A 288,358-nucleotide genomic window follows, 5' to 3' on the forward strand; every position below is an offset into this window, starting at 1 on the left:
TTAAGCATTAGGATTTAAAGGGAAGTTGCCTTGCTTTATATTGAAGGAAAAAATTATTTTCATTAGCAGTTGAACTGGTCCCCCTTGCCCTTTCAGTATTAAACAATCTTTCATCAGAGAAAACATAGACCCTAGTCAGTCTCATCTTATTGTTAATGTAATACAAGTCTGGTTTCCTTTGTTGCTATAGCAAACCAAGAGGAACTTGATGAAATGACCTGATTTCCCACTGTACAAGACAGATGATCAAGGCAATCATATCACCTTCAGCAGTAAATCTTTAGACACAAACTGATCACAGTTAGGTCAACAGATAATCTGATAGGCCTCTGTAAAGAGAGGCAAATTTGTCCCCAGTCAAGGAAGCATAAATTCATACTATGTACATTATTGTCATTGAACGAACTCAGTGATTGAGGCACTGTTTGTGTCTACAATTCTTTTGCAAGAAGTTATAATGTTATGGAGAAGAAAGAGCTTATGTGAAGAGGACTTTCTTCTGAAATATTAAAATAAAAAAAAATAAAACCAAATACATAATGAACATCAGAATGAATGAACTCTTCTTCTCGCAGACTTGTATTTCACACTTGTTTCTTTCAATACCTGACATTATTTAGTTGCTGACCAAAACATTTCTTTAAACTGTGGTAATTATAAGAATGCACTGTCTGCCATGTAGATATCCTGACACCCAGTGTGTTTTCTTAGGTTACAGTCTTCCCCGTAGTTGCGGCCTCCCTTCTCTGTCCAACTAACTGCTTCCACATTCCCTTCCTCTCCTGCAAAGTTTGGCCAACAAGCTCAACAGTTATTAAAGCTGTGTAAAGATAAGCATGTGATCACATGAGACTTACTTACTGGAGAACTAGGCTATAAATACTAAAGGAGACTTATTTTGGTTACTAATTATGTTATTTTTTTTCTTATTACGTGTTTTCTTTACTGGAAAAAGTACTATTGTGAGCATAAGTGATCTGTTTATTAGTTTGAGGGTGAGTAAAACATTCATTTGGTATCCTTCACAGCATCATGGAATTTCTAAATTCTGTTTTTTAACTATGTGTCACAGATAATGAATTACTTTGGCATTTGTTCCCATGAGCATACACATGTGACAATTAATATGCTTGTACAATTATCTCAGTGGCATTTTTCTCTTAAAAGAAGTATAAAATAAGCAATTTGCCTGGTCAGCAGTTCTCACTATTTAAAAAAAATATAGTTCTGGAAAATGCCTTACATGCTTGTATTTTTATCTCAGCTGCCCCTTTTATGAAATAGCTTAACTTGGGAGCTTAACTTGGGTGGGTGGGTGAATATTTTTTTTTTTTTTTTAATTTTATGGGACTGTATTCAGGGCCTTTCTAAGATTTCTATTTATGACCATGTGTTTTTTCTTTAAAGCAAAAAAATAAACTACTGCCTTCTTTTACGGTTAGTGCAAATTGCAAACTTAAATCAGTGTACACTGGTTCATGGTGCATACATGCATAACCCAATATGCACTGGGGAAATGCTGTATATATATTTATAAAATCTTGCTCATGTTTTTAAACTATTTCTGTCCATACTCTTTACACTAGGAAAAAAAATGGTGAAAATAGTAAATGGAATTCTCAAGCCAGGGTGCTACAGTCATTGATGTAAGTACAGGGAATGTGTACAGCAACAACTACCAATACTTTGTCCTTACTGACCTGGAAGCAGAGAAGGTTCTGATTACTGCATAGTGGTATGTGAAATGGTAGGGTTGTTCTATTCTTCTATATTTCTTGACCAGATTGACCAATTTAAATCTTCCTCATTTCAGACTGCTGGAAAGCTGATCTGAAGTGCTGAAGAGGAAAAAGGCAAAGAGATGAAGCTTTGGATTTACTATACCTTTCTTAATGGTTCGAGTATCAATAGGTAAAAGTTGTGTGTTTTAGCATAGATCTCCTTCTCACATCTCTCAGGATGGAGCAACAGCTAGTGTGTTTAAGTGCAAATTTACATGTAAAGCAGCATGACTAAGTGGGTGACCTACAGATGACCTGTGGCTTGTATGATGTTTGCATTCCACCTTTTCAAGCTGAGAGACAGGGTGCATATCCACAACAAGAAAACATGGTTCAACCAACTCAGTGCCCGTATCAGCTGCCCACACCACCAGACAGAGCTGTGGCAACTGCAGAGGTAGTTGCTGCCAGTTTCTTTGCATGGGTGAAGGACTGGCTGCTTGCCCGAGAGCAGCCATTTCCAGTTTCCCAAATTGTGCCAACAGCCCAGCAGTTTGGGGCAGGCAGACATGCTATGTCCTCCCTCTTCTTCCAGACCACAGCAGCACAGCAGCCTGCTCTTTGTGGGCAGCCACAGCCAAGGCCATCAGAGGCTTGAAATGGAACATATGTTCAGCAGCTGGTTGAACTTCACAAAGACCAACATGAAATTCAGAAGGGCTTAAGAGCACCTGCAATAGGTGCCTATTGGAAAGCAGTCTTTGGAGGATCATCTTTTCCTCCACTGAATTCAGGCAATTCCTAGGGAGTGTAGTCTCTTGATGGAGCATCAAAATGAAACAGAAAATTGCCTTTCTCCCCACCTTATTCTATTCAAAACTTTCCTACGTGTTGACTTTAAAAGTTATGTGGGCACAAAACCTCTTGCTAATCAGTTTGATGCTAGGTAATAAATAGCAATTCTAGTGTTCTTCAGCAGGATTTTCCTTAAGGAATGCTAGGGCTATTAACTGAAGTGATTACTTCAGGTAACCCATATACACCATACATATTCTGTAATGCCTCAATAGTTGTAACAGAAAAGTGTTTGTCGTATGTGCTGCTTATGAGTACCAGCAATAAATATCAGCTTTGTAGAAGTACTTTTGTTTTCTCTCTGCAAAATCCATATATAGAACCTGTCAGTACTTAATGGCCCACTTCCATAAATGACACAGGGGAATTTTTAGTAAATTTAGGTGGGATATTTACCTCAAAGTGGCTGTTTTCTCTTTCTGTATTTTGTAAGAGCAATAACTTCCCACTGGCTTTCCATTTTTATTGAACTTCAGAAATGTTTGTGTAATGCAGATACCAACTGTGGAAAAGGGACACACTGTTCTGACATGTTCACCTGATAATTTCCTCTGTGCCTAAGAAATGCTAAGTGCTGCTTTTGATACTCCTCTTCTCTCATTTTTGTCTTGCACTTGTTTATTAATTAACTTAAATCTACTTGAGAAAAATAATCTCCAGAGAAAAGGCAGCATGTGTTTTCCTTGTAAATGAGCCAATTGCTCTCAGGCTTTCACAATGGATTCTGTGATGAAAAGAATTTTAGTGCTGAAAGACTTCATGCTGCCTGTCTCCTATAATTCCCCATTTTTTTTCCTGGGATGTTCTCTGGCATTCTGCAGTCTTGCAGAAGTCAACATTTATCTAGTGTAATGACGGCCAACCTCTTGACATTGCCTTTGAATGGGCATATTTTCTTATCAGTGACAACAGTAGCTGTGTGCTGAAGAGCTCTGCACATTTAAAGAGAGATGTAGCATGGATATTAGCTGCCAAAACGTACTTTGAACTATCAATGCAGTAAAGAAAACCAACAGTTCATTCCACTATCTTAGTGATTTAAATTTTTTTCTTTTTTTTTTTTTTTTCTTTCTTCTAGGATAATCTGCATAATGATATAATAACTTGAGCCTAAGTGGGTAGAAAAGCTAAGAAGAATCAAACTTTACATGAGGCAACCATATCTCTTGTGATCTTACAGTTAAGGAACTATCTTACATTTTCAGGCAATGTATTCTCTCTGGCCCAGCGGCAGATGTTACTTACCCTACAACTAGAAAGCATAATTTCTTAGACAAATGAAATCTTTCTTCCCTGGTAACTTTTCATGTAGACCTAGAGTTGCTTATTCTCTGCCTCTGAACTAATGAGCAAAGGGATTTGCCTACTACGAAAGTATGCAGTCCCTTCTGAAATGTCCATTCATGCTCACAGAATTACACTAATGTCCCATGGATAATCAGTTCACTCTGTACCTCTTGAAAGTGCCATCAGATGAGTCTATACAAATTACTGCCTTCCCAGCTGTCACTACCACATTCCTTCCTTCAAGGCTGCCAGCCCTTTCTTTCTCCTAACTCCTCTGCCTGCGTACCTGTATTGTAGGTGTCACCTTAGAATTAACAGAGTTTGCTTTTAATGAGGTTTCTATAAATCTAGCTTACTGCAACTTCACCTGCTACTGCATGTGAACCATATACATCATCAGTTATAGCATGTCATTGGAACGATACATTGTTCTTCATATGTATGTGTTGGTAACATAACCTGTGGATGGTATTAACCCCTCTTTTTATAACAAATACAAAGTCAGCAGCCTGTCCTTGGGTTTATAGGTTACTAAACATTTCCTGTTCCTGTTCCCACTTATTTAGCCATTTTATACTATCATCATGAAACTCAGCTGTGTAAGAGATGGTCTAGCAACACAAATTATTCAACATCCTTTTTGCATTTTTTCAGTTAATATAATATCAGTATGAAGAGTCAACAGCCATAAACATAGCAGCCTATTTGTAAAAAACAAGTTGTATTGACGTGTCACATTTCAAGTGCCAAAGCTAGGTTAAAGACAAATTTGAACTACCATAATGTCAGCACTCAGCATTAAAAAAATATCCTGCAACATTCCTGAAGAAAACCCTTAGACCTCTCACACCAAGGATTTTTTGTATTCTGAGGTATAACCTACAGTGTGACTAAAAAGTGGTAACCCCCCCACTTTTTAAGGGGGGATATTTTTAAGGGGGTAATTTAAGGGGCAGGATATTTCAGATTAAATTGTATGAAGATTTTCCTCCTCTCCCCCTGCCCTGCCCTGGTCTTTTCAAAGACAAGGCTACTGTGTGAACTTTAAAAATGGATGTTTTGAGGGGGATAAGTTAGTTTTTGAGGACTGCATGTCTGATGTTATTGTTAATCCGGCTCCTGGATTTACAGAATAATTATTTATTTTCATATCCATTTTTCTTTGCAGAATAATACTTAGATACAAGCAGAAGGTAGAACAACTAATTATTTTTCTCAGCAAACTTAATGTATATTCCAGAAGGAATGTATCTTTCAAAATGAAAATTTTGAATCTTTTCTTTCCAGGTGCATTAAGTACATACTCTACCTCACTCTAATGAAAATATTGTTTCTCTCAATAGAGATATGTATATACAAATACGGATCTGAATTTTGTTGAATAATTCATTTAAAACTTTTCTGAATTCACGTCTTGTCACTACTTATGGAAAACAGCTTGTAGTTCACTTTGAATATGTAGATATTCTGGTGCTTTAACAAACTGGAAATGTTCAACAGTCACTTTAAATATCATCTATATTAAATAGGAAGGAGATTTAAAATAGTTGATCCCATAAGCTTCTTATACTTTTTCTAAGGATGATTAAAATGATTACCAGCAGAAAATAATCATTCTGACTCCAAAAGAACTCATATTACACACATGTAAAAACTGACGCTTGGGACATAAAGAATTAAGTAGCAGAGTAATGTCAAATTTTTCCTGTGAAGGGATAGCTGTCTTACTCAGATATATGTAACTGCACACTAATAATGGAGTATAAAAAATATAGTATCTTTTAAGAAAATGCAAGTCAACAGAAATATTTTGTTTTGCAAATGTAAAGATCCATTGCTATGAGCAAATATTTGGCTTAATGAGGTTGCATGTCTATGTATTTTAGATATGCATATAAGATTATTTCAATGCTTATAAAAAACAAGGATTATTAATTACTGCATAATCTTTTAATTTTCTATTAAAGAATATGTTGTCAAATGTATTTGTTGAATTAGGATGGGTTAGGGTTCAGTGTAAAACCTGTGCTCATTTTTGCTGATGATGTAGTAGGTGACATTGTTTAGCTGTGGAAGGTCCCCAGTCAAATTGGTGGAGTTACATGCCAACACAATAAAACAAATAAATAGCATGCCCCCACACCCCACACCCCAGCTATATTTAAAAAAATAAATTATAGCCATATTTAACCATAGTCATCACACATCTATGTGTGTTAGAATTTGGACTGTCACAAACCTACTTCCTTTCTGTCTCCTCCTAGCTTTGATGGTAATGGACATAGAAATTGCAAGCACTTTTTCTGTATACCCTGTTAATGTTCAGAATTCTAACCCAATGTACTTGCATTATGACAGCATATGAATGAAATCTGGATGTCCAACTTTATTGTTTTATAAATAATACCCTTCCAACCAGATCAGTTGCACTTGTGGAATGTGACAAGATATTAGAAAGAAAGCATTTTTTCAAAATTATTAGGCTAAGTAAATGCTGTCATTTTTAAAAAGTCAATTACCTAAGATAATTTATGCATATGAAGATCTGGGGTAACTGCAAAGGACCAATGAGGCCTGAGGGTATATGTTTTTCTACCCACCCTCTGTCTTTCTTCAAACATATTCAGGTCACAAAGTACAGTTAATTAACTGATGTATTTTCTTTGCTGGAAGCGCTACTGAATATTCTATTCATTTTAATTGTTTCCACATGTGAAGCTGGAAGGAAAAAAAATAATTACATACTATATAGTAATCCAGATGCATTGCAATTATCTACCTTATTATCCCATTGGTCCATCTTGCATGTGAGAAGTGGACAACAAATCTGACAGTATAGAATATCACTTGCCAAGTATTAATTTAGGTTGATTATGTGCTACTTTCTTGTGCATCAGTCTGTTTATATTGCATTAACAATATGCCTGTCATGTGTAACAAATAAAAATATTTTCATCAAGCAAGATGGAACATGGTATCAGACTGGGATCTGCTGAGTGGCAAGTGAAAATTTTCTTTCTTTACCAGTTCAGTATGTCTACCCACAAAGCTAGACTGGTATCACTAAAGCACCATCTGGATGTATGAACGTTACCAAGGGAAGGAAGCTTGATACAGAAAGGAAGACAGGTGGTACTGTAGAATAGAGTAGAACCTGAAAGACTTTTTAATAATGCAGTGTATTTTGAAGAAGATACTTCAGGGAAGTTGGTGTGAAAAGTAGAAGTGTTGGTGAAACTCTTTTTTAAGTCTAATGTTAAAAAGACATGGTAGGACTACTTTCCCTGAATTTTCTAATGACTTTTCTATAAACTTGTCCTTGAAACCTAGTTCAGCAAAGCACTTAAGCATGTACTTAAATTCTAAATGTGTTATTTAGGTACTGTACTGAACTAACAGTTCAAGCAATTATGAAAGAGAGGATAAAATTATTTATTGTAAAGTAAAGGATTTTCTAAACAAAAGCGAAGTGTGAGGAGGTTCATTAGGCAAAAACCTTTTGGTGACTATGTTACTTGTATTCATAGCAGATGTGAATAGGGAATTGAAAGGAAAAATTGCTGCCTAATGTATTACATACCCAGTTTCTACAATTGTAATTTAGTAAACTCCTGTTGTTAAATCAACATTGAAATCAGAAAAAAACAAATACAAGAAATGTTATTCAGTTAAGGAAAATAATGGCCTTAAAGTTGGTGACCATTATGAAACCAGCCTACTCTTGTTCATTTCAGTAGTTATCATGCATAATTAAAAGTCTTGCAGATAAGATAAACATTGATCAGGCAATGAGCTTTGGTTATTCTTTTTCCAAGAACAATTCTGGTGCTCAAGGTTGATGTTTAAAATTATTGGTAGAACATAAGCAATGAACATTTTCCTGTGTACTATAAATCCTCAGTCTTTCTTTTCCCTGACTCCCCTTCCCTCCTTGACATTTCACAAGAAAGCTGCCTAATGTAGCATAGCATAAAATAGACTTTAGTGATATGAACTTAGTTGGAAAGAGTATTTCAATTATATTCTTCTTGCTGACGTTTACGATTAAAAGCAATGAGTATCTTCTGGGAATAATCAGTTTGACGGATTGGGATTTCAGGAAAGTATTAACACAGTTGAAAATGAATAGGTAAAATATAAATCTCAGTAAGTAAAATGATAACTTTTACTTCCAGAGCTCTGATTCTTATGATGTATGTACACATAAAGTCTTGTATTAACAAGGAAGGATTTGTTTTGAAAAGCATCTTTTATGCACACAGCTGTGGATTTCATTACGTGTTGTTTATCTTGGTTTATTGTAAATCCCCAGGAAAGTGACAGTGCTTCAAGATAAGGTAATCAATTGTACTTAATAGCCCAGAGGCTGTTGTGTTGCACTGGAGTAGTTCAGAGGCTCTGGAAAGCTAGACAGGCAGGGAATTCAGAGCTAGGGTGAGGAAAAAAGTGTGTGGCTCCTCCTCTGGGACACCTGAAGGGACTTTTGCTTGACGTCTCAGAGAGGGGACAAATAATACACACACTATCCACCTACCTTTCAGATAAATAAAACAATGTCCCAGGTTTTCCAAAAGTACAACAGAATCTCTATGTTGAGAAAAACTAACACCCTGTCTGACTCAGGATTTCATTTTGACCACAATCAATAACAGATATTTAAGGATAAATATTTGAAACTAAACACTTAGCCCCCTTCACATTTATGTCTAAGTTCCTATGCAAAACAACTAAAATATTTGCTATCTTGAAAACATAATTCTCATTGCCATAATCAACATAGGGGTTTTTAATCTCCCATGATAGATGGTAAACAGGTAGAATCCTGCAATGAGACAGTGCTCTGGGAGGTTCCTGAAAGAAAAATAAATGCCTGGTTGCAAGTGTAAGGGAAGGATGCTACTCCTGAGAAGAAGCAGAAGCTTTTGTAGAGTGTGTTTAGACAGGGAAACCTTAAAATTGCTAGACCAGAAGGCAAAATTGTGAGGAAAGGGGCTGTTTTGTGAAGACACTATAGACACAGGAAGATTTGTTAAATGGGTTACCTTATTCCCAATTCATATAGTTCTGTGTTTTAATGAAATACATTTGTAGAAGCTGGAAGCATTTTGGCACTCTGTAGAGAGCTGTCTTCAGAAAAGTGGGACAGTTTCACCAAAAGGCTCTGCCTCTGCAGTCCCTTGACACAATCTTCACCTACACCACATTCCACTAATAAAAGTGCAATTTTTAATTTAGCTACTAAGTAAAAGCAGCATCTGCTACAAAATGGCCAGTTACAAAACTAAATTTCCCAATGGACAAAACCCCTACAGTTAAAAGCCCCATATTCCAGCTGTCTCTCAAAGACAGAAGAGCAGAATGCAAAGTAAGATCCCAAGGTAGGACAGTTTCCTATGTCTCACTGACACACACTCTATAAATCAGCTTACCAACAAAAAACATTACCTTTCAAACTATTTATCAAATCTCAGTTTCACAAATTGATTTTAGTTTTATTGATACTTAGATAGTTAACACAACATTATACGTAACTTGAAATACTTCAACTAAATTAATTTACTTGATGGTTAGGGTCCTGAGCTTGTACAAACATGTATCCCTTGAAGCTCTAGCCAATATATCATTCGCTATCCGTCTAACGTATTTTCTTCTGAAGACAAGTGGAAATGCTCTGGCCAGATGAATGATGATTCTTGTCAAGCTTTTGCTTTACTCAATACAATCACTGGACAAAGTATAGGAATAATTTATTGTGCAGGAGCTAAAACCCTCTTTCCCTCTTTCAAGACTGTGCTAACGAGGAAAAGCAGAGCTGTGCACTGCATGCCCTCCCTGTAAATCTTCAGTTGTTTCCTGTAAAACTAGTGCAGTGTAGTGGTGCAGTTTCAACAGAGCAGGTTACTACTGAGATGAGAAAGCTCCCATTTGGCCTACCTTATAGCCTGGTGTTTCACTTGGTGGTGAAAGATATGGCCTTGAACGTCCTCAAGCAAGGAAGGGTACTGAATCCAAGACTTCCACCTTTGACTCAGCCCTTGAGCTGCTGTATGTGTACTGCCCTTTTCTTCATCTCTGCTTTAAAATAAAGCAACCACCAAAGAATGTAAGAAATAATTAATTAATAACAAAAGCCTGATCCAGAGGATGGCTGTTCAGTGTATCTGGAGAGCACTGACAAAGAAGTTTTTAATTTTAGCTTGGAGATGCACAGGAGCTATGAGCTGATCTAGTCTGTAATGGGTGTCCTGAGAAGCACAAAAGTAGAAGCAGTGCATTTGTAAGTAAAACACAATGATGTATTATATATATATTGAATACTGCATTAAATACCTGCTTATGTATTAAATGTTGGCACCTCCAATATTACGTAAGTGAATGGACCATATTGGAGGTGGTTTGGATTTAGGTGCAAGTACTTCAGGTTTGCCTAAGGTCATCATTAAGTACCTCAGTCACTTAATGGGTTGCACCCTAAAGTTCTATGAACAAATCTTTATTTGCTCTAAATTCAGAAAGCTCTGCTGATACCAACTTTTCATTTTCAGGCAACAGCAAATCTCAGAATTCTATGATGTCTTTTATACTTGGGTTTCTAAAGCATGGATCAGTCTTTCTGAGCTACAAACACTTCATATAATTGGATCAAACACTGCATAATCTCTATAGGTTTCTGTCATGAAGTTTTGTTCTGATCACCTCATCATTTTTCATTCTGTTTTTCTGAAAAGTCGTCAAAGAAAATGCAATTTAACTTGATACCTGAACTATTTTTTGGTCAGAAGAATGCTGACAAAGAATTAAAAGGGCAGAAACATAAGACAATATTTTAAACAGTTTTTTCTACACTGCTTTTATAGTACTGAATGTCAAACCGAGCCATAACATATTCTCAGAAAATAAGAGATTTTTACAGCTGGTTTTTAGGAGTAAATTTCCTTCTGAAATAGAATTGGATTATTGTTATTTTGATACTATTTTGCAACTCCCTCAAGGTGACAAGGCCTGCACACCATTTATATGTTCTGTTGTAGTCCTAAAATCCACAAGTAAGACTTCAAAGTGTGGTTACTGCCATCACTGTTATTTTTCTTACTTTTTGCAAGCCACTACATGATAGGATTTATACAGATTCAAGCTTAGACTCTAGCATTTCCTTCTATGAGGTATGTGACTGTAATTTTTAAAGAGAAGGGAGGAGTGAGAATTTGATGAATGGATACACCTTATTAAATAGCCTTAAAGTTAGATTATTTGAAGGCTTTCTACATATTTTCAAATTGCTTCACTGAATTACTGTCAATACACCTGTGCAACGAGCTCACTAAAAAGAATTCTCACCATACTAATAATGTTGTTAGAAAGAAGACATTTTACTAAAAGGTAATGTAACTACCAATTTCTTTAATGTGCATTCTTAATGAATTTTATCAGAAAACTGATTCACATAGAACATGCACAATTAGCTGTGCCCACATTTAATATGCCACAATTGCCACATTAGCCTTGGTTTCATTATGTCTTGGAAGTGCTTTTCGCCTATAGTTTATTGTGCAATAAGGTAGTACCATAAGCATTATATACAGCTAAAAAGTCACTTTTAAATTGTTCATGTTCACCAAATTATGATGCATATACAAAAGAGGATGGGTATCCAATAGAAAAATGTGCTTAATCAGTTGATAAAAAGAAGAAAATCAAGTGCTTTTGGTTTTTTTTTTTTTATCTTGGTTTGAAGTAAAACTCAGAGATGTGATTTGTGCTCTTTTGTCCATAACAGATTACTAAAACGCAGCAGACTTTGTAGTTAAAAACCGGTTGTATTAAAATACCAACACAAATTTATACCAGATTAATGTTGTGACAACACATTATACAATTATAGATGTATTATTGTTATTTCTTGAATGTATTGGCCCTATCTTGCATAGGACTACTTCCAAATACTCAGCAGGATATTCTCTTTGTCAAACAGGTTTTTAGAAAGCCTTGATGCAAGTTCCTTTTGTTTTTCTCTGAGCTTTTTTCTTTGTTTCCACCTTTCACCTTCTGTTTTGATTTCTATGGCAATGTAATTCTCAAATCAGGTTGAACATTTCGGCTTTCCCTATCAGGGCATACAGACAATATGGATCTATCTCATATCAGCACTGAACAAGAGCTGTTAAGCTCAAATGGCTTCTACCTCTTGACTTTGCTGTAGCTCCATCTCTGACTCATGGTGATCTTTGGGGGACATAAGGGACAGCGCAAAAGCTGGGATGTATTACCTTACATTAAATGCCAGATTTACATGATGCAATTATGAAAGTTCTACATGACATGGATGCAGCTTTGGAGTAGAACCTAACTCATTAGGTTCTCATTGGACCCACAACCCTGTTGAAACTGTTGCTAGTGCAGTGTACCCTGCTTGGGCACTGGGTGCTGTAATCTGTGAGGTAGGGTCACATAACTGTACTGCATTCTCCCGAGTCCTGAGCAGGCTGCAGCATTGCAAGCAGCAGGCAATATCATGGTACATCTTTGCTGAACTGTTCAGGGGACAACACCTTTGTACCTCTGCATCTGTCACTCAGGTTGCAGCACATATGAACTCTCTATGGGTAACTGAAATATGAAGGTTATTTTTCTAGATACATTAAATATGAAGACTATTTGAAAGTCTGAGACTATTTGTTCCATTACTCTAACCAGCTCAAGCTTATGACTTGACTGTTTTTTGTAGACTGGGATAGTGTTTTGTCTGTTTCAAGTAGTAGGTGACATGAACTTACGTTAAAGCGATAATGGATAGATCCTGCAGAGAATTAAAACAGAAGCTACTGAAACACGCTGAGTCACTAAAATCAAAACTGCTTTTCCTGAGAAATGATTAATAAATATTTTGACAACAATTTTACCAAATATTCAGAATTATCAAAAGATTTTTTCATATTTTCAGAGAGTTCCTTCTCCTTGAGCAGAATTAAAAGCAAAGCAAAACAGTCTTGCAGAAATATGTGATAACGGAGCAAGGTTAATGTTATTAAAATTATCTAGAAATAACTATTCTGAGTTATTATGAAGTATTTCAACTAGAGTGAGAGGATTTTTTGTTCTTTAGTATTTTGATCCTGTGACAGGCTATTTAGAATTTTAATGTTTGTTTGTTTTTTAACATGGGGGTTTATAGATGATGGGTACAGACATTGCCCCATAGACATAATATATAGTTACTAGTATCAATAAAATACCACAGGCTGTGTCATGGAACCACAGGGTGGTTGAGGTTGGAAGGGACCTCTGGAGGTCATCTGGTCCAATTCCTCTGCTCAAACAGGGCCATCCTAGGGCCTGTTGCCCAGGATCTTGTCCAGATGACTTTTGAAGATCTCCGAGAATGAAGACTGCATCTCTGGGCAACCTGTGCCAGTGCTCTGTCACCATCACAGTAAAAAGGTGTTTCCTGATGTTCAGCAGGAAGCTCCTGTGTTTTGACTCGTGCCACTGCCTCTGATGCTGTCACTGAACACCAGTGGAAAGAGCCTGACTCCATCTTTTTTGCACTTGCCTTCAGGTATTACGTAGATTGATGAGAACCCCTGCCCCAAGCTGTCTCCTTTCTAGGCTGAACAGTCCCAGCTCTCCCAACATTTCCTCTTAGCAGTGATAAGACTACATTTATAAAAAAAGTCAGAAACACTGCAAAAGTAGAAAAAAAGCCCTGCAAGCTTGCACTCTAAATGAAAGACCAGAATCAGACCATGTGTACATATACAAACAGGGTCACAAAGAGAGTATTGAGTTTTATGTAGGCATAATGCCCAAGAGAGTTTTGATAACTGAACTGAAATAGAGTAAAGCAGCTGGTTTACAGGAAGAGAAGGATAAATTCCTTGAAGCCTGTCAGGTATGATGCACAGGTTGTCAGGTTGTCATTGCAGGTTGAGTGAAGTACGGCAAAAAATTACATATAAGACTATACTTTTTAAACCAAAGATTTGGAAAGGACATGGATCTATCAAAGGGGATGTGGCAGATTATGCTGACAGCCAGTCTTGAAACTGTAAATACCTCCCTGAATTCTGATCAAAGACAGGCTGCTTGAGATCATGGAAGAGAAAAAGCATAACAAAACAACTTCCTGCTTCCTGCACCCCCCCAGCCAACCGAAATAGACTGAAAAGAGACAAAGACTTAGTTATAACTTGCTGTCTGATTTAGGACCTTTCAGTCAACACCTGAAAGAGTAGTCAGAATTTGCCAAGTAAACAATTAACATACTTCAGGTGTTCAGTGTTTGATTAATTAGTAGCGTTTTAACATAGTCTACAGTAATTCATGAACTGCATGTGATAAAAAAGTCCATGTGAAATGAAAGTTATTTACATGTCATTAAATAGAAGTTATTTATGCTTACTGCAAATAATGTTGATATCCTACCTTACAGAATGATATGGACACCAGAAACTGTCTTTAAAAGTTTGGCAATACTAAGATGGCTAACTTTCTTCTCCTCTTAGTAAAGAGGATTTCCGGGATTTGTAAAACCTGAGTGTTGCAGGTGTGTTTTCTAGAATATTGTACAGCAATGGAACTAAAGCTGGAAATATAATGTAAGTATAAACATACAAGACCCTAAATAAATTAACTAAAAATGATAGAATAAGTTATTAAAGAATTGTGTCTGAAGGGACTGAAACATCTGAAAGGTCTTCAAATAGGGGCCTTGTATGAAGAACAATAATAAGGAAGCTGTTAGGCACATGCATAGCACATATACAATAACGCAAGTCAAAAGCAAAATCCATGATGATGGCACAAGACCTCCCAGGAAGTATTATACCTGCTTCCCTGAGATGACCTTATTAAAAAATACTACATTGTAACAGGCAATTTTTTTTTCTCACCTACTGTTGTTACATGTGGTGACTGTCTCAGTAGCAACTGATGCTGACCTGCAATTTAGTGGATATTAATAATAATGTTTTACAGTGAAGTATAGGTTCAGTTCATGAAGGATGTAGTTTGTTTCCATTTATCCTCAATTTAATAAGCCTAAAAATAATGGAGCATCCATGACAAAGGCAGCAAAGTCGGACTTTAATCTGTATTTTGTGCAGACAAATAACAGAATGTCTCTTTTAAAGCGTGTGCTCCAACATACTGATAAGTTCTTCAAGAGAGAACTAAGAAATGTTCTTTAACTGTTACAAGCTAGTGTCCCTGGAAATTTACTGTGAAGTTGCAGAAATACAGAGATGCAGACAAGGTTGAAGAAAAAACTCACTGTATTGGAGGCTTCAAGCAACCACTTGATGAATATGACAACGTGTGTAACTGTGGTGGGAAGAAATGTCTCCCAGCTATAGTGCAGGGACGTGAGTTGTGTTGGGCATCATGACCTCAGACAGTCATGTCCTATGAGGAAACAGCTGTTTTATCTCTCCAAAACTCAAAAGAAGGAAAGGAGGGGAACAATTCTTATCAGTTTTCTGAGAAGATCTTGGGCAGATGGTAAATCAAATAATTATAACTGTACTGAGCATTTAAAAATAGTCTTTGATAATGTAGTATATGAAAAAGGGGATCAGAATGACACACTGAGCATTTTTTATGCATATGTTTATTTAATCTACCATTATCTCTAGAACATGCATTTCTCATTCTACTTGGTTTTGGTAGTCAGTCAATATATATTTCTTTTCCCTTTTTTGAACAAGCTCGGTATACTCAACTGTGCAGTGTGATGGCACTCCATGAACAAATGAGTTAAGATTTCTTTCTAAGTTAGTTCATAAGCCCTGCAAACTAGTGCCTAAAATCATTCTTATGTTTGCCTGGGACACTTACTCCACAGTCTTCACAGTCCTTGAACTTCTTCCAGTTCAAAGGTCATCTTTGGTCAGAAGATTTTACAGTTGCATATGTAATAGTTTTCTGTTTATATTCACTGGATCAGTGCAGAATTAATTTCATCAAGTTCAAATTTATATATTCAGAATTATTTTCACCTATGTGGTCAAATACTTGAACTCCCTGGAACTTCTGTGGAGATCATTGGAGATCACCTATGTGGTGCTTTCAGGAATTACATAAAAATCAAGAACAAGTTACCAAAAATTCATATATTTTTTGTCTTTAGATTTGTTCAGGAAAAGCCATAATTCAAAGAGAAGTTTAGAGGGGAGAAAAAGGGGCTGAAGGACTTCTGGGTTTTGTTTTTTTAGGAGAATGTTCTCTGTCTGTCAGCTGACTTTGTTGGTTAATGACAGCCTTTGCTGGAATACGTGATGGGGAAGACCTAATTTTCTTCTCACTCTTTCACATGACAAACCTGCAAAGGATGCATGTGGTCTTAACTGCAAAGTTGCAAACAAAACCTTTTCTGCTTTACTAAACAGCATGCATACAGTAGTATGTTTAGAGTTTTTGGAACCTTGCCTCTAAAAACACTTGTCAAGCAGCATGCATGTTCAACATGCAGTATATTTGAGTAGGATTCATATAAGAATATTATCTATTCACTGTATGCGATCAAGTGAGAAACCCAAAGCAATTACATGGCTGTAGAAGGTGAATACAGATTAAATACAAACATAGCCAAAGGAGATTTATTTTTAAATTCTGGAGAATACTCTTAGATAACATAAAGTGATACTCATTATCCCTCAACAGTTTACAGTATTGAGAAAAGAAGAATGCATGAATCTGCTATGGGAAATAGCATTTTGAAAACCATATTGGGTCATAATTTAAAATCTATGATGAAGGATCTTTACTTAATAGAATTTATAGATTCTGTTTTTATTGGGTGTTAATGAACACATTACTGAGAATCATAGAATCATAGGATCACTTAGGTTGGAAAAGACCTTTGAGATCATTGAGTCCAACTGTTAACCCAGGACTGACAAGTTCATCACTAAATCATGTCCCTAAGCACTGCATCTACACACTTTTATTATACCTCCAGGGATGGTGATTCCACCTTCCTGGGCAGCCTGTTCAAATGCTTGGCCAGCCTTTCAGTGAAGAAAATTTTCGTAATATTCAATCTAAACGTACACTGGCATAACTTGAGGCTGTTTCCTCCTGTCTTATCACTTTTTAGCTGAGAGAAGAGACCTACTGCCACCTGACTGCAACCTCCTTTCAGGCAGTTGCAGAGAACAGTAAGATCCCCCCTGTGACTCCTTCAGGCTACACAGCCCCAGTTCCCTCAGCTGCTCCTTGTAAGACTTGTTTCTAGACCTTTCAACAGTTTCTTTGCCCTTCTCTGGACACTCTGCAGCACCTCTTCATCCCTCTTGAAGTGAAGGGGCCAAAACTGAACACAGTATTTGAGGTGTGGCCTCAAGTATGGGGGGACAATCACTTCCACAGTCCTGCTGGCCACACTGTTTCTGATACAAGCCAGGATGCTATTGGCTTTCTTGACCACCTGGGCACACTGCTGGCTCATGGTCAGCCTGCTGTCATCTAGCATGCCCAGGCCCTTCTCTACTAGGCAGCTTTCCAGCTGCTCTTCCTCAAGTCTGTAGCATTGCATGGGGTTGCTGTCATCCAAATGCAGGACCTGGCACTGTGCCTAGTTAAAACTCATACAGTTGGCCCTGGGCCCATCAGTCCAGCTTGTCCAGATCCCTCTGCAGATCCTTCCTGCCCTCAAGCAGATCTGTAGAGGGATTTTTAAAGGACCGAGGACATATGTTACCATTGTCCAGGTTGGACAACCCAGGCCTGTTAGTTAAAGCTGCAGAGCAACTTTAAATTGTCCTGGGAACAAGCAGGGTGAGGAAGAAAACAAGCTATGCACAAACAAGAAGCCAGGTGCAGAGCAAGTCCTGGGAACGGCAAAATCAGCACACTCTCATCGGCACACTCTGATCAGGCGCCTGCAGCATGCCCACCAGTCAGCAACACACATGCCCACATGACCAGAGACTTTTATCCAATCACTTGTGTGTAGAGTCGGGTGAGCGGTCAGTTTAAGTTATAAATATGACCTGTTTGTTTAATAAAGGGAGCACGGCATGTAGCCATATTGGTGTGATTGTCATGACTTGGCCGACTCTCCACGGGGGACTGTCTTTGCAGATCAACACTCCTGCCCAACTTGGTGTCATCTGCAAACTTAACTGAGGGTGCACTGAATCCCCTTGTCCAGATCATTGATAAAGATATTAAACAGAACTAGGCCCAATACTGAACCCTGGGGAGCACCTTGTCACTGGCCGCCAGCTGGATGTAACTCCATTTATTACCACCCCTTGTACTTGGCTGTCCAACCAGCTTTTAACCCAGCAAAAAGTACACCCATTCAAGCCATGAGCAACCAGTTTCTCCAGGAGAATACTGTTGGAGATCGCATCAAAGGCTTTACTTATGTCCAGGTAGACAATATCCACAGCCTTTCCCTCATCCACTAGGCAGGTGAACTTGCTGTAGAAAGAAATCAAGTCTGTTAGGCAGGACTTGCCTTTCAAAAACCCATGCTAGCTGGGCCTGATTCCTCAGCTGTCCTGCACATGCCATGTAATGGCACTCAAGATGATCTGATCCATAAAAATCCCTGGCACTGAGGTCAGGCTGACAAGCCTGTAGCTCCCCAGATCCTTCTTCATGCCCTTCTTGTAGGCAAGCATCATGCTGGCTAACCTCCAGTCTTCTGTGACCTCCACAGTCGGCCAGGAATGCTAATAAATGATGGAGAGTGTCTTGGCAAGGTCCTCCACCAGCTCACTTAGTATCCTCAGGCGGATCCCATCCAGCCCAATAGACTTGTGCACATCCAAATGGAGCAGCAGGTCACTAACTGTCTCTTCCTGGACTGCAGGGACTTCATTCTGCTACTTTTCATCCCTGTCTTCCAGCTCAGGGGACTGAGTACCCAGAGGGAAGTTGGTTTGAATATTAAAGACTGAGGCAAAGAAAGGGTTAATTACCTCAGCCTTTTTCTTATCCTTTATGGCAATGTTCCCCACTGCATCCAATTAAGTATGAAGTTTATCCCTGGCTTTCCTTTAGTTTCTAATTTATTTGTAAAAACATTTTTTGTTATCTTTTCTGGCAGTGGCCATCTTGAGTTCTATCTGGGCTTTTGGCTCTCTAATTTTCTCCCTGTACAACCTCACAACATTCTGATAGTCCTTTAAAGTTGCCTGCCCTTCTTTCACTGGTGGTAAACTCTCCTTTTTTCCCTAAGTGCCAGCCAAAATTCTTCGTTCAGACAGGCTGGTCTTCTCCCCTGCTGGCTCGACTTTTGACACATGGGGATGGCCTGCTCCTGTGCCTTTAGGACTACCTTCTTGAAGAATGTCCATCCCTCCTGGACTCCTTGGCCCTTCAGAACTATTTTCCAAGGGATTTCCAACTGGGCTTTTAAAAAGACCAGAGTCAGTCCTCTGGAATCCAAGGTAGGGGTTCTGCTGATCCCTTCCTTAGTTCTCTGAGAATCAAAAACTCTACCATCTCATGATTACTATGGCCAAGTTGTCCTCCGACCACCACACCACTCAGCAGTCCTTCCTTGTTTTTAAACAGTAGGTCCAGCAGGCCATATAGCCTGGTTGTCCCCCTCACCAGCTGTGTCAGGAAGTTATCTTCCACATAGTCAAGGAACCCTCTAGACTGTTTCATTTCCACTGTGTTGCATTTCCAGTGCACATCTGGGATGCTGAAGTCCCCCACGAGAACAAGGACTGGCAATCTTGTGGCTTCTCCCAGCTGCTTGCAGAATGTTTCAACCCTTTCTTCATCCTGGCTGGGTGGTCTATAACAGACTCCTACCAGGATATTTGCCTTGTTGGCTCTCCCCCTGATTCTTACCCTTAAACATGCAACCTGTTTTCACCACCATTCAGCTCTAGGCAGTCAAAACACTCCCTGACATACAGGGCTACCCCCCCACCTCGCCTTCTTTGTCTATCCCTTCTGAAGAGTTTGTAGCCATCCATTGCAGCATTCCAGTCATGCGAGTTATCCCACCATGTTTCCATGATAGAGGTTATGTCATAGTCTTCCTGCTGCACAATGGCTTCCAGCTCCTCTGGTTTGTTGCCCATGTTTTGGGCATTAACATAGATGTACTTTAGCAGTTCTATCCAACTAGACTCCAGCCCTGGCATGCCACCCCCAGGCTTATCTCTAACAAGCTTGGTTGTATTCCTTTCCCGCTTCAAATCTAGTTTCAAGCTCTCTTGATGAGCCCTGTCAACTCCTGACCTAGGAACCTTTCCCCTCTTTGAGACAGGTGAATCCCCTCTGTTCCCAACAAGCCTGCTGCCATGTAAACTGACCCATGATAAAAAATACCAAAATTTAGCCATTGACACTAGGCCCAGAGCCAGGTATTGATCTGTGTGATCTTCCAGTTACATGCTCCATCATTCCCTGCAACTGATGGGACAGAAGAAGACACTACTGCTCCTGATCCCTTAACAAGGCACCCCAAGTCCCTGAGATCCTGGACCCGCGTACACTGAGTCAGAGCTGCTGCTCGTCAGGGTCTCAACACTTCCTGTTCAGGGTGGGAGGGTTGGCCCCCAACTGGGGCACCTTCTGTCTCTGTGGCTTCCCTTGCTTCTCAGTTTTGCCATGTCACAGAAAACTCCCCATGGTCCCTCAGCACTACCCTCTGCACCGCAGCACATCTACCAGCCTCAGAGACTTCGCTGAAACAGTGGTGACACTGCGTTTTAAACTGCTGCCTTCACTCCTGGCCCCAGAATGGCAGCTTGAACAGAATGCTTTCCACTACAGTATTTTGGAGACTGAACATCATTCAGCAAACTTGAAAAAAACCTGAATGCACAGCTTGCTATCTCTCTCCATATATATATACACATAGTACTGTAGCTGAATAGAGTGAACATAGGTCTTTGTTTCAACCCCTGTTGATTTTCCTATGGTTCCTACTTTGAACTGTAAACTTTTGTTAATAAATAAATAAATAAATAATAATAAAAAAAAGTGTCTGCATATGTCATTATCTATGCACTGCACTTAGTTCTGTTTATGGAAAAACTTCCCAGCCATCTATTAAACCATTCTCTGATGATGCATTATAGAGCTTTCTTAGAGGTTACATTTTGAATTTCTGTTTTGTTGTTTTGTCTCTTGTATATTATCAGCTACCAGAATTCTTCCTCTTTAGTACTATCCTTCAGAATTTTCAATGCCTTACAGAAACTCAGAAACCCTCAAAGCTGAGAGGTTCTTTGATACTTACAGTAAACAATTCTAAAATGAAGTCCTTTTGGTATATTGATAGAAATTATTTCCCCCCATTGATAATGAAAAATGAGAGTCTATTAACACTGATTATTTCCATGATGCCAGTTCATTACTTTTCTTGGATAATCAAATCAAAATTCATCACATAAAATAACTATTCTTTTTAATTTGTCAATGATCCATTTTTTTTTCTAATTACTGTCTTAATTTTCTCCAAGCTGTGTATAAACCCCCCTTTCTGATAAAAATTCATAGAACAGAGAAACTATCTTATGAAGGGAAGATTTGTATTCAACCTTGGTAGAGAAACTGTCTCATTTAAGATGGACAGGAATTTTATCAGGTCCTAATAGGTAGAAAATAATCTATAAACATTTAATGACCACTCAAAGGTAAATTACATACATATTAAACCAAGACACAATAAGTAATTTTAAAATAAATAATTAATATCTCAAGAATTAGAAAATTCATATTTCATGACACTCAAGTGACAATTTAAAAAAGTAGGCTCAATATTTCTTTAATACAAGATGATGACTTCCATTCCCTTTATATCCAATTGCCACAAAGGAAAACCTGACCATGGTTAGGGAAAAAACATTACATTAAAGAAAACACAAGAGCTCTGCTGAGTTTAAAAGTCTGGCTGTTAGAACCTAAATTCCTGATTCTTCATGGAGAAAAGCTTCTACTCCATGTAGTGATTCACTTAAATTAGGTTTAGGTTAAAAATTTTTGTTCACAGTTTACCTTTTTGATGATGATTATCCCTTTCATTTGCTGAAGCATGCCAATAGCTAGATAGAGAAATACTATTTAGGTACTTAACCTAAGTGCTAAAGCATTCTATTCCTGTCACCAAGCTGTGTTTCCATTATAACTTCTGGAGTTGTGTCTGACCCTCCCCTCACAGCTTGCTTTTATTTTGGAAGTCTTGTAGCTGACTTCTACGGTGATGGACATGGTTCAGACAGAAAAACAGGAGAAAAGGCATTCAAAGGGTTGTTTCTTTTCCTGTTAAAATCAGTGAAAAGAAATCTTCTGCCTGCTGCATGACTTCACTAATTTTTTCTGTGTAAGGTTAATTTGATACTCTCCAAGTTGAATATTTGGAAAGCTGAGAAAAATTGCTTTCTCATGAGGCATGTATATGGAGTATGTATATAAATACACTGTACCTTGGTGATTTTTAAAATAAGTCAATTGGCAGGACATGGTGGACAGTGATGTCCATTATGTCATTCCTTGGTGTGAAAACACATTAGATACTCTATGGCTTCTCCCTGTATGGTGTAGGCAGTTAAAATCTGCAACTCCACTTGCCTTCGAGAACAACAAAATGCAAGATTAATTTGACAGCTTTGGAGAATCACTATTTTTACAGTTTAATTTTCTTGATGGGAAGTTATTTCCTAACTGTGTTCTGCAATGGACTCAGTCTTTCTCAAATAATCATGTTAGAAGGCATTTAAAGGCAAAACTCCTATGTGCAGGGGAAGAAAATTTGGATTAATCAAAAATTGCATAATTTCTTTTGCATAATTACATTCAGTGAAACAAACACTCATACATGTTCTATGCGTAGCCATACATTTTTTTGTTTTTTTTGTTATGCATTTACGGTTATTAATGTCTTAAATTTCAGTAACACTTCTGTCAATGTGTCAGTCTGTACAGCAGCTCCTGCATTTTGCAACAAAAGGCACATGTAAAAAAAAATTATTAGAGGCAATTCAAATGAATGAGGTGTCCACAGGGAAAAGAGCAATTGCAATAATTTTTAATTAGCAGAAAAATAATTAACATTGAAAAAGATAAAAAATTAGGGGTGTGTGCGGTGGAGTGGGCTGAGGAGAACCTGCAGAAGAGATGAAAACAAGTGGAAATGAGAAAGTAGGGTTCATTTATGAAAAGTTACAGTTGCTGTGAATAAAAGGAAAGAAAGTGTGTGGCAAAAATTACACAGAGATGACAAACCAGAAGTTTCTGAACCTAAGTGGCCATCAATGTGTAAAGTTACCTAACTAAATGTCAGTTCTGCATCCTCTCTAATTTTAAGTTTTATTTCTCATGTATAAATCCCTTTAAAAATGTTTTCTGTACTGAAAGCAAAATATCTGAGAGGATGTTTTTGTTTGTTTTTACTAAGGGAACTAAGAAAATACAAAGTGAGATTGTACTGCTGCAGGTTTTTTATAATAGTTGGTCTTTGTTTCATTTGTATAGTGCAGCACATGTTTTTAAGACTAAATAAAAATAATAGAGTAATATATTGCATAATCTATTTGTTGTGTGATTGAACAACTGGAAACCCATATGTATATCACTTCATTTCTATTGATCAAAGGTGTCTAAGAAAGAATAAAAATAATAAACTGTTAACATATTCTGTTGATTGCAGGCATAGCTCAGGGCTATTAGGAAGAAGAAAGATGGCTTTTAACTTTGTTAGCCCACTATTAAACTTCTGCATATTCACAATTCTTGCCTCTTTTCTTTAAAATTGCCAGTCTTTCCTAAGAAAATGTGACTAAGTGCCCTGTGAATCTTCAATAGTGAGCAAAGAATTTTTGGCAATAAAACGTATTTGAGGTCAATTAAATGATTTCTCATTTGTTCTGCAAAGAAAAGAAATAAACTGAATCCTCAAGGCAAGAGTGAGTAGTTCTTTACAATGTCTGTAAATGACTTTAGTTAGTAGTACTGATTCATTTAATACTAATAATAAGAAAGAGACAATTTTTCATGTTTTTGGAACTCACTTTTAGCAGTATCATGTAGCTCATTGAGCTATGGAGGAAGGCAGCTTTTGTGTTTATTCAAGAGAAGGAACTGGCACTTCTTTTTCCTTTGTTTACTTCTCTTTTTACTGCATTAAAAAGCACCAGCACAAAATCCAAATTGAAAAAAAATCAAGGATTTAAGGTGAGCTTTGAAGGAACCAGTGTCTTTTCCAAATAAACGTACTGTATATCATTACACACTACACCCTGGAAGCCAACTAGAGAGAAAAGTACTTTCTGAGTACAAGGTAAATTTAAAATTATTTCAACATGTTGGAGTAAACTGGTCACCAGGGAAATGTTTCCTTATTTATGGTGTGTGAAGCTCTGAGCTACAAATCTGTTGCTAAAAGGAGCACCACAAAGAGCAGCTATTACTTTGCATTCCTCCAAATGAAAATTATTTTTTCGTTCATTATTCTGAATGTGCCTAAAGAAACCTAGAAATATGCTGAAGCACAGTTGGACACAGTGGAAATTTTCATGATTCTTTAAGCCTTCTTACCCTTCAGATAATGTGTGGTAACCTTGTATACATTTGCAAGATCAATGGGAAAAAAAAAGAATAAAAAAATTAGTGCTACAATCTCTGAGTTTTCAAAACTAGTTTCTGCAAAAGTATGTATTAAACATACCTTCTTCTTATACCACATTGAAAAAATTCCATATTTACAGATTCTTAAACATGATTTACTTGTGGATTGGACATGGTGATCTTGACTTAGATTTTACCATGTCAGAAACCTGTCAGTTACGGTATAGGCATACCATTTTCCTTGTAATCTTGTCGAAGTCACTGGTAATTTCTGTTTTAGGTCTCAAAGATTTTCTGTCTCTTGGAGAAACCTCAATACTGCAATAGTAGGATGCAACTGAAACAGTAGGTGGCAAGTGGGACATGTTCAAAATGCTCTTCAGCGTTGGTTCTGCCACTGATTCCTTTGTTCTCTTGTAGTTACTTCCTTCTTTTTTCTTTCTAATTCATCCATAGAAGCCCCCCATTAACCTGTTTTATCTAATGCTGTGATGATGTTGAGTTCCTCAATAGATCCTTATGCTCTGATCTAATGCATCTCCCAAGCTCAACAGTTCTGAACAGCAATTCAGAGTCACTACAAATGATGATACTTTTAGAAAATAGAACCAGATTTTGATGCAGCTTTTGTCTCTTTCAAGCTGGACTGAAAACCATGAAAGTTACACTCTGTATCACACTGTTGGGTCATTAGAAGAAAAGGAAAAATGATCCCAAAACACACCTCCTACACAGTCAGTAATGTGAGGGTAAACCATTTAAAATTTTAATTGCCTGTCTATTTTACTCAAATATGAGATGTTACTAAAGTAGCTTAATCTAGCAAAACTATGATAATTTTCACCTCAAAAAACATTAAAGGTGGTTCTTTAATATCTGCCATATATACTTAACTATTTTATATGAATTTACCAATATGCTGTATATAACAGAATCCAGATGCTTTAATTCTTTTTACTATCTGAAATATATTTTTATTCCTCTTTTCCAGGGTATTCTTTTGTTGGAAGTTTGAGATTCATTGAAAATTAAGCTGACTCTGACGTGAAAAGAGAAAATCTTCTGATCCTTCCTACACTGATATGTATCTTAGTTATAAAAGTAGATGAGAAATGTGCATTTGTTGCATGGTTTAAATAGTATACAATGCCAAAAAGGAATTAAAAAATATTTTTAGTATGACTTCAGACTTGCATTAACTTCTCTGATAACCCAATGTTTAACCTATATAAGTAGTAAATTATTCTAGTCTAGTCTGTATGATGTGCAATCATTGTGGGATTTTGTTTCTATTTTGGCAGAAATTTTTATTACATTTCTTTTTATCCTATTTTCATGTTTTTTTTTCTTTTAAACCCTCTGATCCTTTTAATGATTAATGAACTTGTATTTTAGCTGTATACCTAAGAAATAAATACTTTTTAAAAAACCCACTTGTTTCAAAACATAAAACAATTTATAAAAGTTACTGAGCATGTGCATGTGTGGAAACATTTGATCTAGAAATGGAATATAAATGCAAGATCAGGCAGTATAAAAGAATTCTATAACGTGTTGAGGATATTATGGAAAAGGATGATCTAGCTGTTGACTTTCCAGGAAATATGAAGCACCAGTGCAACAAAAAAGGAAAGAGAGGACTTATTCTATAGATTCTGTGTGCAACACTATATGCATACTCCAAAAATAGGAAACACTTGAAACAAATATATAGAAAGTCTGTTAGGTCAATTAGGAAAATGTAAAAGCTTTCAAGAGAAAATTTGAAAATGTGTGGAACTTTTTTGTCATGAGGACATGCTAGCGAATCAGAAGCTTAAAGGCAACATTTTTTCTGTCTATAAACACATGGGGATAAATGATGAAATGTGGGAATTTCAGCTAGAAACAGCATTTGAGATGCAGGAAGGATGTAAGTGTAATCTTGTAATTATTACACTCATTGTACTCTGGAACAACCTTTGTATAGAAACATTAGAGGCAAAACACAGTTCCACTATTAAGCTGGAATTTCTTTACTTTATGAAAAAGAAGATGTAATGTTCATTAAAGGGTTTTAACCTGGTGTTCTGGGAAGTTTATTTAGTTCTGCATTTGTTCCTGTTTAATGTTAACAGCATGGTTTCACTATGGGCTGATAGCATTGGTTCAAAATAGTGACCTTGAAACTAATCATTTTTTGGTTTGGAATAATTTAGAATAGGAGTGAGATCTGATCTTGAATATCTCAGTAATGTCATGCCCCTTGACATTGTCAAGACAACACTGATAAAAAAGATTAAGTAGGTTATAGTGATGATACCACTAGCACAAAAATAATATGCTCGTGATGCCATGACAATTTGCCACTATCATCTGGATCCCCTTTCCCAAAGGCCAACATTTTAAGACTTGTGGAAAAGAGGACAGCCTATCCAAAGATATAGATGAGGAAAGTGCTTGCAATATATATATATCCCAATCTGCATTTTAAATTATTAATATAAAAAGCCACACAAGTGAAAATTTTAAAATTAATTAATTATAAGAGTATGTTGTGAAAAGATGGGTTAAAACACCTTAAAAGCTAAAGGCTGCATCCAAGTGTTTGCCCTGTTCTCAAGGGAAAGGAAAATTTTCAGCTCGTCATATACTATTACCTGTGGTACCTTTGAGCCACTAGAAACATCCACAGGCAGATACATGGACAGACACTACAATGTATTTTCAGTTTCTCAGGAAGAAAGATAGATGAATAAATAAGAAAATCAGCCCAAACCTATAAAACCACCAGGTTCCGTTGTCCTCCTTCCTTCCTCAATCAAATGAGTAGTGTATGTCTAAAATAATTAATCATTCAAGTAAGTCTGAGTATAATTTCATCAAAGTGCTCTTGGAAAATACATGAATTTGTGTGAATACATCTCATTTGGGGCATTTAACTAACAAATCAAAGCCAAAGCATATACAACTAGCCTGACCACTCATAAAATGCCTGAAGAAAAATGCAGTTTCTAGCTGAAATTTTCAGGGGACCTGTTTTAAGGCTGACAAGTCTGAAGATCTACATTATAGGACAGATCTCTTTTTCACAGCAAACATGTAGTGAAGGTTTGTTAAGTACTATCTGAAGCACTAGTATCAAGGTTGTGCCGATGTTTCAAGAACACCTTTCTCCTCCCACTGCTGTCTCTTTACATAAAGCTGCAACTGGAGGAAAGCATACTCTTTCTGTGGAAAAAGCATTAAATGTTGTGGGCTTCTTTTTCCCCAGAAGAAAAGCATTTCCAGTGTTTTTGTCTGCTTGATACACTTGTGACTTTTAGAGAGAAACTTGCATGTACAGACCTAGACAAGTAATGTATGAAAAGCAATTAAAAGCAGGAGAACTATTAACAAAGCAAAACATATAAAGAGATGTGCAGAAGACCACATGCAGATAGCATATATTTTGAGGAGAGGTTTTGTTAATATTGAGGGGGCTAAGAAATGCTCAGAAAAACTACTTGATATTCTAAGACATCAATATATCAAGGCTGTATATGCCAACACATACCTTATGTTTGCATGAATACATTCTGTCATGTATTTTTGTATTTGTTCTCTACTATTATTTGATAAGAAAATCACAAACACCCTAGCTTGAACAAATCTGTGAGCTGCATGCAGATTGCCTCCCTTATATGTGTCCTATTGCATTGGGGACTAATTAACAACTGTTCTAACTACATTGCACAATTAATCATTGACACTGTAGAGGCAACATTCTCTAGAAAAAGTAGCTTTCAGTAGAAAATAATTTAAATGTGCTTTTTAATATCCTGTGTTTCAGGGCCTGGTGAAGTTAGCTAAAAATCTTCAGTATTGTTAAATGGACTTTTGGGACAAAGTATCGTTCCTAACAAGACACTTATCTCTAAGGTGAGGTGCTCTACTGGGGCCAATTTAGATTATAAAATGATTTAGATTATAACATGATTTTTCTCTAATCAGGTATGCCTTAAAAGACAGCATAACTTTTTGAGTTATTGAATGTTTAAGTAACCCCCTGGCTAATTAGAATATGCAATTTTAAAAGATTAAGAAAACCCAAGAATTTGTAGTGTGTTAATTCTGGACATATGGGGATACATATTGATTGTCTAATGCAAATAGTTCCATGACTTTCTGTAACTTTGTTTCAGCACAGCAAAACACCCCCCCTACCCCTGGATTTGGCAAACAGGGTACAGATAACAGACTGCCTAGCAGGCAAATCTCTCAAAATCTCAATCAGAACAACTGTGAAATTCTGATAGAGAATATTGTAGTGCGGAGGATGTATTTTTCCCTTCTTGTGTACAAGGAGAGGAGGAGAAGCATGTGTTATATGGGCCAGCTCCTCAGCTGGTGTAAATCAGGCTAGCTAAGATGATGTTCTTGGAGCTACAAAAGTTTATACCAGCTGTAAAGCTGTTGTAATGTACATATATGAAATATATAGGCTTGTTCCACACATTTGCTTCTTTTCTGGTCTTACATGTAAATTTACCGTCTTGCTATGCTCCCTGCTCAAGTCTTTCTACTAGGCAATTCAGCTGTGTGGCATTAGTTGAACTTTTGAACACACTCAAAATAAAGAAAAAAACCCAAATACTGTAAAAGTTGAGAGAAGCCTTTAAGCGCTTGTGATGGGACTTCCAAGACAATTAAGTAGTATTGGACTTACAACCCAGACTTGGCTATGGTATCAGTTGTTTTTTGAAACCTTACCCCTACATAAAAGTCTATAAATAAATTGCTGAATGAAGTAGGTTGTAAAACTGTGCAAAATATCAGCGTGTGCTTACCACGTCTACAACACTTCCACAGGCTTGCCTTGAAGCATGTGAACTCTGTGTGTGGAAAGTCCAGGGTCTGCACTGTCCAGGTTTCTTCTGTGAGATGTGGTGTTAAGAGGTTGCAGCTGTTTTTTTAAGCAGTGGTGAATATACAGATGTGGGTCCTGGTTTCAGATACCTTTAGGAATGGTTATTGCTAATATCGGTTGCTTACTGATTTTATGAGAACCCACTGTCGGCCCTTGGAGAAACAAGGCAATATTTCATTCATGAGCTACAGACCACACCATTTTCCAGGTAAATCTCAGGACATCACCCCTGGCCAGAATACCTGGCCTGTCCCAATACCCCAGATCTGGGGGTGCCTGCTGGTGTGGAGGAGCCAGCCCTCGGTGATCCATGACAAGCACCAAGGAGGTATAGCTGGCCTTCCTTCTTTGACTTGAAAACTAAGACCAAAGGTGAAAGTGATTTGTTGCAAGGACAAATTTGGCTGATATAAGAAAATCACAGATACTATTTCTCTCAGAATTAATTTTGCTACGGAAATCCTCTGTGCATGTGTGTGAGAAGACTAACTATCATGGGAAGAGTGAGGGGACAGCAGGGTCCAGGTAAGAGCAAACCAGTGATGACTGGATATCAGTGTGTATCTAACTATAATGTTGAGGAACAAAGAATCTGAAATGGTGGCTTAAGAAAATTATTTATGTACAAAAGAAAAGACTGTAAATAATTGAAATAATACTTTCCCAGATGTCTGAAAATGTTTTCAGCTGCTTTTGATTCAAGATAAAACTAAGAAGTTAAAATGATTTAGAAGAAACAATAAAACTTGGAAAGATTTGACAAATGTACACACTAGCAGGAATGTGAACGTTAAAAGGCCACAGCAGTAGATAAAATATTGAGTAGACAAAGTAAGGATCAAGCACAGCTGCAACAATAATGTGGATGAGACAGGAAGTGGAATAATCAGAGGTAAATGGAGGCAGGAAAGACCTAAATGAAACTAGGAATCAGAAAAGAAGTATTTCAAAAAGGTAGTGCTTGCTAACAATTATCACAGGCATATCTACAAAAAGAGCCTGTGACATCCTTTGGATAGATGTGCAGTACTGGGCAGGAAGTGCTCCAAATGTCCTGATAATGCCTAAAACTGGCAGGAAAATTTGAACTGTAATGGCACTTCTAGAGAGAAAACACACCATGTTTTCCCAGTAGGAATGGCAAAAACTAGAATCCAAGAATAAAGTTGGAGAAAGTTTTAGATGTTATTTACAAAGCATGTAAGGAATAAAAGATCAGAAATAGAAAATCAGAAATAGAAAAGAGACTTTTGCAGTTAACAGACCGAACTGTTGACTGATAATGGTAAAAAAAGCAGAGAACCTTTTCTTTGGACTGCATACACAATGACCGGGATGTCAAAAATGGAAATATTTTTGGTGAAAAAAAAAAAAAAAATTAGCAGTACTGGAAGAAACTAGGTCGCAAGGTCTGATAAAATACAAGTCACAGTACAGATACACAAAGGGTTTATAATTGTCTCAGAGTGGGGTTGGATTAAATGGTTATTTGTAGTTAGTATTGTCCAAAGTTTTATTCAAAAATCCTCATCTGGTTCAGTCCTGAACTACAATAATTTGTTCTTTCCTAAATTAGGCTGGGTGGTAACTTGGATTCTAGCTATTTACAACTAACTAGGTTTAATTAAATGAAATATTGTATTGTGTACGTTTCTTGTGTTACCTTGTTTGAAACTTTCAGTATGGTTTTGGCATTCTGGAAATACTAGATAAGCTCTCTACCTAATTTAACACTGCATGAAATCCTATTGACAGTAACAAAGACTGGCCCATGCAACTCTGTGCTGATCTCCTGTAAGACTTTAAAATTCCAGGGTTTGCTTTGTGCTAGAAACCAAATTGAGCAACAGATATTGCTATGATGCCAGGGAGTCAGGTCAATAGCTAAGACTGAGTAGTGGGAACAAATACTGACTTATGTTATTCTTCCTGTTTTGCAAGTTCCTACCAATATAACATTCATAACCATGTTGAAAATTGGGTCCACTATCAGTGAGCTTAGATATTGTTTAATATTGGAGCTGTAGCAGTCTGACCATGTTTCCTTTTTACACCTACACCAGGGGTGGGGTGGGGGTGGGGGTGGGGGTAGGGGGGAAGCATCTGTGGGACTGGATGTGTATCATCAAAGAAGAAATGTTACACCAAGCATAAATTCATGAGGATCAGAGGCACTTTTTGCTGGTTGAACAGTGTGGACAGCTCAGAGTATTGACACATTAGAGTGACGTTGCCTAAACATAAACTGTAAGCAAAAGAAAAGACATTCTGCATGTTGAAATAGCTATTACACACAAATGGCCATCAGAAAGGAAGCAGCAACTTCAACATGTTTTTTACTTGATTTTGTTCTAGTTTCAATTAAAGAGGAAAACTACAGCTGAAGGAATCTGATATAGTTGTCAATGAGATCCATTAAGAAAAAGTCCTGCAGTGGTATAGTTTTGAGAGAGGATATTCCTAATTAACTAATGTGTGTATAAAAAAGTAAAATAATGTTAGAAAGTGGGACCTTTGCATAGATCTTGTTTTTTGTAAGCTTTCCTCATTTTTTTTCCTGGATGCCTCCCAGGAACCACAGTTTTTTATAAGCTGCTTGTGGTGCTTTCTTTTTTGTCTGTGAAATACTGCAGAAAGAGAAGTGTCAGTAATTTTAGGACAATGGAAGAAATGGAGACACATATGGGATCACTGAAAGACAAAATGATTGGATGTATGATAGCCTGCAAAGGAACTAACAACAGAGGTACAAACAACTGATTGAAAATTGAAATAAAAGAACACACTTTGAAGTTGCAAGAAGGATTTTAGTGGCTGTAGTGAAAATTCAAGAAAATAATTTTCCTGTGGGTGTACAAAACCTCTTTGAGAAAGTAGTGTGTAATGTGTTCCATTTTTAAAAAACTTTTAATCTTTGTATGATGAAAGGAAAAATAAAAACACAACCCAGAGAAAGAAAGATGGGGAAGAAAAAGTTTACTCGAGACAAAATAGTACAATAATTTCTGACCTGTCTCACCCATTCATTGATGATTAACGAACCAGTAAAAGGTTTCCCTCATATTTCCACTTGAAAGCAGATATCGTGCTAACTGGGAATGAAAAAATGAGAAGATTAAAGGAGAAAACATTCTAGTGCAAGATGGTGAAAGTATAATTAACTAGAAATTTGGAACATGGTTTTGGTCCTGGTTCCTGTGTTTTAACATATTCCTCTGAAAAAGTAGGAAGTGATAGCTAGGCTTGGTCTTGCAGAGCTACATGATCTTACTTTGTTGAATGAGTTGCACCCAGTGATGAACAGTGAATTCAATATCTTGTATTCAATGTGTCTTAAAATGTTGGTAACTCACAACTTGTTTTTCTTCAGTGCATCTGAGTATGACCTATAAATAGGTTAAATGTGGCACTGGTATGAAAAGACCTGCAATCAAAATCATCTAGACTGCCAGAAGGACTGAGATGCAGGATGAGGTTAGAATTTGTATTAAAATCGTTACTTTGATCTTTTTATTTTAATTTTTGTTATTAAAATGTATGAGAAGTAACTTTATGCATACGCATATTAATTTATGTGTTTAATATTAACTTTGAAATGGGATTATTTGCTGGTAGTGGGGAAATACTGTAGATAATAAGGAACAGAACAAACTGCCAGTGAAAGTGTGGCAAATTAATTATGAGATTCAAGGACAGTATGACATCATATTATTATTATCATCATCAGTAACTCCATAACAAAACTGTAGCTTCTACAAAAGTTTCTTAAATACAGAACAGAAACAGCTGTAAAAGATGGAAGAATAAGGGACTTAAATTACTACTCTTTTACCACATATATTGCTTGTGTTTCAAGTAATAGTTGCCACTGCATGTATTCTCTCAACTTTATTAAGCATTCCCTTAAATGCCAATCTTACAGCGGATTGTATTTATGTTCTTTTAGCAGGAAGCCAAACATTAAATGACATACTAGTGTATGGTCACAGTGAAAACCATGTCTTCTGTATAGTTTTGAGCTCATCAGAAGTTAAGATCCTCTGTTGTTTTGTCAGTGATCAACTGTGCTTTGATTGCCTTGGTGAGAAAAATATTTTTTTCTTGGTTTTGAATTTGAGAAAGCAGTAGTGTTTACCATTATACCTGAAAGACCACTGCTCCCTGAGTTAGCAAGGAAGAGGGAAATTATGGGAGTAGATGGTTTGCTCCCACAGTGTCAGCACCAAAAAGGAAGAGCAACTTTACTGGCAGGTTTGGAATGATAATTAACTTACTCAGGACAGTTGTTCTTAATTGGTAAAAATATTTATTTTATACAACATTAAATGTATCAAGCATTTTTCTTGCGTTTTAAAACAGAAATAAAAATTGTTGTTTTCTGAGTCTGATAAAGGATTTAATTTGACATTTTTAAAAAGAGATTGTAGCAGGACATAGTGTTCCCACAGCCTGATTGGATAGCTGCGCATGGCTGCAGTGCCGATCCATATTCAAATGAAAGGCAGTTGTTGGCCAATGTTTAATTAATGTATTGCCAATGCCACCCTCACCCAAACGAAACTACACATTATATAAAATATCATACTTGAAACTGTAATTTTTGCTTTGTTAGCTACGTTCATGAATATTATATGTAATTTAAGGGGAAATAAAAAAAAAAGGGGGGGGGGGGGCACCAGGCCTTATTATAGCATAATAACACTAATTGAGGTTTGGCATAATGCAGTATGAAAGCCAAAATAAGACACCAAAGTCCTCAGCTAGGACTTTGCGAGTTTCAAGGTCTCTGGTGTCAGCTGAACATCCAAGTGTCCTCAAACTAGGATGTGTGTTCTGTGTTGTAGTTTGGTGTTTTTTCCCCAAGTCATTTTTTCTATAACATGCCATGGTTTTAGATAAATGAATATATTTTATAATTGAACATCTAAAGATCAGGGACTTAATTTAAAATGTATATGCCCTAGAATTTCCAATGAATGAGTAGAAGGACCAGATTTAAAGAATGGGTGAAGAGAAAGCATATTTTAAAATAAGCTTATTCTGAAAAAGTCCTTCCATCTGGCCCCTTGAAACAAGCACAGATCAAGCTTTGTTTTAAGATCACTGCCGTATCTGAAAACATATTTAAACAATTTAAAATTCTGTTTGATGATAAGGAAGCATTAGCTGCTTCTAAAATACGATTCAGAGCCCCCGTGACCCTAGTATATGGGTCTTTTAAAAGGCTTCCCTTTGAATCAAGAACACTTGGTATTATAACCTAGCCACATGAGGACTTATTGTTCTCTTTAAATTCTTTTCTTTCATGTTTGCTAACTTACCTGTTAAACTACTAAAGACTCATTGAAGCGATATAAAGTGCTAAATACTATGTAAGAAAACTAGCTAACTAATTCTCTTAACAGATTCCTTAAGGGAGCTGGCCATTACAAAAGCTGAAGCAAAGAGCTATGTCTCTGTCTTGTCTTTCAACATTAAATTTTCATTTTTTGGAGGGTTAGGGTTTTTTTCCTGGGTGATGAAAGCAACATTGCTTAAGATTTTCAGATTTCAGTGTGATGAGATGCTATGTGACAGTACAGGTAAAAAGAATCTTCTGTCTTCATTATTGTTGCTTGTAGTTGGTGACTGTCTCTGGGAAAAGTTTATTACTGAACTGAGACCTACCAAATAATCGCAGCACCTTGACATATAAATCCAGAAATTTTATATTTCCTTCTTGCATAGAATCTCCAATTATTGCAATGTCCAGGAATGGACACGTCAAAATAACAGCTTTTTAACAACCACATTACATTCTGGAATCAGTAAGCACATATTTACTTTCTGGAGATGACTGCAGTACTTAGGAGTGCATTTTTTCATTGAGAGGTTTGGACAAAATTCTTGATAAGCTTGATCTCTAAAATTTGTTTAATTCCCAGTGTCTGTGAAAAACAATAGAAAAAAAATATTATTAAAATAAATATAATCCACTCCAGATCCACTCTGTTAAAATATTTTATAGTAACACATTTTTAATGGAGTGGTCAAATTACACCGTGTCAGTGAGTTTCCCATGGGCTGCTATAACTTTTCTTTCTTTTTCCTGACTTCTGAGTCTATCACTGGCAGCTTATTTTCTATTTCAAAATGTTGAAAAGTGTCTTTAGAGAACAGACTTTTCAGTAGTACATCTCAAGAATTTCACCCCTTCTCTATTGATGACAATGAGCTGTGTTGTGGAAATAGCTCATTGTTTTCAACAACAAATTTTGTTCTGAACAACAATAGATTTTGTATATTGCTTTGTTATCAAGCAAGTTTGAATCTACACGATATTCTGTATTTTTCTCCCACACTTTAGAATGTTTTAAACTTGTGAGAAAATAACTTATTTGCAAAAAATCCTGAAATTCCCCATTGGGCAAATAAAAATTATCAGTTCCCAGTATCAATACTTCATGAGGGAGTTCATGCATTAATAAAAAGAAGCATGTAAGATTTTGGGTTTTTTAAAGATTGATTGAAAACATTGGATACATAATTAAATCTTGTCCTTACTGAAACAACAGAAAAAAATAAAACCTTTATTGTCTTGTTTAAAGGGAGTTGTTAGTAGAATGAAAAAGCTATCACTTTCAGAGCAACATAATCTTTACGAGTAGTAATATTGAGCAAGCAATTCTAAGACATAAGGCCTTTCTTATTGATAAAGCATAGTAAATCTGAAAGGCATTTAGTAATATAAAGCAACAAGGAACAGGAAAATAGGAGCATAAATTTGTAGACTGTAAAACTGTAAGAGCATTTTAAATTAAATTTTACTAAAAAGTGCTGTACATGGATAAGTAATCTAAAACATAACCGTGATCATGTAAGAAGGAAAATCTGCATGATAAATTATGAGCTTTTGTACAGTAATTTGGGTCTGTTTAGAGATGAGTGGGATCCAAATGATGCACAAAGAACAACAAATAATGAATATTTCTTGGCAGAATTGACCAAGTGATATAAAAGAACTGAAATTGTGCACAGTAAATTTATTATATGAGAAACTGGAATGTTGTTGCTCTTCAAAGAAAATATACAAATTTTAAACACATGGAAATCTGAGATGCATCTTAAGAAAATTCAAATTCAAGTATTCAATGCATACTTATTTTAAATTGCAGCCACATAGCCTTGCAAAACCACTGTAGCAACATCTCTGTGTTTGTACTTGTAACCATTACAGAAAAGCTGTCTCTAGAGAGAAGCCGTTTTTGCATTTCTTTTTCCATTTGCCATGTGACTTTATCTCAAAGTCTAGCTTTGAAATCCAACAAAGGTGTTTTGTTTATTTTCTTTCAGGGCAAGAATTTGTCCTGCCCATATTCTTCACTTCAACTTGCCTGAGGGCCCTGTGTTTGTGATTGGGCATCTTTGATCGCAGAAGACAAACAAGTTTGAACAAAAGCCTTACAATTGGAATCCTAGGCCACCCTAGGGTAAAGAGGAGTGCAAAACTCCTTTTGCTTAATGCATTTAAAATCTCTTATTTCTTTGTTCTGTAGTAGGAACCAGACAGCAACAGGGTTATGCTCAGTCAAATACAGCAGACTCCATTCACTTTTTATTTCTTTTTAATGACCTAGCCCTGGGGAGCGGGGAGGCTTTCCTTCTGGGGGGGCCTGGGCATGTCTTCCACCCCTCCCCGGGCCAGCCAGTGACCGTGGCCTCTCTTCCCTTTCTAGTGAGACACCCGCTGCTGCAGCGCCAGTGAGAGGGAGCTGCTCACCATCCCCGGCTCCCCCCAGCCCACCGCAGCACGTGGAGAGCATGGCCACGGAGCTGGAGGAGCGCTGTCCCATCTGCCTGGACAGCTGCAAGGAACCCAGCTTCGTGATGACATGCCTCCACCGCTTCTGCTACCCGTGCATCCTGCGGTGGGCTCAGAGCAAGCCCGAGTGCCCCCTCTGCAAGAGGAGGGTCCTCTCCATCGCGCACTCGGTGCGGGCGGATGATGACTTTGAGGAGGTCGCCATAACACCATCGGGGTTGGCATTGGCCTCAGCTGGTACCCGCCAGGCAGGAGGAGCTCCCAGCTCCCCTCGCCCCGTAACATCAGAGCGGCGGGCTGGGGAGTTGGTGCCCAGAGCTCCAGTGGGCGGCCTCCAGCCCAGCATCTGGGCCGCCCTTTTTTATGACCACCCAGACCTCCTCCATCGCTTTCTGCCCTGGCTCCAACAGCAGCTGCGGGTCATCTTTGCTGGGGAGCCTTCAATAGCAGCTGTGATGGAGGACTTCATCCTGACCGTCCTGGGCCTCTTTGGGCTGGATGAAGAGGTCCTGGTCCGGCTGCTGCAGGTCAGCCTGCAGCACCTCACAGCGACGTTTGTGCAGCAGCTTCTCAACGTCGTTGTGCGGCGCTGCAGCAGGGAGGCCCACCGGCTGCTGGGTCTCGAAGGCAGCCCCGTGGCTGCCCCCCAGCCTGCTGCCTCCCGAGGGGGTTCTCCTGCCCCTGGCCCAGCCCCCTCCAGCAGCCCTGTGGGTTCTGACCAAGAGGAGTGCCCCAGCACCTCAAGTGCGGCTCTTCGCGGGGGTCCCGGCAGCCCCCACAATGCCCCCGTTACCACCCATGGGGAGCTGGAAGAGCCGCACGAGGAGCGGGGGCAGGCTGTGGCAGGACCCTCTGCTCCCAGCCGGGACAGAGTCCACTCCTCTGAGGGGCTACGGCAAGCCCCAAAGAGGAGGGCCAGCAGCTCCTCGGACTCTTCCCAGCCCAGGAAGAGGCCACACCACCAGCCACAATAGAGCCCGGTCCCAGGAGCTGCCAAAACCCAGGCCAGGCCAGCAGCTGGGGCACGTGCTGGCCCACAAGTCAACGGGGAGGCATCTCTGCAGCTGGTGCCGGGGCAGATGTTTCCAGCTGGGGGCTCTCCAGGGCCACCCTGTGCCCCATCATCGCTCACCACCCCAGCCCGTCCTCCTCCTCACCGCAGACGCTGCCCCCACGTCCCGCGGCTCTGCTCCCCTACCAGCCCGCACTGCTGGCTGCAGCCTGGCCATGGCGGTGCCCAGATCCCTCCTCCTGCACGGAGTCTCCACTTGGTGCTGCCTTCTGCGTCAGCCCGGGCTTGTACCTGCCGGGACAGGAGCCCCAAGAACCTCAGCATGGGGAAGCGCCAAGTCCTGCACCTGGGGAGGGACAACGCCAGGCACCAGCACATGTGGCGGGCTGTCCCACTGGAGAGCAGCCCTGGAGAGGTGACCATGCTGCTGCCCTCCAGCACAGGCTTTCTTCCCGCTCGGCCAGATCAAGTCTTGGTGCTGGAGCTGCTTCTCCTCTGCTCGCAAAGGACCCCTCTTTGGCAGACGCTCAGCAGATGGATGCCAAGCGGCTGAGGACACTGGGTTCATCCAGTCTGGCGAAAAGGGGGCTGAGGGGCGACCTCATTGCTCTCCACAGCTTCCTGAGGAGGGGAAGTGGAGAGGGCGGTGCTGATCTCTTCTCGCTGGTCTCCAGCAACAGGACGTGTGGAACGGTCCAAAGCTGTGGCAGAAGAAACCTTCCTCTACTGCGAGGGTGGTCAGACGCTGCGACAGGCGCCCAAGAGAGGTGCTCGATGCGCCGTGCCTCTCAGAGCCTTAAGCAGAGTCATTTGCACAATGCCCCTCATAATGGGCTCTAACTTTTGGTCAGCCCTGGAGCAATCAGGCAGTTGGACTAGAGGATGCTTGTAGGTCCTTGCCTTCTGGAATCGTTCTGTTCTGTTCTCTTCTTTTTTATTCTATAACTGAAAGCCAATAAAATCTTTTTACAGAAGCTTTCCTTTAATTTAGTGATCACCAATAATTTACTTTATCTTGACATCTGAAATTTTTTGCACTCTTGTGAGGTCCACTCTACCTTACAAGGCTCAAAGTCGTAAGTCCTCATGTTGCAAACACTTACGGTTATGAATCCAAAGAAAGCTATTTTGACCTTCATATATTAGATATATGCTTTAGGGACTCTGAAGTGCCCTGCAGAGACACTTCTTTCTTTAGATGCAATTCTTAAAGAATGCTCTGAAGTCATGTCCTCTATAACCAGACTTCTGAAAGGGCTCTGACATTTCCAATTAAAGTCCATAGGTCTAGTCATATAAGTTAAATGCCATAGTATTCATGTAGCTAGGGATCAAAATACCCTATGTCAAATACAGGGAATATGAACATGGATAAAAATTTGTCATGGGAACTTTGGTTCCGCAACAAACCTGTTATTCACTTCTGATGTATGCTCATAAAATATGAATTACTTATTTTATATTATATTTTTATAAATAAATAAAAATTATTTATTTTATATATATGAGATAAATATCTCATAAAATGTGAATTTTTATGCAGGAGGCAATATCAAAGAGCTCATGTACTAAACATCATTAAAAGTAAGTAGTATTAATATTCTCATTAAGCATTACTAGTATTATTAAAATTTAGAAGTAACATATGATTAAAATATTGAGTTCCATAATGGTGCTGTCTGAATAACTGCAAGCTCATCATTTATTCTGCGCTCAGATAGGAAGCTATGCCATCATATTGTCTCCTTGTACATAGTAAAAATGTGTTCATAAAGCATTCCAGTGGTGCTGATCACAGTGAGATTCTAACAGTTTTCTCCTGAGATTACAAACAAGCCATCATGGGCACTGAAGTTACAAGAGGTAGCAAATTGCAAAGAGTATGCACCTTCCCGCATTTTCTGGTGGTGCATCTCAGTAAAGATCCTCAAATTCCCATTTTGGGGGTAAATCCAGAACACCAGAAGCCTTTTTTTCTGCCTCTGATCACTGATTTACTGCCAGCCAGCAGGTAGGGACAGGGATGTGAACAGGTCATAAATGAAGTCCGAGCCATGAAGACTGACTTGATTGCTTCACTGTCTGAACCCAGTAAAGCAGCCTTGCCATGAAGTTTTTGCATAAATGAATAACGATGGGCCCACCTGCAGATTGATTCCTAGAATACCAATATATTATGGATTGACATTAAATATATCACAATAAACAAACATCTGAATCATAGCCCAATTGAATTCTGCAAAGGAAGATCATAAGTCAGTTGTTTTCTTTTAGTGATTCTTTGGTAGAACTAGTGACGAACTGGTTTTTGCTTTAATACCAGTCATCTGTGTCACATAGACTCTTAACTTGATTAAATATATTTGCCTTGGGTCCTGATCTGATTACTCGATGTGGAGTCTGTGGCCATGAATAAACCCATGCCGGAGTAGGTATGCCTCAGATCATCTGTGGCCGTGGTTATGTCTGTGCTGCAGCAGATATACTTCTGAAGGGAAGGCCCAGGGAGAAGTCTGCATTGGAGAAGGTACACCTCAAAGCTTCTGTGACTGTGGATAAGTCCATGCTGCAACAGGTACACCTTGAAGCATCAGTAGCTGTGCATGAGGTCACGTTGGAGCACCTCAAAGCGTGTGGCCATGGATAAGCCCACAACAGAGTAGGTAGGGCACGTTGGAGCTGGCTTACTTCTGAAGGGACTGTGGCTGTGGGTAAGGCCATGCTGGAGCAGGTATATCTCTGAAGGTGTTGTGGCTCATGGATAAGGCCACATTGGAATAGGTGCACATCAAAGCAACTGTGGCTGTGGATAAGTCTATGCCACTGCAAATATACCTCTGGAGAAACTGGGGCTCCACTAGGAGCAGGTGCACCCCTAAGGGACTGGTGTCTGTGGGTAAGTCCAAGCCAGAGCAGGGGCAAGGGGAGGAGTTCATTGCAATGTTAAACCCTATGGGCTGGTCCAAAGGGACCAGGGGTGGAGATTGTATTGGAAATACCTTTAAATCGTTGTAACCCATGATCTGAGTTGCATGTTATGGGAATTACTATAGCAGGAACCACCTGAACCTGAATGGAAGACAGGCCTTAAAAGAAGCAGTGTAAGTGCAGCAGTGACCCACCTGAGCTGGCTTTGGTGCCCAGTAACTTCACACAACACACCACCCCTCCTATCCTGAGTGACCTCCATAACAGACGGAGCCCCAAGTCACAGACTAAATGAACTCAGTGGATGTTTTGTGGACATTTTACAGGGGTGGTCCACAGACTAGGGCAATGATGGCTGTATATTGTATCAAAGGATGGGAAGCTGGGGGAAGGGGTGTGTGCGACATATGGTTAAGGAGGATGTATTGCATGGTGTGGGACCTGAGCATGACATAAACGGTATGGAATAAGGCGTGGAGAATGTGCTGGTTTTGGCTGGGATAGAGTTACTTTTCTTCATAGTAGCTAGTGTGGGCTATATTTGGGATTTGTGCTGAAACGAGTGCTGATAGTTCAGGGGTGTTTTTTTTTAATCACTGAGCAGTGCACAGAGTCAGGGGCTTTTCTCCTTCTCATACCAACCCACTGTTGAGCAGGATGGGAGTGGGGGCAAGGAACTGGGAGGGAACACATGTGGGACAGCCGACCGCAACTGACCAAAGGGATATTCCATGCCATATGACATCATGCATGCAGCAGGGGCCCGGCCGCGCGCCCAGGGCTGACAGCGCGCTGGGGTCCGCTTCAAGCTGCCGCGCGGCCGGGCGCAGGCTCCGCCCGGCGCTGGCTCGGCCAATCGGCGGGGCGCCCCGCGCGGCTCGGGCCCGCCCCCTCCGCGGGCTGCGGCTCCGTGGCGCGGGGCGGGCCTGGCGCGCCCCTGCCCCGGCGTCCGGCCCGCGCTGCGCGTGGCCGCTGGGAGGCCGCGGGCGGCCGCGCTGAGCCTGAGGCGGCCGCGGGCACCGGGGCAGCCCCTGCCGCGTCGTGCCGGCACCCGGCTGCCGAGCCGACGCGCCCCTGCTGCGCGCAGGGCGCTGCCCCGCGCTGCGGCAGCCGTGCCCGGCACGGGCGGACTCGCCCTGGCCCTCGCGCAGGTGCCGGCCTGGCGGGCCGGGCCGTTAGCGGCCGGGGCGCGTTTGCGGAGAGGCCGGCTGCGGCCTTGTGCCTCACCGGAACAGAAGGGCTTGGGCCCGGCGCCCCAGGAGGCGTGGCAGAGCTCTGCGGAGCACCCTTGGGCCCTCACCCAGTGCCACAGCGTGTCCCCTGTGAGCTGTTGCCCTTCAATGGCACCAGCTGCCTGGCCGGAGGGGACAGCAGAAACGGGCTGCCCAGGAACCAGGGCCTACGGTTATTTCCTCGAAGGGAAGCGGCGAGGCACCCGTTGCCGCACCACAGGGTGTAAGCACGGTTGCCAGCGAGAAACCCGTGTAGGCAAAGGCAGCGAAATCCCACAGCGGCAGCCCTGAGGCCGGGAGCCGGGGCTCGGGCAGGCGCCGCCAGAGAGAGAAGGGCTCTGACCGCGCGCACGGTTGCGGTCACCTCCTCCCAGTTTCCCCTCCGCTCGCAGGGCAAAGCTGAGCCTGCAGCCCGAGTCGGGCGTAAAGCTCCTGTTTCGTGCGCGAGTCTTCTTGTCATTGTGCTGTCATGAGAAAGGGGGGAAAGCATCAACGCCTGTGCTGATTGCAAAGAGCAGCAACATCTTTACAAAAGGAGAAATGGAGGAAAGGGGCAGGGCTCTGGTGGTGGGAAGAGAGAGGAACAGAAAGCAGCCCCATCTCCACCACTGACTTTTCTGGAACGGTCTGAGGACATGAGCGGAGTAGGTGCCTAGTGTCGCAACCTGAAAGGAGCCGTTTTGGACCACCTCCCTCCCCTGGGGACTAACAACCAAGTTATTAGTTACTATTCCCTTGGCCTCCATCAAGGTGAAATGATGCCAGCCAACCAGGGTGATGATTTATTAATACAAAACACAAGGCATGTGCCTGGATACAATAACTCAATGGCAGTTACTTTACTGGATGGTGAGTCCCATGCCCAAACGTTTCTACTTGGATCTAGTCATTATTCAACAAAACGAGGGAGAAAAGGGGAGAGACAGGGACAGAGGCAGACAAAAAGCAGGGGAGAGACACAAAGGAAAAAGGTATCAACACCCTTGGGTCCAGCAGTGTCCTGTCAGTCCTCTGCTCTGGGTGTCTTGCTGGTGCATGTCCCACCCGAGCTTCTGGTGGTACCATCTCTATACAGTCCAAACTCCACCGGCTTCCAAGATACTTCACGCATGTGCATGGAGGTCGGGATGCTATGCGAGGCCAAGTGTGGTGTGCTGCTGCACAGGCTCCCTGGAGCCTGGGTGGTCGCAGGGAGACAGTTGCGGGGGTCACGTCAGATGAGACCCTCCACAAGGTCCACAACCTAGTACCCTGCACATGCACAGCTAGCTGTTGACATGCAGTGAAACCACAGCGGGTATTGCCGCTGGAAAAATACCGTCTCAGTCCTTCCTCTGCAGGGCCAGGAACCAGTGTCTTCTTCTTTCTTGTGCTTGGAACACCTGCTAAGTGCCCGAGTGAGCAAAGCTGGCGTCTCATGCACCAAGAAATGTTTAAGGGAAATGTCCACTCATCTGTCCGTCACACCTAGACACCATGCAGAGCACGCTGCTTGCCCTTCATCATTTTGACTAGCATACATGGGCAAACTTTTCCCTCTGTGAAAAACAAAAAAGTGTGATTATACTTCTTGCTCTCTACAATAGTAGAGATAGGAGAGAACGGTTCCAGTTGGCACGCACTTGCAAACATCCTCTAGTCCAACTGCCTGATCGCTCCAGGGCTGACCAAAAGTTAGAGCCCATTATGAGGGGCATTGTGCAAATGACTCTGCTTAAGGCTCTGAGAGGCACGGCACATCGAGCATCTCCTTGGGAGCCTGTCGCAGCGTCTGACCACCCTCGCAGTAGAGGAAGGTTTCTTCTGCCACAGCTTTGGACCGTTCCACACGTCCTGTTGCTGGAGACCAGCGAGAAGAGATCAGCACCGCCCTCTCCACTTCCCCTCCTCAGGAAGCTGTGGAGAGCAATGAGGTCGCCCCTCAGCCCCCTTTTCGCCAGACTGGATGAACCCAGTGTCCTCAGCCGCTTGGCATCCATCTGCTGAGCGTCTGCCAAAGAGGGGTCCTTTGCGAGCAGAGGAGAAGCAGCTCCAGCACCAAGACTTGATCTGGCCGAGCGGGAAGAAAGCCTGTGCTGGAGGGCAGCAGCATGGTCACCTCTCCAGGGCTGCTCTCCAGTGGGACAGCCCGCCACATGTGCTGGTGCCTGGCGTTGTCCCTCCCCAGGTGCAGGACTTGGCGCTTCCCCATGCTGAGGTTCTTGGGGCTCCTGTCCCGGCAGGTACAAGCCCGGGCTGACGCAGAAGGCAGCACCAAGTGGAGACTCCGTGCAGGAGGAGGGATCTGGGCACCGCCATGGCCAGGCTGCAGCCAGCAGTGCGGGCTGGTAGGGGAGCAGAGCCGCGGGACGTGGGGGCAGCGTCTGCGGTGAGGAGGAGGACGGGCTGGGGTGGTGAGCGATGATGGGGCACAGGGTGGCCCTGGAGAGCCCCCAGCTGGAAACATCTGCCCCGGCACCAGCTGCAGAGATGCCTCCCCGTTGACTTGTGGGCCAGCACGTGCCCCAGCTGCTGGCCTGGCCTGGGTTTTGGCAGCTCCTGGGACCGGGCTCTATTGTGGCTGGTGGTGTGGCCTCTTCCTGGGCTGGGAAGAGTCCGAGGAGCTGCTGGCCCTCCTCTTTGGGGCTTGCCGTAGCCCCTCAGAGGAGTGGACTCTGTCCCGGCTGGGAGCAGAGGGTCCTGCCACAGCCTGCCCCCGCTCCTCGTGCGGCTCTTCCAGCTCCCCATGGGTGGTAACGGGGGCATTGTGGGGGCTGCCGGGACCCCCGCGAAGAGCCGCACTTGAGGTGCTGGGGCACTCCTCTTGGTCAGAACCCACAGGGCTGCTGGAGGGGGCTGGGCCAGGGGCAGGAGAACCCCCTCGGGAGGCAGCAGGCTGGGGGGCAGCCACGGGGCTGCCTTTGAGACCCAGCAGCCGGTGGGCCTCCCTGCTGCAGCGCCGCACAACGACGTTGAGAAGCTGCTGCACAAACGTCGCTGTGAGGTGCTGCAGGCTGACCTGCAGCAGCCGGACCAGGACCTCTTCATCCAGCCCAAAGAGGCCCAGGACGGTCAGGATGAAGTCCTCCATCACAGCTGCTATTGAAGGCTCCCCAGCAAAGATGACCCGCAGCTGCTGTTGGAGCCAGGGCAGAAAGCGATGGAGGAGGTCTGGGTGGTCATAAAAAAGGGCGGCCCAGATGCTGGGCTGGAGGCCGCCCACTGGAGCTCTGGGCACCAACTCCCCAGCCCGCTGCTCTGATGTTACAGGGCGAGGGGAGCTGGGAGCTCCTCCTGCCTGGCGGGTACCAGCTGAGGCCAATGCCAACCCCGATGGTGTTATGGCGACCTCCTCAAAGTCATCATCCGCCCGCACCGAGTGCGCGATGGAGAGGACCCTCCTCTTGCAGAGGGGGCACTCGGGCTTGCTCTGAGCCCACCGCAGGATGCACGGGTAGCAGAAGCGGTGGAGGCATGTCATCACGAAGCTGGGTTCCTTGCAGCTGTCCAGGCAGATGGGACAGCGCTCCTCCAGCTCCGCGGCCATGCTCTCCACGTGCTGCGGTGGGCTGGGGGGAGCCGGGGATGGTGAGCAGCTCCCTCTCACTGGCGCTGCAGCAGCGGGTGTCTCACTAGAAAGGGAAGAGAGGCCACGGTCACTGGCTGGCCCGGGGAGGGGTGGAAGACATGCCCAGGCCCCCCCAGAAGGAAAGCCTCCCCGCTCCCCAGGGCGAGGTGTCCCCTGCCAGCTCACCTCTGCTGCTGCGAGCGCCCCTCCTGGGTGCCCCGGCTGCCTGAACCTGGCAGCGCCGGGGGAAACCCTCCGATGGCTCTGGGTCGGGCACCGAGAGCTGCACGGAACAGCTCCCTGAGCACAACACCAGCACCAAGGTCTTGCTCAGCACTCCACACCTCGCCAACTCGCTCAGCTGGAGTCTGAGGACGCACTGGCTGGGTGAGGCAAGGCGCCTGCTTATAGGCTGCCAGGGACGTGTGGTCACAATGCATCACCTAGGTGACATTGCAGCCCATCCCTGGTGATGATGGAACCCATCTCCTGGGCTGTCACCGTCCATTGCTTGAGGATGTCACAATAGCCCATCCTCACCTTCAGCACTCACTGCATTATTCTTCACCTTCATATCACTCCTTCATCTTCACTTATGCTCTCTGTTCTGTGACTTATATCAAGAGGGTTTTATTTTCCAAAGGCTAACTAAGCAATCGCTTCCCTTGCAAATTTAAAAATTATAGAATCTGTATATTACCTTTTAAGATCAGAATGAACACTGCAGTACTCACATGAGACCTTCTTCTTAACAGGGTACTGTTGAAATTGATTCCTTTTGGCACCAGAGAGGCAAAACACCTTTCAGAAAGACAATACAACTAGATGTAAAGAACTAATGGAACGGAGAATTCACTACACCTGAGAGTAATTCTCAGCTGGTAATTGCCAATTAAGAACAATGCCATATTTTCATTTTGAATTTATCTGCTTTCAGAAGCTGGTTAGACTTATATATGTTATATTACAAAATTCTTCATCAAGTAATCTTCCATTGTTTAGTAGCTGCTTCCTGTGAACATTCAAATAAGTGACATTTCAGGCATATAAATGCAAGAGAGGGGATGTAATAAAAGATGTATAAACAGGGCCAGCTCCTGTATTCTCTTCTTGGAATGGAAATTTTGGGAATTTCTCTGCCATTTTTAGATAGCATCTAGAACATTCCAGTTCTAATTCTACCTGATATTTGTAATAAGGTATCATTACAGATAATAATTTCAAGAAAATTCAAAAAGATTCAAATAAAAGAAATATGGTTTTTAATTAAAAAAAAAAGTAAATACTTGTTTTGTGTTCTGTGTAAAGACAACTCCTAGCTTGTCTCCCAGCTTACCTCAATATTTCTGCTTGCAACTTTTTGAACTTTGTCTTTCTATTTCAGAGGTTTCTAGGGTGGAAAACAATCAATCAATCAATCAAACAAACAAACCAACCCTGAATTTTTACTTTACATAAAAGATATTACAAGAAATCACTTTGACTTGCTGCTTGTCATACAAGATCTCGGCTTGGAAGCCATAGCATAAACAGACTTGTTTTCCCTGAACTTTGAGACTGAAGAAAAAAAAAAGTTAGTTTTTCACTTTCTTTACAATATTTTGTAAGTGAAGCTGTAATCATAAAGGAAAGCTCAAAATCTGCAGATGACAACAATTTGTGATAATTAAGTGGAAAAAATTGTAAAGTTGTGTTCTTCAGATTCTGGAAAATGAAGGCAGTTTTATATGCTATTACAGTACCATTACCTTGAGATATATTTATAAAAACATTAAAAAGATATATCCTTTCAGAATAAAAATATCTTCTTATTTGGTCAGATTTATAAGCAACTTAGATTACACATATAGAGGTAATGATGATATTAACCCTAAGAAAGCTGTTCCACTAAATAAGAATGATCTTACTTGTTGAATAGCATCTAATGTCAGTGTTTTCAAACTTGCCTAGGACCATCTGAACAAAATGAAATTGAAACAAGTTGATCAGGTCTGCAGTGATGGCAAGTTCCTGAGTGCAGTAGCTCATCTGGTGGCTTGCAAGAAAGCTTTCAGTGGCTATGTTCTGTTTTCAAGTAAAAAATTCTTCTATTACAAAAACCCAAAGCCATAAATGAAGGGTACTCTGTTTTGGGCTTGTTCTTTTTTATGGGCAACTAGAAAGTTCCTTCTACTTAATTGTGAGGAGTTCTGGGCCTGCTTTTTCATTGCCACAGAAGCTCAGACAAAAGGGAACATGAAGGCCAGTGTGGTCTTTGACTACATCCTCTGTGTTACTAGATGGGTGGTGCTGGGTTGTATGTGTATGAATAAAATTAATCCCACAGGATAAAGCCATTCACAGACTTCTCCAGTGTGGGCAGTTCTTCAAGAACTGCTCTGTCATGGGTCTTTTTCCACAGGCTGTAATCCTTCAGGAATGGGCTGCTCCAGCATGGATCCCCCACAGACTGCAAGTCCTGCCAGAAAACCTCCTCTTGCATGGACTCCCCTCCACAGGATACACCTCCTGCCAGGACCCTGCTCCAGTGCAGGCTCTCCATGAGCTGCAGCTTCCTTCAGGACATGTCCACCTGCTCCACTGTGGGGTCCTCCAGGGGTTGCAGGGGGACACCCTACTCCATGGTGGTCTTCTCCATGCAGGAGAATATCTGCTCTGGTGTCTGGAACACCTCTTCCCCCTCCTTCTCCCCTGGCCTTGATGTCTGCAGGGCTGTTTCTCTCACCTTTTTCTCACTCCTCTCTCTCACATCTTCCATTTAGTAGTTTGTACCTTTTCTTAAATGTCTTACCACAGAAGTGCCACTACAGTTGTTGATGTGCTCAACTTTGGCCAGCAGTGGGTCTTTTCTAGAGTCAGCTGAAACCAGTTTTGTCCAACCCAGGGGCTGCTCCTAGCATCTTCTCACAGAGGCCACCTCTGAAGCTCATCTGCTACCAAAACCTTGCCATGTAATCTAGCGCATGCAGACACAGCTGTGCTTGAGGTTGTGCAAGTGAGTGGTTCAGTCCCAGTGCTTTCCCTCCCTCCTTTTGTATTCTGAATGTAAAGCTGAGAATGCTGAAGCTGGCTTAAAGCTGGCACCCAAGCAATATGAGTACTGGACAACTCTGTGCTGCTTGTGGAATACTACATAGACATACCCAGCCACTAAGTGCCTAATTCAACGTGGAGTTGGCCTACCTTTGCATCTGATAAATACAGACTTAAATTAAAATTGTAAATTTCAGACATAGAGTTCCTGTATTTCACTCTGTTTTTTTCTCCTGTTACTCAATTATTTGAAAATACAGAGTTATTTTTAAGTAAACAAATGTTTTCTCTTTTGAAATGGAATTTCGTGGGTTTTTAATTTGTACCCCTACATCTTGTCCTTATCATTTATCATACCCAATATTTAACATCTGAAAACTCAAATAATAAAGCAGACATCTTAAACAATTTGGGAGTTACTGTCAAACATTAGAGAGGTTTTAATTTGCAAAAGGGTGCTGTCTCTCAAATTGATAGAAGTACCTTCATGTAAAATTTTCGTACAAGGCCATAGGAAAATACAAGGACATTTACAAAATAAATCAGATTCTCATTTCATATCTTTGTTTCTCTAAGTTTGACAAATACTTTTTTCCTTCCAAAGTTCTGAGTCAGCTATAGACAGAGGAAGGAGGCATATTAAAAAAGCTTACCTTGGCCCATGCCCAAAGAGGCTGTTATGGCTGTATTATAGCCCTATTAACCAAACTGCCTGTAAAATCATTTGACTTGGCTATTGTCTCTGATTTCAAGGTCTGAGAATGTCTAAACTCATTTCTAAATGTTGTAAAAGTTAATTAACTTTATAGGCTGAGTTGAATGTCTTTTAAAATGGATAGAACTGGACTACTGTTTGGATATAAAATAATACAAGGAGTATTGTTGAAAGGTAGATTGTAAATTGGCTTTATGAAATCCTGAGACAATGTGATATCAGAAGTGTTCTTAATAGATATTTCTTTAGCAGTAATCACAGAAGAGAATACTTGGATTTATCACACTGAGGCAAAAAGGTACTCATCCTAATAGTTTTGGGTGGTTTTTTTCTTTTTCTTCACTCACCATTAATTTGCTACAGATGAGTCATAAAAATGTGAGGAAACCTCATATAGCTTAAACTGACTCTGAAATGAGTCATAATTATTATATGTTATACTGCTAACAAAATTTTTCACTTTGAGTTTTTAAAACATTCTGGAATCATTAACAAAAGAAAACCTTAAAACCACACTGTCATGTTTCCTCCTTTGTACAGAAAACTCCAGCAGAAAGAGGCTAAACAAAACAAAACCCAAAACACCAAGGAAAAATGAGGTCTCATGGGAAGCCGGAGGTGAAGGGGGAACAGAACAGACCTCTGGAGACCCTAACAAGGGCCCTTTGCTTTTATTGAGCTGTGATTGGTTTTTACAACCTGTAGAAGACATCCAGAACATATGAACTGACCTTAGGGACACCATGGCTGAGGACCTTGTCTACTGGTGGTCAGTGATGGAAGAGTAGAGAAAACAGTATGTGGGGTGTAAAGTGATCCTGTCCTTGCCATATCTTTCCAGTCACTGGCATCTTGGGGAGTGCTCACCATGAGGAGGTACGCAGATCATCATGTCAAATATTGATGGATCTGTTCTCTCTCAATTCTTCTGAGTCCCTTCTTCAGCCCACTTGTACTTTGACTTTGAGGACACCTGAAGGCAGGGACTAACACCAGCTTTGCAACCCAAAGAGACTGCCTCCTGCCTTGCTCAGGTTCCCAACTGCTACCTGGTAACCACACCTGATACCTCCTAGTCCTTGTGTTAGGAAAACCCCCGACTCTGTGTGGCCCTTTCTCTTGCCTGCACCAGCTGCTATGCTGTGGAGCAGGTGCATGTTGCACCTGCCTTTTCTGTTGGGGCTTGGTCCCTCCCTTTGCAGGATGCTTGGATGTCTCTGCTTGCTTTTCTTTGACATGTGGTGCCAGGGCTGTGCCGCTGCTCAGGTAGGTTGCTCTGAAGTCTGTAAGAGTGGTAACCGATTGACTGGCACCCTGCCCTGTCTGGTGCTCCAGCATGATGTCACACAAGATAGAAGGAAGAAATTTTTTATGATGAGGGTGGTGGAGCGCTGGAACAAGCTGTCCAGAGAGACAGTAGATGCCCCATACCTGGAAACATTCAAGATCAGGTTGGACAGGGCTCCAATCTGGATGGCCCTACTCGTTGTAGGGTAGTTGGTTGGACTGGCTGACTTTTAAAGGTCCCTTCCAAGTCAAACCATTCTATGATTCTATAAATGACCTGCCAACTCATCCTGTTTAGTCAAGAATTCCTAAGAGGCAGCTATTCAGCAAATCAATTTCCACCACATCTGATTATTATCCATCTCTACATATGCATTGATTTTTTGAAGAACTTGCACTGCCTGCAATGAGTAAAGCAAAGTCATTTGCTGACAGCTAAGCTAGTGAAAATGAACTAGCTTCGATACAGGAACAGTATAATGATGTTGTCTGCCTGCTTCTGGGAAAGCCCAGCAGTTGTCTGTGTTGTGTTGTACTGTATTGAGAGGGATTATTCTCTTGCTGTGAAATGGCTGCTTCGGTCTCTGCATGTGACACCAGTGATTCAAGAGAAAAATGTACAATATAGGTTGGAGTTACCCACAAAATAAAGTCAGATTCATAGAGATAATTCCTAGGAATTGGTGGATTTTAACAGATATTATTTATCCATTTATTAAGTTACTTTATTTATTTATTTTAGGCCTAGAGCATTGAGCAAGAACTTCGTAACAGCCACTATGGTTTCTTCTAGTTAAAAATGTTAATAACCACAAAAATCTTATTTACTACCGTAGTAACTAAGACAATAAATTATTGGCATTAATTACATCAAATAGGATGGCTGTAGCTTTGGCCAACATGTGCTAACCACCCAGCATTCTTCAGGGAGAAAAGCATCTGCATTACAATATTCAGCAAATGCAGTATCATTCATCACATCAAATGAATAAAAGCAAGCTTCAAGGACTAGATGCAGATCACATTAATTGATTGTATTACTTTAGTTTTACTACTGGAAACTTTAATTTCAAGTGGTTTTCTGCATGCTAATACATTTCTTTAAACTATTATAAGTTTTTATGGCTGAATTGCTTTCTCTGAAGAGCTCACTATGCGTTAGTATTTCTACAAGGGTGTCCTCTCTGGTACTTAATATGTTTTATTCTGTCTGTTGAACCAGAATTGTAAAGGTTCTCCAGAGGTTCTAGGCATTGTTAAGGACAGAGATAAGCTCTTACTTTCTTTCACTGAAATACTGTATTTATTGCTTTAATGTAGTCATTTGAGTGTCCTGTTTTCTATTTGATTTTCACCTTCTTCATCATGCCTCTAATTAAGGAATTAGATATGATAACATTAGGCATGGATCCAAATGAAAAATAACTCATGTTTTATTCTGTGCTAATATTCCCCTGAAAAATTTAAATATATAAAGTTAAAAAATCAGCCAGTTAAGAAAAGTAACTGGAAGCTACGTGCTTTATCGAAAGCCTTATTTCAAATAAAGAGCACTTGATGAGATTTGTTGTTACTCGTGTAGATTTGAGTCAACTTACAGGAATAAGTATACTTTGAGAGCTGCACATTTTTAAACTGTTCTCTCAGTTCTGCCTGCAATTTAAGAAAAGGAAAGATAAAATTGTGAACCTACTAACAGTGGGGAAAAGCCCCTACAAACAGTACAGGCAGGTACAAGCCATTTTATTTTAATGCAAACAGCTTTTAAAAACTAAGCTGAAAAGCAGTGCCTTCTTTTTTCCTTTTTCGTCTGTCCAGAGGAACAACCTGTCCAGCCTGTCCTGTGTCTACAGGGTTCTTACATTGTCATGGCCCAGGAACCATGCTGGAACTTAAAATACCTCATTAACTTCAATATATGAAGATACTCTGATCAGCACAGATTAGATAGTAGCACCAGAATAATATTGCAAGTTTTCCTGTTTTCTCTCCCTTAAACAAGGTTATGTCTCTTCCTTTTCTGCCTCTCAGATGAGAGTACCAGAGTTTTGCCAGGCACTGAAGACCTTCCCAGGTCCTGGGCTGTCCATTTGATGCCCAGTTTACTGTTGCAGTTACCAACTTGTTCACCATCATGTTTGCTCTATAATGGATGTGTAAAAGCCAAACCCATCAAGGGGAAAAAGAAACTGGAAAAGATTTTGAGGCAATCCCCTATTCTACGTAACATTCAGACTGTCCCACTAACTTTTTGATGAAACATATTCCCAAAATCTGCAAGTTTTAACATACAGTGAACTCACTGAACTTTGATGGACGTGTTAGCTTGGTTTGGACCTTGACTTAAGGACCTACAGCATCAGAGAATCACTCAGTGTATGAACACAGACTTTGCAATATATAGAATATAAAACCTGCACAGAATCAGCAGGAGAGGATAATACCTTTTCCAGGCTTAAAGGATCTGCTTCTTAAACATGATCAGAAGAAAAAGTCATCTGCTTTTTTCCTTTCAGGGCAATAAAAGCTGAATATAACACTTGAAAGAGGCTGTGGCCTAGACAGAATTTTAGTTACATATATTTTATCGTTGATAGTACAGGTATCCTACATGTACTTAGATTTCTGTAATGGTTTTGTTTGTTTTGAGTCTTTTTTGGCATCTTGTAACTAATTGTTTTTCTAAATCCTGGTTCACATTAATGCAATTGAGTTGAACAGATAGATCTTCAGAGGCAGATGGGCTAGTAAATCCAGAAATAATACTGATGCAGCCTCTGCATACGTGTCTCATCACTCAGTTTATACTTTTGCCTTATTTGTGAATTTCTTCTAAAGACTTGTTTCTGTTACTTGTGGTTAGAGATTTTAATTTCCTAGCATACCATAAGACAGAAACCTACATTTGTTAGAAAGCTTAAAAAGAACACTCTAGCATGACAAAAGCTTTATGTAATCTCTCCCTTGACATTTTATCCACAATCCTCTGATTTAACTAAATAACCCATCTGCATATTGTTATAATGACTTCTGGTGCAACAAAGTATATGTAAAATCTGTCTTCTAATTTCTTTCATGACATTTACTTTTTACTGTGTTAATTGGTATCACCTAGTTTTTCAATATGTTTCTTTCTATTAATAGATTATCTTATCATACTTTCTTCCTAAACGGCAATTAGTAGTATGAGATAAAACATGCAATGGATTTTTAAAATCAAGCTCCCTTTCCTCCCCCTATGAAATAGAAAATTAATTAAAAGTAATTATATTATTAGAATATGCCAGCACTGATACTGCAGAGGGTGGATAATTTGATTAAACAAAGATTTTCTAGTTAAACAAATCTTACATATTGGTAATACAGATGGAATTCACAAGCTTATACGACTTTCCAAGAGGGAAACACTAGGGTTGGGTTAATGAGCCATGTTCTTTGCTACAAGAACAAAACTGTCTTGTAATGTAGTAAAGCCACAATACAGTCAGATTTTCAAAGTATATTGTGGGGTTTATTCCTATTAAGTGACCCCTTATACAAGATTTAAGCTGACTAGCATCTGAAGGAATCACATTAGATTTTCCCTGGCTACAAAATAAATTGTACCGATGCAGGATATTTGAAAGCTTGGAAGAAAAAAACCCATAAAATATACAAATACACTTCCCTTGCCATGTCCACTAGTTTAACTCTCAATACTATTTTTAAGCAACTCTGTATCCAGCACAGAGTGGTTGAATTTATACTGTATTTTATGCTGCAAATAGAAATGTGTAAATCTACATGCAAATGGAATGTTGGTATATCTTTCCTTACATTGGGTGGCCACATGGGCTGAAAGATTGCATTCTACAGGAAAGTATCATAGATTATAATCTTTTCTGCTAGGAGAAAAAAGAGGTCATGGAAGCATTTCCTCAAAGGCAATCTGCTTTTGATATTCTCTCTGGGTGTTGGAGCTCCATATTTCTCCATTCCAGCTAAGTGCTCATTATAAACTTCAGCTAAGGATGCAAGTAAGAAATTTTAATTTAGAACAGTTTACTTCATTTATAATTTTATACAACATCAAATTTAAAATGTTTTTTTATTCTTTTAAATCTCATTTGTGTTTAGCTCCTGTGATACAGAAACAGAACTACCTCACATCACAAATAAGATTTCTTCTAGGCTTTGCTCTCAGGTACGGCGTGATGAAACAAATTAGACAGTATAAACTTCTCCCAGCCTGTGGTGCTGCAGTACTGTAGCTAACATTGTGGTACTGGTATAGATAGCAGTTCAAGATGAAATGTTCTTTTTATGGTTGGTGATGGACAGTGAGAACCTCAGTTTCAATAATCTTCTGTCAGTGTCTGAGAGTAATGAGCTCTGGTGCCAGTCCAACAGCAGGAGAATGAACATTAGTTTTATACCTAGCATGATATGGGCAGAACTTCATTTGCTGGCATATTTTTGCAATTAAATACACAAAGCATATGTGGTGATCAAATATACAAGTTAGTAATCTGAAATACAAATCAAATATACAAAGCTCAGTCTTTAAATTTTGTTCCAGTTTTTGCTGACCAGGAGGTTTGTGAGTTTAGACCATGTATACTCTCCTTTATTATAGAACTAATTTCTCTCTCTGGCCACTGAAACAGCTTATAAAAAGGAATGGTCAGATGGTTTGATGTCTGCAGCACTCACAATTCTGACCTCCACTTTTTGCAGCCAAAAACCGCAACATCTTCCTTATTGAGTTGCTTTAGACCCTAAGTTGCATTTCTGAAAGAAGAAGGTATGAAGAAAGGATTTATGTATATAAGCTACACTGATTACTCAGAATTCAATGTTTTCATTACCAGGTAAATCTGAGCTGTAACAGGAGCTTAGGGCTGAGGTGCTCACTCCTGATTAACAATCTCCTGTCTTGCAGCATGTAGGAAAGCAATTAAATTTCTTGAGCTCAAAAGCAATTATGGTAGTGAATGTGTTATTTCAAATGTGTTTGTAAATAATTTGTTCAGTGATTGATTTATTTATACAAGTGAAACATGTGGAGAGGATGACATTATGGGACATCACAAGATGAAAGGATTATGCAATATTGGTGGAGTCATGCATGTCTTTCCATTTTCATTTCTTCCATTTCATGCACTTATTTTCATTTTGAAGATGTGTCTCAGTTTGATGGTGGTGATGCCTCTGTACCTTTGCTAAGTAAATTAAAGTGTTAATGTGTTTTGGTGTGTTAGATATATCTATCCTAAGTTCTCTTTTTTTGCAGCAGCAGCCCAGTGCAGTGAGTATACAGTAAGACACTGGACTGTAGAGGCATGTGTAACATTCATGCCACACACTCTGGGAGAACTTGGCCAAAGGCATCGCCCCTTCCAGTAATGCAGCCTGTAGCTGTCACCCTCCCTCACTGCTACAAGTAGCTGCCAAACTCCAGTGCTCTACAGCAGATGAACATCTGTCTTGTTTCTTCTGTTATGGTTCTTCTGAGGAACAGGATTTAATCCCTTTCACTTTTTTGCATGCAAAGAAACAGTTTATTTCTGCAGCTGAGAAGAGAACAGGAAATTGCTTGTGTAGTTGGACAGCCTTGAGGGTTGCAATAAAATTAGTGCTGCAATTTGCAATAACCTCAGGGGAGTATATGCCACCAAAGATTGCTGAAGTGCAATATACTTTAATTGGAACCCTCCAGCTTTCAGGACACTGTCTTAATCGTAGGTGCTATGCATAGTGGCATAGAACAGGTTATGGCCCAAAATATCATAAAGTGATCTGGCAGTCTTCCTAACTACCCTCTACATTGAATCATTATGATTGCAATGAATAATTCACATTTCTACTCTGCTCTGATAATCTTATAATCACAATATGTTGTGGAGGTAGCTCTTGGGACTTTTCTGGAACAAAACTTAATACCAAAAGCTGTACTTCATAGCTGAGCTTTGTTCAGAGTACAAAGGCTTACAATTTGTTTACAAATAAAAAGTATATATCCTGATATTTGCTGAAGTTGTGATAACTGATCATACATAGCACATGTCCAAAATATTTGCAGTGCTGTGAAGTGGTACTGGTTTGCCAGTTCTAAGGCTTCAAAAAGCATTGGTCAGGATAAAGAAAATACTGAAAGTCGTTTTTTTGTGGTGTTTATTTAAAAAAAAAAAAAAAAAAGACAAGGAAAAATTGTGCTTTAGGTATTTTTATCAGCCTTCTTTATTTTCAGCCTGAAGTACATTTTAAAACTTTCACCTAATCCCTAAGGATTTAAAATATTATGTTTGATATATATTTTACTAACTTCCAGAGTTGGGGTACTATGAGAAACACTAGATATTGCAAGACTTGTGGAGGAGATTATGTGGATTTCCTAGTGCTAATTGTATCTCCTGTCCAACCAAGACAGAAATGTGTCTCCCAATATGTGAGAAAGACATCCAAAGCCGTAAAAGAAATAAACCCAACAGATTCCGACAGACTACAAACATGTTCTGGAAACTGAATGTCAGTGTTATAGACTATAAGTGATATGTTCCTTTAGATGGAGGGCCAACATAAAATCTTAGCCTAAAACCACCTGGTTTCAGGACTAACATATTTTTAGGACTAATATGTAAAGTGTGCCACACCTTGAATTTATGCTCTGTGCTGCCATACCCTGTATTCCAGTCATGGTTTGGGTCTATGAGCTTAGAGTGAAACAAAGTCCCACTTTTCAAAGTAATATTATTAACAAGGTATTTTTTCCTCAAAAACCTGCCTGTTTACCGTGGCTTACATTGTAGGTGTTAGTACATAGATATTGTGTATCATACAGGACTACAGGAAGCACGAGGCATGAGTGAGAACATGTTCTATTTGTTTCAGTTGTTTACATGGCAACCTACAGAGAAAGAAGCTGAATTTTCTGTGAGATACCCCAAAACAATGCCCTCATTTTTTCTTGGTAAGAATTATTACTAGGAAAGGGCAAGTGGGAAAGTAGGCTGTTTGAGAAATAGGTTGTTTTAATATATACCATAGCAAATTAATGGAGGTAGAAACTTAGTCAATATGAAGAATATCTAGTTTTGGTAGGCTGTTATCATGTCATCAGCTGCAGATGGGACCAGAGCTGGGACAGGGAACAGTGCTTCTGAAAATCTCAGGCTATGACCTAACAGTAGTTGACTGAAATGCTATTTCCACATCAAAGAAGTTTGAAGGATATAACCCTGTTTGTGTACTGTGGCTGGTGTTTAGATTGATTTTGGCTGAGAACATGGAGCGATCTTTGCATCAAAATAGATTGGATAAAGCTAGTTCAAGGATAAACATTTCCAGTGAAAAACAAATATGCTTCATGATGTTTGTCTTTATCAAAGATACAATACTTTCCTTAAATATGGAACAGAGAGGTTCAAACTGCAGATTTTGTCGTTCTTACCTGTGAATGACAGCCTACTAAGTTCTTTAACTTTTTTGGGTTTGGAAATGAATATTGTTCAACAAGCTAAAAAGATTTGATCTCATCTGCTGCAATGGAGAGACGGGACACAGCTTGATGCAAGCAAATGTCCGTTTATTGTATAGAAACACGGGTATATATGCTTTCAGAAGTCATGCATTTTGAACAGGTTGGTTCTTTTGAGCTAAGCATTGCATACTAGGCAATCCCCGATTGGTGGTTAACTACCATCAATTAACAGCAAGGTGTTACCTTTCTTTGGCGCCATCCTTGCGCCATCCGTCCCCCACTCCCCTATGCTCTCTCAGCATGACTCATCCTGTTAATTGTTGTGTCTATACAAGCTCGAGCACATTCCCCTCAGCTAACTGGTTGCCACGCATGGTCCTAGTTTCCAGCCCGCTGCTGCACTCATCTCTCAAAACGTTAGGAGCAACCATTATCTGGATGGTGGGAGAAGAGCTGTGTAAGCATAATGACAGTACCAACATAACCGTTGGTATAAAATGGCTCTGAACAAGTGTGGGTACAGTTTAGGACAGAGTTTCTGGTGTTAATCAGCATGGAGCTAGAGTTGCCTTCCAAGCAGAACAGAAGAGCAAGAAGCAGATTTTTAGATAGAGCACGAAAAAATTATCAAAGATATATATCTATTAGATGGAGACAAGAATTATACAAACTTTATCCCCTGGAAAGAACAATAAGAAGTATTTTTTTCACAGATGGTTTTGATTTCCACATGCATTTTCCATGCAGCCTTTCCCTTTTCTCCCTTTCCCTTCTTTCCCACATTTGTATTAGAAGTGCTTTCTCATGGTGATGACACCTTCCAGGTTTATTTCCTATGTACCTATGAGTTCCTTTTGAGTAACCTCTTTGTAAAATATTAAGAAAAATTGTAATAAGGTGTATGTCAAAAGAGCTAAGAAGCACTTCACAGTTTAAAGAAGGTGTGTAGGATACAGATTTTTTAATTGGAAGTGATAAGGCTGAAATTAGAGTACAGATGTAGAGGTGAATTTATATATTGTCTACCTTGACAAGACATTTTTTTGTGTCTATGTGTTGACACTGTTAAAATATTCACTTGTTTCCTTTACGTTTTCAAAAATGTTTCCTCTGCCAATTCACTATCATCCATTACCACTAGGTTCTGTGACAAATTACATTTTGAAAGGAAATAAAATGACTGTTACTATTTTCTATTTCATCTCATTACAGTCACATACTTACAAAAATTTCCAAGTTCTTATTTGGATTTTTTCCAAGAAATTATAGAAAATGGCTTTTATTCTGTAACATCCTTTTTATTCTTTGTGTGACCAAAAAAAAAAAAAAAAAAAGATAGTCTACAAAAGAGACTCAAAAAGATTAAAATATGATACATCGGTAAATGTTTTAATAAATATCTAAACTTTATGGCAGGTCTATAATTTTACAAGGCTTGAACTTGGGCTTATAAACTATAACAGCAAGAAAAGAATTGTCATTTACAGTACATCATGTATTGATTTATATTGACTTTATGTTTTCCTAATAATATATCAGCTAGACTTTAGGCACCATATGATGCTTGAGGGATTTACTTCTATTGCATCCTTCCTCTCACCCAGAAAGTCTCATTTAGATAATCTAAATCATCAGCTTAGCCCAAGAGGGTAGATGTCACATGATGAGTTGCATCAGTGCTTAGTAGCAAAATATTAACAATAATGCAAATAACTACAATTTTACTGTTAGTCAGATGTCCTCGTTTCAGCTGGGATAGGGTTAATTTTCTTCTTAGTAGCTGGTGCAGTGCTGTGTTTTGGATTTGGTGTAAGAACAATGCTGATGGCACACGGATGATTTTAGCTGTTTCTGGGTGATGTTTATGCTAAATCAAGGACTTTTCAGTTCCTTGGGCCCTGCCATCCAGAGGGCTGGAGGGGCATGGGACATTGGGAGGGGACACAGCCACGACAGATGACCCAAGCTAGCCAAAGAGGTATTCCATACCATATGATGTCCTGCTGAGTATATAAACTGGGGGAAGAAGGAAGGTGGGGACATTTGGCATTATGGCGTTTGTCTTCCCACGTAACCGTTATGCATGATGGAGCTCAGCTTTCCTGGGGATGGCTGAGCACCTGCCTGCCCATGGGAAGTGGTGAATGAATTCCTTGTTCTGCTTTGCTTGTGTGTGCAGCTTTTGCTTTACCTATTAAATTGTTCTTATCTCAACCCTTGACTGTTACGTTTCTTTCCAATTCTCCTTCCCATCCCTCTGGGTGAGGGGGAGTGATTGAGCGGCTGTGTGGGGCTTGGTTGCCAGCCAGGGTTAAACCACATCAGAGAACCTGATTCTGTCACATGTCTGCTGCTTGAATTGTCCTGTAAATGAACGCCACAGCATCTGTTTTCACCAGGAAGAGTTTAAATGGAGTCTAAGAAATGGGTGTTCTGTTCCTATGTAGGCAGCATGATAAACTAATTTGAATGATGTCGTTCTGCTGAAGGGAATTGGATTATAATGTATTGATATCCAAATATTACAAGTTTAGCTGTGGAATGAATATTAATAGTTGTCTCTCACCTGGCGTTCAGCACTAAAAATATAAAATGATGGTGCCTTAATGTCACTTATATTGCTGGTTTTAGATTCTGCTGAGCAAGTTCTTCAATGTAATATTACACACAAAAAAAATGCAGTGTGTGAATAGTACCTTATGACAGAGACATTACTCTTTCTCCAGTGCAATCTTTATGGGCTTTGAAGTCCTAACTATAAAGCTGAAAGGCTTGACAGACCTGCCTAACTGAGTATCCAGGCCCCACAGTTCTTTAAATCCAACTTGTTTTCATCCAAACCCAATAAAGTTTTAGCATTTTTTTGTAATGGGGAACTGGTGGGTAAGGTCAGCTAGCTAAATTTTGCTCTGAATTTTACTTTGAAAGATGCAGCAGAGATGCTTAGGAAACTGCCTGTGTGACTCCTGAGCCACAGTTTAGCCATTTCTGCAATAAGGTGCTGTGAGTGGTTTACACTCAAATGGCAGAGAGTCTGGCAAATCTGAGCAAAAGCAGTGAGACTCTGAAAAACTGACCCAATAAGAGCAATTATAGACACATATACATATTTTATATAAATTTTAAATAACTATATATGCAAATATGTTATATAATCTCAAATATCTATATTATAAATATCCAATTTATAATATTAATATATTATTAAAATCAGAAAAAATCTTCTTGCCAACAATTACTGTGCAGGATTAATGTTTGAATAACTGCAATAACTTATAATACACAGATGTCTTAGGCCAGACTAAGGGAAATATTATCATAGTGCCCAAGCTTGCATAAGATCACTAGATGTTGTGGGGGTGTTCATTCCAAGCACCACAGGAATTACTAGAAAGCTCTGTAATAGAGAAAGTATTTAATTCTGCATATAAATGACTTTGAATAATCAAAGACAAAGACTGAATTTTTCTAGAATTTCTCCTGAAATTTATACTGCATCTGCCAAGTGTTAGTTAGTCTTTACTTTCTAATACTCCCCCCAAAAGAAGCATTTTAGCCCTTTTTCTAAGTCACGCTGCAGCCTAGCACTTCTTTCCCTTCTTTGTTCACACAGGTTTTTTAAATGTCTCTGTTGTAGCAGTCTCTTCCATTTTTCATTTGAGTACTGAAGACACAGACAACTTCTTTAGGATGTAGATGAGATTTAGAAGATGGTAAAAAGTACAGTTAGGATGCTAAAAACTAAAATACTAAAAAAGTATTGTATCTACACCTAGAACCCTTCTTTGCTGCTTCCAAGGAGTAATTCAGACAGCATTCCTTGTTGAAAGATTTTTTTTTTCTTTTTCTTTTAAAAGAATGAAATCTACTGCAAGTACACATTTCTCTGTCTCAAAAGTTTTTGATTGTTGTAGTCTGGTATTTTTTTCTGCATCCCAGTATGGAATTCTGGAATATTTGTCTTTATGTAGTACTACTTTTAAGTAGAGCCAACAATTTTGCTCAGAGCTACCATGTGTTATCAACTTAATTCCTATAATACTCAAAAGTACTGTTGCCTTTTCCAATGCTTCATTATATTTTCCTCTTTACGTAGTGTAATCTATGATCTGAAAAAATATTATATTTCCTTAAAGGTTACTGTAAAGACTATCACTTTTTCTCCTATATGGTATTCAACAACTCCTTTTAGTACACCAGATCTGCTCCTTGTGCCTATTCAGTCACACCAATGTGCTAAAGCATGCAAAAGTGTACTCATACAGATGAATATCTGATCTATGAGAATCCATTACGTGAGAATAGGCATATTCCCACTCTCCTTAATGAAGCAGTACTTATAATGATAGTGGGCCAGCCAAGGTTAAGAAGCATGCATTTGAATTTCTAAACAGAAATGTGATAGATGCAGAAAGAAATGGAAAAACATATTTTAAGAGAGTCTGGAATATGCACAGCAGCTTCCTCATGTCCCAGGAAATGTGATAATTTGTGCCAAGTCCTGCTTTACTGGATGACACTCTCCGCCTTTGGTGGCTGCATCTACCTGCAATACATTTTTCTGTTTTCTAATATGTTGCATTCACAGACAATAGCTCTCCAATTTGTGCATATGTGCATGTGTGCATATATAGGGGGTGGGTGGGGTATGTAAACAATACATATTTTTATAGGTATCATACTATTTCTCTCTTTTACATAATGTGTAAGTATGTATTACATAATATATGTACACACATACACACACACACACACACACCCTATGTAATATGTATTTCTGTGTAGGATTATTTTTTGTGTCTGGAACCTTCTGTTCAAGTCTGTGCTAGATTTCTTTAATAAATTCTCAATTAAAAATACACTGACATTGAAGAAAACATTTATATGATGATGGGTCACATACTTTGCAGACTTCCCTAATGATCTAAGGAAAATAAGAGTTACATGGAAATGTATAATGAGACCACAACCTCAAATTTTTAAGGCATCAGGGAATGTTTTCCACAAAATTCTGTAAGGTAATGACATTATAATAATTTTATGCTGGTTTAATTATTTTTTTTAATTAATTTGACCATACTTTGATTTTGGATACTATGGATACAGCTATGAATTTCCTGTATTATCTGATGTGGCAAGCAATGAGACTTGCAAATAGATGTTGAATTTGTATTTGTATTCTCCTATTCCCTCATATCAAGGTTTCCTAATACTTCTGCAAAGCAAAAGGTACATGGCAGAAATCCCTTTATTTTACCTGTTTCAGCTTATGAACAAATTTTAATATAACTAATTTTTTTTAGCTGATTAATTTTCTTTTAAAAAGATACATATTTTTGTGGCAATTTTATTTTTGAGTCCCCTTCTCCACATGCACATCATGTTCCTTTAATGTTTGTTCCTATCAAGATGAACTAAAATGGAACCACACCACTTCCCCAGCCCCTCCCCCCTCCCAACTTTGGCAACAGATGAAGGAATAGTCCCTCCCACACTGCCTCTAACATCCTTGTAATTTCTAGCCTTCTGCCTCACCTACAGTGATTTTTAATCTCTGATCTCCATAATGCCTTCCCTATATTTTACAATTACTCTTCTAATGTATTTTCACTCTTTTATAGTATCAATCATCCTTGTGATTAAGATTGCTCTAGTCAGTTAAGCAGTTAAACCTCAATAATGGTCTATTTGAAGACAATTTGTTTCTACTCATTTATAGAGACTGCACTGCCTTTTTTACTTTGAAATATTAAAAGGTGTGTCTAAACTCAATTGAGATCAGTGACTGAATTCCTGCTTATTTGAACTGCTTCAGGATTTCCTGTAAAAATATCTAACAAAAGTAGTTAGCATTTGCCAATCTAAGCATAAACTACTTCGGAAGAACTCCATGAAAGCAACCTGCAGTTTTATTTAGACAACTAAAGCACTGTGTAGGACTTCACACAGTAAATTGCAAAACCTGTGGTCCGTTCATAGATGTGCTGTTGTTGATAACAAAATTAACTGAATAACTCATGAAGGAATTCCTGATTTTTTTTTTCCACCTCATCTTACCTTTCCCAACAAGGTGCAATAAGAGGGTAAAAATGCTACTGTCTTTCAGGTCTTCCCTCTTACAGCATAACACTGGCTACACTGTCCTTTTGTCCTCTTCTATAATCTTTAGGGGAACAAAGTGTTTTTGTGCTAAGTATGGCTGTTGTTTGTCCTTTTGGTATATAGAGTATAAACATTATTCTTAGAGTACACAAAATAGGTGAGCTACTTCTCAGCACAAGGAGAAATATGATCTTCATTTTTGTCTAAAAATGCCTAACTGGAGTGTCTATTGAATGCCAGTTCTTGAACGTGTCAAACATTAAAGAATTCTGAGTCTCAAATTACTGTTTTAATGTTAGCTTTGCAGGATTCTGAACCTAACAGAAAATTGTTACTTATTATGACACAGCTATACAGTAATACATCCTTGTTTCAGTGGTCTCCTTTCAGGGGTGAGTTTTCTATCACTGAAGAGGCTGAAGAAAAACCAGGAAATAGAAAGACAATATTAGATCCTTTGAAATAGTTATTTTCGCCCATTTAATTGCATTATTTTAGATTATTATAAAATTCTAGAAGCAGATTTGAATTCTCATGTATTACGCTATATGCTGGAATATAATAAAATACTTTTAAAACTGCAAATTAGAACTTCAGAATTTTATTTTACCTTATTTTATTATTGTCCTATTATTAGTTATTATTTTTATCATTTTATAGTATTATATATTGCATACAGCTATATATAAATTATTATTTTTATTATTTTATTTATTCTTTGTCACTGATTATTAAGTGATAGAATTTTATACAACAGTTAAAATAAGAGCCACACAATATGTTTCTTGAGTTTACATTTATATAGATGCATGTTTGTGTATGTGTTTATCTGCCTAAATATCTCAGTCATGTTTTAAAGAATTGCCTTGAGAAAGTGTAAATTACACTGGGATCTCATGATGGTTGGAGTTGGACACATGCTGTGAGATAGCCAAGGCCTGTGAAGGGCTGATGATTTCCCCACCGAAATGCTATTAACTACAAATATAATCTAAAAGGGTAACTAGTTCGCAAAGGTATGACTGGATCTTCACATAACTGGAGAATCATATTTTCTCATCTCTCAGTCTGGCTGTCCATGTCCTTTTTTTGAAACAGAAATGAGTATGCTGCTGGTTTTCTGTCTCAGCAGTGTGAACATGTTTGTCTTTAAATTAGTTGGAAGAACTGAATATCTATGTGGAAAATCTGAAACTTATTCTGGAGTAAGACTACATTAACCAGTTGTATACAATCTTGCATAATTAATGTTTATGTGCTATACTTTGTTTTATCTATCATCAGTAGAAAGCTTTTGCATACCTGGGCTTTTTCTAAGCAAAAGCTCAGGTCATGCAAAAAAGCTTCAGCCACAATGGTAAGAGAAAAGTAATTTGTTTCCTAAAAACTAAAATAGCAAGCATCTAAGCTTTAAGACCCACAGAATCATAGAATGGTTTGGGCTGGAAGAGACCTTAAAGATCATCTAGTTCCAACCCCCTGCCATGGGCAGGGACACCTTTCACTAGACCAGGCTGGTCAAGGCCCCATCCAACCTGGCCTTGAACACTTCCACGGGTGGGGCATCCATAGCTTCTCTGGGCAACCTGTTCCAGTGCCTCACCACCTTCACAGTGAATAACTTCTTCCTAATATCTAATCTAAGTCTATCCTCTTTCAGCTTAAAGCCATTCCCCCTTGTCCTATCACTACTTGCCCTTATTAAAAAGTCCCTCTCCAGCTTTCTTGAAGCCCCCCTTTATGTACTGGAAGTCTGCTTACATATCCTCCTGTAATTTATACCAAGATACTGTGTCCTATATTCCTTGGTAAAAGTCATACAGGGCTTTAAAAGTAAAAAGAAACCAAATAGTCTTGTGTGCTCTCTGGTTGTGGTTTTCTCAGTCTTGTCATCCACGTGCCAGCAGTGACACACAGGTGGACAAAGCCCTTTTATATTTACTCAGTGCCCAAAGGCAGAACATAAAAGCAGAGAAACACTAGGCAAGAAAGAATAAATGAGACTTTTCTGCTCAAGGTCTTGGGTCAAATCAAGCTTTTAATCTTTTTGACATTCTTGATATAAAGTAAAAAATCCTAGTTGCCTTTGCACAAAAAGCATCTAAATGGTTCTTGCTAAGGTATAGACTGTTGCTCAAGGAAAGCATTTTGTTTTGGTCACTGTGCTTCTTTGCCATATTTTACTAATGATGTTTCATTTTTCTGCAATGACACAGAAAATCAGAAACAGACTTTGAAAGATAATGTCCTTTTCTTGGTCACACTTTTTGTTATTGTTGCAGTGCTGCTGTGATGAAAGTACTGCACTTTGATAAGGTTAAACTTATGTGAATAGAATATGATTTACATTTTTAGTGTGTCTTTTAAGAGAAGATTGAAATGCTTATGTGATAAAATAATAGTTTTCACTTCAGTCAGATTGTGCATGAACAAGTTGCAAGGCAAATAAGACTTGACATCCTATACTTGTTTTGCTCCTTCTATATTTATTAAAATTTTCTTAACTAGAAAAAACTAAAAAATGTAACCCTGCCCTCAAAAAAAACCTAAATCCAAACCAAAGCATTAAATAAAGAAAACCATGAAAGCAAAACAGGAACCTGCTTTTGTAGGTGGGGTAAAGGTGCTGTTTAAGTCAGAGAGTAGCCACTTGCTGCGCTCTTCAGAACTCTGACTGAGTTCTGCACTGTTATCAGAAGCCAACATGCTAAAATATAGGCAAAGTAATATTGAGTAAGACTAAAGATGTAATAAGTATGGGATTAATGAGACTCTTAACTACAAAATTGCAGAATCTTCAAACAGGATGAAAACAAATTAGAATATTCAGGAAAGAGCTACAGTAATGATTTGAGGTCATGAAAAAGTATCTTGTAATAGAAGCTCAAGAAACTTCAATCCACTCTATTTACCAAAAAGAAAGTGAAAACATTACTTGATCTTGGTTATTACATACCTACATATGGAAGAGTTTTTTGGTATTAGACTTTACTTTGATTTTATAGAAGAAGTAACAGGATCTTCTTTTGAAAGAAAAAAATAGATTATTTTTAATGGAAATAAGTGGCAAAGTTTTTAAAAACAACGTTCATTAATTTATCGATAACTTTCATTGGGAATGCAGTGGGATTCCATCACTTGAATCTTTTAGATCAATATTGAATAAATTCCTTAGCTAAGTAGGTGCCAAAGGATGAGTTCCCAGAATGGTGGTGTGTGAGACACTATATCTCAAACTGACTGTCTCAAAGCTTGTTAGCTGAGCTCCTGCAAGACTTAACAGTTGTGAACAGACAAGGAGCCAATAGCTGCCTGACATCAGTATTTGGACAGGATCAAGGAAAGGCCACACCACTGTGAGGGATTTGCCTAGACATGGACGATCACCCCTACCTGTGCAGTAATCTCATGTGCCCCACGGAGGAACGTGGTACATGCTGTTGTCTTGGAAATGACCCCCCTGAACACCCTATAAAAGACTGTGCCACCAAACAACAAGTGGTGATCCAAAGACCCCCACCACCAAAGTGAACAGAGACTATGGACCAATGGGATGCTGCTGGCTCCATGGTGGTGACTATCTCTTGCAACTCAGTCATGACTGCTTGCTAGATTTCCTTCTTTCCAATCTTTCCCTCTCTTTCCTGTTGCTATTTTCTTACCCCAACATGTGAATGTTATTTATATAAGCACACAATAAATTTCCTTCATTAGCAGCATTTGACCTTGTTTGTGTCTTAGTCTCACTCTGGGTATAACAAAGAATCTTCCCAGCTTGGGTCTTCCTGGACTGGAACATGAGGGTGTGACAACTAAAACCCAAGCAAACTGCAAAAACAGTGTTAATTGAAATGTATAAAGCAGAGGATCCAGCTGGACTCATAATACTCTGTTCTGACTCTAAAATGTATTATATGTATCTACCTTCAAAACTACAATGTCACTTAGATATTATATTTCCATAGACTATCAGATGCTAAAGAGAGTGATTTCTAGAAAATAAGGTATTTTATTACTTCAAACTCATGGCAAATGAGAAAGAATAATTCTTGATGTAATCACCTCTTCCATGAAGGCAGCTACTGTTTTCACCAACAATCTCTGGTTGATGTTTTCTTACACTCTTTTCTGGAAAGATGAGAAATGAGACAAAAGATACCTTGCCTATTTCAACAGCCATGACTTGGAGTCATCTGGAACAATACTGCTCCATACAGTGAACATATTGCCCACAAAACCAGGACCATCTTTACTCAGCTGCAGTGTGACCATTAGGACATATGCTCACGGCCCTCTGTGCTTGCTGTCCCCCACAAATCTGTAATTTTCAGAGAATCTGGAATGTCAGTGGGCAACGTGATGCTGACTTTCCATGTTCTGAGAGTGAAGGTCATGTCACCCATGGCCAGGTATCAACAAAGTCAAGGGAGATGTGTGAGCCTTTTCACAGGACAGCAGTCACAAACGCATAAGAGCCTTCTAGGGTATATGTGCTCCTAACTGATGTACTTTACAAGTCTCCTATTAGTTTATGAACCCCCAAAGTTACCCCTTCTTTGCCCTAAAAGCTTTGCAGGGCACTGGATAAGCTTCATGGACAGTATGACAGTTTATATTCACAGCTCTCACGATACCAAAGACTTTTCAGTTCTCCACTGTCTGGGATTGAGGTGAGGAAAGCATTCATGTTTGTCAGCCTACATGGGTCTGAGTGTCTCTGCCTCATGGCAGTTCCTCATTACTCATTTCAGGTGTGGGTCACCCAGACATTTTACAGCAGTCATGCACCACATGCTCCTTTCAGTGAGACCTTGCAGGTTATCATGGATCACGCATTCAGGTGGCCTGTTGCAAGGTGACAGATCTCACCAAACAGAATTCAGAGTGGCAGTACCATTGATGCTGATCATTGCTGACTGACATGCCTTGTACAGCCTGTGTAGAGGCATGGGAAGGCTGTTGGCCACAAGAAGGTCAGACTCTCTGACTCCTACCCTCACTGTCAGCCTAGGATATAGTAACAGAGAAATTATATAAGTGCATGGAACCATCTGTACCCATCTGTCTCAGCACTAGTTCCATTACAGTAATCACAAACACTGTAGCAGTAATCCACCATAACTTCAGGCTCCTGTAGACAAAAAATAGATTTGGCTTTTCTCCCTCCATGTAAACTCCTCAGGTAATTCCAGTCCTCTCCACTCACTCCTTGTGTTGTCTTCTTCAGAGATACACGCTATCTGATTGCAAGCACCCCCTAATGTGTCTGTGGCCTCGGCTTAAGCTTTTTACAGAGACTGAGGACATTCTTTATCTGCATTTATTGCCCATAGTCGCTGCCCTTAAGAACTGAAGAGTCTTGTCCCACTGGAAGATATCGTTTTCTAATGTTTCTTCTTCCTGTATCAATGCTTTACACAAGCAAGGTCACGAAATGTTTTCTCTTCTTTCTTTTGTCATAATGATCTTGCCCTAAGATCACAGTTACCCCCAAATTTTTTTTCTCCTCCCCCACTATGGAACTTTGCCTTCTCTAGCCAAAGCCCAAATCACATCCTTCTAATCAAAACTTTGTGGCTGCTGGTTGCTTTTTGTGCAAAAAGACCAAAGGGAATATGATCTATTGTGGCAAGTGAGATGCTTGAGAAAGAAGGGAAGCAAATATCTCTCTAAAAGGCTTCTTGTACTTCTTCCCCTTGGAACCACTACATTTTCTACATTTAATTGCTATCCTCTTCAGTGGAACCCTGTTCTGAACCGTGCTTTTAAATTATTTTGAGGACAAACCTTAAAGATTTATTAAGTTACCTGCCTATTACTTTACTCTCACTGTCACCAATACTGGAAAGGCAGCTCAAATTGTTCACATTTCGCATGACTTTGACACTAAGAATTTACTAAACCTTAAATTTTAGTGGGTTTTTTTTCTGGCAAAGTTGCTTAAACTGTACATTTAGACCTATAATTATGAAACTGTACTTATCTAAAGGTGATTTATATACCTAGCTGCAAGTATGGGAGCTTTTTGGAGAGAGAAAAAATGTCATTTTTTCTGAGAAGAGTAACATGTAGCAAAATATGTGCAGAATGCTGTCATTGCACTGCAGAAACTTTTTCTTTCTCTGGATAGAAGTAATTTCTTTTTCAAATAATTCAAGGTTCAGGACTAAGGGGATAATGGACCACAGAATAGTCAAGATCCAGGACATTAGATCAAAGAAGTAAGAATGTAACCATGGAGGCAATTTGCTCTGAGACTGTTTGTTTTTTGTTTGTTTGTGTGGTTTTTTTTAAATTTTATTAGAGATCCATTAACATCTTAGACTACATATGGAATGTGGGACTCTGGGAAATTCTGATCTTCTCCTTCTGTGTGCTGACTCTAGCTGCATCTCTACTTTCTGTTAGGCAAAGTGTTTGATGTGCTCTTTTCCCTATTATTTGCCTTGCTATCTGTGGGAAGAAACATGGGACGAAATATATGAGCCATGTTACACAGGCCAGCCCTTTTCTGCCATAGAGCTGCTCTCTTAGACATCTTTTTGTAAACTGGTAAGACCTTGTCTTCAGTTTTGTAGGGTTTTTTTTCACTCTTGATATATTGAAAGTGCTGCTCCAGCACTCTATTTTTCTTTGAACATCTTAATTTCCAATGACATTAGGTAGGACTCCACGTTAATAAGATGCTTTCAGAAATACATTTCTGTTTTTTCTTTTTGCTAGCCATTTCCTGTTAAAAAGACTGAGAAAAATGGTCACATATCAAGTCATGTGATAAAAGTAATCAGTAGTATGTATGTGCAGAAAAATCAGTTTACTCTGTCATGAGCTGCTTCCTATTCCTTTGAGTTCATCGTTTCCCATTAAGGGTTAAATGTTTTGCAATAGTTAATCCCTTTTTGTACTTTTCTTTCAACATGTATCTGAACAACCTATGAAATTTTCCCTGTAAAGCATTTTCCCTCTTTTTTTCATGACCATATGAGTGTGCTGTTATAGCCTTCTGTCACTGGTAATTGATAATAATGTTGAGATGTCCAATGCCTCTGCTTTGTTGTGCACCTACATGATATGGAAGTGATGCATATTTTTTTCTTTAGACGGTTAGCTTTTCACCAGTGTGTGTGTGTGTGGGGAAATAAGGAAATTTGAACTTAAGATGTTGCTGTAAGGCAAGAAAAGTGATTGATTGGGTGGATATAAAACAATTGGAGAGATGTGTGCCTTCATGTGTGTAATAGGTTGTGCCAGGAGCTGGAGTTGGGTGGGGAGACAAGAGAGGATGAAAATGTGTTCTGTTATCAGGGTATTTTTTGCAACATCAATATGAATGGAAAGGTCTCCCAGGAAGCTCTATGACCAATTAAGAAAATATGTGGGATTCAAAGCACACTGCACTTTACCTCTTATAGTTGCTATTCAAATGAAACAGATGTTTCAGCACCAAAAGTTTTATTATGGTACAAGTAATGATGGGCATAAGCTGCTATGTGATAATGGTTGTGAAATCTGTCTACTGAATATTTTTTATATCTCATTAATATTTTTGATGAGAGGATAACTTTCTTCTTTTTGAGATCCTTTATATACAGTAAAATAGCTCAGCTGATCACTGACAATTTTTAACAGTCTCCCACCCCAGTTACTTTGCTACATTCTTTGGCTTGTTTTCCTTGTCATAGACAAATATATATTGTTACTGTCCAATATATACACTTATGAAGTAAATTTAGGAATCTTTATTGATGGAAATTTCAATATGTAACACTGTCATTTTATTTACTTACATATATAAGCTCGGTTTTATATAGGCAGAAACATCCAGACGCTCTACCATTAATCAAAGAGAGTTTGTTTTTAGTTTTATCATTTCACCACCAAAGCATAGCAATAGGCAGGTGCAAAACCAGTCTACTCAGTCTCAGTGATGAGGGACAAAAAAACAGAACTAAATTAAATAACCAGTTAAATAATTAATCTATGAGAAGAAGCATGAGGAAGATGAGCCTGGCCTGCATAAAAAAAAAGCATGATGAGTAGGTTGAGGGAGGTGATTCTTCCCCTTCACTCTGCTCATGAGAATCCACTTGGAGTACTGTATCCAGCTCTGGGGTCTACAGCACAAGAACGACAGGGACCTGTTTGAGTGGGTCCAGAGGAAGACCATGAAAATGATTAGAGGGCTGGAACACCTCTCCTATGAGGAAAGGCTGAGAGAGTTCAGCCTAGAGAAGAGAAGCTCTGGAAAGACCTTATTGCAGCCTTTCAATATATAAAAGGGCTTATAAGAAAGATAGTGAGATTTTTTATCAAGGCCTGTAGTGACAGAACAAGGGACAAACACTTTAAATGGAAGAGGGTAGGTTTTGATTCAGTATAAGGAAGACGCTTTTTATGATGAGGGTGGTGAGACACTGGAACAGGTTGTCAGTTAAGTAGTGGATGCCCCAGCTCTGGCAATCTTCAAAGCCAGTTTAGTTTGGGTTTGAGCAACCTATCTGGTGAAAGATGTTCCTGCCAGTGGTAAGTGGGTTGAACCAGATGATCTTTAAATGTCCCTTCCAACTCAAACCATGCTGTGATTCTATCATAAGATAGAACAAAACCAATGGAATCCAAGCGGTGTATTTTAACTTACTGCAGGAAATCAAGCATATTATGACATGACTAAAAATGTTCAAAATCCCATAAAATATAACAGTCTGTGTGATGGCTAGCAGTTTGGGGCATTGAAATGACATTAATGCTTGTATTTGGTTTATATGGCAAGGTTTTGGTAGTGGGGTGAGGTAGTTTTGCTTTTGTTACTCACTATCCTACACTATTTTTAATTGACAATAAATTAAATAACTTTTCCCCAAGTCAAGTCTGTTTGGCCCAGGATGGCTTGGTAAGTGATGTCCTTGTAATTATCTCAACCCCTGAGAGTTTTCATCTTATTTTTTTTTCTCTCTCATGCTCAGAATGGTGAGCAAAAGAGTGGTAGACATCTGGCAGCCAGCCAAGGTTGGCCCATTGCACTGTTACTTGAGTAGATGTTGGGCTTTTACAAAACATAAAGTTTGACAGAAAATACCCAATGCACACTAATTCCAAATCTGAATATAAACACTAGCTTTGTTGAGTTATATGTTTATTACTGAAGGCATGCTAGAAAAAACCCTCACACCTCATCATTTAGATTAGTAATTCCAAAAATATGGTGTTAGGCAAAATACGCCATCATGCCTAATACTATTTTCAGTAATTTTGCTCTCGTTCTGTTTACATGTATGCACAGAAATATAGATAGATATGTACAACATAGCAAAAGCCTCAAAAAAGAGAAGTCTGATATGAGTGAATTATTAGAGAGAGACACAGACATGAAATGTCAGAGAAATGCCTGTACTAACCTTAAGGCAGCATCATGTCCTCCGTAGGAATTGCAGAAAACATCAGAGTGGGCAACAGGATCATGGTGTGAAGCCTTAAAGAGGAATTTGAAAGGAAAGTCACATGCTGGGAAAATGCTCGAGGTTTTTTAGCATGTTCTGCTTTCAGAGTAGGTGGGAACTGACATTTCTTGAATCTCCTGACTTTCATGTTGGTTTTTTTTTTTACTTTTGTAAGAGATCAGGGAGGACAGCAAGTGCTTCCTTGAGTTAGGCAGGAGCTGGTGTTCAGAGCACTCTGACACAGTCAAGGAAGAATCTTCCACTAGGTGCAAAATCTGCACAATAATTGGTCTTGGTGTTTTCTCCATGTTTTGCTGTTCATGCTTGTGCTTACTTGGGTATCTTTGACTGGTCTTTCACTTAACTTTCTTCTTTCAGCATTTAAAGAGAAGAGGTAATCTGAGTTTCTCCTAGCCTATTGCCCTCTCCATTTCATTTGAATCTGGTATCAGAGGGATCATTCTGAATCCCAGGTAAATTGCTAATCCACATACTCTACTGATTTTTATTTTCTTTTCCTCCCCCCACTGCCTTGAATCTCTGAAGGCCTTCAGTGATCACACAATTCTGAAACCTCTCTCACAGAGGCAATCTTTGACCAATCTGTTGTTCTTAATTATCTTGTCATCCTTTCATTCTTTTTCTGTTGGGCTGGAAGGATTCTCTTGAATCTCATCTTATTTCCCTCGCTCTGGGTATGTTCTTCAGCCCAAAAGTGCTGCCTCTGCTGCATTTTAGCAGGAATCTGTCCATGTTGTTTCTACTGACAACAGGGGCATGTTGTCCTTAATTCTGCTATAGCCCATGCTTGCCTCATACCCACAGTTCATACCCTGAAAACTGATATCTTTTGTTCATTTCAATGAAAATATTTCACTTAAGATTTCATATCTAGAACTCTGAATATTTCTGATATTAAGGTATATTTTTAAGACAAAAGTACTTCCAAACTTGAAAATATTTAGAAAATTCAGAAACATAAACCCCAGTGATATTAGATATTTTTTTAGGGAATGGATTTTCTTCCAAAGTAAATAATTCAAAAATCACACAGCTTCATAAATTATGTTGGTGGTGTTATATCTGTTTTTCCAAAGAAAATGCAAGGAACCATGTCTAAACTTTGCTTAAAACAGGTACAATTTTTGTATACATTCCTAAGATCAGTGTTCCAGACATTTCCTAGTGATATTTCTATCTTTATCAAAGAATATTGTATAAAATCTTGCTGACGCATTTAAACTGAGACCGTTTGTATTCTGACTACATTCCACCTGTAGGACAGAAAAGTGATGAACTGTCCACATAACAGCTCTTTTTATTTTGTTCTTCTTCATTATAATTGCTTCTTAAACTTTGCCTTTTTGATGAGAGAATAAAATGACTTATTTTCATTTTGTTGCATTGTTCAAAGATCAAAAAAAACCAACCAAAAAACCCAAAACTAACAAACAAACAACAACAATAACAAAAAAGCCCAAACCAAACCCAACACTACATAATACTTTAATTCTACAATTTGTTTTCTGAGCATATAGATTCTCAATATTACAACAGGATTTTTTCCTGTGTGCTAAGGTAGTTGTTTCAGACTATTTTCGAGATAAGCCTTTTAATACCTCCCTTATTATCTTTTTCCTTACATACTTTGGGCACTCAAAACTTGAATTTTTGGTGCATGGGAACAAAGGACAGAACCATATGCAAAACTCCTGTTCATTTAAGTTATGATCCAAAGTGATTTTGACTGTCATCTCCATCATCTATGCTTCTCATTCTCATGATACAGAAGGCGATTATGACTTCAATTTAGTTGTTCTGTTATTAAAAATGCATAGACTACTTGGGGTGAGACGGCCTTTTTCTGCCCTGTTGCTAACCTGTTGAAATGCCAGTTTCAGTCTATGTCTTCTGAAATTTCTACACATTGTTACATTTTGACACACTTAAATTTTAATCTGCTTTATTTCAAATATTTACCTTGCAAGTGTGCTGATACCAACTTTCTAGCCTTTCTGTTTATTTTTAATTTATTTCATGATCTGATCCTTTGCTGTCTGTAAAATATTGTTTGCATAGATTATTATTCAGCAATTTAACTAACTTGCTCAATTAACTGGCATAATTAAAATTCCAGAAATCCTTAAGTAATTATTAAAAATAAGCTTTACTCATTTGTTTTATCTAAACTAACTCCAAGCTGCTAGCACAACAGCTGCTAGTACAAGCTCTGTCATTAAGGTGCTGCTTTTCTGAGTACTCAAAACACAGCTAGGCCACTACAAATGAAAATCCCAAAACAGTGTGCCATGTCATGTCATGTCATTGCAAACTGAATCAGCTTTAGAAATGGATCATTAAGTATTAAATTTTGTGAGACTGATTAATAAAAGATGCAAATAGAAAGCAGCATTAGAATTTACAGGAGAAAGTTCTTTTATGTATGAGATTTTAAACAAAGGAGAAAGTTATTGCCAAAGCAAAAGTAAAACCTGTTATTCTGTTCTAAAAGCCTAATTTATTATTTTCAGTCCCCCACTGCAGGTTTCTGCATACTTTTCAAGCTATAACAGCAATATCCTTTCTAGTCAACTGATATATTACACCAGAACTTAAATAGAAATTTCATGTATGATTATAAATTTTCAAACTGTTGTTACAGTAAATTGTTTACTAGCTCTCTGGGCCCTTGCCTATGTGACAGTGAGTAATATTATTTTTGGTAGTATGATGTGAGGATACAGATATGTGTCATCATAGAAAAATACAATGACCTGTTTTCACTTTGGAATGAAAAGCATTAAGTACAGCCATTTTCTTTCTCCTCTGCTACCCTGTGACTTGTCTTTTCCTCTCCAGGTGTTCCTGCAATCTAGTCTTCCTCCAAGAAGACACCAATAGTCATTTGAGGAAGAAGAAATCTCACATTGCTGCTTTGGTTGATAGTAGCTAAAGGAGACTAAAACAATGCTGTATAGAAAAGACTTTTTTTTTTTTTTTCATTATGTATCTTTTTGTCTTTGAGTTGTTTTTACATATAAAACTTAAATCATGCATTTAGAAACCAATCTAAATGACAGGGTCCCAGGAGGCTTGAACACTCAGTGGGTCACAATAAAATTAGTGAAAGCTCAAGGTATGTAACAGGCTTTAATATTGAACTACCCATAAAATAAAAAGCAGACCTAGGAAGTTGAATTAAGCCAACATCTTTAAAAAGCTTCTCAAACGTTATCATTTGATTGGCTAATAATTTGATTGGTGACTTTTTTGGTTACAAGGGAATGCATATGGAGTGTTATAAATATAATACCGGTTACTCTAAGAACTTAAAAGTATGTGTAAGTTCTCCAGAATGTAATGAGTCATACATAAAAAGCAAGTTACTTTTGGAGGGGTGCTGCCTGTCTGTCTGCCCCTGGTTCCCATCATGGCGTTTTCTAGGGAAAATTGCCCACACATAGGCAGAATGAAGAGCTGGAAGAATTTGAGTCATTACTTTTTCTTCTGCAGAAGATCAAAACCATGATTATATCATAAACTTATAAATTAGGTAAATGTTATCCTGACATATAGTCTGTGATGTCCATTATTGCATGCATGTGTGGAAGACAACAGCAGGTTCATGAAGCTGTGAAAAGGAACTGCCTTAAAGACCACCTCTGTATTTAAGTCACAAACATCAAAAAACATGAACCTCCCTCTGTCATAGTTTGAAAGTATTGTGTTGCCTAGCTGATGCCACAATTTGCCTGCACTTAAAATTTCCTGTAAGCTCAGGCTTAATACTTCTGCTTCTGATATATATGTTGTGTAAAGGGCTCAACTAAACCTGTTAAAATAAAACGAGTCTCAAGGTAAAGAAAACAAGGCTTTATTGAATAAACAGGAAAAAGGAAAAGAAGGGAAATTAAATTTCTTTCTGGATATTAAATCTTCTGTAGTTACACTTTAATTCCTAGAGTAAGAGCAGATATTTTGCAAGCTGTAAACTAGACAAGTTGTTGGAGAAATGTGAGGCTAAATGAAAATTTTAGTGGGGTCTAATTTATAGACAAATGTTGGCAATTTACTGCAAATGAGTAGGAAGAAAACTTATACCCCACTTCTGAGAATTAACGTCTGAAAGCCTGTCTGGTAGCATAGTAAAAAAAGTTTAACCTCTTCACCCAGCCCCTGCTAATTACAGTAAGTCACTCATTCACTCAAAGTATTCAAGCATACTGTGAAAGTCTATGTTCTCCTTTAATACAAGGTCATAAAGGATGAAAAGGTCAGTGACATACAGCAGTAAGTGTTTGAAAACCGTTTAATGAGGTACTTCGCATAAAAATGAGCTTTTTTCTTTGAAACAGGCATCATATAAAGTTTAGATGATATGTGCCAAAGTGACCTTAGCTTCTCACAGTGCAGTACCTTGGGCTAATTAATGAAAAATGCAAAATTGGCTGTTTCACGAAACAGAAGGACATCCTTAAGAATGAAAACTTTTCTCAGATAACTTTGTGAAAAAGATGGACATCTCGCTCAAGGCTAGTCTCAAAATTTAAAAAGAAGTTAATTATTTCTCACGGATCATTTCCTAGCTTTCATATGAGATGATTATGGAATTGGGAAGTGTATACCATATCCATCCAACCCGTTCAATATATAAAAGCTTGGACCATATATAACTTTGTCCATTAGGTAGTGAAACTATGATGAAGGAAGGATAAGACACAGGTAATAGGTTCTTTGAAAATCTCATCTGAGGCAGCTGGCTGTTAACATTCTTGGGAATATCTCAGATACAATTTTTCAAATATGACTCCTCAATAATAAAATACACAAAAAAATCACAGCACATAGCCATCCCCATTTATAAAATGTTCTGATTTTACCCATAAATTGTGTCCCTCTGATGGTGCCTTTAGGACCTTATTTGCACAAATTGGTGTAGATCTTAAATGTGACATAGTGACATATGATCTGAGTCTTTCTAGAAAAGTGCATCTGTCTAATATCATTGGCAAAAGACCTAGATTCATTCAACCTGATGAGTTTACATTTGTAACAGATAATAATTAGCTACCTTAGCAGCTACATAATCACAGAATCAGAGAATGGTTGGGGTTGGAAGGCACCTCTGGAGGTCATCTAGTCGACACCCCTGCTAAAGCAGGTTCTCCTACAGCAGGTTGCAGATGACCACATCCAGGTGGGAAGGAGACTCCACAACTTGTCTGGGCAGCCTGGTCCAGTGCTCTGCCACCCTCAAAGTAAACCAGTTGTTCCTCATATTCGGGTGGAACTGCCTGTGTTGCAGTTTGTGCCTGTTGCCCCTTGTCCTGTGGCTGGGCACTAATGGCAAGAGCCTGGCCCCACCCTCTTCCCACCTGCCCTTAAGACATTTATATGCATTGATGAGATCCTCTCTCACTCTTCTCCAGGCTAAACAGGCCCAGCTCTCTCTGCCTTTCCTCATCAGGCAGATGCTCCAACCCTCTCATCATCTTTGTCACCTTCCACTGCACCCCCTCCAGTAGGTCCCTTTCGCTCTTGAAGTGGGGAGCCCAACACTGGACACAGCACTCCAGGTGTGGCCTCACCAGGGCAGAGCAGAGGGGCAGGGTCATCTCCCTCAACCTGCTGGCCACACTCTTTGTAACGCACCTCAGGATCCCGTTGTCCCTCTTGCCCACCAGGGCACACTGCTGGCTCATGGGCAACTTGCTGCCCACCAGAACACCCAGGTCCTTCTCCACGGAGCTACTTGCCGTGAGGTCAACCCCCAGCCTGTACTGGTGCATGGGGTCATTCCTCCCTAGGTGCAGGACCTTGCACTTGCCCTTGTTGAACTGTGTTATGTTCCTCTCTGCCCAGCTCTCTAGCAGGTCTTGCTGAATAGCAGCACAGCCTTCTGGTGTATCAGCCACTCCTGCCAAATTTGTATCCTCAGCAAACTTGCTGAGGGTACACTCTGTCCCTTCACCCAGGGCACTGATGAATAGGTTAAGACTGGAGCCAGTAGTGACCCCTGGGGAACGCGCCTTGGTACAGGCCTCCAGCTGGACTCTGCACCATTGATCAGAGCCCTCTGAGCTCTGCCATTCAGCCAGTTCTGAGTCCACTTCCCTGTCCAGTCATCCAAACCCACACCGCCTGAGCTTACCTATGAGGTTGTTGCGGGGCACAGTGTCAAAAGCCTTGCTGAAGTTTTTTCGAGAACCCATAGTAATGAGTTTTTAATATAAATCTTCACACCCAGTAACAAAATAGAACTGTGTTAGCAGTGAAATTATTCTATAACTAATAATGTTGATGACAACATTGTTAAGAATGGACTGTGTATTTTTATCAGTAGACATGCATGCTTTTTTATTAGAGAAAAATGAATGTGGGGTTATTTTGGTTGTTTGGTTTTTTTTGTTTTTTTTTTTTTTTTTAAACTGGAATATGCTTCATATAGTTTTAAACCTATCATGTTTTCTGTAGGAAAAGTGAAAAAAATATTTGAAGCTAAACTCTTGAAGGTTTATTTGAAAATAAATCTGTTTTGAAAGATACCTTACAACCTAAAAATACCCAAACAAAACAATATAGTTGATGGGGACTGGAAATAGATCAACTTTACTTGAAAGGTACTTATTCATAGAAAAAAGAGAAAGGAACATTCTACATGTTGTATTTGTGAAATTTATAAATTATACAAGTAATAAATAACTTTCAACTTTAAATCTTATAATGCTTCGGAATTTTTGCTGAAAATATTTGTTACCATTATGACTTTGTGTATCTGTGGATAGACCAGTATTTCTCCTTTCTAAAACAGCAGGTTATTTTATTTTTCCTGCTGTGAATATTATAGCTGAAATACTAAACATAACCTGCTAATAAGTTATTGAGATCCTATGAGATTATGGGTGAGACAACAGCAGATGGAAGATAAACATGTGCCATTGGCTACAATTGAAAGTGTCAAAAATAAGCTGTGAAGCTGAATGACTAGTTGTACAGAACAAAGATGCTTCGTCTGAGAGGAAAATAACAGCTGAATGAGAAATTATTTTTGATAGCTAATTTCTGTGAAAGCAAAATAATCTTTGTGTAGGAGGTGTATTTAAGTGGGATGCCAAGCTTGCATTAGCTTTCTGCATAAAAGTGATTTTTATCCTGTAGTCCTGAAAACCTATGCAGTTACTCTTGATTTAATGTCACGTTTATCAACTTTTTTCTACTGTTCTATACTCCAGCTGATCTTGGCTGAGCACCTTCTAAGAATACATCAGATGTCATCAGTAACGACTGTCATGTATGATTTATTTTTTCTTTACTTCATCTAAGATTTGTCTATGACGGATGGTGATAGAAAACTTCTGGATGCTTCCATTTTACCCAGTTCTATGACTCTGCTGCATCACATTTTCAGGTATGTTTGACAGTAAGTAGGCCTATAAGTCAGAAGTTTAATACTTTGTATTCATGTCATCTAGGGTGTATGCATGTAAATATCAAGTAGGACAAGAAAGAGCTGATTCACCAGTGACTGAAAAATTGATACTATTCACCTAATGTTCATTCTTCAGTCAAGAACAGGGCTTGGAAATTATTTTTCAGATGTCCAGTACATCTTGAGGAGAAAGTTTACTCACTGAATTTCAGTCAAGTAGGCAAATGTCTATGCAGTTGTAGAAAAGATACATGAAGTCTGTGAGAAATTTGAAAACAAATGTGAGCTTTTCAGTAATGAATAAATGTGGACATCCATTCTTTATAATTTAAAAATTGAGAAACATTTAAAAATTCTTAGATCAGCAGAGAAATAAGGCAAGGAAAAAGACAAGATTTCTGTCTAGCAGGAATTGATTGTCATTATTCCATTTTTAAATGATGAGAATTTTTTTTCTTTAGTATTATAATTGTTACGTAATTTTTTCCAGGCAATAATATCTAGAAGACAAGTCAAGTTCTATTCTTTATAAATATGCAGAAATAAATGATTTGTATATCAGAGATATTTGAGATAGAAAATGTTTTTTTGCCATATGACCATAATCAGTGTTCTACTGTGAGAAATGGAGGTCAGGTAGAAGAGAACAGACATTTCACTAGGTGAGATTTTCTTGTGTCTGCAAAGAAATAAGGATTTAAATTAGGTTGGAATAAAGACGAATAATAGATAGAGGGGTAGCTTGTAAATTATGGTTGATATTGATATGTTTAATGCTTAATCACTCAATATAAATGGAATTCACTATTTCATAAAACCTGTGGTTAAATTTATATATAAATGATATCTTTCAGTCAGGTAAGACAACTGCGATATGACAAGCTACTTGGGTTTACAATAAAAATGTTTACCTGTTCTTCAACATGTTGATTAACCCTGTGCATGTTTTTAGAAATCTGAAATATATGAAGAAAATGTTAATTTGATAAACAAACATGCAAAACAATTCAAGTAATTGGCATTCTAGGGATATAAGTGAAAAATGTGACCCTATTTTTTCCAATAAAGGGCTTGATTATTTTTCCTTTTTACCACTACATGAAGCTGACCCTAGTCAAACACGAATGTTTTTGATACGTATAGTCATTGTGTTTTCTAGAAATTAATAGAATCATAAAGTCATTGAATGGTTTGGGCTGGAAGAGACCTTAAAGATCATCTATCTCCAACCCCCCTGACACAGGCAGGGACACCTTCCACTAGACCAGGCTGCTCAAAGCCCCCTGCAGCCTGGCCTTGAACACTTCCAGGGATGGGACATCCACAGATTCTGTGGCCAACCTGTTCCAGTGCCTCATCACCTTCATAGTGAAGATTTTCTTCCTAATATTTAATCTAAGTCTATCCTCTTTCAGCTTAAAGCCATTCCCCCTTGTCCTATTACTACATGCCCTTATAAAAAGTCCCTCTCCAGCTTTCTTGAAGGCCTTCTTTAGATCCTGGAGGCTGCTATAACATCTTCCCAGAGCCTTTTCTTCTCCACAGTGAACAATCTCAGCTTTTTCAGCCTGTATTCATAGAAGAGGTACTTCAGCTCCCTGATTATCTTCATGGCATTCCTCTGGACTGTCTCCAACAGGTCCACAGGAGCATTTATCTAAGTGTAGATCCAAAGATTGTTTGAAGAGGGTAGTGACATAACAGTTAAGAGAAAACCTGTCCCAGGTGACATTTAGGGGAAAGCAGAGTCAAAACAAGTTCAATGAAACCCCCAGGAACTAAGTTTTCTAGTTTGGTAAAGGAATTAGGGGAAAAAATTCTTAGAATTGTTTTGTTCAGAGTTTGGAAGTAAAAGTAATTTGTAATATAGAACAAAATGGTATTAACTTATTCCACAGGGTTGTTCTTTGATTTTGATGAAGCTTTAAAAATGCTTTGAACTCCTCAGAGAAAAAACACTGGGTATACGTAGAGGATTATTACAGGATTAACACCCAGCAGTCAGTTATGAGAAATAACTAGCATACTACTGTGAAAACTCTTTGCAAGTTTTGTTTCTCTGCTTTTATCCATGTTTTCCAGTTAACAGTCCCCTTTCCTCAAATGGTGAAAGATTATTTAGGAGTGAAAGTTATGGCAACTGCTACGTACAGAAATGGTACTAATTTATTTTTGTCAATTTTGATAAATTTTTTAGAAAACAGTTTTATTTTTGTAATATACTTGCTTCTGTGTGCCTCTGGCATCCTGACTTAGAAGCTGTTACTGACTACAGTACTAGCCCTGACTAGTTTTCACCTTAGAAGAACAGAAAATGAAGAAAAAGGAAGAAAGCAAACAAAACTCTTCTTCATCAAACAAAGCTATAAGGAGGACTGTGAGCAGGAGGAAGCTGGAAAACATGACAAACACAGAGGATAGAGAAAATGACCTCCTTCAACAGTGAACTTTCCTGAAAAACTGAGCAGTGAGACAACAATAAAGCAGCTGATCAAGAATTACAGCTCCCACACAACACCAAGCCAGGCATAATTTATACAAGAAGGGTAAAAAGGAAAGAAAGTGTGAAAAACCCCCAAAATAACAACCAAAGTATGTGGGACTAAAGATGCTCTTCAATACGAAGAACAGGAAACACAGATAAAAAGAAGATAGTATAAGAGCAAGGAAAGTCTTGTTTTTTCCCTGAATGTAACAGGGTAGGAAATTTTAATAACCTTTTAATCACACTGGGATTTATTGGTAATAGTGGTGAAGGCCAATTAAGTCTGTAAATGCGCACAGTAGAAAGAGAAGCAGACACATTGACAATACAAGGCCTAATTGTGAATCACAGGAATGTTTACAAAGCAAGGAAAGATGTTTGGTGTTTATTTTCTTAGGAACCTTGAAGACAACATCGGCATGGACTGTGAACGTGCAGATTTCAAGGCAATGAAAAAAGGTCAAAAAGAAACACTGAGCTGCAAATCTGAGTGTATGACAGAAATCATTGCAGGCAGGTAACAAAGCATAGTTCAATAGTTGTCAGGTAAGCTGAAGTTCCTGACAGATATTTTTGGCTAGTCTGAGTTTGAAGCAGTGAAATTCATTGGAAAGCTTACAGGCTACTGTTAAGAGAAATGATGTCTCTCTGCAGAGACAAGATGGCCCCCTGAAGTCAACGACACAATTTCTGCTTATGTTCTCCACACAGAACAATTCTGAACCGCAACCAGGTCACAATGCTAAAATAGGAGGAGATGCATCTGTGCTATTAGAAAATAAACTGCTTCCCTTCCTTACCTTTTACTACTAGAATAAAGACTCCTCATTTAATCACTATAGCAGCCATGATGCATTCATATAGTCCTTCATCCCATCTGCACAGCAATGCACCAGGGGACAGATGTGTCCCCTGCTGCTTTAAGGACTGCTCAAGATCGGGCAAAGTTTGTTAAGTGGCCCCGTCTCTTTCCCTTTTGCATTCAGTATTGTCCTCCAAAAAAATCCTCTAGCACAGTCTCCCTTTTGATTTCTATTTTACACTCTAAGAGGAAATGCTGAAAGAAATTTCTTCTCTAACAAAACCTTTATTTGAGTTGTCTCTTGGATAACGTTGGAATCTCAGGGAAAATTGTAACCGCCCAGTCACAGGTAACATGCATTTGTCACTTTCTGGATAGCTACAATGTGAGCTTCACAAATCTTATCAAGCACCAGCCAAGAGGCAGAGTATACATTTGTTTTGATGTGAGTTCCAGCAGGAAGAAAAGGTTCATTCTGTACATTCAAAGTCTCTTATCAGTCTCCCAACCTCACTGTTTCTTCAGGATAGCATTGAACAGAATTACTGGGTGTGACATGCAACTATCCAACCCCACAACAATTGAAGCATTCTTTTAAATTCATTGAAAATCTAAATCAAAAGCATATCAATGTGAGAAATAGAGATGAGCAAGTGTTTTGCTTTTTCTTGAAGATCTGCAACAAGTGTTGCTATGAAGGAAACATCTTTTAGATCTTTAAGTTGCAAAAACCAGACACACAAAAATACCATCAGCAAGTGTGCTGAATGTAAATTGCTGAAAAACAAAGGGGAAGGGTACATCTGAATATCAGCTACTTGAAACAGGATAAAAAAAGTCAACCTTGCCCATCAATCATGAAAGTTTACTAGCTTAAAAAACCTATTTTCTAATCCTCCCCTCTAATGATAATGATTATGGATTAGCTGATGAAGCTTTAGTCATCCATCAAGATGCATGAAGTTCTGTTAGTAAAGGAGGCAGTAATTCAGAAGGATGAAGATTTTCAGTAGTGGTAGTTAAAATGAGATTACTATATCCATAATTAGCTAATTGAAGTATTCTGATTTTTTTGTTGTTTCTGGGTTTTTTTAGCTATTGAGTACTAAACACATTGCATTGATTCAATAGAATCTCTAAAGAGTAATCACTCTTGGAAAAGCTATATTAGCTACTTTTTAAATCTTTTACTTATAATAGTTATTCTCTGTGGTGTTGATGAAACACTGTATGTGTTAGCAATATTTTATTGGATGTCACTCAGAGTCATTTACGTGTATTTATTTTAGCAACAAGTCCAGTGCTTTCTACTTAGGCTTCTGCCCCAAAATTTGAGCATAATAAAGGGAACAATAGTTTCTACATCTTCATTTCCCATGCTGTGTTTTCTGCTTCCAAGTGGGGGGTAGTAAAAATGCCCATAACATCTCAACATTACTTTAATAGGCTATGCAAAAAACCTATAATTGAATGTTGTACCTGTTATGTATAAAATTCACTGACTAATGCTGAAATGGCAAGCAGAACATTCTTTCAATCATTTCATTCACTCCCTAGCATGCTCACAACTAGATTTTATTACATATCAGTCTACCTTAATTAGAACCAGTGTATCTTCATTTCTTTGTAACCTTTGTGTGTCCACCATTAACTTTTACTAAACATCAGAGTTTATTTGCAACTATAAATATCATTGCCAGAAGGCAATTCTTGTCTTGAGTTGTCTTTAAAAACACTGCTTCAGTTGTTTTGACATAGGTTTTCACTACACTCCAGTAGTATTGCCTGGGAGCAGTAGACTCTGACACCTAACCATTTTTGTTCATTAGGATGGTTTTCAACACTATTTGAAGTCCCTTTTGTGTTTCTCACGTGTTTCAGTGTGATCTTATTCTAGCCTTTCCTACCACATATGTCTTTGATTTTAATGTTATTGTTTATTATATGATTTGAGATGTGCAAAGCATAAAGCAGTCTGAATGTACTGTTGTGTGATGTGAGGTACGTTATATTCCTTCTGCCTTGATTTTAGGGATTTATCTAATTCATCCAGCATTGTATTTTAGCTAATATTCTCCCCCATCACGCGGATAGTGCTAAACTGGGCAGCCACTGCGCTGAGGACAGAGGTATTGCTGTAAATTCAGATAGATTGAGAGTCAAACAGTGCTCTGTAGGAGTACAGTTTTAAGAATGTACAGTCCTAAAAGTGGATCTAATTGACTGGAATACCGAAGATTATGAAAATCTATAAAATCTGTAAGTAAACTGGAAAATTTATGTACCAGAAGCTAAGTATATGATATGTAGAATGAGGGTCTTACTGAAGTTGGTTTTGTATTTTCTTAAAACCGTGAAACTTATGGGATAAGAAATCACTAGCTTCCCCTTAACTGTGATAACCACAGCAAAAAAACTCATCCACCTACCCTTTTAAGTATTTTACCTGCCTTGAAATCTGTGTTAATGAGTACATTTCTTTACCTCAGGGAACAGCTAAAAAGTATTGAGCTATACTGTGATTTGTGATTTGTTTCTTTATAAGACTAAAAATTTGGCAATATATACCGGTTGACCAGATTATATAATTTATTTGCAGTAATTTCCATTGAAATAATGGATTTATTTTAATGAGTATTAGCATGTGACTTCTTAATCTAGATAAATAACCTGACTTGGAATCCAAAGATGTGTGTGCCTGGAATAGATAATTTCTCAATCTGTGGAGCTACTTCAGGTTTGCATTGATATAGCATGTACAAAATTACAATCTACCCCAAAACATGCACAAACAATAGTATAATTGTTAGCCTGATAGCTTCAAAGTTTTGATGACAATAACAACATATATCAAGTATTAATTCCCATTTCCCTTATCCTTAAGTAAGCTGAGTAAATCATCTAAATGCCTTATGAAGACTTAAAACTAATAGTGTCTAATTACAGTTTAAATGACATTAAAACCAAACTTTAGTTGCTGTGGATGGAGGAATAATACTAATCATAGAATCATAGAATGGGTTGGGTGGCAGACCTTAAAGATCATCTAGTTCCAACCCTTTGCCACGGGCAGGGACACCTTCCACTAGACTACGTTGCTCTAAACGTCATGCAACCTGGACTTGTTAAATGTTTGTTGTTAACCTCTTTGATATTTGTAAAAACACCACATTTTAACCAACACTTAAACATCCGTTTTATTCACAAAGACCATGTTAACGAAGTAGGTGAGAATGGATCAACTATATTAGCAGAGAAAAAGCAAGGTGCAAAGAGGGCAGATGATGTTGCTTTAAAAAGAGCATTTTAGCCCTTTGAAACCTGTGACTTTATCTTTACATGTCTGTGTAGCTCTGAGGTTAATTTACATGTTCTGATTGGTTTGAACACAAGTAAGATTGAAAGTGAAAGCTATCAACCAGAGATATTGTGCAATGACTATGAGTGCCAGTGGAGCTAAAGAGCCAGGTCTCCAGCAATAAGACTTTGTGATTGTGGAAGGAGAGGGTAACAGCCAAGAGCACCAAGACCTAGGGTAACGTACTAACGAATAACACAGGATTATATGCTTTTTGGAGGTTCCTAGTGTGTCTCAGATATGATTCTTTATTTAATGTTTATTGAATTTAGAGTGTGGGATTTGCTTCATCATGCAGAAAATTTTGTTTTTTATAATCACAGAAGTCTTTGAGATGCAAGGTATACTGGGGCCTGACAGGATGCAGCAGTCCCAACAGAGGAAACAGGTCTTTGCTTGTAGAATGGCAAGATTACTTGAGAGGGCTTTAAACTAGGATCAGTGGGGGAAGGGTATACCATCAGGCACTCTGAAGGTGAGCATGGCACTGCCTGAGGGTGGCAATACTCATGTGAGCAATTATGCTGTTCCAGGGAATGCTGAAGGTTTAGAAGCACAGCTGAAATGCATATACACCAATGCATGCAGTATGAGAAACATACAGGATGAACTAGAAGCGTTGGTCATTTCCCAAAGCTATGATGTCATTGGTATTAGTGAGATTCAGTAGAATGAGTCCCGCAGCTGGAGTGCTGGGATGGAGAGCTATAGGCTGTTCAAGAGGGATAAGGTAGGCAGGCAAGATGGAGGAGTTGCGCTGTATGTAACTGAGAGGTTTAATTGTACAGCCCTTCAGTTAGGGAAGATGTGGTTGAGAGCTTCTGGGTGAAGGTTAGGAGGATGGAAAGAAAACGAGATGTCACTGCAGGTGTTTACTGCAAACTGTCCAGGATGTTAGCACTGCTGAGTTATTCTATAATGAATTAGGAGAAATCTCTGGTTGGTGGCCCTTGTCCTTATAGGAGATTTCAACATCCCAGACTTCAACAGGGAATATCATACTGTTGTGACAATCAAGTGTGGGAAATTCGCAAAGGATGTTGAAGATGATTTCCTGTTACAAGTACTCAGTGAGCTAACTAGGGAAGGTGCCCTCCTAGACTTGTTACTTGTGAATAGAGAAGGAGTTGTGAGAAATATGATGTCAATTGGCTGTCTTATCCACAGTGATCATGAAATGGTTGAATTTAACATTTTTCATGTAAATATAAAAAAGACAGCAGACTTACTACACTGGATTTCAAGTTACTCAGGCCTTAGCAGTGTCCCTTGGGAGCCTGCTTTTTGAAGGCTTAGGGGTCAATGAGCGCTCTTCAGTTTTGAAGAACTACCATTTAAAAAACACAAGAGCAAGCAATCCCATTGTTCCTGAAGTGAAGCAAACAGAGCAGAATATTAGCTTGGCTGCAGAGGGAACTCCTCTTGGAATTTAGAAGGAAAAAGAGACTGCATCTCTGGAAGCAAGATCAGGCTTTGCAGGAAGATCACAGAGCCCTTGTTTCCATATGTATGGAGAACACAAAAGGCCAAAGCTCAGCTAGAGTTAAAACTGGCCGGTGTTATGCCAGACAACAAGAAAGGATTTTTAAAGTGTGTTAGTAGCAAGATGTGGTCCAAGAAAAACATTGGACCGATATTGATAAAGATGGTCACTTGTAAAATAGAGACACAGAAAAAGGGGACATAAATTGCTTTTTTTGCCTCAGTCTTTAAGAATACTGATAGACTTTGGGCTGCCTGGTTCTCTGAGTTGGAGGACCACAACTGCAGCAACAGTGACTTTCCATTTGTGGACACTGAAATTGTAAGGGACAGCAACAAGTTGAATGTTTGTAAATCCATGGGGCTTGGTAAGATTTATCCCAGAGTACAAAAGGAGTTCGTAGATGTTACAACAGGATCCATCTTGATCATCTACCAAAGGTCTTGGGAGTCTGGGGAGTTCCCCACTGACTGGAAGCTAGCCAATATTACTCTTTTTTACAAGAAGAGCATGAGAGAAGACGCAGGAAACTACAGACCTGTTAGTCTAACTCAGTACGTGGAAAAATTATGGAGAAGATCCTACTGCATGCTACTGAAAGGCATTTCAAGGACAATGCAATCATCAGGCATGGTTTTACAAAGGGAAAGTCCTGCCTAATTAGTCTGTTATCCTCCTACATTATGGTCATCTGCCTAGTGGGTGAAGGGAAGGTGGTGGATGTAGCTTTTCTGTATTATAGTAAGGCTTTTGATACTGTCCCTCACAGCATCCTTCTAGACAAGTTGTTCAGTTGTGAGAAAAGCATGTACATGGTGTGCTGTGTGAACTGGCTGAATGGCAGGGCTCCAGCAGTTGTACTGAATGGGGCTACATCTGGCTATCAGCCAGTCATGAGTGGAATTCCTCAGGGCTCTGCTCTAGGGCCAGTTTGGTTCGATATTTTTATCAGTCATTGGAAAGCAGGAGTTTAATGCACTCTTAGTAAGTTTGCTGACAATATTAAATTGGAAAGTGCTGTTAACTCTCTTGAGGGACAAGAATCATTTTAGAGGGATGTGGAGAGACTGGCACATGGAGCAATCAACAGTGGTATGGCACTTAATAGGAACAAATGTCTAATTCTGCACCTGGGATGGAGTAATGCTAGACACAAATATACATTGCGAGAGGAATGGCTGGAGAGCAGTGCTGCAGAAAGGGATCTGGGGATGATGGTTGACAGCAGGCTCAATATGAGTCAGCAATGTGTCCTGGAAGTCAGGAGGGCAAACTGCACCCTGGGGTGCATCAAACACAGCATAATCAGCTGGTCAAAAGAGGTGATTACGCTGCTGTGTTCAGCCTTAGCGTAGTCTCACTATGAGTACCCTGTGCAGTTCTGGGCACCACAATTTAAGAAGGATGTTAAGGTACTTGAATGCATCCAGAGGTGGGCAACAAAGCTGGTGAAAGGGCTGGAAGGCACGTCCTGTGAGAAGCCACTGAGGACACTGGGTTATTCTAGTTTGGAGAAAAGGAAGCTGAGGGGTGGCCTCATTTGTCTCTACAGCTTCCTGAGGTGAAGAAAAGGACAGTGAGGTGCTGATCTCTTCTCCCTGTTATCCAGTTACAGGATATATGGGAATGGTTCAAAGCTGCATCAGGAGAGGTTCAGACTAGATATCAGGAAAAATTTTTTTTACTGAAAGGGTGGTCAAACACTGGAATAGGCTTCCTAGAGAGGTGGTTAATGCTCTATGCCTGTCAGTGTTTAAAAGACTTTTTCACAATGCCTTCAAAAATGTGTTTTAACCTTTGGTCAGCCCTGAAGTGGTCAGGATCATTGTAGGTCTTTTCCAACTGAAACTCTTCTATTCAATTCAATTCAATTCAATTCTGTTCTGTTCTATTTCTATTCTATTCTATTCTATTCTATTCTATTCTATTCTATTCTATTCTATTCTATTCTATTCTATTCTATTCTGTTCTGTTCTGTTCTGTTCTGTTCTGTTCTGGTTTATTCTATAATTCCATTCTAATTCCATTCTATTCTACTCTATTCCAAAATAGTGCAGCTTTTCTTTGACTGCATAAAGAACTACAATTCCTACCTTTATTGCACACCACATTCTTATAGTGATTTATATTGCTGTATTCTTCCACAAAGACAAATGCCTGCATGTAACAGCCAGAGTTGTTCTTATCATCATGCCATTTTTATGAAACTGACATACGTAAAAGATGAGAACATTAAGATAAGATTTTTCCCTGTAAATTTTCTATCAATAGAAATGAATAGGAAGAGGTTTAATGTTATAGGTGTTCTTAAAGAGCTGCTCACAGCCAGCATATTGATAATTGTACAGGGTCTTCTCTGATATGATCACTTCTCCCCTGGTAAATTGTCAGTGGTCTGAAGAACTTTGAATAACCCAACAAATAAGAGAGGAAGTGGTTCCCACTAATTTTGATTAGATCTCCACCACACCAAAAAGACACAGCAGAGGGCAGACCTTGGTACTCTGTGGCTGTAGTAAGGAGACATTAATGTCTCCTGTTTTGGCTACTCAAAAGTTAGAACATTGTGTGTATACATTATACATTCTTTGGTGGATACATTACGTATTTTATAGAGCCTGAATGGGGCATGGGAAGACTGTTTTACCTTGCTATTTCCACAGACTGAGTGTGCTCTAAAGGAGCAATATTTAGAAGACAGTTGTATTTAGACTCATAGAGAATGAACAGAATTTTAATGGAAGCATCAAGACTGGTATGAATGGAGTCTGGACAAGAATGTTTGGTGTGCAAGCCTAGAAGGAATAAACAACAGGACTGTAAGATTGTTATGGGTTCACAGCACCTAGACCAGCAGATCGTTGTGATCCAAGAACTTGTATGTGCAACTTCTTAGGGCACTCTGCTCAGCAGGCAAGGGACTGCGAGTAAATCCAGATTACAGATTGAACAAGATGGGGGAAAAATCACTGCTAGCTCCTAAAAGGCACCAAAAAAAGCATATGCAAAATAAGCGCATGGTCACCAACCTGAGAACACAGGAGTCATGAGAGGACTGGACAGAGAGCATTTCTTAACCTGTCCTGTGTCTTTGTGAGGAAGCTTGTGCAGACCTAGAGAGATAACTGTGCTGGTGCCCAAATACTGGACAGACCACTGGGATTCACATCTGGGTGCTCTTCATTAAGTGGGCAAGAAAATTCTGATGGTGTCAGTTTTGTTTAAAGAACATTAGAAACACTTTCTACAAAATCTTTGCTATAGTGGTGCTCTTAGTTTGCGACATTATTTCTTACCAGTAAAGACATGAAGATTATTTCAATATCCTAGATGAATCATTTTTTTCCTTTAACTGCAAGTCTGTATAGTTAGGGTAAAGAGACCAAAGGCTGTCACTCCTCACAGGAATTCATGGTTGTCTCAATCATTTATTTGTTTGAAATTCAGACACATTTAAAAATCATGGTCAAACTTTGAGGATTCCTCACAAATCCCATCTGAGCAGCAAACTGAGCCAGTTTTGACTAGCCCAGAGTTAAATTTCTTCATAGCAGCTAGTATGGGGCTATATTTTGGATTTGTACTGGAAACAGCATTGATAGTACAGGAATGTTTTCAATATTGTTGAGCAGTGCTTACACAGAGTCAAAGCCTTTTCTGCTTCCCACCCCATCCTGCCAGTGAGCAGGCTGCAGGTGCACAAGCAGTTGGAAGGGCACGCAGCTGGCAGAGCTCAGCAAAGGGATATTCCATACCGTATGACATCATGGTCAGCATATAAAGCTGTGGGAAGAAGAAGGAAGCGGGGACGTTCAGTTAAAGTGTTTGCTTTTCCAACAAACCGTTGCATGTGGTGAGTCCTGCTTCCCTGGGAATGGCTCTAAATGCCTGCTTGCCAATGGGAAGTAGTGAATGAATTCTTTATTTTGCTTTGCTTGCATGCGTGGCTTTTCCTTTACCTATTAAACTGTCTTTATCATAACCCACAAGTTTTCTTACTTTCACCCTTCTGATTCTCTCCCCCATCCCACCACGGGAGGGGAGTGAGTGGCTGTGTGGTGCTAAGTTGCTGGCTGGGGTTAAACCACTACACAAGTTTGCTGTGTGTATTAGTCTGAAGCATTATAGATGTTCAACTACATTATTATTGGTGGTTACATTATTGACGAGACCACTTTTCTTCATTTTTATTTAACTTAATTAAAAAGATGTTCCTCACAAATTTTATTCATCTAGCTCTATGCATTACAAACTGAAAAATAGTTTTCTTTTTATTTTCAACATAGCGCTTTTCTGTGCTATAGATTTTGAACCCATTTTATTTAGCTAGAGATAGCTCACAGAACATGAACAAAGGGATACCTTTCTCCTAGCTGAACATTTGGGTTTTTTTAAATAGTAGCCTATAAGTTTGTATTTTGAACTCCTAATGTTTCAGTGGGTTCAAAATTAGCAAGTTCACCCAACCCCTAAAAAATATAACAAATAATGATTCTGCCAGTTGGTTGCCAAGGAAGATTAAAGCAGAGAATCAGTTGAACAGGTTGTCGATGTGGATGTTTAAGATATTTTGGCTTGTGTGTTTTTTCATCTACTTCTATGGTGTACTGTTATTAGCCTGATATAAATGCTTAGCTCTGAGAGCTTCATGAGGTGTGCTTACAACTAATTTGCCCTTGCCTGACCTTCCTTAAAATTTTCTTCACCCTCATCCGACTTCCATTTTTTTAAGATACTCTTAACCAAAGAACCTGTGGAGACAGAAGACTATGACATTGTCTGGTTGATGCAAACTTATTAGAACCATACTTTTTTTCTAAGCAAATAGGTTTTTATGTATGTTTTGAAATACTGTGTTCAATTTACTCAGTAAATGCATATAAATGCATATTGCATATATCCATGCTGACACTTCTTTCTCTGTGCAGTATGGGGTTTTTTTGGAGGCTTTGTGTGAATACAGTCTTCTATTAAATTTTTATACAACGGATGATGTGAAAGCAGTATGAAGGAATGGAAAAATGGATTACTCATTAAAAAAAGTAATTTGTAATTATGTATGTATAGAATTACCAGCTATTTTTTAAATTTCTCTTTTTTTGGTAGAATATCGGTTTTGTACAAATACTAAACATGAAATTGCAGCAGACACTGTGTGAAGAAAGAAGTTCTTAGCATACAAATCCATAGTGTAAAGGATACAGACATTGAGAACAGATGGTCTGCCATCCAAAGAGAACTAAAGCAAATGGAGAAAACAACATTAAAACAAAATTTTATTTTGCAGCCTCAGAGGCGAATTTAACAGTCTATTCAGAACTTAAAATAAACCTACTCCCATAGCTGTGTTCTTTTCTCTGGATGTCAAACAATCCCTTGTTTAAGATGTTTTCCTTTCAAAGTCAGCAAAAAGGATTTTCAAAACCTCCTTGTCTCGAGGTTAACACAAAATAAATCTTTGTATTTTTACTTTCCTTAGGGTCAGAAACAATCAAGGCCAAGTTCTTTTTCCTGAAGGTTAAAGTAATAATAACTTAAGACAGTTAACTGCTCTCTCCAGGCAGTTTTCTTTCCCTAAGAAACTCCTTTACTGTTTCCCAGTAGACAGCTACCTTATTTCCTTATTCTTTCATCTTTTTGTAGACCCTCAGCTGCTCAGAAGTCAGTATTCTCTGGAGTCATGTTTCCGGATAATAAATCCTACTTAACAGCATATAGAGATGCCTCTGCTTCCTGACCTAGTATCCTTACCGAGAACTCTGGCTCTGTACAGATAACAGACTGCCTAAGATGGTTTTCTGTTTCAAAATCAGGAAATTGCAAGACCACATACAAAATTATTTTATCAATCCTAAAATCAAATCAGTTCAGATTACTTCAAACCTTGATATGCTTGCTGTATTATCAAAGCTATAACAGCTTGTCCTGTATTTTTCAGGAAAAGTATTTTTCCTTTGATGCCCTAACGTTTTTCAAAGTGTAGATGAATCTGTGCAATGCAGATTTTCAGAGATAACATTGAAACAGTCTTTGAAAAAAGTTACATATAATTTTGATTAAAAAAGCACAAATTGATGGCAGATTACATTTCCCAATACTTGTCCAAATGAACAGTAGACAAATATATAACTATTTGATCAGGCTTTTTTTCCAGATATAGTTGATTCATTAACTTGAGTGTGTAAATTATGAGTTACTTCTTTAGCTAGTAATTCTAGAATACATTTACTCCTTTTGGTGCACTGGTCACTAGGGAAAACAAAAACTTAAACTATCTTACAGGGATATGGACCTGACACAGAATCCTGGGTCTGGTCTTATCAGTTGTCTGAAATTTGCACATAGCTTTTGCAGCTCGGCATCATCTTCAGGAAAGCTTTTAACCACAGAGGGTACAAAATGTTATGATGATTTTGGATGCTGCCATCTTCTGTAGCAGGGAAATGAAAAAGGTGAGTATTCCCTAATCTTTTCCAGACAAAATAAGATGATTTAATTTAACTGTCTGGTGAAGGCACTTGAACTGAACCAAAATTACCTGGTTTCACCAGAGGAGAGGACATCTATCCATGCCTTTACCTGTTTTCACCTATTGCTCATTCTTTTGCCCATTCTTAGCAAATAAAACTAATGTTTAGTTTGGATTACTACCTAAAATTCAGGTAATTTTTAAAGCAAGCAGGAACTGTTCTTTTAAGAAATACTGGCCAAATTAGTCTTCAGTACTGTTTTGTGCAATACGTATTCTGTATTGTCTGAAGCAGTTGCAAATAAGAATTAACTAGAAAATAAATAAATGACAGTCATTGTTGTAACATTTGCTTTAATACCAGGAAAGTAAATCCTTTTTTGTTGCTATATTTTGGTATTTTTCAGATGACTGTCTGCTAGAATTATGGGTGAGAAAAAAAATGAAAAGTTTTAAAACTCTAAAGATGTAATTTAAAATTTTCTTTCCCCAAATCAAATGTTCTGTCTAATTCCTTAGCTCTGTAGGTAAACCTTAAGCTTGCTAATGTTGTCTAGATAAAGAATTATAGCCATGTGTCTTTCAGCTTTTGTCAAGAAATGTGCTTCATCTTTGAGCTGCTACGGTTTTCTTGGTCTCAATGAGAAAAGACAGCCCTGAGCTCCATTTGGCAGTGGATGGAGGTATTCCTGGCATTTTGCTTAGAGACAATCTACACTCTGTCACAAAAATCAAACTAAGATTTATAAGATAATGCTGAACTGACCTAAACCTTGTATCTTCATTAATGGAAACTTAACACAGAGAAACCCATATAGCTGTATTCTTCTGAAGAAAAAGCAGGAACAACAAAAATTGGAAAAAATGAGCAAATAGATAGATAAACAAATGGTAATCAAACACTTTGACTTTTCTTTAGTTTAACTGGGGTGTGGAATAAAGAACAAACTTTGTTTTTAACCCAGATTCCTGAGGGTACATCAAAGGAATTTTTGCTACCTTGATGTAAGCTTAGAATTCCTACATTTATCCATATGCTGTTTTCATGGTTCTATTTCAAATCCTTGTTGGTCAAAGTAGGAGTAAAAAAAGCACAATAAAAGGATTTCAAACTAGGTTTTAAGCAGATCACTTAATTCTCCACTGGTGTGCAATTCTCTGCTGACAGCATTTTTATAATTTCAGATTTACTTTAAATCCGCTTAGGATGCTAGAGTAAATAAAGAATGTTTGCCAAATTTCCCACTCAAAACTATTAATAGAAATTGCACAGTTAACCAGTAATAGCTGGAGGATTGTATTATAACGCATGAATATTACTTCAATATGTACTTTATTCTCTGTGTAGAGTGTTCTCTGAAATAGATCCAGCTGCAATGTTTGTAAACTGATGAGTGTTGTCCTGCTGAGATTCAATTTTAAGCTATACCAGCAGAAATCTACTGGACTTACACAAAACTCCAGTTCTTACCCCTATATAGGATTCGTAGTAGGATTTAAACTTCAGATTAATTTGTTTAATCCCCATCTCTTTTCCCACCCCCTTCAGTTAAGCAAAAAATATTGCATTTGCAGAAATACTTAATAGAATTATTACAGAAGAATTTCTGGATTTTTCAATTTGGGAAGCACTATATGCTGTAAGAAGGCTATTTTGAGAGTGCGAATGACTATTTTAAAAACTCAGTGCTTGAGTCCCAGTCTGGCAGTTTATAATACCTGCAGCATAACAGTCAGCCTGGCCAAGCTTTATAGATGCTGGACACCAAAGCACAATGGAGTACAAACCTTTTATGTATGATAAGTCCCTCTACAGCTTTTATATCAAGGGACAAGAGAAAACAGGTACATAGGTAGCCTTTATTAATACTCTTGAAATCGGTCATTTTGCTGTTACCCATTACAGGATCAGAGCTTTACTGAGCCTGAGAATCAGCGAACTACCCTTTAATGCACAGTGTCTCAAAACTTCAGTTCTGTACCATGCATTTCCTAATTCTAGAGAGGTGGTGGGGGTTTTTTGTTTGTTTTTTTTGGTTTTGTTTTTTTTTTTTTTTGCTTTTTTTTAATGGATTTTTTTCCCCTGATCACATTAACCAATGTTTCAAATGTGATTCAAGAGTTGGAAATATTTATGTAAATATGGTCTTTGATCATTCAATGTGCTATCATAATCTCTACCTCTGTCATATCTGCTAATTTACCTACTTAGAGTGTGACCATCATTACAATATCTATAGCCTTGTAAATTCTGAAAGACAAAGAAAGCTTTGCCATTTATTACAGTATGTATGAGCATATGAAAGAATCATAAAATAGTTTTGGTTGAAATAGAGCTCTGGAGGCTAACTGCTCAAAATAACTGCTCAGAGATGGGCCAATTTTGATCACGTTGTTTAGGGACCATGCACACACAAGGGCCACATATTCCAAGGGTTACCTGCATTCAAAATATCTATGCAATCCATGCAACCCATTATTTCATGCATGCATTCCCCTAAAAAACAGTGAGTGAGGCACCTGCTCTACAACAGAATTGAGTACTGCAAGCTCTTTCCAGAAGCATAGGACTCAGAAAGAACTAAGAACGTTTGGTCAGTATGTTGCACTTTCCTGTCCTCTATGCACAAGAGAAGCTGCAGACATGTAGAGAGGCCCATTCCATCATCACTGACAAAATCTTCACATGGTCTTTGATGAAATGCAGCCTGGATATCTGGTGTACTAGCATCTCACCAAATGTACCATGGTTTGCAAGAACCTACTAGATATGCTTTAGTACTTGCAAACTTTAATGATCTCTGTAAGTGCAGGGCTAAATGAAGAAACAAAGAATCAGAGAATGGTTGGGGTTGGAAGGCACCTCTGGAGGTCATCTAGTCGACACCCCTGCTAAAGCAGGTTCTCCTGCAGCAGGTTGCAGATGACCACATCCAGGTGGGTTTTGAACATGTCCAGAGAAGGAGACTCCACAACTTGTCTGGGCAGCCTGGTCCAGTGCTCTGCCACCCTCAAAGTAAACCAGTTGTTCCTCATATTCGGGTGGAACTGCCTGTGTTGCAGTTTGTGCCTGTTGCCCCTTGTCCTGTGGCTGGGCACTAATGGCAAGAGCCTGGCCCCACCCTCTTCCCACCTGCCCTTAAGACATTTATATGCATTGATGAGATCCTCTCTCACTCTTCTCCAGGCTAAACAGGCCCAGCTCTCTCTGCCTTTCCTCATCAGGCAGATGCTCCAACCCTCTCATCATCTTTGTCACCTTCCACTGCACCCCCTCCAGTAGGTCCCTTTCGCTCTTGAAGTGGGGAGCCCAACACTGGACACAGCACTCCAGGTGTGGCCTCACCAGGGCAGAGCAGAGGGGCAGGGTCATCTCCCTCAACCTGCTGGCCACACTCTTTGTAACGCACCTCAGGATCCCGTTGTCCCTCTTGCCCACCAGGGCACACTGCTGGCTCATGGGCAACTTGCTGCCCACCAGAACACCCAGGTCCTTCTCCACGGAGCTACTTGCCGTGAGGTCAACCCCCAGCCTGTACTGGTGCATGGGGTCATTCCTCCCTAGGTGCAGGACCTTGCACTTGCCCTTGTTGAACTGTGTTATGTTCCTCTCTGCCCAGCTCTCTAGCAGGTCTTGCTGAATAGCAGCACAGCCTTCTGGTGTATCAGCCACTCCTGCCAAATTTGTATCCTCAGCAAACTTGCTGAGGGTACACTCTGTCCCTTCACCCAGGGCACTGATGAATAGGTTAAGACTGGAGCCAGTAGTGACCCCTGGGGAACGCGCCTTGGTACAGGCCTCCAGCTGGACTCTGCACCATTGATCAGAGCCCTCTGAGCTCTGCCATTCAGCCAGTTCTGAGTCCACATTCTCAGTGTCCTTTGTCACCATGGGACCCATGTCATCCGGCAGCAGACTAGTTCTGCTTTCCCTAGTTTTCCTTTTCCTACTGATGTACTTGCAGAAGCCCTTCGTGTTGTCCTTGACATCCCTCACTAGATTGAATCCCAAATGGACCTTCACCTTCCTCATCGTATCCCGGTATGTTCTGACAATGTTCCTATATTTGTCCCAAGTTCTTCGTTCCACATTCCATAAACTTCCTTCAGTTTGAGTTCTGCCAGAAGATCCTTGCTCATCCACGCAGGTCTCCTGCGCACTTAGCTTGATTTCTTACTCACAGGGATGCTTCTGTCTTGAGTTTAGAGGAAGTGATGCTTGAATATTAGCCAGCTCTCTTCAACCACCCACCTTCTAGAGCCCTAACCCATGGCATTCCTCCAAGTAGATCCTCAAAGACCAAAGTTAGCTTTCTTGCTTCCTTCACACAGGATCCTCAATTCCCACCACTTCATGGTTGCTGCAGCCAAGGCTGACCCCAACCTTCACATCCCCAACCAGTCCTTCTTTGTTAGTTAGTCCATGTTCTAGGAGTACACCTTGCCTCATTGGCTCTTCCACCACCTTTTGTCAAAAAGTTATCACTAGAGCTCTGCAAGAACCTGCTGGACAGTGTAAGCCTGGCTGTGTGGACTTTCCAGCAGATATCAAGATGGCTGAAGTCCCCCATGAGAAACAGGGTCTGTGGTTGTGCGGCTACTTCTGGTTGTCTGTAGAAGGTCTTTTGAATCATCATTTTAAAAGTGGCAAAAAAGGAGTGGTTGTAAGCACCTTAAAATATGGGACTTTCAATATTTTACTTCACGTAATAAGTAGTAGTAGTTTCTAGTGGGGATAGTCCTGCCAGAAGTTCTTCCTTATCCAGTCTTTCCCAGATAAAATTGTTCTTGATTGTTATATTCCAGAAGTAGATCACATGTGATGCCTACCTATTGCCTTTTGAGGCTGACTTCAATTATTTTCCCATCAATTTAGTTGCAGAACTGAAGCCTATGTAATATTGGTTACTGCTTTTCTGCACTTCATTCTTTAGAGACATATTGTTCTGATTGCAGGTCACTTTTAGCTTTAACAGTTTAAGGTCACACATTACACAATTTTGTCTTTATATGGCAGGGTTTCCTGTACAGATTTTTTTTTTTTTTTGAGCTTTCATCCCTTGCTAGCGATGGGGAGAGGAGGATCCATCATGTTTATCTTAGAGGGTCAGAACTTAGTGAGGGAACAGCTGGTGGAAGTGTAGCTGCTTCATCACAGAACAGAATAAAATTTACAAATGAAAGAAGAAATATGCAGTCCTACGTAGGGTACCTGAAGAAGTATGAGACACCTGCATCAAAACCTACTTTATTTACCTTATCATAGTATGTACAACTTCTGGATTTAGCTATACTGGAAGACTGGATGCTGAGCAAAATGTTATGGACCTGAGCCAGTCCATTGCAATTGAAGACCTATAACTATGTCAGCATAATTTTAAAAGATCAGGTAAAATTTTAGTGATTGAATTGTCAGTCAAGAAGGAAGTATATAAAAATACTCTGTGGTAGACAGAGGTAATATTTGTTACCAAAATTCCCTTTAAACATTCTACTTTGGGTCAGTCTCCACTTTGTAAAATTGTGTTTGTGTCAGGGACGGTGAAGGTGTGTGAAAGAGAACAAATCAGTGTGAAGTTGGTAAGGTCGCAGACTTTCATTTTGATTTTCTAAATCAGTGGTAGCTGCTTCATCAGCATTCTTTGCTTTTTTTCGCCTTCAGTAGTTACCAATTACCAAAAAGCTTGATAAGCTCTTTCAGTTTATGTAAAAGGAGCATTTCTAATATGCTTCAAGTGTTTTCCCACTTAATATAGCCTCATGAGTACATGTCACTATTTAAAGCAGAAGTAGTGGCTTTTACACAATTGTCAGAGCTTCCTCAGAATGAAACATTTTATATTATCTTTTCTAATTCATTGTACAGAATTTCTTTCATAAGTAATGATATCTGAAAGGTACCAGCAGTCAACTAAGAAGCGTTAATTCCTTTGCCTTACCAGAAACTGCCTATGTGGTACTTACAAATCTATGCTTCTGAAGAAGTTACATAGGATTTTGCTCCTCTTCATCTAGACTGAGCACTTCACAAGGACTGACTTACTTTTATTCCTGTTTGCAGATGAAGCCTGTAATATAATAAAGTAATCAAATTCTCCCATTCTTCTGTTACCCAAGTATGGCAAACTTCCCACAATATTGATCAGAAGAAGAGCAGTAATGTTTTTCTATTATTTCTCTGTTGTAAAACTTCAGGTTTAGCTGACATATATAAACTTGTCTTATGAAGGAATATGATTATAAGACAAAGCCCATGACCTTCTAATAATGACAGTGGAATCATAGAACCATTTAGTTTGAGAAAGACCCTTAAGATCATTGAGTTCAACCATAAGCCTAACACTGTCAAGTTCACCACTGAATCATGTCCCTAAGTGCCACACCTACACATCTTCTAAATACCTCCAGGGGTAATGACTGAACCAACAGGGCAGCCTGTTGCAGTGCTTGATATCCCTTTTTATGAAGATTTTTTTCATAATAACCAATCTAAATTTCCCCTGGTGCAACTTGAGGCCATTCCTTCTCATCCTATCACTCCATACTTGTGAGAAGAGACTGACACCCACCTTGCTAGAACCTCCTTTAGGTAGTTGTAGAGAGCAATAATGTCTTCCCTGAGCCTCTTCTCTAGACAAAACCACCCCAGTTCTTTCAGTTGCTTTTTATAGGACTTGTTCTCCATACTCTCTATACCTTTCACTAGCTTAATTGCCCTTCTTTGGATGTGGTCCAGCACCTTGATATCTTTCTTGTAGTGAGGGGCCCAAAACTGAACACAGTATTTGAGGTGTAGCCCCAACAGTGCTGACTACAGGGGGACTACAGTCACTTCCCTAGCCTTGCTGGCCACACTGTTTCTCATACAAGCCAGGATGCTATTGGCATTCTTGGCCACCTGGGCACACTGCTGGCTCATATTCAGTAAGCTGTAGACCAACAACCCCCAGGTCCTTTCCTGCTGATCACCTTTCCAGCCACTAGCTACAAACTACAAAATTTGTGTATTTTGCCTCTACTTATCTTAGCACAAAGAAGTAACATCAAGTATCTGGTGAGTTCCTGTCATCACTGGGAAAGAAAGACATATTTCTTGAAATACAAATGGGATTACATCAGTGTTAAGTGTTCGCAGCCGAACTTAGGGTCATGTGTACACAACTGGACGTGTTTTTCTAAATGTAAATGAGGTAGGTTTCTGTCCTGGTTTCAGCTGGGATACAGTTAATTTTCTTCTCAGTAGCTGGTGCGGTGCTGTGGTTTGGATTTGGTGTGAGAGCAATGCTGATGGCACATGAATGGTTCTGGTTGTTGCTGTGTAATGTTTACACTAAGTCAAGGACTTTTCAATTTCTCAGTCCCTGCCGTGGAGAGGACTGGAGGGGCACGGGAAAATGGGAGGGGACACAGCCAGGACAGGTGACCCAAGCTAGCCAAAGGGACATTCCATACCATGGAGTGTCATGCTTGGTATGTAAATTGGTGGAAGTTGCGCAGGGCCTGCTGAGTGATGGCAGCTTGGCGACTGGCTGGGCAGTTGTCAGCAGGTGGTGAGCAATAGTACTGTGCGTCACTTGGTTTCTTGTCTCCCTTCCCTCTGGATTTTATTCTTCTCCCATCCTCTCTCCTTTTCACTATCATTACCATTACCATTATTATCTTCATCATCACCACTACTATTATTACTATTGTTATTACTATTATTATTATTTTGTTTTATTTCAATTATTCAATTGTTCTTATCTCAACCCTTGAGTTTTAAATTTTTCCCAGTCCTCCTCCTCCCCATCCCACTGGGTGTGGGGAGTAAGCGAGTGGCTGCGTGATGCTTAGTTGCCAGCTGCGGTTAAACCACAAGAGTTTCAACAAGGCAAATAGTACTTAGAAAATTCAGCACCGTGGTACTTGCATCTCCACTCACTGATAAACCGCCAGGGCCCGAGAGCACTGCCAGACCTCTCTCTCTGTGCCCATCTCCCTGGAGCCTCCCTTGCTTAGCCATGGCCCAGAACCTTACCTTAGTCCCCAGGATCTCCCCCCATCCGCGCTGCCCTGCTGCTGGCTGGGGTGCGGGGACAGGCCTGGCTGCCAGGCCCTGCCCTGCAGGCTCCAGCCCAGCTGAGCCCTGGCACCCGGAAAACACTGGGTGCCTTTTCTTTCTCTACAGCTATGCAGCACGCCTGTAATTCATGTTTATGTTTCATTCATTAACTCAGTATGACATTTCCACAAACTACAGTCCAAAAAGCTGTTTTCAGAGAAAGAGAAAGTAAAGCAAAATACAATGACAATAATCTCTGCTGAGTCTCTGACTATGCTGGTGGATGCATGTGGATGCGATGGCAGCAGAGAAGAGGTTGCCAACACCCATGGCACCCAAGGGCCCGGTCTGGAAAGGGCTTCCAATCTTGCACAAAGATAAGCATATTCTAAGCACACCTGCACAAAGAAAATACCATTTCGCAGGTAAGATATTTTTAAAATAGTGATGAAATTGCATTCAGAAATGTGTAATCCATTGATGATCAGTGTGAAAGGAACTTAAGCAGGCTAAAAGCCCAACTTTTCCAAACAAGTATGATAGTATCTGATCTCCCATTTCTTTTTTTTTTTTTTAAATAATAATTTAATTTATTATTTAATATTTAATATTTAATATTATTATATTATTTATATTATTATATATATTATTTATTATAATATTATATTATTTAATATTTAAATAATTATTTATTTAAAAATAAATAAATTAAAAATTTATTTGTTTTTAATTTAAAAAGTGAACTTACGTTCCTGGATACTTCTGTATTTCCCAGCTGTTGTACCAAGTCCCCTATCCCTATAGATCAACTATTTCTGTAGGCATGAGTGGCCAGTCTCAGAGCTACACATTATAGCATTCAAAAAACATTCCCATCTTCAGCATTTCAGAAAAGTGAGTTTTGTGACGGGGCTTCTCCTATATATGCTACTAGTAATACTCCTGCTGTGTCTGCCATGACGCAACTTTGATGACTTGTTTGCAGCTGTCTCAGCAACAACCTACAAACCATGCAAACTCCAAACTGTGTAACAATGTTAAAGGAAAAAAAAAGAAAGCAAATGTATTTTAAACACTAATGACATCTTATCTAAGACAACTAGCAAGTTCCAAAACTGTAACTGAACTATTGTGAGATATTCTCAAGGGAGAAGTAGAGTTGATTTGTTTGCCCTACTTCAGCATGTCCTTTCCCAAAAAGTAATTAGATTTTGTTTCAGAATAATCTTAACTTTGAAAGATAGTATAATAACCATGTGTTTCAAGATAAATTTCTATTTCATATGAGGTTTTCAATGTAATTTAGGTATTCTCAATCTTATAGTCACTTTAAATAGATATATACATACATATTTTTTGTAACTACAGTTGTACTTATGCAAGAAAAATATTAGTATTCTCTGATTTTCTACATCACCTGAGCTGTTCTGTTAGTATTGAGCTTTTTGTTGAGGTTAAATGTCCCAGCAGGCCCTTTCAAATCAGGTGTCTAATGTGCAGGAATTCTCAGACCCGCGACTTACAGATAAAATGGACCTTACTCAGAATTAAATTTATATACATATTTCTATGTAATATTTACTTTATTAACTACTAGTTACAAATTGACTTGAGTGCTGTTTATGATAAGCCCTATAACATATATCAATATAATGAATTAATAAAGGTTGCAGCTGAAAAGAAGACTCACTCAGCATGTAGTAACTAGGATTTTGTAGGGATTGCATTCTATAAAAGAAATAAACAGGTATAACTCTTTCTTGTCAGGTGAGCCTAGACTCCAAAAAGCAATATAGTCTCTTGGTAACCCTATTTTTCATCTTTCTTTTCACCTTTTCTGTAACTATTAATGGTTTTCCCAGATGTTAACTGTGACCTTGCAAAGCAGTGAGCAGTTAATTTATCAGCTTGAAAGTCTTCATCATCAGTATCATTGTTGCTTTGTGTAACCTTACTCTGAGATTGTTAATGTCAGATGAGTTTGTGCTCAGTAGCATAACACTTGAAGAGCTGAAAGTCTGAATCTCTAAATTATATTTCTCAAAATAGATTCCTAGTCTACAATTTAAAAAAGAGCTGAGTGTTTCAATCTCTAAATTATATTTCTCAAAATAGATTCCTAGCCTACAATTTAGAAATCTTTTAAGATTACTATTCAATATTTTGCTCATGGTTAATAGGTTTTTATGTACAGTTCTGCATTTACCAAATGTCATTGCCTTTTTGATACAATGAAATAACTCAGATAATGAATAATGTTTTTTTCTGAACCTCAGAAAATGAGATACATACTAAGAAGGCAAGAAATTTGTGACTTGTGTGTTCTATAAATGTTTTGTCATTTACTAAGTAAAATAAGTTACATTCTATGCAGATTTCTAACAGTCTCAGTGGAACCTCACTTAATGTTTTATGTTCCACCTACAGTCAGTGTGGTTCTCTTTTTCTATACAGGAATAGGTTCAGAGAATATGGTGCTACAAGGGCATTTGGTTTTTACAACACACCTTCCAGGACTTGAAAAATAAACTATATACACATCACAATAGAAAGAAATATTGTGTGTATGGAACCTGTAAAAAGGCTAAAGTAATTATAATGCTTTTTAGGATAACACCCAAGAGTTTTTAATTGTGATATAGTGAATTTTAAGAATTGAAAAAAAATCCAGTCCAGCTCTGCTATCATCTGCACATCCAGATGATGCTAGAAGAATAAAATCTTGACTGAGTATGGCAAACAGAGAGGGACCTAAATAAGAGTGCAAGTAAAGTGGTATGGGTAAAAAGAAGACTCAAGGGTAGTCAGACAGCTAACTTGAAGGTTTACCAAAAGCTACATATGGCAGCAGGAGACAGTACAGTCTGGTAACCTACAGTTTCGAGAGTTCACAGAAGTCAGATTTTGGAGGGTGGAAGTCTAAACAAAATGGAAATTTTTAGGACTTTTTTTTTTTTTTTTTTTTTTGGTTCTTTGGTTCCTCTCTGAGAAGAAGAAGGGAGATTGTTAGTCATAGTTTACACCCTCAAAACAGTCTTGAAGAATTTTGTTTGGAGTTTTAGAGTATTTTGAAGTTTTATTGTTAGTACCAAAATACCAAACACATTTTGAAATTAAGCCAGTAAAATCTGTTAATTTCACGAGCATATTGTCCTGCTTTGTCCATCTGGTTCTTTTATAGCTGGCTTCTAGGAGTATACGCCCTATGCTAGGTACTATCCTTACCTGATACTTTTGCTGGGAAAGGCAGTTTACATCCCTGCGAAGCTGCACAGTGCATCAGACTGCAGCTCTTCTCCAAGCAGGTTGCTTATACTCAGTATGAGATTTTGCTGCTGGTGTGTTTCACAATGTGAAAAATGCTATGGCTCGTATGCTGAGTTTCCTCTCAAGATTTCTTGCAATAAGTGGAAGACAAGTCTTTTCCATGATGCAGTTAGGAAGCTGACTGAGCAGAAAGAGATTAAAAGAAGAAAACTAATCCTGGAAATTGAAAAGCAACCAAACCAGAAAAAACAAAACAAAACAAAACAACAACAATAACAAAAAAACCCCAAACAAACAAACAACAAAAAAACTTCCTGTCATTTGCCTCTTATAATACTGTTCCTCCCTCTGTGTCTGGTATAGTAACTGATGATGTCCTGGAAAACAAATAATTCCTGACTGCTAATCAATCAGTGATAGTTCTGCTATTCTACTAATGTTCTACTACTTCCTTATTTCTTTTATTTCTTTTTGACACCATTCTTCAGCCTCAAATATCCTGTCCTCTTAATAGTATTTAACTCTAGGCTTCTAGTTGGATAAATACAGATATCACCTGCTTTTGCTATAGGTCTTTGTCTGTCTTAATCTTTCAGGTAGCTGAGAGACACCTTTTAAATGTGCCTTTTTGTTCCGGAATGAACAAATACATTACACAAAGTCTGTTCAATCCCTGTTAACAGTGATGATCATCTTATTGGCAAATAAAACAAAGGTTTCCATTCTCAAGAGAATGCAAATTATTCATCTTTTAGTCTACTGTCCTGTGCCTCTTCTTCTGACTGGCAGTGGGACTAGTATGAATAGGATTGTATTTAGACAGTTTTTCTGTTATTGCAGCCATAAAACATCTGGCTGACTTGAGCTTTAACAATATTTATGCAAGCTTGGGGCACTCAGAATCAGATGCCCTTAACCTAAGAATAACATTAAGTAAAAACATAGGAGAATTTTATTAATACTGTGTAGGTAAAAATCCCCCACATTTTAAAATGAAATTTGGTCACACAAAGGCAACTGCAATTTCTACAACTGTGCCCTGAAAATGATATTTCTAGTTCACCACTCATAATACATTATAACATCCCAAGGCTTAAATGTTACCAAGAAACAAAAGCTGGTACTTGTTAACAGTTACATTTTGAATTCTGAAATACTCTGCTTTGCTTGATGGGTTAAACCGATGTATATGCAATACTTGTAAGATTGTTTATAAGTGCCTTGAAAGTATGTTTAAGGGTTACTTATGACTTGATCGAAAGATACTTTTCAGAATGTCTTCACAGTTCATCAAAAAGGTGTAAGAGGCTGGTAAGATTACAGTAACAGAAAATACTTGTAAGTGGGATTCCTCCTGTTGTATTTATTTTCCATAGTGTATGTAATCTTCAGAATCACAAGTCATTGTGACTGTCAGGGCGATAATCAGGATTAACTATATCACATCGATTTACTGCTGCTTAGAGTAGCATCTGCTGTGGTTATGAGCAAAGCTTTAAATCACAGAAAATGTGAACAGTGATGATAAAATTGTTTTTCTGTGGAATCCCAATCCTGTTGCAGAGTATGCAGCTGACCACAGTCACTGAAAAATCCTTCAGAAAATGTGGGACCATAATCAAATAATGGACAAGAAACCGATCTTAAATTAAAGAAATAAAATAAAAAAGATACTACGACTCTTAACCTCAGCTGGGTGCTTGACTTTTTGTTCAAACTACTCTTAAGTGGCAGGTAAGACACTAGCTAGTGGCAACTGATACTGTATATCATGGTGACATTCACGACCTGTGGAAGAGGAAATGGCAATACAACAGTTTGTTTGTTTTAATCGCTTGGCAGTTGACAGGGATAATTTTGATTTCCTGCAGGCATGTCACCATGCTTTGCAACAGCCCTTGTATTTGCACCAAACATTTGAAGCCTTTCTCAAGAGGTTATTTTTCCCTTAATATTTATATATAATGACAAATTTTTTTAGAAAGTTTTGTACAAGTGCTTTGATATAAGCTCAGAAGGGAGTCTGGTGCAACCCCACCAACTTGTTTATTGGGAAAGGATATGGGTAACACGTGAATTCTTTACTGACAAGGTGGTTGGTAACTTTGTGAGACACCGTGCATGAGAGAATGTCTAAGAACCATTCTTCTGTGCTAAAAAAAAATGTGGTTTCAGACAGCTTTTGATGGGTTGGATGCTTACAGTATTCTAGTTGTAATAAGTACCAAGACTCTGGATTATAGGAAATTCCTAGACATTCATTGTTTTGGGTTTGGGGTTTTTTTTATATTAAATTTCTAGTAAGTGGAGACATTATAAAGAAGGGCTTTGCTCCAAGTAACAACTGCCTGTTTATAAAGAAAAAGCCAGGATGATATAGCTAACCTGAGGAATGGGACTCGGAACTAAAAAGCTACAAATTTGTGTTGTAAGCTCTGACCTGAATGAAATGCAGATGAGATATGGAAATCAAGCCAGCTAATAAGCCATGTTTTTTGCTTTGGGTTTTCTTTTTCCATATCTGTTTTCTATTAGCTAAAGTTCCAACTTACACAGTGAAGCTCATTTTTTCTTATTTTACCTGCCATTTGTCAGGTTGAAAGAGAGATTTCAGGATTATCTGCTAAATGCTTCATTCTTGAGAAAATAAAAAGTGTAAAAAAAAAGTGAATTGCTGTTGAAGTGCCTTGCATTCCCTGTAATGTAGTGATCTTCCTGGTTTTGGAAATGTTTCCTTTGTAACTGCAGACTGCATTAGTAACAACTATGTGTGAGGTTAATAGCCAGTCATGGCGAGAACATATTGATGTGAAAGTATTAAAAAAGTTATATTGCATAAAACAAGTGAGGGGGTCATGAATGTAAGCCTTAGGGTTCATCTTAATGACAAGAGTTTAATAATGCTTTCCTCTGTGTTAGACTTAGCAGGTTTTTATACTTAGCAGGCTTGCAGCCTTGTAAATACAGCATAAATACAATGGTTTCTCCAAGATGCATGGTCTTGGTCTCCTTGTTCCCCAAACAAGATGAAGTGCATTCCTGTTGAATAATCACAATTTAATATTGCTTTCAACTTCTATGTTTAATTCAAACTTTATTTCCTCCAGATGTGCATGTTTACTTACATACTTACTTATACACATGAACTCCCTTGAATACTGTGAAGGGTGTTGCAAGTGCTATTTTTTACATTACTCTAACGTTTCTTCTCCTCATAGATATAAAGTTAAACAACTTTTTTGGTTTATTTTTATTATTACCTTTAGAAGAAGAATGTAGCAGTTTGAAGTAATACTGATGTACTTCAGCTATTATGGATAGCAAAAAGTGTCCAGGTAATTTTTTCTTGCATTCCTTATGGTAAGATTATAGAACATTTAATACTAATGGAGACAGCAAAGAGGGATATGTTTAGGAGATGTGAGCAGTTTCACTAAGAATTTCAAAAGAACGACTGCCTTTCATGCTGCAGTAAGAATTTCAGGAAGGAAATTAGAGTTTGGCATTTAATTAGAAAATACTTTCTCAGATTTGGTCATTATGAGCTCAAGTAAGAAGCACGAGAGCTTCACAGATGTGATTGACCAGAAAGCAGAGCTGCAGCTTTCTGCCACTTATTTCATGACAATGTAAGGCACTATGAAAAAAATAAGTTATCAACAGAATAAATACAAATGAACATTAGGGAAGAGATTGTAATTTCCACTTAAGAAGCATCAGCTGGTAAAAGAAGATTTTCCTGAAGAGGAAAAGAACAAAGAGGCAGGGGAATAAACAAGTAAATAAATTTAAAAAATGTTGTGCAAGGACAGCAGGGCATCATAGAAGTGGTGATTTCATGTCTGTCTGAAGGTTCAACAAAGGAGGTTATTGTATTCTTTTGTAACGACAGTTAGAACAGAAATGTGGAATGAAGACAAGAAAGTGAGGAAACGGATATAGATTAGTACTCTCCATTTTCAAGAGACTACCAGTAGGAATTGTGAGGAGGGATAGGAAGAGCATTACAATCAACTGAGAATGACTTTATAATAGTAGGGAGAAAGATCAATGACTGCAGAGGAAGAAGTTAGGGAGCAGTAAAGATTAATGATAAAAAGAAAGTAAGGAAGGGAGCCCTACAGGTCATGAAACATGAGTGGATGAGGTCAAGTTGAATTAGATCTGAAGTAGGTCAGTGAATTAAACTTCATTTACATATGCTTGTTTTGATCACCTTTACAGAAACCTATAATTCAGTACAACAAAGCAGGAGTGCACACCAAAAAAACATACCTCTATTACTTCAGAAAAAGTCTTTCAAGTATGAAATAGGAGACCAAAGGTTACCACACTGCAATAACTGTTGTGAATAGTATCTGTCTAGATAATTAAAGCAAAATCAAAAGAAATGCTTGTAGTAAAACAGAGAATGTATTAAAACCAATTTTACAAAATTCAGCTGAAAGAAGAGAACCATATTGTATAGAAATTTTTTCCAGAATCTTTCAGCCTTTTGTTGTATGGTAGTCCTCAAAAAGGCCAAATTATTTTTAATCTTATTTAAATTCATCTGGACCTTACCTAAATATGTTTTTGAGAAGAGATAGACAGAACTTCTTAAAGAATGTGTCAATTTACTGTAAGAATCTCCAAAAGAAGTTTTGAAACAATTATTTAGGTACTTCTTTCTAGATATTGATATGGGCTATTTTTTTTTTTTTTACCCTGTGAGTAATGATGTCAGATAATGAATGGAGCTCCCTGATAACAGGATTTTAGTTTAGTTACCCCATAGTTCATATTCAGGAAGCTATATATTATATAACTCTCTAAATTTCTGAATTGAGGCAGGTAGGCATGAAAAGAATGGACATTATTTTGGTTTTCATTGAAACTGATGAGATTTTTTATTTGCTTGGTTTTCAGTAAGATTATGTTACTGGGGCTGTTGACTGAAAGAGCAGGTAGACTAAGTCTTTTTAAATGAACAGAAACTCTTAAAGCAGTGTAAAATCTGAATCTGGAATTGTAATAGGAAGCAAAAGACTTGCATTTGATAAAACTCGGTTTTCAGTGAGTGTGTGTTGCTGACTGCATGGTGGTATATAAAGCATGAGAAATAGGTGTGTTGTGGTTTATTTCTGCTTTTTTCACACAAGCTCTGCTTTTTTCACACACAAGCTCTATTACTGAGAAAGGATGGAGAAACCTTGCTGAAGAAAGAATGAAGAGTTCCTTGCTAAAATTCTTATGGATGGTTGTTGCTTGAAAGGTTGTGAAGAACACCATAGTCAGGATGAGGCAACAGATTTGTCTTCTTGCCTTTTTAAAGAAACAAAAAGGTGTTTTCTGGGTGAAGTTCTAACCTATATGGACAAGATTGCAAAAACCTATGAGAGGCAAGCTTAAAATTCCTTCATTTTCATTTTGATTTCAATTTGGTTTTGAAAATGGCTTGTGTTGAGAATGTTCTTTCTAGAATAGCAGTAATTGGTCTGTATGTAGTTAACTACTGTAAAGGAAAAGCAGAATTTTCCAGTCATTCAGCTCCAGCATGTGTCATAAAGGGACAAGGAACAGGATTTTTTGGTTTGACTGTTCTAATATGTAAAATTATTGATACCATATTTATTTAGTGGTCTTGGGGTATTTTTACTGCTATGTGACACAAGAACAGGGAATCTAACTTTTAAGATAAAAAAGCATTTGTTACATGTCATTGAAGTTTTGCTGAATTTTTGTCTTGCAAATGTAATTATTATTGGTTTACAAATTACGGAAGTGAAAACTCCTCTGCAATTGCTCAGCACCTTACACTTATCTACAGTTTTTCCATTTCCTGTTGCTTTTCCAGAACAGATTGTATCTGGCATATTTTCCCCTGTAGTTAGTAAGACATTCTGAGGGAAGATGCAGAGCTGTTTGTGGTATAAACAGTTTCAGAGAGAGGTCTTACCTTTCCTTTTAGTCCTCTTAATTTAAAACTGAAGTAGATGTTGAACATGATCTGTTTCCAGTTCCTTCCTCCCCTCTCCTTTCTGATGTTTTGGAAAAGAGGGACAGGTTTTGTGATTAGTGTGCTCTATTGCAAAGACGAATTGCTGTGGCCATCAGACAGAGACTGTTCTCTGACAGATACTGGTAGGATACTGGGCACAGTCTTTCCCCAAGACTAAATCATAGAATCTCAGAATCATAGAATCATTTAGGTTGGAAAAGACCTTTGAGATCAAGTCCAACCATTAACATGGATTGCCAAGTCCATCACTAAAATATGTTGCTGAGCCACACAAAATAGAGCTACCACTTGCACTGTGATGCCACATGTGAAGTAGAACCTGTCAAAAATGATGTGCAACTCATCCAACACCTAGGAAGTTACAGTACTAGCAATATTTAAAAAAAAAAAAAAAAAAAAAAAAAAAAGTGGGGAGGAGGGGAGGAAAAAACATGGAAAAAAAAGATAGCAAGTGAAAATCATCCATATCTGGTCAAAGCAAATGAAAAATATTCTTCATTAGTTTTGAAAATGTTTCATCACTGTGTCATTTATCACATTATTAAGGTCAAGATGTCCTCACAGTGAATTTAAACACTATTTTCTGAAAAATACATAGGTTTGAAAATTCAGGATCATGTATGAAGTCATAGTATTTGAGTTTTATTATTTTAGCATTACAATAAATCCTTCTTAAGAGCACCATATTAAAAAAAAAACAACAAAACCAAAAAAAACCCCAAAAGAAAATGAAACTGTCAAAGCTACAGAAGCATCTTCAGAGTCTAAAAAGAAAACAAAGCTGTCAAAACTACAGAAGCATCTTCAGAGTCTTTTTCCTTTTCACATACTGCCTGTTTTAATTTTCTGAACTTTTTCAAATTCCAACCATCTGTTCAATCATTGCTCTTCAGTGAAATATCAATTAGTTAACCAAAATAATAATCTTTATTTTACCCTTTAATATGATATATTCTACAACAAAGAAATAGGGTTTCATATTGTTAAAACTCAGTTAGCCTAAGCAGTCTATCCTGATCTGTATGTTCCTAAAGATACATGATACTCACAGTCTCTCAGCTCAGCCTGAACAGGTGCAATTCACTTGTATGTACTTAAATTTACAGTATGCATATATTTTAAATTGGATGGATCAGATACTCGTGGTGGGCCTTCCTTTCATAATGCTGATAAAAAAAATTCCACAATATCACCAGCTGTTACAAATTATTAACCTTTTAGATAAGGGTTCACTGGACTACTGAAGAACTTTGATTAGGGGTAGAAAACGCGACTTCACATGCATCTCTGTGTCGGTTATTTTCTAAATAATCTGGTATCACTAAAGGGAACTTGTCTGATGGCAGGTTTAGGTTAAAGCTGCAGAGAGACCAAGGTACAAAGGGCAATGCAGTTGAACACAAAACTAGAATTACTGATGCCGCAGTAATAAAACTACAATAACTTCAGTATGGTTAACATTTAGCACCAGATTATATGGGATTATCCCTCCAAAACACTACTTTAGCTTTTGCTAATCATGGTCCTCCCTGCTTCAGATTTTAAACTGAAAATGTCTTCTTATTCCTTTTCCTCACTCACCTGTAAAATATTATATTATATAGAATTACTACTTGAGATTCTTTTAACCTAAGGGAACAATGAAGTTGCTAAAGTAAATAACACTACAAATGTTATGTAATTCATTCTACAAACACAGTACATGTATCAGTAAATCATGACAAACACATGACACAGGTGCTGAAGATGCTGCAGGTTAGATTTTGACTGTCGTTTCGCTTCAAAATATTCCCTAAATTATCTATCTGGCTTATGCTGTCTTTTGGAAATGCAGAAAGAAAGAAGTTAGTGAACAATTGCATGATGGTCTCTTTTTCTCTGGTTATGCTTCTTGATGGGAGACCCACTACTCTTTTCAGCTTGCTTTCTATCCCTCTTTTACCACCATATTTTAGATCAATCAAGTTGAATCCACCTTTGCACATTACATCCTGATTATTTTTCCTTGTTTTTCACACAGATGGGGAAAAACATCCCTTGAGTCATAAGACCATCATCATCTGATCTGGTTTACCTCTTATGGATTAGGTTTCTTTTACTTGTAACTTGGTATGCAATCTCCTATGTACAACATCTTAGCTCTGTAATGATTCACAGCATTGACTTAGGGTATAAGTGTACTTGTTGTTAACATATTTGTCTTCTAAAATAATAGAAAAATAATTTTAAACAGGGCACTTATTCTCCCATTAACCTTGTGTCTGGTTTCTAATTGGTTCAACCCTTTTAGTGCTGTGATCTACAACCTTACTATTTTATAAGATATTTTAATGTAAAAGAACATAGCAGGAGTAAGTGTATGAGAGGAAGTTTTAGCCCAATAATTAGTACAAATTTGGAGATACAGATATTTAGCATTAAAAAACCTTAAATTACATTCTTTTGTGAGCTAAAGTACATAGTGATAATGCATTAGCTTGTCACCTCTCAAAATGGCCTACTTTGCAGTCTGACTTAATAAAAATCATGTGGAATGAATTTGGCATCTAATCAGTTGCTGGCTAGCTCACCATGTTACAAAATGCAACAGTTTTCAGGTAATCTTAGAGATACTCAGGACAGAATGGATGGCATTGTAGCAAATTAAGATTAAGCTGCACTGAAAGAGTGAGTAAACAGACTTGTGTCAAGCACAATGTGCTTTTTTATACTGGTATAAAATCAAATTAAACTTGTCTTGAGGAAAGGTTTCTTAATTTGATCTGATATTAAAGACAGCACAATTCAAACTGAAAGAGTTTACACATATACCAGTGGAAATGTGGTAGGAATCTGTGTTATTTTGTCTGATTTATTCTATACTCAAAGCAAATGTACAAAAGCTATTAAATATGGTGTACTAACAACTCTCTTCTATCTCCAATATTAGGATTCATTGAAGAATAGGACTAATGCAGAAGGATTAAAATTCACTTTAATTCTTCAAAAAATGAAAATGAGTGCTTCATGTTTTCCCATCACTTTTATTAGTTTCTCTAAAGGAGAGACTATTACAGCTCTTTTATTTTAATTAGTTTTCTTTAAGAGCAGATTCATGAATCCCTTTTTCAATAGCTTTTGTATTTCAATAACATTGTAGTTAAATTGTCTATCACGATTTTTAGGAGTATTGTAATTGCAATACAATTTATATTCCTGCAGCATATTCATTTAGGGATCTTTTTGCTGCTGTTCATGACTTCCAAACTTTTACTTCAATCTTTTCTTATTTTTACTATCCAATGGTACAATTTTTCACCATTTTGAAAGCCAATTTATTTCTTCATTACTTCTTTTTCCTATCAACTGATAGGTTTTGAAGAAACTCCTTATACTCTTTTTCCTATTGAATTACATTTGTCTGAGACCAGAGAGACATAGAAGTGAGGTAAGAAAGGGTTACTATTAGGCAGGCCCAAGCCTATTGGAGTTTGTACAACTGCAGCATAGGATTAAGAACTTTATGTTTAAATTCATTCTAAAGTCATTAATAGATTCAGCAGAATTTTTTTCCCCCTTCAAAAATAAAAATGCTTCACTTTGCTTTTATAATAAATAATGTGATTAGTTGGGGAGTACTGGATTATGTCTTTTGATCCCAATAAAAATTAGTTTGGTTTATGGGGTTTTTTTTTGCTTGCTTTCAAGGAAATGTTTTGGATTAACACATTTGGATAAGAATGTCATGGGTGGGGGGTGTTTAAATATTTTTCTCTTAAATGTTGGTCATGCCTTAACAAGAATGCTCTTTCAAACAGGAGAGTTTCATGCTGCCCCTAAATTGTTCTTGCTTTTCAAATAAAGACTTTTTTCTGAAAAACTACAAAGGTAATTTTTTTGTTATTTTGTACAAGGTTTCTTCCACTTTTTTTGAGGGTAGATTTATTCTAAATTTCCTCATTTAGGAAATTCTTAAGTAAGTATATAATTCATCAAAAAAATCATAGATTTTTAATTCATACGGATTTAATCTGTAATTTTATTACACTGAACTCAAACCAGTCGTATTACAGATTAATTTCTAGATAAATGTAATTGAAACAAGCAAAAATCCAAGCAAGGGTTAACCTCCTGCAGCTGAACAGAACTTGGTCCATCTGTGCTATGCTACTGTACCTTTCATCCATCTGTGCTATTGCATCTTGTTTTAGCTGAACATTTGCCATGTTTTGCTTTGTTGCCTTTGTGTTCATTTGCATTTTTTTCTCATCAATGGATTCTGTTCAGAACTTTCAGTCCAAGCACCCTGAAACTTGATGGGAATCAAAACTCAGTTCCAAAGTTTATGTCTCAGATATAAATTGTGTCTCTTAATGTGAATTTATCAATAATGTGTACTCTGACTTCATTATCTTTTACTCTTGAAATGACTTGGACTACCCCTAAACCTAAAAACAATAAAATAATCTGCTTGTGTCTCTCGAGTCCCCTTGGTCTCTGTTGGCTGATTCTAGTTGCTGTGGTTTTGCTTTTATAGGGCAAAGTGCTTACAAGAATAGCAACATTATAAAACTCAATGAGGCAAAAATATTGGAGAGGTCTGATCACCACATAAAATCTCACCTTTTGGGATTATGTTGATGACTAAAATAATTACCTTGGGTTTTCATTGTAAGTAGGCCTCAGCTAGAAAAAAAAAAAAAAGAAAGAAAAAAAAAAGTCACTTTTCCCCTTTAATATAGGCTTTGGTAAAGTAGGTTAATGAAATATCTGAAATAATTCACAAATGTTTAGAGATTGTTACTATATGAAACTCATTTGAAAAGAAGGTAGATTTAAAGGAATCAGCACATCCTTTAAAATCAATGATAGTTTTCAGTAACAAAGTAAGAAATAATTTTAGAAGTGGTAATTTCAGTAGTCTAGCTGCTGTGATAATTAGAGACCCTTAAAAATACAAGGTATGTCTTTTAGAAGACCCTCATCTCCGTGTGACTTTGAGTAGTGCCTGTGAAAATATACTATCTTAATAAAATCACAGATAATAGTGAAGATTCGCAATCCTCTAAGTGCCTACCACAGTACTTTATGTCCTTTACAGCTTATCTGCCGCATCTGGGGAATGAGCTGTGGGGAAGGAGTATTCAAGACAGCTGTCTGAATTTGAGGACCTTGGCTACACAGTTGCAATCCAAGAAATATCAGAAATATCTGTGTAGTTCTGCCAGTAGCGAACAGCTTGTTAAGCTGAAATGCTGACATTTAATGATGGTAATAAAGCTCAGAGTAACAAAACAAACAAGCAACCCAGGAAATGTTGACCACTGACTTTTTCAGTCCTAAGTGATCAATAGAGAATAGAAAATTTGTCAAGAAGAAAGTGTGAGATGAGTCTCAGCACAAAGTTCAAACTGGAGAAAGTACAAACGATTTTTCCTTCTGAGGAAGGCCTGATCCCTTCAGGTCATGAATGAGGTTGCTCAGAGAACAATATCAGAGTTTGCAGTGTAACAACATATGCACATTCTGTCTGGTAGTATGATATGTAGAAAAAATTTTGTCTTTAAGAGGAGTTTGCCTTGGCAAATGTAATTATGTGTAGAAGTTTGCAAGTTCACTGTAAAACTGGTCATAGACAAGCTGTAATCAAGTAAGTTAAAGGTAGATGATATTCTAAAGACTGAAATAACAGATTATTTGATAGCAGACCTAAAAATAGTGTTAAACCTTGACTGAGTTTAAGATTTCTTCCATATTTCACAGTTTTTCATCCAAGACTGTCTCTGAAAGATTTTATCATTAAGCAGTATTACAAAAGGAAAAATGTAGTTAAACAATTTTCATTAGCAAATGCCTTTGAGTTTTCCAGTGAAAATCTCTTGTAAATCAGTGGAATTAGAAGTCTTTCAAAAATAAATTTTATACATTGATACTTTATTTAACAGGGGAATCTAATTACATTGCTTATCACAGTGGATCACTGTAATTATTTTTAGAAGAACTTTTTTTATGTTGTATCATTTGTGTAAAAAATTTTGATGCTAAGCATGCTTTCTTTTAATGAAATTTCAGCCCCAAAACCCCAAAAGCAAGGCTAACAAAATACATAGATGCTGTATGATTAAAAACATTAAGCTGTTCTTAATTTTTGCTCAAAGTTAGTCCTTCTATAATCTAGAGCAGGAAGAACTAAGTTCTGTCAGGAACTTTTTCATTTTTCCCCTCCTGTCCTTGTGAAAATATATCCAGCTGGGCTATATTATGTGCCTCAGAAACATAAAAATTCATAGGCATCAAATAAGGACCTCTTAGAATTGTAGGTTTTGAATTCCCCAAATAGCTGTTTCCTACTAAACATGTTTGGTCAGGTTCAGAAAGATAATTTCAGCACAGCTACTACCCTGCGTACACCTAATGAAGACAGAATAGAGGACATTTCTATTCTGGAAACTAAATAGTTTATTCCCCTTCCTGGTGTTAGTAAAGTTGGAGAAAAAGCCTTAAATGCAGAGGGAATAGAACACTGACCTGAAACTAAGGGGCAGAGGAGTAGTAAACTGGGAAATAGAGACTGTTTCCTAGCTAGTTTCCATAATCAATTAAGTCAGAGTGGGTCTGGTTCCCTGGGATGTGCAGAGGCAAATGTGAGAGGCCTGGGGAATAAGCCGGGAGTGGGCTGGAGTGCTCAGGCAAGGAGCAGGTGCAGAGCTCTAGGTTAGCTGGGTGTGTAGCTAGAAACTGGGACTTGGAGCCAGAGGAATAGAGAGCATGAGCAAGTTATGGTTCTGCAACAAATGCATGTTCACTTTGATCACCTTTCCCTCAGGGAGATGGTAAGTTACCATAGCTCTAAGCTTGCTGAATGTCATCAGCAGAACTAGTTAGTTTGTTATCACAAAGGGAAACATATACACTGAGGAGTAATACATTCCCTTTTAATTCTTTGGAGCTTTGGGAAATATTTGTTATTCACATGTCCCAGGAAGTAGATAACTTACATTTTTTTCACCTTCCAATAATCCTAGCCCAGCCTGTGTTCACATTCTTGTTCTCTTAATTTCTTAGACTACATCCTATGATTTTGGTTTTTTTTTTCACTTGTTTCCCCCCTCCCCATACACTAAATGACTACTTATTGTAGAGAAAGAATAAACTTTAAGAAATGTCTATTCTAGGGGAAAATAAATTTTGTAAACCTAATAACTATTGCAGTGTGCTTTAGCTGTTTTGAAATAAAAAGCTGTCCTTTTATTTTTTTGTCTTATCAGTAAGACTGATTTTGTAATTTCTTCTATTGCAGCACTTGCTGTATAAATTCCTGGATGGTTGAAATCCTGAAAAAACATTTCAGAAACATTATGATATTAAAGCACAGTATTATGGCCTTTGACATGGTCCCCCACAACATCCTTCTCCCTACATTGGGGAGATATGGACTTCAAGGGTTGACTGTTGGTTCATGAGGAATTGGCTAGATGGTCACATCCAGAGAGTAGTGGTCAACAGCTCAATGTCCAGGTGGACATCAGTGATGAGTGGTGTCCCTCAGGGATCCGTACTGGGGCCAGTACTGTTTAATATCTTCATCAATGACATAGTGGGATCCAGTACATCCTCAGCAAGTTCACAGGTGACACCAACCTGAATGATGTGGTTAACATGCCTGAGGGATGGAATGCCATCCAGAGGGACCCAGACAAGCTCCAGAAGTGGGCCCATGTGAACCTCATTGGGTTCAATAAGACCAAGTAGAAGATGCTGCACCTGGGTCAGGGCAACCCCTGGTGTCAATACAGACTAGGAGATAAGGGGATTGACAGCAACCCTGTAAAGAAGGACTTAGGGGTACTGGTGGATAAAAAGCTGCAGTGTGCACTTTCAGCCTGGAAAGCCAACCATGTCCTAAGATGCATCAAAAGAAGCATAGCCAGCCGATCAAGGGAGGCGATTCTGCCTCTCCACACTCTCATGAGACCCCACCTGAAGCACTGCATCCAACTCTGGAGCCCTCAGCACAGGAAAGACATGAACCTGTTGGAGCAAGTTCAGAGGAGGGCCACAAAAGTGGGCAGAGGGATGGAACACCTCTCCTATAAAGAAAGGGTGAGACAGTTGCGTTTGCTCAGGCTGGAGAAGAGAAGGCTCCGGGGAGACCTTATAGTGGCCTTTCAGTACTTACAGGGAGCTTAGAAGAAAGATAAGGACAAACTTTTTAACAGGAAGGGCCTGTTGTGGTAGGTCAAGGGGTATGATTTTTAAACTAAAAGAGGGTAGACTCAGGCTAGATATAAGGAAGAAACCTTTTATAGTGAGGGTGGTGAAACACTGGAACAGGTTGCCCAGAGAGGTGGTAGATGGTAGGTGCCCCATCCCTGGCAACATTCAAGGTCAGGCTAGAAGAGGCTCTGAGCAACCTGATCTGGTTGAAGATGTCCCTGCCCATTGCGAGGAGGGTTGGACTAGGTGACCTTTTGTTCTGGTTTCAGCTGGTATAGAGCTAATTTTCTTCTTAGTACAGGGTACAGTGCTGTGTTTTGGATTAATTATAAGAATAATGTTGATAGCACACTGATGTTTTAGTTTTTGTTAAGTAGTGCTTAGTCTAAATCAAGGACCTTTCAGTTTCCCACAGTCTGCCAGTCAGCAGGTGCACAAGAAGCTGGGTGGGAACATATAAGCAGGGCAGCTGACCCAAATTAGCCAAAGTGATATTCCATACCATAGAATGTCATGCTCAGTTTATAAATGAGGGGGAGTTGGCTGGGAGCTGCTGATCACTGCTCAGGGACTGGCTGAACATCAATCAGAGGGTGGTAAGCAACTGTTTTGTGCATCAACTTTTGTTTGGGGTTTTCCCTCCTTCCCCTTGGGTTTCATTCTTCTCTCTCTCCCCTATTATTATTCTTATTATTTATTTTTAAATTATTCATAGTAAATAATATTCTATTATTAGTTTATGCTATTTCAGTTATTAAACTGTTCTTATTTCAGCCCAGAGTTTTACCTTTTTTTTTTTTTTTTTTCCCCAGTTCTCCTCCCCATACAACCATGGAGTTGCAGGAGTGAGCAAGCAGCAGTCTAGTACTTAGCTGCTGGCTGGGGTTAAACCATAACACCTTTAAAGGTTCATTCCAACCCAAAGTATTCTATAATTTGACAGTTCTATCATTATTGCAAGAAGTAAAGCTGCACAACAGGAACAGTGGAAAATGAAGGTCTATAATTTGCTCCTGCCTGGCTGCTCAGTAGGTGCTACATCATGGAATAAAGAGCTGGAATCTTCTGTGATAGACAAATCTTTTGAACTGTTATCCTGGAAGCTGTGAACTGGCTACACTGTTCAGTGTTGCCTCATAACTTGGTAGTTATGACTTTTCAGAGAACACTGAAGGATACAGCCTCAAAAATTCCTTTCTAGTTTTTCACTTCCTTTTGTCTTTAATAGGAATGAAGAGTCTTCATCGGGATACCTCTCTCTCCTCCTATCAAAGGAAATAAGAATGGGAGATGCTATGTATACAAAATTGTTTTCTGCATAATGGTGATTCAGAAAGTATCCATAACACTGTATATTTAGCGGCTAGATTTGTAGGTCATTAACAGAAACTAAGTTCCAACTTGTTGACATCTAATTTGTCAGAATCCTGTGCACACTGCTAGGTGTAGAGTGAACATTTTCTGCTCATTTAATTAACCAATATCAAGACTACTGGTACTGTAGAACACATTAGACTTAAATTCTGTGGCATGACTTAATAATTTATGCAGCAGACCTACTATAGAATTATATGACAATGTAAATTGTTTCCAAAAGAATTCAGAATCCTTTAGTTATTGGAATATTTTTTTTAAATTGAACAGTAAAATGAGACTATAAAACTGCATGATGTTATTTGGGTAATAGCAGACTTAGCATAAGGACCATAGGAAGGACAACCTTTTGAAACAGCTTGCTAGCTGACAGTTTAAGACATATGGTGATGGCAAGACAAAATGAATGAAGCAAGCAGAGTTTGAAATTAGTTGGATGACACCAAGTGCTTGAAAGGAGATGCTAGCACAAAAGATTGCCTGGAGGGGACAGGAGTCCCCTGCTCCCAATCCCTTGTGATACAGCAAGCACTATAAAATACACAGGAGCTCCTCTATGTGAATGGTTGCACCAAGCTGGCAGTTGTCTTCCTACAAATGAGGAAGAAACATGTAAAAATACAAAAATAGAGGGAATACAGGATGGAAGCTGTCAGCATAGATGAAAGAAAAAAGCTACTACTTTTACTTTTGCGATAAAAATATATTTTATTTTATTTAACCATGACCTTTAAACCTCATGCTGTATTTGGAAATCTCCCACATAAAACCAGTTTATTTTAAGATGTACTTATAGCTTCCTTGCAGTAATATAGAGAGTAAAATAACATTGCAGGAGTAAAGTTTTTCAGAAAACTGTGATGAATAAATTTGATGTTATATGTTAGCGGAAAAGAGTGTTGTCAATAAAGATTCATAATACATGTAAGATTTAAAAGTGTCTGAATTATTTTTAAAATGTAAAATCAAAACTAAGGTTTGGATACTTTTGTATGTTGCCAAGTTTTTTACCAGAATATCTTTCTCTTATCTCTCAACCCATTCTAGGATACATACTTACAATGAATATTTACTGTAGACATTGGATTTCACTGATAAAAGTACAAAGTTTAATCAGAAATTTGAAATAATTCTGATTCAAAGTAAAATTGCTTTAAAGCACAGTATAAGGTGTACTTATTAAGAGTGATAGATAAAGGAAATGAAACAGATCAAATAAACTTTTAAAATTGATAATGCAATTAACTATATTAGTAAGTAGTATCTTTAGGCAGATAATGGTTACTATGAGAAAAGTTACAGTTGTTAAACCATCCTAATGACAAAGCTGTCACCTCAATCAAGCACACAAAATATTGGAAAGATGTTTGTTACCACTGTTTTCTCTCACCATTTCCAAAAAATATCAGCTAAACCCACACTGCTTTACTCTGCTTTAAAATCCATTTAGACTAGTCTTGCTTTTATAAGAGGAAGCCCCAGGCCTTCTATAAATAAAACAAACATCTCAAAATCTGCTAATGCAGCACTGCCCCATAGGGACTTTTATGTACAGAGTTATTAAGTGGAAAGAAAATGCTACTGAGGTTATGAAATATTGGCTTGCTTTATATAACAAACTGGCACTGCAGTTAACTCTGGCAGATCTTCAGTTTGCACTGGCAAAGGCTTGGTACACTTGCAGAAGCCTGACCAAGGGCTGCTGAAACTATGCCTAGCAGAGTGGGGCTGCACCCCTCCATGTTCCCATATAACACCTGCCTAAGAAATACATCATATACATTTGCTCTAGATGTGTGGCTAAAGCACATGAAAGCTAAGCAGTCATCCAAATTCCAGCCAAGCATTGCTATTCTGATGCTCAGTTTGAATTCAAAGGAGTGAGTCAGGGCCCCTAACAAAAAGTCGTAGAGGTAACACTGAAAGACCCAAGATTTGTGTGAAACACAGAAGTTTTAAATAAAAGGTGCATTTTTTTCCAAATCTAGCTGCTGCTTTCCCCTTCTTACTTCAGTAAAGTCTTAGTAAATAAAACAGCACTAATTTTCCTTCACTCCTATTGTGTCAGGCTGATCCTAAAATGAAGAGAGGAGACTAAATATTGATTAGAATAGTTCATTATAATTAACAGCTGGTGCCATCCTCAGCAAAACATAATAGCCACAGTTATAACAATGTCAGCATTTATTGAAGCACACTCTCTGAAGTGGGAAACTGATGAAAATAATCTTTTTTTTTCTCAAAGGAGGGCAGCTCACACCATGAATATACAAAACACATTTGCCTAGTTAGTACCTGTATTTGCTCTTATGGCACCTATAAATACCAATAATTGTTAATATTATGTCAATTTGCAGTGTTTTCACTATATACAGTGGCAGGCTGAACAAATAAATACAAATTACAACTGACTATATTCCAAAAGGATAGATGACTAGGATAACTTCTAATAAGGCAAAAGGCAATGGTCACCAAGTTTCCAAGTCTCATCTGCTTGCATTTCCAAGTCTCATATGCTTGCATATGTCCAAAACCAGGACATAGTGTGCTTTCAAAATAAGCAAGCAATGCCTTCCTTTTTGTTTTGTGAAAAGGATGTTATTGTGGGATTTCCTTAATTCATTTAGGCTACTATAAATGATGGTATCTATAAATATTTTATCTTTATAAGTACCTGAAGAAAGAACAAGAAATGCCAATAAAATATATCCACCAGGAAAATATATCTAACAGCAGATTGAAAGTCAATTCTAGCTTCTGTGTGATATGGCAGTTAGAGTAATCACTTTTGGAAAAGAAGCTTAACCTATAAATCTGTGAAGTGCGCAGCAAATTCCTAATTGCGGAGAAGGGGGTTGGTGGATGGCAGGGACAGAATCTGCAACTCCCTGTTAAAGTGTTAGTGGCCAACAACATCTTCCAAAGAAACTGATGTCAGGAGTAACCCCCTGGTTCAAGTAAGTTAGCAGAAATTTCAGTTCTGTTTTGCTCATGGACCTTGAAATCTCTAGTTGACCCTGTTTGCTGCTGTTCTAACTGGGTGCAAGTCTGCTTAGAGTCAGCGAATTACAATATTAAAAACTAGTTTCAACAGTATATGACTGTATAGCTGTTCATTAATTTTACTAATAAAGCCACTTCCCCTGTTCATTACTTAATGTTAGTAGTGACAGCTGTTTACAGTCATTGTCTCCGATGATTTATTTCAGCTCACCTTGATTTTGAGAGATATTCAGACTTCTTGTTCACATATACTTGATTAAGTTTTCCTGCTGATTTTTAATAAGCTTCTTAAAAATCGGAAAAGCCAAAAGATGATCATCTGTCATCCAGCTGGAGCTTCTGGGAACAGCCTTGCAGGGAAGGTGATGTACATATTGATTACACATTAGCGATGGGCATTAAATGTTCTGAACTACACTGTCCTGGAAATGTCAGAATATCAAACATATCACAGATGTCATGATAATCTCCAAGGCAACATCAAAATATTCTGTGTCTCACAGCTGAATGAGAGTCAGAGCCATGTGTTAATTTCCCCCCACTCCAAGAGACAGCAGTACAATTAATGCCACTGGAGACTCTAGGGTAGCATTATAGATATCATACTTGGTAGAGTAAGAGTTGTATTTTATTTTTATGACCTGTATGGGGCTAGTATGCATTTCCTGTCTGACATAGCAAGCCAAAAATCCTGGCAGTCAATCATGGGTTAGGACTTATGTACCCATTGCTCATGCACCAGATATGATTGTTGTTATTTAAAAATCAGAGTAATTAAAAAGCATAACTAAGTTTCTGAGAGGATGAAGGAGGCTTTCTTCTCTTTGTAAGACCCAATTCCACCGCGAATATTTAAGCTTGATTATTAAACACATCATATTTATATAGTTTCTGTTTTAAATAAATGAATACATATTTTATAGCAGTATATAAATTAATACATAATGACTGATTTAATCCAGGAAGTTTTAGTTTGTAGTTTATATTAAAAGAAAAGACTCTGGATGACAAAGAAATCAATCTCTTGTTTCTATAAATAAAAAAATATTTACTAAGGTAACACCATACCAGCACAAAGAGATAATTGAGAAGGTTTGTAATATGAGATATATCTGTATCTGTTGAAGAGGACACACTGCTCCACATAATCCAGATTTGAAGGAGAAAATTTAAATTATTTTCTTTAGAGTCATAACTACGTTTCAGTTACAGAGTTATGTCCCATTTGATAAAATCTGATGAAGCCTGGGCCATTGGTTTGGTAGGTAAGAAAAATAGAAACCTTGAGTCTCTTCATTGGAAACAGAAATTTAACAGAAACCTAGAATTAATTCCTTTATATTTCTTTGACACTTCTTAGAGCAGCTGAGGATACCAGGGCTCACTGGGGACTTCCTTTTGCTTTTTTTTCTGGCTCCATATATTTTCACATTCCTCACATAAAGTAATACAGCTCTTGAACACTGTCCTTCATGACTCTATCATCTCTGTCTTTCTCTTTTGGTGTACTGACACATAAGGGGACAGAAGGAAAGATGTTTTAAATGGAAATGTAAAAATACTGTTTTATGGATTCACTGTATTCTGTAAGGAAAGTACCATCGCCTTAGGAATTAAAATATGAAATATTCCAATATTAAAAACTTTAATAAGGGCATATTTTTATTTCCTCATCTACACTATGAATCTCTAGGAATTAAAATATGAGATACTTCAATATTAAAATGTTTAATAAGGGCACATTTTTATGATCTGCACCATGAATCTCATATACAGAAAAGGAAAAAATGGATTGAAGGTAGAATCAATAAAAGAGTTGTTAATATTTCATTAAGTATTGCCCAATTATTTTGAATTTTTCCGAGATTCCAGTTGTAGGAATTTGTTCACAATACTAATCAAGAAGAGCCATATATCAGAAAATCCTTGATTTGCACAAGTATCGAAAGTACAGCCTGTTGAATTTGGGGGGAGGAGGTTAGGTAGATGTTTTTTTCCCTTAATAGCTTCAGTTTGAAAGGCAGTTTTTGATAAAATGTGTTTTGAACTATTAAGAAACATGACCTTCTACTAATCTAATGCAAATATTGTCTGCAGGGTTGTTTGGTAGGTGGTTTTTTTTTTTGTTTGAGTTGGGTTTTGGGATTTCTGTTGGTTTCTTTGGGTTTTTTGGTTGTTTTTTTGGGGGTTTTTTTGCTTCTTTGTTTGGTGTTTTTCTTTTGCTGATGCACAGAATCAGAGAATGGTTGGGGTTGGAAGGCACCTCTGGAGGTCATCTAATCGACACCCCTGCTAAAGCAGGTTCTCCTACAGCAGGTTGCAGATGACCACATCCAGGTGGGAAGGAGACTCCACAACTTGTCTGGGCAGCCTGGTCCAGTGCTCTGCCACCCTCAAAGTAAACCAGTTGTTCCTCATATTCGGGTGGAACTGCCCGTGTTGCAGTTTGTGCCCATTGCCCCTTGTCCTGTGGCTGGGCACTAATGGCAAGAGCCTGGCCCCACCCTCTTCCCACCTGCCCTTAAGACATTTATATGCATTGATGAGATCCTCTCTCACTCTTCTCCAGGCTAAACAGGCCCAGCTCTCTCTGCCTTTCCTCATCAGGCAGATGCTCCAACCCTCTCATCATCTTTGTCACCTTCCACTGCACCCCCTCCAGTAGGTCCCTTTCGCTCTTGAAGTGGGGAGCCCAACACTGGACACAGCACTCCAGGTGTGGCCTCACCAGGGCAGAGCAGAGGGGCAGGGTCATCTCCCTCAACCTGCTGGCCACACTCTTTGTAACGCACCTCAGGATCCCGTTGTCCCTCTTGCCCACCAGGGCACACTGCTGGCTCATGGGCAACTTGCTGCCCACCAGAACACCCAGGTCCTTCTCCACGGAGCTACTTGCCGTGAGGTCAACCCCCAGCCTGTACTGGTGCATGGGGTCATTCCTCCCTAGGTGCAGGACCTTGCACTTGCCCTTGTTGAACTGTGTTATGTTCCTCTCTGCCCAGCTCTCTAGCAGGTCTTGCTGAATAGCAGCACAGCCTTCTGGTGTATCAGCCACTCCTGCCAAATTTGTATCCTCAGCAAACTTGCTGAGGGTACACTCTGTCCCTTCACCCAGGGCACTGATGAATAGGTTAAGACTGGAGCCAGTAGTGACCCCTGGGGAACGCGCCTTGGTACAGGCCTCCAGCTGGACTCTGCACCATTGATCAGAGCCCTCTGAGCTCTGCCATTCAGCCAGTTCTGAGTCCACATTCTCAGTGTCCTTTGTCACCATGGGACCCATGTCATCCGGCAGCAGACTAGTTCTGCTTTCCCTAGTTTTCCTTTTCCTACTGATGTACTTGCAGAAGCCCTTCGTGTTGTCCTTGACATCCCTCACTAGATTGAATCCCAAATGGACCTTCACCTTCCTCATCGTATCCCGGTATGTTCTGACAATGTTCCTATATTTGTCCCAAGTTCTTCGTTCCACATTCCATAAACTTCCTTCAGTTTGAGTTCTGCCAGAAGATCCTTGCTCATCCACGCAGGTCTCCTGCGCACTTAGCTTGATTTCTTACTCACAGGGATGCTTCTGTCTTGAGTTTAGAGGAAGTGATGCTTGAATATTAGCCAGCTCTCTTCAACCACCCACCTTCTAGAGCCCTAACCCATGGCATTCCTCCAAGTAGATCCTCAAAGACCAAAGTTAGCTTTCTTGCTTCCTTCACACAGGATCCTCAATTCCCACCACTTCATGGTTGCTGCAGCCAAGGCTGACCCCAACCTTCACATCCCCAACCAGTCCTTCTTTGTTAGTTAGTCCATGTTCTAGGAGTACACCTTGCCTCATTGGCTCTTCCACCACCTTTTGTCAAAAAGTTATCACTAGAGCTCTGCAAGAACCTGCTGGACAGTGTAAGCCTGGCTGTGTGGACTTTCCAGCAGATATCAAGATGGCTGAAGTCCCCCATGAGAAACAGGGTCTGTGGTTGTGCAGCTACCTACAAGTCTCTGCAAAAGGCCTCATCAACTTCCTATTCATGATCAGGTGGCCTGTAGTAAACACCCACAACAATGTCATCTGTATTAGCTTCCCCTTAACCATTACCCATAAGGTCTCCCTTAACCACCCACCCCTAACCCCAGCCCCAAGCAACTCCACCACCTCTCATTGCTGGCCTGTCTTTCCTAAAAGTGCATAGTCATCCATTGCAGCATTCCAGTCATGCCAGCTATCCCACCATGTCACTGTGATTGCAATGAGAGTGCACACAGACCACTAATTCTTCCCGTTTATCCTCCATGTGTGCATTGTTGTACAAGCATTTCAGAGAGGTAATTGAGCATGTACGTTTCCCAGGAGGGGTGCAAGTGGAACCACTATAGCCACACACCCCCTTGAGGTGTCTGTCTGTCTGCTACTCAGCTTGGGAGTCAGCCAAGGAACAGATGTCGCTGTTCTGGTTGGCCTGGCTTATTCTCCAGTTGGATGCAACAGCATGATCATTGCCATTTTGGACCTTACCCCCTGAGTCCTTTAGATTTAGATATCTATTATATATATATATGTAATATGACTTAGACATATTCTACTGGTAGTAGAAAAAACTGTCTTAAATTATTTGTCCTGTTCAGGTGTTTAGTGTTGGCTGAAAGTAATCAGGTTCCAAAATGCAATTTGAAAGCTGTTAAACTTATTAAGCAGCTAAATGTCCCCATAAATAAACAGATGATCTTGAAAGTTACTTTCATTAGTTCCAATAGGAAAATGGTCATAGATGTGATGGGATGTACCTGAAGAAGTGCCTGCCTGGAGGCAGATTCTGTCACCAGGGCAGTCTGCAGACTCAGAAGTATTCTTATGAATACTTTCAAAGGCTCCTAGGTCACTCTTTTTTATTTTTTATTGGGGACCAGATTTAGATATTATTTAGATAGGAATCACTTGTACTTTCTCTTACTTGCGTCTCTTGTAAGCCTATCATATTTTAGTTTGTGCCAAGGAGAAGGAAAGAAAGCATGCCTAAGTTTCCCTTATTTTCGGGTTGTAGGGAAGGATTAAGTATACACATCACCAGTTGATTTCTGTGTACATGATTTCCCAGTCCAAATAGTCTGCATGAACTGAACAGGACTGCAGTTCACTCGTATTCTGAATAATCAGAAAATATTCTGTGTTGAAACATGTAGCTGAATAAATGAATCTAAATTCCCTTCCATTTTTGTGATTGTTAGCTGTCTACAAAAATGTAATTGCTTAATTTACATATTAATATAAAGGTATAGATGGATACTGTCCTCTGCTTCATTGTGATTGTCAGGCCTTGGGATATGCACACCAGCATATTGTGGAAATAAATGAATTAATGCCTTGAAGTCTTTTTCTAAATCTGTCTAAATAGTCAGCAGTGTTTCAGTCCCACTGTTCCTTGTGTTTGTCTATAATGCATATGGAGATTCCATTAAGAACTAAGTTCTCATTTAAAAAATAAATAAATAAATACAGTAAATTATTGTTCTAAGAACCATCAATACAAAGTTATCAGAGTCACCTCTTAACAGCTAACAGATTTTGAATGTATTTTAAAACTTCTTTCTACCAACATTCTGCAATAAATTTAGTCATTATGTTAATCTCATCAATTTAGCAAGATCAATGGGTCTATCAACCATAATTGGTATGCCTAGAAATTTTTCTACTGGCAATAAAACACAGTTTGATAAGTAGCTTCTATAATTTTCATTCAGCTGTCAGATGAATCAGGTGGAATATACTGCAAATTGTCCTTTCTTAAGTCATTGACATTTTTGCTGTAGTAAAGCTAGTTTAATCTGATCTGACTGGGCAGATGTTTCCACCCCTGCAGTTTCTGTAGAAGTCAATGAAGCTTCACACAATTTTATAGCCATTTGGTACAGCACTGGTATTGCTGCATAAAGTGTGTGTCACAGAGGCTCCTATCTTGTATGAAATATTTTAAAAAGTGAATAAGAAATGCCAGAATATTGACTGGTAAAGAGGCAGAAATTCTTACTCTCCCTTGCTTTATCAATAGCAATTTGTTGCTAAGTTAAAATTATACATCTTTTCTGGTTTCTTAAAGAAAATAATTCTATTTTTGGGATGTCTTTTTAATTTCTTTGCCAAAAGTGAGCACCAATTAGTTTTAAAATGAAAGTATATTTTTTATGTTCATTTATTCTGCTGCCAAAATTATTGAATACCTTCATCATGAAGGTGTTAAATCTTCGGAAAATTTGGATGGATATAGTAAAAACATTCAAGTGTTCTCCATTTCTTGGGGGAGGGGTGGACAGGGAGGACTGAAGAGGAAGAAAGGAGAAAGTGCCTCAGGCAAATTTATAATTTGTAAATGTAAGTATTTTTGAAATAAGTCTAATAAATGCACTAGTGATCAGTTTTACTTGCCCATATTTTGCAAAGTTATATAAAGAAAAAAAATTAAAATATGCCATCAGTGTTATTAATTATTCAATAAATTTTAAAAGCTTTTATCTGAGGAGACCACAAGTATTATGTGAGTAGAGATCTCCTCTTAAATAACAGATACAAAATAAATTTTGGTTGCTAGAGAAAGCTTGGAAACTTAATGCATTTATTTACATGTTAATGTAGCTGATGCCTCCTGCTATTAAGAATTTGGACCCAAACATAAATCCCATGAAAGTGTGGTAATTTTCCACAGACCATGGTACAAACAAGTGTTAAACTCTGCATTGTGTGTAGGTATATGATACTATGCAGAAATTATGTTAAACGTACCCTTACAATAAGGCTACTTCATTTTAAATTTCAGAAACCACAGAAACAGTTTTGAAACACTCTTTATATCCATAGTAGTATAATTTGAAACAGAATAATAGTATATTCTTCATTGTTCTTTCTATGAGAATATATTTTACATAATATTATTAATATTCCCCAGAATTCCAAGATATGGAAAACCAGCAAGCAATATCCTGAGCTTTTATTGCTATGAGAAGTCCTTAAAAATTATGTCTAGTAGATAGGTTGTCTGGTAAGCTTGTGCTTTGTAGTCAGATCTCCTTACTGGAAATTAAGTTTAGACTGCTGATGAGTATCTCTCAAACAGCCACAGAGACATTAAATTCATTGCCATATTTCTTTGAATGTTATATTACCTCCATTTAAAGGGACATAAGATCTGCAGAACATGGGAAAATGACATTAGGTAACAACAATATCCTGCCTTTTCAGGAGAAAAATATCACTTGGGTGTCCTTTTTGCCATGTAACTTTTGGATCTCAAACAGAGCCTTACAATGTAATGACATTGGCTGCTTCAGAGATTTCTTGTCCATTTTCTCATGACTTTATAAATCTGCTTTTAAGGAGCTAGGTCAGCTTTGAGGGCTCCATTGCAGAGTACTTCATTTGACCCCTGTGCATAACCTGCTTTGAGACTCCAATAGAAGCAGTGTCTTCTCAGTAATTCGTAACAGTGATGGTGGAAGGAGATTAGAAGATAGAAAATCAGTAAGTTCGTGGTATAACAATACATGACATCAGTGCCTCTTGCTATTCAGGTTAAAGAATGCCATAACAATACAGACTTAAAATGTAGAAATGTGATTTATTTTCCACTGATGGAGAAACAGGGCAGCCAGACTCTGTAAACACCAAAGTGGGGGGAAGAAAGAAAACAACAGGTCTTCTTTCTTCAGTGAAGGAGAACCCTATGATTACTCTCAGACAGTTCCCCTAGATGCTGCTCCTAGCCTGACCTTTCCTTCTCATTCCTAAACTGAAGGCCTTAAAAACATTTGGACTCAGTGAGGGCTTCTTGGAATAATTCCTATCACCTAAAATTATTTTAACAAACAGAACCATCTATCCTTTCAGGTCCTTCTATACACACATGCTTTCTGAAAGTAGTGGCAGAGTCTAGTTCTTGATGTGCTTTATGCCTAACTAAAAATTCTGTTTGGTGAGTCCTGCAATCTCTAGACTTTGCTAATCCCTTTAGTAATCTATTAGTCTTTTCTAATATCATCATTCTTCTTTTCTTCATTTCTCAATGATTATTTGTGATGCTAACATGGATGTCCTTTGAATTAACACCAAAATATATGTACGCTATATATACATACACTACAGTGAACACAACAAGAATACATGATTGTCCATTACTCAGCACTTGTAAGAGGTCATCTTAAATATTGTGTGGTTCCCCAGTAGAAGAAAGACTTTGACAAACCAAAGCAACTGCAGCATGGGACCATCAAAATGATTTGAGGGCTGGAGCATGTTATAGACAAGGCTGAAGTTGCTGGGTGTGATCAGATTGGATGAATGTAGGCTGAGGGCAAACCCTTTTGCTTGTCTTTGGCTTTCTAATTTGTGGTCATGAAGAAGAGGGCCTGCCTCTCCTTGGAGGTGCCCTGCATAAAGCTAGAAATGAGGCACAACATAGGATGTTCTGCTTAAGAAAAGAATAAAAATTTCACCGTAAGGACACTTAACCACTGCATTGAGTTGCCCTGAAAGATGCTAAGGAGGTTCTCCAAAATTAACAGGAGCAATGGCACCTAACTTTGAAGGTGGTCCTGTTTCAATCAGAAGGGTTGGTTATCATGACCTGCAAAAGCCCTTTCCAATCTAAATTATTTTGTGATTCTACAATTTGAACAAAAAAATCCAACACTGAAGAATAGTCACAATATTAGGTAACTAACTGGAATTGCTGTAAATAGAGTGTTATCTCACAAGATATGAAAGTGAATCATTTGAAATAAGATGGAGGCAATCTTTCAGCTGATATACTTTTATCCCTTTACCCAATGCAATACATTTTTCATTCACTTGCTCATTAAGATGCTTATAGATAATTTCTGGTTCTACCAAGATCTTTTCTAGCCTTGGCAGAGGCTTCTGTTATGAATACTGTAAATTGTTTCATTGTCAAAATAATGAGATGGATTTTAGAGAGGTATCGTGTTCAAAATAGTATTGGATCACTCAGAATTTTGGTCATATTTCACACCTGAAATTTTACTGAATTGCTGGACTGTGAGTAAATAATTTTACAAATCTTTCTTGAAATATATTACATATATATATTACAAATTACATATATATTACAAATTCCAATTTCTGCTTTGGGAACATATAAAAAAATGAATCTAGCTCCCAAATCTGAAATTGAGCCCAATTGATTAGTTTGCCTTATCTAGAAGACAGTTTATTTTCTTGTGCTGTATACCTCATCTGATTCATTATACCTATTTAGACTTATTAAAAAATTCTTGTGTGGCAGGTCAATGTCAAAGTAACCTAGACATTTTTATGAAGTTAAATCTGTAAATATAGAAGTAGCTAGAGCAAATGCAAGTAGTCAAAAAGTAATTTTGGTGCTTGCGAAGAGTTTAAATAATTCAGGGTGCAGGATCTAATCAAATTATTGGGACTCTAAGAAAATAATATTAAAGAAAATATTATAATAATGAGAAGACTACTGATAATCATAAAGAATTTAGTATAAAACCTCTGCAGTGTGCTAAATAAGGCAATATAGAAAACTTTACCATATATTCAAGGAGTTATACAAAGCTGGGTAGATTAGGATCCCTGCACTCCATAGTTTTAGGTATTCAGAGTAAAAGTGGCTAGATGTACATGGATCTGACCTTAGGCAGCTGAATTTGATGTGTGGGACCAAGCATGTTAAGTCTATATCCAAACCTTATATTTTCATATATAATTAATTCTGTCCATACGGCAAGTGATATGCTATTCCCTTCCCTCTTTTGTCTTCACAAAATGTTGCTGACAAGTCTTTCTGATGATCTTTTAAAAGCTGAAGTGACCAAATATGTGCAAAGTTATTTAAATAATAAACCTGAGTTGGGGTAAAATAAATTTGTCTGCAAATATGGCCTCAACATGGACTTGACTTTTGAGACTGCTGTACAAATCTGTTTAAGGCAATTTGTAAAGCACATTTCTTGAAGTTTGTGAACTCCAACAGACCCCTTACAATTAAATGTTTTTACAATATTTAGAACACCAAGGAAAGAGTGTTTTGTGACACATGGGATTATATACCATCTCCTGGAAAGTCTAGTAATCACCTACCAGTTTTCTTTCAATTTAAAATGCATTTTATGCTTACAGGCTTTATCCTGGAAGTGAAAGCATTGCCAAAGTCCATAAACTTAATATGTTTGTGTGTTGGGTTCCTCCTACCCCCTTTCAAATTTTGATTCTTTGGTCCACTTCAGTAAATAGTGTCTATTTTTTGAAAAGCTTCTAGAAGAGGAGTCTTATTTTCTAGGATGTTTTAGTTATTCTGATGTGCGTTGTCATTTATACACTTAAAGTTATGGTTGCCTAAAGGATTTCAGTAAAACTCCTGTGACTAAAAAGATTTTGTTTAGCATTGCTCAGCTTTTGTTGATACTAATATTGTCCCCATTTACTATTAGAATTTACAGTTTGAATTATTTGAAATTAATCTTTAAGCACTAGCAGATACTGGATTAAAAAAAACACAAAACTAGTTATGCCTTTAAGTGAGAAGAACTGCATTCCCTTTTCCCTAAAAATTTCAAGCAACCTCCTCTTCCACAGCACTACTGATACCCAAAAAATGTGACAAAAGGGTCTGTTTCTGTTGTTGTAAGGGACAGATAACTACTTTCTTTATTTGTTTTTCTTTGTTTTCTTTCTTTTTTTCTTTTAGGTATTGTGGAGGGAAGCGTGCTAGGAGATGCTAGGAGACAGTTTTCTGGAAAATACTCTTAAAGTTGCATTGCATTAAACAGTTCTATTTGAAAATTATTTTTAATTGCATCAAATGTTGTGTGCCAGTCAACTTGGAAGCAATCCAAGTCCATTTCAATCTCTTCCTCTTTACATTATATGTGGCTTAAAACCAAAGTGAATTGTGTCTAGTTTCTCCTCAGTTCCCTCAAGAATCAGATTTTAATATGTTTTTACTTTTCTTTCATTTTCCCTGTGAAATTGTGGATCCTTTTCAATGAAAGCAGAACTAATCTTCGAGCTTGCTTCAGTCTCTTTGCAGCATAGACCATGTTTTTCTAAACCTATAGATCTAGCAGGCTTAGAAGGTATATGTGCTATAAGCCACATTTGCTTCTCATGAAATTAGCAACTTGGTAAAAGCAACATTTCTGCTCAGAATAAAATGAGTATAATAGCTTGATGGTAAGAAAACTTATTCTTGTCAAATTGAGTTTCATGAATAATTCACAAGGTTCAATTTCATGTTTATCCCATTATGAAAGACAGAAAGTGTCCATATAGCATTCATGCTTTTTAATAACAATCTTCTAGTACTTGTAGAAAAAATACCATGCTGTTACCTCTGCAATGTATTTTTGTTTTGTTCCTATTTAAATTTTGATACTGAATCTCAGCCTATTTTAGGCATCCATCTTATGAATTATTTTCTTCTAAAATATGTAACTTGGGCATTTACTCAAATGTACAATAAATATTACAAAACCAACAGGAATAATATTATTTTTAAAACCTCATTACATGTTAATCTTTTAGAAAGCAGCACAATCTGAATTCAGATGACCTACAGGAGTTTTGCAGCATTCAAAACTCACAGGTTTAAGTTTTTAAATTGGTGCAAACTACATTAGAAATGTCAAGACAAGATGTTGCAGATACTAAGCAACATTGTGTCCTAAACAGATTCAAAGTAGAACCAGGTCAGTCCTACTGGGTACTAGTTTTCTCATGCTCAAACATAAATATATGTCTTTATCACTGAGTTTGAAAAATCTAGAATATTGCTAAGCAAAATTTGCCTGTATCAGCATCTCCCTAAGGCAGGTTAGAGTGCTAAACCCCAAAGATACTGTCATTCCAAAAGTATTTGGCTTCTTCAGTGTTAAATCTTGTCCATCAATCAAAAATGTCCTATATACACTCTCATGTATATACTCCACTAGAGTATTAATCACAACTTCAATGAAGCTGTGCATAGAAAAACTATGTACTGAATTTTAACCTATCTTTTACCAAGTTGATGTAAATGTTTTTCTTTTAATACAGTTTTCTTTCTTCTTACTGACTTACTCTCTTTCAGCTCCCACTTGGATATTTTATAGCTCCAAATCTGTTCTTTATCTCCCCACCCCCACCACCCCATGCCCACCCCCTTTATTTCTTAAAGGATTCTGTCTTCAGTCTATCCTATCTATTTTTTAATCTGGGTATAACTTGCTTCTAGGGTTATTCTGTCCTTTGTCTTCCCATTCTGAAAAAACTCACAACTTTAGAAACTACTTGCAGATGTGCTGTGATATTGATGACCTGCTGAGCTAGGTGCAATTGGCACATGCCATTCTTAAGTTCCTTCTGCCCTTCATGCTTCCACACCCAAGAATTCCTATTCTTTATTAATACAAATTTTTAAATTTCTGTTAAAAAGCCATTATATAGCTTTGCATTGGTCTATATTAATTTCACTTACTATAGCATCTAAACCAGATTTTTAGACATCAAAAGAATTATCAATAGTCCAGAATGAAGAACCACAGGATCAAAATTAAAGGACCTTCGGTGGCTGTCCAGTCCAGCCCTTCCTCCATGCCTGCCCACACTATCTTTCCTATAGACTCTGTATGTCTCTGTTGTAGCACTCCAGACACAAGAGTTATTTTACTATGTCTCTGTAATCCCAGTGAGGTTGTAGCTTTGTAGTTGTGCATTAATTTCTAATTACTCCTGTTTACAGCCCAGGTTATATACATTTGTGTCTAGATGTTTGAGGTAAGCACAGACTATGATGTTTTTACAGTCAGTGTGAGAGCCTGCACTGTCTTGCTGTCTATCAGATGCACCTCCTCTACTTGTGTCCTCCATTCTCTTCAGGTTATGGTAATCCTGCCTGGACATATCTAGTTTTAAACCTTCCTCACAAGGCTTACAAGTCTGTTTGCAAAGATGTTCTTGCCCAGCTTGGTTGAATATAACCTGTAAGTAGTCAGTAGTCCTCACTCTTCAAAACATATCTTGAGGTCAAGGAAGCACAAGTCCCCCATTTGACACGAACCATGCATACAGATGTTGACATGCTGGATGAGTTTGTTTCTGCTTGAAATTTTCTCCTCTACTGGCAGGATTGAGAAGACAACCACCTGGGATCCCATGTCTTTCAGTCATCTCTGGAGCTCTGTAGTCTTTCCTGATACACTTTGGGTTATTGCTAGTAGTATCGTTGGTGTTCATGTGGAAAAGCAGTAAGGGGTAACAGTCCAAGGAGCAGATAGGGTCTGGCAAACCTCCTACCACACCCTGTATCCTGACCCCTAGAAAACAACAAACTTCCTGAAACATCAGTCTGGGTTAACAGACTGATGCCTGAGTGTCTTGCAAGAGGGAGTCTCCCATGACTATTATGTGCCTTCTCTCCTTTGTGTGGACAGAAGGTTTAGGCTCAGCTGGCTCTGATGCATCCATGTGAAACTTCATGGGTCATGTTTATCCTTATATGTGCTTGCGGTACTATACCTTTGCTGAAGTTGCAGCTCTGCAGGTTGAGCAGGAAACTCTCCCCTGTTGCTAGCAGTGACAAGCTTTCAGGCTTTCTCATCAAACAGCCACCCTCCACTCCCTTTGCAACCAAAGCCTCCAGCTGTTCCTACTTCCTTGTATGGCTTAGGCTCTTGTCTTGATTTTCCAGGAACAGTCTGTCAATGTCCTCTTCATTTTCCCTGGCAGTGCACAACCTCACCTCTCCCTGGAACTCCTTCCCCAGAGATTTTGTCCAGGCCACAGCTCTGGGAGGAGAATACCTCACTGCTACAGCCCTAAGGAGAGCACAGGCCCTCACTGCAGACCCTCATCAAGGCAGCAACTTTATCCCTTGGAGCTCTTCTGCTCTCTGCTTCTCTCTCATCTGCTAATGGTGTCAGCAGTGGTTGCTAATAGGAATGCTTCAATCCCTGTAATGTTTCATGTCTGTGAGACTGTAACTCCCAAAACAGCAAATGAGAGAAGACAGTAGTGTTAGGTGGTGTTGAGTTCTTCTGGTAAGTGCCAGGTCCTTTGGGCTTTCAGGTCTTCTGGTTTACAGTTTAAGATGACGTTTTTGCATCTTGAGTTACTGCAGAGAGGCACCCCTCTTTTGTGAAAGCTAGGTACATCATTAATTCACAGGAGTCCAGACTGATAGAGTTTGTTAACAGTTTAAATATTTTCCAAATATAGTTCAAACAAGACTGCAGTTAACAGCTGAAAGGTTAAGGCAACAATAATAATAAAGTATATCCTGTAGAAGAAATGTGGGAAGAGTATCCTTAAGACAATGCAGATTCTGGAGGTGGGTTGCCCTGTTTCTAGTGCCTAAGATCTCTGAATTGTTTTCATGGGTGATTAGTAGGTGTGGGTATCACTGCACATTTCTTCAGAAAGGAAGAAGTAGAAAGGTCTGAGAGGTAGAGGTGAAAAAAAGACAGTTTGCTCTCCAATTGCAGATGGGAGTTACAGTTTGTTATATATCTGGAGGCTTTTACATAATTTTTTCTGAAGACTGTTTTTAAAGAGGAAGGTAGATTAAAGAATATTCCCATACCTATATCTTCAAAGCACTTTCTTCTGATCAGAACTAATTGTTATTAGTTATTTTTGCGGGGGTGGTGGTAGTGGTTGGTTCTTTTGGGGTGGGGGTGGGTGGGATCAGGAGGGAGGGGAGGACTGAGCAAATTCTGAGTTGAAACCGAACCAGCTGTGCTGCATGTAGAAGCTAATTTTCCACAAAATTTATCTTATGTTGATAGAGGTCATGTGAGTGTCAATAGAAAGTTGGATACTTGATTAGGTAATACTGGTATATTGTTGCTGTTGAAGGCCAATGATAAGTATACTTGTTCTTCTGTGTGGACTTGCATGGATGCTGATGATAACTGGGTGGCGTATATCCTACAGATGCTATCTTTTCAATTAAAAGATTTCAAATAGAATAGCACTAGACCACCTACTATTGCAGTAGCTTGTCTGCTGTGAGGAAGGAGAACTGCTCTGTTCTGAGAACAGAATGGAAAGCGTTCAGAATGTTTTTTGAGCTTGGTAGGTGCTGTTATTATTCTGACTAGTTGTATCCAAGTTGTGGCCATGCTAGATTGCTCCACAGCTGTTTATAGAACCATTTTGAATTTAAAAAAAAAAAAAAAGAAAAAAAGAAAAAAAGGTATATGATGGTCTCAAAAAATAGGTTTTTTTTCTGTCAAATACTTGGAAGACACTGTTCTAAATAACAACCTAGGCAGGAAGTCATTTTGTGGAAGTTAATCCTTGAAGATGGTGAAAAACAATTCAAAGCAAAAAAATTATTATCTTTGGCTTTGTCATTGTGTTTTGACCATCTATCAGTCTAAAAGTCCTAAGTGACCTAAAATAACTGAGTAAAATTACTGCTTCTGTTGTTTGCTAAAACCTGAAGTAAGATATTTCTCCATGTCAAAATGCATTGATTTAAAAATGTATTTTAAAAACAACTTTTTAATGTCCTGTGTCCAAGTATACACATTGAAATAGAGATTCCAGTTTAGTTATACAGATTCAGGAACTTCGGGCCTGTAAGCTTTCATGAATTAGCTTCCACTTGTTGTATCTAAATGTGAGCTTTATCAATTTTTTATGTTTGTCAAATTTGTCTCACCACCTTTATTGTAAAAAATGTCTTCTTTATGTGCAATCTAAACATACCCATTATCAGTTTACAAATTGTTGTGCCTTGTCCTGTCAATACAGGCCCCTTTCTCAGCTTTTCTTGTAAACCCTCTTTGCACATTGAAAGTTTGCAACAATGTCTGCCTGGAGTCTCCTCCAGGATGAACAACCTAAATGCTAGTTGTGACTGGGTTGTGTGTGTGTTAGGTGCCCTTTCAAAGTTGATCCCATATTGGAAATGTTTTTCTCCATCACTGTTTTCTTGGTTCCATTTTGTGTCTGCACTACCATTTAGGAGTAAAATACCTGAAAACTTCTTTCAGAAGAGTTCTTTCCTTCTTTAAGTCATGCTACCAGTGTAAATGTTCCTGTAACAGGAGACTGAGGCTATGCTATAAGCATATTAGCTTTGCAACCTTAATAAGCACATAGGATTCTTAGGACTTGAAGTTTCTGTTTGACTTTTGTTACTCACGTTTTGCAGCAACTAGAAATTAGTAGAAAAGGTAAAATTCTGATTTATACAAAAAAAATCAAGTCTGCTGTGCCAACATATGCTAGTGGATATTTTCAAAATAGTTTTTTTAAGTATTCTTTGGCTACTTAATCTTATTCAAAAAGCAGCAACTTTAACCTCCAGGTTTCTCCAGTATGTCAACAAGTATTTTCCCAACAATATGTATTCAAACAGAGGTGCTTGTTTTTTATCACTAACTAGCATTTTCCATTTTATGGAGGTAACAGCTACATGAATAAAGAACCTAGCTAGTTCTTCACTAGTATTGTTTCCTTTTTAATGCTTCCTGGTGGTTCTAACTGCCCATGCTCAGGAATATAGTTTAAATTATTTCCTAACTCTACTTTTGCCAATCTATTCTACAGTAATTATTTTTATCTGTTCATCATTTCCATAAAAAGAAGCCATATCCCTGAAACTTACTGTATCATTTCATTGACTTCTATAGATCAGCTGTGATATCTAGCCACCAAGCCTGGAACTGAAACTTAGCAGAGTCTTGTGCATTTCAGCATCTTTCCTTCATTAGGAATGTATTAGCTTCTTTTGTGACATCCTGCATAATATAAATGCTTTTATATTAACATTTTGAACTACATGATAATAAAGTACTTTCATAATTTAGGAAGTGTGTTGTGGATATGCGATAATATGCACAAAGAATATTCAAGTAGGGTTTTGTTATTGTTGTTGTATCTTCCTCCACAGACTCCTGATCCTTGTTTATTTACATTGTGATTTGCTTGATGTAGGAACTTTTCTGTATAACCCAGTGTGTATGCAGAATGCAGTGCACTCTTTAGTTATAACACCCTAACATTACTATAATTCAATTACTAACAATAAGTAAAATATGATAACTGTAAAACCGTGCATGAAATAAATACTGGCACTTAATACAGCATAAAGACACTGCTATTTTTGTTGTTTCACACAAAATCAAAAATATTTTAAAGACCCCTCTTCAAACAGAGGTTTTGGTCACAGAATTCTCATTCATTTTTTCAACAGTTAAAGTTGCCATGTGAATGGTGCATTTCACTGGTAGATAGAAACTGGTTGAATATTGGCCAATGAATTTAGATTAGCTTTTAGGAAGAAATTCTTTACTGTGAAGGTGGTGAGGCGCTGGAACAGGGTGCACAGAGAAATTGTGGATGCCTCATCCCTGGAAGTGTTCAAGGCCAGGCTGGATGGGGCTTTGAGCAACCTGGTCTAGTGGAAGGTGTCCCTGCCCATGGCAGGGGTCTTGGAACCAGATGATCTTTAAGGGCTTTTCCAACCCAAACCCTTCTGTGATTCCATGAGATTTAAAATTGTGGAGTGTGCCTTAGATGCTTTTGTAGACTATGTCTGCATATCTGTTATTTTCTTTGACACATTTTTTGGGGATGACAGCGTGGAAAATGTTGTGAATCATACTGTAGAAAAACTAGTTATAAAGACAGAAAAATTTCTGAATAATAAATTGTGCTTTGTGTACATTCTAACTCCTATCAGTTAGGTACTATATAGAAAATAATAATAATAATAATAATAAACCCCATCATTTTGCTGATTCAGCATGCACTCTGGAATGCTGGCACAACTCTAGAATGAGCTCCCAAATGCCTGATAATTTTCCCTCTTATTAAAGACAATCCCAAGTGAAAATTAAGTTCTTCCTATAATTCTTCATTCAAAAAATGTAACTTTTGAAATAGGTTCACATGCTATACTGTCTGACAAGATTGTCCTTGTAGTTTGAGCTCAAAAAAGATGCACTGTGTAATACATCAATAATTCCTTCTTTAACCAGAAGTCATCATCTAAGATAAAAGTTTTGGCATTTGGGAAAGATATATAAGTGGATCAAAATCTTCACTTTGATCACCAGTCATAGGAACGTCAATTTGACAGTTGTTATTCATGCATTGGTTGCAGTCAGTTTCTGAATAAAAGGTCCTTCTGGGCTTGACCTGTGTGTCCCTTTCCCCTTAATAACACAAAAGCACAATTTCTTTTCCACTGCACTTTCTATTTTCCTATTTGGAAGCTTAGGTTTTATGAAAAAGGCAGCCTTTGATAAATTGTTCAATCCTGTGTTCTCTTCTCAGATGACCTTTAATCAGTTCTTGATTTTTTTCCCGTGAATTAGATCTCCCTTAGAAAGGGGGTCTTTTTAACTCTTTTTATGGGATATTGTTACCAGGGGCTGCACCATTACTTTCGAACCCTTATTGGTTTCGCTTCTCTGAAAAAAAGGGTATTAAACCCCCTTCAAATCTTTAATACCCTTAAATATGTGTTAGAGGGGAAAATTTATAGAACTAAAAGTGACAATGAAAACTTATTCAACATAAATGTGGAGTTCGATGTATGAAATCGAATTTGTCAGAAGTAAAAGTATGAATTTATGTTTCTATTGCCTAAAACCCAATCTAACATTTGCAGTGAGCATAAATTTACGTAAACCTATTGAACAAAGGTATCTGAAAATTTGCATTAGGTGTGGACAGAATCCTTGATGCTGATTATGCTGTCAATGTTTTGGTGAAACCGAACAAAGTCCTACCTCATAATTTCGTTCCCCTTGTCTTAAATGAAATACCAGAAGCTAGTGAACTTAGGCTTTGTATCCTTATATAATGACATCATGCTCCACCTACCATGCCTGAGACCATACTTAAGGGTTTTATTTTAATTTTGGCAATATCACCTAACATTTTCCCCTCCCTAGTTTCTCATCTCAGATTAAGGAATTGATGGTGAACAATAAAGCTGCAGAATTTTCCTCAAAGCATGATAATGAAACAACTGAGAACTTTCTCCCAAATTGTTTTAAAAACACTAAAGTCTGGAATTCATCTGTTGCTGAACACTCACATTTCATTGGCATAAAGGTTGGAAAAGTGGCTAACTAATCATAATCTTATTTTAGTTTATTACTTGCACAGTTTTTCTGGGTTAGAGTTGCTTTGGCACTAAGATAACACCAAAAAAAGATCCAGACCCATAAATCCATTTGCCAGCTAAAAATTATCTACTTTGCCCAACCTCTCTATCAAACTCTTTCCCTGTCCTCAGAGTGGAGAGTCAATATTTGAAGTTAGAATCATAGAATCATTGAATAGGTTGGATTGGTCACCTAGTCCAACCCTCCTCGCAATGGGCAGGGACATCTTCAACCAGATCAGGTTGCTCAGAGCCTCTTCTAGCCTGACCTTGAATGTTGCCAGGGATGGGGCACCTACCATCTACCACCTCTCTGGGCAACCTGTTCCAGTGTTTCACCACCCTCACTATAAAAGGTTTCTTCCTTATATCTAGCCTGAGTCTACCCTCTTTTAGTTTAAAAATCATACCCCTTGACCTACCACAACAGGCCCTTCCTGTTAAAAAGTTTGTCCTTATCTTTCTTCTAAGCTCCCTGTAAGTACTGAAAGGCCACTATAAGGTCTCCCCGGAGCCTTCTCTTCTCCAGCCTGAGCAAACGCAACTGTCTCACCCTTTCTTTATAGGAGAGGTGTTCCATCCCTCTGCCCACTTTTGTGGCCCTCCTCTGAACTTGCTCCAACAGGTTCATGTCTTTCCTGTGCTGAGGGCTCCAGAGCTGGATACAGTGCTTCAGGTGGGGTCTCATGAGAGTGTGGAGAGGCAGAATCGCCTCCCTTGATCGGCTGGCTATGCTTCTTTTGATGCATCTTAGGACATGGTTGGCTTTCCAGGCTGAAAGTGCACACTGCAGCTTTTTATCCACCAGTACCCCTAAGTCCTTCTTTACAGGGTTGCTGTCAATCCCTTTATCCCCTAGTCTGTATTGACACCAGGCGTTACCCCAACCCTGGAGCTTGTCCTGGTCCTTCTGAATAGCATCCCGCAGGCATACTGTGGACTTGAGCAATTGTCTTCCAAACTAAAGAACCAAAACTCCCCCATGTGGTTACTGTAAATAAGAATCTTAAAATACATTTTAAAGGTAGAAAAGCATCTGGTTGAAGAGAAAGGAGACAGAGAGAAAGAGAAATTATATGACTGACTTCTAACTTCCTCATCAGAGCACATGCTTATCAATATCTGGTAAGAATTAAATTAAATTAATTACTCTTACTACATTTAAGGTATGATTTGGATTAGCTGCTTCTCAGGCCTCTATAGCTGTCCAGAGATGGTGGTGAAATCAGTCAGATTGAGCATGGGTTTAATTCAATCCACTTCAATAACATAGTGAATGAGAAGTCAAAAGAAAGCCAACTGTAAAATGAGATCACTCTTTGCACAAATAGTGAGAATAATTTGCCACAGAAAGAGGAAATGAAGGAAAGAGATTAGCTGTAGCTAAAACACTGAACTTTTGAGGACTATAAATTAAATGTGGGGGATATGAAAGACATAAGTATAAAGAATAACAGATGGCTTGATGAAGATCACAAACACAAACTGAAGATCAGTTTATTGTTAGGATCCTTAGCGTTTTGGATTATTATCTGGTTCAGACATGGAGTCTCAAAAGTAAGAGAATCAAAACAATCCATACAGTAATTATTGTAAAACCTGGTGAGAACCTGGAGTAAGACAGAAGATCTAATAAAATGGCAGTATTCTGCCAAGATAGCAAAGATAATTACAAGTCTGTGTGATAAAGCACAAAAAAGACTTCTTCAAGTTAAAACCAATGACATTACTGAAGGAAGAAGAGAGTAATTTAATGGATAATTTAACGATAGGATGATAAAAGCAAATGTCCATATTCTGGACAGATGTTGCTGAAAACATGGACTGTGAAGCAACTTAGAAGGAACAAGAATGAATCAAGTGTTGCCTACCAAATTCTGAAATGTCAGTTTCAACCTTCTATAAAGTAGCCTTATTGATGGAACACTTTTTTAAACAATCCAAATGAATAATATAGACAAACCCAATTTTGAAAAAAAGGTCCATTCCAATGCAGGAATGATGATCACAGCAACTTCTTTCCTTAGTGTTTCCTATGTAATTCTGGTTTTGATTTTCAGAGTAACATCTAAACATCTAAATCCTGACCAAGTATGAAGTTTTCCTTTGTCATCTGAAAGTGGCTTTTCCTCACTGTTTTCTTTTGACCTTTTCAATCTCTCTGTGTTCAGAGGATTTTGAAAATGCTTCAGTAATTTAATATTTCTCTTTGTGACTACACTAAGAAAAGAAAATGTTAGGTAAATCTTGGTTTTGCTGAACTATGTAGTAGTGAGAGTTGTTCAACCTTAGGGAAATTGTTAATCCTCTCTGACCTTGTGTTCATCTACATGTAAAATAGGCCTAATAAAAAATCCACAAGTAGCAGGTATGAAATTTAAGCTAGACAAATAGCTTATAGCAGTAGCAGAGTAAAATTGGCATAATTATTTGAACTACAGTGAAACTAATCCTACTGGCAGCAGTAAAATTATTCAGTCACATAAGTTTTATTCTGTTGCTAATCATGTAAGTGCTTTAACCAATGAAAATATAATGTCCCTATCTTTCTCCCCAATGTAAGGCAGTAGCTCCAGCAGCAAGTATCTTTTTGCTGCTGTTGATATTTATACAGTGCTTAAGCAAAGGGAGAGTAAAACTTGCAAATTCTGGTGAACCTGAAAAATGTTGTTTGGGAGGTTACTGAATTACCATTGAAACAGACATTATAATCTTCATTTCACCATGCTGAAAAGACACACAGATGTGATCAGTGGAAACATTTTTATAGAATTGATTGGAAAATATAAACATGATAACATGTAGAGGAAGTTTAAAGAAAATAAAGAAGTAACATGTTCCTGAACAAAAGAAATGCATGGCTTAGCTTTTTGTTTAAACGAGTTCTGATAGTATATTTGTATTCTTATGAACTCAAAGATCCTTGGGATTTTAAGCTTCTTACTGGCAAAAAGGAAATCCATGGTTATTATGGCATTTGTAAGCACTACTGGACTTAGTAAATTTAATAATGAGGTGAGCAAGGAAACAAACCAAAACATTCTCATTCAATATGATTCTGCTTAGTTTTCATAAAGTAACAATTCAACCGTTAGAAGCTTAGTTTTTCTAATTGAGACCCTTCTGAAAGCAACTCCTAAACCAATTTATATAAGAAAAATATTGACATATTTCTGATAAGTTATAAAGCAATTAAATATCTTAGTTTACAATAACTTAATTAGATAACATAGGTGAAAAAAGGTAATTAAAAGAATTAACTGTGGTGGAATTGCATCCATAACAAAATTACTGGGTCTGGCTTTTAGGGTCCTTGCATAATTGTGATATATTTGTCTACATATTCCGTATTGTCTACATATTCTAACCTATTGTTACAGGCTTTTATAGATGTATTCATCTTTTTCTGTTGCCAGGGTACAGCAATCAAGTTATGATACAGATATGGCTACTGTTGACACTCCTATACAGACAAACAACAGCTCTTTACTTAAGATTTTAGGATTGCCCCAGGCACTCATACCAGAATGAAAACGATAAATACATAGACGACTAAGATAATTGTGGAATTCTCTCATGGCATGTCGTGGCTTAAGCCTGGCTGGAAACCCAGCACCACACAGCCGCTCACTCACTTCTCCTCACCGAGAGGGATGGGGAGAGGAATCGGAAAGGAATGTAAAACTTGAGGGTTGAGATAAGAGCGATTTAATAGGTAAAGCAAAAGCCACACATGCAAGCAAAGCAAAGCAAGGAATTCATTCACCACTTACCATGGGCAGGCAGGTGCTCAGCCATCCCCAGGAAAGCCGGGCTCCATCACAAGTAAGTAACGGTTACTCGGGAAGACAGATGCCATAATGCCAAATGTCTCCCCCTTCCTTCTTCTTCCCCCAGCTTATACACTCAGCAGGACATCATATGGTATGGAATTCCTCTTTGGTTAGTTTGGTTCACCTGTCCTGGCTGTGTCCCCTCCCAATGTCCCATGCCCCTCCAGTCCTCTGGCTGGCAGGGCCCAAGGAACTGAAAAGTCCTTGATTTAGTATAAACATCACCTAGCAACAAGTAAAAGTATCAGCGTGCCATTAGCATTGTTCTTACACCAAACCCTAAACACAGTGCTGCACCAGCTACCAAGAAGAAAATCAACTCTATCCCAGCTGAAACCAGGACAGAGCAATACAGTCATTGAGCCATACAGTCACTGGGCCATACAGACACAGACATACAGTCTAATTAAAAGAACCTTACAAAATATCTCATGCACCAAAATTTGTAATCTCAAATAGCTAGAATTGCTAGGTGTAGCTCTGGACAAAATGTTAGACACTTGGAGAAAAAATACAACATTTTCAAGTCAGAAAATTTTTAAGTTTTTCTATGTCATACAACAAATAAGTAGCCATTTATCACCAAATAGTTTTGATTCTGGTGCTGAAACACTCCTAAGTTTCTGAAGTTTTAATTCTGATCTGGAATTTTTTAAGGATGACAGTATCTAGCTGTTAGCAACACTGATGCAGTGACATAACTGCGTTTCTGTGCTGACAAATTATGCTGAAATATAATACAGTGTTTAAAAACATTAGAATCGCAGAACCACAAAATGGCTTGATTTAGAAGGACCTTCAAATGTCATCTAGTCCAACTCCCCTTGCCATGGGCAGGTACATTTATATGTGAGGTTGCTCAAGTCTATTGAACTTGATTCTGAAAACTTCCAGCATTTCCAAATACTCTTAGTGTATTTTTCCATCCATTCTGAATTTTCCATATTTTCTATCTACCCCCCCCCCCCTCCAAATATTTTCTCCAGTTACATTGGACTGAGGGAAAGAAAACAATTTCCATACTAAAATATAGGCTATTTATAACATTGAAAGAATTCTCACGCTAGAAAAAAATAGGAAGGATATTCCTAGAAAGAGAAATTGGAAAGGGGCTGCTTCAGGGCTCTTCTAATTATGCTCAATTATTTCTAATTATGCTTAATTTTAATTATATCCAATTAAGCTTGATAAAAATTTGTTATGATTGTGATAGCTGTTGTTATTGATTATGCAACTTTGTGAAAGATACTTCTAGAAAAAAACTTTACTGGGGCAAAGAAATGTATTTTTCACTGAAATATACCAGTGAAATAGCTGACAAAGTAAGGAGGAAGGTGGATTTTGGAAACTATATTTGACATTGTTCTACTCTGTATGACTTAACGTTTCTGGGTAACTAAATATTATAAAGTCTTAAGTAAAAAATTTCTACATAATTCCAAAAACCTAACTTTGCTTCTTTAGTTTAGTGTGCAAAATAATCACATTTGTTATAGAAAGTTACCCATTCACATCCCTTAACCTAAATGAGCACTCTAGACACATGATCTTGGTCTTCTATTATTCCTGGTCACGCTTCATTACAGATTTGTACCTAGGCCAAGTCAGATGTGCCTGAAACAGTTACACCCTTTTTGCCCTGTGCAAAAGGCTCTGTTACTTTTGGCACTGGTAACAAGCATTGGCCTTGACAAACGATATCACCAATACTTCAAAGAGTAGTAATAACTTTCCTGAAACTACTTTTGAATTTTTTTTTTAATGCAAACATTTTATAATTTGCTCTTCCTGTTGCTTCCTAACATGTCCATGCACCAGGATAAATTTCTGAAAGCTCCATTATCCACCTCCTTGCAAAATGGTCTTATTTTGCATTTTAATGATTTCCTTTAAACTTGGACAGATGAGATATATGTAGACCTTTATTCAGTTGAGCCCAGAAAAGGGAACTTTTTAACACTAACATCTTAGTGGCCTCCTGTATACAAATAAAAGGCAAGACTTTGGATATGGAGGTCAAAGGAAAGAGAATGCCCTTGAATTTTCCAAGGAGCTAGCAGATAGTCTTCCAGACAGAGACTTGTATCCCTTTAGAACATGTGAGTGAGGGTATTATGAAGTTGATTTGTCCACGTTGGAGTTGAAAAGTATCAATAAAAACTTTGTAAATGGAGATGTCATAGGTATTTGACAAAAAGCAATTAATTTATACACACTTGATCCACTATTGTCAGAGCATCAGTTAAATTAACAAAGTTTCACTGACCTCTCATTTCTGACAACAAGCTGATGCAGATAATAAAAATGTGAGAGTGAGTCCACATAAATGTAATGCTTTTATACAGATAAAGCATTTTTCCTTGTTTAGGAAAGGCAAAATAAATGCAGAAAAATAGAATGACAGAGAAAGAAAAAATAGATTTAAAGGAAATAAAAAGAAGACAGTCATAAAAAGCAAAAAGATTTTACTGCTGTATGTTTAGGAGGGCTAGGCTTACAAAAATCCACTGATATGGAGAATAAACAGTACAGCTTAGAAATGACAGGGTGATCCTGTGACATTATGGGTCATCATGGACTTGTAGCTAGAGCTGAGGGCCAGGTAGATGCTTAAATCAGCTTGTACTTTAATATGTTTTTAACCTCATTCTCACAGGCTTGTTTGGACATCCCCCTCTTGAATATTCCAGACTTAGGAAGCATCAGGGTTCCTTTGAGTTGCATTGAAATATTCTTCCTTTGTTCCAAACGTTTTAGGTTTTTTTGAGATTCTGTGGGAAGCATGCTAGATTGCCAGATGAGGTACATAAAGCATATGGTTGCATTACCATATTGATTCACCTTATTTTTTCAGTTTAAAAAATGGTCAGATTTTTTATTTTCATACTGGACTCCAATTTCTGTTATCTTGTGGAAATACACCATTTTGGTGTAAATATGTAATTGAATTGTTCCTTTGAAATTCTGCACTGACTCTGAAGACACTGTTGTTGAAAGCTATGCTTAGTATCCTTCAACTAATAATCACTGTTCTGTTTGTGCAGATTCTTTTCTATATATCCTGAGTTGTATGAAATGTATCTTTGGATTTGTTGCAAGTGCATTACCTGATCAACTATTAAATTTCAGTCATGTATTCAGAAGCACTTTGTCAGTAAGAGAAGGTGTAATACTGCCGACATGTTTTTGCTTCAATTTTACTTTGTTGAAAGTTGTCCTTACCCCAGTCTGAAAGAAAATTAGTAATATCTGAAAGTGGGTGTTAAGTGGCTGTAGCAAACAGTTTATGCACAATTTTCATAATTTGCAGGAATTAACTTTTTTTTTGTCCTTTGAATGTGCTTTGTTTTCTAACATGAAGAGGGAAGAAAATTTGTACAATGATTAAACATGATTTGCCCATCTTTTAACAAATGAAAGCACAAAATGTAAATCATTACAATAAGTTCACATGAATTAAGCATTCTAGAAATATATATTTGACAAGCAGACATTATTTGTGTTTGGAGCGTGTAATTTGAATGCAAAATGAATCTATGCAAGACAACTACATCTTTTCTAAAAAACAGATTTAAGCTGCTTTATTTTTTTAATGCAGTTGTTGATAGGATATTTTCAATATTCTCTTATATCTAGTAACATGGTACTTTCAGCAATTAGGCTTTAGTTTGTACTATCCTAATTGCCTTCATGCTATCACCTAAATGCCGATCCCCACACAGAGTGATTTTTTTCACTGATTTACTGGTTGGGATTAGCAAGAAAGGGATAATAATTATGGGTGAAAAATTCCAACCCTTAATGTCATTTACTGGTATTGTGACAGTGGCTGAAGAATAGTCCTTGGTCCTTAAATTACCAAAAAGGTGCTGACAGAAATATCTTCCCATGTGACTTACACCAAGCAAGTTTGCAACACGTAAACACATGGATTTCTAGAGGTGCAGATTTAACCAGTCTGGATTTCAGAGAACTTGTTAGCAGTCAGACTCTTAGCAGTCAAATGCTATTGAGAGGACATAGGCAGCTGTGAGAGAATAACCTTCTGCTAGATGGGAATATTATGCAGATGCCCTGGCTAGTTGAGCCTGACCTGTTGAGGGGGCTTTTCCAAGCATGATTTGCTGTGGGTTTTTTTCAGTAGCTTTTTTTGCTTTTTTGAAACTGTGAAGGCTGGAAGATAGGAGGCAAGGGCTGTCTGAATCTGAGTCTAAACTTATCTGGCTAGTTCTGAGAGTAAACAACAGAAGAAGACAGGCAAAAGATAGTGAGAATGTAAGCTACCTGACACTGTCTGTGACTGAATACAAAACCATAACATCAAGGTACAGACCATTTATGTACTTAACAATATGAATGAGAGAAGTGCAAGTCAGAAATGAGGGATCTACATGGTAGTTATTTCTTGAAGATGTACTTTCTAAAAGCTTATAAGGTCATTATCATATGACTAGTAAATTGTAGCCACTATAAATACACAGAAGCATGTGTAGGCCTTACATGCACAAATTTTGTCATATAGTCCATTTGATATATTGAAGGGGGGATGCGTTAGAGCACTTAAATTACTGCATATCATACTGTCAACATAGGAGGCAGGTGGTATTCCCAGTAAATCCATTGCACTGGCATTCTGTTTTTTGTGAAGGTATAAAGTCATTATATTTTGGAAAACACAAAGAATAATTCCTTCTGGAATGGTTAATCCTTTCCAAAATAGTACTGTTTCAAATATCACTGTGCTTTAAGTAAAAACAATTGTAAAATTCAAAGATAAGAGCTGAAAGCTTGTAGAGAAAAAGTGTTACCTTAGAAAATAATTAGTATCTGTTTGTTGCCATGGTCTAAATTTAAGAGTCTCTTAAATGCTAAAAATTAGCGTTTCACTTAATGGGAATGTATTACTTTAAAACTTCCATGTTTTTAATGTTTGAATGACTCAGTTAATAAAAGATGTTTTCTAAAGACTAGTACCTTTTCACCTCAGGTTAATCTTACTGATATCAGTGGGAGCAGCTGATTAATATGCTATTTTACAATTTTGACCATAGTTCAGTATATTAATTTTGCCAGTACCAAAGAATAAATATCTCCAGCCAGTAAAGGTGGAAGATATTTTTTATCGCAGTTTTGAGATTGATTACAGACACAGAACTTAGGAGACAATCTGCATGAGAGAGTAACTTTAAAGCCTCCAAAGTAAACAGCATAGTGAGTCTCAGGGGGGAAAAGCCTCAAATGGTGAAACAATCAGGAAACTGTCATGGTTTAACCCAGCTGGCAACTGAGTACCACACAGCTGCTTGCTCCCTCCTCCCTCCCCTGTGGGATGGGGAAGAGAATTGGAAACAAGTAAAACTCATGAGTTGACACAAAACCAGCTTAATAAATGAAAGACAGTATACAATTAACAATAATAGCTATTATTACTATTATTATTGTTGTTACTATTAAAAATAATAATAAAAAGGAAAAAAAGAGACAGGAATAAAACTCAAGAAAAAACAAGTGATGCACACTACAGCACTACAATTACTCACCAGCCATGGACCAAAGCTGTCAGTCCCTGAGGAGCACTCAATGGTTCCTGGTCAACTCCACCCAGTTTATCTGCAGAGCATGGTGTTCTGTTGTATGGAATATTCCTCTGGCTAGTTCAGGTCAGCTGCCCTGGCTTTGATCCCTCTCAGCTTCTTGCGCATCTGCTCATTGGCAGACTATGGGAAACTGGAAGATCCTTGATTTAGAGTAAGCGGCAACTAAAACATCTGTGTGTTTCTAATGTTGTTCTTATACTAAATCCAAAACACAGCACTGTACCCACTACTAAGAAGAAGTAGAAAATTAATGCTATCCCAAGCAAAACCAGCACAGAAAGCAACAAAGAAAAAAAGAAAAAAGAGACTTTGTTTAAACACTATGTAAGTATGCTAAAGAAAAAAAAAAAGTAGAAATAGAAAGGTAATATATATATTAATGGATTTCAAGTTTACAAAACATAGTACCCTGCAAGGTTGTGACCTCTGGGATTTCTATATTTGTTCATCTTCCTAAATTAAAGACACTCGTTGCATTATAGCAAACCTTTTCTGTACTCAGTGTTTTTAAGATAGGTAACACTGAAAAGAGTTTCAGCGTTCTATGCAACATACAATATGCCATATCTGATGTACTTTCAGATATATTGGAACAGAGTGCTTTAAGAAATACATTACTAAATTAGCCCTTTTACAGCTAATACATAGCAGGTGATAATGCTAGCTGAAAAAAAGGTGATTTCCTAGACAAAAAACAAAAACAAAAAACAAAAAACCAAGGAAATATTGGAGGTATTGATGACAGTATGACAAAAGTCACACAAACTGATTATGAGTGAAAACCAGCGTACAAGAAGGCTTTGGCTTTCATTTGGTTAAAACTTTTGGTGACAGTAAATGAAAATACTGTCAATATCTGGCACAGTTATGTAATTGACAGTCCTTCAGGCCATACCCATGAGAATCTGTCTGTAATCAGTTAACATTTCTGCAGACCACCAGATTAGCCATGTTGACCCAACCCTAATCCTGATGATATCAAAGACTTCACTTTACTATTACCGCCTTTACTTTTAATCCTTGATTTTTTTCCCCTCCTTTCTGACCTCAGCCTGCCTTTTCCCAGTGCTTCATAAACCTATGACAATCTAACGTATTATTACTATGGTCTTTGTAGGTCCATATCCTGTTATTGTCTCGGTGCCCAAGGAGTATATTCTCCCTTTTCAGAGCTATTTTCAAACCCATACAGACTCAACAACTTCTGTATTTCCAGAGTTGAACAACAACTTCAGTGTTGAAACCTCTTCTTTGCATCATCTAAGTGTAAAATGTAATGAAAGGAAACCACCCACAGTCTATTCCAATTAGCTGTCTACTTACTGGGCTTTCTCTTGACCACTAACTAGAAACTTTTCAATGTTTTTTAAAAGACTATAAAGCTATTCTAATTTCCTTTTGAATAATAATTTCTGCTTGTATAGACATGATGAATGCTTTTACTTTTTATGTCGTTGTTCTTTGTCAGGATCACCAAAGTAATTGTTTGACTATCTTAGGTTTTCTTTAAGTTATTTAAATTATACAGAGAACTCATAAGATACTTTACTATCTATGCATGTAATAGGCTAGTCTTGAATAATTGCATGGCTACACAAAATACTGCAACACCCCAATACTTAGTACATTTATTGCAAAAATATATAAGATTGTGAAAAAAAATGAGAGGCCTGAGAGAAGGAAACAGTACATATAGAACACACTATGACCCTTAACATCAAGAAATTAACATGATTTTACTTCCATTGCTAATTCACTCTATTGTTAACTTCAGTTTAGAAGCCTTAATTTGGTAATTTAGTCTTAATGTTACGTTTAAAGAGAAAAGCATGATTCATTCGTCATTCCTAAGAGAATATCTAAGATTCTCTAGGTGACTGACATAGTTAATGTGGTTACAGATGTGTATATGCCAGAAAGAAGCAGCACTCAGCTCCGTGTACTTCAAAGAAAGTAAGAAAAGCAACGAGGAAAGAAGACTGGTTTTCCAGTGCTCATTGAACCCATGAATTTTACTGGAAATTCTGATATTTGAACTTGTTTTCCATAACAAACTGTTCATTGTAGGCAGAAAACTGCAATTGAAAGGGATCTTTTGGGGGAATTTGGTGCAGTAGATCTTCTACAACATTATTTTACATAATGACATATGTGTGCACACATACATGTATATGAAATCAGAAGTAAAACTATGGAAAATAATTACTGACCGTAGCACAGTGGAATAACATTTAAGGCAAGTTCCTTGATGACCACTGAAAAGTACCTATATTTTCATGGACAGCACTGTGTTACTAAAACAATCAGAATTATCTATCTGGAAACAATCACTTTTTACTAATTGGACAGTGAAAAAATTTCCTTTTAATTCTAAGTACAGCTATGCTTGGCTGTTGTGTTGGAGGAGTTCCTGAAACTTTTCTCACAGTCACAGGCTGATGATTACTTACTATTCCCTTAAACCCTTCCAGATGCAAATGTTAATGAAGGAGATCACATACTTGCATTAATAATGCTTGTGATTCTTCTGACCTCCACTTACAGTCCTTTTCTGCCTGAGGAAGAAGCTATGTTTTCCCTAGCAGCAACTGTATCTTGAAATGAGCGAAGTTTTCAGAACAAAACCAGTCCCTCAAAAGCCTGACTTGTCAGTGATTCTTTTTCAAAAACAAACTACTAACCCCCAGGAAAATGATCACCTATTGTAAATGTCAAAATACAATAGAATCTTAATAAGGCATTTAGGTTTAAGCAAGAATTTTTATCATACATATTAAGAAAAAAATTGTATTATTTGTGGGAATCGTTCAACAAATGGTTTGTTTAAAAACCCTTTACATTCAGTACAAAGTTCACTATAGAATTCAGTAAGTGTTTTATCAGACCTTAAGAATCAGGTAAATGGGTCTGCTCCAGGATTCCATTCCCTCTTGAAAAAAATAACTTAATGAAGTTTTAATTCTTCAAGAGCACTCTAGAGTCCAATGAATGAAACAAAGGTTCAGCTGTGGAGAGACAAGAGTTTTCTGAAAGTTTCCATATATGCTATAATGGTAGTTTCCTGAAGTATTTTCTCACTAACTGTAAAAATAAGCTGAGAAACTTTAGTTTTACAATGTGTTTTTCAATGGTGGATCATGTGGCAAGGTGAGAATTGACTGTCCAAATGTGAAAACTGAAGAGTTTGTGACAAATAGAAACAAACTTAATCCAGAGACTTGGAGCTGGACACACAGAAAATGAAAATTAACTAATTTCTATGGTAATGTGAAAACAGAAAATGAGGAACTGAAATTAAGGACTTTCTCACAACACTCCCCACACCCCCCACACCCCCTATCTTTTTGCAAGTGAAAATAATAAAAAAAAAACAAACAGGTGGCAATCTATCAGTTTATGCTACTCAAGCTACCTTTGTATAGCTGGACAGTGATGCAAACTGTTGTCAATAGTGTCAATTAATATTTATCCAAAAATTTGTGGTTTTGGATTTTGCTTGCTGTATCTCTGCTAGTATGATTTTTTAAAATTTGTTCACTTGAAATGTTATCATTAGTGATATTGAAAGGAAAACTGAGTAAACAATTGAACATAATAATTTGTGACTAATTGTTCGTCTATTATTCAACAGTCTAAGACTACTTGGTGTAGGGGATGCATATAGATACAAATATAATTACAAACTATTTCCAAAAGTTGACCAGATTAAATTATAACTTTTAACATCATTCCATGGTTTGTCACCATTAGTACTTTGAAAATTCTTACTGATATGATTCTGTTGCCACAGGGATTTTTCTAACACTAAATAGCAAATATGCTTCCAAGCATACAGAAATACTTTTTGCCATCACCACTGTATTACATGTCTTTGATAGTGTTTTGATATCTTCAGATGAAAGGTGGCAGTGAAGTATAAAGTATTTATATTATTTATTTATGTGTTAAAAAGTGATACTAAAGATGGAGAAATTAGCTTTGTGAAGTGCTGCCAGGAATTTCTGACTTGTGCAGATCTGGAAAGCAAGTATCACTGAATAATACAATGTGCACCATTCATGACTGTTGTGTAAAATGCCAAATTATGGTTTTGTTAGTTAATGTCTAGAGCATTCTCATACCTATGAGCATAGATGTAAGCAAATCCAGTCACAGAGTTCTAATCCACATAACTAAAATTAACAGACTATATTTTAGTATTACATATAGTCAGACATATACCCTTTGGATTTTTTATGTAGGTAAAGAGAGTAAACATAATACATAAATTATATAATGTATATAAAAATATATAAAATATATAATTATAATCATAAAATTAAAATTACGTAGATAGAATAGATTTAGCTATTCCTTCTATCTTTTGATTCAAATATTTATTTTTTTTAAAAGTAAAATGGAAAAATATATTGTAATGGTAGTGTAGAGAGGGAAATGATGCCTAAGTTTCATTTCTTTTTTAATATCTTTTTTCATTGCTTTTATAGACATAGGCATTAAGACAATAAAATAATAAATTCAGTAAGAAATTTATCAAAGAGCTTTATTTAGGAAACAAACACTTCATGTTTTGACTCACCCATGTGTGATGTCTTTTAAAGTATCATTTATTCAGCTCTCAGTGGGGCTGTAATGTCCCTTCTGCTTTTCATTCTTAAATTGATTGAATATGCTGAAAAACTGTGGGTTGTAATTCTTTCAATTTCATCCTAATCCATTTTGAGTCCTTGTGGACTCAGGTGAAACTGTTCATATCAGCATCTGTAATCATCACATTCTTATTCTGCTTACCTCTCAACTACCATTCAACCTATAGATCTATAGAGCAGAATATGCTTTCACCTTACTTTTCTTGACTTCACCTACTCTTGGTTTCCTTCCAAGTCTATATAATGTGGGTATGTAGTAGGCTCCTTATCTTTTGCTTAGTTTTGTGTACTTTAGTGGCCTCTGTCCTTCAGGTCTGCTTTATCTCCTGCAATTTATTTTAGCTACATAATCTCATCAGCAGCTATGAAACTACTGTGGAGGCTACTCCATTCAATACCAATTTACTGTAAAAATTCCTACTTAAGAGCAAATCTTATGGGTTTTGGTATGCTTTGCTGTTAAGCTGATGATAAACATGAGTGAAATAGAGTTTTCAAAATATTCTCTGTATTGCAAAGTACTTAGGAGCAAGGACACTTTGTTTTCAGGTCTTTTCAACTAAGTCTATAAAAATATTCTTTTTCTATACGTTGCCAAAAGCAGAACAAGGCTGAAATAGATGAGATACAGTATGATTGGAAATGCCACATAAGAAACAACAACAAAAAACCCTCTAAAAATATACCTTTGAAGCTGTTTTCTCAAAAAAGCAGTATAACAGTGCTTCTGATAAGGGAAAGATTTCTAGGAAGCCACTGAGACAGATTCCAATGAAATTCTAGGTCCAGCAGATATTCTAGAAGAAACATATACCCAAGAGGACAAGGTAGTCATGAAATGCTCTTTAATGGCATTAAACTTTATTCAGGTGTACAATAGCATTATGCTGCAGAAAGGATTTACCATAGTATCCTTACCATTGTTTTCTGGATCATAGCAGCATATTTTTTTATACATATATACACAATGGAAAAGATAAGCATGTCTAATATGAAATTCACAATAGTGACTCTAAATATTGTTAAATAAAAAAATTCTGCATATCAAAACCTATTTACATTCATTATAATCACTGCAAATCCAGAAGTGATTAATTGCACTATCAATGCAAGACTTCTTTCATGTAAGAAAGAAGAGAAATAAAAAATTTAACCAGGATACAATATAAACAGAAGGATAATTCTATAAAAGCCCTAATTTTTGTTTATGAGCACATACAGAAATTTATCATATAACTATACAATTTCTGTAGAGTTATTTTACCAAAGGTAATCAAGTGCTTAAGTCAAGGTTGAAAGCTGACAACAGATGTTCAGGTAGTTCTGAGTGTACCAGTTTCACATGCAAGACATGATATCAAACTATGAAGTGTGATGAGGCCACAACTCACTCAACCTTGAAAATTGAATCAAGGTTCCAAAAAAATCACTTTAGTCAAAAGCTTTTTTCACTCAGTGTTAACAGACCAGAAAAAAAAGGCTTATATTTGTCTGTCAGATAAAGGAATTGATAATGTCCTTTGAAGAAAACTTAGTTTACAGAGATACATTCAGAAAAAAATCTGCTCATTTTGTTACTATCTATTGTTAAGTCATTAACAGATATTTTGGAGTTTATTCATATATTACATAAGGTTGAGTACTACTTATTTTATTGAAAAGCTCATTGACGTGTTCTAGATTTGAGAAATTAACATTAACTTCAGAGTAAGGCATTATACTGCCAACAATTCTCATGTGCATCCTACCTGAGACAAAATACTGGCAGAGCAGAGGGGCAATATTTAGAGAGGAATAGCGTCATGTAAGTAAAATTTCTATTCGGTCCCCATTTTTTAGCTCACAGTTGAAGTCATTGGCTACTAGTGGGAGCATTAAGCAGAGAATAAGACATATTGCTGTATAACACTGATAGATAATAGTATCAGAGAAAGTGATAGATCAGGGGCCCTCAAACTACAGCCGGCGGGCTGGATACGGCCCCCCAGGGTCCTCAATCCAGCCCCCGGTATTTACAGACCCCCCCGCCCCCCCCGCCGGGGGTTGGGGGGGAAACCAAGCAGCCACAGATGGCTGCCTGCCACTGCATCCGCATGTGGGCCCCCTGGTTTAAAAGTTTGAGGACCCCTCTGATAGATCTTTTGCTTTAATGGATTGAGAAAGATAATAGATAATGTGCTGTACATGGATAAAAGGAAAACGTGGATTGTTACATGTAATAATCTGATTCACATTTATGTCTCAGCAAGCCAAGACGACCTGGATACCTGCAGATAACAGTATGTTAACTTTTCTACAGTGTAGAAGTACTGCTGCTGAGGGTCTCAACAGACATTTGGATTTTTAACCAGCAGAGGAAGAACGTGGTGAAGCCCATGCAGTATGCTCTAAAATATGTTCAAAATTGTCAATATACCATGTGCAGTGTTTTGGCTGCTATTGTGAAATGTTTCCCTGGTGAAAGTGTGTGTCTGAGCCTGCATTTGTATTCTTGTTCAGATCAGGAGTGCACTGCTGAGGTGAGTCTTCCAATTGTCTCCACTTACTCTTCTGTTCGCACTGCAGAGATGTCTTGAGGTGCATAAACTGTGCTCATTTTGGATGAAACTGAATTGAGACGTGCTCCAGAAGACTAACCTAATACAATATAGTCACCAGCAGATGAATGGGACGTGACACCAGACTGGGATATACCTGGTCCAAAACTCTCCAAAAAACATCTGGCATAAGCACTGTGTTCTCAGCACCAACTATTTCGCTCTGCAGATCTCTTCTTACTAGGCCTCACTAACTGCTGATGTAGACATAGCCTGAAAAGCTGTTCCACAGAATCTGAGATCTTAGCACAGGCTTCTATGCAAGAAACAGTAAAGGGATCTTGTAACTGGAGTTAAGCCAAACAAATCTTGGAGGGGTGATTTAGTAGGTTAGAAGGAATTTCTACTATGTCCACATGACAACTAAATTCATGATATTGGCTTACCTAGGATAGGAACCTGAATGTGCTAGCAATGGTTGCAGTAACATCAACTCCATTTGGAACAATTCTTTCTAGCTACTAATTTTCATGGATTAAATCACTAGATGAAGTGTATCACAAATACCTGAGGTAACATTTATTTTTGAATTCTTGCAATGTGGTACAAGTTATAAAGGGGTTAGTATGAAAACTGGAAAGATCAATAAGCTTGGAGCCTTCAAATGATTTTTTTAGAAATTTCAAAAATTTGTGCACCACCTATATATTAAAAAAAATGAAATTTCAGTGCCAAAAAGTATAAAATTGACTCATCATAGCCTTCTGATATGATGACCTACATAAGATTATGTCCACGTTCTACAGTTCACCTGCACTTTAAACCTTCTGTCATGAATCAAAGAAAATATGGATAGAAAATGGATTTTGTAGCAGTAAGTGAATCATCAGTGCTCAGAATATTCTTCTAATTTTTGAAGTTCTGTTGTTTCATAATTGACAATACAAAAAGTGGATATATGCTAACAAAAGAGTGCACAGAAGTGTGTCAGCTGAACTTCTCTCATTTCTGTAATTCTGAACACTTACAAGTCAGACATCATATCTGATATAGTCACCTGAGATTTCCATTGTAATCAATGGAGAAAAGTATGCATTACTAGAGTGCAGTTCATCTCATCCTAAAGCAGATGTCTGAAACCATTGAGCCTAATTCTAGATATACTGATTAGGATAAGATTGATCACACCTATTAATTGCCTATTGATTGAAAAAGGAGCTTAAGTGACCAGGCCAGATAAGAAAGTTGACTTTCCAAGTTGAATTTCACTCACAGTATTTTACAAACGCCTTGCAGTACATTTAACACATCTTCATAGTTACCATTGATACTCCAGCAGCCACATAAAGATTGTTCTAGCTAATCAAGATCCATGCTACATACAACTCTGAAAAGCATTCTAACAATTTGCTGCCTGAGGTAGTACGAACAGATTATTGGGGTGTTTTTGTTTTTGTTTGCTTTGTTGTTGTTTTTTTTAATGTTGGCTTCATAATGAAGGAAGGAGTTTTATACTTCATATATTTCATCCTACTCATTGCATTGCTGATGTTCATTGGTATATTCTTACTTTCATAGTTTGGTATGTATATCTGACGCAGAAAAATCACAGATAAACTACACTTGAAAAGACATTTATTAAAGAAAAGCAGAAATCAGATGAACAACGTGAACAAAACAAAGGATTATTTCTTACTCTAGGAAGTATCTCTGAGAAACCAGAGATCTTAAAGGATTTTCATATAAATCATGTTCAATCAGGTGTTACCTTGATATGGAGAAATAGTGTGAAATGGGGACAATGGACATCGATCGTGATTGTATATGTCTGCCCAGGAATGTGGGTATGGTGACTAGTCATGGGTGCGGTGTCTGGTCACATAGGCACACAGCCTTGAGGAGACGCCTACAGTTTTGAGGAGACGCCTGCCCTTCTTCCTCTAACAAAAGGGGCTATTTTAAAAAAGAATGAGAAAAGGATGAGAGATATTCCAATGCTATCTAGAGGGAGGGAGTGCTAAGTCTCCTTGCTGGAGAAGATCAGATGGTCACAAGGACATGAATCACCTACAAACCTGCAAGACCACTACATTCCAGGAAAGGACTGATAAGCTAATTAACATACGAAGCGGGTTTAGGTAACGAATACGTATAGGCGTTAATTGAATATTCATTTGTTTTATTGTATAAATGTGAGATGGTTCCTCACTTCGGGCATGCACGCTTGTGGAGGAGCGATCCCCCGTGCATCTGCGCGCAATAAACATACCTACTTTATAACTTTCGAGTTATAGAGTCTAATTCCGCACGTCAAAGGCACTGGCCACGTAATCATTTTCCTTAGTTAAGGACTTGTACTTCAGGAATTAAAACTATGTGCAGACTATGATTATGGATTTGAGTGCAAAAGCCTTTAATTCGCTAGCTGTTGTTCTCCTTTTGGAAATATCAGATGGGGCATTATCAAACCTCAGATCAAGTTACAAATTTATTTCCCTGCTGTAATTTCATTTTCAGATCTCTTTTAAATCTGTGGAAATACTGTAATTTGATTCTCCACAAAGTTAATGTATGACTTCTTGCAGGGACTTGTCACTTTTATTGAATAAATTAGCCCTTTTAGTGTAAGTTTGTAGAGGGCTGGAGTTTGCATTTCTCTGATTTGTAGCTGCCATTTAGACTAATTTTATACATTTTGAGAAATGTAAAACCTTCTTTTTTTCAAGGTAAGTTTTGTATGCTCTAGAGACAGTATTTTTTAAAAAGTCCATACATGGACCTAGGGGGGTGGGAGTAGGGGGTGGGTGGAGTTGGGGGGCAGGGAGGGAGGAGACACTGAAAACATTTCCAGCAATGGTAGTAAAATCATTCACTTCCACATAACAAAACAGCTTTAGAGCATGGCAAAAGACTTCACTTCTGGTATTCTTTGTGCCCTTCTTCAGTTTATGCATCCATGATCTTGTGCTCACATACAGGGAACACCATTTTTAAATGGTTCCTATGAACCTATTAGCATCTGCTGCAGATTTCCAGACCACTATGGAAGGGAGAAACATATTCCAAAACTGAATTTAAAACTTCTTAATTACTTACTGTAAACTATTAATAATAGTAGTCAGTTTTGACTACATATATGCATCTAAAAAAAAATTTTAAAAAATACTAATACTGGGACTCAGGTGTATAATATTATTATGCAGAATATATTTTTAGGTTTGCTTGTTTATTTGTTTTCCATCTAGTTTAGACATGATTTAAGATCTCATATACTTTCCAACTAGCAGACAAAATGAGAATGTTAAGCACAATATTTGTTGGAGGGATTGCTTTTTAATCAGGGCTTGGTTATCAAAAGCTGTAAGTTCAAGTTAATTTCTTATCAAGATTTAAAAGGAATTTTCAAAAAAGTAAAATAGGGATACGTTTGATCATGGCTTTTGGTTTGCCTTACATTTTAGCTCTGGTTAGCCACAAAGCTTATATTAGGTCATCCGCAAGACAGCATTAGGATATAAGATGTAGACAATTCTTTGTGCAAACAACTTAACTGGTTTTGGTATGATTCAAAGTCCTTTTAGGAACCTAATAGCTGGTCAAAATAGCAAGCAAGTCTATGAGAAGTTGTATTCAGAGCACTTAACTCAAATGCCTGAAGTCAAATGGTATAAATATGTCAAATTTTGTTTTCCTTGTAGACTGGGTGTTGTGTTAAAGGGGATGGAGTAATTTAGCAGAAAATACCCCCCCACACCACCCTGCCTTCCAACTCTCCCCACCAATGTGGGAGGTTGGGTGGGGCTACGTTTAAATTCTAAGTGATGTCCAATTTACCACTATCGGTTCAGTTGCATTTAATATGTATATTAAACTACCATGGGTCTGGATACACTGGCAGCAGTCTGCGCTGCCAGTCCAGTCATGCTCATGAACTAGCATGGCCACACTCTAGGGTATGGTTGCATTCAATGAGAAACTGCGATGACTAGCTACTTAACAGTGCAGTTTTATTTGTGCAACAGATATACAGGTTCTTGGATTGCTGGTGATAGTGACTGTCTGCAAAAGGCATGTGCAAATAAAATGTTATAAAGTATAAAACGTGCGGAAAAGTTACAAACAATACAGCCTGGCTACAAATATTAAAAAGTAACTCTCTAGAGATATTTCTAAGTCTCCCGAAGAAGCACTTAGTTTAAGTCTCACGAAGGGCATCCCAAGGTGGGGAGAAGCAAGGCTCAGCCCGTCGGCTGGTCCCAGGAGTTCGCCTTACTGGCGTCTTCCCATAACTTGTTCTCGGTGGTGTCTTCTCCACTTGTCCCCTCATTCCTTCATTCACTTCTTATACTTCTCTTTACTCTCAGGTGGAGCTTGAGTGACCCTAGTCATACATTTCTTTATTATGATCGGTGTAAAGTTCTCTCACTTTCATTTAAACATACAGTTCATTTTAAATTTACTACACATGCTACATGAGTTACATGAGGGACTACAGCAGAGCCTGTTTGCGGTGTCACCACTCCGTTCCACCCTCCACGGCTCCTCTACGGTAACAGGTTGTGTGGCTCTAGGGAACTGTGGTGGTGTAGATTTTGTGCATGCCAACCGTCCTGAAGGGACAGCCGTATTTTACCCTAAAAAGCTTTCTGTAATACTACACACCTATTAGGACCCAATTTTCCTCTAATTCCTCACCTCAAGGTGATTTTCCCAATCTGGGGGTCAGTTCTAATAAAATCTGTATAGTGAGGTGAGGGCAGCTGCAGTCTCCTTGAGAGCTGGTGACAGAAATACATTTTTTTTCTTTAGCTTGAACTTCAAGCAGGGTTTGGGCTGCCTTTTTCTCTGCTGTAGATTTCAATGGCTTGCTCTGTTTCCATGTCACAAATAACAGCTAGAAGGTAGTATTTATTTCTTTTTAGGGTCTGAAATTTCTTTGCAATTGCTAAATAAACATTTTCCCATCTACATTAGGTTTCTATTGTGTGTAGGTTGCCAGCCTCCAACTCTTCAGTGAAATCAATAGAAGCTAACAACTTTCATGATAAGGTTAAGAGTTGCTTGATGCCAGGCACAACTCAAACACTTTCTGCACTCACTGTCTGTGATCCATGTCCTAATAGTGCCTAGTCTAAAACAGCATTAAAAAACTTTAAATACAGTTTTCCTTTTTTGAAAAAATAAACACCTTTTTTCTTAATATTTTTATTGATGTGCTTTTCTTTAAATGTTTGAGGGGTTTTTTTCTTGATAAAAGCACTTGGAGACATTTTTCTGAAGGCTGCTATAAATAATAAAGTTGTTAGAGAGGTAGTTTAGACAAATGAAATATAAAAGTCCTGTAAAGGTCAGATGACTTTATCAGTTTCCTGTAATCTTCACATTGTATTTTTGAAGTTCCCTTTAAATTTCTGTATAAAACTATGGTCTTGCAGACAGCTAAATTTATATAATCTTCCCTGCAGATGTCAAAGAAAGTGTCCTTTTTTGACCTTTTAAAAACACTACTTTTCTTGACCATTTCAGAAAGTAACAAGTGTTATATTTAAGGCTGGCTATTTGTTGGTAAAGTCAAAGACAAATTCAGAATATTCTGTATGCATATTAAGTATACATAGTGGATATTTCAGAAACTTTAAAATGAAGTTTCTGTGTAATTTCTGATAATAACAAACAAGTGAAAAAATTTTGTCTGGAACTCTAAGAGTTAATGAAACCTTTTGGACTACATTGGAGATGAGGAGAAAAACTGATTTAAGTGGCAGTGCTGCAACAACACATGATCATTTGAAAACATTCTTTTATTCCACTCCTATAACACTCATTAAAACTGAAGAATCATAGAATCATAGAAAGGTTCAGATTGGAGAAGACTTTCAAGATCATCGACTCCAACCATGGCCAAGTCCCAGTAAACCAGGTCCCTAAGTGCCACACCTACACGTCTTTTAAATGCCTTCAGGGATTGTGACTCAACCACTTCCCTGGGCGGTCTATTGCAGTGCTTGAAAACCCTTTTGGTGAAGAAATTTTTCATAATATCCAATCTAAACTTCCCCTGGTACAACCTGAGGACATTTCCACTTGCATTATTACTTCTTACTTAAGAAAAGAGGCAGACACTGCCATACAGGTAGTTGTAGGGAGTGATAATGTCTCCCCTGAACCTTCTTATCTCCATACTAAACAACCCCAGTTCCTTCAGCTGCTCCTCATAAGACTTAATCTCTAGACCCTTCACCAGCTTCGTTGGTGTGTCCACCTTCTCCGGACACACTGCAGCACCTCAGTGTCTTTCTTGTAGACAGTGTCCAAAACTGAACACAGTATTCAAGATGCAGCCTTATCAGTGCCAAGTACAAAGGGACCATCATTTCCCTAAGTCCTGCTGGCCACACTATATTCTCATACAAGCCAGGATGCTATTGGCTTTCTTGGCCATCTGGGCACACTGTGGACTCATATTGCCACAATCCAGCTGCCAACAAACACTCCCAGGTCCTTTTCTGCCAGCCAGCTTTCCAGCCACTCTTCCCCAAGCCTGTAGTGTTACATGGGGTTGTTGTGACTCAAGTGCAGAAGCTGACACTGTACCTTCTTGAACCTCATACACTGGCCTTGGCCTATCGGTCCAGCCTGCCCAGACCCCTCTGCAGATCCTTCCTGCCCTCAGGCAGATCAACACTTCCCCCACCCCCAACTTGGTGTCACCTGCAAACTTACCAAGCATGCACTCAATCTCCTCATCCAGATCATCAATAAAGATAATAAAAAGAACTGGCCCCGATACTGAGCCCTCGGGAACACCACTTGTGACCAGCCATCAACTGGATTTAACTCCATTTACCACCACTCTTTGGGCTTGGCCATTCAGCCAGTTTCTTACCAAGGGAAGAACACACCCATCCAAGCCATGAGCAGCTGGTTTTTCCAGGAGAATGCTTTTGGAAACTGTCAAAGGCATTACTAAAAAAGTCTACATAGACAACATCCTCAGCCTTTCCCTCACCCACTAAGCAGGTCACCTTCTCACTGATGCCAATACGGCACAGAGTAACTGCTCAGAGATGAATTTTGTCTTTAAGTAGCAAAGGTATTTATTTTGTGCAAAATTGTGGAGCTAGCCAATTTGCACTGGACAAGCTAGTGATTTAAAGAATCAGTCACCAATATTCGAGTGAGCGGAGGTTATCTTTATTTGGCAGCACTGGGTGCATGGGGGATCACTCCACCAAAGTCATGCACAACAAGGGAACCTTTCAGCCCCCTCTTTATACAAGTCACTCATGTCTAATCATTAACTTTCCGGGAACTCATTAACATATCTCACACCTGGACAATTAGCACATTCCCATTCAAGGACCTAGTATATCTTCAAGTTAACAATATTAACATATCTTGTGCCTGGACAACTAGCACACACTCCCATTCAAGGATTTAGTATATCTTCAAGTTAACAATATTAACATATCTTGTGCCTGGACAATTAGCACACTCCCATTCAAGGATTTAGTATATCTTCAAGTTAACAATAAGGGTCTCCTCAGATAAGCATAAGCACACTGTTCTTTAAATAAATCATATATGGCCCATTATTTACTAGCTCCAAAGTTTTCAGTGAAAAGTTAGGTAATATATACGGGTTTTTGTGAGAGGTTACAGCATCTTTACATACATATTCATTTGATTTTGACACCTAATCATTCCATTCATAATAGGTGGAATCTAGGTGGAGTAAACCTTTCAACTTTCCCTGTTCAACGATTTCCTGACTCATGGTCTCCTTATCTCCTTCAAGTGCCCACCTTATCTTTTCAAATCATTCAGAGTACATTCCTTTACTTTAACATTTTCAGTGGTACATTCCTAGCTTTAACATATACAGTGGAACCTTTTCTTATTCAGAGTACATTCCTTTAACATAGTCAGTGGAACCTTTCCTAATTATTCAGAGTACATTCCTTTCTCAGCATAAACAGAGCATCACCCAGAGCATTGTACCAAACTCATCCTGACTAATCTTTTCAAGATCTTGTTCTGTTTCATCATAGAAGTGGTTCAGGTTAGTCAAGCAGGACTTGCCTTTCATAAACCCATGCTGTCTGGGCCTGATCACCTTGTTGTTGGCTATGTGCTTCATGATGGCACTCAGGATGATCTGCTCCATAACCTTCATTGGCACTGAGTTCAGACTGACAGGTCTGTAGTTCCCCAGATCCTCCTTCTTGGCCCTTCTTGTAGATGGGTGTCACACCTGCTAACCTCCAGTCTTCTGGGACCTCCCCAGTTAGCCAGGACTGCTCATAAATGATTGAAAGTGTCTAGGTGAGCACTTCTGTCAGCTCCCTCAGTGCCCTTGGGAGGGTCCCATCGAGACCCATGGCAGGCTGCTGACCATTTCCCCTTGGATTATGGAAACTTCATTCTGCTTCTGGTCCCTGTCTTCCAGCCCAGAGGGCTGGGTACCTGAAGAACAACTGGTCTTACTATTAAAGACTGAGGCAAAGAAGGCATTGAGTACCTCAGCCTTCTCCTCATCTTTTGTCCCTAGGTTTCCCACCGCATCTAGTAAACACAGGACTTGTCCTATCTTGACACAGAACTGTTATTTAGAATTACTAGCTGGGGGAAAGCCTACCTAGATTAATTACACAAGAAGGCTTCTGAAAATACAAAGCTGAAACATCTTTTTTCTGGGTAAATGTAAACGCATGTGTATATGTTAATACTAGATATGTATTATTTCCTACTTCATTGACTGGATTTCTGTAATTCAAGCTGTGTGAGAGCCAAACAGAACTTGGGTGATAAAAATTCTGGTGCCTTCTAACTCATCTTCTTCATAGCCGTTAAGGACTCTGTTTACTGAAACTGCAATACTACAAATTATTTTACAGGTAGTAAGATAGTTTCTACCATATTGTAGTTCAAGTCACATGAAAGACTGCCAGTAACAGAAATTTCTCTGCTATAGCTGATTTATTTTTCATCTGTTTCTAGCTTGTGATGAAGTTCAGTATTTGGAAGTTTTATAACTGCAGTAGTTATGAAACTTTCATTATAAAAAGCAGCAGTGAAGAGAACAAGTTAATAATGTCTATATTCTCTTTAAAGGAAAATAGATTCCTATGCTGGCTGAGATTTCAGTAATGAAAGCCTTTTTCCAGAAGGTGATCTTTCTGTAATTGGGTGGGGTTTTTTTCCTTCATTTTAAGAAGTGGATCATGAAAGAAAAATCCTCAGATTAATCAGTCTTTAAATTTTCTCCCCAGCTGCTAATAACCTGTGCTGTCTTCTTATGCTTTGAAAAGATCTTTACAGTTTTAGATTAGACAAGAAGTTATTTCTGAAGTCATACCTCACAAAGATGACAATAACCTTAGTGACTGTTCCTTTTCTGTACCATTCACCCATGATATGAATGGGAGGGCAGGATTTTCTTTATAATTATAAATGTTTGGGTTTTGTGGAAAAAAATGTAATACATGAATAAAGTCGTACTTTGAAATCACTCATTTTTCCATTGAGGTAATAATAACTGGTAGAATGACAAAATATCACACCATTAATTAGGAGTGTGAGTTACTTTCCAAGTATGTTTTTTTACCTGTAAGGAGACAGATTTTGTTAAACCTCCAGACTACTCTTGCTGGAGTAGTCAGAGTGATCAGGAGACTAGTAGGATTAAGTGCTACTCAGCTGAAACTGCAAATAGAACTGAGAGCACTTCCACAGCCTCTACTTAATGTTTTTGGGAAATTTGTTAAAAGCCTTATACAATATTTCCTGTTTCCTTTGACTGGATTTGCTCTTCGCTAATGATAGGAATTCTCAGTATTCGTTACGAATAAATGAGACACAAGTCTTGCTTTTGTAAAACATCCATCTTTTGTCTGTCAACACTGATATAAAATGGAATTTCTTTTAGTGATTTAGAAAATATATGTATAATTATTGATTTAAAGAAGTAAGTCAAAATTTCTAGTGACTAAGTATCCTTCATTGGCAGCGCTGGATGCACGGGGGATCCTAACGTGCATACCCGAAGTGAGGAACCATCTCACATTTATACAATAAAACAAATGAATATTCAATTAACGCCTATACATATTCGTTACCTAAACCTGCTTACTCTCGCTTCGTATGTTAATTAGCTTATCAGTCCTTTCCTGGAATGTGGTGGTCTTGCAGGTTTGTAGGTGATTCATGTCCTTGTGATCATCTGATCTTCTCCAGCAAGGACACTTAGCACTCCCTCTAGATAACATTGGAATGTCTCTCATCCTTTTCTCATCCTTTTTATAAATAGCCCCTTTGTTAGAGGAAGAAGGGCAGGCGTCTCCTCAAGGCTGTGTGCCTATGTGACCAGACACCGCACCCATGACCAGTCACCATACCCACATTCCTTGAGCAGACATATACAATCACAATCGATGTCCATTGTTCCTATTTCACACTATTTCTCCATATCATTATAAAGCTGTGAAGACATGTAAACCTGCCTACTTTGTATACCATCGTAGTTCTTATCCATCTGACGCTGCCTTCCTAATGTCGTCTTTTGTTTTTTTCAGTTCTGAAGCCCTGTTAATTACCTACCCATATTAAAATAGGATTCTACAAATTATTTTCTGTTTTAAGAAAATTTCAGAAACAATCTAGTAGGCTGTAGGTTTGAGACAGTACTTTGACAATAGCTACTTGATATTCCCAATTATCAAAGTTTCTTGTCATCTCAAAGATCATTATGTATTACAGGTTGTGCTGTCTTCCCATCATAATGAGGGGTGCCTGTAGGCTGAGGGAGATGTTTTGTCAAGACAAAAAGAGACAGGAGCACCATTACTGTATAATAGTGATTTTGCTCTTTATGATAAACTCACTACCTAAAAATACCATTGACAAAGTAGCTCATAATAAGCTACTCACAGCTGAGTAGCATAAACGTGCTTGCACTGCAGAAAAAAAAAGTCCTAAATGCATCTCACAACTCTGTCGTTGTATGAAGGGGTATGAAAAGATGAAATGAAGACTGTGTTTCTATTTTGACATATATCAAATTATACTACCTGCTTTTATACCCCTCAGTCTTCCAAATCATCAGACTAAGATATTCAAATATATTATTCAGAATGATCATTCATTTGATAGAAGGAATTATAGATGACTGTTAGTCCAGCAAATGACTAGTAAAAAGCTTGTGCTAGTCCATGTTCCCAGAGATGGGGAGCAGTCTTTCTACCTACCATGTGGTCATATGCTGATGATTAATCTGATATGGAGAAATAATGTGAAATGGGGATAATGGACATGGATTGTGATTGTATGTGTCTGCTTAAGGAATGTGGGTATGGTGACTAGTCATGGGTGCGGTGACAACCACAGTTTTGAGGAGACGCCTGCCCTTCTTCCTCTAACAAAGGGGCTATTTAAAAGAGAATAAGAAAAGATGAGAGACATTCAAATGCTATCTAGAGGGAGGGAGTGCTAAGTCTCCTTGCTGGAAAAGATTGGGTGGTCACAATCACCTGAAGAAGATCGGGTGGTCACAAGGACATGAATCACCTGAAGAAGATCAGATGGTCACAAGAACATGAATCACCTACAAACCTGCAAGACCACCACGTTCCAGGCAAAGGACTGATAAGCTAATTAACATAGGAAGCGGGGTTTAGGTAACGAATATGTATAGGCGTTAACTGAATATTCATTTGTTCATTGTATAAATGTGAGATGGTTCGTCACTTCGGGTATGCACGCTTGTGGAGGAGCGATCCCCCGTGCATCTGCGCGCAATAAACATACCTACTTTATAACTTTCGAGTGATAGAGTCTAATTCCGCACGTCAGTTTGGCGAGCCAGCCAGGAGGATTTCTGCTCGGCTGAGGGACCAGCTGCGGAGCGGACGCTCCTAGGCGCGCCCCGGGAGATTTCCTCGGAGGAGCCTCCTCTTCTCAGCTGTTCACCCGGGAGCAGAAGAGAAACCCCTGGATCCACGGATAAAACGGTATGTTTAGTAACGGGGCGGCTGGTGAGACGCACGGAGACGTCCGGCGCGCAGCGTAGTCCCCAGGAGGAAAGGTACCTTGGGAGGGGGTTTGCTGACCAAGCGGTGGCCGCTAGCGATCTTGAGGGCAGATCGAGCAAACCCGAGGTTACTGCCATTCCTAAAAGCCCGGAGGCCTCGTGACGGAAAGCGGGGGGCGGGACGGAATAAGGCGGAATCTCACAGGAACAAGAGGGACCTCACAGCAAAAGTAAAAGGGAAACTTTTGCGTAGGAAAAAGAGGAAGCTAAAAAACTTCCTTTAGGTTGTCTTAAGAATTGGGGAATTCCTGGAATGTAACAACTGAAATAGCGCTCTGTGTCTTGTTTGTTCTATGTGTTGTCTTGTTATATGTTCAAAACTCGGAGTTATGAAATGTATGTTGAAAAATATTAACATTCTGGTAATTTGTGGCAAATAGCGGAAAACTTAACACTCTGCTTAAGACCAGGAAAAAATTGGTTTTTGTTTGTTGTTTGTTTATTGGCAATTGTTCATTGAAATGCATACTTTGTGAACTGTTAGTGTTCCTAAGAGTTTGTACATAAGTGCACGGTACCGTATAACATACTGCTTGTGTGACTGCGGGCTGCCCGGAGAGTGTGAATGGTGTGATTGAGATGCGCATTTTGATTTTCCGTGTATAGCTTAATTATTTTGACTAAGTGTGAGTGCAAGAGTGCTTGAGACAGGCGTTTGAGTGCAAAACGAGTAAAAAGCTCTATCCGCGTTTCCGACCTTGGGTGGCTAAGGCGGCCAGAGAAAAACAAAGTAATTAAAATTGCAAAATCGGAAATGGAAGGAGTAAGCCCTGTGAAAAATCGCCCTTGGGTTGTATATTAAAACATTGGAGCGATACTGTAGGACATGGTGGTACCGAAAATAGAAGGAAATTGGCTAAATATTGTAATCAGTGGTGGCCTTTGTATAAATTGGAGAGTGATGCGAAATGGCCTCGGGAGGGAGGAACGTTAGATTATAACACTCTCCTGCAATTAATGTTGTGTCTGAGAAGAGAAGGAAAATGGGATGAAGTATCATATGCAGACATGTTCTTCGTCCTCCAGGACAAACCTGAGTGGCAAAAGGACTGTGGATTAGTACCCCCTCGGGATCCTATGGTACCTAGCACTAGAAAGAGTGCTGGATTAACATCACCTGATCTTTGATTGTGGCTCTAGAAAAGGATGTTCTTGTTGAAATTTTTGTGTTAAAAAGCTCAGGTTGCGGTTCCTTCTGTGGAGCAACCAGAATGAAACACGTTGTAAGATCTAAAAACTTGTACTGATGTATGTAAAACCTGAGGCATGCGTGTGTGCGTGGAGAATCAAAGACCTTGTGAAAGTGTTGAAGTATTGGGGTGAGTTTGTACAAACTCCTGTACCCCCTCGAAGGTGCGACTGAATCATGCTGGGATGCATGGCAGGATGTTTGCCGTTTGCCTGCAAAGGCATGATGTGTAAGAACACAGACTTAAAGCAACAAGTAGCAGATTTGCATTCAGGGTAAGAAAGAGTCAAAACAGAAGTGCTGCTGCAGACGCAGGCTTGTGTAACCTGCAGAGCAGGAAGAGCATCTCCTGCCCCGAACCCTTCTGATGGTGAGGAGGAGGGGTTGCTATTGCTGACAATTGAGCAGAAGGACCTGACAATGTCACCCCAATTGCTGCAGCATTTGCAGTACAACAGGACCGGTAACGGCCCCTTTAGGGCAGGGAATGGGTATGAGGTGGAATTTTAGTGAATACAAAACCAACTTATTTGTTAAACTTCAGTAATAAATAAATAAATAAATTTGTTACAGTTGTGGGAGCTGCTGGCCACCAGGAAAACATCCTGAAACCTTTAAAGTACAAACTAAAAAAACAAATAAGAAGGCCAAATTCACTAAAATCTTTGTTGGGATGAGATTCATTAGAACATCTAGATGTTTAAAGAAGGGGAAATGAAATTAAAAGTTAAATATGATCAAGTAATTGAAATATTGAGCTTATCTTTAATTCAGCAGAAAAGAGGAAAAGAGGACCTCCCTGAAGTAAGAGAAATTTTTAACCAGGTGTATCTGAAAATAAATTCCAGGAAAGGTGAAAAATGCTTTACCTGATACAGTAAAATGATAAGGGGGAGGCTTGCTCAGTTCAGATAAAAACAATATCCCTTGGTCAGCAAGGCTGTGGGGATATTGGCAGAAAAAGTGAAATAAAATACACTCTGTAGTAGTTCTGCTAATGTAAATCTGTGTGTTTTGCCATGACAGTGACTTGTTATGGGATGTGCAGATGAAACTGCATTGACAACGAAGTACAAGGAATAAGGTTGGTCAGGTGCCTCCTACCATAGTCAAGGGCAAGACTGGGTTGGCCTCTGTGTTTGCCACCAAGAAGAATCTTGAGCTCCGCTGTTGGCTGCAACCCAGTAGGCGTTGAGCGGTGGGAACATATGCCATGCCAGACCTTGATGCGAGGCATGGCCCACTCTGAGGCACTGATTTGGAAATTGGAAACTGCCTGGCCGACCATGAGGCCAGACAAGTAACAGAGGAGGTAGGAAAGGAGGAATTATCCTTAATACCAGATGATAAAATCCAAACTGTAAGTACAGATCAAGAGCCAAACTATTCTAAAGAAAACTTAAAGGTAATTCAGGACATGAATTATAAAATAAAATTAAGTAAGTGGATTTATTTAAGGGATGGTTGTATAGTGGTACCATCCAATTTAATATGGACCACAGCCCTATTATTAATAAGACTCATTGGGGAGCTGATACTTTATATAAAAGTCTAAATCAGAAATTGAAAGGGCGAAACTTGTATACTGTAATAAAACAGGTGACTCAGCAATGTGAAATGTGTTTACGCAATAATCCCAATACAGCAAATAAAATAAAACTAGGGAACATTAGCAGAGGGAATGTTCTAGGGCAACATTGGCAGATCGATTTCTCAGAACTTCCTAGAAAAGGGGGGTATCGATATTGATACTAACAGATACCTTTTCAGGTTGGCCAGAAGCCTTCCCGTGCAGAACTGCTAAAGCCCGGGAAGTGACCAAAATACTACTCCAAGAGATAATACCTAGGTTTGGAGTCCCAGCGGTAATGTCCTCGGATAGAGGACCACATTTTGTGTCCAGAATAGTGCAACAAATTAGCCACCATCTAGGAATAGATTGGCAATTACATACCCCATACCGACCACAATCGAGTGGCCAGGTGGAAAAGATGAATCATCTAATCAAACAACAGATTGTCAAGTTAGGCCAAGAAACAAATCTAACTTGGCCCCAGTCTTTGCCATTAGCTCTTACACGAATTCGAACTAGACCGAGAGCAAAAGAGGGGCTTAGCCCATTCGAAATTTTATATGGACGACCCTATGGGGTACAAAAGGGGATGTCTTCACAGATTGGTGAAGAAACAATGACTTCCTATATGGTGGCACTAAACAAACAATTAATAAGAATTGAGAAGCATGTGATGGGAACACGCAGTAGGGGTCTGGATGGACCTGTTCACGATATACAACCAGGAGACTATGTATACGTTAAGTGTTTTGCAGATAAAACCCTGGAACCACAGTGGACCGGACCTTTTCAAGTCCTACTCACCACCTACACTGCAATCAAGGTTGAGGGACAGAATTCTTGGATTCACCATACCCGGATTAAGAAAGCCCCTGCAACTTCTTGGAAAGTAACCCCAGATAAAAAAGAACTGAAACTCAAATTTACTCGGACAAATGGGAACAATGTGGGTGGCAAGTAAGTGAACCTGAGCAGTTGCGGATCCACCATATGGGAAGGGCACCACAACAAACAATATAGAACAAGAGTCGGGGACTGAGCCAGTGGCCAGGCTCGCCCAACTTGTTATTAGTAAGCCCCAACTCAAACAAAGATATTTTTGATCAAAACAGATTTTAACGTTTAGATTCTTAAAATGATCAATAGTGGGTTTAAACCATTTGTGTTTTTTTGTACCCTCTCTCTTGCCTACAACCAAGAGCCTGATAATTGGCCTTGGAATCATGCTCAGAAAAAATACACTGGAATAATGGGAAAGGTGGACTCAAAGACGAAACTAGCTATGGTGGTTTTTTCTGAAAATGAGGTGTACCAAAGGAATCAATGGGATCGGGAGGATGTACACAAAGTTGACCGATTATGGGGAAAATTAGGAGATAAGATAAAAATAGGATGTCAAACATATAATGAAAAGGATAACACCAAGATTTCGGGAGACACCCAGATTAATGTCAGAAAGGTAGATAAGGAATTTACCCTTCTAAATACAACCATGTGCTTTAATTCACGGGAATGTTGGCACAATTTTACCTTAACCGAGCCCATCTTTATAATATGCCTAGGAAAGGAATCCCCAAGAACAGCTCTGACTTATAAGATCAAAATAACAATCATGCTAACCACTGTTCCTACCACCACCACAGTTACAACAACCCCATTAACGCTTGATCTTAAATTAACTAAACCAGATCCAAAAATTTATACAATTGGACCATATGTAATCAGAAATACAGGTCAGCAACAAATGTTGTTTAACCCAGAATGGTCTCTTAAAAGAATAGAGTTAAAAATACAAGTCAATGTTTCTGATGTTAAGCCATCCTGTTCCCCCTTCTTACGAACCTCTTATGAGGGATGGACAACTTGGTTAAGAAAAAGGGGAAATATTTATCGAAACAGAATAGTGAGAGATGTAACTGGAATGTTGGGAACAGGACTCGGAGTATTAAATTCCATAGACTCAGGTGATAATGAATAAACTAGCCGCCACCACGGCCGATCTATCAAAACTACAACAACCACTAAAATCTTCATTATTGGCATTAGGGGCACATCAATGGTTGATATTGAAGGTACTCCCCAGGTGGGAACAAATAAATATGGAAGATCATCAACTCATCACTAAGGCATTAGGTGGTTTACAGGATGACGTCACCCTGGCTCTAAGTTGCATCCAAGCCCAAATGTGGATGCAATCAATAGCTGCATCCATAATAAGAGAAGGAGAGGAAGGCATATTTCCTACAGAAATTCGAAAGATGGTTTGGGACAGTGCTACGGAGGTAGAAAGAAAACTCCAGTCATGGTGGAATGTGGTGAACTTTACCTATGACCCCAACACACACACCATCACAGCTTTTGTGTTAACCATACATAATGCAGTAATAATTACCATACACCCCATTGTAGCCCTTGGAATTAACCATAATGGGGTGCTCCTATACCCTTTTGAACATAGAACATGGGCCAGAAAGATAGGCGACAAGTGGCAAACAGTAGATTTAGAATCTTGTATTATGCGAGAACAGCAGGGCTTCCTCTGTGAAAGCAATACTATAATGGCTCAGGATACTTGTTTAGATACAGATCAGAAAATATGTCATTTCGAGGCCCGACCAAATGCAAACTTGAAAACAGTAATTATATATGCAGGGAAGGGATGTGCGTGTTTGAGAACTAAGTCTAACACAATAACCATAGATGGGGAGGTAAAAGAGACTGCACAGTATTCAAATTATTGTATTTGTAATTTTACTACTATCACAGGATGCGATTTTAGTTACTCAGCCCCAGTAGTGTCTCATCAATTCTTAAAATCCAATTTTACCCTATCACAGATAATAATTCCTACCCCCATAGGACTAAATATAAGCAGTATAAAAGAACTATTAAAACATGCAGATTTACAACGTATACTGGAAGAAACCAAAGAAAAGGGACATGAAACTCTTCTTATGATCCATCATGATGTAGAGGGGATCAAGAAAGTTTTAAAAAGGTAGAACAGGATGGAAACCATAATTGGTGGGATACTCTCTTTGGCTGGTCACCCTCTGCAACAGGAATTCTTAACACTCTGGTACACCCCATTGAGATCTTATTGATCAGTTGAGGAATTTCCTTAATACTAACCATTATGTTATATTTGTGGGTTTGGAGAATGTTTAAAAGAGTAACACTTATGTATGATGCTTTATATCATTCGGGAAGGCTGCTTAAGTAAAAGAATTTACTTAATTTAATAGAAAAGGGGGGATTGATATGGAGAAATAATGTGAAATGGGGATAATGGACATGGATTGTGATTGTATGTGTCTGCTTAAGGAATGTGGGTATGGTGACTAGTCATGGGTGCGGTGACAACCACAGTTTTGAGGAGACGCCTGCCCTTCTTCCTCTAACAAAGGGGCTATTTAAAAGAGAATAAGAAAAGATGAGAGACATTCAAATGCTATCTAGAGGGAGGGAGTGCTAAGTCTCCTTGCTGGAAAAGGTTGGGTGGTCACAATCACCTGAAGAAGATCGGGTGGTCACAAGGACATGAATCACCTGAAGAAGATCAGATGGTCACAAGAACATGAATCACCTACAAACCTGCAAGACCACCACGTTCCAGGCAAAGGACTGATAAGCTAATTAACATAGGAAGCGGGGTTTAGGTAACGAATATGTATAGGCGTTAACTGAATATTCATTTGTTCATTGTATAAATGTGAGATGGTTTGTCACTTCGGGTATGCACGCTTGTGGAGGAGCGATCCCCCGTGCATCTGCGCGCAATAAACATACCTACTTTATAACTTTCAAGTTATAAAGTCTAATTCCGCACGTCAAATCTTACATGATGTCAAGAATATGAAGGGATAATTAATAATAATAAATAATAATAATTACAGTAATAATTATAATGATAATAGAGGGATAGGAAAATTTGTCCAGAAGAGTCAGGATGGGTCTATGACTGTGACCACTAGCAATACAGGATGTAACATTGATATGGAGAAATAATGTGAAATGGGGATAATGGACATGGATTGTGATTGTATGTGTCTGCTTAAGGAATGTGGGTATGGTGACTAGTCATGGGTGCGGTGACAACTACAGTTTTGAGGAGACACCTGCCCCTCTTCCTCTAACAAAGGGGAGACGGGGAGACGCCTGCCCCTCTTCCTCTAACAAAGGGGAGATGCCTGCCCTTCTTCCTCTAACAAAGGGGCTATTTAAAAGAGAATAAGAAAAGATGAGAGACATTCAAATGCTATCTAGAGGGAGGGAGTGCTAAGTCTCCTTGCTGGAAAAGGTTGGGTGGTCACAATCACCTGAAGAAGATCGGGTGGTCACAAGGACATGAATCACCTGAAGAAGATCGGATGGTCACAAGAACATGAATCACCTACAAACCTGCAAGACCACCACATTCCAGGAAACGGACTGATAAGCTAATTAACATACGAAGCGGGGTTTAGGTAACGAATATGTATAGGCGTTAATTGAATATTCATTTGTTTTATTGTATAAATGTGAGATGGTTCGTCACTTCGGGCATGCACGCTTGTGGAGGAGCGATCCCCCGTGCATCTGCGCGCAGTAAACATACCTACTTTATAACTTTCGAGTTATAGAGTCTAATTCCGCACGTCAACATCACAAAACAAAAATTAAAAACATGCTATGGGCTGGTCCCAATACATCTGTGAAAGATTTCTTTTTTTAAAATTCTTTTTCTGTTGTCATTAAAAATCAGATATTAGTGATTTCCAGGAATTTGGCCTGGTAGACAGTCTCTAGTGCTCTTCCCCAGGGCTCAATTTTAGGGCCAGTTCTCTTCAGTGTTTTTGTAAATGACCTGGACCAAAGAGTTGAGTGCACACAAAGTAAGTTTGCTGACTTCCATGAATTTTTTTACAATGATACCAGGAAAGAAAATTCTTGTTTCCTCTGGATGTTCATCTAGATTCAGTAGTACTCATGACCTAAGATCTCAGTGGAACATTCAAATATATCTTAGTGCCACACTGCCTCCTAAGCAAGGAATGTAACCATCTCAATTATGAAACAGAGAAAACCATCATCTTTTAAGAGCTGAACCCAAATCAAAATATAATCATACAAAAGCAATTGGTCATTCTCTCCTAAATAAATTGCAAAGATCAGATTGTATAGTAGAAGCTCAATGTTTGTTGCTAAAAAAAATCCATGACTCTTAGACAGTAAAATATGGTTACATGTCTTAGGTGATCTTTCTTGTTTGTCATCTATAGTTTTTGTTTAGTTTAATAATTTTAATCATCTCAGTGTGGTAATTAGAATCCCTGTCTGTGCTGCAGGACTTTTTCCCTGTATGTCAGAGTTCAGACATGATATAAGATGCATGATCTTATCTTTTCTGTTTTGAAAATATTGTTCTCATTCTTAAATTAAGTCTTATAATGTAACACCCAGCTGCCTAATTTATAGTTAAGCATAATCCCACAGCTCAACAGGAGGTGTTGTTCCAAACTTGGTAAAGAAGAGTGGAAATGTTGTAAGAACCAGGACTGTACTGTCTGATGGGAAGTAAGAGCCCCATTGCACCTGGCTTTGTGAAAAATAAGTACACATTCATGTCATGTAATTTGCTGCTATCCTGGCAAATTGATGGCTGGTTAGCCATTCAGACTCTGTTACTAACCAGTTCTTCAAACCTGTCTTTGGAGTTAAACTATCAGCTGTGTTTGTAATAGCAGAGTGATCTGTAGATAAAGTTGTAAATTATACTCCCATTTGCAGGGAACTGATCCTAGTAGGTGACAGCTTTTCTGCAGTCCTTGGCAGAACCTGGGTAAAGGCAAGGAACCACTGTTTCAGAAGCAAAGCCAACACTACTAGAAATAATTATCCTTTGCTCTTTCTTTTCCTCTTGTTCACACTATTTCCTTCACTTGACCTAATGGGCAATGTCCTTAAGAAATAGTTTGGGTTTTTTCCTGTACACTAAGTTGAAATCAACACCTTCAATTTTGTAGTAATATTGGATGGGAGCATTGTGTCTAGTGAATAACATTAATAGGTGCTTTAGTTCACTAATTAGAGGCAGACAGAAACCCAGAATTTGATATTTTTAAAAAAGGTAGCATTTGATATGGAAACAAGCAATTCGAACTTTGATTGGAAAAATCTGGCAGCCATTGAAGTACTGTAAGTCAGATTCCAAATATTTTAGACTTTCCCTATGATAATATTAAAGGCATGAATTCCAAGTAAATTTTCTGATGAAACCTCATTTTTGCAGAATTTGCTTGTATTTCCTTATTGACATCCACTGTCCTTGACGTGTCTTCTCCTTTTAAGGAGCAATGACTAGTTTCCTGAGCTGGACTGATTAACGGAAATTTATTGTTCTCCTAATTATTTTCTTTAAATAATAATTAATTTAAACTTTAAAAGTCTGTAAAGTACTTCAATTAACTTTTTGTGTGCTGCAAAGTGAATTTAACATTGGGGAAAAGTGCTGAACCTATAGACCTGTTATAGCATGAGCAGCAAAGGTAGCATATCAGATCTCCACCACTGCCTTTGCCATCTATTTAAACTCTGACCTACATAAAAAAACCACTATGGTGAGTTCACCTTAGCTGAATGCCAGGTGCCCACCAATTGCTCTATCATTCCCCTGTTCAGCAGGACAGGGCAGGGAGAAAATAAGATGAAAAAAACCTCATGGGTCAAAGTAAAGGCAGTTTAATAAAGCAAAAGCAAAGGCTCACGCACAGAAGCAAAAGAAAACAAAAGATGTTATTCTCTACTTCCCATCAACAGGCGATGTCCAACCGCTTGCTGGAAAGCAGGTCTTCAGTATGCATCGTGGTTGCTCTGGAAGGCAAAGATCATCATAAAAAATGTCGCCTCTCGTCCTTTCTCTTAGCTTTTATTGCTGAGCCGACACATGGTATGCAATATGCCTTTGGCCAGTTTTGGTCAGCTGTCCTGGTTATGGCTTCTCACAAGATCTTGTCCACCCTCATCCGGCTGGTGAGGGGGTGTGTTGGACTCTGTGAGTGCTGCTCAGCAGTAGCCAAAACACTGGTGCGTTACCGCCACCTTTCTAGCTCCGAAAGCACAGCAACTCCATCCCCACCATACCGAACACAACTACTGCAAAAAAACTAATTCAGACCAACTGATTCTTTATTCAAGGGAGTTCTTTCTGAGCTAATATAATGTTGATTTGGGTGTGTGTTTACATACCTACTACATATAAGTGTGTTTCATGTGTACATGTGTATGAACTTTATATGGATACATTTAAATATGAGTTGCCTGTGAGATAGTCTCCTGTCTTCAAAGCAGTGAAAATGAGCTTGTGCTTTCAGTCAACATAAACTGCATATTGGCCACAGTCTTATGAACTTCCTTTGCACAAACTTGATTTTTTCTTAACAAGACTGTCAATCTGGTTTTGTATATTGATTTACTTAAGCTACATCATAAACCATATTCATTTGACATGCAGTGGTATGCTGTAAACAAACTAAATAATTTTAGGTAGATAATTAAGATTATGTCGACATAGTTTTATCTATGTATATGCTGTATATGCTGATTTTAATTTTCAGAATCTCCTGTTCATCAATTTGCCTCAGACAGTGCAGAAGCCTTATGTGCTCTCCTAAGCTAGGCTTATTGAATGCAGCAGTCTCAGTAGTATATGCATTACATTTCTAATGATAATGCACAACTAGAAAAAGAGAATGGAAGAATTAAGGGATGTCATTCAGATAAATTATTTTTTTATGATAACTTCAAGAGGAAACTTTTAGCCTTGTCTAATTTATGTAGCCATAAAGGAATGCTAGGATTTTCTTTGTTTTTTATGTGTGCAAAAATGCATCTGTTTTTCTTTGCAAATCAGAGAGTGTAGTATGCTTTCTTTGAAAAAAAAAAAGGATTTTTCATGTTTAATAGGAGTATATTTTAGAAGTATATAATGTGTATGTAATGGCATGTGAAGCATCTATATTTGGACAGCTTTTTCAAATTTTTTAAATTTCATGTAAATAAGCAGATTTATACACACATGTATTAATGTATTTAAGATTTCAGAAAATATTATTTTAAACCTGTAAAAATAAACAGAACAGAAAAGTCAAGAAATGGAACATAATAGGGCACTAAACATGAAATGTGACCACTCTAAGTGCTATTGATAGCCAAAGAGATTAGTGTGCTTTTAAGCGACCCCCAGTTCTTTGTCACTTCTATTTTTAATTGCCTGCCTGGTGACATTAAAAACTAAGGTTCACTTACTATATTTGATTTACATTGACTGTTGAGCTATATTAAGAGTTCTAGATGTGTTGTGCAGAAAGACTGACTCACCATTTTATTTAAGGTTGTCCAGTAATGACTATTTTGCTGTGGCCATTTGGGCTACCTACTTGCAGACTGACATTGTTTTCTTCTCAATTAATAGAAGGGTAGAAATATTAGCTTGGCATTGAAGGAATTAATGGTGCTCAGGGAGTTTTTTGTGACTGCATGTGGTGATAGGAAGGTAATGCATTTAGCACACTGTTCCCAGAGGGGAAAGGAAAACCATCATGTTGCTGGAATAGTCAAATGAAAAGCAGCATTGGGCTTAAATTAGCAAGCAGGTGGTGTCTGAAAAGGAATATGGTGGACTAGTGTCCTGAAAAAAGGGAGAATCACAGGACTTTTAGTCACTAAAATCTCAAGTTCAGATATGTTGGAGCTAATTTTGATATGTACACTTTATTCAGATATTGCTGCAAGAGGTCAGGGATGACCTAGCAGTATGCTAAAAAAAGGTAGAATAGAAGAAGCTGTTAAGGAGGAGGCATGCTTTTGCTATGGACAGAGCTACAGAAAAGATTGTTCTGTGTGTTGACTGGGATAATAGCTGGCAGAGGAGCTGAAGATGCAGTGGTGGTGTGAATCTTGGCCTAGTGTGGGCTGCAGACTAAATGATAGCTGCTCTCCTGTGTCAGTTCATGCTGTAGGACAATCTGTGTGTCATGAAAATGCTGAGAAGTGTGCCACTAACCTTCAGTGGAAGATAAACTATGGGATTTACAAATTCACATTTGTAAATATATATTTATATTTATTTACATGTACCTCTGTAAATTCCACATAGCACTACTGGGGCCGTGAAGGGAGCAAAGTACTTCAGTAATATTGTCCCTGTCTCTCTTATCATGGGAGAAGAGAACAAGATCCTCTCTGCTTGTTTTGTGCTTGTGCTCTTGTTATGGACATGCTATAGATATTGAATGGTTGCAGCTTTAATAAAATGTTTGTCTGTGATGGAAGTTCTTATAGAACAAGGAAAGATGCTGGCTTGAAGGTAAAACTTTAAGAAGGGAATGCAGCTGGGTCACCCTGGGTATACATCTCCTAAAAGTTTGTCCTTTTAATCAAAATAATGCAAGTGCAATGTATGTATTCAGGTCTAATAGATATTCCTTTTGCTTGTTTAATGACACCTTTTGCAAAGTACTGCAGCTTCATCTAATGCTTATTCTTCTGGTACAGGAGACTAAAATATGACTGCTTTAAAACAAAAACTTTTGGTTGATGATATCCCACTGTTGTGATGTGACAGCTTAAAATGAAGTCTGAATCCCATTTACAACTGGAGAACTTCTTTGAGAAATACTTCAGTTGATCTACAATATTTCCAGGTTTTTCTGATGAGTGAATACTGTGCAGCTCTCAGATTTGATACGGTGGCAGAAAATGATCTGTTACACAGTAACAGATTACACAGTAATGCAGTTTATCCTATTGCAGTGCTGATGGAGCCAGATAGGTGGAAGATTTGTGGTCTGATATTTATTTTTAGTTCTATAGAAACACAAGCTCTGAGTTCACAAAATTTCATGAATATCAAACTTTGTATTTTGTGTCCAATACTCCAGTGAGGAACACTGTTCATGTGTCAGCTGATAGCCTTGTAATACTAAGACTAACAATAAGCATCATAGAAAATATCTCAGTATTGATACCAAACAAGAGGTACTTTCAGAAATAAATGCTCAATAATTAAGTAATATTGTTTATAATTTAAATTTTTAAAATGCATTATCCTGACTTGCTCAAATGAGTGGCTGCTTGGTAGTACTACAGAGTTCCAAACTCTAGCAAAGTACCAAAATACATCAGTGTTCTTCAGCTACATGCAGATTTCAGAACTTTCCAATAAACACCATTAGTAGAATACAATATATCCCTGCTTAAATTTGGTGGAGTAAAGTATAATATAAACTTTATTCCACTGCTGTTACATGAACAGATGGTAGCTCAGGCTGACTGCCAAAAGACTGTCTCATCCGTGAATACTTTTCATATGTTCAGTGTCGTATGCTTGCTTCATTAAAAAGAATATTAAATGATTCACATTTGGTGTGAACAGTGCTTGGAAGGCATTCCTAGCAAAGGATGAACTTTGGAATAGCTGTTCTGTTCACAGAACTGCTCCCATAGTGTTAGATGATATAGATAATACTACTGGAAAGGTTTCTGCACTCAAAGCACTAGAAATGGAAAAATATGTCTTGATACATTAGTAATTGAAATAATTAAAAATGTATCAACTATCTAAATTGAACAGATTTGTGTTTTAATATTTCTCAGGAATCTGTAACTATCTCTTAGGCCTTGTGTTCAACAAGCAAGCTGGAGTCAGTAACTTGGCAAGGCCATTCCAAAGCCTGACTCTTGAAACATAACCTGGGGACTGTAGGATGAGCTGTAGTTACGGGTCTGAGTTGTGGTTCTCAGACAGTGAAGGCTGGTGGTATAAGCTTACTGCAATTCAGAATGTGGGTCGGATGTGTGTAAGAATTTGTCTTAGAGACTGTAAAGTTGACAATTTTTCCACAAATTTGGTCTCAATTGTTATAATTCATTCTCACAATTACGCATGGGAAGGGATGTTTTTTTATATTGAATATAATGAATCAACTAATGATCACCTTTAGCCAGAAAATACAGGTAACAAAAGTTCACTTTAAGTCCTGAACAATCCAGGGCATTTGGGGAGCTAAAATGAATTCACTGGTTAAAGTTGTAAGATGTGATGACAGAATTCAGCCTCGCTGCTAAGATGCACCACCCAATAATTTTGCAGTGAAATTGAAGTGTGCAGCAAATGTGGGTCAAAGGATTCTGGGCCAAGAGTACCTCTTGTGTAGTTTTGTTCTTTAGAAGCCCCCAGTACTCTTTTTGAACTGAAATCCACCCACTCCTCATGGCACTCTCTGTAAGCCTTATCAACTTCCCACCCCCATTTTTTACATTCAGTAATTTCTCATGTCGTGTCCAGTAATTCCTCATGTGTTGTGCAGTTAGCCAAACATCTGGCATAGCTGTCTGTCTGCCTACTGTAACACTTGCCTTCATTACTGAATCTGAAACTTAACTGACAGGGTGGAAATGCTGCTGAACAGAACAGAGTCCAGCTGAAGCAGTTTCCACTTACACACAGTATCTACTTTATGACTTCATTGACATTTGTCTTTTTTGTGAAGTAGTGCTATTTGATCAGATATGTAGAAATACCCCAGTTCCTGAAAATCTGTAGCTGCCATAGGCATAACAAGATGGTTTTATAAAGCTGCTACAGATAGTTTGCCAAAATAACAAAGCGCTGGACCATGACACGGGTGTTAAACCATAGTGAGCAGGAAGATCCTTTGTTAATGGTTACACTGCTGAGACTGGAAGAGTAGAGGAAACTCTAAGTGTAATACTAACCTTGCTACTATTCAGTCTCCCTGCCGTTCTAGGTGCTGGTGCTTTGTAGTGTCATAATTGTCAGCTTGTCATATTCCTCTGTGAATGTGAAGCAAATACCTTTGTCAGGTTTGCATATTTCTCTCTTTCCTCGTTAACTGCTTGTTAACTCATTCTGCATTTTTTTATTCTTTTTTTGTTGTTGACAAAGGTAGGAAGACACCTGATGGAGAGGTTCTGTTTTTTTCTGCTCCAGGCTCATGAAGTCCTATGAAGACCTGTGATTTATACAACTCCCCACTCAGGCTTTTTATGGTTCAAAGTTATCTTCAATGCAATTAAAGAATAAGAACCTGAGGATCAATTTAGTTTCTTTTGTGTGTTCTCATAGCAGCAGTCATTTTGCCATTACAAAAACCATTTATATTCATGTAATTCATGTATTCATTGCTTGAAATTAATAGCATGGTTTCCATGACTTATTCCATTTCCTTGTTTCATTCGGTGTCATGTTTTCTGCAGAAGTTGACAGCACGAATATCCTGTCAGATCATTATTATTAATATTAGCAGTTTATCTAATTTACACAATTTCTTTACACTTTAGGAACATATTAAGAAGTAATATAGCCTGGCCAACTTGTCAAGTTACAGAGCAAAACATTGTGCTGCGCTTAGCATGGAAGGTGTCTTCAGTAATATGTAAGGACAATTCAGAAGGAAAATGAAAATATCTAGTTAGTTTTGATGAATCGTATTGCTTGGTTTATTAATGAAATGAACTACATCTCTAAAAAATTCTCAAATCAGTACAGATTGTGTGAATTAGAGCTTTTTGATGTCATGATTAACAACTATTGTCACATTTGCTGAAGTTTTTCTACAGGTAATTATAGCATGCACCTGAAATCTCAGACTTCAGAAACACAGGAGGTATTCCACGGGAAGTGTCAATACAGCTGCACGTTTTTCACACATATATTTTCAGACTATATATATATATATCTATAACATTATTTTTTTTTCCAGACTGAAGTTCTTCAGACTTTGGGTGAACATTGTGAAGGATTATATGTTATACCTCTCCGTTGACTCTTCCCTCTCTGTAGTCTTGTCTGCTGGAGAAACACTTAGGCACCATCATTTTCTTTTGTGGAGAGCAATGTAATCTAACACTCAGTGAAAAAGACCAGTTAATTAGCATGTTGTAATTAGATCTCAATATACAAATGTGAAACTGTAATTAATATAAATAGCAATGGTTACATGCATTTAGACCATTCTCCCATGCTTGACAGCGTCTGGTAATGGATGTGAAGGAAGGACTATAAAACCAGTGAAAAATTACATGTAGCTGCACTCTCCTACTCTCCAGTGACTTGTGGCATAGGAACTCCTGAGGCAGGGGTGAGTTTTTGTATCTATCGGTTGGGGTTTTTTCCCCTTGAATCTGTCAAGGAGCTTTTTGAACCAGTCTGCCAGTACTTGAGGCAAGTGCCTGAGGATCCATCCCCAGTTTACTTTGTGCTTCCAGAACAAGAAGAGAACACTCTTTGCAGAAAGCACCAGAAAGCTTTGGGAGTCTTTGTCATAAAATTAAGTGAACACAAGAAGCTTGGCTAGGCTAAAGTAACTGGACAAATTGACAGTAAAAGAAGCTGAAGTGCTGGTAAACACACTTCTAACTTAAGTATTTAAGCAGCAAATCACTACAAGATAAGAGTCCTGGAAAATATTACACTTACCTTCTACTTAATTTTTTGAAGACAACTGGAGGTTGTGTGGAATGCCAGGCTAGGTGAACCTCTGATCTGACTTAGAATATTAGCAGGGGGTATAATCCTACCAAAAAAGACCATGAAGGCAGTTGTTCACTGTCCTGGTTGTATAGGGCCCTGTCACTCAGTCTGACCTTCTTCCACCACCTTCTTTTCCAGGCTGGTTGTTAGAATTAAGTATAATCCTTCTTCTGCACAAGGTATTCCATATTTAAGATCTCATGGTGTCCTCTGTCTTTTATTTTTCTCCTAAATTATCTTATTTTCAAGAAGGGCATGGAAAAATGAAAAATACATGAATTATTAGTCATGCAGTCAGTGGAAAAATAAAGCCTGAAGTGGAAACTAGGGAAGAAATAGCCTTGAATAAACTCTCTACAGATTGCTCTTCAGTCAGTATTAGATAAATGGACATTGGCAGCTGTTAGAGGTACTGGGAGAAGCATGCATTAAAAATCTGCTATTAGGTGTACCAATGACATATTTATTCACTAATCCAGCAGGAATTCACACCATAATATGCTGTGGAATTTAGCCTTTTTACTTCTTTTAATGTAATTATCAGAACTGGTAACTAGCCCTTAAACTTCCAGATATGTTGTATATTAAGAAAACACTTTCAGGGAAGCACTTAGTTGGACCTAATGCCACTTCTGCTGTAAGAACTACTAAAAGCAATGGAGACTCTATATTAAGTAGATTTCAATCTTGACTGGTTTATCTGATTTTCAACAGGCAAAAGTGAAACTGAAGACCATACTGCAGTCTGTCTGCTGATGTATAACAGTTAGGTATCTAATGAGCACTTGAGTTAATACTCATTTAAAATACAGATAAAATAACATGTTGAAAAAAGTGTTCTCTTATTAGCATGTTATGTTTATTTAATACTGTTCTATATTAATTTCCTTTATGAAGTGTATTATTTGTGTTCACACAAGTTAGTAGGTCTTATAGAATAGGTAAATTAGGTGGGGATATTCTTTTTTAATGACATTTTGAAAGGATACCAAATGTACAGAACCCGGTCAAAATACTCTATTCACCTTTCCTTAAGTATGCTTATTAAAGAGATGTATTCTGTTCTTGTTTTCCTGCTTTCAAAAGAAAAGGATAACATATGCTGTCTGTCAGGAGATGAAACAGGAGGAATGATAGACCAATTTCTGCCATGGTACAGAAATCTAATTAGAATCTCTCAAGCTTTAGGCAGCTTTGGTATGCCAGGAGAAGTTTTGCACAGACCTGTGTAAGCAAACATTCCTTTAAGTATAAGGAATAACCATCCTAAAAATGTTTCAATACAAGGATAAGTTTTGCTGGGTAGGTGCTTATATGCCTTCTTAATTTCTTCATAATAGTTAGTATGGGGCTCTGTTATAGATTTGTGCTAGAAACAGTACAATTTATTTAAATTTCTTTTTTTATTTTCCTTTTAATTACCTTTATTATCATTATAATTATACTTTGTTTGACTTCAAGTATAAAACTGTTCTTATATCAACTCACAAGTTTTCACACTTTTACCCTTCCAATTCATCTTCCCCCACCCTGCTGTGGAGGACAGTGAGCAAACAGCTATGTGGCACTAAGTCCCTGGGTAGGGTTAAAACATGACATGTCCTTAAACTATTTCTTACCTAAAGCATTCACTATTACTGCTCACAAAGCTTCTTTTGAGTGAAAGAATGGGAAATGCCGAGATATCGTCAAGGGATTTTACAGGGCAGGGAGTTCTGATAACTTACCTCTTAGCTCATTACCAGGTAGACAGTCACTCTGGTTTTGATACAGAGAAAGTAGATGCAGGGTTGTTTGTTTGTGGGTTTTTTGTTTGTTTGTTTTTGTGTTGGGTTTTTTTTGTTGGTTTTGTTTGGTTGGTTGGTTGGGTTTTTTAACTCTGAGGAAATCTGGCCTTCCAGGTCTCAGTAAAAGTTTTGGAGACTGAATATGCTTGTAACTGCTCCACGTCTGTCATCATCCATACTGGTAGGGCTGCTGTTGCCTGGCTTTTGCTGGCACTAGTACAGAAGGGGTCAGACATCATTGCTTTGTTTGACAGCATAAAACTCTGCTTTTAATGCTAAATCTGCAGTCCAGCTTTAAAACTAGTTGAAGCCTAAGCTTTCTGGTCTACATATGCCATGACATGAAAACTGACAATCAGCCTTTTAGGGAGAAAATGTTTTCTGGAAAAAAGTCTTGATCAAGTTGTGTTACCTGTGAAATCCAGGTGTCAGTAGGCAGGCTGATGGAGCAAATCTCTTATATTTCACATTGCTCACTGTCCCAGCTAAGTGAGGTTGTTCTTCCTTTCTGCTCCCATGACACCTCCTAGTCATGGAACTGGTATCCTTACAAAGAATAGTAATTTGGCTTTTATGTTTCATTATGCTATGTTTCCTCACTCTTTCCTACTTTTTGCATAACAACAGGATATAACTAGTTATCTAGCTCATGGTGTCAGTATTGAACAGGGAAAACTGCCATGAAACATGATGAACTAATGGTCTGCTTCGCTGGAAACTGACACTCAAAGGAAAGACTTGAGAAACCTCTGACACTTTGGAACTATGAATACCTCACCCTGATATTTGGTGCCTACCAGAGTATGAGTCTGATGGGAAGCTTGGACATGGGGAAATTTTTAGCATGGGTCATGATGATTTTTATCTGATTTCTTGCCCTGATAATGATTTTCTTTGCCCTGTATGCAGAGTAAAGAACATATCATGAAAATATATAATGTTTCCCTGCCAAATGAATCTCTATATAGCTTCCAAGACAGTATTTCAGCACAAGAGGTTTGTGTTTGTAAAACTTAAATTTATCATATCCATTTCAAATTTACTAACTTTTACTTCTAATCTAGGATACATTCTAGCATCTTGTAATCTAACCAAAACCAGGTAACTAAGAAAGATTCAATGTTTCTTATGAAAATACGAAATACAAGACATATTATTGGCAAACAAATATGCTAAATAGCCCTTCCAGAGTAGGAAGTTGTTTAGTTCAGTCTTAATAGTTAACTTTACCAAAGAGCCTCCAGACTATCTTGTTCTCCCCAGCTGCCCCTTTCCGTGAAGGCATTCCTTCCTCTTATCTTCAGTTCAGTATTTATGATGTCCATGTTGGACTTTGATGTTCTGCACATAGAGGAGATGAGCAATCATTACTCGATGCTTTTCCAGGGTTACATCCTTACAGGTATGGAAAGTGTCTAGTCCTCACCAAGGGAAGCTGGATAGGTCATTGCTTGTTAATGAGCAACTGCAGAGTGCAGAGGCTTCTTTGCTTATCTCAGGAGGTGGGTTGAACTACCTGTTTACCAAATGCATTTTTCTTACCTTTAAAGAGTATGTGCAATGCACCATCTATAGAGACTTTGTATCTTATACGCTATGATGAATATACAGTCAAGATGAATACAAATACCTGGATCAATAGGTGTTGTACATTGGTATTTATACAGCGCAGTTGTAGTTACAGGACAGTTTTTGCACTGAATGAAGGATCCATTTGTTTTGCTGTTAAATTATCTTGGCAATGTCCTGCTTTCTGACAGCCTTCCTTGCCTTCATTTGTCTACAGAAGCTGGAGGACAGCATATGGCAGTGTCACAGAGAAGTTTCTTCCTTCCACCAATCACAAAGTGGTTTGGGAAGCTTTTTCTCCTTATTCTCTTTTCCTGTATACTCCATAAATATGCTTTTGACTTCCTGTTTATGATGTAGGTTCAATAGACAGATACATGAACATGCCTTCTATCTTACTGTGCTTTTCGAAACTAGTTGGCCTCCCTTTAATGGCATACATTTGAATATATTTACAGTCTGATTTTTACTTTTCAGAGGCTTCTCTGCTGTGTTGATTTACAGTGTTGATTTGTATGTATGTTTGTTTTGAATTTCAAGTATGTAGGAACTCTGAACATGAGAAATCTGCCTTAATGCTTCCTAAATTGTTCAGCAAATTTGTTTCCATCAGCTGGGGATAAGCCAGCAAAGGACAGGAAGTGGTGAATTAGGAAAGGAATTTAACATGACATTAGATGGTTATCTAATTATTAGATATGGTTATTCTGCATAACTAAACAATCTAGAACTTCTGTAGGTAAACATTTCAGGTCAGATATTTTGGCTTACTCTCCAGGTCTCCTACATGAACAATGTTGACTAGTTGAAAACTAGCACTTCTGCTTTGATTTCAGTTTGAAATCACAACTTACTATAAGGTTTATTTCTTCTGAATATCCAGGAAAACAGTTCTATTTCATCAGTTTTAACGCAGTCTAGGGCTCTTAAATTCAGATATTTATTTTTTTAATATTGCTACTTTTGACTGTATGTTTTATGAAATCATGTCAGCTGACTTCCAGAATGCAATTTGACATTTGTATGTAAAAATATTTAGCAATACCTTTAAAGTTAAAAAAAGAAAATATAGGTTCTGCATCATACCTATGAAATACAAGTGCAAACTGGTAAGCTAGATACTTCCACATAGTTCATAAATTGTTCAGAACTGCAATAGCTGGTTCTTAATGAAAAATAAAAAGCTTGTCTTCTTTACAACAAAGAGTTTTGGAGTCTTCTTTAATTTTTGTGACTTTTGAGCTGAAATAAAATTTAGGTTTCTGCTAAAAGAGTGTTGCAATGAGCTAGTACAATCAATGGTAATTTAAATTAAAATTAAGCAGAACCAATAAAGCACCATCAAAAGGTCTTAAACTAGCATGTGAAGATTCTGAACTACGTTAGAACCTTTCTGCTAGAATTTGGGGCAAGAAATTGAGTATAATTTTTATTCCAAGAAAAGGTGACTCTTTTCAAGCCAGATAAAATGAACTGATCATAAGCTTTTACTTCTTTACTCGTTAGTCTTCTGAACTACCAAACAATAATCCAACTATGTAGCTCAGTAAGGTAAGCTAGTTATGGTTAAGCATGCATAGGAATAACATTAGTATCATATTGAGACATAGGAGGAATGATCAGTTTCCTTCTTAACAGCCTTTTGCTCTATCAATAGAAGGAGGGAAGAAATTGCACTACAACTTACTGTACTTGTTTAACTTTTAAAAATATGTTTTAATTTATATACGCAATTATCTGAAAGGTGTTAGCTTGGACAAAAAGTTCTTTCTTTTGAATTAAATACATGTGGATAATGGTTTTCTGTGATTAGAGGTTCAAGGTTTATGCTATCAAAGGAATTTCTAAAGGTAGCGTGATTATGGTATTTCTGATTTTTTTTTTTTTTTAATTTATGAAATATGCTTCAAATAAAATTCTATTTTTTTCCAGAATGTTCTGAACATGTTACTGTGGGAAATGACAGCTATACATAGTCCTTTGAGTTACTCTAAATTGTGACTTAGGGAATTTCTTGCCTCATCTTCTAAAGCCTTTTTTAATTCCATGCCCCATGAATGAGAGTAGGCTTTCAGTCTAGACATTCAATGTTCTACACTTTCTATAAAATACTTCTAGAAATAGATTTTATGGCTTTCAAATTATATGCAAATGTATCATAATGTTTAATTTATTTAGTATTTATATACTATTTTTTTGAATGTTAATTTTTAGTGTTGTCAAAACTTGAAAAAGTCTTTTAGTCCTCTGGTTGACTATCTAAGTATTAAGATAACTATGCAGTTTTTTTGACTTAGAATGCCTATAGAACACATGTTAAGCTTTGGTAACATCATAGGTTTCCGAGTCCTTTGCTCCTAATTTTTGCAATAATTTATCAAGTATCTTTACAACTATATAATTTTTCATATGAATTCCTAAGCTAGAATCGTTGTGATTAGAGTTTAACTTTATGCAGAATTAACTGTAGGACTTCTTTATATTTGGATTGTTTCACTTAAAGCACCTTTTACTAAAACATTAATTGTTTTATTAAATAGTTACTAAGGTTGTGGTAGATGAATTTAAGCAGCTATTTGTCTATATTTTTTTGATCCTTGCTTTCAGGATTTGTTTTCATAGCTTTTATGTTTTACTCTTTGATCTTAGGTACTTCTAGACAACATAACACTTCACACAGATACTTCAGATACTCCTTGAATGAACAACCTAGAACACCACAAATAAAATTTCTCTTTGATGTGCGACAAATGGACAGCTACACTTCAAAAACAAAACTAGTATAGTACTCTGCTGTCATGTAAGAGCCTAAGTGGACATGGTCTGGTTTTGGCATAGGTGATGGATGCTTATTAAATGTCATGATAATACTATGAGAAGGGAGTGCCAGCACAGTTGGGCTCAAAATGGTGTTGACAAACTGAGAAATGTGGGGGTAAGTTGTGTGCTGTTTCAGAAAGGGGAATAACAAAGCAGAGATAACCAGACATGCAAATGCATGGTGCAGAACAATTGCTCAGGTTTGTAGAGGAGACCTGTAGACTTGTTTGATTAGTGAACTGAATATGCTGCAGCTACAAGAATCCAGTGGTATACTAGAGGCCTTATGAAAGGGAATTTGGACCCCAGGATTCATGAAATAATACCTACCTCTCCCATGGCAAACTTTATTTGGGGTATTGCACATAATAAAGTATGCACGTAAACTGAAGAGTCCAGAGAATTAGCAGGGATAGTTAATATTCTAAAATTCATAATTTATGAGGAAATAAGTCTTGTTTGACTTAAAAAACCCAAAGATTGAGATTGTCCTTATACGCCAGAAAAGCAAGACAAAAGTGATATCTTGACTTAAATATCCTTATGGCAATTTGAGATACTAGGAAAATGATTTAATCACAACTTTAAGCAAAAATAATGCTTGTAATATGCCTGGGGAGCCTGTGGACTCTGTCCTGGAGGAAGAGGACTTCCAGGAACACTGTAAGTGCAAAACTATTGAGAAGAAAGTCAGTTACCCCAGACTCATTTTCAGTTTATTAAGCTCTTTGCTTAACTTCTGTTTTAATTAGTTGCTTGACCACGGTACCACAAATGACACTTTCATATCTGTCAGGCTTTGTGATTGTTCTGAATTTTCTCCATTAGAAAGAAAAATCTTTGACATTCTGAATGCCAGAACTGGGAGTGCAATTGTAGTGCAATAGTAAAGTAGTGTATAGTGAGTATATCCTACAATTTTTTTTCCTGATATCTATCTGCCTGCCTGCCTGCCTATCTATCTCTCTGTCTCAGGAAAAAATACACTATCTGGGTATAATGTTCAGCTGACTGCCTTTAAGCCTTTTCTCCAGAGATCATTCTTCCCAGTTAAGTTAGCCATTTTGTGCATGGATTGTATTTTTAATTCCAGTTCTGCTGAATAAGAATTTGATACTATGTGGATAGAGAGAGATTCAGATATGTCACCTGTCTTACTTAATTATTGCAGTCACTATGGTTATAGTACTTTCAGTAAAGAAAAGTTTTGTATAGTACAGTGCCAAGTAACAGTCCCTGGAGAAAACAATGGCATTAACATTTTTTAAATTATTTTTGATTTTTTTTAATGTGCAGTTACATTTTTAAGGTTCATGAACTAACTGTTTTAGTCTTTATAATATGATGTGGTAACTGTGTCACTCAAAGCACTAAATAGATGTGTCATGCAGTACCAAGTCAAAGTGCTTTATAGAAACTTACTGCATTAGCACTGTCATCAGTAAAATGTATATTCCCATCAGAAAAAAACCCCAAACCTACTTAATTTGACAAGGTCTGCTTTACCCCAAACCTGTGCTGATTGGCAGAATTTATATTACAGTTACCCAAGTCTAAATCAAAGTCTCACTAGCAATACTGTTAGTTTAGATTTATGTTGCCCTGTAATTACCTAGCTCATTCTCTTTGTCCTTTTAAATATTGACGCTTCGGTAAGGTTTTCCCATCCTCGAATAATTTTCGTCTTTTCTGAACATCTGAAGGCTTGCTGAGAATAATATTAACAAGCCAGATAGTTAAGGAAAAAAAGCTGGATAACTTATCCAAAAAACTTTTTACATAGTAAGTTTTTCAGGGTATCTTCTTTAAAATTTTAACTTATTTCTAATATGTTCTTTGATTTCTGCAAGGTGGAAAACAATTCATTATAGTTTATGTACATAACTGAAAATGCAAAATACATTTTATCGTACATAAAGTGGCCAATAGGATTGTCATGGGATATAAACAGTGTGAAAAAATGTGTTCCCAAACTATGCCTATTAATTCTACTCCACTTCTAATAAGGGATGAGACTTCCAGACAGTAGAGATCTAGGGTTTTTATATTTTTTATTCTGACTATGTTCTTATGGGTATTCTATATATTATTTACAAATCAGCAGTGATTAATCACTTTGCGCTTTGTCCTCTTTCAGGCTTCTTATTGCATTCATGCTATTTAAAAGGGTTATTTTTTTTATATTGGAAACAGTGAACGTCAAGGGTTACAGTGCTTAAGACAGGACGAAGTCTGCATTTGACAAGCTGAAAATCTGGCTTTCTAATGCAGATATTACCCTATTTTCTCCTGTGTGTGAAGGCTCAGAATTGTGGTGTTGCTTCTTTTCCAGCAGAGTCTCTACAAAACCTCCCAGCAGGAAAGAGCCTTCAGATCTCTTTTTTTTTTTTTTTCACTTTTGCAGAGACACAGGGACATTTACATGGGACCTCTGTGGGATAACAAATTAAGAAAGAAGTGTAAACATCAAAATCAGGAGGGAATGTGTTTAGGTGGCTTCAGATCTACTATCTCAACATCCCTTCAGGCTGGAAGGCACTTAGTTAGCTAATCAGTTTTGGTCTGTATCTTTAGATAATTCATTTCACCTTACCCATGCCAACTTTACATCCCCAAGTGGCCTACTAAAGACTTCTGCAGTTCCACAGACAGAGACTGGAGACGCAGACATGGGCTGGAGCCTCAGTAGGACAGGAGGAGGAAGGCAGTTGTTACGATGCTTCTGATACTTACATCTCGTGATCTGAGAGGAGAGCTCAGCAAAGAAGACTGGTTTGGTATCTGCTCTGGAAGAGGTACTAGGTGAGAATGGAGACAAGCCCCACAAAACCTAGGTTAGGCTAGAGGGAAAACAATACTTCTAAACTGTTGGAGGTGTTAAGAACAAAAGAAATATTCATTTTAACTTCAAAACCAACATAAAACCAGCAGTCTAGGCTGTGTTTGAAACTCTTGAGAAAGCAATGGGGATATTTTTAACAAACTCCAATTTTGAGTATAAATCAAAGATGGATGAAACTGAAACCTTTAATAACTTTTTAGGAAGTTTTGGAGAATTTCTCTTGAGGGAGATATAAACATTTGTTGTGGGAAGGAAAAACAGGTTTGAGTTGGTGGATTTCAATTGAATTGATTTATTGCCAATTAACGAACTTTGATTACTGTTTCTGGTATTGGAAAGTAAAAGCAGGCAAACAAATAAGTACACTTACGGAAGACAGCTCATCTTCCCTCGGGACACCTCCCGTGTGCCCTCCTGGTATCCCGTTACCACAGGTTAGGACTTGGTCCCTTCAGGGAAGCAATGAGCAGCACAGTGGCTCCGGTATGGTTTCCTCCACTGGCTGCAGTCATGCCTCCTTCTGGGTTGCCTCTTGGTCCCTGCTGGGGCAGCTGTTTGCTCCTGCCCTGCCTGGGGCTCTTACCCTGCTCTGCGTGACTAGTTTTGCTCTAGCATTTCTCCTGCTTTACTGTCCCTCCTTCCCTTGAGTATTTCTTGTTTCTCCCTTGCTCCTGCTTGGGCATCTCTCCTGCTCTGGCACGGTGGTTTGTGCCTCCTCCATTCTTCAAGTGTCCATCCTGCCTTGGTGTCTCCTTCTGTATGTCCTCCTGCTCTCACATTGTTTCTTCTCTCTCTCTCTCTCCTAATGCTAGTGTTGTTTTTCTCCACATTTGCAGCCCTTTCTTAAATATGTTTCTGCAGAGGCTCCAGAAATTCCTCTGCTTGGGCCAGTTTCAGTGTGCACAGCTGGAACTGCTGTGTCTGGCACAAAGCGCTCCCAGCAGAGGTCACTTCTGCAGCACCTCGCTACCAACACCTTCACAGCTATGTCCATCCATTGGATGTTTGTGATACAGTGTATACCCCTCTGTAAAATGATTTGTGGTGACTTGCAAGGTTGTACATAGAAGAATTTCTCCCTCCTCTACATGCTGCTTTTCTGCTCCTCCTCTCCTGTTTCTTGTGGGAAGGCATTAGTTTTTTGTTGCTGGGTTTCCTGGATTGTTTAGGGTGTTCTTCAGATGGCTTGCATTAGGGATTTCTATCAGGAAGATTTCTGAGGTGGGAGCAGTAGGTCAACAGGGAACTGGAACCCTCCTCCCTGCTGCTTTGTACCCTCACAACGTGTAGCACCAGGACACAACCTGTCCCTGCCACCCCCCTTGGGCTTTCACACACTGTGGGCACTGCACCAGTGCTGCTGGGCTGAGAGAAAGGCAGGGAAAGGTGGGAGCTGGAAGAGGCCACAGGGATGGAAAGCAAAATTTAGTGGCGCAGAGCAAGGAAGATTCAAACAACGTGAATTAAATGCCATAGGTATAGGTATGCATAGTAACAAGTGTTTACACGCCTGTTGTGTTTTCTGTGATATTGTTATCTGGGCTTGGTGACTAGTAGTTTTGGTATTTTGTGTCTTCAGTTTTTAATATTATTGTATTGGACTGAATAATTATAAGTGCATGTATATATATGCGTGTATGTACTCTAAACAGATCTTTGCCTGAAAAAAATAGAACATAAAATAACTAATATTTATGGTTTGATAAGCTGCAACTTATATTTGAGTTTCTCTGCTTTTCTTTAAACAAATCTGGCTAACGATTTAAAAATTAAAACAACTCTGTCCTGGTTTCAGCTGGGATAGAGTTAATTTTCTGCTTAGTAGTTAGTACAGTGCTGTGTTTTAGCTCTGATGTGAGAACAATGTTGACAGGACACTGATGTTTTTACTTGTTGCTGCATGATGTTTATACTAAATCAAGGACTTTTCAGTTCCTTGGGCCCTGCCAGCCAGAGCGCTGGAGGGGCATGGGACATTGGGAGGGGACACAGCCAGGACAGGTGACCCAAGCTAGCCAAAGAGGTATCCCATACTATATGATGCCATGCTGAGTGTATAAACTGGGGGAAGAAGAAGAAAAGGGAGCACATTTGGCATTATGGCATCTGTCTTCCCAAATAACCGTTACGCGTGATGGAGCCCGGCTTTCCTGGGGATGGCTGAGCACCTGCCCATGGGAAGTGGTGAATGAATTCTTTGCTTTGCTTTGCTTGTGTGAGCAGCTTTTGCTTTACCTATTAAATTGTTCTTATCTCAACCCCTGAGTTTTACATTCCTTTCTGACTCTTCTCCCCATCCCGCTGGGTGAGGGGGAGGGAGCAAGCAGCCGCATGGTGCTTCGTTGCTGGCTGGGGTTAAACCATGACAGTCTTTTTTGGTGCCCAATGTGGGGCTCAAAGCATTCGAGATAACAACAGACTTGATTGGAACGTGCTAGTTTGAATTTATAGCTGTTATTGCGGTTTAGCTATGAAGGAGCATGTTTCTGTGCTTGCTACGGGGCTTGCTTGCCTCACTCTATATTAGTCTAGTGCTCTAGACTAATTAGTGAGAGGGCTGGGGGGACTGTTTAACATGAATATGTTTGATTTAAAGCACATGTTTAAGTTCTGGGGGCCAATGGGATGGTCATGGGATATAAACAGAAAAAATGTGTTCCCAAACTATGCCTATCTAATGACAATCTATTTAAATGTTTTGCAGATTAAGTAGTTTAGTAATATAGGTAAGAAATTAACCTTTCAGACAGAACCATAGAAGTTCATTTGTGGTTTGTTTTTTTTGTTTAACATATTGTAGAGAAATAGGTGTAGTAGAGGTTTTTAATCTGAAGTGAGTTCTACTCAAACTTTTTGCACCCTACACTTCTATCATCAATTGAATTTTTATTCATGACATTCTGAACTTTTCTGTGTACCTTCTAAAATTGTTGGTTCAACTTAATCTGTTTATAAGCCAAGATAATAGTCAAAAGATGAATAATTATTTTTTGTTTGCTTCAATACAACAATGATATGAACAGAGCAACAAATAACAATTCTAAATGAATACATTCACTTGAATGATTTTGGCTCTGCAATGGTGCAATAGACAGACATGTTTGTAAAAGTGGACAACAGTAAAATAGCACAAAATGTTCCTTTATCTCTTAATGTAATTTTTAAATTAATTACTGAGAAAAAAAGCAAAACTGACCAAATTTACATGCTTGATGGGTAAAAGACCTAAGTTTAGTTAAATTCACCAGGAACATTCTAAAAATTCACTTAAGAATAAATGAGACATATAGGAATGGAAAATCCTGCATATAGGAAAGCATGAAGTGACTAGAAGTATTTGATAGCTCAGAAGTGACTAATCACTGAAAACTATTAATGAAGAAAAATAAAACAGACACATACTTGAGCACCAGAAATGAATTCCGAGATTACATTAATTCAAACTAGAGAAGGAAATCTAATGTTACCTGCATGTGAGTAAATTATCTGTCATAGCTCACATTCTGAATAACTTAAAAGTTATTGAGAATTATGTGCTTAGCTGTTGACATAAAAAGAGAAAGGGCAAGGAAAAACAGGGTATACGGAGATTTGCAAGGTAATTTGGGGCAATTAAAAAATGAGCTGGTTTCTCAAAAGATAAAATCTTGTTGAAAAAATAAACCAAAAGGCTCTGATCGTTATCTGCATACACACAACTCCAGTTTTGATAAGGGAAACAAATGTAGTCATGGGTAGCTCACAGAACTTAAACATGTGCTTTAAATCAAACATATCTATGTTAAACAAAAGAGGCATACAGACTGGTGCTAATTCTGTAACAGAGGTCACAGAATAACACATTGTTTTTGGGATAGAGTATTAAAAGAAAGGACTAAAGAATTACTTAAGCCCGCTCTTCATGTGATCTTGTGAAACCTGAGTAAATTGTCAATATTCTTTTTTTCTCATTAACAAGGATGTCTATTTTCTGCTTGCATGTAACAACTATTCATTAGAGACCTGCACTTTTATTTACTAAAATATAGGTAATGGTATTCTTTTATTATTACCATAATTATGAAATACTGTTTTTAACCAAAATATGGTTATATTGTTGCTGAATCTGAGTTCTGCTACAGTTTATGAGGGGTCCTGTTCCTTTTCCATAATGGTGTGAAGCTAGTGTAATGCCATGAAAGGAAGCTTAAATCTTCATCTGTTTGAGAAACTTACAGATGTTCAGGCATCATATCCTGCATCCCATCATTTGTGAAATTTTTGCTGAATTTGAATAATTTGTGATAGATTGTATGTTGCAAATACAAGTGTAGGATTTGTATAGCTATATAGTAATACTACTGGAAACCTGACCTGGTGAAGTTACATTTCTGTGTTAATATAGTTGTTACAAAATTTAGACTGGAACTTCACCTTTTACAAAATTATTGTTGCTGCTGTGCAGCTAATACGTCTGTCACCAAGATTGTTCATTACTTCTGAAGCATTCTAACAAGTGAGTTAAAGTTGTCAGTCCTTTTCATTGTATTAACCATACAGGAGGATCTTCCATTAATTGTATGTTGTCTATGTTCATTCAAAATGCATACGGTTTACTTTTTGAAAAGAAAAATTATATTTGCAGTGGCAGCATCACCTGCAGGAAGAGAATGGGTCTTTTGAAGAATATTTTTGAAAGGGACCAACAATTGCTAGAGGTAAAGAGGCATACACACTTCTTTTCTCTAAAAACTGTAGTTCTTACTGTAATGTGTTATGTGTCATGACAGCTGAAAATTAGTCAGGATATCAGTCACATGACTGTAAGAGCAATATCCATCTGTCAGTCAAAGATGATAGTTATAAACTTCTCTGTAGCTTCATGCTGATTTGAGCTCAGCAGCAGCCTTGAGAAGGACAGGATTTCTTCTTGGCTTAGAGCTGTCAGGAAGGTTGCAGCCTGATAATGCATGACAAGATGCCTCAGTAAAACATTTGAAGTAGCAGTCAATTACTTGAGCTCGGATCTTTTACTACACATGCTGTGTCACCTCTGCTGGTTGTAAGGCTGCCCAGGATGAAATTGGTATAAAACTTATTTTAGGTTGAGGAAGATAATCAAGAATGGAAGAATGAGAATAAGGAAACATGAAAAATCTAGATCAGGGGCGAGTCAGGGGGGGGAAGCACATTCTGATTGATACAAAGATGCCTGGAATTAGACCCTTTCTGTACACTAGTGGATGACGGACCAAACACATTAGCAAAAATGTGCACTGAGCAGAAATTACAATGCTTTCTTAATCATATCATGGCAATAGGCAAGGAGATTTCATTTTATTCTCAGGTTAAGAATCAGGGTGTGTTTTATAGTAGTAGAGAGCAGTCATATCAGTAGTAGTGACGCTTCTATTAAAGGGCAAATTTGGAAAGAATAGTGTAACATAATAATTTGACAATACCCTAGCATGAAGTGTGCAAATGCCAGCTAGTGACTGTTTATTGACACAAGAACATCCTACTCTTTTTCTATCTTTCATAAACTGTTATCTGAAATACAGGCCACCTCAGGATAAGGTGAAAAAATAGTTTACCAATAACAATGTTACTTAATGTGCCATGGATGTCTCACTTGTTTGCTATCTACATGGATACTGCTTTCTGGTTATTTCAACAGTTTTCAGTTGATCATGGTTTCTGGGGTTTTTTGTTTGTTTGTTTGTTTGTTTTATGTTTCATATGATCTCTAATAAAAAAACAAACAAGTTTAACATATGTATGGTTGTTCAAAGACTAAGAAGGAATCAGTTATTAGAAAGGAAGAGAAGCCCAGAGAAGGGCACCAAAGCTGGTGAAGGGTCTAGAGAGCAAATCTTATGAAGAGCAGCTGAGGGAACTAGGGATGATTAGTCTGGCGAAAAGGAGGCTCAGGGGAGACCTTATTTCTCATTGGAATTACCTGAAAGGAGGCTGTAGCAAAGTGGGTGTTTGTCTGTTTTCCCAAGTGACAATAGGAGAGGAAATGGCCTCAAATTGTGCCAGGGGAGGTTTAGATTGGATACTAGGAAAAATTTCTCCTTGGAAAGTTTTGTCAAGCACTGGAACAGGCTGCCCAGGGAGGTCATTTAGTCCCCATCCCTGGAGGTAATTAAAAGACATGTAGACTTGGCACTTTAGGGACATGGTTTAGTGGTGGATGTGGCAGCGTTGGGTTAACGTTTGGACTTCAGTGCTCTTAAGTGTATTTTCTAACCTGAATGATTCTATGATTCTATGAAATAGAGTCTAATGAGGGATATAACAGGCTCTGTTGGTCAGGCATAGATACCAGTGAGACAAGCAATACTGACCACCATGTTATTTATGGGTGACTGACACCTTTTAAGCTCCTTTACCCCCATTTTTCTGTGCTCACTCTTCCCCCACACCCTTTGACCTTTTGCCCAAAAATCACCCTACCCCTAGTAACTTTTCCCCCATTGCTCCATTTTTACTATATCTGTACCTAAATTTGCTATGACTGTTGTAGTTGCTGGGATGTTGTTGACCTATCAAGGCTCCGCTGCCAAAAAGGTCCCCAATATTCTCATCATGTATCTGTGAAGTCTGGCCATTTCTCCCTTAGCCTAACATTATGTGAAATCTGGATATTCCTCCTAACACTCACATGGCTTTTGTCACCTTCCTATGCTACTTTCAAACATTCACCAATTTCTCACATCATGTCCAGTAGTTTTCTGTGGTCTGTTCAGCTAGCTAAACCTCATCCCAGAGCATAGTAATCTACCTGCATACTTCAACAGGTAGTGTGATTATAAAGGCAGATTTACGGCCTTGCTACTTATCACCATGGCTGGTACAGTTAACTTAGCTATGTAACTAACACATTTTTGCATACTTATCTATATGGAGAATTGGCTTTGTTGTTAACTTCAGTAAGAAAATCTCTTTCAGAGGAAAAACTGAATTTTGCTGCTTTCTTTATTGTTTTCTTCTCTTGCTCCTCTCACCTTTCTCACGTGTACTTAGATGCTAGCTGGACAGTGTAGTAAGTGCTGTAATGGTTCATTCTGGTAATATGTAAAATGTGGTCATCATGTTTAGAACACCTGGAAAACCCAAAGAAGGGAAATGATAATTTTACTTTTATTAGCTGGTTTGGAATGTTGCTGTCCCCACACTCAGAAGTATCAAGTGTTTCTTTGGTCTTATTTGGGAAATAAATGCTCTGAAACCATATTGCAACCCTTACAAAGACTCCTAGCTGTAACCTTGTATTTAACTTTTTTTCTTTCTTTTTTTCTTTTTCTTTTATTTTTTTTTCTCCTAGGTGCAGACTTGCAAGGAGGATCAAGCAATTTGGGACTTCACTAAGTTCTGTTAGGCTCATTATAAGTTTGCACACCAGTGGGTCTTTACTGGACGTGCACTATGCAGTGAGGCAGGTAAATGTTGGCCTCTTTTGTACCTTGGGTTGGGATAGACTTCACCTCTCTGTAACATTCATCCAGCTCTTGCTTCCCTGACCCCTGGTATTTTTCTCTTGAGTTAATATTGTTGATTTACCAATTTAATTTATGTCTTTTGTTTTGACTGTCTTAACTGGCATAGTTTTAATTTGCATTGTTTGTGTAAGTGATGATGTCTGTATCATTTGATAACTAATGGCATTAACTATAGTTTGACAATATTTTTTTAGTTGATGAAACTGGGCTGAGTTCACACAGCTGAGCCTCATGAAGCTGCATCACATTCTGAAGATGAAATCCAGTATGGGTGGGGTTTGTTTATTCCTTCATTTTATTAATGAATGTAGGGGTTGGTCCTTAGTAAAACTGTTTCAGATTTCCTGAAAAAAAAGAAATATAGCAGTATTTATGGACTTGATTAATTAATTCTAAATAGTTGAAATTTATCTTCTTTAGAAGTAAGAAAAGTGTGACTGTGTACTGCATGTAAAAAGGTTCACTTACCTCTTGCTTGTAATTATTTTGTTTAAATTAAAATGTCAGCTCTTTGTGATTAAAAAGCTGCCTACAGGGAGCGTCTGAAATAAAACCCTTCCTTCCCTGCCTTCCTCATTTTGCTGTTTAGCTTTTGCATTAAGTTTTAGGGTAAAACAATTAACCTTTAAACAAAAAATAATGCTGACAAGACAGTGATGCACATTCCCTGGCTTCTGTTTTCTCTGCTCAATTAGGTTAATACACTACCACTAGTGAAACCCTTCTGTATCCTCACTGCAAAGGTCTTAAGGTTAGAAGAGTTCTTCATAACAGGCAAGGAGAGATCATTATCATTCTTGCACAGAAGTGTAAAAGTTATTGGTCTATATGTGTTAGCAGTTCACAGTAAGCTTTGTAATATCATAATGAATAATTAATTTATATCATCATGTAACGTATTAGTATAGTATACCTTCCTTCTTTTGAAAAGAAAGCTAATCCAACTGGGCAAGTATTAAATGAACTGGATACCAAGATGCATCCATTCAAAGGACATTTTAAAAGCAGTCTGATTTATTTTTTGAAAAAAAGGATAGATTTGGCTTTGCACTTGCTAGGTATCACTTTACCTGATTAGAACATTAAATTGCACACAAAATAGTTCTTACTTTTTCTTCATGCTACAGACTAATTGAAAAATCTCTGTACTGATTTATCACATTTCTTTTAATACATCCTTGAACCTTTCCAGACTTATAAATCCTGACTATTCAGAAAGGTATTATCATGATCAGATGAAAGTTAATGTTATCTGAAATCCTGTTTGTTCCAAAAACAGGTTTAAAGAACTACCTTTGGAAATTTAGTCCTTCACCCGTACAATGTCATCAAAGTTATCTTTAATTTGTTGGAGTAAAAAAACCTTAAGCAGAGGAGGAAGTCAGCAGTGTTAAACTACAGGGTTTTTTGTCTGGCATGTTTGGTGCATCGCATTTTTCATTCCAGAAAAAGAGGAAAGGATAACTGGAACATGATGGTTATTTTTATAGGCAATTAGTTTACACAGGGTAACGCTGGGGACAGGTCACAAAAAACAAAAAAAAAAAAAAAAAAGAAAGAAAAAAAAAAATTCGGTTAAATCCATGGTATGTCTAATCTTTCAGCCAGAAATCTCTTCTGTAGTATAATAACAGCTCTGATTTACATAATTGCTTGTTTGTAGGTTTGCAAAGGCTTTGAGTTCCATTGCTTACTAAATTTGATTAGCTAGATGATGATTTCTTTCAGGCGGGAAATCAAGGTGAGTTAGGGAGCTGGAGCTAGTAACATGCTTTGCTTCCAGCTGGACCTTTTCATTTTGGTCCCTTCAGTCCTGCCTGTTTGACGTTGTTGGCTTTTGTCTCTTCATGGACTGTGGAGGGCAAGGTAAACTTTTACTCCTCTGCAAAAGTATTCAGAACATTAACAAAGGTGACATCCAGAGGCTGAGAGGTACATTCAAACCCTCCAAGCCTTTATTAAAATCTCTCTCAATTATAGGTCTCCACCTCCCTTTCTGCTTACCCTGTAGCTTAGCTGATCAAAATGAAGCCAACATTTTCAAGCTGTGCTGTAGAGCGTTTATTCTGAATTCTGTAACTGAACAAGTCAAGCTCAGCAGGCTTGAGCAGAGAGGATCAGAGATCAATTGTATTACAGAATGGCAGACTGCCCAACTTCCCATCTATATTATTACAAACCCACCTTCAAGTGTGTTTGAAAAATCTTATTGCTTCTGCCTTCAAGGAAGTGACATCACAAGTGAAGGCAAGAGAAAATGCAGTTCTTCAGTAAGAATCAATAATTTAATAAAGCTTTAGATAAATGAATTTGGCAATAGAAGACAAGAAATTACCCTTAAAAACTTACTAGATATTCTTTATAGTACCAGTTCGGCATTCACTTTGTGATCTAAGTAAGCAATTCTGAAGGCAATTCAAGTATTAGAGACTTACATTGCCCATAGAAACAGGTAATAAATTTACCAACATTCTTATTGCTCATAAACATCTGCTGTTTAGCTGTAGTCAAAACAAAGTTCTTGCAGCAGCAAAGGAAACAGCTGCCACATCAGATACAGTGTTGATGTTGCAATGAATTTTATAGACTTCCCTCCCTCATGCTAGATATAACTCTTCAAAACCCTGCAATATACACTTTCCTTTTCAATAACTTACATACTAGACTTGCTTTTGTATGTGAAACATATTGTAAATGCAAAGAAATCAATATATTGACTAGCAAGAATTTAAAGAACATGCTTCTACAATGTCTTTGATGGGAAAACCTTTGTAAAAATAAATTGAAAACTTCAGTTGATTTGTGGAAGTGGAAATGTTTCATGACCAAAAGCAAATGTGATAAGTGACCGAAGCAAATACTTTTTAATACTTGCACTGCTCCTTTCTTGAAAATTTCCGGAATTGAGATTTTTGGTCAATAATACCCCCCCCCCAAAAAAAAAAAAAAACCAACAACCTGAAACCCAACAACAACAAAAGCAAAACCAAACTGTGGATATTTGCTTCCATAAGGATTCCCTCACCCCACACTCCACACCCCCACCGGCTGATGAGGTGTGTTATTCATATATGAAAGTAGGAAACTATCAAGAGGAGACAGATGGGTCTGTGTTTTGAGCTGTTCTAAATGATCAGTCCTTTTTCAGTATCTGTAACATCTATAACATACAATACATTTCCATGTTCCCTGTGAGGAGAAAGCTGGGTGTGAAGTCAAAATCATAAAATCATCCAAGCTGGTGAGCTCAGCATTATGCTGAATTCAGACCCTATTGCTTAGGATATTGTCCTGTTAGTTACCTGATTATGCATAGTCAAAGAACTTAATAAACAAATAATTTCCATTGTGTGGGTCAAGTGAATTAGAAAAAAACCTGTTACTTACCACATTTATTTATTTATCAATGTATTTTGAGCAAAACCACTAGTCCAGAAGATACTTTTTTTTAAGAGTAGAAAGAGAAATATTCCCATCCAACCTTACAGTTTTTGCTTGTTCAGAGTGAAAAATAATTCATTAGTCATATCCAAAAGGAGATGATTCCTAACTGATCCTCTCAAGCCAAACAAGAAGCAGTAAAATTCAGCTTCATGACAGAAAAAAAGAAACATTTGTGCTCTGTTATATGATAGGTTTTTCTCTAGATATTTCCTAAGAAGTTAGGGGACAAAACCTAATTTTGACGGTCTTAGCAAATTGTGAAATTAAATGCCCGGGAAGTATGCCCAAAAATCTATTAAGGGGGAGAAACGAGCTGGTCATGTGTCAGGGCTTAACCCCAGCTGACAACCAAGCCCCACACAGACAGTGGCTCACATCCCCCAACTCAGAGGGGTGTGGAGAATTGGAATGTAGAACTCAAGAGTTGAGATAAGAACAATTTAATAATTTAAACAGAAGAAAAATGTAACAACAACAACAATTATAATAACAACAGTTATAATGGAAAGATAAGGAAAAGGATAAAATCCAAAGGAAAAGCAAGAAAGGAAACAAGTGATGCACAGTACAACTGCTCACCACCCGCTGACCAATGCCCAGCCATTCCCATAGAAATGATCCCCTGCCACAGCTCATCCCTCAAGTTTATATACCAAGCATGACATCCCGTGGTACGGAATACCTCTTTAGCTGGTTCTGGTCAGCTGTCCTGGCTGTGCCCCTTCCAATTCTTTTGTGACCCTCCAACCCTCTTGCTAGCAGGGCCCAAGAAACCGAAGAGTTCTTCACTTAGTATAAATATTATACAGCAACAACTAAAAACGTCCATGTGCCATCAACATTGTTCTCACACCAAAACCAAACCACAGCACTGCACCAGCTACTAAGAAGAAAGTTAACTCCATCCCAGCTGGAACCAGGACATTATGGACTTTGAGTCTGAGGAGGATGTTCTCTGCCTGGGAGACAGAGTTCTTCAAATTATTCATTCTCCAGAGTATAGAATCATGGCAAAAAGAGCTGAAAGGGAAACTCTTTAATTGTCGTGCCTCCAGAGGATAATTTTTTTGAATGCTTCTCAACCCTCCCCTCCTTCCCCCACAACATCCTTATTTGAAATTTAGTTGTAATTATCTATGGTCTTGGAGGTGGAAATCAAGAGAAGTAATGGAACATCCTTAACATCTTAATATAGTCCCATGAGTCCTAGTTAAAACAAACCCTACACTCACAAAATTGCAGCCAACTAAAGAGGTACATATAACTGCAGACCTAATTTTGCTCATGTTTCTGAGTTCAGTTACTTGCTATTGTAGCGTTGAACTATGAATCACTGCTAGACATGGGCCAATCTGTTTGCTTGAGAATTCCAACCTGGTTAAGGTTAGCTTCACTTGATCCCACTTGGCTTCTGCATGATGTAGCTGCTATTCAGTCTTGAGAACTGTAAAGCTCCAGATACATATTAAGGCTTAACTTCAGTTATTTGAGAAAGTTCAATGCAAGAAAATTAGACGGCTTTACAGTTTTGATCCTGTGTATCAAGTGTGCAGAGCTCTTTTGGATTTCAGGTTTGGATTTCAGCATCTAGTGATATACTGTATATTGTACAAGGTGATATTACACGGATTTCCCCTTGTCCAGGTATGGGGTTACCTGGTGATGTAAAATTAAGGTAGAGGAGGGCACAAAAGAACTGTAAAGACATCACTTGCATGCTGCCTAACCACAGTTTGGGGGTACTTGGGAAATGTGGTGTGGGGGATGCTCAGTTCTTATGTCAGAGAAAGCTCCAGTAATATGGTACACAATGTGCTTCTTGTGAATAGCACAAAGGTTTGGATGTTTTCAGCTCCTGTAAAAGAAAAGTCAGGACTTTGCTGATGTGATGGGATTTGGAGCTGCCTGTCTCCAGATATCTCATAGGACAAGAACTTCTTCAGAAGCCTGGGAAAGCAGAAGAAATTTGTCTCTATGCTTTTATTGAAGGTCTGGGTAGTCACTGACTACATGAGTTTTCTCTGTCAGTCATGAGGAAATTTGGAAGGAATTTCAGGTTACTGTGTATAAATTATGTCTATAGCAGGAAAGCCTAAGTTTCTCAAGCAACTTTTATTTAGGTTACTTTAAAAATATTAGCTGCTATTAAAAATAAAATAACCTTAACCAAATTTAAATATGAAGAGGAAAGTGAATGAACAAAATTCTCTTCACCCCGTGCAGATTAAAGGAATGATCCTGCAAGATAAAACACAACAATTTCAAATCCTTTTTAGTGAGGTACCTGCAACGCAGGATTCTGGCCTGGCATTCTAATCTATCTCTCATTTACACTTTCCTCTCTGAATTATCTTGGATACTACCAGTGAATGCAGTTACCAACAATTAACCTTAACAAGGCCAGTGCCTATGTAATTATATATGCAGCAAGAAAACTAGTGACATGACAAGAGGAAACAGCCTCAAGTTGCACCAGGAGAGGTTTAGACTGGATTAGGAAAAAAAAAAAATATCACTTAAAGGGTGGTCAAGCATTGGAACAGGCTGCCCAAGGAGGTGATAGAATCACCATCCCTGGAGGTACTTGAAAAACACATAGATGAGGTGTTTATAAACATGGTTTAGTGGTAGACTTGGCAGTCCTGGGTTAATGGTTGGACTTGATCTCAATGGTCTTTGTCAACCTAAATGATTGTATGATTCCATGATTCTAATTTTTCTAATATATATAAAAAATAATAATGTTTTTTCATTGAGGATTTGAGATCATGTGGAAAAGTCTTCAGACTTCACTGCTGTTTATATGTCTCTTCATTCTTAAATAAAGACAAGATCAGAACAAAACTGTAAATATATTTACTCCCTTAAGCCTAAAAAGACTTTTTCCTTGGGTACACATTCCTCTAAGACAATTCCAGACTAACAAGGCAAGATCACTCTTGCTCTCCATCTCAGTATCTGCCTCTTGAAGCAGTAACAGAGCTTTAACAAATTCCAGCAGTTTTCCAGTCACAGGGAAGGGAGTGTTCAGGGTTCCAACCACTAACTGGAAAGGGTAGCAAATTAGGATCTTCTTACTGTCTTTTACAACCTCAAACAGTCTTTCAAGCTGCTTAATTTCTTTTAATAAAGATCATAATTACTTTGACTTTTACTAAACTCAGTGGTATCCATCTTAATTGTCTTAGATGTGCCCAGATACGCGATGTATGCTTTAGACATTGTCCAATCTGACACTTTGGGAGTGTGAGAGAGATGATGGCCAATCCCTAACAGCAGAGTTGCTGAGCCTTACTCTAGAGTTTCATAGAAACTGGAGCAGGGTGGGGAGAAGTGTTTTAACATAGATCAGTAACAAAGAATTTCAGTTTTAAAAATGCCTCTGAATAGTGCAGAACGTAACTCCACTGTAGTCTGTTTCCTAATTGTTATCTGGAAAGTCTTAGATTTATAGGCCTAAGTATGCTATATAATGTATGTACATATATAATGTATAATCCTGTATTTGTCCTCTTGGGCCACATTGTTTTTATTCAAGTAGTTTTGTCCTATTTGTGATCGCTTCCATGTTTTTTCTGAGTTCTTCAGTTACATCGTTATGCTGCAGACCTCTGAATATACCAAAACATCTTATCTTAGCATACATGATAGTGCTGAATTTATATTCTTGTAAGGCCAAAATCACAAAGTAACTGTGAAGATAAAGTAGCCAAGATAATCCATTGTGATTTCTTATTTATGAAACTGTAAATTTGTTCATTTCTCTTCCATGGTCCTGAAGCATATCTCCCCGGTGCTGGTCTGCATCAACCATCTCTATCTTTCATTTACTTATATCAGTTCAGCAACCTGCTTTTATGTGTGCTTTTTTTTTTGGATGCTTCTTTGCATAAACTGTCAACAGTGGATCACCATGACCTTGTACCAAACTGCTCTTTTAAGCTTTTGTCATCTATCTCTTTCATCATGCAGCAGAACTATTTCTTTTAGAGAATAATCTGCTGGTAGGCTGGAGTCTTCTGCAGTTTCTGTTCTCTGCAAAATGTTCTAGTCCGGCTATTGGACTGTGATGCTATACTTTTGCTCATCAGGGTCAAAATATCACTGAGAAATGTGGCAAGTTTTGCCTCATTTTTGGCTTCTATATTTACATCTGAAATAAGGAAATAAAACATCAGAGTAATTTGAAAAGGCCAAATACAGCAACAGCACTGTGAACAGAGTTAGCAAGAAAAAACTCTGACAGAACACAGGTTCCAAATTAGAGTCAAAGCAAATGTCGAAATACTTGAACACTGTAAATTTGTATTTTACTTGTATAGGCTTCAGTAACCTGTCAGATAATCTTGAGCAAAATATAAGATTCATAGTACTTTTAAATCGGTGCCTTTAAAAGTGCTCCTTACAAATGTTTTGGATGCATGGCAATTTGATCTTCAGATATAACTAATTTGGAGCCTTCCCAGGGTTCCCATCGAAAAAATTCTAACTTGATTATGAATAGCACAAAGATCTCTCTGTATCTTAGTAATATTTACGATAGTCCACAATGCCCCAAACACAGCCAGGTAATTCGAATGGTTGGTTTAGTTTCCTGTATTCCATGAAAAACCAAAATGTTACAGAAAATGGGAACTGAGTAGTTACGTCTAAAAAGGCTAATCAAGCACTGAGTGTGCTCTATTTTGCATTACGAAGGATGTGAAGAAACATTTTTTGCTACATTGATAGTTATGGTATATGACTTTAAGAAACATGCCACCTTCCTGAACTCTGCAAAAGCCATCTCCTGTTACAGTGTGGGTAGTTCAAATGCCAAATTTGCTGAGTTTATTGATGCTGAGGTTGTCGACAGAAATAAGCATACCTGGGATGACTAAGGATTAATTCACTGCAATTATAAGTAACCTAGTTATGAAGCCCTGAAATAACAATGCTGACAATGTGAGGTGTAGCAGAGTTAGTAAGTGCTGGATTAACTTGTTAATTCACTACTTCATACCGCAGAATATTTTTATTTCTGTTTTCATTTCTTTTTATGTTTTCTAATTGCTTGTTTGCATGTCTGACTGCATCTCCTTCTCATTCCAATGTTTATTGAACAAAATCTTCTGTGAAAAGGGAACAAAAAGTAAATCTGTGTTTAAATATTCATTTGAAAATTATATTTCTTCAGGGAAATTGATTATAATGAGCAATGTTTACTAAAAGCTTTTAATATAAGTGGTTACACATAATCAAGAAGATGGAAAATTTCTTAGCTGCACGCAGCTTGCACCTCAATTTCTAGCCAATAGCTGTTTAACAGTAGGGGTTGTAATAAAAGATCAATCAGATGACTACCACTGGCTTGTATCTCTCAGTAGATGCGGTGTATGTTTTGAGGCAGGAAACATCTTTCTTTTAATGGGTGAAAACTGTGCATTCTCTTCCTATTGAACATTTTTGGTAAAGCAGGATGCATCACATCATAGCAGTGTGTTCAGTCACACACATATGGTTAGTATGTCACACTTTTTCAGTGTTAGAGGTTACTCAGTGCTCAGCTATTTGCAAACTGGAAACAGAACTCTGATATCAGCAAAAGCTGTATCCCTGTGTGTCAGTGATGACTAGTGTTGATTGCCAACTACATTGTTTTGAGTGGAAATATTAATTTATACTTAGAAAAAATGTGAAAATAAGTTTTACGACACTTCTGTGATACAATAGTGTGTTAGTAAGGAGATATGTGTATATAATATTATATTTAATTATTTATATATGTATTTGTATGTATGCATATATGTGTGCTTGTGTACCAGCAATACCTTAGGATCATGTATTTGGACAGCATGTACCCATGTGTTCTGTTGCCTAAATTGTTCTTTCAGCTAAGTCTGTATATACAATTTGACGAGGAGGAAAACAATCTCTAGCTAACATAATTATTCACAAAATCATTTAATTATAACATCTCAGCAAAATAAGAAGTGTTGTTAACAGCTAAAAACAAGCACATAACAAAATCTGAAACATTTACTTCCATTCTGTTATACTCACTCTCCAGGGTTCTCTTCCTCTTCTCTTTCCTATGCTTTGAACAGGCATAATGCTTTATTGAGCAAAACTTTCTCTGTGGTCTGTGGAAGGTCTCACTATGAGGATGACTGCAGAACTGTCTTGCTATACATGACATTTTTATTTCCTGGAGGGTTATTAAGCAATAATGCTTTGTGTCTACTTATAGAACGAGGCTACTTGCTGTCTTAGAGGTCTTCACATGGTCTTTTAGGGTTGATGGTATTGAATGCTTCCTCTAAAATAGTAATAAAAAAAAGTAGATTTTAATTTAGAACTGTACTGTTGCTACAAATTTATAGTAGCAGAATTAGCAAGGGCATCTTGTGTTCTGATCATCCAGTTTCTGCAGAATCCTTCTACTCTTTTAAATCATGTGCAAATCTCTCTATCTACCATATTTGTTGATGCAGTATGTTGCAACTATATAAATATGTCAGTCAATATTCAGTTTGTAAATTAACATTGAATTTAATCACACAAGAAAGGAACTGCCTTAGCCCTTTTAGCATGCCCAGAACTTCAGCTTTACACCTGTTATGAGCCAAAGCTGTGGTGGCTGGATTTCAACACAACATACTGACATTCTTGCTGATATCCTCATCTAGCTACAAAATGGGATAAATCTTGTGGAGGAACTTAAGTGATAAGTGATCACTGAATAAACAACGTGAACTCTGTTTTTCTATTTTGTTCAATACTCAAAGAATTTTCACTCGTGTAGCTCCTTGTTTTAGGCAGGTGAAAAACAGCAGTGTTTCTCACTCATGTTTTTAGCTTGCCTTGCAATCTCTGAAGCAATGGGTTACCATGGATACTAGTGAATCCCCCATTTTCCTAATCAAAAATGTCATGTAATCTGTCCCCATTTGCAAGTGTTTGCATTTCATACATGACTATTTGTAAAGTCCCCTTTTAGACACAGATGTGTTCTACATAAATACAGAAACATGTTTTCCATCCTAAAAACAAAATAAAGCAATTTCCTCAAGTGGCAGAGGAAAACTGTGATATTATTGTAAATGAGACCAATGAGACCTTTAGTATAAATGAGATCAAAATTGGGTCTATTCTGCAGCTGACAGACTATGCTGGGAAACTGCTCCTCCAGTACATTTGGAACTCAGTGGACTGAAAATTGCTTGATTTTGTTATGAGGTCCTATCTGGCTGGTGCTAAATTCAGAATAATTAGTCATTCTGGATTACAACACCAGAGTGAAACCAGATTTTTAACAGTAAATCATCAATTTACCAAAAGCCTCCAACTAAACCCCAAACCCAAACACAACAACTTATGTCTCTAAACAGCACTGTTTGGTTTATGTTTTTCTTTTGGATAGTGAAAGTCCCATGGAATGTTTGAAAGCACTTTGTTAAAAGCGAAAGCCAAATTTTTTTTTTTTTTTGTTATAGCTGATTAATTAATTTCTACAGTTCACCTAGGATCAGAAATATTACGTATCATTTGATAGTTTCATCTTATTAATATGAAAGCTGCCATAACAGGTTCTTTCTGACAAGAACAGGCAAAATTATTGACAGCAAGGTCATTGCTGCTCCTTAGAGAAGTTCGTTGCTTGTTGTCAAACACCTTCATGTGTGTGTCAGCATAGGATTTTGTGTGGCCATGTGAAAACCCAGAGTGGATAAATTGATCTGAGTTAGAAACAAGTGGTGGGGGAAAATAGAGGTTGCATGTTGCTTTTCAGGCCTATCACTTTGTGATCTGTTTTGTTACATTGCTGAGAAACTACCTGTGCTGCCTAACAGAGGACCATGTCAGACGAGAGTAAGAGGAGTATATAAGATTCCAGTGGAAAAAGTCTGATATACAGATAAAAACTAATGAAGTGACTACTGATGCCTACATGGCAGCCTTCAGAAATAAAGGACATCATGGTGTACTTGAAAAAATGCTGTTCTATTTGCAAGTTGGACAGAAAAATTGTTATATTTGTGGATTTTAAATTTAAGAACAGTAACTGAAAGCATACAATCTCTACCTGCATAGGTGACATTGCATGATGAGAAAATGCTATCTGCAGTGATACAGACACCAATTATTTGGATTAACATATTATCACATTTTAAGTTAATTTTGTTTGTCAGTTTTTTCCTTTTATACACAATCTGTCACTATGCACTTTTTAATGTATGTGTTTATTTTTTTTTTTTTTGTCAGTGTTCTTTGACTGTAATTACTTTTTGACCAACTTGTCACTACAGGTAAAAATATATCAAGCATGCATATGCGTAGAATCCTTTTCAAGTAAGATTCTTTTGTGTGACTGGCAAATGTAAGCATTATAATATTGATAATTTTTTTGGATGTAAGTGTTTTCAAGGAATGATCTTTACAAACATACAAATTTATTTCTTTTATAAGCAGCTAATTTTTTTTCCTCTCATGTTATCTGTTCAGCAGTCAGTGCAGAGGAGTATTCCTCTCAGCTTCAGTGGATTATTTCCAAGCTTTGATAGGAAAGTAAGTACTCTTTGCTGAAATATGAAGTCCAGCAGGGTTTCATGTAGTAAGAAGATGGTGCTGTTCAGAACTTCTCTGGTTGTCCATGCAAATGAAAGAGTGTGTTGATCAGCACACACAGGGGGATGAAACTCCAGCATGAGAACAGAATGTAATGGAAAAACTTCAATTAATTAACTTTTATGGTGAACAGGGAAGGATACATTATTATAAAAAATTCCACTTGTTTATTTGTTCCTGGTGTGAATTTTTTTGACTGCAAGCTGAATAGCAGTGTTTGGTGGTTGCATCCATTGAAAGGAGAGATGGGAATCTGCATTATCTTGCCCTTTTTAAAAAAAGCAGGAAGGTACAGCTGAATGCTTATCTTGCTCATTTATATTTGGAAAATGAGAACAGCTGAAATTCTTGGATAAAATGGATGACAGCAGCCAGCTATGGAAAAATAAAACTTCTTAAATAATACCCAGTGTGGTAGCACTGGGCTTAACAACTAGCCTATTAGTTTTCATACTAATTGCAAGCTTGAAAAACTGTGTGAAAAATATGAAAAACTCAACAGAACAACATATTGAATTTTTTTCAGTCATTTTCTCTCTGGTCTTCAAACTGGGATACCTTTCACTTTTGGTGTGTGTAGCATGCCTAGAAAAAGTTAAGAACTAAAGTTTATTTCACATTCTACACTTCAGATATTTTCAGAACTTCTGTAGGAACTGTAGAACTTGCAAAAAAAAGTATTTATTGGAAAGTCATGAGTATACCAAACATATCACTGCAGTCCATGAAGTCCTGGGCATGAGTAGGTGGGTTTTTTTCTGAATAGGAACAGCTCTTAGTCTCAAGATTTGCATCCTATTTCATCTTGAAACTCAAGTGTTAATCTATAACTTCATAACAGGAGAAACAAAAGTGTTACCAAAATGCTCAAACTTTTGGGGGCAATGGATAAAAAGGCAACAGATTCCGAGTTTTTTGTTTTATTTTTATTTATCTTGGGCTTAGCCTTTTACTGGGCATTTCCCATGTTGCATCCTATAGATACTTCTGGTGGCAGAAAATGCCAATCCTCTTTTAAATCAGTGGTGGCTGCTGAACCTTGGCTTTCCATCAGTATACTACTAAGTTTTTGACAGATCTTGTCAGACTGTCTTATCCTTATTGTCTTCCTATTAAATTTAACTCTTATGTTAACTATAGACTGTCAATGGCACTGGCTTCACATAATTTCCCTTTCTGCCCATCATACGGATGTTGAAATCTTCCAGGCAAGAGTCAGAAATAAGTCATTTTTACAGATGATCAAATTTTGCTCTTACTAGGTTTAAATTGCTGAAGCTGTAGGCAGAGCTCTGAAGAAGGTTGATCATTCACACCAGCACTTAATTTCCTTTCTGGAATTTAGAGTTCAGTGAAAAGCTCTAAATTATGCCTAATGTGAAAGACATAACTGACAAAGAGGGTTGTCATTAGGACAACAGCCTGTATCTAGCTGTAGAAAAGTGTAAAAACTATGTAAGATTTAAAATATATGTAAGATACATGATTTTTTTTTTCACTGAACTGTAAAACTCAGTTTTATTGTACTTGCTTGTAGGAGTTCTTGGAATTTGAAAAAAAGTGCCCATCCCTAACTTAATGTGAGAGGTTGCCTAGCTGAAGTGATAGAAAGCTGATGCCTGACTGACAGGGTCTCTAACAAGGTGGTCATCACACTAGAATATTGCACTTCACTATGCTTCCCATTTATAGGGTAGGGAAGGATCTTCTCTTTCTGATGGACTGGGTATAGAGAAGAAGGAAAGGATCTAGGTGGTTATCAGAACTCTTTTTGATTCTGTAAATCAGGTAATCAGAAAGGAAACTGTCATTGATAAAGGATGACACATGTTTTTGTTACCCAAAAAAAATTTTTATTCCTTTGAACCTGTTAAGTAACTGGGAATATTTAGTTTCTTGTAATTCCTGCAAGGGATATTCAGCAAAGAATAAAAGCGAAAATGTATATAAATGCAAAAACTGAGTCCTCACTATTCAATCTCTCATGTACGCATGGAAGACAGTCCTTGCCGTGGAGAGGAACAGGCAAAAGGTCTATAGGAAGAGTAGAGTGATTTTCTGAAAGTTGTTGGTTGCATAGTGAGCATCTGGTAAGTCTATGACAAACTCGTATGAACCTGTGCTATGGCAGGTACTGCTAGAAACAGAAGCTAACAAGGTTTCATCCAGCAGCTTTAGTTTCTCTCTTTTTGTCCCTCTTGTAAATTCAGCTCAAGACTGACTATTGTCAGTAGATTGCAACAGAGTCCCTTGGAAGGCAGTCCTGAAGGGCCAAGGGGTTCAGGAAGGATGGATATTCTTCAGGAAGGAAGTTTTAAAGGCACAGGAGCTGGCCATCCCCATGTGCTGGAAAATGAGCTGAAGAGGAAGAAGACTGGACTGGCTGAGCAGAGATCTTTTGCTGGTACTCAGGGAGAAAAGGAAAGTTTACCACCTTTGGAAGAAGGGGAAGGCAACTCAGGAGGACTATAAGGAAGTGGTGAGGTTGTACAGGGAGAAAATTAGAAATGTGAAAGCCCAGCTAGAACTCAGGCTGGCCACTGCCATAAAAGCCAACAAAAAATGTTCTTACAAATATGTTGTAATCAAAAGGAGGGACAAGGATATTCTCCATCCTTAATTGGATGTGGGACGAAATATTTCTACAATGGGTGAGGAAAAGGCTGAGGTATTTAATGCTTTCTTTGCCTCAGACTTCCAATAGCAAGACAAGATACCTTCTGGGTACTCAGTCCCCTGAGCTGGAAGACAGGGACAAGGAGGAGAATGAAGTCCCCACAGTCCAGGAGGAAACTGTCAGTGACCAGCTGTTCTACTTAGACACACATGAGTCTATAGGGCCAGATGAAATCCACCTGAGGGTACTGAGGGAGCTGGCAGAAAAGTGTGCCAAGACCACTGTCCATCATTTGTCAGCAGTCCTGGTCAACTGGGGAAGTCTCAGAAGGTTAGCCAACAGGACATCCATCTACAAGAAGGGCAGGAAGGAGAATTCAGGAAACTACAGGCCTGTCAGTCTGACCTTGGTGCCGGGGAAGGTTATGGAGTGGATCATCCTGAGTGCCATCATGTGGCTTGTGCAGGACAGTCAGGGGATCAGGCCCAGCCAGCATGGGTTTATGAAAGGCAGGTCCTGCCTGACAAACCTGATTTCCTCCTATGACAAGATCACCTGCCTAGTGGATGAGAGGAAGGCTGTGGATGTTGTCTACCTGGGCCTAATTAACACCTTTGACACAGTTTCCAAAAGCATTCTCCTGGAGAAATGGGTTGCTCATGGCTTGGGTGGGTGTAGTCTTCGTTGGGTTAAAAACTGGCTGGACGACCAGGCCCAGGGAGTAAATGGAGTAAAATGCAGCTAGCAACTGGTCATAGGCTGTGTTCCCCAGGGTTCAGTTTTGAGGCCAGTTCTGTTTATTATCTTTATTGAAGACCTGGATGAGCAAATTGAGTGCACCTTCAGTATGTTTGCAGATGACATCAATTTGCATGGGAGAGTGTTGATCTGCTTGAAGTTAGGAAGGCTCTGCAGAGGGGTTTGGACAAACTGGGCCAATGGAAGCAGGGCGATTGTATGAGGTTCAACAAGGAGAAGTGCTGGGTCTTGTACTTGGGTCACAACAGCCCCACACAGTGCTACAGGCTTGGGGAAGAGTGGCTGGAAAGCTTCCTGGTGGAAAAGAACTTGAGGGTGTTGGTTGACACCCAGCAGAACATGAGCCAGCAGTGTGCCCAGGTGGCCAAGAAGTACAAATAGCATTCTCCCTGCAGCATTCCCCACAGAACAGGCCAGTCATTTGTTTCTCACAGGCATCATGTAGGTGGTTTTCCTCAAGTAAAAGCTGCCAAGTCCAAGAAAAAAAGTTTTAGAGAAGTGATTATTCTGTGTGTGTAGTTATTAAACAGTGGGAATATAAACTGAAAAATTTCATTAGTTCTTGTTATCAGTATTCTTATAGAACACTTATGAAAGGGGGGGGAAAAAAGGTTTTGCATATTGTTGCCGATATTGTGTCTGAATCACTTTTTTTCCCTTTAAAACAAGATAGGGGAAATTGTCACCTTCAAGAGGTATAGAAAAGGGGAAGTTTCAGGTGAGCAATCAATACTCCTGCTCTGTTATGGACTTCTTGATCTAAGTTAAGCCAGGTGTTGTTGTATTTAAGGACTTAACTCCCAGTGAGATCTAATTAAACCAAACACCTTTGAAAAAAATCTTTTTCCTAATCCTGAGATTATTCCATATTCTTAACACTAAGGGATAAGCATTATGGAGTTCAGGATTTATGAAGAGAGGGTAATATTTAGATTGCTGCTCAGACAGAAAGAGATCGGCTGCTCTTCTTAGCTTGCAATGTCAGGTGATACTTAAAGAAAATTTTGGACACATGCTGTGCTATAAACAAGAGTGTAAATGTTCCTGTCAGATAAAATATACGTGAAATATAGTGATATTACTCTCTACATGTCAATATATTATTCTGCCAGGAGGTAAGAAGCCAAATTCAGAAGGTTGCTAAGGAAAAACTGTATCTTGCTAACTACTGACTAGATTAATTTAAAGACCTAGATATAAAACACCTTTTCAAAAAGCCAGATACATAGCCATGTAAGAGGACTATTCAACCGCTATATTAGTGAGAGGGAAGTTTTTCTGTGTAAGTTTTCTAAGAAGAAAATTAACAATTTTTAATTTTTTTTTAATTATTTTTTAAGAAAAAAAAAAAAACCACAAACCCACAACAACCAGAGAGTCAGGAATATTCCTTCTTTTGGGATGCAGGTTAGTAGCTGATTGCATGACTCCTAAAGTGTAGTTCTGGTGTAGAATCTAAAAGTATTTTACCTGTTAATGTGAGACTACGCCAGTAAAAGGGCTCTGGCTGAGTTCTCAGGAATTACCTATATCTCAGGTTATGCCCTTCAACTCTCCTTTCTCCCCTGTTATACTTTCTTAGTACTAAAAACAGTTCCATACCAGTGGCTCCCACTTAACATCTAACTTAACATTTCATACTGAAATGTGTCTGTTTCTAGCCCATTATTTAAAAAGATCATGGACCATGATAGATATTGACTGCATCCTTTCTACATAATTTCACGTTTGGTTCATTCTCATTTTTTGCTAAGCGTAATGCCTAGTATCTGTGTGCTTCTTCTGGACTAGGATACCGATCTACAAGTAAAATGCTTGTCCACATAGTACCTCAGTTTCTAGATGACTGTACTAATTAAAGTACAACACATCCACCAGGCAAGATTGAGGGAATACAGTTTCAGAATTACCTTTCTCTTTTTATGTACTGTATTCATCTAGCATGGTGGATTTGTCTTTATTTTTCTATTACTATTTTTATTTTTTTTCCAGGGTTTGAACTCTGTGCATTCTCTTGTCTAATGACTTATAGGAAAGTTCCTAGGTAACTACTAGGTCACTGAATAGAGGACAGCAACTTTTCAGTTGACTGCCCATCACTGTTACATAGCTGTCCCCCTCTTCTCTTCCTCCTCTGGAAAATTTGATTTGATCTGAGCTAATGTACCAATGGGTTACTATTATATTTTTTTTGCAAATAAACTATTACAATGAAATTACCTAGCCTTAATTCCAAATTAGCTAATTTGAATTTAGTTGTATTTCACAGCTTTGACCATAGTGCATATATTTTTTTGTAACTAATGTACATTCTTGTGGAATTAAAATTCACAGGATATTTTATATAACACCATACTTGTTGAGAATGACCAGAAGTTAGGGAAATTATATTGATTATAAATTAATTACAGAAAGCAATACCATTGGAAGGTAAAAAGTCTCTCTGAAGTGTCTGTTAGTTAAATTAAAGCTGTTTTCTGGCATGTGAGTTCCTGATTATCCTGGGGGAAAAGAAAGTCTGTATGTCTTTTGAAATTCATTGGCTTGATGATTTTACCCAGTGATCACTTCAAGCCAAGATCAAGCTTTGATTTACACTAAATTCATAAATAATTCCAGTAATTCCACAAGCTGGTGCTAACCATCTTCCCCTCATGTCCCCACTGGATGCAAGCCTATGCTGCTTGTAGTTTTTTATGTCATAATACAGGAGGTGATAAAATATATGTGTTTGCCCGTGTTTGTCTATATATGCATATTCTAAAAAAAGTATGTAAAATGGTGATAATAATTTCGGATTTGAGCTTCTTATTATGAAGCTGAAAAAATCATCTGTTAACCAAGTATTTTGCCAGGTGTCCAAATGAAGTAAATCTTACTAAAATGACCTCAGCATTTAATGTTGGCATCTGTGTTATTCTTCTCAAAATATTTATAAATTAATTGATAGTTGAGGACAGATCGAATGGAACTGTCCTGTGTTTTTTAAAAAAGTCTTTGTTAATGTACTGATAAAAAATAGGCTATTCAAATAGAACCTAGAGGCCTTAAAATAGTAAAAAAATACTGGTTTAGTTGCTTTGCTACAGCCTAGTAAAAGAACAGCTTCTGAAACTACTCAGACTTGTGATGTGATGAATAAAAGAAGAATGCTGAGACAACGTGCATACATGTATGTTTAAATGTACAAAAATGTTCAGAAAACAGTATTTCCTTGAGCTGTGTCCTTAATACTGCCTCCCCTCCTAGGCTGACTGATTTATTGTCAGTACAGTTTAATTCTGGGCAAATTAGGGTCTGTTCAGACCCCTGAATGAATTTGAAAACTGCCTGGGATCCTGACATGGCATTACGCTGCAGCTCACTTGGCACATTGCTTGAGCTGGATTTTTGCACTAATTTTCAGGAATAAATCTAATAGCTGACATCTATCTGTGTCCTTGCTGTGGAATATTTTATAGCAGGAAGTGAGCTCTTGAGAAATATTTACACTTCTTTGATGTTTGGTTGGTTGGTTTTTCCTTTCTACTATTAAATAAATAAATAAAATAAGTGTGAGGATTTTACCGACAAATTTTTTTGCTGCCAACAGGAAATGCTTCATAGCTTGCTTTATCTCTTAGATCCTCTCAGTGTCACTGAAATTTCTCTACCAGCTGAAAAAAATGAAACATACTGATTAATACAATATTGTGCAGGTAAAACCACGCTAGAATAATGCTGCAAGAACATTAAAGCTGTGTACAGAAAGTGTTATCAAGCTGTTTGTTCTGTTAAGAGTGTCCTCTTCAAAGATGCAGCATACTTACAGAACTGCTGCCTGAAGATAAATGTTTTTCTAAAAGTGGTTTTCAAATCAATATATTGAACTATTCAATTCAATGACCCGTTCATCAGCACAGTAAAGACAAAATTAAAGCACCAGTGTAGGTGACTAGCTCTTCAACAATAGCTGGATGTTCATGTTGTTGAGAGCATCTGCAAATATTTATCCCCCATAATCCTGTATTACCTGAGTCAGACCTTGCAGCTGTGGTTAAAACAATTGACATGTATCTTCTCAGGCGCAGATGTTGAAGTTCCACTTTAGCCGTTCTGAAAGGTCTTTTCACTTCAGCATGTCCGAACAATCTATGCCCTCCCCAGCTGTGCCCAACTGTTGTTGGCTGAAAGCTCAGCTTAAGCAGCTCTTTCAGATTAGCTTATCTTTGGCTGAAAATCTACAAATTTGCCTTGTCTCCACTTCTCACACCTTGCTGCAAATATTTCTTTATTATTAAACCATTTTCTTCTTGTGCTGGGAATCAGGAGTGGTCAGTGCTAGGCCAGGGCTGTGGGTGCACTCAGATTTTTGACAGGACTTCTCTGAAGGGTACAGATTCCTCAGAATATTTCAAATTGTTGAAATTTTAAATGTAAGCACTTTTTGTCACTAAATATGAGTTAGTATTGCAGCTTTGTTACACCATGTGTTAAGACCATGTGCCATGATCAGTTGCCAGCTATTCCAGTCAATGTAAAATAAAAAATAAAATGAATAGACTCAATATTCAGGAAGAATAGAATTTTACTATTGTTTTGCATATAGCACTGCACAAGAAAAAAACCCTGAAAAGCTTAAAAGTTAGTCTGTTATGGTAACGAAAGACAGAAGAGGGACCCTGAGGTATCCTTTGTAGATAAAAATAATATAGAAAAATGATATATTGAAATAGTTTGATAGATACTTAAATGTTTTGCTGTGTTCTGTATTTTGACATATACTGTATTTACTATGTTTTGATATATATCTAAAGAAATAATATATATTTTATGTATAGTAAAATATAAAAATATTTTATATACTTAAATATTTCTGCTATTTTTGATATGATGTGTTTAACTATTTTTCTCAGTTTCTAAAGTCAGAAGTACCAGAAAGTAATTTTTAATTGTTATATGAATCCTTTTAATATAAATTATATGAATCCTATGAATATAAATTTTAGAAAGTAGACTAGTAAATGATCTGTAAATAAATATGTCACGTGACATTCAGGACTCTTATGGTTGATTTTAGTTACTCATATAGTATAGTGAGCAACAATAACAATAGTTAGACTGTTAGCAAAAGCTACCAATATTGAGGACAGCACAAGCTGTCTGCATGTAGTTGTGTCTAAACAAGACATTTAGACTTTATTCTGTACTTTATACTGGGAAGAAAGTTGTTGAAGAGATACCTTTTCACTTATTTTGGTAATGCTTACAGGTTAAAAAAGGGGCTGAACAATTTCTTTAAGAAAAAACAGGCAGATTCATGAGAGAAGTTCATGAGTGAATCAAAAATAAAGGAGATCTGTACACTGACTTCTCAAAAGACATCTAAGAAGTTGGATACTTAATAAAATACATCAGTTTTAGCCTGGATTTCAGATTGGAGCCCCCAGGAACACCTAGCTACAGGAGTGTGAATAGGAAAACATAAGTGTTATTATGATATAGTTTTGAGCCTCCCAGAAGCAGGATTAGCTTGTAGTTAAGGATTGGCTTGGGAGACAGAGATTTATTCCCAGTTCAGCTTCTAACTTCCTATGTAATCTAAAATGTTCTGTGGGGAACAGGCTTTTGTCGCTTATTGCATATGAACTCTCAGTATTGGGAACACCCAGAACTAAGATGAATCTAAAATGTTGGGCTTTGCCTGTCAATTTTCTCATGTATTAAAAGGAGTTGATGGATATCACAGAAATGCAAAGCCTCTATTTAATCTGTTTGACTGAATCTCAGATTTAATCAAAATGTAGGATTTTGAACTCTGAAAGTAGGGCTAGTCAAGGTTTATTTTTTCTTTCAAGATTTCTGTTTTGTCTTCTTAATCAATCAGTGGGTTACCATACCTCTTAATATGAAATTCAGACTTAATTTCTTTTGAAGTGGTGGATTTTGCCTAAGATTTCAGATTCATGGGGCTGAGCAGTAGCAGGGGCCCTAAGCAATGTAAAAAAAAGTGAGCCTGTTCACTCTGTATGCACAGCCATCCTTAAAGGACATGTACAGAGGCCCTGAAAAGTTTGATGAGCATGAAATTTTATTGTTTTACTTGCAAAGATGTGTTGCATTTGAGTGGTAAACTTTATATTTTTTCTAGATGGATCAGACTTATTGCAAGTTATGGGTGAATGCATAACATATAAAACTAGGTCTTGTATTTGCCGTGAACGTGGGATGTAAACATGACACTGTTTATGAACACATTGTGGGACCTAACACAACTGTACGTATACAATCATCGGTCCTGAGACTTTGTACAGAGCATCTGAAGAAGCTACGCACATGCCAGCATGGTCAGGAGTGGGCAGGCAGAATGAGAGGGAAGCTGCTGTAAGGTAAGAGTAGCAAGTTGTACCACCTGGGTTGTGCCTCAGTTATTTGCATAGCTGATTTTACACTTTCATGCAGAGCAATGAAAGAGACCTATGAGGCAGAAAAAAACTTGGGCTTTGTGAAGAATGTGACATTATACCTCCTGATAACTTCTGCTTTCTCTATGGTACCACTAACGGATGTGTTAGCTAGCCTATCATGCTGGTCGAAGCTAACACAAAGGATTTAGCAAATTCCCCTGCAGTATTAAAAAATGTTGAGATTGGAATTTTTGCCGTTGTTGTACTAAACAGACCTGTGACAACCAATAAAATATTGATGCAGGAAAGAAGGAGAACAAAAAGGCATGATTTCTGCCTTTTTCCTGCTCTAAAGTTTATTGGATAAGCAGGGTACTGCCATGCCTTCATGTCAGTGGCAAAATGAAGTAATCAGTTGTCATCAGAAATGCACCAACATGTCTGTAAATTGCAGCTATTATACCAGCAATGTCTTTGTCACAGCTGTATGCCCCTCAAAAGCCCATCACATGGACAGAACAAGGTTTGTTCTGAGCCTCATTGGGAAATTCAGGCTTCAAAGTGGGAGCACACCCCTTTAGAGGTGGGAGGTCCATCTATGTAGGCATCTTGTGTTGTAGACTGCTGCTCTGAAGACAAAATCTGCATTCACCCTTGTTACTTCTTATTAGAGGAAATCCTTAATGACAAGTCATGAAGACTGAAAGATTTGTTCTGTTACTTTGATAGAAGATGTGTTTTTGTAAATTGAAGCAGGCACCAATAGCATCTTTGAAACTGAAACATAGGTGGTGTGTGTTTTTTGTGGCCCCCACCCCAAGCACTCCAGATTTATTAACCAAGCTGTTAGAGACAACAGTGCCAGTTTCCAGTGAGGATGTCTCCTGAGACAGGTCCTGAGATGTCTTCCATGATGGAAGACTGGGTGAAAACTAGCTTTTTGGAAAATCATAGGTTAACCTGCTGAACTGTTAAAAATAGCACAGCATACACAGCTGGTAATTGTCTGTGAAGTGTATTTTCTTACTTGCAAGTATGCTTATTTCATACAAACAAAATGTGGAACATTATGCTAAACAGGAAGCTGTCATATTTTTCTTATATCTGTAAGTTGTTACTATTTTTGCAGTCTTTGTTTAAATAATACTAATTGAAATACTCTACAAAGAACCAAAATAACAGTGAGCAAATGAGGTTGTTTCTGCAGGTGTCAAACTGCTCACTAGGGTTTTTTTCTTCACCACATCTTGCAGTTTCCGTGATTAACTTTGCATGCTTTTCTGAAGGACCTGAAATAAAGGTTTGGGCAAGAAAATTTGCAGTAGTTTGTGAAATTTTGTATTTAGTACATTAGCTGGGATTTATTTTCCAGTAACACTGAAAGTGCACTTGTCTTCCATTGTGGTGTTGAACACAAAAAAGGAAAGAAACCCAGTAAAAAAAGAAACCTGAGGTTTAATGTCGTGATCTATATTATGTTACTTTTGCAGGATTTTATTTCTCAAATAATTCAAGGTGGCCATGTGTAAATTGTATCTTTTTTTTTTTCTAAATTTAATTCAAATAAACAATTATTATGTTGTCTGAAGTATTCATGGCCCTTGTTTCCAGATAATTAATTGTCACACGTGGTTCAGATTATGCAAAATGTGTGTGCTTAACCAGGAATGGTTTAGGACATTTGCAAGATGAATACAAGCCTTTCATGCTAATGCTTATCACTGATAAGTAAGTTACAGAGGCTCATGCTATGAATGAGAAAATCAGGCATGTCTGTATAGGATCAGATAGTATTGATATTTGTAACTAATAATAAAACATCCTGGCAACAGTTATTCATGCAGTACAAATATCCCTAATGCTAGATACCTTCAACAATACTTAACTAGAAATTCTTGGCAGGAGTTCTCCTTGAGGGAAAAAAAGGAAACAACACCAAATCTTTCAAATAAATCCTTCTTCGTAATATACAGGTTTTGAGTGGTGCTTGAGGGAAACAGAGAAGATAATGAAGCTATATATTTCATTACCAAAAGACTGTTTGTCACTTTTTTAAGGGGCTGGGGGGGGGGGGGGGGGAAATATATGTATGAGTTGAGTCCTCTTGCCTTAGGTCCTGGACTACTCACTGACAAATGTGAAAGTTGAGGTTACTCAAAACCATCAGTCATTTAAGTGTAGGTGAAAGGAGAGATAAGAAAATAGCTCTATATAACACAGGAAATGAAACACTTTTCAATTCATTCTGTAGTTTCTGGAGGGCGTAATTTGCTACTTCAGTTCTAACTGGTATAATTGAAATGGTTAGAATCACATTGGTAAAAATAGTAATGACTGTATTGTTAATTATAGGCAGTCTTCTTAAAACTCCTTCAATTGTGAAAGTGATCTTTGAGAAAACTGTGCCTACCTTGTCTATTTCACTTAAAAATATGCTTGCCAAAAAAGAAAACACTTATTGAAATTAAAAAAAGGATTTCTGTCTTCAGGGCGCATTTGAAAAATGAGGAAGGCTTTTCATTGTTTTATGTCTTATGCAAAAATATTCCAAGTAAGTTAAGTAGTGCTGGTAATTTGGCAGCTGTGTGCTGTTTGATACCCACTGTACCTGAATGTTAGGACTTATGTTTGAAATTCAAATGAAAATTTGAATTTTAAAGCAAGTTAATGCTTCTCAGGAATATTGACTTTTATAAATCCTGAATGCATCTTTAAAAGCTATTCAATATCCAAAGTAGTGGAAAAATTAAACGGATGCAATATTTGGAAGGCAAAATAGATCACATAGGTTTTCATCCTGAAGTAGGAGACAAAACATACAATTAGTTCATATTCAAGTATAAGATGCATACAATGGGTTGCCTTCTTTTGATGATGTTTTACATTCTTTTGTTGTTTCGATTAATATTATGCGACTTTTCATCCTCAGCATCAAAAATAAACAAATAAACAGGGTAAAATTAAATGGACTATTATACCAAAAGTGAGTGAACAGCACACTTTCAAATTCCTTTGTAGCTGTGGTACTGAAGTCTTTGCACCCAGGTTACAACTGACACTCAAAGGGAGGTCATTGGGTCAAATGATGATGGTCATCCCTGTTGTGATAATATACTTAGATAGACAGCCATACAGAGTACTGCACCAAATCCCCCATCCCAGATTTTGAAGGGTGACCATGATTTTCCTTGCAGACTTTCACACACAATCTATAGTCAGCTCCACCTATATTGTCAGTCATGGCAGTGACCAAATTATGTGACTGCAGTACACCTGGCTGCTTTTCCAAGGCAAGATTTCTGTTTTCCCTTAACAGACTTTTAGACCATGTTTTTCTGATAGATAATAGATAGATAGCATTTCCAGATGTTCCTTTGGGAGAACAACAGCATGTTGTAATTTATTCTTGTCTAGGATCATTGAATAATGATCATTGAACATGCTACCTAATTTTAGAGTTATGAAAATGCAGCTCTACACAGCATCAGTTCATTAGGAGAATATACGTGTATGTAATGCTTTTTCACCTATATGTTGTTTAATTATAGCAATGTTACTGATACAGTTCGATCTTTTTTCATAAATATCTTTGATTATCTTCAGATTAAAGCTACTTCTTCCATTTAGCCTTCAGCTGAAAGCCAGCAAACATCATGAGACTGTGTTTCTTATGGTGCATACCATTTAAAAAGTTTGGAGGCTTTCACATTCTAATTATAGATTAGATTGGTAACAGATGTCTATAATTAGCCACAGGCTTGGCACAAGTATAAAGTGCAAGGTTAAGCTTATATACGTCATATGAAAGAAGTATGACTCATTATCTATAGGTTTACATTCCCTTCATGATGCTTCTAGTAGGCAAGAAAGAAAGTGCCAAGAGGCAGTCGTGTCAAATCAGGGATAGGATATTTGTTTTTAGTGCTGAATAATTTAGTTTCTGTTGCTAGAAGTGTGGAAGTTGGAGAAAGAATAGAAAAGTTTACGTGTAAAAATAATAGTGATTGCCTGGGAATTAATGACATAGTGACATAATAATAGCATAATTTAAAACTGCAGATTGCATAGGCAGTTTGAAATCCAGGCAGCAGATTAAACACTTACCTTCAAAACTGTACTTCCCAAGCTGATAGAAAGCATGTTTCATAGAAGTGTATGTGTTTTGCCATTAAAACCATACAGCTGATTTTCATTCTTTTTGTACTTTCTCTGTCAGAGTGTGCAGAGTAACGTACTGCTGTCTAGGAGAAGATGCATAAGTATTCTCCAAATGTATTTCTGTATATATATTTTAAAGTGTGGCTGATATTATGCAATATAACCCCAGGAAAATTAATGTATCGATACATAAACTTTCATTTCTTCATAAAATTTCTTGTCCTTTCACTCCTAATTTGCCTCCACTAGACAAAGAAGCTACAGCTGACTTCTTAAACTGTTGTGTCAAAACCACAGCCTTCAAACCCACTGTCTTTTCCGTCTGATAAAAGACGGCTGATCTACTTCAAGACATTTGTCTTCTATTCCTCACAGTGCTCTGCAAATCTGAAATAAAAGGACTATTTTACTTTTTGCCTCTTTACAATAAAACAAGAATAATGTTAAGGCCTGTTTCTTCAGGGACAAGTCAGTACAATCTCTCTTTTGAAAAAAAAAAAAAAGGAGCAAATGCAAGGTTAATGTTCTAACAGAATCATAATAAAGATAAAGGTGTGGAAGGTATTTTTTTCAGAAAGTACCTACTGAGAGAGAAGACTATATTGCTAGCTATATGCACTGGAAGTTGTTAAAGGAAGAGGAAAACTGGTTTAGTGATATCAATCTCAACTATACATATTTCTGGTTGTTGATTTCATAAGTGATGGTTGAGAAATGAGTTAGACCAAGGATATGCAGACATCCTATTCTCTGGATTCCAAGTTTTTTAAATCATATGTCTACTTTTCAGATTACAAATAGTTGCAAATAAAATCAGTAGAAATATACCTATAGTCAATATAAATATACTTATGGGTTGGTTTTAGCTGTGCCTGGCGTTTAAAAGCACTGCTGGATACACAGAATGCTGGCCTGAAGCTAGTGTATGGTATACTTCATTATGTTCACAGTGAAAAATATAGGACATTTGGCATGCATGTTGCTGGAGGTGAGTAATCATCCAGTGCGAAGCAGAGACAGTTGTGCTGCAGAGCATTTCTGTAAATTAAGAAGAAACTTTAAGATAAAGTTGCAGGAATGTTTTGGTTCATGTAATAGTTTAAGAATGATGTGATGCTTAAAATAACTCTTAAAGAAGATGTTAAAAAGCAGGCAAATACTATACACTATTATTGAAGCATGCCAAAAGCTCATCAAAAAGAAAGTAAATAAATATTTTCCTAAATTACCTGCATATAATCTGTTGTAGTTTTTCTTTACTTTGAATACATCACATGCATTTTTTGAACTATAACCTTAGTCCTTAAAGGTTCCTCTTTTTTTGATCCACTCAAGAGTTATTACTTGTGTTTGCTAGGTAAGTACTGGGAAATTCTTAGCCATGCTTTTTTAGACATATTTTGGGACATGTGAATGAAATTGCAGGGGGTGGGGCGGGGGGAGGGAAGAACTGTACTACTGAAATTTAGAGAAGACTCCAAGTAGCACCAAATTTACAACCCTCTCTCTTCTCATTTCTTAAAATGAGGAGACATTCTAAAACAGATAAGAAATTTAAGACCTGTTGGCACATCTTCTACCATAGAATTAAGTATTTTGAACTCTCTTGAATATTTTTCTGTCTAAAAAGAATGGAGACAAACACAGCTTCCTAGAGTGGAAATATGATTCACTTATGAGTTAATTGCATACAGGTCAGGTTTGTGTCAGGAGGTCTATGGGAATTTTATGTGGATTTCCATGGTCATAGATATATATATGCATACATACATACATTTACATGTACATGTACACATACATACACACATACATCTACATCTATATCTACATATGCATATACATATACATATATGTGTATATAAATTTGCCTTGGAGAACATAGAAGGGGAGAGAAAATAAGACCATTAGATTGTAAAATTCCTGTTGATGTCTTTACAAGAGAACCTGGGTAAGATGGAATGGACGAGTTTCATTTTGAGTGATGGTGAAGAGGTAATTGTTGTCCCTTAACTATTCTGAGAAGAGCTTCAGTAAGAAATGATTTCTTTCCTTGTAGAGGTTTCTGCATGACAGAAATATTTTTTTTAAAAAGCTCTTACACAATCACAGTAAAAATGGTGTTAAAATAGAAGTGAAGCCAGGAATCTGCTCAGATGCACTGTTGAAGGACCATAGGAATTTATTTGTGCATGATACAGGTCACTAACCAGTCACCTTTTTGGGAGTTATGTTCAATCTGTGGGACTAAACTTGTAGCCTACATAATAAACTCTGCATACCATGTCCAAGACCGCTTGCAAATAAGCCAGCCATAGCTTTGCTCAGAGATTCCTTTTAACCTGGGTAAAACTTTCTCTGCCACAGTATATGAACAGGCTTTTTATAAAAGCTCTCTATTCATCCATGATAACTGTTACAAACACAGATAATTAAAATAATAATAATAATAATAATAATTAATAATAATAATAATAATAATAATAATAATAATAATAATAATCCAGTATATCAACCAGTAATAACTGTAGGCAGTAGTTCGTTTTTATTCATGTTTTCCATTTTGTGTAACAAAGCGGACTTGAGGTTAACTTGCATATTATTCCCTTGTGTCAACAAAATTTTACAGACAATTATGTTATACTAAAGATCAGTGTGATTCCACATGTAGATTACACATTATTTTTTGCTGGAAATAATAATCTGTTTTGGAACCATCTAAAAAGACATATACTCACCACCTCTATGTTCTACCAGAAATATAGAAGTTATTTAGTGATTTTGGCATTCATTCCTTCAATTAAGGAGGCAATAGATATAGAATAAACATGCTACAAGCACATTGGAAGGAAACCTTAAAGCCTGAGTGTTTTTGTATTTCTTGGAAATTATGAAGATCATTAGGTGATAAAATTGTGACATGGTGACTACATTAGTATTTTTATCCTCTTATAATCTGATGCATCTATCATTATAAAAGGGAAATTATGTTGACTTTGTCAGTTGTAAAGATAACTTCCAACTTTCCCAGAAAACTGCTTAATTTCTGGTTTTGTTTGAAAACATAGTCTTTTCCAGAATTTCTCATAGGTTTAATTTCTTTTGGTTGTTGTTGGTTTTTTAATTTTGTTTTGTTTTGTTTCATTTTGTTTTTTACTAAATATGACTATGCTATTTTGCAAACTCAGAAAGGTCTGCTTCATTTAATGTCTTGGCTGAAGTCAGTAAAATGGAATTATGTTCTAAAGACTTACATGAGAACTGTTATTTAGCCTAGATTACTAAAATTCTGCAGAAATGGAAATTAAAAAGGATAGTTTTTTTCTCCAAGGAGATGAAGAAATTGAACTGTTTCTTTGCTTGCCTAATGTCCAAAAAGATTTTTGTTTCTTTTAAAGTCTGTTTAACTAACCTTTTTTTTCTGTCTTGCAGTGAAGCAAAACTTTGTAAGATGTATGTGTCTAATTCCTTGGTTGAATAATAGAGAAGGCTATACAATGTAAGAAATGAGGGATTTTACTTAATAAAAAAGAAAAAGGGGGCAGGGAATGTCACCTTTGTTATATGCATTTTAAACTTACCATTGTAATGATACGTTACATGATCTTACCTATCCTGATTTAGGCCTCCTTAATGGTAGGTGTCAGGAATTTCTGAGTAGTCCACTCTTAGAAAAGGTGTCAAAGAACTGTAAAAGGAGATTACAATGTGTGACATGACACAGTGTTTTGTTTCCCTCTGCATGATCATCTAGTTCTAAATGAAATCAGAAACACTCTTTGTAGAAGGTATTGAAGCACTTCAGTAAAATCAAATAATATTCATATTAAATGAGTACTGACTAAGCAAGATTGAACTTCAAATATATATGACTCAAGGAAAAGTGTGAATATTGTTAGATACTCTTCTAAATTCATTCAGAATCACCAGAAAGTACTACCCAATGACCTCTGGGATTTGAAACATTTGTTTCATTTTTCAGGAAGCAAGAGATTTTCTTGAGCAGATGAGCTTTATGAGTCTCAAGTGAAGCTGCATGGTTCTGGTTGACACAGTATTTGCATGTTTTATGCCTTCACATCCAGCTTTAAGGAAACAAATCTGTCTGCTCTGTTTCAGCTGTGAAAATAGTTTCTACTTGACTGGGTAGCACAGCCAGCTAATATTCTATGTTATGTCTTCTAAGTCTGGAAAAGCAATAAAAAATCTCTTTGTGTTGAGCAAGATGTAAGTATTAGTCCTGCAAACTGGGGAATGCAACTTGTGCAATTGACTGGATATAAACTGGTTAGCCAGCACTAGCAAAGAGGAGTTCATATATAGCATTTCCATAGATAGTAGTCAGCTGAGATTAATTTTCTTTTGTTTACACAACAGTAGGATAGCTTGCTCTTGCATAAGACCTAGATCCTAACTGCAAGTTACAAACAGGAATAATGTTTACAATTGCAAACTGAAATGTTGTTCCTGACTTTATTTTCCTCCTCTCCCTATCCTTTCTCAGAGAAAGCACCCAGTCAGCCATTAGTTTTAGTGTAAGCTAAACTTCCTTGTTTTGTTTCAGTTGCATTGGTTTGGCAAGGAGACAGCAAATGAATTGATTTCAGACAGTACCTACTGCTGTTTCCCTGTCATTCCCAGGAGAAGCCAGATAACTGCGACAGTCCTACTGTAATTGAGGGAAAGGTAGCAGCTTTTGTGCTCAGGTTTGTTACCTTGTGGTTTAGACATGCTGAAAAGTGAAGGTATTTTTGTTGAACAAATATCAGAAGATGATTCAGCAAAGTAGTTAAACAATGGGATGTGCTGTAATCCTAGTGACTTCTGTGAACAATGTGACTGAATTTACTGTCCATCCTGATCAGTTTTCCCACAACTAATGGCCTTTGAAACAAACAGCTTAAGTTTATGCAAACATTAATTAATAGCTTTGGCACACAAGTAAATTGTTGCTTTGCCATTCTGAGATTATTCAGAATGTCTCTGTTCCTTCTATGACAAAAGCCTTTGCATATATGAATATGTTTTTGGGTTTGGGGCAGGATTGAGTTTTCTTGAATATCTGTCTCTGAATAGGTGGCTTACTACAGATCCCCTTTCTCCAAATAGTCTGGGGCAGGATTAAAAACAACCTTCTGCCTTTGAAGATCTCTCAGTGTCTTGGAACAAGGATATTTTTTTCTTTTTACACTGCAAATTCTGAATCATCGTTAAGACTGTGAGTTTACTGTGGTCATGATTTCCATGTCACAAGCTGAGGCTTGGTTTTGGAGGATTTTGTAGAAAAAGTCACAGTACCTGTAACAATTGGGACTTCTGCAACACTTCTCCATTGGCCCTCTTCATTATTTTTGTTGTTGCTGTCTTTTTTCAGTCTCTTCCCTCTGTCCTTAGGCTTATGTGACCTTCCTACTTTGATGTAAATATATATTTATGTATTATATATTACATATTATATGTATTATATTATATATTACATATGTATTATCTGTAAATATATACCTCTCACATCATAAGAACTGTTGTTGATAGGACCACAAGTTAAAGAAATGAGGAAATTTGTTCTTTGAGAAATATTTATTCCTAGTGTTACATGATGGATTTTCAAGGAGTGGCTTTATCATTATTACTTTCAGGAAAAGCTAAAAACCCAGCCCAATGTTACTTCATTGATTTTGATTAACAAAAAACAACCCAAAAGCCCCAAAACAAACAAACAACAAAAAAAAACCCAGAACACCAAACCAAAAAAAAAAACCAAAAAAAACCCCAAAAAGTAGAAGAAGCAGCAGCTGTGAGTGGGGTGTGCTATGGTAAATAAAATATATTAAAAGTAATTTCTGTGTAACTGTGCTAAACTGACCTAACAAGAGTGGCTACATCTCATGACTAACCTCACCACTTGGTTATATTGTTATTTCCGTTTTACTACTTTATTCCTTTGCTTTTTCATAACTGAATCAATATTTTGACCCAGGCAGCCACACAAGGCTGATATAAACTCTTCCAGGCTGTCACTCATAATCTTTGTATAACACTACCTTGAAAGAGAGGACTGCAAATGTGACCCAGTGAGAAAGACCATCCCTTACTTCTTGCTAGTACAGTTTACAGTCACTAATTACTAGTATGAAACTGTGAAATGATGGAGATTTATGGAAACTCATTGCACTGCATCTGGTCTTGCCTGCAAAATGTGACAATGTGACATTCTCTTGTAGCATTAATCTAACCAAACCCAGTGGGGACTGCTGGAGCTCAACATTAGGCTGCAAAAGTGGAAGATAGAAGGTCAGAGCACATCTATGACACCATTGTCGATATTCAAACAAACTCCCACAATCTGTTATACTGATAAAACCCAGTAGGCTCAACCGTGCATTGTGAGAGGAGGATAAGACATACAATCTTGATGCCAAAGTTTGGAGAAAACTCCTTGCCCAGTATTCAGCCACAACATGATTTTGAGATTTTTCTAATTGGAAATAATAATAATAACAATAATAACAATAATAATAATAATAACAATAATAACAATAATAATAATAACAACAACAACAACAACAACAATAATAATAATGGTGGTAGTATATAGTAATAGTAACAGTAATGGTGTTGGAAGGACATAATCTAGGTGTACAGAAGAAGAAAAAGCATTTTTAGCCTCCTGCTACTGTAAAGCCAGGCAGCTGATCACAGTGTTAATACCACCATCTTGGCAAATGTTGGGATATTGTCTTGTAAACACATTTGTAGCACCATATTGAAGCTTTTTGAAGAAAGAGTAAACAGGGGGTGTGGCAGCTGTTTTCATCTTCAGCATCTTCAGTGCTAATCACTGCAGTCTGTAACAGATTCACTGTCGCATTGACCATATGGTTGAATAGTTCAGTCTTGGATCTGTTTTATACAGTAGATATTTAATTGCTGCTGCCTAGGCTGTGGGACTGGAAAGCTTACATTGAAGTCCACTTTGTCCATTAAATTTTCATTAATGAAACATCAAAAACTTTGAATACATAAAACCTAATTATTAATGTTGACAAAGGATCATTGAATGTCTGGTTCAGTCCCATATGTAACTTTAAATTCTATTTAATTTTAATTATGTATGAAATTACAACCAAATGAAACAGATGAAACAAGTATATAGGGCCATTAAAAGCATGCTGTTTTGGTCTTTATTTTTTATATTAGCGGTGGATGATTAGATCATAATAATTTGAAACATATTTTATACAGATGTCACTTTCTTAGTTGTTACATAGTCTGCTGTATCATACAGCTGCTCTAAGCTACAGGATAATAAGGCAGAGAACCTCCTCATCAAATTACACACAATTATTTCTTCTTTTTAGATATAGAGTTGAAATTCTTCTGTGAAACTCATGAATCTCAGCTGGGGATGAAAAATAAAAGTGTGAAGGCAATCACTCAGTGCTCTAAGTACTAGGCTTGTGGAAGCAGCCTAAAATTTAATTTTGATAGGATTGCTGTTGTTACTGAAAACTCGAAATGAAGAACTCATCGACACCAAAGTGATGTAGATAAGCAGACACTTCTTTACTGACGGCCGGGTGCATGAGCAAGTCCTCTTGCGATCAACGCACACCAAGTCTCAAAATCAGACACCATATATAGAACTTATTCATACATTTTCATTAAATATTCATGCATAAACATAGTATTTTCCAAAAATCATTAACATACACTCCTCTTATATCCAATTCTGCGCAGTAAAGGTTAGAAAGGTCTAGAAATGGGTCTGGGGTACGATTTGGGTAGGTGGTATATGAGTTGGTGGTCGCGATCTCCCCCTGCCGGAATTACCTTTTACTAAAGTTCACGATTTCTTGGCAGGTAACTACAAGCTGTTCCATATTCTGACATTTCAATACACCTTCTACATACCGAAGACTGGTCAAATACAAAGAAACCTTTCAAACCCTAAAGTTATTACCTAAGTTTTAACAATGGTTCTAGCCCATTCTTCTAGCCTTGGTACAGGATGTACAGAAGATCTCATAGCAGCTTTTACTGTGCAACTATAAGTTTCATTAAAATATTTTTTATCCTTCTATATTTCAATTTTATAAAATAATTTTTATAAAATCAAATAAAGTCAATCAATCTTAACTTATTAACAAATCTATAACACTGTTGCTGGCTTACTAGAATCATTCCATGCTATGCATACTTTCAGAAAAAAAAAAAAAGTTATTTTCACATGTGTTCATGGTATGTGCATGCATCTTCAAATGACCACATAAATACACAAGGATGAGGTCACCTGTGAAAGTCTCTCACAGCATTGTTTCTTTGGAACATCTGCTAGCAAGACTAAGAATGCAGGTGACAAATGAGTTTTTTGTTAATGTACCTATCCTTAAAAATCTATGATTTCAGACAGTGGGAGGCAAAATTCAAATTTTTTGCCTTCCTCTTGACCTTGAAATGTGCCTGGTAAAATCTCCTAGAAGGACAAACAATATAAGTTCCCTCATTCCAATGTGAAATTTTCTTCCAAATCACACATTTCTGTGGATTTGTTTTTTGGGTTTTTTTTGGTTGTGGTTTTGAAAGACATTACAAAGGGGTCTCTTTTAGCCCTGAATTCTTATGTAAAATACCCAGCATTGACATCTGTGTATCAGCCACTTGTAGCCTTTACTCAGACTGAAATGTTAAAATATTTTTTCCTGAATTAAAAAATGCTACTGAAGTTCTTTCAGAACCAAAGTGAAGACTATATATATAGGCAGTTGTAATCAATCTGTATTTAATTAGCATAGCCATTCAATGACTACTTATGCCCATCTAAGTTGTGAGAAAGACATTGTGATATGAAACACTTAAATGCAAACATGATTTATTTGTTCTGTTAAACACAAACATGTTTAGGCATGGCTTAAGCTGTCTGTACAGATATTTCAATTTTGGAAATGAAAATCTTCTCATTGCTTTAACAGTCTGCTAGATTTGAGTTGCGAGTGTGTGGTGAGTTACCTCTGTGTGTTGATTTGCCTGCTTCCCACAATTGCTATAAAATTGAACTAGGTCCTTCTGAGATGAGAAAAGTTTATTCTTCCTGTTATTTGGAACTAGAAATGTAAAATGTTGTCAGAGTGAATATAAAGAAACATAGGTTTTTGGTATTGTTTTGTTTATGAGGTTTTGTAATTAGGCAGGTAGAGATGGTATAACAGTTATTTTCTGGGCATATGCCAGATTACTGAAGAGTGACCTTGGCAGATTTTCAAGCTGTCTATGGTACTCCTAAATTGAGTAGGTGTCCATTTACCATAATGGTATGTGCAGAAATTTTATAGTACAAAAAAAATTATCAATGTACATGTGTGACTAACTCACACCTGAATAAATCAGAGCAAGAAAGTTAAAAGGAAAATGGCTTCTTTGAAGCTAAGATGGAACTTAGGCATTTCACTGTTTCTTCTGTAGTACACAAATTCCAAATATTAATTGAGCTTTAAAATCCCTGCTGAGCTACTGCCTGCTATTGGAGGTACCATACACCATTAAAATTTACATTTGCAAGTTCTCTACTGGAAATGATCAGGTGTTTCTTGGCTGTTAGAACCTTCTGTGGGGCTTTAACTGGGAGCTGTTTCTTAATCATACTGACTTGACCAGTCCACATGTGAAATTCTCACAATATCTGAATAATATCTCCATTATTAAATTCGTAGGAACAGAATCTTTCCTGAAAGATGAAGTTTCTTTCACTAGTAACTTTACTACTCCCTTTCTATGTAAGGTTTTAAGAAAAAACATAGGAAACCTGGTCACTGTCTGTTGGTGCAGCGTGAAAAACAGTATTTATCTTACAACAGTATACCTATTTTGCTGTCCTTATTCTGACTAAAAAAGACTTCCCTCACTTTTCTTTTTGTGTTTATGCCCTTGTGTTACTCTTGGAATAAGAACTTATCAACACCAACGTGATGCAGATAAGCAGACACTTCTTTATTGACGGCCAGGTGCGTGAGTGAGTCCTCTTACAATCAATGCACACCAAGTTTCAAAATCATACAACATATATAGAACTTATTCATACATATTCATTAAATATTCATGCATAATCATAGTATTTTCTGAAAATCATTAACATACTCTCCTCCCATATCCGATTCTGCGCAGTAAAGATTAGAAAGATCTAGAAATGGGTTTGGGGTACTATTTGGGTAGGTGGTACATGAGTCGGTGGTCGCAATCTCCCTGTGCCGGAATTACCTTTTAGTTAAGGTGACAGTTTCTTGGCAGGTGTCTACAGGTTTTTCCAGTCTACTCTCCCCAGTTCCCATTAATTCTACATTTTGACATCTCAACGCATTCTCCTAGTCTACACATAAATACTGTATCCAATCGTCTTGAATCTTAAGTCTGTTATCTAAGTATAAACCTTCCTACTAGGTGATTCTGACCTATTCTTTCGGCCTTGGTACAGGGCTGGACAAAGGATTTCATAGTAGCTGTTCGTTGCTATCCAAACGCAAACTCCACTAAAATATTTCTTATAGCTCTATATTCCTAATAAAATGTAGTTAATGAATTCTAACTATTAGTAGTTATGTAACACTTGTATTCTGGTGTTATAAGGAAGACTAGTCATACTATTATAAATTGCAATAGCTCTAACCAGAAAATAGGAACAATTTGTTTTCCTTAATGATTTACAAATGATATGGTGGCCTGACTAACTGTAGTGAAATCCAGCTCTGAGGCCAACACCTTATGTCACGTTTACAGCAGTGTATCCAAATTACAGTTACAATGTCTCATGTCAGAATAGGCTGGTTAAGGAGACCACTTGATCTTGTGCATGGAGATATTTTCTGACTTAGAACAGCTTCTCACTGCAGGTTTTGATTATTTTTTTTGTAAGTGTCTTTGCTTGTGAGAGGGGTAAGGGGTTGGCCTACAGAACAAAAATAACACATCTTGCTAATGGAAGAAAAACAGGTCCTAGTGTTACAGATCTGCTAATAAGTTAGAATTAATTGACATTATTTGATTTTATAAAAACATTTGGAATAAAAAATATATTTTAATGAAACTTGTAGATGCACTGTAAAAGCTGCTATGAAATCCTCTGTACAGCCCTGTACCAAGGCCAGAAGAATGGGTTAGAATTATTGAATAGGAATGTTTAGAACTTAGGTAACAAATTTGAGATTTTAGATAATAGTCAGTTACAGATTTCTCTGTATTTGACTAGTCTTCTGTATGTAGAAAGTATATTGAGATGTCAGAATGCAGAATTAATGGGAACTGGGAGCAATCGTATGAAACAACTCGTAGTTACCTGCCAAGAAACCATGAACTTTAGTAAAAGGTAATTCCGGCAGGGGGAGATCGCGACCACCAACTCATATACCACCTACCCAAATTGTACCCCAGACCCATTTCTAGACCTTTCTAACCTTTACTGCGCAGAATTGGATATAAGAGGAGTGTATGTTAATGATTTTTGGAAAATACTATGATTATGCATGAATACCTAATGAATATGTATGAATAAGTTCTATATATGGTGTCTGATTTTGAGACTTGGTGTGCGTTGATCGCGAGAGGACTCGCTCATGCACCCGGCCGTCAATAAAGAAGTGTCTGCTTATTTGCATCACTTTGGTGTCGATGAGTTCTTCACTCTGAGTTTTCGGTAACACTGGAACCACAGAATTGCAGAACAACTCAGGTTGGAAAGGATCTTGAAAGATCATCTTGTCCAACCCTTTGTAGGAATGGGAGCTTAGATGAGATTGTCTAGTACTGTCCAATTGCATACTGGAAATCTCTAGTGAAGGTGACCACCACATCTCTGGGGAAGTTGCTCCAGTGACTGATCATTGTCATTGTAAAAATTTCTTTCTTATATCAAGATGATATTTCTTCTAATGTAACTTTACCTTTTGCCCCTTGTCATTACTGTGTGGCTCCTTGTAAAGACAAAGCTTCCATACTCTTTGTAAATGCCCTTCAAGTACTGGAACACTGTGATGTGGTTCCCCCTGAGCCTTTTGTTCTGCAGGGATAGAATACCAATTCCTTCAGTCTTTTCTCATAGACCAGTCTCTCCAACCCTTTGGTCATCTTTATGGCCCTTCCTTTGGTCCCTCTCCAGTCTGTCTTCATCTTTCTTGAACTGTGGGGAGCAGAACTGGACACTGTACTCCAGGTACAACATGACAAACACTGAGTAGGGTGGGGTGATTCCTTCCTTATCTGTGCTAATTACGCCCCTGCAAATGCAGGCCAGGATCTGATTTGCCTTCATTGCTGCAGTGGTGTACTGCTGACTCATGTTCCACTTATTGTTCACCAGGACCATCAGAGCTCTTTCAGCAAGGCTGCCCCCCCAGCCACACAGGTCCTGACCAGTACTGGACTCTTTGGTTATGTTGTCCCAGGTGCAGGACTTTGCACTTGTCTTTGTTAAATGTCATTGCTCTTGCTATCCCACTCTTCCGGCTTGTTCATGTCCCTCTGTAAAAAAACCTCTCCCTTCTGATATGTCCACCTTAACCACCCAGTTTAGCGTCACCAGAAACTTGTTAAAGGTGTTTCCAATCCCATCATCCAGGTCATTTGTGAAAATGTTAAATAAGCACAGCTCCTGCTGTTGATCCCTGAGGCACTCAACTTGTGACAGTCTACCAGCCTGATTAAAAGCTGTTGATCACCACCCTCTGAGTTCAGCCTATGAGACAATTTTCTACCCATCTCACAGACCACCCATCCAATCTGTATATTACCAGTTTGTCCAAGAGAAAGCTGTGGTAAACAGTGTTAAATACTTTGTTAAAGTTCTCTCAAACAAGAGCCGCTGCTCTCCTCACGTTGACAGACGCTATATTGATATACAAAGTGACCAGGTTAGTTTGGCATTTGGTATGATTGCCAAATTGGCATGATAGGCCTTTGGTAAACCCATACTGGCTTTTCCCAGTTGCTCCTTCATTTGATTTATAATTGTTCATAGGAGGAGTGGTTCCATTACTTTCCCAGGGACTGAAGTAAGGCTAATGGGCCTGCAGTTTCCTGGTTCCTGTGCTGGGCCCATCTTATAGATGGGTATGACATTTGCCTTCTTCCAGACATCAGGGACATCCCCTGACCTCTGCAAGTTTTCAAATATTACAGGCAGTGGCCTTGCAACAGTGCCAGCCACTTCATTTAGCACCCTGTGGTGGATTCTATCCAGGCTCACAGATTTATGTGGGTTGAGCCCTTGCAAGAGGCCACAGCTCAGCTCTTCTACCACCAGTGGGTCAACACATGCATTATTATAGCTGCTTGAGCCTGTGATCTGGGGTCTACCAACACTTGGAAAGGCAGTCAAAGAGAATACTGAGAACCACTCTCTTGTCAGCATTATCAGTGACTGGTTTCCCTGCTCTGTTTAGTAATGGGCCTTTGCTTTCTGCTCATGCATCTGAAGAACAGCTTTCTTGATGTCTCTGGCCAATTTCAACTGTAGCTGAGCCAGCCTTCCTGACTGCATCTCTGCATGCACTACCAAGGTTCTTGCAATGCTCAGTGGCTATTTGGCCACTTTTCAGCAGCTGGTATGCTTCCTTTTTGCTTCTAAGCCCACTCAAAACCTCACTCTTAAGCCAGGGTGGTGTCTTGTTCTGCCTTTTTCCATTCTTTTGGGTTTTTTTAGGGGATGTTCTTGTACTTTCAGGAGGCTGCTGTTGAATAACTCCCAGTACCCACAATCTCCTTTGCCCTCCATGGATGCTTCCCATGTAATTGCTCCCAGCTAGAATTTGAGTGTAATGAAGCTGGCTCTTCTAAAAGCCAAGGGTTTTGTCCTACCACTGATCTTCAGTGTGCTTAACGGGATCTTAAAATCCACAGTGTTGTGATCACTGTTTGCAAGACTACCTGTGGTAGCTATGTTGTCAAATAAGTCATCTTGATTTGTGAGCAGTAAATCTAGCAATGTGCTAGCATGGTTGGCATCTGTATCATCTGTAGCAGGAAGAAGTCCACAACGCATTCCAGGAACCTGAAAGATGACCTGTGCACCACTGTGTTATTTTCCCAACAAATGTCCAGATAATTGAAGTCACCTGTGAGTACCAGGTTCTGTTGGCCGGAGAGTTTCCTGAGCAACCAAAATATGGTTTTGTCAGCCTCATGGTCCCGACTGGTAGGTCAGCAACAGATACTTAACAGGAAATCCTCCTTGGTGAAGATACCTCTAACTTTGATGTGAAGGCTTTCGATAGAACTTTTGTGGTCTCCATAGCTCACCTCCACATACCAAAATTCCTTTTTTACATAAAGGGAAAATCCATCTCCTTTTTTTCCCTTCCTATTTTGCTGAATAAGTTGTAGCATTCAGAGTCATTCCAGTCATGTGAGTTTTCCCACCAAGTTTCTGTGACTCTTGTGATATTCATAACTCCCAGAGTGGGTATAAAGCTCCCATTCTTCCTGTTTGTCATTCAGACTATGCATATTGGTATACATGCACCTGAGGTGACTGGATGTAGGGTTCTTGCCTTTGGAAAAGGTTGGGGAACATTCTCCGCTACCCAAGTAGGTGTGCTTACCCACCCTGTTGCTTAGGAGTATACAGGTGTTACAGTTTTGGACCCTACTGACTAAATTCATTAATTAGAGGAAAAATCTATTCTGAATTTTTTGCGCACAGCTTACCACCTTTTCAGACAACAATTATCTCTTTCAAAATACAAAAGTCACTCTTTTCTCATTTACATAGAAGTGCAAATCATTGCTTAGAACCCCTATGGGTTGAACTTGCCCCATACTCTTTAGATTCAACAGAGGTGAGGTTGTTCAGTGCCCTGTAATGGTGAGTCTTCACTCAGTGAATAATGTGAATTAAATATAATCATTGTGGTGTTTCTATCATCCTGAGTATTTACAAGTCAAACAAAGTATCAAATTGTTATATAAACTGTATATACTGTCTTAAACTCTTGGTTTGCAGACATTTTTGTAGGGTTTATTAGTCAACAAATTGGACATAAATTGTATTTAAATAAATGGAAATCACTAATTTCCATACTGAATATAAACTAGATAAATTTGATTTTTTCACGTAGGGTAATAACACTTTAAAACTGTTTCCCCCCACCCCCCTATATTCCAAACCTTAAGCAATTGATATCAGGTGTAGATTATTTACGGGCTAATATTTGTAGCATGAAGTATTTGCCTTTTTCATAATTATATCTGAAATGTTTGTTATGATTTTAATTAACATCTAAGAAAATGGTGGTGGTCTATAAATTAGTTGCTCCTCCTTTCCTCATCTTTTCTTCCCCCACTGATACATATTTTTAAATTGTGGGTTTCATTTCAGAAAGATGCTTTGAAGATTTTTTTGCCTCTGCTTCCTGCTTCAGACAGTTAAAATATAAATGGCTTTCTTGACAAGACCACAATTTTTATATAATATGCTTTCTAGGTCATAATGATGATAATAAAAACAGTACAGCACGGTGTATATTATAAACTTTTAAGACTTAAATTGAGGTGAACACAAGAAACAATAAGATAGGCTTGATTCTAGCATCAGTATTTCTTCTGCTTTGTGAGCTCTGTTTGTTTACACATTTAAGAACAATTTAAAATAATTGAAGACAATTGGTTCATGTCACGAGTTGGTTATACTTGTGTACATTTTATTTTAAAGACTGAGTTCCCAATAGAAAACTAAAACCAAATCAGTAGTCTGAAGAATTTCATGGCAGGATTCATGTAAATAATGCAGGCACAAACAGATTGCATTGCGTATAAGTGCACTCACACATTTTTTAGTCTTGGTTTGGGTTGCCTCTCCCTGCGCCACCCCCAAACCCCCACCCTTTTTTTTTTTTTTTTTTTGTGTGTGTGTTGCTTTATTTATGACTATTCATCCTTTGGCATAACTTTGAGATGCACTGATTTTCATTAGATTAATTGCAGCCTTTTGGCTGACATTCTGGTAATATTTCCCTGGGTCTCAGCTGATTCATTTTTAAGAATCATTAGAGTTGAATGCTATCTTGGCCTGTGTTGCAGCTTAATCTTTAATTACCCTTCTGTTTTTACATATACAGAAAAACAGCTGCTCAAATAAAGGATTCAGACTCAAAATGTGGTCCTTCCACATGTGTAGACACATTGTCTAGGTAGTATCTTAGATGGTTCACATGTGACAATACATATATGTCAACTTATTTTAATTTTTGTGAACAGCTGGATGTCTTTCAAATTGAAGCTGAAGTGTAATGAAATTAATGCTTTTAACTAACACTAATAGTCAAAAATATTCAACAGGAAGATGGCAAAACAGCCCTGCCTCAGACTATGAACTGTTATTGATTATCCAAGCGGTTTCCTGTTATTGAAACCTCTGTTGCTCATTCACTTAAAACTGTCCTTTTATGGCAGGCTGGCTTCCTAACAAATGGAAACATTGAGAAGACAATTTACCAACTTGAAATGTTTCAACTGAATTACAACTTTTATTCCTTGCCACTTAAGACAACTACAATAAAGAGCTGAAATAAATACAGAATAAAGCATTTGGAGAAATTACAATAGTCCTGGTAAAGAGAAAGCCTAGATGCATTCTGGTGTCCGAAAGGTGAAGCATGAACTGCATCTGGGCATGTAAATGTTTTTGTCTTTCTTTAATCATCTTTGAAATGTTTCTGTTAACTGAAAAAAAAAAAATTCCATGTGACCAGTGGACAAGCTTTCTTTCCAAGTGTATCAACAGACTGTACAAAAAAAAAAAATATTACTCTTAAATATATGCTTTTTGTATCTATAGTATTTTATGTCCTTGAAGATGTTTAGGACTAGCTGAACTGTGTGTGTAAAAGACTGCTTTGGAATGCACAGCCAGCTGTCTTGGGGAGATCACTCTATCTTATCCTTGATATACAGGGGCTTGGAAGTGGGTCCCAAGACTAAAGTGAAAGATCTGGGTGTAGGAGGAAGAAATGTTTGTGCTTGCTACTCTAGATCTCAGTAAAATGCAAATTGGTATACCCAAATTAATGCATCTATATGATAATGATAACGGCTGTTAATGATAGCTGCTTTAGAGATCTTATGGTGCATCTATTAAAGACATCTGCCCATACTAGTTGTTTGTGCGCCCTCATGTTTTTCTAGGTATTTTTCATTTGTTTCCAGTTTGGCTCCTGGCCCCTCCCACCCCCACCCATCCACCCCACCCCCCAGGTTGAACAAGATAGCTGAGATAAGCCAGTAAACCAGTGAGTCATTGCTGTCAAGAAGGGTGGTGACATTGTTTAAACTCCTACCTATATTCTTGTCCCAGTGTATCATACAGCTGAATGAGCTTGTTGATTTTTAAGCTGACAAAAAATTACCCTTTCCTTTTTGCTTTTGCCTTACCTGGATTAGCTTTCTGCCAGATCAGTGAACACGTTAGTTTCCCTAGCCAAACTGCAGGGCTAGTTAAGGGAATTCATATGAGATCACAGCCTGAAGGAGGGAGGGCAGCAGGGCGTCTATTCTTCAGAAGCAGCAGACCTCTAAACCTCTTCTTTTCTTAAGAGTGGTTGCTACTTTGCTCACATCAATGATCTGTTTTGCAATTCAGCCTCAAAGTAACAGATACATGAATCTAAAGTAAAATCTGTTACAGAGCTGGAAATGGATGGCTTGGTTTAGAGCCCTCCTAAGACAATTTTGCTACTGAGAAAAGGTACATGAAAGTTACAACTGAGTTAGATATTAAAACTAAAAAGGTGTTTGGACAAAGTGAAAATACTGATCAGAAGGCAGTGTGCCTTCTTTTCAAGAGCTTTAGGAGTTTAAGAGTTCTGTAGTTCTGTAGCTAGCTTGGAAAATTTGAAGCTTTTGGTGTAAATTATGTAGGTTTGTCTCTAAAACTCATGACAAAAAGAGAAATATTAGATTGTAGGGTAATTGCTGAAAACTGAAGGGAGGTCTGTGTTTGTAGTTTTCTGCTGTGGATTAACCCATTTTCTATGGAAAAATGTTTGATTACAATTGAGGTTGTGTCCAAAAATTCTTTTATTTGGTCTCAGAAAAGAATATGAACGGTATAACTCATGGGGAATTACCTTACAATTTCCATGTTGATCACAATTGGAAAAGCTAAAAAGCCAATGGGAAAATCTAGCTGAAAAACTAACACCACACAAGGATTATCTACAGCTTTACTGACTTCTATATCTGAAAGTTATATTTAGGGCTTTTAGCTAGCTACAGGTGATGAAACTAAAATATGCTAAGGAGGACAAAGGAATGAAGTACCATGGTTGTTTTGCGGAATATAAAAATACATTTTTCTTCTCTCCACACTTCCAGAAATTTAAAAATAAGAATGTATTTTGTTAAACATTCTGAAACAAGAATATTTTTAATACATTCCTTTATGCTCTGAGTGTCCCTTTAGGACACAAAGTAAAAACTGCCAATTGTTTTTTGGTTTTGTTTTCAAATGAGAAATGTGTTGCTTCATTAATACTGAAACTGTTGGTGAAATTATGTTAAGATTGTAAATCAAAAGGTATTCCTAAAGAGCTGGGAAAATATAATTGTTCACATTTCTTTTCATATTTTCAAAAATTTAAGTATTGTATTTGAAGCAATTGTAAAGCAGAAGTAATACTGAAAACCAGTTAATATAAAATACTACATTTAATATTTTTTTAATATATATTTTGTAGATTTTTACTTTTTGTTCTTCTGGAATAACACAATTTTAATATAGTGACATGTAAAAAACTTATTAATCAGGAAAATACTTTACAACTTGTCCCTAGTTCATGCATGTAAGACTTAATTCAGTTTTGCTACTGCAGCTGCAGAGCAGTAAAGATGGTCATCAGGGATGGGCTTTAGGGCAACTTTTCTGTAACATTTAATCCCTTTTTAAACATAATTGTCACCTGTAGATATACTTCCGAATCTTGTGTTAAAGCATAACGTAACACAAACCTTGCAATTTTTTTTTCTAGGTAATACTTTCTTAATAATAATCTGTTCTTCCTACTATGACTATAGAAGTCTCAAGAACTAGTACAGAAAAGACTTTATCTGAAAATGTTTCTTTCTTAGCACTGAGCTTACAAAAAAAAAGTGTTTTTGATAAGCAGACAGACACCTCTCAAATAAATTACTCACAAAAGCAGCACATTCAATCTCTTATAATTTGGACTCTTAAAAATAATTTTAAAATATTTATCATGTTTTGATCATAAGCAGTAGTGATAAGGAAGTCTTACCTTTGATCCATCTTCCTGTTTTGCAAGAACAATCCCTTCTTCTTGCTTCTCTTATTTATTTATTTATTTATTTATTTATTTATTTATTTATTTACTTACTTACTTACTTACTTACTTACTTACTTACTTACTTTAAATTTCTGGTCTTGAGCACTCGTGAATAAAGCAGTGTAAGAATTTTCACTTATGGCATGATAACTTTGTAAAACCGTCTGCTCTTTAATCTGTAAAGACTCCAATAGTGTTATGTGAGAGAATCTGAAAGAAAAGGTAGGCCATTTTGTGTCAATAGCAAGCCACAATGTTAGTTTGTGCTCCTGAGGAAGGAAGAAGGAAGGAGGAAATAAGATAAACCACAATGTTTCCAGATTTTCTGAGAGGTATTCCTGTATCTTTTACATGGTTAAGTACAGTCTCAGAAAAAAAAATGTAGAACTGACCTGTGGTGCAGAGCTGACTTACATAGTATTAGTTTAAATGTCATTCAGTCCATAGCTTCCTCTGCCTTTAAAGGGAGATTTTATATCATGAATAAGTATGCAACTAAAGTAAAATTAGAAAAAAGAATATCCACAGATCAATGTGGACAGTTTACCCTCCCACTGAGAAACCTAATTCTAGGAGAAATATCTCTTTGAAAGAGTGCTACTGGTTCCAGGATCACATGTTGTCCTTATCATACGTGCCTCTCTGTGGAGATGATATCTCCTTTTACAGTGATGTAGGTTCTAAGAAATCACTGATGGTCTGTTTGCATGACCTAAAATCCATATAGAAGTGCAGCAGAACAAGGTATTCCTAAATGAGAAGGACTTATAGAATCACAGAATCATAGAATAGTATGGATTGGAAGGGACCTTTCAAAAGGTTACCTAGTCCAAACCCACTTGCAATGAGCAGGGACATCTTCACCTAGATCAGGTTGCTCAGAGCTTTTTCCAGCCTGACCTTGAATGTTGCCAGGGATGAGGCATCTACTACCTCTCTGGGCAACCTGTTCCTGTATTTCACCACCTTCCCTAATTAAAAAAAAAAAAAAAAAAAAAAAAAAAATCTTCCTTATATCTAGTGTGAATCTACACCCTTTTAGCTTAAAACCATTACTCCTTGCCCCACTGCAACAGACCTTACTAAGAAGTTTGTCCTCATCTTTCTCCTAAGACCCCTCTAAGTATTAAAAGGCTGCAATAAGGTCTCCTCGGACACTGCTCTTTTCCAGCCTGAACAACCCCAACTATGTCAGCTTTTCCTCATAGGAGAGGTGTTCCATCCCTCTGATCATTTTTGTGGCTTTCCTCTGGACCTTTTCCAACAGGTCCATGTCTTTCCTGTGCTAAGGACTCCAGAGCTGGATGCAGTGCTCCAGATGGGGTCTCACCAGAGCGGAGTAGAGGGGCAGAATCACCTCCCTTGATTGGCTGGCAATGCTTCTTTTGATGCAGCCCAGGGTATGGTTAGCTAAGCTCCAGGCTTGTAATCTTCTCTGAGGCACGGCATTAATAGAACCCTAATCAGATTCTTCTCTTCAGCATCCCTGCTGATTTTTAAAAGTAAAATGAAAAACCAAACTGTGCTAGAACAATGATTTATTTAGCTGAATATCCCATCTGTGTCACAGGCCTGTAAGAAATGCCTACCTTCTTTTTTATACTAGTCAACTGGATGTGGCCAGATTTAAGTCTGAGCACTTATTTTAATGATTATACAGAATAGATGTTAATAAGTATTATTTGATTTGTGTTGACGAGCAATCTCCCAGAACTCATCTGGGAATGGTTTTGGGTAACACCACAAGCTAGTGACTGTTTCCAGCAGGCATTCCCCTTTGAGGAGGAAATGAATTTTGTTGTCCCAATGCAAATCATTACAACCTACTAGATGCAAGGCTGAAAATGTTTTTTACTAGTTATAACCTCTGTGTTCATAGCCCATGGTACATTTTTATTCTACAAATTTGTTCAATTATTTTTAGACCATATGAAAACTCCTGATGTCAAGAACATGCTGGGGGAATGAATTGCTGTACAGATTGCCTGCGTACTATGTTTCTGAACTGTGCACAGTATTCAAGAGTTGCTTAACTGAAACTTTATACAGTAGTACATAGAAATTTAGCTGCATATATTTTCTGATCTTTATTATTTTGTTAAAAATTTCTAATTATTGTTGCTGTTATGCTACTGCATATCAAGTTCAGTGCTCATAAACTGTCTAGAATAACTCTAAGATGTAGCAATGTCTTACATTCATCACTGTATCTAAAGTGAGGATTGAACTTGTGCATCACTTTGTATCTACATTAAATTTCATATAATGTTTTCTTGACTAGTTTTTAGATATGGCAAGATTGTTTTCCAGTTCATTGCAGTTAGTTTCAGCTTTTACTCTGATAGGTAGCTTTGAATTATCACATTACTCTATAATGCCTTTTTGAAATCATTTGGGAGTAAGATGAATAGAACAACCCACAGGATTCCTCTTATGGCTTTTCTGATGTCCCTCCTCTGTGCAGGCAACTTTTGGTTTCTGCTTTATACATTTTGATCTCTTAATATGTGAAAGAACATTTCCTCTTAACTTATAGCAGCTTAGTTTTTATTAAAATGAAAAGGTGAGGAATCTTTTTTAAAGATCCAAATATCAAGCTGAGTTTAATTTGGCCTCTGAGTCCTCTGTGGAACCAGGTTTGTGAAGCACAGATTCTGATCTGCCAGATGTTGCTCACTGAAGGAAAGGGTAGGGAGAGAAAAGTAATCTATGGACTACTTGTGCAGCTTCCATAGGTGTAAGACCTGAGAAGCTTCATATCATAAGGTGAAAAAAAATAGTGGGGGAAAAGGAATAGACAGTTAGGTTATTGAAGTTTCTTACAAACAGTAAATTTAGGTTTTCTTCCAGGCTGAACAGAAGCAGCTTACAAACATTGGCTCTCATTAGAGTTTCAAACTGAAAACATTACAACCATTTGTAAAGAAATCATGCATGTTTATTTTTCTAAAGATATTTTGTTGCAGATCAAGAGCTGTTTAAACAGTATGTTTTATTTGAACAGGTGGCTCTACCTGTTCAGTATTACTGTGAACATGAAAATATGGTCTGTTTCATAGTCCAGAGTATAATCTGTTCAACAATGTCAATAATTTCTCCTGTGATATTACAGGTTGATTAAAAATAACTCAAATTAACAAAGCAAAACAAAATAAATTTCCTTGTTAGTAATGTATTTCATGAAAAATTAAGAAACAGAAACTTTTTCTTTAGGAATAAATAAATTACAGAGTATATAAGCTAAGAGACCTCTCAGACCTCAGCACAAGACAGAAGGAGAAGAGAAAATATTAGTAGTCAAAAAAGTTGAGTCTTGGGATCTCTTGAGAAAACTCAAGTTGATAGGACCAGATGATACACATTTTGGGGAGTGGGGTGCTGAGTATGCGAGCTGATACCATTTTGATGTGGCTTGCACCTCAGTTACATATATGAAATAGGAAGTCTATATGTACTGGGTATGGAACATGTCTGGACAACCTAATTAACTTCTGTCATTAAGTTATTAGATGGGTGGAGAACACTGGATGCAATTTATATTGACTTTAGGAAGGCCTTCCACATAATTTCTCACAACATCTTTGTATTCAAGAAGGGACATCATCCTCAGTGGAATAATCTGCTAGATAAGTGAAAAACTTGGTGAGTTACAAGGCTCCAAGGGTAGCTGTTAAGTCATTGTGCTGTAGCTGGAAGCTGTTTACAAGTGGAGATCCTCAGGGGTCTGTCTGGTACTCCTATCTTTATTGATATGTTTATGACTGACCTGGAGGAGGAGGTAGAATAAACCCTTTTCAAGTCTCCAAATAACACCAAAATGAGAGATTCAACAGATTTGCTAAAAAGCATGGCTGCCTCTGAGGGATGAACTGAAGGGTTCAGGTCAACAAGAACCTCATGAAATTCAGCAAAAGCAAATGCAAAGTTTTGTGTGTGGGACAGACTAATCCTATGCAACGGCACAGGCTGTGGACTGGCTGGCTAGGAAGTGGCTCTGCTGGAAAGGACCTAATGTTGCTGAAAAGGACCTGAGGGAGCTGAGGGACATGATTAGTTTTCTTTACTCAACACTCACTAGTCTTTATGTGGAATACCATGCATAGCTCCTCCACTCCCACGCCACATACAAGAAAGATGTTGATAAATTGGAGCAAATCCAGTGGAGGCCAACAAGGGTTGTCTAATGTTGTAGTATGTGCCCTCTGAAGAGAAGCTATGGCAGCTGGACTTGTTTATCCCACAGAGGGGAAAGCTTATAGGCACCTAACAGCTGTCTTCTTGTACCTATGATGAGGTTACTGCAAAGTGGAAGCTTGGCTTCTTGCTGAGATACAGAATGGGAGGATGAGAGCATATGGTCATAAATTGAAACAGGAGAGATTCAAACTTGATGTATGTTAAAAATCACAGAAAGGATAGTAAAGTGTTGGAATGGATTGCCTGGAGACAGGTCTTATTCAAATATATGTTTTATACAAATAAATCATATTTAAAAGCCTTTGTCTAGCTGAGTATTTATGTGTATTCGACTTTATTGACAGTGAAGTCCACTTTGAATTTAATTAAGAATAATTACTGAAGCAGAAGGCTTTTTTACTACCCTAAATAAGAAGCTTATTTCAGAATTGCACCTTTCCCCAAATAAATTCGTTTGTATTCCAGAACTGTAGATGCGTTCCTGATTTAACTGGGGGAGACAATAAGCTGTATAGCTGTAACCATGTCTTGTTAAATGCAAAAAAAATAAGCACCAATTCTCTAAATTCTTGATATGGAATTTTTACAACACAAATAACTTAGTCTTTTGAATCTGCCCTGCTCTGGTAGCTTGACTGTTGCAGCTTTCTGTATCAACCTCAGGTAACAACTGCACTCTGGAGATTTAGCTTTCAGGTAAAAGAGGTGCAAAAGACTAGTTCTGAAAGGCAGCAGATTTTTTTGCCTGAAGGGGTTGTGATTGAAAGTGCCTCAAACTAAGTTCTGCTGATGGTTTCAGGATCGTAATGTTTCATGAATTGTAAAACTGAAATAATCTAGCTACTCACTTCATTTTTGCTTTGATTTGGAAACTGTAGTAGTTCTTCTTCTTCAATCATTTATCTGCTTTCTTTCTGAAGAAGCTACGTGGCTTTCTTGACTTTTCCACCCCAAACGCAGTTTTAGCCCTAAATGTCCTCAGTTCCACAGTGTGTGATTTCAGTCTTTTCTTATTTTATGAAGAAATGTAAAATCAATTGTTATAATTAAAAACACAGGAGAAAGGGTAAATAAGTGCATTTGACAGACTTTGTTAAGATAGCAATTTGTTCAAAATCTGGTTTATGTCACCATGGAGATTGCTTCTTGAGATAAAGACAACTGGAATGATGTTTATTCTGTGCATAATCTTTTTTCAAACCAGAGTTTGTAGCGGTTGGAACTTCTCTGAGACACTTTGAAGGGACTCAAGAAAAGTGAGAAGGGGAATGAATCTTATTTTCATTGGGCAAAACACTTTCTATAAAGGTGTTCTCATCTGTGTAGGAAAATCCTTGATATTGAAAAAGTGAATTTGCCATTTATACGACTTAATACTTCTAAAAAATATTAGACTTAGCTAAACCACAAATCTTATGGAGATTTTCTGAGAAAGGGTAACACACTCTTGTCTTATACTCTTCTCCTGTTTTCAGGAACTAAACTTCTACCAAGCATCCTGTTGGTAGTCCTTGTATTGGGTTTCCATGGCAAAGTTTTGGTAGTGAGGCAGGGGGGACTACAGGGGTGGCTTCTGTAAGAAGATGCCAGAAGACTCCCCCATGTCCAACAGAGCCAGTTCCAGACAGGTCCAAGATGCACTCACTGCTGGCCAAAGCTGAGCCTATCAGCAATAGTGGTAGTGCCTCTCTGATAACATAGTTTAAGAAAGGGTAACAAAACCACTGTGCAAGAGCAGCTTGGAGAGAGGGGTGCTAATATGTGAGAGAAACAACCATGCAGACAGCAGTGTCAGTGAAGAAGGAGTGGGAGGAGATATTTCAGGTTCCAGAGGAGAGATTCCCCTGCAGCCTGTGGTGAAGACCATGGTGATGCAGTTGTCTCCATGTGGCCCATGGAGCCCACAGTGGAGCAGATACCCAGTCCTCAGGCCATGAAGGACGCAACACCAGAACAGGTGGACATGCCCTGAAGGAGGCTGTAACCCTGTGTTAGCTTGCACTGGAGCAGGCTCCTGGCAGGACCTGTAGAAAAGAGCCCATGCTGCAACAAGTTTTCTGACAGAATCTGTGGCCCTGCAAGGGACCCATGATGGAGCAGTCTGTTCTTGAAGGGCTGCACCCTGCGGAAAGGATCCACAGTGGAGCAGTTCATGAAGAACTGCAGCCTATGGGATGGACCCACACTGGAAAAGTTTGTGAAGGACTGTCTTCTATGGGTGGGACCGACATGTGTTCGAGCAGGGGAAGACTGTGAGGAGGAAAAAGCAACAGAATGTTCCCATTCCCCACCCCTCTGTGTCATTTGGAAGGAGGAGGTAGAAAAGTTGGGAGTGAAGTTGAGCCTGGAATGAAGGGAGGGGTGGGGCAAAGCTGTTTTAGGATTTGTTCTTATTTCTCATTATCTTACTGTGATTTGATTGGTAATAAATAAATTAATTTCCCCAACCTAAGTCTGTTTTGCCAGTGACAGTAATTGCTGAGTGACCTCCCTGTCTTTATTTCACCTCTTCAGTCTTTTGTTTTATTTCTCTCCCCTGTCCAGTTGAGGAGGGAGAGTGATAGAGCAGCTTGGTGGGCACCTGACACCCAGTCAAGGTCAACCTGCCACAGTCCTCAACAGATCTTTGATAGTGGAGGGCTTTTCCAGGTTCTTACAGAGAGGATAGTATTCTGTGATGCACATTTCTTCCTCATTCCTGTTTATCTGTATTATTAAAATGGCCTTGTATTTAATTTCTAATTATTTTCCTCAGTGTCTTGTGAGTGGTTCTGAAAAATGCATACTCATTTTTGTCATTATTTGTTCTATGGAAATCAGACATCAATGATTTTTGACATACTGTGTAATTTTTTTTACAGGTCCTGTGTTTTCTACGCTTGAAAAGTTAGATAATTCAAATGCAGTGGCTCATGGTTTAAAAAATTTATGAGATACTTTGTTCTATTATTTAGAGCACTTATCTAATTTTTTTCCACTCGTGTCCTGAAGGAAAGGACAGATTATTGGAGTGGACAGCAGAAATTGCTGTGCCATATCCCATTCCAGTTTGTACTTGTGTTGAACTTAAGTAAACTGAAAACGTGACATAGGCTTTACCCATCTCTGTGAGAATGGTAATTTTTCTTCAAGCTACCATTTGATGCTTCTAACTGGCTGGTCAACAAAGGTTGTTACCCCACTGTATTCAACATTGGTGCAACCCCACCTTGAGTACTGTGTGCAGTTCTGGGCCCCATAATTTAAGAGGGATGTTAAGATACTTGAGTGCATCCAGAGGATGTCAACAAAGTTGGTGGGAGGGATGGAAAGAATATCTTATGATGAGTGGTTGAGGACTCAAGTGTTCTAATTTGGAGAAAAAGAGGTTGAGGGGCAAACTTATTGCTCTCCACAGCTTCCTCAGAAGACATGGAGAGGGTGGTGCTGATCTCTTCTGTTTGGGATCCAGTGATAGACTTGTGGGAATGGCTCAAAGATGTTCCAAGAGAGGTTTAGACTGGATCTTGGGAAGCATTTTCATACCAAGAGGGTGGTCAAACACTAGAACAGGCTTCCTAGAGTGGTGGTCAATGCCCCATCTCTGTCAGTGATTAAGAGGCAGTTTTTAAGGACAGTGCCCTTCATAATATGCCTGAAGTGGTCAGGAAGTTGGACTAGATGATTGTTGCAGGTCCCTGCCAACTGAAATACTGTACTGTACTATACTGTATTGTATTGTCATTGTGGTTTAACCCCGGCCAGCAAACAAACCCCACGCAGCCACTTTTTCACTCCCGCTCATCCAGAGGGATGGGGAGAAGAATCAGAAACGAATGTAAAACTCAAAGTTTGAGATATGAACTATTTAATAGGTAAAACAAAATCCACACATGCAAGCAAAGCAAAACAAGGAATTTATTCACTACTTCCCATGAGCAGACAGGTGCTCAGCCATCCCCAGGAGAGTTGGGCTCCATCACGCATAACAGTGGTTTGGCAAAACAAACATCTTCCTTCTTCTTCCCCCAGTTTATATACTCAGCATGATGTCATATGGTATGGAATATCCCTTTGGCTAGTTCCAGTCACCTGTCTTGGCTGTGTCCCCTCCCAATGTCCTGTGCCCCTCCAGCCCTCTCCATGTCAGGGCCTGAGAAACTGAAAAGTCCTTGACTTAGTATTAACATTACCCAGCAACAAATAAAAGCATGTGTGTGCCATCAGTGTTGTTCTCACATCAAATATAAAGCACAGCACTGCACCAGCTATTGAGAAGAAAATTAACTCTGTCCCAGCTGAAACCCAGACAATTGTATTCTACTCTATTCTAAAAGCCATGTGTATACAGTCATTGGTAACCCAAAGAAAAATCTTGTGAGCTATCTTAGTCTGCAGATGAGACAAAAAGTAATTTCTTTGACCAGCATCTGATAATGAAGAATTTTTACCTTAATCTGTAAAAACAAGGGAAGATGAAAGGGATCCTTTTTATGAATGCATTCTCCCAGTCCAGCACAAATTCAGCCATTTGGACAATCCTTTTTTTTTTTTTTTTCTTAATATATATAATAAAGATATATATATATGTTTTGAACCTATTTAATACATGATCATTTATCTATTCCTGAACCCAAAATTGTTTTGTTCCTCCTTAATAGTTTTTTTTTTTTTAAAAAAATCTTACAGTGTTCTCTGATGAGGTATTATTTTTGTAACTAGGTGATCAGCAAACGATCTACTGTCCCAAAAGTTGTTCTTCAGCATTACTTAGATCTCCAATGAATTAACTTCCTGTCTAGTTTATCATTCTTATGTGCTGTGCAGAGTATTGGTTTATTTCATCAGTAAATGTAGCTGCCTACAGAACAATGGATTTTTCAGCTCATTGTAGTTATTTCATCTTTTTTTTTTTCCCTATTTCTGACTGCTTCACTTTTAGGTACTCCTTACATTAACTTTTGCTACAGATATGTTTTTGGTAACTTCTCATTAAGGAGAAACCACATGATATTAGCCCTCAGACTGAATATTAGGGCTCTAATCTTCTGTTTACTCTATGAACCTGAGAGAGATTTTTTCCTATGGGAGCATGTGTCAGAGACTGATTAAAGCAGTTTCAAACATAACTTCTTCAAACAAATTTATTATTTATTCACCCCAAGGGTTCATAACAGATGAAACAAACAAGCAACAAAAGAAAAAAGATACCTGTGTGCATATTTCCTCTTTGCCTAATCTTTCTAGTGTTTGCAAATTTTGGCAAATCCAGTTCAGCCTACTTGTCTCAAGTTTTGCTCTTAACTGAAGATGTACCAATAGAATCCATTAAATGTAATATTTTTCCTGGTCTTTCTTTAAGATTTTACTATTTTTATTTCCATCTGGGTTTAACTGGAAAGTATAAATCTTGCTCCTTAATTAGTTTCCAAATATTGGGATAGAGATAATACTCTGAATTATAGCTTTGACATCATTTTGTCATTGATCCTTGATATTCTTGAAGTGCTTTGTTGGTGTGCTTGCTTGTTACTTGTTAATCACTTCTCATAAATGGGAGGACATTAGCAATCTGACACAGTGAACTGCAACAGATGCTCACATTGTAATACATTAGACTTTTAAAAAAATATATATATATATAAAATTTACATATCTATACAGCTAGCTAATGCACATATCAAGCATTGTTATACAGACAGAAAAAGCAAAACTGTTTAAATAAGTGGTATCAGAAATCTCAACCACAAGTCAAGATCAAGTGTTTTCTTTTTCTTCTGTCGTATTTTTTTTTCCATAGAAAAGAAAAATCAGAGTTTTGTCAGCTAAAGCTGTTTAGGAATGCATACAGAATTTATCATGCTTTTTGTTAAAAAAAAAACAACAAAAAACCAAAACAACAACAACCAAACCAAACCAAACAAAACCCACACTCCACCCAATCTGTCTGTGTTTAGGAGAAAATGTAAAAGTGTCAATTTTGCTTTGACACTGTCAGCACTAAAAGGATTAGAAATGTATTTAGGCTGTGCTTTTCTTTTCCTTTTTTTTTTTTTTCTCTTCTTTATTTTTGTTATATTCTAAGTTCAGAAAAATAACTAGAGTAAGCATAAAGGTTTTACAGAGACCAAACAAAGTGTTTTAACATGGATATTTTTTCCCAGTTCTTTGTGCTACTAGGAGAACTATTCCTCCAATGTTTTAATTTGCTTTACAGTTTGTGGTACCTACCAGCCTCTGCCAAATTGTTCGTATCAAATCTCAGATGAGAAAAGTACAATATTTTACATTACTATTCATTAACTGCTATCATATTTTCAGAAAATTTATTTCTATTTGCTTATTCACAGAAAATTTTAGGATGAGAATAAAATTTGCCCTCCAAGTTTTTCTGACTTTCTCCCTGTCCACTCTTATCTTTAAAAAGTTCCAATTGTATTTTTCATAGTTTGTGATTGTTTATTTTTTGTAATAATAAGCCAGTACCGAAAAAAAACCCCAGCAAATTTCTGAACTTAGTCTTTGGCAATTTCATAAGAATCTACTTTAAGAGGAAAAGGTACACTTTGTGAAGACCTTACATATAACATGTTCTGCAAGATGAAAAACAGTATGTATAACTCTTCCATATATTATTCAAATCTAAAACCAGCTTAGTTTCATGGTTTATTTTTTTGGTATAGGTTTAGGTTCTTTCAGCTTAATAAAACAATGATGACAATCCCAAATATCACTAGATCAATGAGCAGAAGTTAAAGCCCATTCTGGAGACTGGAATAGGGGAATGTACTTTTTCTTTAACCATTCTGAAGAGCATGCCTGAGCTTTTATAGCTTTCACTGTTTAGGAGTAACATTTTTTCTATAGTCAATAAATAATGCAAGACAAATTTTAATGAGAAATAACATATCATTTCTACCAACCCTATAGCAGTTAAAGCTTGTTAAGAAGAGTGCCTCAGAATTAAACTTGATCTATTCTCCTGTGAGCTCAATTTTTTTGTTCTTACAGTGAATAAAATCTTAATGCAATACTTCATGCCTTGTAGAATCAGGATGGAGGCAGAATGGATGAGCCTGAGGTCTTACCAGATCCTTTCCTTATGTCAGATATACTTGCTATGTCTGTGACATTCATGTCTTCTTTATTTCCTGAACTTTATTGTATTGATGTTTGACTATTTTTGCTGCTACTTTGTCACTGTTCATTATAAAATTCATATTTGCTAGTCTTTCTTTTATTAAGTGTCCTTTATAATTAAGTTTTTAAAAAATATTGATTTATGAACAGAAGGAACTGAAATTTACTTTCTAATTCAGTTGCAATGCACTTACAGTCAACAGTCTTTCTCTTTCCTTGATTTTAAATAGTTGTATGTTAAAACTGCACCAGGAGAGCAGTAATTTTTTAGTCACTGTACTAAGAACATTTTTTATTTGGCTGTTTCTTGAGATTCCTGAGTATTTCAAGCATGATGTTGCCCATACACTGAGGTGATTTTTTTTTTTTTTTTTTAAATTTAGCAGCCTCCTGAGAACTGTGGCTACATCCAGATTGAAGCAGATTTGTATTTGATGAGATTTGATGTGTTGTCTCCAGCTTTTTAAAAATGAATCTAGCCTAAGTTACTTTTTATGATTTCTAAATGAATGCATTAAAGGTGAGCAAGGACTTAGAAGACAGTGAGGCATAACACACTCAAGTAAGCCCTCCTTTAGCATAACTGTTGTCTAGAGCATTGTTAGCTGAGACAAGTCCAAGCTTTAGAGAAGAAAAGTTGGAAAAAATCTTAGATTTATATCAGCATGATCTCAAATCATAATCTTATCTATTTCAAAACTTACTAGGAAGCAATGTGCCAAAAGGCTCATAAAGGTTTAGAATTGTGTGCTTAGGCAGTGTGGTCCCACTTCATAGATGTCTAAATAATTTTATTATGTAGGAATTTCAATGTCATGAGGGAATAGTGAAACAAAACAGGTCTAAGACCTAGTGTCCACTGATCATCTCTGTAACTGAGGAAGGAATAGGAAATAATGAGGGACAACAGGCATTTTTATGGTTTTAATTTCCAGTTACCTGAAATGCATACTGCTTCACTGAGGCAAAAGGTCTAAGTACAGTCAAGTGTACTTCAGCTTTCAGAAGCTAAAACTGCATAATTTTCCTCACTTGTTGATGAAGGAAAAAAAGCTATTCTGGACAGTGACTCTCAATGGATAAATTAGATTATGGTTTTTTTTCAAAATTGTTTTGTCATTCCACTGATTGCAAAGTAAAAGAACATTGGCCTCTGTAGTTGAAGATCGCTTTTATATGTACACTTTGTGATGATTGGTTTTTGGATGTTGCGTCATGTTTGGGGTGATCTGTGATTTTTTTCCCAATGTGCAAGGTAACTTTTCAACATACTAATTTAAATGTAAATCCCTAAAGTCTGCTTCTATTCCATGCTTTATCTCTTTCATCACTGAAGCTAGGAAAGGGCCAGCCAGTGTATTACTAAACAAATAAACAAACTGTTTATATGCTTTTAGAAGATAACAAAGGGATGAGTAGCAACAAGCTAGCATGGATACATCATGAACAAAATCTGTCAAACCAGTTTAATTTCCTTCCGAGGCAGCATCCTTGGAGGTACTTGTAGAAAGTAGGCATACAGAAAGAGGAAAAGTGGTAGAAGTTTACATTCTTCTGAGATGGCATTCTTTTAAGCAAGCTAATAAACATTGGGTCTAAATGAAAGAACTGTTAAGATGAGCGCAAACTGGATGGCTCAGAAATCCAGAAATAATCATGAGTTTATGTTAATGAAGTAGAACATGAAACAGAGACATGTCTAACTAATTTGCAAAAGCTGCTAATGTGGAAGAGGATGCAAGACTGAGGACAACATTAGAGTTTAAAATGTTTTGACAAATTGGAGAAGTGATCAGAGGGAAAGAATTGTACTTCAACAAGGACAGGTACCATATTAGTATGTATAAGTACAGAGAAGGAGCCATTATGGTGTGCTGTGCAGAACAAGTTATGAAGAGTATGACAAAGGACTGCAAGCTGAATAAAATAAGTCAGCAACAGATACAAACCTTCTGACTGAGAGTTTCTGTAAGATTAGGGGGAGACTGGACATGCTCATAGAAAAATAAAAGAACATATGTATAACTAAACAGAAAGTGTGTCCAGCTCTGCTGCTTTCCCTGTCTCCCTCCATCTCTTCTCTCCTCCATCTCAGCATGTTCTCTCTCCTAATCTGTGGAAGATGTTCAGGCTATCTCTGTTTTAAATATTCTTTCACCTATATCCTTATCCAGCTATAGTTATATATAAAGCTAGCCAACAGGATATGTAGCCTTCTGCAGCTCTAGGAAGAATGGCCCAGAAATTATTGTCTGAATAGTATTTGTTTCTGAGTTTGGAAGCATATTATGAACATGGTCATGCTCATATCTTATGGCCTGATAGCCAGTCACTGCCTTTAGCAAGCTTCTCCAGATCAGTTGCTGTGCTAATTTATGAAGTCTTTCTGAGCTCACAAAACAACTGTTCAACATCATCAGTCCCAAGGAATACAGTCTTCTTCAGAATTTTCTATAGGATTCAAATGATTTTAAAAACACTTTTCTGTGAAAGAAAGAACCATTTTCACATTTACTGATTCCAGTTTTTAATTCTCTGCTAAAGTAACTGTTCAGACATACTAACGGTGCTTCATCACCACAGACAATCACTCACTGGGAAATAGAATCAAACCTGCCTCTTTCATAGAGGCACTGAATGGATAAAGAGTTGTTGCATATAATTATCCAAACTAAATTAATATTGTTCACACAAGTGCAAGTTTGAAACTCTTCAAAAAGAAGTTCATTTGTCTTTTGTGTGAGGATGCGTACAGTCTGGTTCCCATTTGCTGTCAAGTCCCTTCTCTGTGTTTCTGTCTGTATACATTACAGAGCAGATGCAGCGTTGTGCAGTCTAAGGACGTCTCTCTGTGGGAAACAGTTTATGAAGAAGAGAGAAGGACTATTTGTCATTAACAATTAATAAAACACAGGTTTTATGTTGCTTAAAACCCAGTAACTTTTGAGATTCAGTTTCCTGTGAATAATTTATTCACTAAAAGCTTATATAGAATGTCATCTTGTTGGTTGCAAGCTTTCTATTTTTGCCTTTGAGATCAGCCTGCAGCTCTTGTCAGGTTTTCAAATAAAGTGCATAGACAGAAATCTCCCCAAAAATATCCAGTGTATGTACCAAATCGGTATGCATTGAACTGTCACCTTATGAGAATAAAACCAGAATGCACGCAACAATTATTTTTAATGTATATCTGTTTTTCTACCTCATCATGCCTTGTTCATCACAGGGACAACTGAGTGAAAGAGCTCTCAAACATATCCAGAAAATAAGCACGCCCATTTGGAGGGAAAGTAGGAAAAATACTGGGGGGAAAAAAGTGAAAGGAAAAAAAAAAAGATTCATACTTTTAATGCTTTTTCAAGTTGATTTACTTTTTCAGTAGTTTTGAGAAACCTAAATTTAAAAAAGTTTGTTATTTTAATGACAAGCAAGAGTCAATATCTTCTTGTATTATTCCAAAAAATGGAATCTTTATAAAACACATTAAAGCCTTATACCTACATTTAATAACCTTTCTACCTTTGCTTCTGACTCAGTTATAACTGTGTTAAAACAAATATTTACTTGGTGAGAAAGAATGAGTGTTATTCCCCAAAACAAAGATCTACTGTCTTCCGTGGGATAAATTCAACTTAAACTCTAAGTTCTAGATCTTTGTATACAAAGTGCCTTCCTGTTTGTCTGTTAAATAGCTCATTTTCTACACTAAGTACAGAGTGGGTGCTAATTTGCTAATTAGAGTGTTATTCTGACAGACAAAGCATGCACTTTCTAGTTCAGTATTTGTATTTATGTTTATTTGCCAGTAACATTGCTGTAAATGTCTGTTAGAATAATTTTTCTATAAATGGAAAATATGGATCTAAAATGTAAGAAGCACACAGAAGAATTTGAAGGGATTTTTAGTCATTGATTCACTGAGTTAGTGGTGAAGCATAGTTCCAATGTGACTTGCAGAAAAAAATTACAGTAACTTTGATACTAATTTAACTATTAGATTTCTACAGGGAAAATATATTCATCATTATATCATAATAGTTATAATTTTTTGTGAGTAGTTTTTTGCATCCACCAAATCATGAACGGATGTAAAACTAAAACACCTATCTATTTTTTGTTATCAATCTATCTAGTCTAAATGTTTAATAATATGACTAGCTGTTACCTTTTGAAATAATCTTTTAAGTCATTCAGTTGGCATGTATTTAAGTAACATATGAAACACTTTTTCTGAATGGATATTCAGTTGATAGTTTTAAAATTATTTTCTTATGTGTGCAAAGGCTAAAAAAAGTTAATCTTAAGGAGAAAGAGTGAAAACATTTATATGTGTGTTTTCATAGGACATGCTCAATCTATTCCCTTTAGTTTGTAGCATTTGGGAATAGACTTTTCCCATTTAGTGGCTGAATCAGAAAGTGTGAGAAATCTGCTAGAAGGTCAAGATTTTGGATTGCAGAGGGGCAGGTCTAAAGGAAGTATTGTAGAAATGTTCTCAGCTTCTGTCAGACAGCAGCTTCCCAGGCATTGCATCAGCTCATAGGGGCTGATAGGATACTGTAGGACTAGGGGTTCCTCCAATTCAGATTTTGTGTCAGCCTTGGTGGTTTTGGAGGGATGTAAACAAGTATTAAGCTTTCCCCATTGTGATCCAGGCAGAGCATTTGACTGGTAATTTTTCTGTATAGATTTAAAATTAAGTTGCCACCTTTTTTGACATGACCTGAAAATCTTAGTCAAGATACTTTGAGACACATCGTTGTATTAAAGTATGATAAATAACTGACAGCATAAGTAGTTATAAGATTATTTAAAAGTGAAAAAAAAATGCGTTTCTACTCATCACAACAAAATCGTCATTTAAAAATTTGGTTGGTGTATTTTTCAAGGCTCTCGCAACTGATATATATATATACATACATACACTGTAACACGTATACATATAAAATCATTTCCTGAGAACTATTTGTAGATACACGTATACATATAAAATCATTTCCTGAGAACTATTTGTAGATACATATCATAAGCCACACATTTTTTGTTTATTATAAATAATGTATACTTTATAGATCATCTATATTATATGATATATTTATGGAGACTGTAGAAGTACAAAAATTCAGTAACTTATATTAGTTAACAGCCAACAGCTGTTTTTCTTAATAAATAAATAAACAAAAATTTTGAAGAATTAGGGCCTTAGCAGAAAAAGCTAGCAAACATTACTAAGCTACAAGTGCACCCCTGTTTGTAGCACTTTAGAGATTTTTGTGAAATGTGTGATTTTTAACTGATTAACACAACCTCTCTGAGGATGTGTTTTTTCTTACTTCGAGCTGAATAAAAAAATAGCTGCATCTGATTTGGGTTGAAAAATTTATAGGTTATTTCAAGTCCTGCAGACTATTGTAGAATGTAATTTACCTACATTTTTTATTTGTTTAAGTCAATTTTTATAAATTGCTAGGATTTGCTGTATGAAACATTTGCCCTGTACTATAGCATAAAGTCCTTGATACCCTCCACCTTTTCAAAAGTTGAACAGGATTTTAGTAAACTATCACCTCAATATAACAATATATTCTCTACATTACAAACCAGTAATTTCAAATATTCAGCTAGATTAGGGTTTCTCATAACAAATTTTAGAGCATCTGATTTGCCTCTGCTAGGTCTGTTCTCTTTGCAGGTAGGGACAAGGAAGTGCTAGCAAAACTGCACACATATTCAAAATTCATATTTTTTGTTAATTAACACAAAGGCATAGTGTTGTTTCTATCTTGCTTTATACAGATTTTCTAACAATTTCATATAGGTATTTCACTTGCTTGACCATCACAGAACATTTGGCCAACAGTTTCATAGATCCGTCTATTATAACTCCATCAACATTTTTTTCGTGAGCATGAGAATATCCATCAGTATGTGTGTGAAGAAGTTTAGGATTTATTCCAACTTCACCACTTGACATTTATCTATTTTGAATTCCTTCTCCCATTTCCCCTCCCAGTCACTAAGCCTCAAAAAGTTCTCTGCATTTCTTTATAATTATCTTTCATCTTTATTTCTCTGAATAGCTTAATACAATCAGCAATCTCTACTCTGTCACTGTTTAGAATATTTTCAAGAACATTTATGGAAATGCTGAGCCAGGACTTCAGAACAGTTCTCAAATGACTTTGTTCTATTTGAAAGTGGCCTGACCTTTGTTTCCTGTTTTATTGTACTAGCTAGTTATCTCTTAGCCTCTGACAATGTAGTTTCTATTTCAGATTAAAATATCAGTTTGGTAATTTTTCCCCACGTACTTGTAAATTTCTTCCCCATATTCCAGGAGCATTCTTGAAGTATGTTTATTTTTCAAAGAGCTTTGTTAATTCTCCTGTACTGTGTTTTGCCTCTGAGTTCACTAATTTTGTAATTTTAAGTAATTCCTTCTGCTATGGCCACAACAGATGGACAATTAATATCTGCAGTTCTTCAGCTCTCCTCAGAAACTTTTTAGAAACTATCACAATATCACCATCTTCTTTTCTATTGATGCTGAGACAATTTTGAGCAAGAAGTTGTCTACAGCAGAGGCCATTATTTATTCTGGGATTTTTGAAAGAAGCTCACCTGGTCATTCTGTGTTATTTCTGTTTGTCTTCACTCTTTTTGCCTACTTATCTCAGCTTCTACTTAAACTCTGAAACTAAAAATCTAATGCGTCCTCCATAAAGAAAAAAATTATTTTTCAAACCTTGAAAGGAAAAACAGATTCAAGAGATCCTTTCTTTTGTACTGCCATGCTTTTATATTTAATCAGTCTTTCCAAATCATAGTTATCTATCAGCCTTCTAGAACAGTATCAGCATTCCTGCTGATAATATGTTTAAACAGCATTATTAACTTTATTAACTTTAATGACCTTTGCAATTCAGCAAGCCAAAAAAGTTTGCATTTTTTGCAATTTGGCTGCCTTAATTATATGATCCTCATGTAATTTCCTCTTCTATCCACAACTTAAGGTTTTGTTAAGATTTCTTTTAATAACATTTCTTTTCTTGATTGCAACTGTTAGATTTTTTTAAAATTTTGGTTTTAACCGTCGCTTTTAAGAGTTTGCTTAGAACCTCCAGGGTTTCTTTGCCACCTGCTAAGGTTTAATCCCCTTCATTGACCTCCTTCCTGTTGTTTTTTTAATTAACTTCTTCACATTCCATTGTTATATGGTATTGCTTGCCCAGATAGTTAATTTTAAGTCATACTAAAAAATAGGTTCTGGTGCACAGTTAGAAGTAAGGCATCTAGTCGAAGATAAATGACATTTTTTATTACCTGCACTGAAAGTGAAGAGTGAGGTTCATCCTGCCCTAAGAAAAGGAGCCTTGATGTGACCTGGGTATTTTAAGTAAAACAAGTGCCATCTTTCTGCTTCCTGTGTACATAGGAACGTAAATCTAGTGCTTGGACTAAAGGCACTGTCTTAAGCTACTTGGCTTAGTACAGAGCTAGAAACAAGAAACTAAGAGAGGTCTATCTGAAAATTGATTTAGTTTCAAAAAATAAAAGTTCAATTAATGTTTTGCAATACAGAGGTAAAAGGCCAAATCAACCAATTTAAGAACTTTGAAAATGTCAGCACAATTTAACTTGACAAATGAGTCAGAACATTTGGTACCCTGTGTGGAATTGTGTTGTCGTGAGTTGCAGAGCTGAGTGACTGAAATAAGTCATTCTAGTATAATAGAAACCAATAGTTTATTGGGATGCCTGGCAACATAATAAAGGTTAAAAACAAATTTAGTGGAAAAAGTGTGGATTAGCACACTAAACCATTATGATAGGTGAACTGATGATGAACATAAGCACTATTTAGAGATAGTGAGATATATAATGACCTTTACAGATTAATTTAATCCTGTCTTTATTTCTTTATGCAACCTTCACTGCTAGTTTTTGCTTTGTGCTTGGATTTTTTCAATATAGTAATTTAAAATTTTTGAAAAGAAAATTTAGGTTAAGACAGATTTAATTGCAGTTGAGAGGAACTGAAGAAACTAGGATAAGGGGAATATATACATATATATAAAGCATAAATGACATAAAAATATGTAAATATATACATAAATGATAAAATTTTTGATTCAAGGAGTGAAAGTACATGAGTGGAGTCATCTTTTACAGTTGAAAACATGTTTGTGTATCTTTTGCTGTATACTATTATGCCTTGACAAGATGTAGATGCAAAGCTTTTAGGCAAAATAACCTAAGTGATTATTTTTGCATCATCCAGTAAACCAAACACTGAAGCCTATTTATAGTGAACTCTTTATAAGTGTAACCTGTATGAACATTGTTACAAACTTGTTTAGCTTAGATCTGTAAAGATCTAAAAACTTGTTTTTATTGAAATGTGCTTTGTGCTTCAAACAGAATTATATATATTTTACATAAAACTTGTTCCGAAGTGACCAGCAAATTCACAGAGATATTTCCAGATCCTTTCCCTCTTCCTTTTTTGCCAGCAATCTTTAAAAAAAATTGTTACACTACCTTTTGTGATACTATAAACTTCCAATCCTAAGTTCTCCTTTATTGCTTAACAGTGCCATTTTAAGCCCATGAAAAAGTGTCACGTGACTTTAATGATATTTTCTGGAAGAATATTTCATTATATATTTAAATGTATCTCAACATTAATTTGATTTGAAAAACATTTCAAAAATAAATTGATGGGTATCTTGTTTAGTAATTTGTAAGAATGAATTGGGATGGAAACCAATTATTCTGCATATGTGTTCTTTTTTTATTTGGTTGAAGCATACAATGTTACAAAAATAACACACTGCTTACTGATGTTGAGAATAGAAAAGAGGTTTAGGGATTGTGTAAAAGTAAGGCAAGAATACTGTATAGTGCACAGCTGGTTATTTTGTTTTATCCTGGTGTATGAATGAGGAATGTTACTTGCTACTCTAAGTTAAAAAAAATAAATATCTCTGGCTTTAAAACTAATTTACTATGAGTCTATGTATATTGAATACAGTGATATTTAAGTGAGAGAAAAAGGCAATACTAGAAAACAAAGTTATTTGCTGGCATTTTGTTTTCTGTGTGATTCCCTGAATATTTACTTCTCAACTAAGGACAAGGACCTTTGCTGTCTTCCTTGCAATTTAGATGCTGCTTTTTCCTTTTGTTAAGGGGAAGAAAGAGACAGAAATATAAAAGACTGGATTGTATCTGCTAGAATCATTAACGTGTTTAACTATGGATTTTATCGAACTGAAAGGGGTAATTTATATTTCTAAATTAAATATTTATTTTATTTTGCATAGTTTCCACCTTTTCTGCAGGAAAGAAGGAATACTGAAATTATTTCTGTCATTTAAACAGCCATCACATGCCATGAAGAAAGGAGGCATATTTTTAACTCCAAAATCAATTAATTCCATTTCTAAATGAAAGAATATACTACAGAAAGCAACTGCAGAAAGTGGAAGCTAGATTTATAATTTGGTTTGTGTGGGCCGAATGAGCTACAAATATCTAACTATGAATTCCTTTCTCCAAGGAGAAACTCTTCTTGAATTATCTGTCCTTCTTGGCATAAATGGGAAAAAAGGTGGTGTGTAGGACTGACAAGGTAACACAACAAAACGAATGAGCGTCTCAACAGAGACTTCTGCCATAGTCCAAGGAAGTTTCTGTGCCTTGATGATATGGAGTGGAGACCCTTTAATATAGGAGAATAGCTGCTCAATGAATTTTCTAAGTTACAACATAGTATGTTCTACTGAGTGTGTTGTAAATCATAGAAGCAGTTTTAGAAGTAAATTCAGAAGCTGATTTGAAAGAGTTCTTTATATTGCCAAAGAGTGTATTTCACTACAAAATCATTGCTATCTGTTCACTCTCAGGTTTTATAAACAACACATTGCAAGGTCCAGATGGCGTGTTTCGTATGGTATGCAACAATGGTCTCTCAAAAGGCAGTATTTGACAGCACTGAAAAGCAAGACTCAAGGGAAGGTACTTTAAGAGAGATGAATCATTTGAACCAACAGCCATTTCAGTATACTGTATCGTATTTAGCAGATCTAAATATGTATGCTGCATATTGCTAACTCTGGGGCTCTTCATGTCCTCAGAAGGCTGAAAAGTGCCAATTCCTGCCGCCTCACAATCCATTGCACATGCCTGGATGCTGGAATTTTGTAGCCCTTAATATTTTACAACCTTAAGCAACTGTATTTGGCACAGTAGAAGTAATTCTTGTTCCAGTTATGTCATCAAGCTTTTTTTTTTGTATAACCTTTCTAGGTGATATTTTCTTAAATGAGATGGCCTGTCAGATTTACATTGTATATTCATTTGTGAATTAGAATTTTATATGCAATGTATGTTTACCAATTAGAGACCAAGCAGGTGAGATAGCCAGGAATAAAAGCAGAGGTCTTCAGGAGGATAAATAACTACAAAAGATATTAATACTGCATGGATAAGGCTACAGTAAAAGTAGAAAGCAGAAATATAAGAAATGGTGTTAAGAAACAAGTTGAAGAGAAAGTCAAAGGAAACAAAAAAAAGAACTCAAAAAGTAAAATTTCAGCAAGCAGGAGGGTCTAAATGCTGGGGATGGGAATACAGAAATTTCCAGCCTTTTTGATAAAGCTGGAAATTAGTAATGAACAGTTTGCTATTGTCATTGTACAAATAAGACAACAGGTCTTTTCCATCATTTTGTTCTGCAACCCTGTGGAAAGATACAGGGATTTTACTGACAAGTTAGAATAGGGGAGGGCTATTTGGAAAGTTCTAGTTTAATTCACTCAGAAATTATTTTTTTGTCTAAAATATTTTAAAAATATTGATTATAAGAGATGGTAAAATATTGTTAAAATAATTTCATTTTCATTTCAAAGTTTCTCATTTTGGAAATATTTGAAATCTAGTTTTAAATATTGGTGTTGTTAAAATTAAAAAAAAAGTGAAAGAATATGAAAGAATACAACACATGTCAAGTTAATAGCAATAATATTCTTCTCAATATTTCATTCTGTATGGTAGTGTAGCCAGATAAATATTTCTATTCTGTGTATATTTAGCTAAAGTTTATTACTGACTAAACAACCGATACATAAATTAATCATTATGTTTTCTTGCTTAAAGTGCTTTTCTAAGAATGCAAACAGTAGATGGCCAGGGAAAAATGTTCTAGTTAATTCTTAAAAGTAATTTTCCTTATTAAATTTAGAATAGAATAAATGTAAAACACAGCATTCTGAATTTGAATGTGCTTTCAAAGATACTGGTGTGCTTTCCAGAATAAATGTAAAGCATACCAATATCTTTGAAAGCACATTTAAATTTAGAATGTTTATTTTTAAAATACAAAATCAAATATCTGCTGGGAAACGTTCTCAGATTATCCTTTGTAGCAAACATCAACATCATATGTTTTTCTTCCAGATCAAAACTGAAACACTTTACAATATATATTCTTTATTTTCCCCTCAAATACAATATCTGGATTCCAGCCAACTCTTCTGAACTGTAAATGTATTACAGATATATAGGCAGTGGTATGGTATGGACTGTATGAATACTTCCATTTCAAGTTTCACTTCTCAAGTAAAATAAATCAACCAGAGCAGAATTCAGTGAAAGTGGTTGGGACATTTAACCAAGACCTATTTTAGCTGTCTGCTTCATCATGCAAAGACTGGAACAAACCAGACTGGAAGACAATGGAGTATCAGGAAGGCTCAAGCCAGCTCTGTGCTGAATATTAACTTACCTGTTAAGCAATGGAGTGCATAGGGTGACACTCATGTGATTTACTCTGTGCACCAAGATCCTGAAAATGCAGCTACAGACAGTTAGTGGTTCTGGAGGGAACTTCCAACAGGACAGCATGAAAATAGTGCCTAGAAATGGCCAGGCAAGGTATATTTATATTCTTCCTTTGTGAGGTGTGCAGAAACAGGGAGGACAGAATGCACCAGAATGAAGCCCATGATTACCTATATGCTGCTCCAGCCTATGGGCCTAGGATATCAGCTCTCTGAATTCTTAGAACCATCAATTTGGTGTAACTGGTTAAACATCTCTGGGACTTGTTCTTGATGTTCTCCAAAGTATTAGCTCTAGATTCACTGTTGACTAGGGCAGTTTTTGTCAACAGTTTTACAGACCCTTCTATCCCTTAGATTAATTGGTAGGAAGGCTTGAAACTGACCTTTGCCTGAGTATGAAATTTGATGAATTAAATTCAGTAGAAAGCAGAAGGAAACTGCTGTCTCAACAAACTATTTGGTTATTTAAATGTTACCGTCATCTACAAAACTGTTTATTCTGGCCTGTCTGTTTCAGACCTGAGAAAGAAAGAGAGGGAAGAGCATTTAAAAGCTTTTTTTATTATTATTTTTATTTTTTCCCCTTCAAGTGCTTTCCTAAAAAAATACATTTCCTTTACTATGAATGATGGAAGACAGTTTGGGACAATACAAAAATAATTTATATGAAATAGCTTTCAATGCTTACATCTGGACAAATCCAAAACCAATTAAAATAAAATCTCATGTTGACTAATGAAGAGTATAAGAAAAACAGGATTATCCAGTGTTAATGCATATAAAGTGGAAGTGATATGAGTCAATACATAAATACTTAAAATACTTTTTCATAATGGTGACATAAAACAGACCATGAATTTACTTAGTTTCTTTTATATCATACTTGTATTACTGTTGTCAAACACAGATGGCCTAATTAAATGAACCCTACATATTGCATTCCATGTTCTGCCTTTTACGTTTCCACTGCATGGGCCATCTTCTGGGAAGATATTAGATATTTTAGAGGCTAGTTAACAGCCCAGCTTTGTTGTCTGGGTCTGGCTCTTTTCAGTTTTCTTAAAGTGTTGCTGTTGTAGTAAGGGTCACAATGACTTTCATGGTTTGGGGAAAAAAAAGAAAAGATTGGGAGAATAGAGGAAGTCCTCTATTCTAGATTCCAGATTTGACAATGCTGCATGAGTTTTTCACTGCTGTGGTAATTTTCAGTGCGTAAGGCCATCAACACTATAACTTTCCAGATTTCTTTTTCAACTATAGAGCCATGATGCTGACTTCTTTTTAGGATTTCTGGACTGTAAATGCTTTGTAGTTGTAACTAATGTTTTGTGCAAGATAATTCAGTGAATTGAATCTATGGCCCATATATCTAAACAGCAAAGTATTTTTCACTGATATCTCTGGCTTAATTCCATTCTTAGCTTCACAAAGGTTCATATTCACAGGATGAAGTTGAAGCTTTGCATTAAGATAACATAACTTTTCATACCCTGCAGTACTACTGAATATGTGAAGCCTCTAATCTTCAAATAAGCAGGAAAAAGAAAGCATTCTGATTTTCTGTACTTTTAGGGCTGCCAAGTAATATCTTTTCTTTTTATATTTAAACCAGGAATCAGGATTTTCCTTATTTGTTCAGTGTTAATTTCTGTATCACTATGTCAGCAAAGACATGAAGGTGAATTTTAGGTTGTCTCCCTCAAATAGATGCTGCTTTCTTAACAGGACAGAATTTTAATTACTATCTATTCCTTCCTTGCCATCATGGAACTACTTTGTGCTGCTGTCTTAGTCTTTTGGATCAGATCACTGAAAGGTGACTGATGCTGTTCTTTCTTGAATATAGTGATACTTGATGCCACCACTGAGCTGTGGCTGTTTCTGATGCCAATGTGTAAAGTGTATGCACCAGCTGTAACATGTCCTTCCACTGATTGCTTCTCCAGGGAGATGTGAACCCCAGCAGAGGTTTCTGACCATGCTGAGTATGGTTTTTCAGAAAGTATTATTGTGTGTGGTTATGTAAAGGAAAATACATTCTGATAGCTATGACAGCAACCTCAGCTGTTTTTTCTCAGCAGTTGGCTCTGTCAGCAATTTCACCCTTGCTGACAGAACTTTTCCAATTCTCTGTTCTCTGAGAGACCAGGCACAAGTAAAGCTGTAGAGGCTTGGTGCAGCATGGTGTCCACAAACATGGATTATTTCACTCCTTATAATGAAAGCAAGAAATTTATCAGAGAAAATTATACTTCAAGGACTCATGTTACTGATTGCATGTAGCTGCCTTTTTTTCCCAGAATTTTTCTGATTAGAAACATCCATACCTAAGCAATGAATAGGGTACAGATATACCATCTTGTAAAACCTTGTGTTTCAATTTTGACGCACTGAAATTCAAAACAGTGTTTTGTTATACTGTGAAGCTTCTCAGTTTTTGCCCGAGCTAACAAAGGAGGTATCTTCTTCCTGTAAAGCAATCACATGAAATGCCAAATTCTGTTGAGTTTTCACAAGTGGTTGTTGTGTTTTAAGTGTATCACCTTCCTTAGGGTTATTAACAAAGATGGGGAAAACTTTGATTTTTAGTGAAAACTTTACTGATAGGAGACTACTTTGGTAGGATTCAAAGTACAGCATATGCTTTATAACTCACCAGGAACAGGACTTTGAACCTTATTTGAGAGATTGGATGCATGTTTTGGGCACTGCGTTTTTCCCTCCGTTTAATCCATGATTGACTTTAGAGGTAAGTTCTATCACTGGGTTGCTTCTACAGTACTGGTATGCTATTCTAATAGTTTAATTTTGAGGTATTTTAATGAATAATAGGTTGGTTGCTTTCCTGAAATCAAGGTTACATTTTATGAAAGGGCTGTGTAGCAACAGATGGAAAAAGACAAAAGTATGATGCTAAGTGGCCTCTGTACTGGGGAAGCGTGCTGGGAGAAAGTTTTAATCCCTTTTTCACTTAAAGGGAAATTAATTTCTGCTTGAACAGATCACAATAAATATCTTAATCCCATACAACCAGTTCTCCTTTTATTAAAACCACAACTTAAAAGTATTATGTGTCAGACCTCTCTAATTAATGCTTATTGTCATCATATTTAGCCAGTCCTGTTTTAAGTGAAGGAAGTACCTAAGCAGTGGAAATCACTGTGGATTGTTTTCATAGGTAATGCTAAGAGACTAGAAAACTTCATTCTACAAGGTGCTTATTTGACCATTTACAGTAGGCGGAGCCAAAGAACCTCCATTTAAAGTGCTGTCATTCCATGGTTTTATGAGATCTGCCCCTTGCTGGTAAGCTTGGGGGCTGATTTTGTTTTCTCTTGAGAGATCACATTTAGGATGTACATATTTGCACTTGATACTAAGAAAACAATATCTGTATTTTAGCGATTAAAATTTTTAGGCTAAGATGGATTCAATTAAAGGTAAAAAAGGAGAGCACACTCTGCACTGAAAAAATACAACGATAAATACTTTTCATTTCTCATGAGAAATACCTTTCAAAAGGGAACTTTAAGTAAAAGTATTAGTCTCCTTAATTCTTACATCTTTTTTCTGAAATGTGTTTTAATTATTTTTCTCAGGTGTTTTTTTAATTACCTCAAATAGAAATGCAGTTTGCAAATACAAATCTTTACAAAAAAGCTACTAACAAAACAACATCTGGGACTCTTTTGCCACTCTTTAATCATATGTAAAGAAAATCAAAATGCAAAGGTTATCATCAAGGGCTGTATAAGATTCACATAATTTATATGTATATGTCTTTGTTAGGTAAAGTAGTTCTATGACAGAATTGCTTTGGTTTGCACTTAGTAATTAATGAATGACATCTGTCCTGTTTTAGAGTATTTATGAAGCCTGACACCAAGTATAAATGAAAACAGAATTATAACCTTTATATTTTATGTAAATTGAAAAAAAATTAATCAAAACAAATTTGGTTGTTGCCTTTCTATTCCTTTTCCTTCCTCTGAGATTAGACTTAATATTACAGTGTTATCTTACCTTCTTCTATTGCTGGGCTAGTTAAGAGGCTTTCTAAGAGACTTGATTGTTGGCAGATGCTTGGCATTCAATTATTCTGGCAGAGCTAAAATCCTCTGGAGACCTTAATACATAACTGTATATATGCATACTGAATTAGTCAGTGAATTATGCCTTGATAGTCAAATACCCAAAGATTATTTTAATATTACTCATCAACTTTGTTATTTTTCATTATCAAAACAGTTAGGTGTATATACTGCTAATAATAGATGACCTAATTTTCTTTTACTAACAGATATGCAGTGAGCATCTGATTATCTGCAGATAAATCTGCTTTGGGTGCAGATACCTAAGCTATCGCAGTTTGGAACCCAGGCAGGTGCCTTAGGCAGCCATGTGTTGTGATCCAGGTACTCGACAAAATATGCATTAAAAGGCCTACTTTTTTTAAAAAAATAATATAATACAGTGTCACAGTTTTGTAGACATAACAAAGTCTCATTTTGCTAATACAACCAGTTCATTTTGCTAATACAACCAGTTCTTCAGAAAAAAAACCCCAAACTGGATATTTTTGTTTAGAGCTAGCATAGTAAAAGGCAGTGATACCATTTTTACTTCTGTTGCAGTTTCAGCAACAGAAAATGCTTCAAAGACTAGATAGAAAATTGAGATTTGTAGTTGTTAGTTACCTTGTCATATCTGTAGATGGGAGGAGAACTGAAGACCTTTTTTTATAAAAGCTTAATTTGTTTTATTTTACTGGCCTCCCATCTAGAGCGAACATCTTCTTCAAGCTAAGAGTGACAAAGAAATGACACTAATAAATAAAATTACTTGCATTTCTGGCCCAAATTGGAGGCTTTTTCTCTGGATTTCCTCTCTTTTTCTTTTAATTCAGCTAATGCACAGCTATTTTGTGGTAGATTTTTACTTATTTACAAAAATAAAGAATTGAATAAATACAGGTCAGAGGAGAAAGGGCAAAAGCAATAAAGGATAGTCTGAAATTATAAAAAATAGTGAGTGAATCTTCCAGTTGGATATTGAATGTTTAAGAAAGATTTTTTTTTAATAGAAATCTCAATTCCTTAGAGGAAAAGAATTAGAGACAAATCTTTCTCTAAAACAATAAAACTGCATTTCAGTATGGTGAGGTTCATATGAATCTACTATGAAGTTTTTTGCAATAGGGTGAAACTCTCAGTCAATGCAGCAGAATCAGGATGGGGGTTTATTACAGACCTGCAGCAAGTGAGCCCAAGATTTGGAGGGGCGTTGCCATGGAAAGATTTAATTTTTTAAAGTATTAGTTATTATTACAAAAAAAAAATCAGGAGTTTTCTATTCAAACTAACAGGTAGTGGGATCCAATAAATGTACTTTTTTATAGGCTAGATCTTTCTTTCAGACAGCAAACCAGGCTAAAGTAGATAGAGGGGAAGGGGAGAACTAAATTTCTAAACAATTCTCTACATTTTGGCTGTATACTCCTCCCTGATATCTGGGAGTAAAATACAGTCCTCCATGTTTCTGCTTCTTTTCCTTTTCCACAGCTGTCTTTCAAAGATCTGACAAGCACTGTTTCTTTCAGAAATTCAGCTCCCCTCTATAGTTCATTTTTCTTTTCAGTAGTGTGAAGCTGACACTTCTTTCGTTGTATTTGGTAACTCTCTTCTTATAGTTCTCCCTTTCACTAGTAATTTTTTCAGATACATTTATACAGATAATCAAAATAATTTCAATATAATAGTGTAAATATAATTATATTCAAATTATTCATTCAATAATGATATAATTAGTAGCTTAGCATATAATGTGTATTAAGATAAAAATATAATGTTATGCATTATAAATAATTTTATTTTAATAAGTTCATATTTAAATTTACAGAAAATTAAAGATAACTTAAATAGCCCGTTCAAATATTGTATATAAGACAGGATATTGTTGAGTGGCTGTTTAAAACTCAAGGGGGACAGAATCAAGACTCTCAGGATCTTGTCCACATTGCTTCTGGTAATGATTCCTGGACTACTCTTCTCCCTCAAAACCTCCTGCCTAGAAAAGGAATAGCTGGGAACCCTCCCAAACAGGAATGGCAATTTTGGTATTTAGCTGAATGTGGCTTTCTTCTACTTTTGCTCTTAAACACTTCTTATTCATCAGTGAAAAGGCTAGATGTTGTCCAAACAACTATCAAAGCCATTTCTGCTAACCTGACAGACCTTCTCAGTAACTCTTTCTCCACCTCTTGTGCCTCAGGTAGGGCCAGCTGATCACATAATTTTGTTCCTCTTATGTTGTCTGCAGGCTGGGCAGAGATACCCAAGCTACAGTTCCCAAAAAACAGGGTTTAGAACCAGAAGCTGCACAGCTCTGTACAGACACAGTTATTCCTGTTTCTCATGTATGGGGTTATCATGTGACCAGTAATATACAATATAGGCCTTCCACCTCTTACAGGACTTCCTCGGGGGTCTCTACACGGTGCTGCACAAAACCATTTGCACACCTGAGCACATGCTTACCCATAATTACATGGCATCTTTGGGAGTTGCGTACATCATCTGATAGAGGCTTGCAAATCAGCAGCAGTGCATAACAGATGACATCAAAATGTTAATGTACAGTACGTAAAACCACTTATCCATGTCATTTTGATTATTAGGACAATGAAAATATGTAGGGATAAATTACTGTTATTGATAGGCTATAAGCAGCCTTTCCAGGTGATTGCATTTAATATTTGGCATATGAAATCATGCTATGAGACAGAATAGGTCATATAGGACATACATGACCAATATGATGATTCCTATTCTTTCTTACAAATATCCTTCAGCACACCAGTGATTGTAATTCTGAAAATCTGTGCCCGCAGATAAAAAAAAAAAAGCTTATTTGCATATCTCACACTTATTAAACAGTGGAACATAGTTGCCAGTGTTGCTAGCTTCCAGTTCAATATAATGTAGCATTTTACAGTGCTGTATTCTCAGGTAGTTTGACGAAAAGTTGTCTTTGACATACCAAGATTTTTCCCAATGTATTTGAATAGCCTTGTGATATACTTGTCATTCTTTATCCTACATATGAAAAAAAATCACAGACATTTCTCTAGTCAGCCTTTGCCAACATGCTCAGAGTAAAGGTTATTTCTATATATTCTTGATGCCTAAAGAACACACATAACACAGAATGACAGAATGGGGAAAGTTGGGAGGAATCTTTAGAGATCATTTAGTCCAGGTTCCCTCCTTAATTCAGGGTCAGCTACAGCAGGGTGCTCATGGCCATGTTCAGTTGGATTTAAATAATTCCAAGGATGGTGGCACACAACCTCTCTGGAAAACCTGTGCCACCTCACAGTAACATGGTCTTTTCTGTTATTATTTATATTATTAATTGGATTTGTTTGTGCTTCACTTTGTTCCCACTGCCTCTTCCTTTGCCATAGGATACCCCTGAGAAGTGTCTGGCTCTGTCTTCTCTATGTGCTGTTATGAAAAGACATTATTTTTGTTTTCAGGTCCTTACGGCCTGTAAACACCTTTTGCAGATTCAGCTGTAAAACAGTCAAAATTCAAGCATTCACATATCCAGTTTAAAATACCTTTAGATTACTTTTTCCTCATGCCTTCTTTTCTCCCAGTTAATCAAGATCTTCATAGAAACACAGAATCATGGAATAGTTTGGATTGGAAGGGACCTTAAAGATCATCTTGTTCCAACTCCCCTGCCATGGGCAGGGACACCTTCCACTAAACCATGTTGCTAAAAACCCCATCCAACCTGGCTTTGAACTCTTCCAGGAATGGAGCATCCACAATTTCTCTGCGCATTCTGTTCCAGTGCCTCACCACCACCTTCACAGTAAAGAATTTCTTCCTAATAGCTAATCTAAAATCTACCCTCTTTCAGTTTAAAACCACCACTCCTTGTTCTATCACTACATGCCTTTGTGAAAAGTCCCTCTTCAGCTTTCTTGTAGGCTCCCTTTAGTTGCTGGCAGGCCACTATAAGGTCTCCCTGGAGCCTTCTCTTCTCCAGCCTGAACAACCGCAACTCTCTTACCCTTTCTTCATAGGAGAGGTGCTCCAGCCCTCTGATCATCTTTGTGGCCCCCCTCTGGCTTGTTCCAACAGGACCATGTCTTTCTTATGTTGGGGTCTCATAGCTGGATGCAGTACTCCAGGTGGGGTCTCATGAGAGCGAATTACAGAGGCAGCATCACCTCTGTCGACCTGCTGGTCAGACTTCTTTTGATGCAGCCCAGGATATGGCTGGCTTTCTGGGTTGCAAACACACATTGCCAGGTCATGTTGAGCTTTTCATGCACTAACATCCCCAAGTCCTTTTCCTTAGGGCTGCTCTCAATCCATTCTCTGCCTTATCCATGGAGTGGTCCATCCTTCAAATGCTTGACTCTCCAGTTTAAAGACAAAATTGTTATGCAGAAGTAACCTTGTTTGAATACACTTTAGGCCTCTGAGCTGCTGTGCTAATCCAATGTGACTCACTGTAACATGGTATCTCTCCAAGACCCATCCTGAAAGGCTGCACTTCCTGCAGCGGTATGTGCACTACTTTCATATTTTATAGAATATCACTCAAGCTACTTTCCAGTACTATAGTTTACCAACTGTGCATTGCACTGAGTTCATAAAAGTTAAGACTGTCTATTAAACAGAATGCAATATTTGCATCCTCCAATGAAACTTAAATCCACAGTTTTATGTGTGTATTTTATCTCTTTAATCCCTACTACCACACGATACTCTCTGAAAGACTAAAACAGGTTTATGCATATCTAGCTTTTTCCTTGTAAATAATTTGAGTAATTAATATACAGTAATATTTTGTTATTTCCATAACATCTAACATTTTCAACTTGATTCTGTAGAACTGTTTCGTATGAAAATATCCTTAAAATGTATTTATTCCTGACATTTAATTTTCTATTTTAAAATATTGAGTGTTAGCTATTTCTAAATAACACTCTTCTGATTAATCTGTTACCTTTTATGTATTGACAGTTTTATGTTCTTTCTTACTGGAAAACTACACCAGTCTTAACAAATACTAGCTAAATACTTCCTACTGTAGCTGCCTTACAGTTCTTGAGCCATTACTTAATTTAAACTTTCAGAAAAATTAAGCTGTATTAGAAGTGAAAACTCCAGCAAAAGTTTGGCTGTTCATTAGACTCAGTGAACTATGAAGCCAGACTTTTCTGTTATACTTTGTCTTGGAGTTAATTAATACATTGGTAAGTGTACCCATTATTAACCCTGGACTTGTATCTTACCTCTTATCCATAATATCTTTCCAGATAATAGTCTTTACATAGTGAAAGAAATTCTGATGTTCTGCTTTTTTTTTAACACTACAAGGCACAGCTCTGACACAATTTTAGCTATGCTTGCCTAACCTAGACCTAGTGGATGTTAACCTGAAAAACTTCAGAGCACAGGAGTATAAATTTCATAGCTTCTCTGGACACATTATATGGTATAATTGCTCATCCTAAATTGGCTTGTATCATAATGTAAAAAACATTACACAGAATAGAAGTTCACTTCAGTCCATTTTGGACAATTTATAGAAAGATCTTTCAGATTCTGTAGTCCCTGATCACTGGGTACAAAGAAAAAAACTGGAAAGCTGATGAACCGAAATCAAAGCAAACACCTGACCAGCCAACCAGACAGCAACTTATTTTGACTTTCGGAAGACTAATATCCTCTTTCCTGCCTGCATAGAGAGTCCCTTTCCTAGTAAATGATTGGACTAGAAAATATTTATGAGAGGTTTGTTCAAGCCATGTGGCTTAGATGAATTCTTTTCCCATTTACACTTCAGACAGGTTGAATTAGTTTACCAACATCCTAAATTACAGAACATCTAACGAGGGAACAACCAAAAAACTAGCCTACATTAAGTATTAAATGGCTGGAACAGGGCTCTTCTTTGTGTGTGGAGAGACTTAAGCTTTCCATAGTTACTCTAACAAAAGGAAATAGTGGCAAGTAGTGTTAGTGAGCAGACAGACATCAAATCATTTGAATTATGTCTTCAGTAGATCTTTGTGCTCATTACGGCAGAGGTTTAAAGCCCGCTATGAATACCTACTTTTTACCAAGCAAATTCTTTATAGGGCAAAATTAATTTGAAATATATTTCACTTCAGTTACCTAAGCATTTTTTAAAAAAAACTGTGACTGCTTTTTGTATAAGGTAATATGAGTGAAACTGATAATGATGAATAGAAAGTAAGACAAACATGTCAGTAATTTGTCATCAAGAGCATGTTTTAAAAAGGTATTTTCCCCATCTTGTGAATATTTTTCATTGGCACATAAAAAATAGGGTTCTTTCCCCCACATTTTAGAAGAAAATTCTGGGTTTGCTGATTAACAAAATGAGGAAATTTTCTGATAGTTGATATAGTTACAGACTAACTATATGGTCTTCTTGCTTGCTTTGTTAGGATAAGGGAACATTTTCAACAATAACTTTAATTCCACGGAAGCATTTTCAGGGGAACTTTTGTGTAGAAAAGAACAAATGCAAGTGACTCAGAACTACATTTTTAATGATCTGCAACTGTACTAATATCTCACAGGTGCTGAGTCTCAAACTAGCTTTCTTGTCAGTTTTCTCTTTAATATTTTTTTTTAAAAATGCTTGATTTTACACTGGCACCTTTTTTTTTTTTTTTGGTCCTTTTTAGAAAATAGAATTATGTGCAGCATGTGTTGTTTTCTTTGAAAGCCCATATCTTCTCTTACTTTTAGTCTACAGTCCAGTGACCTTGGATGGAAGAAGTTCTGTAGCTCGGTTTACTCATGTAAACCGGGAGGGGGGGGGGGGGGGGGGGGAAGACAAATACTACATATCCCCTGCACATTTTATATATTTTAAGCTGTTTAGCACACTTATAAATGCTTTTAATGTCAAACTGTGGTAGAGATAAAGAATCTGTTCTGTGACAGAGATGTTAGTGATTTCCACCTTTGTGATGAGATGCTCATTTTTAACTAGTAGCTCTGTACTCTAAAGGATCCCATCTACACATATTTAGGCTGATACAGTATATAGATGCTTTCCTCTGAGCAAATAGGTTGGGGAGAATGCATGTAGTGAACATGACACAAGCAGAAACACATCTAAACACCTTCAGGAAGAGTATTCCTTACCATTTTATTTCTTGTAGCTAATGTCTTAGGAGTACAAGCTGATCAACAGCTGCTAATGCCTGTGGTGAAACTAAGATGTGAAACAAACACTTGAAAATTTACTCCTAAAGTGCTCCAGACTTTAAATCAGCCTGAGGCTGTGGTTGTTGCCTGCTCTAGGTTTGAGGAAAACCAGATTTTTCTTAGTTTATTATATTATTGGTAGGGAACTTTCTTCTCTAATATACATTCATTAGCTTTCCAGTTGGTTATCCATCACAGTTACATTACTGCTGTCATGCATTCAGACATAACCAATGTTTTAAATGTTTATTTTGGATGTGTTAGCTGGCCTAGCCACACAAGACAAAATGATACATAGGTAGATTATTTACAGCAGGGACATTGCAGGGCTTTCTAGGTATAAAGTAGACTTTTTGATTCTTCACTAGAATTTTAAATGGGAGCTCAGACCAGGAAACGTTTAAGAGGCACCATAAATGTATACACTACCTGTTTCCTCTTGGCTTACGCTATATAATTAACCTGAATCAGCCACTAAATCAAGAAACCAAACCGGGTGAGGGTAGAGGCATGAGTTCTGGCCCATGTTTACTTATACTGTGAATTTGCTACATGTTTTTTGTCATTGCTTTAGCCCAGGATAGGTGTCACTTTCCCAGACAATGCCCAGGTGTGTTTCTGGGATTGGCATGGGCCATGAGCCGTGCAAGACAGGCAATCTTAATGTTGCCACCCTTGTTTGCTAGGTAAGGGAGTTTAGGTACATGGATGTGAACCATGCTGTGTCATTTGGCCTCACAGTCATAGAAAAGCCTCTTTCCTCTTTAACTTCCTGTTGTATATATATTAGTCATACTGCCTAGTGGTTATAGACAATAAACCTACTTCCTATGGAAAGTACTTATTGCAACTAGTTTGCCAGACATACATAAGTGAAAGATAATGTTTAAAACCACAATGAATTAAATATACTGACATTAATGTGCTTCCTTTTAGATTCATTGATAGGAAAGAGATAAGCTGGCTTCTTTCTGTCTACTCTTTGAGCATACCCTGATATACAAAATGTCAGTTACTCTGTGGCTTGCTAATTAATTCAGAATATATATTAATTTAATTTTTTTAGCCAGTAACTTTTTCTAGGTAACTCACATCTTCAGTTTCCTCACCTGTTATGCCCTGAAAAGGGGTTGTCAGTAGATACTGTTATGTACAGGACTGAGTGCAAACTTCATGCTCCTTGTTATATCAAATTCACACTTCAATATCCTAGAAAGAAAAAAATCCTTTCCCTCTATATTCTGCAATTTAGTTTGTTCAGTGTGTTTCCATAGCTGTGCAAACTAAAACAGCACTGTGTGAGAATGGCAAAGACATCAATTCATCACTCCAGAAGCAACAGGACTTCCGAGACTATTACCCTGCAACATAGTCCCTTCTCAACATCATGTGTGCATGAAGACACAATCTTGTTCATGGTTTGAAGTCTCCACTAGTGGTGTTTTGTAAATGGATATCTCCTCTTCTTTCTTGATCATTGTTTTGTTCACTGTGTTTTCTTAAATAGTGAACCATGGAAGATGAATTTTCCACTTTGTAAGGAGGGCTTTCCTTAGCCCCTTAAACATACTTCATTTAATGTAAGTATATTGTAGTTATCCAACCTCATATGGATCCTTTTATTCTCTAGACAACTGAGGTTCAGACAGGTATTTGCAAGAAATTCCTCTTCATATGGTCTTTAAAAGGAAGTTCTAAGAAGCTTATATGATTTGCAAGTTAATAATGGGATCTCAGTTGAAGAAAGCAGGAAGGAAGAATTTCATAGTTGTTAGCCAAGAAATGCAATGTTTCAGCTGTTATGTCTGAAAGTTATCTGACAACAGAACAGACTTTTAAATTCTATTGGCAAAGATCTATCCAGATATATCTACAAAGGAAGATAGTTCATGATAATGGTGAGATCCTTGTGACACACATTTTAGAATGTTAAGAGAATTACATTATTTATTTACTTTTCAAAAGGATTACTTAAAAAAAAGATATTTATCTCAGAATTTTTCAGATTAGCTTCCACGCACCCTCAAAACATGCCAACCATCCAAACTTAAACACATTTATACGCTTAAATCAGCAGGAGCTGAATTCATCTTTTGACTTTTTAGTATGTTTATAAGTCTGTCATATGCATATGCAAAATTTCTGGACTAATATTCAACAATATTCAATTTTCACATGGTCAAGAAAGTAATAGTTACACCTGTGGAATACCATAACTTCTTTGCAAGAAATAGTACAATTTCAAGTTACTTTAATGAGAACT

The 288,358-nt window shown here is 37.6% G+C and overlaps 1 long non-coding RNA gene across 1 annotated transcript; it reads left to right on the top strand.

Moving 5' to 3' along the window:
- The first annotated feature begins 17,527 nt into the window (after positions 1-17,527).
- On the top strand, positions 17,528-17,887 carry LOC129782819 (uncharacterized). Its single transcript, XR_008744950.1, has 2 exons — positions 17,528-17,757; positions 17,789-17,887. It is a non-coding gene; the product is annotated as an uncharacterized LOC129782819 (long non-coding RNA).
- Positions 17,888-288,358: the final 270,471 nt, after the last annotated feature.

Source organism: Falco peregrinus, chromosome Z (assembly GCF_023634155.1).
Source record: "Falco peregrinus isolate bFalPer1 chromosome Z, bFalPer1.pri, whole genome shotgun sequence".
Taxonomy (NCBI): domain Eukaryota; kingdom Metazoa; phylum Chordata; class Aves; order Falconiformes; family Falconidae; genus Falco; species Falco peregrinus.